The 261,832-nt window shown below is 42.0% G+C and overlaps 11 protein-coding genes across 27 annotated transcripts; 4 read left to right on the forward strand and 7 right to left on the reverse strand.

Annotated features, from left to right (window-relative positions):
- Nucleotides 1-389: 389 nt before the first annotated feature.
- On the reverse strand, nt 390-12,453 carry LOC108942334 (ATP-binding cassette sub-family F member 2-like). Of its 6 annotated transcripts, none has more exons than XM_018765622.2 (15): nt 12,416-12,453; nt 10,324-10,465; nt 9,412-9,624; nt 8,188-8,370; nt 7,555-7,726; nt 7,064-7,159; nt 6,546-6,648; nt 5,859-5,954; nt 5,399-5,518; nt 4,696-4,785; nt 4,449-4,554; nt 4,227-4,289; nt 3,796-3,986; nt 3,054-3,257; nt 390-2,097 (listed from the first exon to the last, which is right to left on the reverse strand). In XM_018765622.2, exons 2-15 carry the CDS (start codon nt 10,460-10,462, stop codon nt 1,981-1,983), a joined length of 1,893 nt encoding a protein of 630 aa, XP_018621138.1. In that variant the 5' UTR covers nt 10,463-10,465; nt 12,416-12,453; the 3' UTR covers nt 390-1,980. The 6 variants fall into 6 exon arrangements, 5 of the variants coding, with proteins under 5 accessions (XP_018621138.1, XP_018621139.1, XP_018621140.1 ...); XM_018765623.2 differs by having other exon boundaries at nt 3,796-3,924; nt 4,444-4,554; XR_001966701.2 differs by lacking the exon at nt 390-2,097 and adding an exon at nt 3,384-3,560 and having other exon boundaries at nt 3,180-3,257; nt 3,796-3,924.
- A 342-nt stretch (nt 12,454-12,795) lies between these two features.
- On the forward strand, nt 12,796-22,425 carry LOC108942333 (chondroitin sulfate glucuronyltransferase-like). The gene is made up of 5 exons (XM_018765621.2): nt 12,796-13,652; nt 13,765-13,937; nt 16,022-16,586; nt 17,959-18,141; nt 19,435-22,425. The coding sequence occupies exons 1-5, from the start codon at nt 13,530-13,532 to the stop codon at nt 20,707-20,709; spliced, it is 2,319 nt and encodes a 772-aa protein (XP_018621137.2). The 5' UTR covers nt 12,796-13,529; the 3' UTR covers nt 20,710-22,425.
- Nucleotides 22,426-23,136: 711 nt separating this feature from the next.
- On the reverse strand, nt 23,137-64,023 carry LOC108942101 (SWI/SNF-related matrix-associated actin-dependent regulator of chromatin subfamily D member 3-like). Of its 3 annotated transcripts, none has more exons than XM_018765196.2 (14): nt 63,280-64,023; nt 43,399-43,589; nt 40,714-40,803; nt 36,569-36,611; nt 35,269-35,391; nt 35,031-35,153; nt 32,425-32,520; nt 31,821-31,922; nt 30,657-30,818; nt 29,094-29,191; nt 28,569-28,704; nt 26,374-26,496; nt 26,114-26,215; nt 23,137-25,971 (listed from the first exon to the last, which is right to left on the reverse strand). In XM_018765196.2, exons 1-14 carry the CDS (start codon nt 63,289-63,291, stop codon nt 25,918-25,920), a joined length of 1,455 nt encoding a protein of 484 aa, XP_018620712.2. In that variant the 5' UTR covers nt 63,292-64,023; the 3' UTR covers nt 23,137-25,917. The 3 variants fall into 3 exon arrangements, with proteins under 3 accessions (XP_018620712.2, XP_018620710.2, XP_018620711.2); XM_018765194.2 differs by lacking the exon at nt 63,280-64,023 and adding an exon at nt 50,105-50,438; XM_018765195.2 differs by lacking the exons at nt 40,714-40,803; nt 63,280-64,023 and adding an exon at nt 50,105-50,438.
- Nucleotides 64,024-64,608: 585 nt separating this feature from the next.
- nfx1 (nuclear transcription factor, X-box binding 1) lies at nt 64,609-80,943 on the reverse strand. Its single transcript, XM_018765814.2, has 24 exons — nt 80,706-80,943; nt 78,432-79,355; nt 77,935-78,096; nt 77,503-77,580; nt 77,085-77,190; nt 76,781-76,852; nt 75,707-75,846; nt 75,373-75,472; nt 74,387-74,604; nt 74,013-74,110; nt 73,525-73,555; nt 72,607-72,689; nt 72,353-72,461; nt 72,028-72,147; nt 71,504-71,583; nt 71,059-71,289; nt 70,585-70,658; nt 70,378-70,479; nt 69,438-69,479; nt 68,428-68,523; nt 68,227-68,293; nt 67,068-67,213; nt 65,032-65,136; nt 64,609-64,754 (listed from the first exon to the last, which is right to left on the reverse strand). The coding sequence occupies exons 1-24, from the start codon at nt 80,725-80,727 to the stop codon at nt 64,697-64,699; spliced, it is 3,264 nt and encodes a 1,087-aa protein (XP_018621330.2). The 5' UTR covers nt 80,728-80,943; the 3' UTR covers nt 64,609-64,696.
- Nucleotides 80,944-84,461: 3,518 nt separating this feature from the next.
- Nucleotides 84,462-165,787, forward strand: LOC108942348 (arf-GAP with SH3 domain, ANK repeat and PH domain-containing protein 1-like). 4 transcript variants are annotated; one of them, XM_018765654.1, is made up of 31 exons: nt 84,464-84,511; nt 84,695-84,765; nt 86,311-86,437; nt 115,141-115,213; nt 121,521-121,666; nt 127,207-127,281; nt 128,488-128,537; nt 129,103-129,232; nt 133,249-133,334; nt 135,883-135,958; nt 136,090-136,176; nt 138,227-138,235; nt 139,268-139,368; nt 140,068-140,137; nt 140,969-141,056; nt 141,994-142,042; nt 143,852-144,015; nt 147,010-147,143; nt 147,963-148,054; nt 149,274-149,460; nt 150,383-150,468; nt 151,499-151,614; nt 151,871-151,938; nt 153,366-153,473; nt 156,359-156,584; nt 161,628-161,789; nt 163,124-163,202; nt 163,344-163,408; nt 163,666-164,159; nt 164,665-164,787; nt 165,186-165,787. In XM_018765654.1, the coding sequence occupies exons 2-31, from the start codon at nt 84,716-84,718 to the stop codon at nt 165,258-165,260; spliced, it is 3,396 nt and encodes a 1,131-aa protein (XP_018621170.1). In that variant the 5' UTR covers nt 84,464-84,511; nt 84,695-84,715; the 3' UTR covers nt 165,261-165,787. The 4 variants fall into 4 exon arrangements, with proteins under 4 accessions (XP_018621173.1, XP_018621170.1, XP_018621171.1 ...); XM_018765655.1 differs by lacking the exon at nt 138,227-138,235; XM_018765656.1 differs by lacking the exons at nt 84,464-84,511; nt 84,695-84,765 and adding an exon at nt 85,678-86,001.
- Nucleotides 165,788-166,521: 734 nt separating this feature from the next.
- Nucleotides 166,522-169,852, reverse strand: eef1a1l3 (eukaryotic translation elongation factor 1 alpha 1, like 3). Of its 3 annotated transcripts, none has more exons than XM_018765659.1 (7): nt 168,602-168,793; nt 168,347-168,526; nt 167,958-168,254; nt 167,712-167,862; nt 167,302-167,558; nt 166,857-167,091; nt 166,522-166,770 (listed from the first exon to the last, which is right to left on the reverse strand). In XM_018765659.1, exons 1-7 carry the CDS (start codon nt 168,743-168,745, stop codon nt 166,652-166,654), a joined length of 1,383 nt encoding a protein of 460 aa, XP_018621175.1. In that variant the 5' UTR covers nt 168,746-168,793; the 3' UTR covers nt 166,522-166,651. The 3 variants fall into 3 exon arrangements, with proteins under 3 accessions (XP_018621175.1, XP_018621178.1, XP_018621177.1); XM_018765662.2 differs by lacking the exon at nt 168,602-168,793 and adding an exon at nt 169,777-169,852 and having other exon boundaries at nt 166,524-166,770; XM_018765661.1 differs by lacking the exon at nt 168,602-168,793 and adding an exon at nt 169,645-169,763 and having other exon boundaries at nt 166,524-166,770.
- On the forward strand, nt 169,818-198,282 carry LOC108942352 (protein FAM49B-like). The gene is made up of 11 exons (XM_018765663.2): nt 169,818-169,942; nt 187,216-187,298; nt 187,825-187,946; nt 189,062-189,167; nt 194,771-194,907; nt 195,361-195,438; nt 195,932-196,048; nt 196,575-196,654; nt 196,783-196,909; nt 197,182-197,252; nt 198,161-198,282. The coding sequence occupies exons 2-11, from the start codon at nt 187,226-187,228 to the stop codon at nt 198,222-198,224; spliced, it is 975 nt and encodes a 324-aa protein (XP_018621179.1). The 5' UTR covers nt 169,818-169,942; nt 187,216-187,225; the 3' UTR covers nt 198,225-198,282.
- A 3,617-nt stretch (nt 198,283-201,899) lies between these two features.
- LOC108942150 (transcriptional regulator Myc-1-like) lies at nt 201,900-203,541 on the reverse strand. Its single transcript, XM_029251933.1, has 2 exons — nt 202,714-203,541; nt 201,900-202,463 (listed from the first exon to the last, which is right to left on the reverse strand). Exons 1-2 carry the CDS (start codon nt 203,349-203,351, stop codon nt 201,914-201,916), a joined length of 1,188 nt encoding a protein of 395 aa, XP_029107766.1. The 5' UTR covers nt 203,352-203,541; the 3' UTR covers nt 201,900-201,913.
- Nucleotides 203,542-206,823: 3,282 nt separating this feature from the next.
- LOC108942149 (CDK5 and ABL1 enzyme substrate 1-like) lies at nt 206,824-213,338 on the reverse strand. Its single transcript, XM_029251707.1, has 7 exons — nt 212,841-213,338; nt 212,412-212,517; nt 211,798-211,954; nt 210,367-210,470; nt 208,197-208,303; nt 207,612-207,819; nt 206,824-207,417 (listed from the first exon to the last, which is right to left on the reverse strand). The coding sequence occupies exons 1-7, from the start codon at nt 213,173-213,175 to the stop codon at nt 207,277-207,279; spliced, it is 1,158 nt and encodes a 385-aa protein (XP_029107540.1). The 5' UTR covers nt 213,176-213,338; the 3' UTR covers nt 206,824-207,276.
- A 1,619-nt stretch (nt 213,339-214,957) lies between these two features.
- Nucleotides 214,958-239,963, reverse strand: rbbp8 (retinoblastoma binding protein 8). 5 transcript variants are annotated; one of them, XM_018765379.2, is made up of 23 exons: nt 239,921-239,963; nt 236,635-236,792; nt 236,108-236,169; nt 234,469-234,535; nt 232,655-232,741; nt 231,251-231,466; nt 229,871-229,913; nt 228,849-228,944; nt 226,954-227,066; nt 226,404-226,476; nt 226,144-226,319; nt 225,441-225,536; nt 224,624-224,697; nt 223,958-224,058; nt 222,709-223,339; nt 221,346-221,469; nt 220,440-220,531; nt 219,501-219,609; nt 218,532-218,672; nt 218,348-218,411; nt 218,165-218,255; nt 215,803-215,944; nt 214,958-215,563 (listed from the first exon to the last, which is right to left on the reverse strand). In XM_018765379.2, the coding sequence occupies exons 6-23, from the start codon at nt 231,369-231,371 to the stop codon at nt 215,466-215,468; spliced, it is 2,385 nt and encodes a 794-aa protein (XP_018620895.2). In that variant the 5' UTR covers nt 231,372-231,466; nt 232,655-232,741; nt 234,469-234,535; nt 236,108-236,169; nt 236,635-236,792; nt 239,921-239,963; the 3' UTR covers nt 214,958-215,465. The 5 variants fall into 5 exon arrangements, with proteins under 5 accessions (XP_018620895.2, XP_018620894.2, XP_018620898.2 ...); XM_018765378.2 differs by having other exon boundaries at nt 236,635-236,795; XM_018765382.2 differs by lacking the exons at nt 236,108-236,169; nt 236,635-236,792 and having other exon boundaries at nt 239,921-239,938.
- An 8,683-nt stretch (nt 239,964-248,646) lies between these two features.
- On the forward strand, nt 248,647-254,829 carry LOC108942446 (uncharacterized). Its single transcript, XM_018765843.2, has 5 exons — nt 248,647-248,779; nt 251,910-252,230; nt 252,337-252,588; nt 252,832-252,977; nt 254,106-254,829. Exons 1-5 carry the CDS (start codon nt 248,710-248,712, stop codon nt 254,247-254,249), a joined length of 933 nt encoding a protein of 310 aa, XP_018621359.2. The 5' UTR covers nt 248,647-248,709; the 3' UTR covers nt 254,250-254,829.
- The last annotated feature ends 7,003 nt before the right edge of the window (nt 254,830-261,832 follow it).

A 261,832-nucleotide genomic window follows, 5' to 3' on the forward strand; every position in this document is an offset into this window, starting at 1 on the left:
TTCAATTTACCAAGCGCCTCCGACAGCTCGAACAAAGTGACGGAGCTCTCTAAGCTGCCAAGGGCATCCTTGGGAACCCACGACATCAAATTATCTAAAAAAACTTTCCGTTACCGGGTCCGTTTCCCTGATTTTAAAAAGATTTCTGTAAAAACAAGATGCAACCTCCAACATCTGGGTGGTGTCCATGAGGTAGACAGGCAAAAAACAAAAACAAAAAGGTCCAAGGACCTTTACCTCAAGCCAGCCTTCCCAGCCTCCTTAGCGCCGCCTCCAACCTTTTTTTTCTTGCTGGCAAGCACGGTCACCCTCTTATTTTTATTTATTTTTAATTCTCTACTTTATTCAATACCACAAGAACAAAAACAAAAAATTCCAACATTCCACATCACAACTCACAAACACAAAACATCCTTACATTTCATTAGAAAAACATCTCTCAACATAACCATGACAGAGCATTACTCACTTCCCCAAACATCTTATTTCACTAATAGAAAGAGTAATAAGCATCGGAATTTAACAACAATTATAGATATCCATTTTGACAAAAGGAACATAGGATTTTGAAACCCTTCACCAAGAAGTGATTTAAATACAAGGTTTAAAACACGTGTACCACACCAACACGTAAAGTACTCAGGCAGCCATGTCAAAACACTCACATTGTGATCTTGCGCCGTCAATAAAAACTATAAAAATATTAAGCGTTCATACAACACACCTGTAAAGATAAGACATTTTTAAATTCTAAAATACTATAAAATCTACAAATTAAAATCAATTATTCAAACAGCTTTTCTAAACAAAAATCTCCATCCTCCACAGCTGTCAGATGGGACTCTTCCCCCGGCCCTGACGAACTGAACCTAGGGGGACACCCCACCCGAGACAAGTCAATAACTAATAAGCCCGAATGATCAGGTACCGCTATGGAGGAGGGAGCATCTTCTCGGCCTTTTTGAGGGGTCACCGTCAAGACTGGCACCCCCAGTGTAGTACCAGAGAGAGTACTTTAAGTATTCTGGACCAAACTTTCCTTTTGGTTTTGAACCTCCCTAACGAGGGACGATTAAGGTCCATTTCAGAGCTTTCCCAGTGAAGATTTTAAGGTTGGCTGTGTGTGAAACCAGCCTTCTACTTTATAAAGACCCAGACAAAAGTACTGATGGCTTAACTAGAAAAAAAGCGACAGTGACAATCAAACCATTTATTGGACAAAAAGGTTTGGAGAGCATTCCGCTTTCATTCATCAATGTGTCCTCACAGTCGGTGATGTGGCCTACAGCAAGAAGTCTCTGACCTCTTGGGACAAAAAAAAAAAAAATCATATGTGGCCGCATAGTAAGATCTGAAGTTTCTTGTATGTTGTATCAAAAACTTCCTCGGACCAGAGGAAGACGTGTCAATCTACGCATCACCTGGGGTAGCAGGTACTGCAGCGGGATGTCAACTTGAAATCTAAAGGTCTCCAAAGAAGGTATATTAGGGATGAGCAACAGCTTATAATGAAATAATTATTACCATCAAGTCCATTAAAGATGTTTACCAAGTTTACCAAGGTAGCCAGGCAAGGGTCAACCGTACCTGCATACACATACATACACCCTACAGCAGTTCTGTCGTTCTGTACTCTTACACACAAGCACAATTTCAGTGTCATTTGACATTAATCAGCTATGCCCTTCTTTGTTAGGAGAAAACACCATGGCATTACTGTTCAATGTAATATAATAATTCTTCCTGAGATATAGAAGCCAGATTTGTAGAGGAAATAAAACTGGACAAAACAGCCAATTTCAACTTTTGACATTTACCTGACAATCAAAATTTTTCCTGAGCTTCAAGACAGTCACAGCAATGATTGTGCACATTTCAGCATGCAAGCAGGAGTAAAACAATTCAGAAGACCACGGTAATGTGCACAGCAATGTGCCGCTGGTGTTTGAGGGCAAAGATGGTAGTCTGATATGATGGTCTTTAAACATCATGTGTCTGTTTGTCAAACTTGGACTTTAAGTGCTCCTTGTATGCCAAGATGTCTCCATTCCATTTGGTGATGGTCTGCTTCTCACACACCCATATTTCATGTGCCACCTACAACAGGAAAACAGAAAACACACAGAACTAATGCAGAAAAAGAGCTGCACACATTCTCCTTTTTTTTCTCAGCAAAAAATTATTTCAAAGCTAGTTTTTGTCACTTTTAGCTGTAGTGTGTAGCGCTTGTCCAGCTGTATCAACTGGAACATTACTGAAACAAGGCTGTATCTGTTGAATTACAGTTATAGATATTTTTGTGGTTCCAGTCAACAAAAAATATTTACAGGTGCTCATCAAACCTGTACTTTGCTTCTGTAATTGCATAAGTGGCATCAGCCAGTGTGTGTGTGTGTGTGTGTGTAATTGCATATATTGAAAACTACATTAAGACGTTAATTCTGTATCAACACGATTACAATATACAGTAAAGAAGGGTGTGGAAGGCGCTGGAAAGTTCATCTTGGCTGAAACTCTGGTGAGCTAGACAAAACATTTCCTTTGAAGCGTCCTGACTTGTTCTGTATTATTAGTCTTACCAGCTACTTTTATGGGCAGCGGTGCCAAAACACCCCTGGAATCAACTCTTTGTCCAGCCCAAAATCATTCCTCTGTGTATCTTTGTTTGGGCTGATATTGTATGTTCTAGTTCTCATGTTTTTTCCTTTATCTGAAACCTGATTGGTTCATGATCCCCAACCATGAAGGTGGGTCTATCCTCTTTGCGGGGGGGGGGGGGGGGGTTGGCTTTGGCTGAATCTCAATTGTGTTAATAAAATATTTTACTTCAGTGGTTCCAAGAGCCCTTACTATTCTTCCACAATAGATGGGCTGAAATCCTAAATACATGAAACAACTATTCCCAGAATCAAGACTGAGAAATAGTTACAAAATCACACCGTAGCGGTAAATAATGTTAGTACTATGGCTGACGATAATTTGGAAAACCTCTTATACAGCCAGGATAGAAGAACATAAGCACACAAAGTGACTAGTACAATGGGTAACCATACCTGCTGGATGAGCCTGAAGTCGTGGCTGACCAGCATCATGCCACCCTCAAATTCATTGATGGCCTCAGCAAGTGCGTCAATGGTCTCGATGTCCAGGTGATTGGTGGGCTCGTCGAGGAAGAGCATATGGGGGCACTGCCAGGCGAGCCAGGCGAAGCACACCCGACACTTCTGACCATCTGAGAGGTTCCTGATGGGGCTCACCTGAAAAACAGCAGGCAATGTTAGGATCCTCCTCCTAGAAATCGTGGTGGCGAGTGGGCTTGAGTTTCCTGAATCTTGATGGAACGCAACGAATCTAAAGAAACAGCATGACATGGGTTCGCACACCTTGTCTGACTGACTAGAGGGAGCAGGTGGCGTTCTGTCTAATACTTCTCTCCTGAATCTTCATTTTCACAAAGTTCCAATCAAGGCTGTTCAAGGAACCTGCTGAGTTTTCCTGATGCCAAGTTCATTTATGTAAGTTCATGTAAGACATGCTGCTGGAGTCTACAGAGGACTGTCCTGATGGTGAAAGGATAGAAAATACAAGCAAGGAACAACCCATCCATCTGTACAACCACAATGCTTGAGCATGATGCCATCATCACAACTCTGGCACAAAAATCGGACATTGAACTTTCCTTGGCACAAAATATTATTTGTAGGAGACAGCACTGCAACACTGCATAGTGGTGTTCATGCAACATCTGTTGAGATGAGGCAGAAACTCCTGGGTTTTGGTCCCCAAGGAGCCCACCTGCTGTTTTCCAGTAAGCCCATAGCGGCCAATGATCTTCCGCATCTCTTCCTTCTCCTTGATCTCTGGGTAGCACTTCATCATGTAGTCCAAGGGTGACATGTCCAGATTCAACTGCTCTGTTAGGTGCTGCACAATCCTCAAAATTAGTGCTTCAAGCTTACTGCACTGACAGAGACAAAAAGTACTTCCTATACTAGTAGGAAGGTCACCAAGGAAGACAACAAATGAGAAAACAAAATCAACACAAACTTGGAATGTATCCAGTTGACCCAAGAATTTGCAATCCGTCAACTTCTAGCGGGGGGACAGTGTAATATTTGTATGACGGATAATATTCAGCTTCATTTCTGATTTTTTGCCATGCTGGTTAAAACAGGTTGGGTGAACACCATCACCCAACAGGTGCTGGGTACCATGGTAAACATTACCTGGTGATATCTGCCAATTTTCACATGGGAGTGCTTCCTGATCATGCCATCTGTGGGCAGAAGCTGAAGTAGCCGTTGGGCAAAGGGATTAAAAAAAAAATATCAGGAGAGATTTTAACAAATCATGCTCTAGCATCTGTCTGCGCTAGGAATTTCATATAGACATTAAAATCACCACAGAGCACAGTGATCTGAAAGACCAGAATGTTCCGTTTACCTCACCCATGAGGAGCTTCAGAAGGGTTGATTTTCCAGCTCCATTAGGACCCACCAGGGCGACTCGTGTATCCAAGTCAATTCCAAACTCCAGTTTTTTGTATATATATGGCTTAAAAGAGAGACTGAATCACTTATTTTATTTACCTCCTAAAGGGGTGAAACACAAGCATTGGGACTTCTAGGAGAAATGCTGTTTCAATCCCACCTTTGCCACCAGGACTAATATTTCAATGCCAGTGTAGGCACTTACCGTATTATCTGAGTATCTGAAGCTGACATTCTGGACCATAATAACAGGAGGAGGAATCTTCCCACAGGGAGGAAAATAAAATGACAGCGTCTACAAGTGGAAAAGAGAACATCATAAGTAGCACCTCTACATCAATTGCCTTAACTCCACAACTTTTACCACATAACTTCTCCATTCATTGCCTTTGTTTCCCAGAAGCACATTCCCACAGCAATACAGCTAAAATGTATTCCCAGAGGGTTAGATAAAAATTGTCTGACAAACTATGATGAGCATGAAATTAAAAAACTATATACAACACTATCGCCATAAACTGGGAAAACTAGGACTAGTATCAGTTTCAGCCTTTTTTCTGAAACCGATCCATGTCCACGAGAAAGGAACATGCCCAAAACCCAACAAAGCATTCAATTTAGCCTGTAATGGCTGCTGCTTTCAAAATGAGATTAAATTCTTAATGCTGTCAAGTGAGATTAGGATATTATCAGTGGTTTAGAACAATACAGTCCCATATTTTGACAGTAAAATGAAACTTGGAGGAAACCTACAAAAAGAGGCGGAGAAGAGCAAACTCAACACGGACGAAGCTGGATTGGAATGCAGGCATCAGGTGCTATGAGGCATGAACGCTGTCTGCTATGTCACTATACAACAATTAGCAACAATTTTTTCAAAAGTTAAATTAAAAGAATAATAAGCTTGCCTTGTCATTCACTACTCGCTCAGTCAACCCTGATGCAACCATCTTCTGAAGGGTCTTCTCTTTACTCTGTGCCTGTCGGGCCAGCTTAGCGGAGCCATGGCCAAACCGTGCAATATAGTTCTGCAGGGCACATAAGAACAGGAGGAAGAGAAAGAAGGTAGCAGGGTGGTTAAGGACACACACCGTGTCAATGTTGGTGGTACAAAGGAACTCCTGCTACACCCTTTGTCTGAGCTGCTCTAATGAAACATGCAGCACTATGCAGAGATAAAACAGAGAGGCTGTCAAAAAGTGAACCAACCAAAAGGTGAACAACCAAATAAATTAATTGCTACTTTTAATTATTTATTTACCATTTCATGTGAACCCCAGTAACCATTAACACCTCAGTAACAGAAAATTAATGTACAATTTCTGTATTGCTATTTCTGTTCACCGTCCAAAAGGTGGCAACACTCACCTTCATATGTACAATCTGGTCTCGCTCCCAATTGTATCTCTTCATTTGATTCTCTTCAAGCTCCTGCCTGGTTTTCACATACTGGTCGTAGTTGCCCTACGGCAAATTCACAAGGCCGCTAAAGCAACTGTAATTGAAACCGGGCACTTGCTGCCACGAAAGCATAGTCGCGCATCTAAAAATGCAATTAAAAATGGTTACGTGTTCAAAATTACTTCAAGCTTTTAGATCATTCAAGTGACTTCTTTCCGGTATCTGTTGAAAACCTTGCTATCCGAGGTAAGCCTGTCCTCTGCAAGAGTTTTACAGCGTCAGCTTTCCCACTAGCGTAATCTTCAAGAAAATAAACACCGACAATGCATCACAGTTTGACAGCAGCTAGTCCACTCACGTGACCGAAGGATGGACGTATGGAACCGAAACTGATCCTGCGCTCAGTGATTGTGTCAAATATCTTTCAGTTCTTTCAGATCATGAGTGTCCATTAATTTGGGATCTAATGATTGTTAAAATGGCTGCTATCATTATCCACAATGAAAGGGTTTCACTAGGACTTACACCTTTTAGTTAGGTAACCACATCTCAGCTGAGGTCCAGACTGGCTGCTGGTGTTCATATTTTTCAGCTCAGATCAATATATTTTTGTGCAGCACCCTAGATCTTTGCCTCACAGTCTCAAATACTCACTGTGTAGTACTTTAGCTTCTTCTGGTGTAGATGGATGATGTTGGTGCACACGCCATTAAGGAAATCTTGCGAGTGGGAGATCAGGACCAGAATTCTCTTAAACCTTTTAGGAGGGTAATGGAGATACAGATATTTAAACTAAGTGGTATGGAAGTGTTCACTTTAGGTTCCACCCACAGAAGACCTTGGCGTGTTGCACCACAATTACATTAAAGTTGTTCTCCTGATGCACAGTTTTTGTCAGTGACCTGGAATGTTGTAATGATCATGAGTACCCATTAACTTGGCATCTAATGATTGTTAAGAAGGCTGCTATCATTATCCACAATGAAAGGGTTTCACTAGGACTTACACCTTTTAATTAGGTAACCATATCTCAAGTAAGGTCCAGGCAGGCTGTTGGTGTTCACATTTTCCAGCTCAGATCAATATATTTTTGTGCAGCACCCTAGATCTTTGCCTCAGCTCCCAAAGAAGCCAAATGGAAGCCCCACCACAGAAAGATAGGAGAGGCTCACGTTTTCAGCTCCTCCTCGAGCCATACACAGGCATCCAGGTCAAGGTGGTTTGTGGGCTCATCAAGAAGCAGCATGAATGGCTTGATGAACAGAGCTCTGTTGCAAAGGAAAGGAAGAAGTCTTCAGCAGCACGCAAGAGAATGATCCAACAGAAAGTGACTAAACAATCTACAACTGTTCAGTTTCTGTAAAATGTTTATAAGCATTAAAATAATTTCTGAGGAGCTTTGCTCAATCCATGTCCCAAGACTCATCTGCAGGGTATCATTAGAAGCACATTTTTTCATTTCTTCAAAAGCCTTCATTTATAATTAGGTATAAAGGTCTGAGATCTGTGTAGAACCTACATACTTCATGTGCTTTCCTTGTCACAGAAGACAGAACGAAGCTTGAACAACCAGACAAAGTTACAATAAATGTATTTTAAGGTCTTTCAAAAGCGTTGATGCTACATTTCATAGCTGGTTCGACTTGATCAATGACGTTCTCACCGAGCCAGGGAAACGCGCATCCGCCAACCACCACTGAAGTCCTTCAGCTTCTTGCGCTGCATGGCAGGTGTGAAGCCAAGGCCATAGAGGATGCGGGAGGCACGGACCTCGGCCTTGTCGGCATCAAGTTCCTCCAGCCGCTCGTACAGTTCCATCAGTTTCTCACACTCAGCTGCAGAGGTTGAGGAATGAGAAAAGGTCAGAAATCTGGACTTCGCAATGCCACATCACAAGGATTCACTCAGCTGAGTGTGCTGAATGTAATGTAAATGTGAATTACCATGTTAACTAAATAACTATAAAATAAGGGGTGATTGTCCATCCATCCATCGATCCATCCATCCGTAACCACTTGCCAAAATAGAGAAAACTCTGGTCTCCATACCTCATCCAGGCAGGTCAGAATTTATATAAGTTTTTATTCTACATTGTCATCAGCTAAATAATTGGTTTCCTGAACTAAAAGGACTTTAAAAAAAAGAATCCAAACAAGAATTTTAGAAAGACTTTGCATTTTCTCTCAGAAATGATACTGTCAGCAATTGCACAGAGAAGTGTTGAAAAAAGTGGACTTCAACCTTCTAGAGCAAGGGTACAGGAGCTCTACTGCGCACATGTGCAGCACATACTCACAGTCCTCGTGAGCAAGGCGCTCTGCCTCCTTCTCTAGCTCGATCCTCTCCCTGTCCACCTCCATTACGCACTGCAGGGCCGTCTTACCACTGGGCTCCATCTCCCGCGTCAGGTGGTAAATGTCAATGTGCTCTGGGACAGGTACCTCACGACAACTGATGGCAGAGAGTAGCATGGACTTGCCTGGCAGAAGATATATTCAAGAGCACCTTTTAACATTAAAGAGACAGCATGTTGAAAAACCACACTACCATGACTGCTCAATACCTAAATTCACATAGCAGTCACACAGAAAAACCAAGAAAAGAGAGAAGAGAGTTCCTACTTCACAGATCTACAGTATTTGGCTAAAAAGCAAACAAACTACTGCTTCTCCTAAAAGGTGACAACACACCCAAGCAGAAATGAATGCTTGACAAAAGTATGGTTTTGTTTTTTTAATCTATTTGGCACACAGTTGAAAACAAGGTCCTCTTAAACTCTTCAAAATGTTATCGAAACACTTTATTGAGCACTGTTCTAGCTATTGGAACTTTCATTTGCATAATCAAAATAAAAAATATAAATCTGTGTCAACTCACAGATTTTAAGTGTTTTTCCCTCAAGAATTTACTATTACTGTCTTTTTGTTACATAATGATTATATAACACTGACTACAGAACAGTAGCCTGAGACAATTGAATGCACTGAAAAGGTAATGTTTTTGCGTTATCTATAAACATTTATCACTGTCTCCACCAAGGATGTGGAGAAACAGAGATTTTTGTCACTGACTGGGGCCTTGGAAATACTCGGGATAAATACAATATAGGTGGGTCCCCGATTTATGATGGGGTCATGTTCTGCGAAACCCATTGTAAGTCGAAAATATCATAAGTCGAAAATGCATTTAATACACCTAATACACACCCTGCGTGACAGACTAGGAGATCTAGATCGCTGCTGCTGCCCAGTATCTTGAGAGAGGATCACATCGCATATCGCTAACCCGGGAAAAAAATCTAAATTCGAAGTACGGTTTCTACTGAATGTCTATCGCCAGCTCACCATTGTAAAGTCGAAAAAATCGTAAGTCGAACCATCATAAATCGGGGACCACCTGTATAATTCATACTGAAAATCGGCACATTACAAATAAGACAGTCCAGATGTGCCTTCAGTTCAGGTGGATATTTTTTTTTTTTAATAACAGGTCCCTTCCCACATACTTTGCTCATAGCTACCTGTGCCGTTGAGGCCGATAAGACCATAGCGGCGCCCCGAGTTGAGCTCCAGGCTGGTGTCGCTGAGCAGCTCTTGGCCATGGAAGGTTAAGGACAGGCTGCTGATGTGTACATCTGTGCTGTTGGGGTGGGAGGCCAGGACACCTGTCACAGCCCGTGCCTCGGTCTTCTTCAGTTCAAACTCGTCAAGCTCTTTGGAAAGACTAGCCACCCCTATTGTAGCCAAAAAGAACGCACAGGGGATTTAAAAGTACGACTCAGCAAATAACACCTACAACGACATGCTGTGCTCTTGAGGACATTTCATTGGTGTTATGCTGTAAAAATTTCAAATAAGGGATGACATATCTATAAAACAATGTATGGTGCGGCACTGTACAGTGGAGGCATACAATCCGTGTCTAAAATGATATGTAAAATTCATCTTGAATGAACGAAGAAGGCTCACTGCTGTTTCTCAAAGCTGGAAGGTGAAACTGGCCTGTCAAAAGATTGCTTATGCTAACTCTAATTACCATCTTCATGAACCAATACTAAAAATCTATCACCTATAGTTAAATGCCAACGACTCGGGTTCGAGTCATGGTTACTTGATGAATTAAAGAGGTAAAAAGAAATTGGTTTTGTGCTAGTTTGGTGAGCTCTTCCAGTGTCTCCTGCAAAGCTGTTGTCAACGTATCAAGCCAACTCATTGCGGGTCTTCCTCTTCTCCTTGTTCCTTCAATCTTTCCGGTCATGACATCCTTCTCTAACGATCGTTTTCTTCTAATCATCTATATTTACAGTATGCATAAATAAATAATCCAAGAACGTACCCATGCGTTATTAATCCTCAGACCTCATTTAGCTTCCCCCAAGAATAACAAAGGTCCCCCGAGTGACATGGTGAATTGCAATTCTCCCTTGTCTCACCATTGTGTTCCGGCAAATTCTCCAGGGTGTCTGGCTTATCGTTCTCTCCATTCACCTCATCCTGCTTCTTGGCTCGCTGACGCACCTTAGCTGCCTCCTTCTTCTTTGCTGCCTTCTTCTTGGCCAGATCAGACGGCATATCCTAAATGCAATAACATTATGCAAGAGAGCAAACTAAGGGAGCAAGGGGGGATTTTGGGATGAGTTCTTACAGTGTAATTGCAAATAAAATAATCCGAATCTGACCCTTATATTAAAAGTTCTCCCGTGCACCTGCAGTCAAATTTAATGAGATATGCACTAGTCTTCTTATTATATGCATATCATTTAAAATCTGAATTGGCAAAGGGTCAACATCTCAAGATGTACCACTTGGAAAATGAAAGAGCAAACTCTCAGTTAGTAACGTAGTGGTTAGAGCTGCTACCTTTCCACCCAAAAGTTGCAGGTTCAATTCCTACTTCTGGCTGTAGTATCCTTGAGCAACATACTTACTTTAAGTTATGCCATTAAAATTATCCAGTTGTTTAAAGGGCCAAATAATAAGCAATTTAACCTTTTAAGGTGATTTAGAGAAGAACGTCAGCTAAATGAATAAATGTAAATTAAACCTTCAGAAAATGATCAAAGATGGGTGTGATGGAAGAGAAGGGACAATTTAATAACGGAAACACTCTGGAGGACTGATCAATTTTGATTAAACCATTCATCAATACATTTATTCACTTAGCTGATGCTTTTCTCCAAAGCAACGTACAATGTTAAGGTACTTACAATTATTTACCCATTTATTAACTCATGTGCTTTATTTACATATATTTTCCTGTGCTTCACCGGACCTCAAATATGAGACAATATTACTATTAAAAATATGTATGTGCGTGTCACTGAGTCAATCCTGAGTTAATCCACTTGCTTTGGTTTTTGTGGAAAGTTAGGAACAGAGCACAAAATGTTAAAAATTATTTAAATTTTCCAAATGATTTACTATCATAAGTCTTTATAAGACTTTCAACAATAATAAAAAAATATTAAGCGGTTCTGAAAATGTGTGTGTGTGTATTTTATTACAAATGCAGTTTTGTTAAGGAAGTGTCGTAAATATTGGGAAATCTTCCAACTCTGGAATCATGAGAATTAGTCATTTTTGCTCTTGAGTGGTTGGTTATTTTGCAAAATGAGGTCCAAATTATTTAAAAAATTCACTTTATTTAAAAATTTCGTGACATTGGAGAGTACAATTATTGACAGGTGTTGAAAGAAACACTTTATTTTCATATGTAACAAGATTACTATCATGTCAAAGTTATTAAATAAAATAAAATTTAAAAACCCAGATATGAATAACTCAAAAATGTTCTATTTATAATTAATTTAAAACACACAAAAGTATGGCTTCATTTTAATTATTACTGTAATAATCGCAATGGTTCTGATCAAGGTTCTTGCTCTGAACCGCTATAAGTCCCCTTCAGCACAAAAATGTGAATAATTTTAAAGACGTTACAGACGTTAGTAACGTTGAAAGTGAACTGGGACAAAGCTGCCAGCTAAATAAATAATAGTAACAGTAATAATAATGTAAAAACCCAGTTTTTTTGTCAACCATGGCATGGCATAGCTCATATAATTAAGGAAGTCCAAGATAGACTGAGGCGTTTTTCAACGTATCTCAACTCCTAATTTATAAGCTTTTCAACACTAGTCGTCATTCCGGCCAAGTGCAACTACTGAGGCAAGAGGGAAGAACGTGGTTTTATTTATTTTTATTTTTTTAAAAAAAAGGAAATTTAAAAAATCCCGTTTTTGTGGTGTGGAGAATCGAGCGAAGACGACGGACCCGGTCGGTGTCACACTGACTGTATCATGACCCTTTATGGGACTCTGACGCGGGTCTCTCAGCGCTCTAGCGCGAGCCGCCGACCCGCGAGCTGATACACATGCGCACACCCGTGACACGCGCAGCGCTTCTATGAACAAGAACATAACTACGCGTTGTCAGCCCAGTAACACAACTGCTACAGCGTCAAAGGCATCTTATTTGTTTCAGGATACTAATGGTAGCCCTACAAAGTTCACTTCAGAGACTTACCTTTGCGAGTGTACGCACCACACAGCCTCACGTGTCGCTAGCACCGACTCTCTGACCAATAACACGTCAAACCTTATTTGGTCATTGGCTGGAAGGAATCGGGCTCCACCCTTTTCCTATGGGCTACTGGGAAACGTAGTCTGGTTTCGTGTCTGGCCGGAGAACCTATGACTTAGTGTTTTACATCCCTATTTATTCATTTAGCTGACACTTTTCTCCAAAGCAACTTGCGGGTATTTACCAGTTGGTACAATTGGACAATATTCACTTGAACAATTTAAGACAATGGGTGTTTCCAAGCCGCGGAAGGAAAATATTGCTTACAACGTGAACAGTTTGACTAGTGGAACCAATGTTGCACGTACGCTGTTTCCCCCGAGCGGATCACCCTGACGCACAGCAGACGTCCACAGGTAGCTGAAAAGCTCGTTGCTTAGATCGCTCGTACGGAGTGGACGTGTCTACGTCTTCGTCAGGAAATAAGGCCGCTACTCGGGATACTTTTTAAAGCCACCGAGGAAACGCCACAAATACGGATTCACAGCCGGCGGTTCCTTCTGGGCAGGCTGGTTTTTTATTTTTAATCGGATACTTTTATTTGTTTGGAAATTCAATTGTGTTGACCTGCGAGAAGATTTTACTTTTAACGAGTAATTTCCAGTTTGTCGGGTGTGGCAGAAACTACCGGCGTGTCACCACAAACAAAGGACAAGGTAAACCCAGTTGTCCAACGTAAAAGAGCCAGGCACCCGACACGAGCTCCATCGACGTTCGTGTCCGTGAGAAATACGTGTTCAGTTAATTTCCGATACATCTCTGCTCCGTTTGGGGAAGCCAGGTGCACATTTTTATGAAAACTTGACTGACATCTTTAGAATCGCGTCTTGAAAAGCCATGTGCCTCCGTAGTGGCAAAACTAACGTTTCTTTTCGACATTTCTGAGGAAGCGCCTCGCCGTGTGTTGCCATGGCAACAAGCAGGCGGCCGCTCTCTCACGTGCGCTCCGCCGCACCCTGGACCGGATGTCGCCCTGGATGCTGACGGGACCTGATGTGGCATTGCGGGCCTTCCACGGCACAATCCCGTCCTGATCTGTGCTCTGAACTTCACGCTGATGGACACAAGCCTTGGTGCTGGTGAATCGTGCCCGCGATGGGACACGGACAGCGCCGACCGTAGGGTATCGTGCGCATCCTGTCCTTTCCAGACAAGGTCTGATGGGAAACGCTGTCCGAGGGTGAGCCATGCGCGTCTCGTCTTTGTTGGCCCTCCTCCGGCCAGCGCTGCCCTTGTTCCTGGGGCTCTCCCTGGGATGCAGCCTCAGCCTTTTCACAGTGTCCTGGTCCCAGGGTGACCCCAAGGAACCGTGCACCGATGAACTGGGCAACATGGGGCTCTTCCCGGCTGGACAGGGAGGAGACCTGCAGAGTGACCACGCAGGGCTTGCTGGAAACGAGGACTTCCAACCACGCATCATACCCTACCAGAAAGACCCAAACAAGCAGCACAACAAAGTGCTCAGGTGGGCCTGGTTGTCAGTCCAACGTGTTGTTGCACAGCAAATATAACACTTCCCAGGTTAATTACATGGGGTTCTTAGAAGAATTTTGGTGGAAACTACAATACGTTGAGTTTCAGCACACAACGTAATCGAGAAACCCCCCCCCGCAAACTCAGACATTTCACCGTAAGTTAGTGACGAGGTACTGATTCTTCCGCTCTTGTCTCAGAGGTGAGAGTAAAAGACGAGGGACCTGAAGTATTGAGACCTTATGAAGTGGGTGACTAAGGAAAGTAGTTCACTGTGTCTGTGTGAGCAAATGGAGACGGGGGTGCGGTGGCGCAGTGGGTTGGACCACAGTCCTACTCTCCGGTGGGTCTGGGGTTCGAGTCCCGCCTGGGGTGCCTTGCGACGGACTGGCGTCCCGTCCTGGGTTTGTCCCCTTCCCCTCCGGCCTTCCGCCCTGTGTTACCGGGTTGGCTCTGGTTCCCCGTGACCCCTTATGGGACAAGCGGTTCTGAAAATGTGTGTGTGTGTGTGTGTGTGTGTGTGTGTGTGTGTGAGAGAGCAAATGCTGAAATCAATTCCCTGTTTATAATTTCAGTTCTGTTTCATTTTTGCATCCATGCGCATATGCCGATCAGAGACACATTGTTTAGTTTCTAGTTCCTCCCTTTTTTTTTTTTTTTTTTTTTCCACAGTTAGTTTGATGTATTACTCCAGTTTTTTTTTTGCTCCAGCACCTTGTATCAGAATGCTGCAAATTTGAAATATTTTTTTTTTTTTACATTTGTTTATTTAGCTGATGCTTTTCTCTAAAGTGACTTACAATGTTCTGGTTACCATTATTACAAGATTACAATTTATCCATGTGGGTAATTTAGGGTAAGTACCTTGCTTAAGGGTACTAGAGGCAGAGGGGAGGATCAAACCTGTAACCTTTGGACCCAAAGGCAGCAGTTCTGACCATTATGCTAGAACAACTTGTAATGTTAAGGTTACAATTATTTACATACTTATATAGCTGGGTAGCTTTTCGCTACAGAATTCAAAGTAAGTACCTTGTTTGCCTGCGGGGGTGCGGTGACGCAGTGGGTTGGACCACAGTCCTGCTTTCCGGTGTGTCTGGGGTTCAAGTCCCGCTTGGGGTGCCTTGCAGCGGACTGGCGTCCCGTCCTGGGTGTGTCCCCTCCCCCTCCGGCTTTACGCCCTGTGTTACCAGGTAGGCTCCGTGACCCCGTATGGGACGAGCGGTTCTGAAAATGTGTGTGTGTGTGCGTGTGTACCTTGTTTGGAACTATAGCCGGCTATGGGGATCGAACCTGCAACCATTGGAGTGGAAGGCATCAGCTCTAACCGCTGTATTACCAGCTGCTTTTTACTGCATTTTACTAACCCCTCCAGTCCATTTGTCTCTGTAGACTTATTTGTGCTGTATTTTTATATTTTTATACTGTGAGTTGGTGTCTTTTGAGAAGTGCCAGTTTTCAGTTCTTCCTGAATGACGAGTGCGCAGTACATACACAGTTGTGCGTTGTCAAGATCTGAACATACGGCTTCAGTGTATAAATTGAAACTGTGCTTTAAAATTCCCCTAGAGTAGCACTCCTTTTATTGGACATATAGACGTTAAATAGGTCAATTAGTTAAATTTGTAAAAATTTAAAAAAAAAAAAAAAGAAAAAATTGGAAAGAGGCAAATTCTTTTTCCAAGCACTGTGTAGGTACAAGGTGTGTATGTCCTAAAAAAATAGTTTACAGCACTGGACCCCTGTGTTAAATACTTTGTGTTTCCGATGAGCTTTTAGTTGCGTTCATTTTATCCAACGACAATACCAGTGAAAAGTTTGAGTACACCTAGGCAGAAGACTGTTACTGTATTACGTGATAGGATTCTGAGAGATTCCACTGTTGCGTTGCTGTTTTTTCTCAGGAATCTGTGTCGAAATGACCTTAACATGCCAAGATGTAGGGCAGTTTTCCTTGAACTAATACATAATGCACATTTTTCCCTCCGGAAGTACTGTATCCAATCCAACATGTTTTCTTTTATGGGAAAGAAACAATGTTGAAATATTTCTTAAACGCCTTCCTTTCTCGCTCAGGACCCGCTACATCAATACGGAGCTCGGTATACGCGAGCGCCTCCTGGTGAGCGTGCTGACATCACGTAGCTCCCTCAACACGCTGGCGGTGGCGGTCAACCGCACCGTGGCGCACTACTTTCACCGCACCTTCTTCTTCACGGGCCTACGCAGCACCAAGCTGCCCCACGGCATGACGGTGGTGGCGCATGGCGACGACCGACCCGTCTGGCTTATGTATGAGACGGTTCGCTATTTGCATCAGCACCACGGTGCCGACTACGACTGGTTCTATCTAGTCCAGGATGACACGTACACCCAGGCAGAGAGGCTCACTCGACTGGTGGATCACCTGAGTGCCGGGCAGGACCTCTACATGGGCCGGGCAGAGGAGTTCATCGGTGGTGATGAGCGGGCGCGGTACTGCCACAGCGGTTACGGCTACCTGCTCTCTCGGAGCCTGCTGGCCCGCCTACAGCCCCACCTGGACTCCTGCCGCAACGACATCCTCAGCGTGAGGCCCGACGAGTGGCTCGGCCGCTGCATCATAGATTACCTGGGTATAAGCTGTGTGGAGGTGCACCAGGTAACACCTCACCACATTCACATCTGCATTATTACCCTTGCGGGCACCATGTTTATGCAGTCTGGCTTGAGGCCTTTCCTCATTCGTGCACTGAATTTATCAAATGTTTATGAAACATTACAAGCATCACAGCTACTAGAAGCTTTGAGAAGAAAATGATTTCCATCAGGAGAGTCACTGTAGCCTTTCAGCTAAACAGCGAATGACTGTATTTAACGTTGCTATTTAGGGTTTACAAATAGCTTATTTTTCACAACTCGGTTAGTGAAATGGTGTCCCCCCACTCCTCTATTTTCTGTGTTATAGTGTTTAAATTTTAATTAAATTTATTCTGGAGCTCTTTTATTAGTATACTGAATGCAGCATAATTTTGAGTAATTTAACCACACCTCTGTTTCAGGGAAGCGTGTTATGGGATCTCCTACACATTACAGTCCCTGAAGTGTGCTGAAGGTGACGAAAATAACATGTACTTTGGCTCAGCCATACAGGACTGTTGTCCTTGGCCAGATACAAGTCAATTACAAAATATTTTCCATGTACAAACTGCAAATAAATCTCTCATTCATCAGGACTGTTGCAAGAATATCTAAATTTCAAATTTCTGAGCACTACCACAAAGTTCCTTTTTACAACCCTTTCGTGGGTCTTTTGTTTTTTTTACCCTGTGAAAAATGCGATTGTTGGATTTTTCAGTTACAAATAATATGAAATACAGATAGGAATTCAAATACATAAACAGTATTTCTTGGACCTACATATTAAGCTGTCCTCTGATCCTTCATGTCCAGTTAAATATACCCCCATTTGGCAAATAACGGGGGGGGGTGGTGTGTGTGTGTGTGTGTGTGTGTGTGTGTGTGTGTGTGTGTGTGTGTGTGTGTGTGTGTATATATATACACAGATCCCTTTTCCATGTGACAGATGTATAAATTCAGCGCAGTGGTGTTTTTGCCTGTTATGTGATAATTTTTCTTTCATATATTACAATCCCTGGTTATTGGTTTAGAGTGGTCATTAACACAGTAAAAACAATAAACATGGAATGAATACTCAGTAAAATTTACACACCAGGGTTTTTTTTTTTTTTTTTTTTCTTTTAAAAAAAAAAAAAACAAGAACCATTCAGGGAAAGTACCTTGTTCAAGGGTATTGCCATAGGAGGTGGGATTTGAACCTGCAGGGAGCAGATGTAACCACTGCGCTGCTTACTGCCCTTCTTGGTGGGAATAAAGTACCCAGCTGCACTTTGAGCATTTTAGCATTTACATTTAAGCCATAACTGCATTTGTACCAGTTGTGTAGACAAGAGCCAAACAGCCTTTAGAAATTAGATTACTGGTTGACGCCTCCCTTACGTGTGCTTCCATAGGAAATTCCCTACAACTACTTTGAGCTGGGCAAGAATGCCGATCCTGAGCGCGAGGAGAGCCCACGGTTCAAGAACGCCTTCACGGTGCACCCTGTGCCAGAACCGGACCTCATGTATCGCCTGCACAAGCAGTTCTGTCAGTTTGAACTGGAGCAGACCTACAGGCAAATTCAGCAGCTGCAGGTCTGTACTCTGGTCTTCACCATCAGTTTGGAACAAGATTTACACCACTCTTATTGTTTTGTTGCTGAGTAGAGCTTTATGACATTTATCCATTTATCTGACGCTTTTCTCCAAAGTGATTTACAGTGTTAATTTACTTAGAATTATTTACCCATTTATAGAGCTGGGTAATTTTACTAGAGCAACTTAGGGTAAGTACCTTGCTCAAGGGTACTACAGCTGGAGGTGGGATTCAAACCTGCAACTGTTTTTGGGTCCAAAGGCAGCAGCTCTAACCACTACACTAGTAGCTGCCCCTGTTTTTTTAAATAATTTTTTAAAAACTTTTTAAAAATACTTTATAATTCTTTTTTAAATGCAAAGCCACATTTTCCACATTTATACAACTGCATATTTTCACTAGAGTAATTTAGGTAAAGTACTTTCCTCTAGAGTACTACAAGACATGAATCATCTAGCAGCTTATAAATACACACACCAGCTGAGCTAGAGAACACATTAAAAACAAATTTAGAGTCCAGTTCCCAGTGTTGTTATATTTATTTTGAAAATAAAATTAGAGCAACATGGATGTACTTTAGAGGTGAGACAAATGTATGCTTGAATTTAGCGATTATACTTCCTTTACTGATTGCAGTGTGAAAGGTACCGGGGTTATAATCTAATCTTTACCATCTGCCCTGATACACCATTTATATACACTGGCTACTTGTGTTTTGGGTATTTGAGCTCAGACATGTGAAGGTATATTTTCCAGTTAGTTTATTTTTAATTACATTTTCTTTACTTGCCTATTTTTAAATGTTTTCATTCTTTGTGGAGCAAATGTGAACCTTGTTTACGTGGGCAGCTGGCAGTAAACACATTCAAACAGGATACAAGTGTGAGCCCACTTTAATTCAACTCACTTCTACTGTGTTTACGGCCCGTATTTGATTAGTAGACATTTATAGTATATATTTTAAAGGTTTGTACACAAGGTTTATCATAGAAACACCCTATTTTTGGAAAAGTTTAGCTGAAAAACCTGCTGTTGTACATACGTTCTATGTGTTTACACTCATATAAAGTGATGTTAAAATGAACTTGTCATTTTAAATATAGTGCTAATAGCCTTATAGACTGCTCAAGCTGCAGTTGAACCAGAGAATCCAGTAGAATCCAAATTTGATTTATGGGTTTATATTGCAGAGGCTCTTATCTATACTCATTGCTCTCCAGAACCAGGTTTTGGAAACCCTGAACCTCCATTCCACCCCTTCTTTTTTCTAAAAGTCTCCTTTCTTTGGTCAGGTCCAGATCAGTGACTTAAGTGAGCTGACGCCGGAAGGGAAAGCAGGTGCCACGTGGCCCATTGGCATCAGCCCTCCCTTCCGGCCAAAGACGCGCTTTGAGGTCATCAACTGGGACTACTTCACAGAAGAGCACATGTACTCGTGTTCTAATGGTGCCCCCAAGTGTGAGCTGAAGGGTGTGGACCGTGCGGACGTTACTGCTGTGCTTGAGACGGCGGTGGAGCGTCTCAATGAGCGTTACCAGCCCCAGCTCAGGTTCCGCAAACAACGCCTTCTCAGTGGTTACCGGCGCTTTGACCCCATGCGTGGCATGGAGTACACACTAGACCTGGCCTTGGAGGCCTTTACTCAGAAGGGCCACAGCCAGGTCATTGCCAAGCGGGTAGAATTGCTCCGCCCCCTCAGTGCCATAGAGATCATTCCCATGCCTTATGTGACAGAGGCCACCCAAGTGCAGGTCATTCTACCTGTCACCACCTCTGACCAGGACTTTGTCGGGAACTTCCTGGACACATATGTGATGAATGCCCTGGATACCCACGACAATGTTCTCCTCACTTTCCTCTTCATCTACAACCAGTTTGATGCTCAGAGGGTCAGCCAAGCTGATATCTTTGCTGGGGTGAAGTCCATGATAGGTGAGGTGGAGAAGCGCTACGACAATGTGAAGATCCCATGGATCAGTGTGAAGACGGAGGTGCCCTCTCAAGTGAAGCTCATGGACATCATCTCCAAGAAACATCCAGTGGACACACTCTTTTTCATGGCCAGTGTCTGGACCGAGGTCAACGGTGACTTCCTCAACCGCTGCCGTATGAACACTATTAGCAGCTGGCAAGTTTTCTTTCCCATCCACTTCCAGGAGTACAACCCATCTATTATGTATCGTGACCAGCAACCTTCAGCTGTAGACTCCTCCTTCACCTCCAATTCACTGCGTGACGGCCATTTTGATCGGCACATTTTTGATGAAGCCTGCTTCTACAATGCAGACTATATGGCTGCTCGCACCAAGATGGTTGCTGATATCCTGGACAATGATGAGCTTCTGGAAAGCATGGACATCTATGACACCTTTGTCCGCTATTCTGGTCTCCACGTGTTCCGGGCTGTAGAACCAGCTTTGGTCCAGAAGTATGTGCGACGGACCTGTAACCCCCGCTTCAGTGAGGACATCTACCAGCGCTGCGTACTTAGCAACCTGGAAGGACTAGCATCCCGCTCCCACCTGGCCATGGCTCTCTTTGAGCAGGAGCAAGCTAATAGCACCTAGCCTGCACATGTACTAGATATGAGGTCCTTCTGGATTGCTTGACTGAAGAGATCTTGGACAAACCAGGCAACAAAACCCATCCTGGGAAGGTCTGTAGTCAACAAAAAATTCTGGATCTCAAGATGTACAGAGCTCGTAGGAAAATCAGCAACATTTAAACTAAAGAAGGCCTTCAGTGATCAATTCTGTGTTCCAGCAAAGTGGGAAGTGGAAAGACACTTGGTCACATGAGGGTTAGGAAATTCTAATGAACTGACTGAAGAAAAGAAAGAAAATGGTTTTAACCTATGTTTTCTTATACTAAGAGTTTACAAAAAAAATTCCCCAGATGAAAAGACAATAATAAAGAACTCAGTTTTCAGACTGTTTGTTTACAGTTGACATTCGGATCTCCGTATCTGTGTACTAACTCATGTTGTAGGACATCACTCTGCAGCTGCCACTTGTACAGCGTTCAAACACTGATGTTCCCATTTAGGCTAAAACTGCATCTTTCTCTTAGCATAAGAGTGTGACACCCATTAAAGGACACACCTGTGTTTACTTTGCCAGCTATGAAAGACTTTGCTGCTCTTCTACCTTGTTGTAAAGCATAATAATTTACATGGCATTTATTTAACTTGACACTTTCCCCAAAGCAGCTAACACTGTTGAGCTACTTACAATGATTTACATATTTATATCGCTGCATAATTTACTGGTGCAATTTTAGCGTACATGTGGTACACTGCTAAAGGGTACAGCAGCAGGTGGGTTTCATACTTTGGCCCTTCAAGTGCAAGGCAGTAGCTTATGAATCTACAGCATAACGGAACCTATAAATGTAGTACAATGTTTTCTTAGTTATAATATTTAACCTTGATAATTCATGTTTTGGAATTGGGGACGGGGTTGGAAGGTGAATCAGAATTTCACCAAAAATGTGCAGTTTTTCACGGACCACAAGCATACGCGGTTGTTGTGGGGTCACACAGGTATCCCTAGATGGGAAAAACTGTTTCTTCCTCTCATTGCAGTCATATTTTCAGAGGCTCTCTTCAAATTTCCATCTATGGGTGCTGACGTAAGGGGTGATGGAAACAGACTCCTCAGTGTTCTGAACCCCGTGGGTGTAAACTCTACTGCCTTAGACAAGCAACTCCCCACAATCCATTAGTGGGTGTGTGTGTTTTCGTGAGGAGCGTCCTTATATAAGCACTCTGAATGATGTATTGTCTTTGGTGCGCCATCACTGTATATGGTTGCATGGAAATAATGTGTTTATGGGGGTAGGATTTTGTTTGGCTGATCAGTTTTTCTCCCTATAGTATTTACTGCTGCATGGATCAGTTTTCTTTGGAATGATGAAATGAATGATCCCTTTTCTGATTTCTGAAAACTCAGCTCATAGCAGGCCAATCACCCGCTCCTTTTCCCTTACAATATGACATCAGATTAGCATTTACAGAAAAATTGATGTAAGCCTTGAGGGATGTGTTCAGTTTCATCGCCTCCTAGAGCTCTTCCATATTATTTCAGATAGCTCCTTTTATATCTTGATATTTGCATTATAGAAGGATTTTCAAGGAACAATTCAGGTCCAATTCTGGGTAATTGTTACACTCTCAAATAAAATATATGGAACAATAGGCTGTCCAACTGTTACTGAGTTTTACGTCGTCTTCTTTATGACCAGCAAGAGGTTTTCAGTACTCAACAGCCTTAGAATTTAGAAAACTAAATTTCATTTTAAAGTCCTACCTACTTACCTTTCAACTGAACAGTTTGCATTTTGTTCTACAGCCTGTTTCCTGTTTATCAACAGAAGTTTGTGACTAGAAGGAAAAAATTCTGCAGGTTTTTCACCTTTCTGGACCACTAAATGTGAGTGCCCAATAATGTAGTTAATTAACAACAGCCTTGGACAGCAGTCCTATAGCAACACTGAGGCCCTGTTCAAGAAAGACTAGTCTCCTTTACCTTCTCTGGATGCTGAGGTCTTCTGGAGTATGCATGTCACTGATGTAGATGTTCAACCAGTGGGCTGAAGTGGATCAGTCTTCTATGCAGTTGTATGCTGGGTAACGGCATTGCTGCGGGCAATGCCAAAAGACTGAATAACCTAATGAGGAAGTGGGGCTTGCTCCTCAAGAGTTGGGCTGGACTCTCTGGTGGAAACAGTACAGAGGAGGAGTTTGAACAAACTCCTAGCCATCATGGACACTGATTGTATGTGTCACCCTGGTGGAGCATAAGAACAGCTTCAGCTCTGCTCTTCCAAGGAGCCTGACTATGGATGGATGAATAAAGACTACTTTCTTTACCCACAGCCACCTCTGGCAACCCAGATAGGATCACTTGTGATGGAAAATCCAGGACCTTGAACAGGTGGGATATTCCATTGGTAATAGGCCTTTTAGACAAGGAAAATAACCTCGTGAGTCAGACAGCCATGAGTCACACAGGTGACTTTTGGGTTTATTCTGGGCTCAACAACAGGACACATTACCACGCAGTTAGTCTCTCAGGCTCAACTGAAAGTTCTTAAATAGCAATATTCCAGGAACCAGCAGATTTCAAACAAAATACTCACCAGTCAACACTGGTGTTGGAGCAGTGACCTGTAAAACACTGATACTCTCCAAAATTCATAACATCCAGGTGAGACGTACTTCTATCCAAGAAGCTACTGTATTGTTCCCCTTGCAAATCCAAAACTGGTAACAGTAGTGTTCCAGAGATGAACAAGAGAGAAGGTAAACAGGTTACAGTTTTTGCTTTGAAATCTTTTAGAGAAACTCAGGAGAAGCATCGCCTTCCAACTGAGGCCAGCTTATCGCAATAGGAGCCAAGAAACCTTTCTTGTTTTTCTTCTCCGCTTCCAATCATATTCTTTGTACTGTTTAAAAAAATATATAAAAACACGTCCATGCGGCATGCATAGGTTTTTAAATCCTGTGATTTGAACTGGCAGTGGGTTCGTGGTTTTCCTGAAACTTTTTACCTTTTCAGGTCTTAAAATCCAAATACGACATTTACATGAGTACCGTGATACTGAAACTGCAAAGTTAGAAATGGCAACCAATCAGGCACTGGCTGCAGTCAAGGCATGCTCTTTTTAAAGCAGATATAGCAATAAAAGGCTGACAAAAGCATTAAAGGGGAAAATAAACAAGACAAGACTGTGTTGTGTTTGCTGAGAAGGGTTTCAACGCAGAAACCCAATGAACAAAGCTGCCAGGTAGACTAGCGATCCTCCTCTACGACAAACAAAGGCTGTTACCTCACGAAAAAAATTCTGTCCTTCCATTAAAGTGAGAGTGCGGTACTCATGTCCTCAGTGAAGAGTGAGTCCGTACAGAGTGTCTTTCCACTAGACACGACGCAGGAGTGAAGCTGAGATGTTGGTCAAGCAGTTGATCCTTCAGGAACATAGGACAGTCCCAGAATTGCTCCAGATCCCACATGTAGCGAAGGAGCTGCTCAGAGTCAGTTTGCAACTTCACATATTTATAGCCATGCAGATGTTGTCCTCTATTGCCTTTGACTTACCACACTACATTGTTACATCTAAACACAAAAAACATGAAAGAAATGCACACGCTCACGTGACACACAATACGCAACATATACTCAACAACTAGCCTCGTCACGAAGTCACCAAGACAGGTTTCCCAACATTTAAATATTCTTCATGAATCAAATACTAATGTTATCTTTACCAAATCAAGTACTTTTTGAGTCTGTGCATATTTTACCATAGTATAAGACTAGTTCCGTCTTTTAGTGCGATTAAATCCAATACATTCAAGGCCAGAATACAGACAGGAGAGCGTAACTGCACATTTCAGAGGAAAATGTTGTTTTTGCCGTTTAGGTCAATCAAGTTGGCAACATTCCCTTTAACACTGCTTCTTCTATTTATTAAAACATTATTAATGGATCGTAAACTAACGTAAAGTACATATTAGCGAAAGGGAAAAGTTTCCTTCGTTATGAGTGCTTGCCCCTGCTTTACATTTCCTTGAAAACAAACAATACTGGAGGTGTGGTCTTGACCGGGACTTCAAATTACTGAACTGTTTGTTTAATTAATTAACAGTGTTCGAAGACTTAAACTCACATCTTCCAGCGTCAAATCCAGAAAGTAGTGGGTAAAATCTTCCAAAAGACTTGTTTTAAACAGACAAACAGGCTAGCAAAACATGGTAATAAAAAAATGTGTTTCCCTTGGTGCATCACAGTTGAGAGAACTGAAATTACAAGTCAATACTCAGGAACAAAGTATCCTGGCTGAAAAGGCTGGCTTAGGGTGAGAATTGGTAATATGCTGAATTTTTTTAATAGTAAACACCCAGAACACACGTAATGAAATGACACTGCAAGATAAAGGAATTTTGCGATACGCTATAAGTGCCGATAAGTATAGCCAAGTGATATTGACTCATTTTCCTTTTATAATAATGCTACAAGTAAATATTAATAGTGTGTTTCAAGGCCCGAGCAGAGTCTCCAAGGAGACATGGTGGTTTATATCCTCAAAGACAAGAATTGTTGTGCTATAAGCTGCTTGGTGGAAAATCTCTCTCTTGCTAATGGACAAAAAACCAAATGGTTTATTTTTATAGCATATAATAAATTAAATAAATAGTATATTTCCCCCATTAAGATCTGTACAGATAATTAACATGGATGATGTGTTACACTAGGGAATTTTCTGACTCCATTGGTTCTGACTGATGGCTCAGAAGTGACATTTGGAAAAGAGCACTCGCACAGCTAGGCTCAAAACTGACACCAGCAGCAGGTTCGACACCAACACGGTATCTGTCTAAGACCTAGAGCAGTCCCCGGCGTTTCCGATGCCTTCTTGTTTTTGTCTTGTTCTCTTCGAGCTCCAGTGAGGCAGATGTACTTTTGGGACAAAACTCCACAACAGGACATGGGACTCAACAATGCTCAAACAGGACTCAGTCATGACTGCCGTCTCATATAATCCCGAAAAGTGGATGGATTTTAAATTGTCAGCTCTTGATTCCAACGAGGGTAAAAAAAAAAAAAAATTGACCCAAAACATAGGCCATATGTGACCATTCTTACCTGTAGCAGGTAATAATGCACAGTACATCAGTAGAAGAAACAAAAGCTGAACAGGATAAAGGTATCTGGCTGAACATGGCTAGGAGGACAGGAGAAGGGAACTGTGCTGTCACTCGGCTGGGGAAGGGTTTAAGTGTTGCGCACTGCCAGGGCCTGCTCTAGTTCTTGTCTCCGCTGCTGGATCTGTACAGAAGAGCAAGAGAATAAAAAGCCTTGATGGAATATACTGCTTTAAGACCCTCAGTGTGGGTATGTGATAGAAATCGGAAAATTTGCGGGTGAATAGATTTCATGTCTTCAACCTCACCTTCATGCACCCCCTCACCTTGCAGTAGAAGTAGCGGCTAACCGCTTCCTGGGACCAAGGTTGGTGGTAAAACTCAGCCCTCCTCTCTTCCTCAGGATTTCCCACCACATCAGTCATGACCTTTGACCAGTCACAGAGCAAGAAGTGGATTGCATTCATCTTCCCAAAATACCAAGCCACCTTCAGTGATGGAACTTAGACGGTTATTAATAGGTCAGTTGTCAAAAAATTTATAGTACTGTGTTTTGTAAGTAACAGAAATTCCAGAGCAGACTTACTTTGAGGTCCCTACTCTGGGATTTGAGCCATTCCTGGATGTAACCCTTGGGGTCCTTGGAGAAACTGAGCATAAAATCCCTCTGGATCTTCAGCTGACTGATGGACTCAATGGTTTCATGGATCTGGGGCAAAGTCAGGAAAAAGGAACGTGAGAAGATTCATTCGGGAGTCAAGAGGCACGGGAGTTTACTATTATGTTTCCAATCAGGGAAAGGAGGTATGAAACACAGCCTTGGAGAAACGGCCCTTCTAATGGAATAACACGTAAACAGTGATCCAGGTCAGAATTGGGCAAATGTGAACGCATGTCGGAATGGCAACGTCTTTTAAATGTATACTTAAGAAATGCCTTAAAGTGATAAAAGTGTAAAGCACTTTAAAATTCTGTGTCCATACTCTAAAATTTGAAAATTCTGTACAGACGCTAACTTGTAGATATTTTACATAGAGATACATGCGGTCCCTGATTTACGATGGGGTTACGTTCCGCAAAACCAATCATAAGTCGAAAATATCGTGAGTGGAAAATGCATTTAATACACACCTCTGTGTACCAGACTGGGAGATGCGGATCGCTCTCACAACATCTCGAGAGAGTGTCGCACCGCATATCGCTTGCCCGGGAAAAATTAAAATAAAAAATTCGAAGTACGGTTTCTACTGAAGTCTATTGCCAGCTCACCATCGTAAAGTCGAAAAATCGTAAGTCGAACCATTTTAAATCGGGGACCACCTGTATACAGTGTACCTTTTCAAATAACTGGCTTGTTATTATTATTATTATTATTATTACTACTACAACAGGTATTTTTGTCTGTTACAGTCATTTTATTTCCACAATGGGTATTTTATATTCCGCAAAACAGCTTGTATAGAATGTTTTGGGACAGAGACACAGGCTTCGTGTCTGAAACCCAATCTGTTTCTGTCCTTCAGTGGTGCCAGTTTGTTATGACACTGGTTGACCCTCTAAACTACAATCCTCACACTCTTTCATTGGCTCAAACCTGTCACTTTCTCTAGCACAGCATCTGCTAAATGTACCTCTTCCCTCCCTTCTTCTCTCCACATTGATCTTTCTTCACCTACCACCCAGCTTCTCTAGCTTATTCAAAATGCAGCTCATCCAGTATTAAAAGGTTCATTGCTACACTCACCAGCAAATTGCTGTAGACTCTCCACCGGTTCCCCATTTCTGCCAAGATCCAGCTTGAGGTACTCATCCTAACCTACGTATCACTTGTTTGTTCAGCTCCTCACAACCATCAGACTCTCATGCTGCATTCCACGTAATCTCTGCACAGACTCTGGCTGCTTGCTCACTATCCCCCACCCAGGCACACAACGGCCATTCCTATCCAAGGCCATTAGAACGAGCTCTAAATCAGCTCTGCTCCTTGTCTATTGCTGCCATGTGAAGACCCATCTCTTCATGCATCACCTGTCTTTGGTGTTACTCACTGTGCTCGTAGCCGTATTTTTGCGATAGTTCGACTGTTAATAATTTCTTAGTTCACGTCTCAGGTTGTAATAGTTTAATACTGACAGCTGTGTCTAGTCCCGTACTGATCTTTGCTGTAGCACAGATTTTCATCAAGATAATTACCCTGTGACCTTGTGAACACTGTTGTACAATATCAGCTTTACATTATAAGCTGCCGTGGTTGAGGGCATCAGCTATATTTATGAAGAGACTCATTGCATATTCTCATCATCAATAATTACCATTAATTATTCAGTTAATGACAAATTCAGTAACACCAAATGCTGTTTCGTCTCCGTATTTTATCACTTGTCACTGGCATGTCTCTTTTACGTGAACATAATGACAGAATCACAGCAAAATTACCAAGCAAGCAATAAATGACAATTTAACTTTTTGCTTGTGACTGTTTTTTTTTTTTTTCTCCACAGCATGTGGGAACCTGTGATCACTGGATTTCACAGCACCTTTGATTTTACTGAGCTTAGATATGGAATTGATTCACTACATTTATTCACTTAGCTGATGCTTTTCTACAACGCTTTTTCTCCAGAGATTATGAACTAGTATCTGGACTATAGGAGGAAACCAGAGCACCTGGATAAAATCCACACTAACATATGAAGAAGATGCAAACGTCTGTTGAACAATTACGTCGAATCATCATTTTTTGACTCTTTATTAACGCTCCAGAGGTCGAGATTAACCCACCTTATTATCCAGAGAGGCAATTTCCTGGTGATTTGCTGTGGAAAGCAGGAAGCTGTTCATCTGGCTCTTCAAGGGGTCCTCCACCTCCACATCAATGTCGTAACACGCAGTCTTCTTCTGGTCATTGGGATCAACACTGTTGAGATGTAGATTTAGAATGAGGACATGGGCCTCCTGCCACCTACACGGGATATCTGCTGCGATGAAGTGTTAAAACAACAGGGTCATGCTCTTGTGGGACTGCTGCCCTCATTTTTAATCTAACGAACATCAGTAAATACATGCACCAAATTAGGAATCGGTAATGGAACAAATGACTGCCTGAAAGGTCCAGAAATGGCCTTTACAATGTCATTATATCCCTTATTCAAAAAAAGTTAGTGACAAGGTGAGCAAATGACAGACACAGTATACACTGTATACATCTAGTTAGTGGGACAGAAATGGATGGCGCGAAAAAGAAATTCAGGGAGCATATAATTCTATGACAATGTAAGTGTCTAAAACACAAAAGCCCAAGCTCACCTGATGACATGATTGATGACGATGGGGTCAGGGGGCAGCAACAGATTTGTGAGCCTCTGGGGGATTTCTGAGAACTTTAGTCGTGGACAGTCGAAAATCTGAAGAAAATCGAAAAAGACAGCCATCACTTCCACTATGAGCCTATCCCCCAGTTTACATCACATTACATTAATGTGCCCATGCACACCAGTCTATTTTGTTTATTTTCGATAAAATGCAAATCTAAAATCCATCCATCCTTCATAACCTGAATGTACAAATTAGTGAAATGTAAAACATTCAGAAATATAACAATGACTGAGCAAAAACTGAGTTCCTGCATGTCAAAACATTAAAGCCCTTTGGACATTATCACCCAAAAATTTTATTAGATTGTAAAAGCTACTAGCTACATTTCTTTAAAATGGTAATGGCGGACAACTTTTAGAGCCGAAAAATAATATTTGTTGTGTTTAAGCACTACTGAGTCGGTGTCGACACTTGGCGACTTTCCGAAAAACCGTCTTTCTTCCATGTATTATTGTCTGTCTTCTTAACTTGTGTCCAGACAACGGTGATCTTAGTCTCATCTTTTGTTCTCCCAGCAAGAGTTCTGGTTTGATGTACTGCAAAATCCACATCTTGGTTTTCCCCTTCTTCTGCAGTTACCTTAAAATTCTCCACCAGCACCGCTATTCATTTCTTGTGCTGCTTCTGTAGTGTTAAGTTTTCATATCTATATACTGTTATAAAAAATATCACCAATGGAACAATTGTAATCTTCATTCTTGGGGATATTTCAGCACATTTTCTAGACTTTTCATCGGAGCTGCCAAGTGATAGTTTTTGGCATAACTCTTCATTGCTAGATCCCTTGCTGTTGATCACTGATCCAGGGACAAGAGTTTGTTCCTAGCAAAACCTCTGCGGCAATCCCATTTATTCCAGTGGCATCACTTCTTGGTATTGACTTCAGTGTTGGTCTTATTTTGTTCTCTTTAGCCATGTCTTTTGCACATAGCTACTGTCTATTAGTGTGTTTTTGTGTGTTGACATCTCTTCTGTACTTATTTTGTCCTTTTCTCCTTGAACTCCACTGCCTGAACTTCAGTTATTATCTGTCCATTTACAGTCCATCTGCGGAACAACGGACACCAGAATAACGGATTTCAGAACCACGAAAAGCGGCTGAAAAAAGAGATTTATTTTTCAAAAAAAACTGAATGATGTTTTTAAATGGAAAAATAATAATAAAAAAAAACACAAAAATAGGCATTACAACAATAAAAAAGTGCAAATACATGCACACATGTATAAAAATGTTTGTATATATGTACCTATATGTGTATGCACAAATATTTGCAAAATGTGCTCTCAGAAGGGCCACGTGCGTAGGCCCATCACAGCTGGCATTATATATCAACCAATCCGAGTAAACCTAGCTCATGATCCAGACTCAGTGACTCCTGCTTTCTCCAAGTTCCAGTTTTAGGAGGTTTGGTCTCTTTCTGTTTAATGTGATGCTAATATAGATATATACGATGATATAGAAGGACAGTGCAAAGGCATGCAGAGGTGCTTTACTTGCTGGAAATACTTGTCACAGTTGATGTACTCTTTGTCATGGGCGTCCTGCAGTCTGTTGGTCTTCACATATTGCCAGAGGGCCTGGATGATGGCTGAACGGCTCTGGGTGTGAAGGCCTAGTAATCGTGCCAGACGAGGGTCAAGCTTAAATTGCGGAGGCTGCAAAAGAGTTTGAAGTAACACATCGGTAACCTACAAGCAGAGTATTAACGGTACCCTTTCCTACAAACTCGTGATATAAGTTTAACAGAGTAAATATTATGTTCAATCTAAAAATTGCTTTGTTTAGAGGTCAGGAGTCTTTAAGGAAATGAAAGGTAATAGGTAAGGTAATAATCCTTCTGTTGATGACATGCAAATGTAACTTATTAGAATACACAGGGACTCCTTGACGTACAAAAGAATTTGGACCGGAGGTTTGTTTATATCTCAATCTGTTTGTAACCCCAGGTGACAATCAATAAAAACTACATAATGCACATGTCCCTTCATTTATTCACAGGTAAGGTCCTGTAAAAATCTCAAATAAAGCTGTAACAAATAAAAAGTATGGTAACCCTTCCATCCATTATCCATTATCATTAACCACCTGTCTAGCGCAGGCTCCAGGTGATCCACAGTCTGTCCTGGTACTCTAATGTGTGAGGCAGGGAGCACACTTTTTTCTAGAATAAACATCAAACTGCAGTAATTTAAATCTTATTATAAATGACTGAACAACATCTCCACAACCTCAACTCATTGATGACTGATTCATCCAATTAACCTGAAATGCAGCTGGCTTTAGCGCCACAAAAAAAACACAATGTACATGAAAATGATTAAATCTTTGAAAATTTCTAATTTGAATGTGTAACACAAAGACCTAGCATATATGCTCAATATCATATAGAAAAAAAAACATTAGCGATAATATTGAGTTTCAGTCAAATATTTATTATTACATATATATTACACGTTCATATACATTTATACATTGTATATGTAGATAATTGATGTATATAATCCCTCCTTGAAAATTTGCAAAGACGATTATATACATCAATTATCTACATGTACAACTACAATTATATACTTCATCATTATATGTAGCAATATATTATATACATCAAAGTGTTGATGCAGAAGTTATGGACAAGTAGAGGGCTGCAGTGTCCATACCTGGTAGTCCAGCATGAGAAGTAACGTACAGCGTACGCTCACATCTCCAGGTCTCTTCACCTGGAAGCCATCCGTCTCCTGGGTGGTGGGGGTACGGTGCCACTGCAGGAGAACATGAGCACAGAAACCAGCCACTTGTGACAGTTTACTGCAGGATCCCTGCCATCCCTCCCATTGATCCTTCTCTAGTCTCTCTCCAATGTCCTTTGACTCTAAGAAGCGATTCCTCAGAATTGAAGCGTGTTCCACACAGGCAGCACACCATGTAACTGTAAACACACACGAATTTGGATGTGTGAAGAGATCATATTTGAACTGAACCTCTCAGTTATCCTGGAACTTTATTATTTGAGTTGCCAACAAGAAAAATGATATGAAGGAAAAGCGCACTGCTAAAATTTCAAGCGGCGCTCCTTTTAAACACAATGTTTCCTGTGACTGGGTGTTGTGGGTAACATATAAATGGTAAAAACTTTCTGGGCAGAGTGCAAGAACCTGGTATGGCTGATCTGGTAGAGGTCAATGGAATGAGACAGAAAATCAGATGAGAGCAGAAAGAACGATGAAAGGCAGGAATCTGGGTAGCAGCTTGCAGGACCCTCACCTCTACCAGGTGGTTGTCAGGTCCATACAGGTCCTTGTCCAGCTCAATGACCAGGCTCTTGAAGAAGGATGAAAACTTCCTCTTCTGTTTACCAGGCTACATTAACACAGAAGACAAATGTGTTCAGATGAAATGCACTCATACTACCAGGAGAATACTCCACTGCGCTTCTTCTCTCAACCAAGAAAATCAAAAGGGATCATGGGAAATTAGGCAGATTTCTACGTCTTGAAGTTAAAACATAGTTACAGGAAGTTGAGACCTAACAGGTTAACATTCTGATGACAATGAAATTTAGATCATTTACATTTCTTTATTTAGCAGACGCTTTTCTCCAAAGTGACTTACAATAAACTCTACGTAGTGTTATCAGCCCACACACCATATTCACCAAGGTGACTTACACTGCTGGATACACTACTTACACTGGGTCACTCATGCATACATCAGTGGAACACACTCTCTCTCTGTCACTCACACACTACAGGGGAACCTGAACAGCATGTCTTTGGACTGTGGGAGAAAACCAGAGCACCTAGAAGAAACCAACACAGACATGGGGAGAACATGCCAACACCACATAGACTGAGCAGGGATCAAACACATGTCCTCTTGCACCACCCAGGTGCTGTGAGACAACAGTTCCACTCGCTGTGCCACCGTGCCAGTCAATGCAATTATTGTTTAAAATGACCATATCTGACCATATCTAACATCACCGACCGTCAGGACAACAAAAACTTTGTTGTGGTTAATAGGTGTAAGGGACAGAAAACAAAATTAATCAGTTAATAAATAAGCACCCAGGCACAGAATTATTACAGAAGGGAAAATGAGCATTGATTAGGCAGTGCTATGATTAGTTTGTTCAAATTAAACTAAAAATACTTACTGAAACATATTAATTATTTCTAAAATATGATACAACGATTATAAAAGTATAACAACTAATACAAGTCTAATTCAGCCTCGAGATCTGTTGTGACAAGCCCACAGGATGACACACACACACACACACACTTTCAGAACCGCTTGTCCCATACGGGGTCGTGGGGAGCCAGAGCCTACCCGGCAACACAGGGCATAAGGCCAGAGGGGGAGGGGACACACCCAGGACGGGACGCCAGTCCGCCGCAAGGCACCCCAAGCGGGACTCGAACCCAAGACCCACCAGACAGCGGTCCAACCCACTGCGCCACTGCGCCCCCGCCCAGAATGACACACTTCAGTCCATTTCACGTAACAGCTGTTGTTCACCTTGTTTTTTACTCAGGGCAGCCGAAAGTACTACGCTTTTCCCTTGGCTTTGGGTGCTTCCAGTTATTGGGAGTGACACTCAGTACAACTGGCAGACCACTGCTATTTTAAGACACACTCATGAGTCTTATTTTAGCTGCAGATAATTTTTCAGCCAATGCAATCAGAGCGGTGCAATGCAACCGGATTTCAGAGCAATGAAATCAGAGTAAAAACCTGCAATATTCCTTCAGGAGAATCTCAGATGCCAACACAACGGGACTTCGCCACGTTACTATGGGACTTAACTCAGAATGCCATTATTACAGACCAGGCAAGCACCACGATGCAGACAATTACCAATATTTGAAGACATGGAATCCAAAAGCTATACAAACTAAATAGTCATCGTCTCATCATTCAAAACAAGTGCAAGAGGTTTCTATGATGTTTAGCCTAAAGTGGGAAAAGAGCAATAGACCAAATCCATCCCCCGACTACTCATATCTAAAGAGGAGCCACTGCACTTGTAACCCACATGGGAAACACACTTTCAGCTGGATGGCATGGTGGCACAGCAAGTAGTGGTGCTGTCTCACAGCACCTGGGTGGTGCAAGAGGATGTGGGTTTGATCCCTGCTCAGTCTGTATGGGTTTCCTCTGGGTACTCTGGTTTCCTCCCACACTCCAAAGGCATGCTGTTCAGGTTCACCCCTAGTGTGTGAGTGAGTAACAGAGAGAGTGTGTTCCACTGATGTATGGGTGAGGGACTCATTGTAAGTAGTGTATCTAGCAGTGTAAGTCACCTTGGTGAATAAGGTGTGTGGGCTGATAACACTACATAGAGTTCATTGGAAGTTGCTTTAGAGAAAAGAGTCTGCTAGATAAATAAATATAAACACATTTTACCGCCTCTACTTTTTGAACAACCTGCATGCCAAAGGTCTGTGTTGGAAGTACTAGGCAAACAAGCTTTAATGTCATGCATTGAAAAATTACTGCGCTTCATACTAACCGCACAGCAGCTTCACGATCAAAGAGCTATGAATCATCTTATTCGGAGGGAAGATTAAACATGACCTCAGCTTTTACTAAGTCACATGTCAGCTGCCAAGAGTACAAGCCACAAGTGTTTTGCTAAGTCTAATTTTATCTGCTATTCTTTAAGATGAGCAGGCATGTGTATGATTTCAGATGACTCGTACACACTGTATGAACAAGCTCTTCTGTTAGAAAGGCAAAATATGAAGCAACGAGAAATGACAATAAAAATAAATGAAATTAAAATGTAAAGGAAAAACAGATGGAGACTTGCAAGTGGTTTAGAATATGTTTAAAAAATAATTTTAAAAAATTTTTTAAAAACTCACATCATCCAGCAGCTTTCCCTCTACTCGCAGCTCCCAAGAAGCAATGCTGCCATCAGAGTCATCTGCGTCAGGCTTGGCAGGGTTGAAGGTATTGGAGATATAAAGCCTCAGCTTGCGTTTTTGCTGCAGATTCAGAGATAGGCAAAGCAAGAAGGTGAAACTTCAGTCAATGTTCTTGAGCACTTTTGCGGGGCAGTTGGCTATTATGTAAATGTAGCCAACAAAAACTGTACTTTACCTTCATGGGCCTCTTCAGGGCCTCTTGTATGTCAACACGTTTTCTCATGATGGTTTGATCCAGTTTGCGCTCAAATGCTAGGAGGTCCATGTAGGCCTGGGATTCTGGGACCAGCTCTCGGATCTAGCAGGACAAGCACATCCACAGAGTTGAAGATGGTATAATGCACAGGCCTTCTTACTGGTGTGTCTGAGCTCCATTCCTTCCAGAACACAGAGAATGTTCCAGAACATAGTAAGTCTCTCCTTTAGATACCCAAATTATTCAAATGTACAGTTCCAGCAGAATCGTCCATACATTAACTCCACGTTTTTTCCTGAAACTTTGAATATTCACCAAAGAATTTTTTTAGATGGGACATCTAACAAGGGATTAAAGCGTCATGAATATCTGTCATACTGTGGTAACGTAGCGGAAACAGCAACAAATTAAAGACTTGGGTAACAGCCTGGAAGATGGTCAAAAGATCTACACCCCTGTACCTACCCAAGACCTAATCACTACTTTTACCCCAGCAACAGTGCTATGCTCCTTCAACTCTGGCTGCTTGATGGTCCCAAACTTGAAAGGTCCAAAATCCATAGTCTGAAGGCTCTCAGCTTTGCTTCTGATGTAGTGGAATGAGTTCCCTCTGTCGCTCAGAACCGCTGAATCTCTTTCGACATTCAAGAAAGGTCTCAAAATTCATCTCTTTCAGAGCAGCTTCTCTCCTACATGGAGAGAAGATCCTATGGATCTCCTAACAGCTCCATAAATATGCATGACACCATCTGTCACAATCATCTTTGCATTTCCTATCAGACTCAATTCAATAGGCAGTCACACGTGTAACGTGCACTGGCAAAAACTGTGGTATCAAACTAAACGTGCTTCGACAATCGTGTCACTGCACCTACTGTCGTTTTCCTGTTGAGAAATGCACTTTTGTTAACTCTGAGTTGCTCGTCGCTTTGGAGGAAAGTGCGCTAAACGGAAAAAATGTAAATGTTGAGAACCTAACAGAACCATATTTTAAAAATGTGGTTAACTCATTAATTCATTAACTTCATATTTCATGTAAAGCTTCATGAATTAACTCCCTGCTGTTACAGAACAGTTTAGGGCAGTTGCTGTAGATACTCCTGCCACCTCCTTGTTGGGCAAATCCCTCAGCATACTCTGTAGTTCAGCCTTTGAATGTACCTCCTTTTACCCACAATAACCCACAAAGAACCTATATTTTCCCTGTTACACAAATGCACAAGCAATCCCGCTTAAAACAAACAAAAAAACAAGAAAGAACAAAAACAAATGAGCTCACCCTCTGAGGGAGAATCTTGTCTGCCATTTTCCTTCTCTTGACACTATGGTGGGGAAGACAGAAAGAAATAAAAAAAAAAAAAAAAAAAAAAATAGAGCATGTTACTATGGTGACAGATAGAAGAGTACCTAGGCCATCTGCTAAATTGCTGGGACATATCCAGACACCATTCCCAGCTGTTTGTGGGTAACCAGAAAAGGCAGGCGCATATTGATAATTTTGGGGGTGGGAGGTGGGGGATCTTGGATGGCCAGCCTGCACTGTCACACTGCTGGGCTGTGTCACGCAGTGTGCATTGCATCATTTCCCTTTCACCATCAGTGTGTGTTCAGTGCAAATTCTGCGAACGGTGTCTTGATGGATTTTTAAGTCACCGATACTGCCTGTTGTTATCCTACCCCTGCCCTCAAAAATTACCTTTCCCTTCATATCCCACCTCCCAGCTTCACAGGTTTGCCCTCCGTGTTTTTTCCAGGACTTTTATTTCATCAGCGGTGATGAGGCCATTGCCCGATTTTACAGAATTTTATAACATTTACATTCCTCCACCTCCAATTCCAAGTAGTTGCCTCCCATTCAAAGGTAGTCTTCGACGCTAATGAAACTCCTTGGAAACTGCGCTGTTACAAAATGTAACAAAAAAATTGTATGATGTTGATTTTTTTTTTGCATTTTCCTTTTTTTTTTTGGTTAGATTAATCATACTTTTGGCGTTAGTTCATACTAAATGTCAGTTTTTAGAAAAATATCCCACATTTTTGAAATTAGCAAATTTTCGTAAATTTTGGCACCGGTTTCCAAGCACCAGTCCCTTTCAGGATCTGATGCTTTATAGAATGTGTTGATACTTTTTAGGAAGCTCTGGTGCATTATAGAAACTTCCAATGGCTGTAAAGTACCAAACTAAATCTGACACTCTAGAAGAACCAGTGGTAATTTGTAATCGGTAAACTTTAATCACAATAAATTAAAAAAAATTTCAATAACTAAGGACTTTTTTAAATTGTTGAGTTGTGTTATTAGCCTCATATTTAGTCCTGAACTACACTGCAGAAGTGACTCCAAGCTCCACAAATTAGAAAAACTGCTTGTTTTTACAAGCTTGTCAGGGACAGTGGTTAGCACTGCTGCCTTTGAACCCAATGTTCACAGGTTCAAATCCCACCACTAGCTGTAGTACCCTTGAGCAAGGTAATTGCTCTAAATTGTACCAGTAAAACTACCCTGATGTGTAAATAACTGTAAGTAGCTGAACACTATAAGTTGTTTTGGAGAAAAGTGGTGAATAAATACAAGTTGTGAAGTTCAATGGAAATGTGTTCTAAAACTTCTTTTCAACTGTGACTTTTGTAACAGTCCTCCATGTAGCTGCGACAATCTCAAAGACAGTATTAAATAATAAATGCATCACCTCTTATTGAAAATATTGTCAAAGCACACATTGGTTTACAATCTAATCTCGGCTCTTACGTGCCACACGTCATGGAGGTTGTATGGATAGGCTTGTATTCGCATGCATGTTCAGCTGTGTGTGTCGCTCAGGTTCAGTGGCTGCAGCTCTGTAGGGTGTCTAGGTATCTATGGAAGCAAATGTCTACTGGATGAAGCAATGTATCTGGTGTGGGGTGAGGTGGGGGGGAGACATGGCAGTAAGGGTGATGTGTCAGGTCATTTGTCTGGAACGAGGACTTGAGTAGTGGTACTTCAGGCTGTTCTGACAAAAGTTAAACTTAATTACAGTCCTGTCACATCACTCTATTACGTTCCATTTAACTCCAATGAAAAACACAAATATCTGCAGTAAAACAGCTCAAAAGTCTATTGAAGTGAAAACACAGGAAATTAAATTGGTTTGTGGTTAAGGGTTTATCAAGACCTAAAACTTATTTAGACGATGGACTGTCTGAGGCACCTCAATTGTCACTCGCAAGGAAAAGTAACACAACAGCAGTACAGACGGTCCCTGATTTATGACGGGGTTACGTTCCGATAAACCCATTGTAAGTCGAAAATATCATGAATCAAAACTGCATTTAATACACCTAACCTATCAAACATCAGCGCTTCTTATCTTTTAAGATGGTCAAGATTGTCGATTGCGAAAGTCTAAGTTCACGTGCGATGGCCATTACGAGCTTGTCACCATCATGCTGGGCAATTATCTTGAATTTCTCTTCAAGAGTAATTGTCCGCTTCTTCACACCAGTAGCAGAAGACACAGATGGACGTTTCATAGACATGATGGATGCACAAAACACAATTTAAATATGAGGGGTATCCAAAAAACGCTGGCAACACAGAACACTGCAGAGTATTGGTAGTATACGCTAGCGACCGCGTGACAGACTGGGAGATGCAGATCGCTGCCGCTGCCCAGCATCACAAGAGAGTATCGTACTGCATATGGCTTGCACGGTGGGGGGGAATCAATATTCAAAATGCAAAGTACAGTTTCTATTGAATGCATATTGTTATCGCACCATCATAAAGTCGAAAAATCGTAAGTCAGGCCATCATAACTCGGGACCTTCTGTTATGGCATAGGCCACCAAAGCCATAACCTGATCCTGGAGATACCACCAGTGTAGCATGTGATCTCAGAGTTTGTTTTTTTGGCCTTTAGCACACATTAAAACACAAGCAGAACAAACTTCTGGGGATTTTCTCATTAAATCAACTCATATATTCAAGTCAGATCCGTAGTTATTGTAATGGAGGTGACACCGAACTTGTTACCAAAAAGCTTTCTTGAAGTTGTACGGTGAACATTTTTCCTGAACAAATGAAAGAACACTTTAGGCCTTTCTCATGTCCTGACGGAAACATTTAGACATCCTTTTCGCACTGCATCATTGGTCAAAGAGAACTGTGTGAGCCCTTAGCTTCTACAGAAGAAATGTCACATTTGGAGGATTTACATAAGGTGATTCACTAGCTAATTTTCTCTCGAACCAACACCAGGGCTAAAGAAGAACACGTCTAGACATCCTGTCCTCCTGTGAAAGGGACGCATTTACAAGAAATATTTCTTATTTGTTAACTATAAAGTCACTGTCTTTCTTTGTAGATTTAGTAGAAAATTGTCGGTTTCCTTCCACATTCTAAAGACAAGCATTACAGGTGTTTCATTGTACTTTTGCCCAGATGTACGTCGCTTTGGAGAAAAGCGTCTGCTAAATGAATAAATGTAAATGTAAATGTACAGGTAAACTGGTGACTCGAAATTTACTGTAGTGTATGAATGAATGAGTCTGTGTGTTTTCTTTTTTCCCAGAATCAGAATCTGATTTATTTGGCCAAGTATGCACACACATACAGGGAATTTGGCTTCGGTTCCCAATGGCTCACAGTGTAGAGCAGACAAAAAAAAATAAATTAATTAATTAAAAATCTACAAGAGCACGAAACCCACCCTGCTACCCTGCCATGGACTTGTATCCCATCCAGTGTGTGCCCTGGCTAGACCAGTGCCCAGACACAGTAGCAGACAAGTAGTTACTGATAATGAACGAACAAAGAAATGAACAAACAAACTGGTTAGTCTCACGCAGACCATATCAAGGTCCCAGTGAAAATTCTCAGAATCCAGTGTCAGACAGTTTAATTTTACAGCTATGGGCAAAACAATAACACCTAAATAACGCAGAAACTTAAGACTGAGTAGGTAAATTAATCAAAGCTCTGCCTCTTATATGACTAATCCAGAGTTAATCACCTATATTCTGTTGATATATTCAAAGTGTTTATTACATATTCCATTATTCTATTCTTGGACAGCATGCACAAACAAAACAAATGCTAATTTCCAAAACCATTTCCATTACTAACCACATCAAGTATCTGCAGCCAACATAAAGCAATATACATCACTTTCCTAACAGTTATATTTTATTGGATTTATTTTAACTGGATTAATGGTCTAATTGTGCCATTGCATTAAGCTTATGTGCTAGTTTGTACTGTTGTATCGTCGATCTTTATTAGTAACGTGGGTTTTGGATGGCAGGCAGCACTTTCGCAAACCACAGGCATGTAAGTTAAAAATAAACTATTGACCGGATTGAGGGGGATGGCTGCGGGTAAGGAGGAAAAAAAAAAAAAAAAAACACACTGCAAAGCTAACATGCATCAGAATGAGACCCTACTTTGGTCCAAGTGTGAGATCTGATTGGGGATCTCTCATGTCCATCTGCCTCAATGTGATCTCACTGGTTCCGGGGAATCCCACTGGTTTCCTGAGGGTTGATGGGGTTTCAGGTTTATTCAAATAACTAACTGACGATGATGATAAAAAAGCAAATGAAAAGGAAAGAGAACACATGACCATGAATGAATGCATATGGGGTCCTATCTATATTTAAAGCTGAAAGCCCTTGTTGAAGTATGGCAGTGATAACCAGGTACTGACCAGCCTCCATAAGAAAATTAAATCATTCTTACCCACACAGACGAGACCCAAGGTTAGACACAGTCACAAATGTTAAATGTTAACAGGAATAATCACTGGAAAGTTACAGAGGAAAAAGCAGGAACCATTACAAAATACCAATACTGTGTACTGTCCATTCTTTAGCAGGCAATTGGACAATGAAAGGATGAATTTTAAAACACCTGAAAGAAAATAAAACAATTATTTTATATAAAACAACAAAAATTAAAAACAATAGGGTGTTGTGATTATTATTCCCTTGACATTTCCCCTCCAGCCCACAATAAACTAAATAGTACATAATTTTAACAGCACTAAATGAGTTTAATGCCTGTTTTTCTAATATGCTCAGACAGAAACATGAAGATACAATGAACAAGTTGCTCACTGTTTCAAGTATTTGTTCAGGAGTACATCCCATTTGTGGAGGGGTATGAAGAGGAATTCAGAAAGAGACTACATCATTATGTGATGTATTGTACAATTAGAGCTCATCTCAGTCATATACTATCTGCTTTCTTTGTGTATGCTGGACACCTCTGTTCAGGTCATTAACCTTTTGGGGGCCATCCATCAAGGACAACTAATGGTGGACAGACTGCTCAGGTAACACTCAGGTCAGCCACTACCATTGACCTTTAGGCCAAACAAGGACCATGTCCCCAGCTAGCAGGTGGATGGTAACACAGAGTACCCTCTTAGATATCTGTGGTATTTGGCCTCTTGCACTATTTCACAAGAATCCCTCTATAATCATTTACTGGCCTCTGGGGTCATTTTGGGGGGAGGAAAGAAAAAAAAAAAAAAAAACCTACAGGGAGTTTTCCGATGCATCTTGATGATACATCAAGCACCTGTTCACATTTATTCATTTAGCTGACACTTTACTCTAAAGCAATTTATAGCGTTAAGGGAATTACTATTATTTACCTATTTATAACACTGGATATTTTACTAGAGCAATTAAGATAAGTACTGTGCTCAAGGACACTACAGCTAAAGGGGGATTTGAACCTACCATGGATCCAAAGGCAGAAGCTCGAACCACTACACTGCCAGCTGTTTATGTACTGCCCATTTCTAAAGGATCAATAACATACAGGATCTACTTGTGTTATGCAACAAAGACACCGGAGCCTGAAGAAAAAGCTGGGTGTCTCAGAGGCCACACCAAGTTGAGGAACGTTTAACTTCGTGCATCATCATCATCGTCGTCATCATTTGTTAAACTTGAAGGTGTCATGTTAATATCACCTTATGCAACTCGAGAGTGAATTTAGCTCATTCCACCTGGAGCCAGTCGAAGTGTTTGGTTATCCGGAGCAGTTTAACACATCTATATATAAACAGGAAAGTAAAAAATGAAGTGTGGAGAAACGTTTTAGTTAAATAGTTAAACTACAACATAGCTGAAGTCCTCTTATAGTTTGCTGGCACAGACTTCAATCCTAAGATTTGATTATCTGCATGAGAGCCACCAGTTTTGTCTTTAATGACAATGTTTTCTTTTCCTTATTTTAATAACGTACAATTTTTCCCATACAAGGCAATGTGTTTATGAAAAACTCTTGATAAAGTGAATTGTCATAACGCTAAGACATAATTATCATTAGTACAATAGTTTCAGTGGTAAAATTTTTATGTACTCCTAAATTAGCACCTGTTTATGTTAAAATATCTCTAAATTCCATTAAAATAGATGCAATTTCTTCAATAGTTATTATAACACAACATAACAAGGCAGTTTCCCTTTATTAAGTGCTCTATTATACCGCATGGCTACTTACCCGCGATCACACAGCTATACCTGTTTGCAGCTATTATGCACCATACACTTAAAAAGGCTCACAAAACATACATGCAAAGATACCCAATGTTCAATTCAACCTTTAATGCAAAAAAAAAAACAAAACAAAACAGTAAAGACAATCTATCATAATTGAACACCTTGCTTGAGTTAATCAATCTATGGGTTAGTACTTTAAGTAGAACATGTTTTAAAAAACTTTTCTGCCATATCTGAGACGTCTGAATGACTATGAAGGGGCGAGGCATGTTTACAGATCTAACATGGAATAATAAACCATAGGAAGGGACAAATCCCGTAGATGTAGGTTCCATTTACACAAACATAGACACAAGGTAAAGGTTTTTATAGTTCAGCTTAATCTAGTAATTGTAATTTATTACCTATCATCCATCTATCCCTTCATCATTCCATTTTCATTAACCGCTTGTCTAGGTCAGGGTTGGTGGTGTGGAGCCTATCCCGGATGCACTAAACCAAAGTGATGTGAGACAAAGAGCTTGTCTCCTGTGTGTATACAGGGTTCGTATGTTGGGCAGATGCATTTGGACAGACAAAGACAATGCGTCGTTCAGTACAATCAAGCCAGCTCACCTTCGGGGCCGGTTCTGGACAGTTTGCTGCTGCTGGACCTGCTGGGATGAGGCGGGCCGCTTACGGTTGGGCTCCATTACTTGGGTGGGTATGCTAGGCCGCACTGAGGGGCTTCCGCCATATGGAGGACCTGGGGGGCCCATTGGAGCACCCTGATGGGGCATCCTTGCTCCAGAAGGCATCCCTGGGCGCTGCAGTAAGTGGGGAGACATAAGTGTTAGTGAGCTGGCAACCAAAACAGAAATTTCAACATTTTGAAAAAGAGACCAGGTCAGAGATTGGCAACTCCAGCTCTCAGAGGCCAAAGAATATGCTTGTTTTCCCCACCCAGCATCTCTAAGTGACCTCACCTTGTATTTCAGGTGCAATTCAAGCTCTCATCAAGTTTTTTTCTGAAAACTGCAGAACTGGGGCTCTTAAATGGCAGACTTCAGAGTGTTGTATGCAAAAATTACACATGTATGGGGGAAATCCACCATGTAGAAAGAATGTCTCCTGTACATTAATTGGAACAGCATTTTGGGGCAATGAGTAATGCTAGTGGCCCTCAGTTCCTGGACTGTGGGTTCAGATATGAATTTGAACCTGGTTTAATTTGTGTAGAGTTTGTACGTTCTCCCTGTATCCACGTGAGGGCAGAGAAGCATTTCTGCTAAACTGGGGGACTTTACATTGTCCACTGTTTCTCCAATGGAGTGGTGTCCCATCCATAGCGTACCCTGTCTCACAGCCTGTGTTCCTAGGATAGGCTCTGTCTCACTATGACTGGATACTGGATACGTGGATATTGATAATGGTTGGACAAATAGATGGGGCATGAAACATTGATTTTACATTCCCTACTTTAACATTTTAATTAGAGGAAAAACCTTGAGCCAAGAACCCCCTTGCCAATACCCTTTTGTAGCCATGTGGGTTTCGAGGACAGCCTGGCCAGTTTGCACTTGCACCTGTCACTCCAGCAACAGATGCCATAATCCTTTGGACACATGCAGAGTGAGGAAACGTTGTCGAGGGTGGGGACTTAGACATTCTGTAAACTTGTTTTCTCGGTGGTCATTTTATTATAACCTTTAAAAATTGTTTCAAGTAGGGGTGTCAAACATACGACTCGCAGGCCACATCAGACACACAGATACTATTTCTCCAGCCTGCAAGATGACTGAGTGAGGACTTGAGCATGATTAAATATTGTAATTATGTGCGATGTTAACACTAACACCACAATAATGATTAAAATCAATTACTCTGTGTATGTGAAGTTACACACACTCACACTGTCTGAAATTGCTTGTCCCGAGCAGGGTTGCAGCAAGCCGGAGCCTAATCTGGCAACACAGGGCACAAGGTTGGAGGTGGACGCCAAAGACGGGACGCCAGTCCATCGCAAGGCACCCCAAGCAGGGCTCAAACCTTAGACCCGCCAGAAAGTAGGACCGGCCCAAACCAGCTGCGCCACCACAACTCCCTATATGAAGTCAGTAATAAGTAAATAGTAGTAAGTAAATCAGTCTATTATACAGTGTTATTTATTGTCAAATGCCCTTTCCGAGAGTCTAGTGCAACAAGACATTCCACTGTCCTTAACAGACTGCCTGGTGTGTTTTTAATGCTGGCTTTATGAGAGAGAATGTGCACAGCAACTTAAAGCAAAAACCTTCTCATTAGCTGCCACACAGGAGTCAACTGAAACATATGGAGTCCATCAGACGAGCGGTGGAAAGTTAAACCAAAGAGAAAGATTAAACAACCGAGGATCCCTCAAGGCAGATGTGGTAGGAGTGAAATAAATGCTGACTTTAGGAAAAGTCAGAGTAACAGTGACAGTCGGAGGGATCTGCTGAAAGACACAATGTAAACCTTTCCTCGAACTGGCCGTCATATTAAGAGGTTTCGTGAAAAAACAGGTTGCATCCAGATCAATTGCAGCAAACGTCTGTGCTGTTGCAAACAGGAACTGGGTTTTGTCTGTACTGACTTGAAGCTAACAAAATGATTGACAATCAAACACTACTACTAGTTCATGTATACAACACTACACATTCAGCTCCAAGGTTGACGCTGGTTGGTTGGTTGGTTGCTTGGTAGCTTTTCAGGTGAGTCACACTTGCTCTGAAATGCATCTCAATACTGAGATGAAGGCCAGAGTCAAAGGAGTAACGCAACCTATAGTGAAATGAACAAAAATGCTGCATTTTAACTGAATACCTAAATCGTACATTGTAAAAGCTTGAGGTAGCAGGATCTGTGTAGCAACAAGGGGGTTGACATTTAAAAACACCATGTGGTTCTAACAGGTTTTTTGCAAAATCGACAAAACTGTAACCTATAAATATGTCCGCATGGCAAAGGACAGCTCAGGATATGAGTATTCTTATCTATAAATTGTTCCAAAGTCTTTGGAAGGGGAGATTCCAAAAATGTTATAGATAGTGTGGAATTCATCACAGGTTATTTTTTTTGAGAGATGTAAATTCAGCACGATTTCACTTCATAGCCAAAGCTCCACATCAAAATATTCTTACTGCACACATACGTGAGCTGTGAAACCTTCGGAATTTGAGCCACAGCAATCACTTGACTAACTATAGCCGGATATGAAATAACTTGGATAATTTTAAGGCTATGAAAGTCTGCAAAAGCTCACTGTAGCTCATGACAACCTTCCACAATCCTAGTGAAACTCAAAGTCAGCGATGAAAGTATCACGTCCTGAAGAAACCAAACACAGTGAATCCTTTTTCCCCAACACTCTGAGAACAAACCCAGTTGACAGCACATGCTTTCTGTCCCTTTCATGGCCACACTTGCACATGTCACTCAAGAGTACATGGTCCTAAAACCCTCACAAAGCTCACAAGGAGGCCACGCAAACAGAGAGCAACCCATGGGTGACCTAGTGAACAAATGCTTCTCCTTTTCAAAGAAAAACTCCTTGTGATCTCCACATCCAAACATTTACAGGAAGGAGATGCTCCTGGAGAACAGTCTCCCACCAGGCTCCTAAACAGCACATAATTAGAGAGACTCGACCCCATTACAGAGTGCCCCATGGCGGAGTTACGCGCCCACAGCAGCCTTGAAGTCTCACGGTGCATTGAGGGTTGAATATCATTACCCAGGAAAGCCCAAAAAAGTCTTTGCCTTTGCCAACGTTTGTACTCACTGCATTCTGTGATTGAGGATGTCTTCTTGTCCTCAGGCCAATGCACAAAACAAGCCTGCGATTACACTAGTCCGCACCGCCTCGAGGGACTCATAGCACGAATGAGGAAAAAAACCGCATGGCAGTATCAACACAGAACAGATACCTCTTCATCACTGCACCCACCCTTCTAAGAGGAAAATAAGAGTAAAATTGGGCATCAGTTCCTCTCTATGCTTCACTGAGGAGAATGGTAAGCATAAGCATAGAAACGTTGAGATACGACAAAGGAAGGACCCTTAAATCTTGTTGAGAGCAGCACAACCACATATACACTCCTGTCCACCCTCCCCAGTCTAGGGAACACTGTATGAAAGTGCACAATTTTTTTTTTTTAAACTTCCATATTATAAAATGTTATAGTAATTCACAAGTTAGCTCATGCTTTTGTCTAAAGCAACTTACAGTATTTGACCCACTAACAGCAAGGTTACTTCAGTGCAGCCATTCAGAGCAAGTACCTTGTTCATGGGTTCTACAGAAGTAGCAGCAATATTCAGATTATAAGGCAATGTACTTAACTAGTAAGCTATCTGGTACCCTGGGATGATGGTGACATAATATTACGACTTTAAAATAACAGCGGTCAGACGGTAACCCATACTTATTCAAAGCAAATTGCAGCCTTCATTTGTTGAACTAGCTATACAACTATGGTATTTCAGATTAAGTACTATTTTAAGGGTACTGCAGCACAGCTTTCTCTAAGGCCTTAAGCTGTCAATTTTCAGATTGCAACACCGTGTTCCTAACTATTATATGTTTTCGGTTCCCTTAGGTTTGACGTACCTTTGGAACCTTGGGTTTCCTCAACCACCTTGATACTTGTTGCCTGTCGAAGATTCAGTGACAACAATGAACTGATGTAACAGAAATTACTGAGTCCATTCATTTCATACCTGAGAAACTCTCAGGTACCCAGACTGCAAGTCTGTGACCCCATGAATACAGTGGGCAATAAAGGCTATAAGGATGTGATGTAGCCAGCAAAGTTCTCCTTGGTGGAGCTGCTCGTAAAAAAGACAGAATAAAGGTAGTAATGCTGGCCACCATCAAATTCAGAGTCTTCAGCAGGTAGCAAAATGGTTAAGGTTTTAGCCCCAGGAAGCATGCCCTGCCATATCACTCTGACTAAGAAATCCAATCTGAATTACTGTAGGAAAAATAAGCACCATATACATGAGCACCTGAAAACATCATTGAGTAAAACCACCATGGCCATGTGGTTTGTTGTAAGTGATTTTGAACTCCAGCCTGTTGCAGGTGAAGCCATATGTGCATGTACAGGAAAGAATTTGGGCAGAATCCAGTCTTCCCCTTCCAGCATGTTTGTGATTACCACGGTAATGGAAGCCTTACTTTGGGTCATTCAAGGCAAGATCATTTAAACATGCTGGGGTCTTACAGCCCTCAATGATGCGTGAATAAGTTACCTTCTAAAACTTTAAATCAAATGTTTTTTTTTTCCCCCTCCTGAGATTCACCTGGTTGCAGGTAGCTAAGAGGACATAGTGCATAGTGCAATTGTACAGCAACAAAATCTAGTTTATGTCTTACCACGGGTAGGGTGATTCTGGTATCAAAGCCTCATTTGGGGAAATTACTATGGTAAACTGAATGCACTTTGTAAATAAAAGCAGTTATAATGTCTTCAAATAAGTCATAGATTCACACCAACATTCTGTTAAAAAGTAGAGCCTCAGTGATACGACATGATGGGTCACTGAAGAAATAAAAAAATTCATACGGCACGTGTCGAGGTAACTTTTTCACATTGTTGACTTGACATACAAAATGCGTAAGGGATTAAGGCATAGGTAAAGGAAGCTAAAATGGGAAAAGAGAAAATTTACATGAGAATAACAAAAGTCTTACCAACTGAATTAGTGCACTGAGATGCAGAGTCTCAACCATCACTTTGTACTTCTTCCTAGACAACAGTAGTGCATAACTCACAAATCCCTGAGAGGATTTTACAATAACTCACTTTATCAGCACACAACTTGAATTCAGCTTCATTCAGGTCTTCTGGGTGAATGAACATTTGAAGAGTTTGAATAACATACCAAAAAAGGAGAGTCAATTGCTGCTGATGTCTTTATTTAAAGAGAGTAATTGATAAATCATACTTCTGACTTCAAACAGGGTATTCTCTATAAATTCATTTTAGATACATCTCAACAAAATTCCTACTTTCAAATATTTTTTCAAGCGCCAGTATAAAACGAGAGGATCGGTCTCGTAAAAGCAGAATTGTCCATATTGTAAGGCAGGTGCCAAGACAAGCAGTCATTGTGGCCTTAGAGATCCCACTTTAGAGCTACACGAGTTCCTCAGAAAGAAGAAAAAAAGAGCCTATACTGTAAAACAGCTCTGCCAAGGCAATAAGACCTAACAATTTGTTTTCCCCAAAAACCAACTGTTATTAATATACAATGCAATATAAAAAAACCCTACTTGGCAGCCATGTACAAACCCTCTCCTGTACACCACTACGCTGGACTGGTCTCTCCGAAAAACCCTTAAACCACACTGTTTTCCCTGCATTCCAAACAAATATATATTTAATCCCGGGAGTTGCTTTTAATGTATTTGAAAGTGAACTTTCTTCACACACTCCATCAAAATTATATCAGGATATCAAAGAACCTTGTGCATTTTACAGCTAAAAAGAAAAATTACTCCGTTTTATCCAATATGGCCCGGTGTCTGCTGCTGTACAGAACTTTTGACATTTCTGTTATTTGTGCAACTTCCAACATCATACTGTACATCTTAGCTAAACACTTTAAAATAAAACATTCATCTCGGGGGGGGGGGCATGGTGGCACAGTGGGTTGGACTGGGTCCTGCTCTCTGGTGGGTCTGGGGTTTAAGTCCCACTTGGGGTGCCTTGTGACAGACTGGCGTCTTGTCCTGGGTGTGTCCCCTCCCCCTCCAGCCTTACGCCCTGTGTTGCCGGGTCAGGTTCCGGCTCCCCGTGACTCCGAACGGGACAAGCGGTTCAGACTATGTGTGTGTGCATTCATCTAATTTTTTTTTAAATATCACTGAATTGCCTCTGCCTGAGGACTTCTGTGATTGTGGTGCCAATGGAGTGGGAACGTTCGGAAAGCTGTTTGATGGTGCTCCCATGAACAAGACTCTCCTTGCTCTTATGGATTCTAGTAGAATATCCCATAGAGCCACTGCTCCTGTCCTTCTTCTCTGTCCACTTTTTTTTTTTTTTTTTTAACAAAAGTCCTCCTCTTTGCTCCTCCGTGTTCCCTTGCTCCCTCCCTTATTTGCCTCTCCTCTGGCTCTCTTCTTTAAAAAGCAATGGTATGGGATTCTGGAGGCTGGAAATAACCTTCACGCGGCTTTCCCAGCTATCGCAAACACACAGAAAGCCGCTTTCCACTCTCTCTCTCTCTCTCTCATTCACTCTCTCTCATATACACACACACACACACACACACACACACACACACACACACACGTTCAGTGACAGGACCCACTCACCATGCCATGGACGAGGAACTCAAACAGTTTACTCTTGGTAGCTTTCCTGGCTCCACCAGCGCTCTCCTCTGTAGCCATTGAGCACAACCCCTCTTTCCCACCTTCTCCTTGCTCTCCTTTTCTTCTGGGCTTCTCCCTACTCTCCTTCTCGTCCTCTCTGTGCATTCTAGTCCCCTCGCCTGCTCCCCCTTCCCTCAGCCTTTCGGTGTCTTCCCTAACTCTCGTTTTTTGGACACCCTTCTCTCGCTCGCTCGCTCACTAGCTCTCTCTTACTGCCGCTCTTACACTCTTTTTAAGATGTACCCCAGCAAAGTCTCTTCTGAGTTCAGCTGCCTTTTCCCCAGCTCTCTTCGAAGGGGTGGGGAGGGTGGGGGCCTGACAGGGGGGTTCCGGCCGGCCCACCCTCCGGCACCCCACCCCCCACCCCCCACAGCTGTTGCATTCCATTGGTTGATAAGAGGCGTGCAGTGTGACTGGCTGCTGCGTTCAGGCTGTTTGTGTGCCGGCACAGAGACTGCTGGTCCCCTTGCTGGTGCACCTCTGTGGAGTGCCCCAGGTTACCGGCTGGTCCAGCAGAGCGCGTCCGTCTCCGAAAAGAACAGCTTAAAGGGGCCAGAAGTATTTCCCTTTCCTTCTCGCGCACACCCTTTAGTCGGTTCCATTTCTATTTAACTTGAATTTTCAAGGCGCAATTAAATGCCCTTGTGGTACGTCAACTGCAAGATATCAGCTCGTTCAAAAGATTATAGTCTAGATGCTGGATATTATTCCATTGCCGGTTTAATAATCAAGGAAATTGCTAACTTAATTTGCAATATTACATTCTGAGAAGAAGAAAAAAGTATGCATGGAGTACATCATTGTCTTTTCTGACCAATGCACGGTAAATATTGTAGCCTTTTCCAATAGCTTTTACCTTTGTGGAATTTATACTATTTAAAATTTACATTTGTACACTCCTCATGAAAATACAATGAAATTGATAGTTTTCCCAAAAAATAAAATATATACAGCATATTATATATAGGAGGCTGTTGTAGGGCATATGCAGTAACAAAAGCAGGAGTGGCACAGGACAACGGGACTTTTCCCATACAATAAGGCTTATTATAAACCAAAAAGAACAAAACAAATCGACTGTCGGGAAACTAAACACAAAATCAAATAACAGAAACCCACTGCCTCCTCCTTCAGTTTGCTTCCCTGCCACAATGCCCTAAACACCACCCCCAAAATCTTCAGGCCAGCTGCCTTTATAGTCCCCCTTATTGGCCCTGAGCAGGTGCAGCTGGCTGTCCTTACTCAACTAGGGAAGAGGTGAATCCCTGGGACCCGCCCTCGGTTGTACCGCCCCATCAGATCACAAGATATTATATATTACATATATAATAAGACTTCACAAAGGCATTCTGCTGCATAAGTGTGATGAAAATTAAAAACAGGTTCCGGTGTACTCTTACTTTCACACGATTCAGTTTTCTTCTGGAATATAGTGAAGTTGGGGACATGGTGACACAGTGGATAATGCCAGTACTTCACAGCTCCTAAGCTATTCAATACATGTGGAGTCCAGTGCAGTGTGTGTAGAGTTTGCATGTTTCTCCCCATGTTTGTACCACAAAGAACCCTGTCAACAACTCTGGTTGGCTAATGTGAAGGATGACATCTCAGCTTTCATAGTTGCATATGAGGTTTGGAAATTGCCACCATGGCAGTTAAAACCCTTTCCCACACCTACTCTGCCCTGGTCCCACATCTCTGGCCAGAACTTTCGATAGGGCTTCCAGAACATAATTTAGTAACCATTTCTGAAATATATATAGTAGGGTTTCTGGAGAAGCATTAACCACTGTTGTAAACATCTTGACATTTTAATGGCACTAGATACTAGGAATAATTCTGCCCTTATGCTGTTATGCTTAAGTGCAGCGCTTGATACTACTGACGTTAACAGTATTTGCTTCTAATAATAATTATTACTATCACTATAGAGTAATATTCTGTTATTCTTTGCGCCTGTACCACTTATTTTAATTGCACTTAAAAGTAAATATTGTGATAGTGTGCACGGACTGGCCTGAGGAAGACAAAGACTACACTTCAAATAAATGAGAAAATTAGGGTATAGTACCTTTTAAAGTCTGCGCAGGAAAGCAGCTGGGTGAATTTTTAAAGGGGGTCTTAGTTTATTGCAGCAAATCAAAAATGGCCAACCCAAACTGGATGCTGCAGAACATAAAAATAACAATTTGCACTGATCACCAACACACAGTATTAATAATACTGTATCAGAAACTAAATAATGAGGGGTGATTGTATACTCCGACTTCTGCACAGCAAACACAGCGCTTTTAACTTCAGTATTTGACCAAGAAACCCACCTTGTATTCTACTAAATTATTGTGAACTGGAGTTTCTGATATCCAGAAATTTTATTCAGTTCAGTTAATTTCTAGAAAATACAAGTACACAACTAAAACATTAGTAGAAAAGAAAAAAAAAAAATGCAACCTAGACCCTTAAAACAGCTGTATAAATATGTTTCCCTATTCCCAAACCTTAATATCTCCATTTCTATGAAAACACTTGGCTTTGTAAAGCAAAACCTTTGACAGTAAATATTATTATATTTGGGCATGAATTCAGTAGCTCACAATACTATTATTGTTGATGATTCTTTGCTTTGCTGTTGTCTAAATTGGAAACCGCTTACACTTGACCCACCATCACAGCTGGGTATTTTTATTTTTAATTCAAGGTAAGAACCTTTCTCAAATGTAACGAATCCATGACCTTAACCACTATAGGGAGAAACCTGACAAACGCACCCTTTGCTCAAGAAGTCGTACCACCATACACTCAAAATATATACAAGGAGTTATAATGTGAGAAACTAATATATATCTACCACCGTATTGCCTATTCACTATTTTTATCAAGCATTTAATTAACATTTTTCTGGCCAACAGATGTCTATTTGAACAAATCGGTTAAAATCACAAAACAAGAGAGTTATTATGTATACGACTCCTACAGTTTTAAAGAGCATCTGTAAGATTAAGTGTTAGTTTTGATCCTTATTTTAAAATTCAGGAAGGAATTTCATCTTCGGTAGGGAGAAACTAAGGTGCACTTCCTCAAGTTACCAGCCGATGTCAGCAGGAGCCATGGACGACATATTACAGAAGAAGCTGCCTACAGATTCAGCTGTCCAGAGACTGTACACTGTACAATAGCAGTATACAGACTACAAAAACCAGAGTACCTGTGGGGGATGAGGTCTCTTACCTCATGTGGTATTAATCTTAAGATTTTACGATTGTCCCATCTTATTCTCCCAGATTCAAAACCACCAAGTATGACTCCCTGTCTCAGAAGTATGATGCCTCTGAGAAGGAGTTATTGGAAGAAATCATAATTACCATGTTCTGTGTTTCCAGCCCCTGTAGAATAGAAAATTGTGTTGATGATCCAGAAAACCTTCTGGAATGAGCTATACCTGGGAGGTGGACAAGGAGCCTCTTTATGTTTAGTTAGACAACCAGGAATAGGAAAGACCCTTGACTTGATTCGGCAAGAGTTCTGGTAGTTACCAACCACCAAGAAGAACAGTGAATGTCTCAGTCTATTCCCATTTGAGCGTCACCTTAGGTGTCAGTCCCCACGATTCCTTGAACAGGAGGTCAACGTTGGGGTTCCATCAGTCGTTGTTGGTGATGACTCTTTGCAACCACATGAACAGAGTTCCTCCAGAAATGTATGTCCTCAACTTGTGTCCTTAGTGTTGAAGAATGCGAGTCCATCATCTGGTTGCTGTTCATCCTCTTCTTTTTTCTTTAACCTCCCTCAGGTGTTAAGGTCTTTTGGAGAGAATCAGATTTTTGCATGATGTGTCCAAAGTATGATAACCTCACTCTCATCATTTGTGCTTCTAATGAGAGTTTGAGCCTGATTAGTTCCAACATCCTTCTGTTTACTCTCCTAGCTGTGGTGAATGAAAGCCATTGTCTTATTTTTTTTTTTAAAGCTCTACTTTTGTAGCCCTAATACAGAATAGCACAACATTAGCAAATCAAATCTTCGTCCTAGAGGATACTTCAGAATATTTGAAGACCTTTTTTAAGATCGTTCATTTTGGCTGTACCAGGTGTCAGTCTTCGACATATCTTTTGACTGCCAGATCCCTTGCTGTTGACTATTGATCCCAAGAAGCTGTCAACAACTTCTTTCATGCTGTTCCAGTTGTCGTAATTTGAGCTTCTATAGCCCCATTTTTTTTTCTCTCTCCACTTTGACTCTTTAATTCGCTCATCCTTTCTTAGAGTGGAGCGTCTGTCATAACATGTTCAGCGTACAATTCAAAAAGGTAAGGAAAACATATACAGCCATGTCTCTTTTCTTTGCCAGTACTAAACCTGGATTCTACATCTAGCTGTTTAAAAGAGTAACCCAACTAATATACTGTGTGTTACTTAAAAAAGGATGCATTCTTTGCAACCAAATAGCAGACAGAACCAAAAAAAAAAAAAAAGAGGGTTAACATTTACACAACGGTCTCCAGTTTCCGCTGACAATGCAGGACAAACACTAAAAACAAACACAAATACAGACATCTTTGCTGGACTTGACAGCAGGAACCACACAGGAAGAGGCCCATGGAACATGAGCCTGAACCTCCCTCCCAACACTGGAGGCCCTCTCCTCTTTATTTTCTCAGGTCACCACTCACTAAATCCATTCCTGGAACTTCGACAGGCCACACCAGTTTCAATACAGCAGCACAAAAAAAAAAAAAAAAACATTCTGCGTACATAATCATTTTTATGGAAAACAGACTACGCACTCCCATTCCACAGTGAGGAAAACAAGACCACACTAAAATATGCAAAAAAAAACAGTAATAGCGAGACAAACATAAAACATCTAGTCTTTGAAGTACTGTTCGTATTTTTTAAGTTTTGGAACTGACCTTCACTGATGGAAGGAAAATACACTAATTTAAATAATGAAGGACAGAAATGTGGGAGATACCATGAGAGTTCTTCAAGGTTCTGAAAAGCTGGCAGAATGACGTTTCTCTACATATTCCTCTTAGAACAATGATCTACCGGAAAGGACTTCAAAGTTCCCCAAAGCAGTAACTGTGCTTATTTGTTTGGGGGATTGGAAAAATGAGAATTATTGCCTTCAGCTATCCCAACAGAGCTGCTGAAAACTGCCGCAGGTATCACCATAAGGCATGACTCATCCATGGTGACAAAACAAAGGAGCCAAGACTGGATATAGTGTAAAACCGCCACAAACTTGGCTTGTTGAAGTATGATGAATCCCAAATTGCAAAGTATTCTGCACAATTTGTGTGTGGGGCAGAGAGGTGAATATCAGTTGCTGAGGAATTCTAATTCCACTGAATCTCACACATCAAGTTTGCCAAAATGATAAATAAAGCACTGCTCATGTAAATTGGAGGAATATGTACTGATTCTGTTAGACAAACGCATAGATTGGTTTCAATCGGGATACTGCACAGAAATCTGGAAGTGAATCTCTTTCCACGAATCTTTAGCATTTTGTGCCATATCCTGCAACATGAAAACAAAATTTATATATTATATACATAGATATGTTTATGTATTATAAATATATAATACAGATTTTTCAAACATTCCTTTGAAATTCACAATTTGTTACAAACCTAGTGTTGAACGGTTATTAAAGTGGGATACATACAATGATAACATGCTATTATTCCTTTAGAGATGACTGTCAGATTCATTAATAATAATAATTAAGTGAGTTGGAATGACTAGGCACAATAAAAAACAGCTAAAATTGTCCTCATTTTTCAATAGCAGGAGTGCTGGAATTTTAATAACACAATTAAAAATGAGAAACTGACATTTAAACATTTTGTAATGCTTTCCAAAACATGTTATATAACTTTTGTAAATTACGAGACTAATTACGCCTTATGTTTTGTTCATTTGAATTCCGCACACCTATTTTAGGACGACCAGGTGATGGACTGGCATCTCATCCAGGGTGTACCCTGCTTAGCTCTGCACACTGCGTTTCCAGGCTAGGTTCAAGATCACTGCAACCCTCACTTGGACAAGTGGTTAATGACAGTGGGTGACAGTTTCAGGCCTGAAATTCTCTTCAAGGTTTTTTTTTCCCTCTAAAAACCTTGGTTCTGACTACTAGATTGGATCTAGGATACTTGACTGGCCTTGACTGAGCATGTCATTTAAAAAGCATTTATGACAAATGAATATTTAAATGTTTTAAATAACAGGCACACACACAAGTTAGTTTTTGTTAAATTTATGTTTCCAAAAATCCAGTTCCTGGAGACCGTAGTATATTTCCTGACTGGCAAAAGCCTGCCCTGATTTGACGTCAAACAGCTCCTGGACCCCCAGATAAGGAAAGGCATTGTCTATGTCTCCCTGCAAAACCAGTTAATATGAAAGCTTGAGAAACTTGGGCTAACAAGGCCCCAATGCTGGGGTTCATTGAGCACAAACAATATGGTGTTATTTGGTCCTTGTGTGCATGTCCTGAAATGTACTTTTTGCACTTCTAGGCATCCAGACCATTCCTTACACGCCCGCAGAATGAAGCAAATGTGCTGCATAATTAGTTTAGTCAAAACACAGTTATTTGAAAGGTGTCAGTGAAGTTGCAGGTTCGGTAGTGAAGTAATTGCTGAAGACTTGAGCGTGTGAGCAAAAAGGTTATTCAATCACATGCCAAGGAAGGAAAGCTACTTTCACACATCCCTGATTCAGAACTTACCTTAAATATGCAAAGCCATAAAGCATCACAGAAAATATGAATAGCTATAGACATTGTACAGAGGGGTAGCTTCAAATACATACACACACACACACACACACACACACACACACACACACACACACACACACACACACACACACACACCTTATTCACCAAGGTGCTTTTGTTCAGTGGCATCTGTGCTTAATAATGCAAGTGATGCCACTGTCACAGACCGGGCAGTCAAATATGGTATATGAAATAAAACAAATAACCACATTTAAACTATTCACTCACAGCAAATACACTGGAAACCTTTAAGTGTTTACATTACCAATTTTGTCAGTTATGAAATTTTAAAAAACTAGAATTACTGAGACAGGGTCGGTAGACTTTACAGTCTGGGTTATAGCCTTGAAAATACTGCCAAACTGTATTATAACATAGAAAGGCATACAATGCTGCATCTTAGTTTTGTCTTACTTATTTGTTCACTCACCAAGAACTGTCATTTGCTAAAGTTTCCCTTATTTGGCTTTGTTAGTGTTATGGTATAAAATCTAATTTCCATTTCCTTTCTTACCTTACCATCTACTCCCTTCGATCCCAGGCTTTGTTTTGTGCATGCAGCCAGTTGTCATGCAACCTACCCGGGGGGGGTCCTTCTTGCTGCTGCCTGAATTGTGACGCGTCTGTCATTTCTGCTCACTGGAGGTTCAATAAAGCATGATGGGTACAGTGGGTTGCATGATTGGGGAAGTCAGGAAAGATTTTCTTTGCCGTTCCTTCAACGCCGACACATCGGTTACAGCGTTTCAAAAGAAGGAAAAACAGCAGCTATTCCCCAGGGCTCTCGGTGTCATACAAAGTCACAGGAATGACTTGATGCGTTCCTTTCCGTGGTGTATACAAATACAGAAGGATGCCAGGTATCTGAGAGGTTCACTTTTGCATTGCGCTACTGACCAAGTTTTAACTGCATTTTGACACCTGGTGGTATTTCACAAAGTGGCAAAAGGTCACCCCTTAAATAATGATCAGACAGTTTTTAGACGTCATACTGGTCCTAGTCTTGACCATGATCAGATGTCATACTTGTCCTAGTCATGATCTCTTAAATGCATGTTAATGTGTAATTGTTTATTCTCAATAACTTAATGAATTATAAATGTTGAATAAACGGATAAACCTATATGCAGCTACTTGTGTGATGTACATTGGTTCATATGGCAGAAAATAGCAAATTAACTGTGTTTCAGAATCATATATCTTCATCTAAGTCTCCTTCTGTTGATGTAATGAAAACATTGTATTTTCTATGAGATGTACCTCGCTTTGGAGAAAAGTGTCCGCTAAATGAGTAAATATAAATGTAAATGTAGTCCAAATCAGGGTTGCAGTGATCTGCTGCCTATTCTGAGAAGTATAAAATGCTCGTTTACAGTGTTAAACCACATTAAGTGTGGTTAGAGAACCAAAACTGTGATCATTACTACATACTGTACAAAGTGACGTACTACCCATGTTTTCCTTCATTTTATAATACATTATATTAAGGCTGAAGCTCTCAATCTGAACTTTACAGACTATGCCCATGATTCACTATGCTGTATGTCCAACATCCACTGTGACATTGAATCTAAATGTGTGTACGTGCCTTAAAATGTGTCCTCGTGTTTCCATTTCTGAGAAAATTGTTACAAAACTTGCACTGCGCTAGTAGGATATCATGACAACCACCTGTCAAATCAAACTTTCACTGACTGTACGGACAAGCATGTTTTATTTATCATTGCTTTGTCTTAAGCTTTTATACAACCTAGCCTATGGGCATATATATTCAGTTTTAATTAACTGCAATATTGCCAAAATGATTTTCGAGCTATAAACAAATGAGTTAGACTTCTGGTCGCAATTGTGTTCGTAAGCTAAGGTCCAAGTGTGTTGTATTCTGTCTCCCTGTCATTATGACACTGCCCTGCTGTCTTATTAATGAATTTAAAAAAAAAAAGAAACTGGGGGAAAAGTATCATCTGCAATGGAATAAATAATTCAGGGACCTAGGTGCAGATTATTACACTAAACAGCTGGCACTCCGAGTCTTAACTTTTAGTAATAAAAGCAGAGGATCGCTTTGAGCGGTGCATTTAGATGAACACGTTGCTGTGCCCTTTATGCCATCAGAATAAATAGCTCTGTTAGTGATGCACAACTACATAGAAGGAACAGCTGTTCCATTTACCGCCTGTAAATGAAATCACAGCTGCGCTGTTTACCCTGTGGAAAATAAGGTCAAGCCATACATTAGCGGGGCAAACAGCTGTTTACCTTTGCAAATCAAACCAGATGACCACAGAATGCAGCGAAGTTAATGGAACAAAGAGGTCTGTCCTTTATGTACTGCAAACAAAATCGTGACCCGTGACAAATGGTTGGGATAGTGATACAAGCAGCTATGTTTATATCCTGTAAATTAAATCAGTAAATGACTTCAAGCAGTGGAGTTTAAATGAATACATGGAGTAACAGGTACAGACCAGTTGGGGTATATAAGGAGTGAGAAAAAAAACAGACAGACACACAATGACAGCAATGGGAAGCCAGCAATGACACGGGATCATACAGGTCATCATCGTGCAAAGCAATGTAACGCATCGTGAAAAATCATGCGGCATAGCAGAATAGAGTTGCAGAGATGAGTGGCACTACCTGGGTGGGTGAAAAGAAAGAGGGGGCCAAGAAGGGACTGAGCAGGAAAAGAAAACGCCACGGCAGGGTGGGGTGACAGGAAGGGAAACAGGAAAGAAAACACAGGCGACTAAGTAGGAAGAGATGGGGTCCATGGGACTGGTAGGAGATACAAGATGGAAGATCACGGAACTTGCAGGTGAAAGTAAAGGACAGAACACAGGTAAGGGACCAGGAGACGGGCTGGAAGAAGAGGGAAACCCGTACGGATGTCCATGAGGAGATTAGTTAAACGAGACACCAAAGCAGCAAAAAGAGGAAAGGAGGAGAGGAGGGGAGTGGCACCAACGCCAGGTGGAACATCTAGCAATGATGAGCAGAACGCAACCAAGATCAGTACAGAAGGCAAACGCAAAAACAGCTAATAGTAGCTCTAGGAACTGAGAGCATCTGCTGGACGTCCAGCAGCAAGCCAGCAAGAAACCAACGTAGCAGTTACACACACGTCTCCATCTTTGTATCACTAGTTTCATGAATTTCTAGCAAAATGTAGGAGGTAGAGTTTGGATTGGAGCTGCTGTCTTGCCCTTAAAGGCACCAGATTTGAATCCCATCTCCTGCTGTAGCACCCTTACCAGGATCCTTACCCTGAATTGCTTGTGCAACCCGGCCCTATAAATAGATAACTTGCTGTGGTGCTTTATTTCTTTCCCAAGTTTTCCTTCAACAAATTTTGTCCCCTAGTTCACAGTAATGAACTTACACTGAGTAACTGAGTCGGCAGTTCCGATAACCTTGAGCTGACCTTCCCAAAACTACAGCAGTAGTGTTTCAACTTAAAAATTAGGTAGCAAACTTGCACAAATTACCCCGCGACATAGAAAATGAAAGTAAGCAGTAAAACAACAAATGTGGCACAGTTTAAAATGCACCAAGGTGAAAAAATAAAACAAAAGCAAGGAGCTAAATTGAGATTAAATGTTATGCATATATAGTATACTGTATACTTTAACATAAAGGTTAATTTGTAAATACTCTATGAAATGTTTATATTCTGCATAGTTTCTGGTAGTAAACCTACATAACTGCTGTAGTACCCTGCAACAAGGTACATATTCCTAACTGCTCCAATAAAAATTACCCATAAATAGGGAAATGACTGAAAGCAGTTTAACACTAAGTTGCTTTGGAGAAAAGCATCAACTAAAGAGGAAACTTGGTAGCGTAATGGATAAAGCTGCTGCCTTTAGACCCAAAGGATGCAGGTTTCAATCCAAGCTCTGGCTGTAGTAAGCTTGAGCAAGGTACTTACCCTAAATTGCTCCAGTAAAATTACCCAGGTGTATAAATGGGTAAATAATTGCAAGTACTATAGCTTAACATTGAACTTACATTGTAAGTTCATTGAACATGGGCTAAATGACTTGGGATGTGTCCAGTTTGGTCAAATACTATGTTCTTACCATCTCACCAAGAACTTCTCCCTTAGGAGTGGGATAGTGCTTTATTAGTAAACAATCGCCGAGATGTTTCAAGCCCATGCAGATCTGCAGAGCAGCGTAACTTTTCTTCACATATGACCAATGAGTTAACAGTCTCAGTAGGTTCTTCAACTTTTAACTACTTTCAAAGCTTCCGTCCATAGCTCCATTCATAAGAAACACAACAAGATGACTCAATACTCTGATACGACCAAGGTAAGATCAGTTTCATAGAACCTGTGTAAAAGGTATGGCAGCTATGCCTTGGAATATTGCTGCGAACTTGAGTCATCCTAAACTCGACACGGTGCCCCAGTGTGGACAGTGAAAGTCTAGGCCACTATAAATGCACATTTTACCAGTCCTACAACTTCACTGGCAACACCTCCCAACAGCGTCTCTTTTTAGTGACTGTAGTCACTAAAGGCAGAGTCATAGAGTAATCAATGAAGATAACTGTTTAATTACCGTAACAGATAAGTTTAACAGTTATGTCCACACACACACACATTTCAGAACCGCCTGTCCCATACGGGGTCGCGGGGAACCGGAGCCTACCCGGCAACACAGGGCGTAAGGCCGGAGGCATTTTAATGGAATTATGTGATATTTTTGCATAAATGGGTGTCACTTTTGGGGCTCAGGATTTTTTTTTTTTTTTTAAACCATTGAAACTAATAGTAAGTACATTGGATCAGTTACCAGTTCATTAGCCTCTTTATTCTTCTGTAATTATTCTACAGTTGAATAATTATATTCTGGGAGGCAGAACTTTTGCTTCGGTACTGATTTCATCAGATGTTTAGAGTGTACTTTTTTGGTCAAATTCTTTACTGCTTTTGTATATTCACAGTTTTACATTGCTGGGGAGAAAAGCATCTGCTAAAAAAATAAATGTTCATTGTTCTATTTCAGCCCACAAGGGACTTTTAAGAAGAATGCACATTCCCTAGAAATGTGTAAATAAGTAAATCACTGTAGTTTAATACATACACATCATTTAAGTCACTTAGAATATTTGTTCACTTGGAACTGCTGAGTAAATAAATAACGTGGACCACAAATTAAGTTAAATTCATCAGTGATACTCAGAATTTAACTGTGCACTACATTGCTTTTATACCATTTTATTATTCCAAATACATAACAACACAACATGCTACTCATTTTTGGGAAATCAAACAGGAAATGTTTGCTCTAATAAAGAAAAGTGATTTCACATAACATACAATATACCTGAGTATACCAGTATATCATAATGTACAATATACCACACATAATATACAATATACTTTGATACATATTTATACTCCAACACTGGTAAATGTATTAGATGTTGCTGTAGAGTCTAGATGAAACAGAAGGATGTTAAAAGTATTAACAGCTTGATCATTGTATAATAATGAAGGGTTCTGAATATAAGACCAGAAAAAAATTGAGGCATGGCTGCTATACTATGTGTCTCATGCTGTAAACTGCAGCACTTGACACTATGACCGTCAAAAAAAAAAAAAAAAAAAAAAAAAAGACAGGAAACTTTGGTCTTTTAATTCTCATAGTTAACAGACCAGTGACCAGAACTTGTACATTTTCTTGTCCCTTTCATTTATTTTTGCAAAGGATGACCATAATAAAACATATGTACCAGTGGATGAGAACATTTAAAATGCGGATCCCTCTTTGCAATTCCCCCCCCCCAAATTTTGTGCGTGTGTGTTTGGAGAACAGAGGAACTCATCAAAGGCTCATCTTAGGAGGCTTTTGTGTCTGCTGCCCTGTGCGGCAATGGGCTGAGTAAAGGGCAGCTATGGGTTAAGAGTGACGGTGAGCCCGATCACGGCAATATTCTCGGGTTAATTCCTACGCAAAGCAACATCCAAGCGCAATGCCGCTCATTTCCACTTGTCACGTTCAGCGTTCTTCGCGGAAAATTTAACCAAGCACGCGATCTGCTCTTATTCGGATATTTCATATTCTGTATCCCTGGCTTTCCTTTTCCCTACATTTATGGGCGGATAATTTCCCGATCCTCGCTAGTTTAAGTCCATGTGGTGTGTCAGTGCCACCCCCCCCCGCAAGTGGGTTGGGTGGCGCAGGACCGGCACTTAGCGGCAAAACACTCGGAGAGGGGGAGGGAGGAGAAGAAAAGAGAAAAAAAAAAAAAGCACCGGAGACGGCGACGCGAAGCGCGGAGATTGACAGCACGATCCTGCCATGAGCTCCTACCTTTCTTTCCATGGCTGCGATGCGGCCGGACGTCTTCGCGGTTTCGCGGCGGTAACGCTTCTTATGTCGGCGGCTACGAGCCCCTCAGCTCCCCGTTGCGTTGGGTGTCCGCGCACGGCTACACGGGGCGACGCGCGGCCCGATGACGGCCAGAGTGTGGAGGATGGAAGCGGCTCTGCCGAACCTGCGCGCGCCCGAAATCGCGGCGCAGGCGCGCGACCAGTGCGCGCGACTCCATCACATGCGAGGAAGGTTAAAGAGGGAGCGTCGTCAAATTACCCCGCCCCCCTGCCCCCGGAGCGCTGCGCGGAAAGTGACGGCTACATGGCGGCTCCTTGGCAAAGTTAATGATACTAGATACCCCAAATGATACTAGGCGTAATAAACGCATCTCTTTAGCGCCTCTCTGCGAAAAAGCAGCGAAGTGGAAAACGCGTACTGTATAGTGTATTCAAATTTTGCGGGCGGACCTGGGGCACCTGTACGAATCGCCGGGAGTCCCTTCGTAGTCGTGCTTTTTATTACAACAAAGTACATGATTATATATATAATGATTATTCGCTGGCTGTTTCATAATTTCAACTATCTAAACATCCATTTCTTGGACACTTTCACTTCAGTTTCACCATATAAACCGAGTTTCGGCAGCAGACCTTTACATTCCAAATACATATTTTTTATATGAAGAGTTGAGACCCATTAAACAGAATTTAACACTAATATTAACTTAAGCGTTAAATGTAAACAAACATTCTTATTTACTGGACACTGTATACAAACTAAACATTCCTGTTGCTAAGTCTATCAAGCCCAACATTTCCTTCGTCCCAGACCCAGGGCCAACCATCAGCATTCCAGTCATAGATCACTAAAAGCACAGATTTGCTTGCAAGCTGTATTAATTTTACCGTGAACCAAAAAAAAAAAGCCAGATTCTTTACTCACATCAGTTGTTGGTGCTCAAACTCAAAACCTGCCAAGGTGTTGAGGAGAAGGGAATTGGAACAGTCATGGAGTAGCGCTGGAGACCATCTCCTGCTCCAGGGTAAATCCTCACTGCCAAACGTGCGCTTAAATTTGCGAGTTATGCCAACTAGGTGCTAGTTACCATTAACTATGTGTATGCGCTATGGTGGCCTGGTTACCAGCATCGTAAGCAGGTGTTGGTGTTGTGTATGTTCCACATATGATAATGTATTGTGCTGCCCCATAGTGCAATGAACATGTGTGTGTTTGGCATGTCTCCCTCACGTAGCACATATGTATTATTAATGGCTCATGAAACGTGAACTTGGTTAAAGAGAGCATGGAAAACCAAAAATGCGAACCAAGTGTGAAATTCTTTGCTTTATTTCAGTTAATTCATTGATACACTGGCTCACTGTTTTTCCCCCATGTCCCACATTCCTGGCTGGATTCAATCCTGAACATCAAAGTAGTCAATTACAGGCTCCTCTCTAGATGAATTTTGCCCTCTGTTTCAGGGAACAAGGACAGAGATTGCAAGTTATCATATCACATCATGATCGATTATCATAACTCATTGCATCGTGATAATATAGCGCATTAAGAATCAGGCTTCCATTATTATGTCTAGGTTTTCCAACACTATGATCAACATCTATTTGCCATATATCTACACACCAATAAAAAGTCTCTAACTTTAAAGAGATAAAGAGTCACATGCCTATTCGTATTCATAATAAGTGACAATGTTGCATAGGAGAGTAAAAGTATGTTATAAATACTTACTTGCTGATTTGCTGTCTTAAATGGGCAATAGGAGGTGGAGCTCTCACTGTCATCTCCCTCTCAATTAAGGCTGTCAATGTTGAGTTGGGACACACCGATTTCCCTCTGTAAGCGAGGGATACAACAAATAAGGGAGCATTGTTATCGACATGTCCTGTTTTTGACATTTCCTTTGACAGGCAGTCCTCCAGTAACTGTTGAGAGCTGGTTTCAGTTATGTCTCAATTGCATTCATTGATGAGACTGAGGATTTGCAAGTGTGAGTCAACCCAAAAGTAAGCACCTATACTACCATAGTCATCAATACACAGGCACAACCTTTTTGTCCACTGAACGTCCAAGGAACCTCAGTACGTCTCTCCAGCATTTGTGTGGAAGTTCATTGAGTACTATTGCTGATTTTTTTTGGTCCCTCAATACCTGGCAAGTCGTTAGAACACTGCATCAGTATACTGAAATTCTCAAGACTTGCCCTCCAAAAAAGTTGTTCATCTAGAGTGTACAATGTTCCGCACAATACACACACACTATTCCTCTGTTCCTGTCACTTATCTAGTTTCCCACTACTGCCAGGGTTTATTTACTTTTCAACTTTACACTCCGTTTTCTCATCTATGACTTTGTGTAATCATTCAACTTTGTTACATGGAGTCCAGCATTTCCAATTAGTCCCACATTTATGTGGTGTTAGTCTAGGATTAAACACTGTACAGCAGCTGTCACCATATGAGTTACTGTGCATATTTATGTATTGTACTAACCTAACAATGTAGGTCACTTCAAAGAACATCAACTAAATCAATAATAGCAGCTAGCAGTATACATTTTTTGCTCTGCTGTTGCCATTAAATACAGGAAGCAGGATATCTTTGCAAAGATGTACTTTAAATTACACTTTATATTTATTCATTTAGCAGATGCCTTCCTACGAAGCAAAGTACACAAGAGAGAAAACAAAACCTTGCAATCACAAGAGACTAATGTGGCAAATGTAAAGATTGAAAGATGCAGTTATACTGCGGAGAGGAGGAAAAATCCATCTACAGCTAGCTACTGTAAAGATTTGCATGCAGACTAAAAATGTGTCAGCACAGGTATTTTGCTTAGTGAGAACCAATGGAGCTTTAAGCGAAATACATAGCAATGTATTACTGTGGTGAAAACATGGGCTTCAGTTTTAAAGCTATTTTTCTATATTCGCCCTCTAACTGGGCTGACAGAAAGCTCTGAAAGTGCCATACTTGGAGTGGTAATGATCTCTCAACTCTGTTTTTACAAACAGACTGACTGTAAGTAAGGCATAGCGGTTTCAAATTAAAGGTTAGCCCTTTCCTCACTAAAAATACTGATTTCCATGTCTTCAGTCTTTTTGACCGGGGAATTTTACTTATCAGTTGAAATGAGCTTTATTGCTTAGCGAAAGCATATACAGTTTAATTCCTAACAATCAAGGCACTATGTCATAAGGCTGACTGGAAAATGTACTAAGCACATGGACCATTCAGTCAGTTTTCAGTCACCTGTTAAACTGGAAAAGTGGTATTAAGCAAAAACAAAAAACATGGATTTCTGGTCATAGTGGCACAACTATAACTAATAAAATGTTTTCCGCCTAAATGAAAGTGATTTATTAGAATTGTCGGATACAAAATGTTCTGATGTCAACATTTGTAGCCCTGCTCGGGGGGGAAGGAAAAAAAAAAAAAAAAAAAAAAACTGGAATGGTGTAACGTCACAAAAAATTTCAAACTCTTCCTTAAAAGGTAGACACCATCTAACCATGTCATTTTTTAATAGATTTAAAGTGAAAACTTCAACAACTATTAAATAACATCCAGTCGTTTAACCATAACAAAACACTTCTACAAATGGGATTAACCAGCAAATTGCAAATACATACAATATGTTTCATTATAATGGTTAGAGAACGAACTCCTGACACTGAAATGTTAACTTCAATTTCCACCAACTTCAATTGTTTAGTCTTTTATGAAACATGGGCATTTAATATATCTACATGCCCTGCAAGAACTCACCTCACAGCAGTTACAACTACGTTGCGCTTGGGCTCACTATCATAGCTGACGCTCTCGACACCATAGGCCTCGGCAAGATCATGGATGATCTTTCTATGCTCTCTGTTCATGGGTGGGAAACAGTGACTTCGCTTTGGTTGCTTGCCCTGAAAATGCAGCCGATAAAGTTTCTTGTAATAACATTTATTGAAAAATTCCATTCAAAATCCAATTTATCTTAATTAAACCACTAGGATAGCTCAGTGAAAAGGATAGATACACTTGTACCTCAACTTAAAAACATAATAACAGACTTCTACTCCCAGTTAACCCAAACCACTATCTCAGTCAACAAAGGCATAATAAAAGATTAAAAAAAAAAAAAAAAAATCAGATACACCTATAATGAACTAAAAATTCACAAAGACTTTTCATTAACTACTTGCACAATTTCAGTGTTCCTCCACCCTAGAAGCATAGAGTACTATGGATAGGACACCAGTCTGCAGCGGGCTTTTGCCATCTTTTATTAATTTTCAGCAACACTAAAGTCTACTTTTAATTTTCAGATATTTAAAAGTATTTGCCACAGCCATGTTGTGGTGTTCTGTGTTATACGCAAACGCGCGCGCGCACGCACGCACGCACGCACACACACACACACACACACACACACACACACACACACACACACACACACACCACAGTGCTCCTCTTGCATATCAGGCAACACAAGAGAATGAAACAGTGGAGATGGACAAGGACAGTGAGTTGCAGCGTAACTGTTTGCTACCAAAATGCGCAAGTCACATACTTTTATTAGTTTGCTGATAACATCCTGCAAAGGTCTCAAATACAGCTATAACAAAAATAGCCTGCAAGAGGCTAATTTTAACATTTGTATTAATGTCGAATAGCTGTAAACACCATAAACTTCGTTAGGTGCACGTGTATTGAAATTGATCCTGCACTGCCAGAAGTTAAAAGCACCATTTCATGAGCCACTTTTTCCTCTGCAACTGAGTAATTTTACAAAACAGGACATTGAGGAAAATGCAGTTACCAATAAACAAACTGGTATATATTTGTATCTTCCATAATTGGTCAGTGGAATATATGTAACATGAGATACAAGTGTATCTGGAATGTTAATAAGCAGCGTTCAGTTACGATTTCTTACCTTGTTTACAAGTTCAACTAAATTCTTCATCTCCTCCTCTACCTCACTTACAAACTTGAGATCTTTTCTGCATTACAAAAATAATATGGGTTGCATATGGGTTAGAGGCCTCATGTTCTTTCCTCCTATAACCACTTTATTGCATAATCTGGAACATACTGCAATTTTGCAAATAATGAAGTGTAAAGTAAGGGGAGACACCTGGCATCTTCCTTAAGACTGTCACTATACTTGGAGGAGGAACGAATGTGGAAAGGATCTGCTGATTCGTCAATCTGCAGTGCTTCGGCCAACCTCCTTGCAGAAGACCAGACAGGAATAATCAGTCATACAAAACATCACATGCATTTCACTGAGCTCCTACAGTTATTACAGCTGTGTGAACTGCTACATATAAGACATTAAGAACAATATACATTTATTCATTTAGCAGACGATTTCTCCAAGGCGACATACATCTCTTAAAAAAATATATTTTGTCTATTACCTTAGAAGAAAGAGACATAGCTGCAGACGTGTGATTAAGTACAATTAGTGTGTTTCCTTCACCATATGCACCGACGTTCATAAAAAAAAACAAAGCGGGGGGAAATGTGTTAACATTTTACAAAACCTACTGGTTACACCTGACCGTTTTCAAAATGCATTAGATTTGACCAATTACTAAATGTCAACTGGGCGGCAAGGTGGCACAGCACCTGGGTGGTGCAAGAGGATGTGGGTTTGATCCCTGCTCAGTGTGTCTGGAGTTTGAATGTTCTCCCCGTGTCTGTGTGGGTTTTTGCTGGGTGCTCTGGTTTCCTCCCACACTCCAAAGACATGCTATTCAGGTTCCCCCATAGTGTGTGAGTGACAGAGAGAGAATGTGTGTTTCACTGATATATGGATGAGTGACCCATTGTAAGTAGTGTATCTAGCAGTGTAAGTCACCACGGTGAGTAAGGTGTGTGGGCTGATAAAACTACATAGAGTTCATTGGAAGTCACTTTGGACAAAAGCATCTGCTAAATAAATACATGTAAATGTAGAAAAGCTATTAAACACCTACGACAACAGTCGAACATGATGAAAAGATTGTAACATTTAACAAGAGGACATTTATTAATTCTGTAAAGTTGATAAATGAGCACATGCAGAAAACCAAATCCAAAGTAACACATCACCAATTCATAGCTGAATGAACTATGCCTTCCTTTGCAGAATGCACTCACCTGTTTCTCTCCAGAGCTGCACATTCCTTGTCACACTGCAGCCTAAAACCAGAGACATACACAAATATAAGACTCACTAACGTGCACCATGTTGAGTCTCTACATGCATAAAATGCTTCAAGTCATTGAAATAAAACAATTCATTCAACTACTGAGAAATCTGTTAACTGAACATGTGCAATGCAAGAAAATATTGGAGAGCAATTTATGTAAAACCCTCTCGATCCCATACTTTCTCAACTTTTACTGACAATTTCATTGCAACCTTTTATTTAATCTTTAATTCCTCACTCTCCTATGGTTGTCTCATCTACCCTCAAAACAGCTCATTCCTTACTTCAAATTAAATCTCTGGATTCGAACTCCATCACGAATTATAAAACCAGCCTTGTTCCCTATTTCTATTCCAAAACCATCAATCTGATGTTCACTGAGGAGATTATCTTCCATAGGGACATACCTGAATGAGTACCAACAAAACACATTGTAAAAAAAAAGATTCTTTGATAATTATGTGCCTATATCTTTCAGGATTGTGCCACCATGTTGAGAAGAGCTGCACATAAAAATAAACTGAATTGCTGCTGAATGCACTCAGTTGTACGTTGTTTCAGAGGAAACATCTGCCATGTGAACAATTATCAGTTCCATCAGTATTTGATTATCTAAAGACAACATTGAATACTTCATTTGTAAATCCAAAGTCACTTTTAGAACAACCAAATTTAAGAAAATGTTTGAGATCTTAAAAAAGTGATTAAAATTAAACATCTGGAAAATGTTTCAGTCCTAAAAACTTAACACTTGAAGAATTTCAACTGCTGTCTGTCCATGTCACATGTCAACATGACCTTTTTCTCGTGAATTTCTCATCCAAATATAGATTTTTGTCATGTGGGCTATATGAGGGGGCCAACAAACAAACAAAAACTCAGGTAACCTGGCCTGTTTCATCTCCTTTTTGGTGATGAGCTGTCCGATGTCCACGGAGTCACCGAGCTGCATGTCTGACAGCTTGCTAGCTACAGCAATGGCAGCCGTTCTACAGACACAAAACAGCCACATTCAGACAAAAGTAAATGATATCTCCAAACATTGTAAATGTCACCTTCTTGGGAAGAAGAAGAAAAAAAGTTATTTTCCAGACCTCTGGTAGGAGCTGGCAGCTTCAGCACAGATAACAGTTTCCTTCCTGCGACCACAGTCACAATGCAGAACCACCTGGAGAAACAACACAGGGTTCAGAAAGCACACCCAACTGTACATCTATGTAGGGGTGAGGAAGGCACCACATGCAGCAACACGGTTCCCATTTCACTGGTGCCCGTAAAGACATTTGTGTCACTTTTTTTTTTTTTTTAATGATCAAATATCTGGTATGTAGTATCAGTCATGTAGAAGGTATATTATAGTCCAGCCACAGAATACAAGCTAAATCCAGAACTTAATTCCCAACAAGTGCAGCTACACTACCCACTACCACTTCAAGGGTAGCATTTCAAGGTAGCAGCAGCCCTCACTATGCTATCAGCTGCCCATTAAATAAATACTTTAAATAAAACCTGCACGTATGGTATTTTAATAGTAAAGCTGAAAACTGAGGGCTCGCCGAAAGAGGTACCTTAGCACTGCAGGGTGTGCGAGGGCAAGGGGATCCAGGATGACAGGAAACACCACAAGGGTGGCCACACTCGGGACGAGGCGCCGCACACGGCTGCTGGCAACTGCTCTCGGCCAGACAGGGGCCCCGGTGGCACATCCGCTGGCACTGGTGCATGCCACACGGAAGGGCCTTGTTGCAGGGCAAACCACAGGAGATGTCCGACAGGTGACAAGGAATGTTGCTCCTTTGCTGCCGGGAGTGAGAAGTCACAATGTGTCATTTCTATAAAACGGGCTCATTCAACCCACTCAAAAAAGAAAAAAAAACACACACACAAATAAAAAGCTATTTAGGAAAATACATTAATCATGTCTTCTTTCAACACGACAATCGTGAGTAACAAAAACTGCAGAGTGTATGCAGCTTGTAACGCACTCTGCGAAACACCTTAAATTCGACTCACCTCATGGTTACCCATACACCATTTCTTGGTTAGATAGGTACACGGGGGGCATTTCTCTTCACTGTGACAGTTGTGAAAAACTGAAATAAAGAAGAAATTGAGTATTTGCAGGAATTTTGGTTAATCTCACCATTCTTTTCAATAAAAGCAGACATACATTCTACATAAAACATTCCCAATGGCAATGTTTAGCACAGCTGGACCGGATGCACTGCCCATGATCGTGTCTTGATCTATGTGGGAGTGTGGCACGCACGCACGCACACACACGCCGAAGCTGCTTGTCCCAGTTGCCTTGAATTTCTGGTTAGTACCACATTAAAAAATACAAAACGAGTCCGTTTGGAGTCAATCCACCACATGCTGAAGCACCCTATACCCTACTGCATGAATGGATGCAAGGGTTAAAAGTGTCAACAAGGCTGTTCATTCATATGAACACAGGATTCCCTGTACCATTGAGCTTCATCCGTGCAATAAAGGCACCAGCGTTGAGTGAGAAAAGAACCACAACTAGGGCGTACCTGGGTGATCACAGTCATGCGTTCTGGTGCAGAGGTTCTTGCACTCAGGTGGATTGGTACCACAGGAGATTGGGGGGTATATGACTGTTTCCCCACAGTAGCAAGTCAGTTCGTCGAAGCCTACAGAGCAGATGCAGGCATCAAAACAATCCATATCGTACAAGCCCTTAATTAAGGCTTGTATTCATAACAAAACAGTGTTTCCTATTAAATTAATACGTATATTTTAAATATGTCAAATGGCTTTTTGTTTAGTGGTATTTAAGGTCATAAGTGTGGACACGAAACTCACTTTGTCTCAGATCATGCAAGCAGGGAGACTTACTGGTTTGCCAACAGGGTTGGCAGTTGCCACGGTGACAGAGGTCCTGGCATCGGTGGAGGCCACAGTTCAGCTTATAGCCACAGATTAAGGCGCACCGATGTTCCTTATCCTGGCAGAGGACCCGGAATAATCCAGTTAAAACAGAGATTGAAAGGAAATCACCCAGTTTTAAATCACTGTAGACAACCAGTGTAGAGTGGAGAAATACACGCAGCTTGGTGCATGGATGAGAAGCAAAACCGTTTGCTACGCACCACACAGCAGACTTCGGTGCACTTGTGTCTTCCGCAGGACCGCTTCTTGTTGCAGCGCTTGTCGCAGGTAAACTCAAGCTCACCTTGCAGAGGACGAAAGTGAAAGCGTACCAGTAAATAACCTTTCTTATTATGTTTTCAATACACATCACTAAACAGGGACCAACAGAGACATAATGCACAGATTTTCCATCCACATCAATTTATTCGTTTGCTTTGACTACAGAACCACACGCACTGACTGAAGTCACTTATCCCAAGTGGAGCCGTGGCGAACCGGAGCCTAACCCGGCAACACAGGGTGCAAAGCTGGAGGGGGGGAGGGACACAGCCAGGGAGGGATGCCAGTCCGTCACAAGGCACCCCAAGCGGGAATCAAACCCCAGACCCACCAAACAGCAGGCACAGGCCAAACCTACTGTGCCACCACACCCCCCACTACAGAACCAATTAGTTAAAATAAACTGATGTAATTCTGATGGACAGCTACAAATACCTATACAACAAAATACAGGATATGCAGAATGCCTAAAAAACCATGGTGCTTCAAGTGCCACTTCATGAATCTTTGAAGTTATTGATCTCCCACAAAATAACCTTGCGATAACTGTTTAACAACGGGTAAACCTTCATGCAGCTACTCGTGTGATGTAAATGTTTTAAAAAAAAACAATTAGGAATGTGATTAGGAATTGTCAATACTTGGATAATTTATGCAGCGACTCATGTGATGTACATTGGATCATAAGGTGAAAAGTAAAACTAACTGCACTTTAGAATCACACATCTAAATCTAAGTGTCGCACACACTATATTTTTTTATGAGATGTACATCGCTTTGGAGAAAAGCTTGTGCTGAATGAATAAATGTAAAACACTTTGTGTAACAGCACACAACCCACTGAAAAATTATCCTACCTTCATTTTGGATTGTGGCACAGGGAACCTCCTAGAAATTAAACAAGGGTTTCAGTATGAAGACTCAATGGAGAAGATGCTGAATTGCATTTGTAGGCTTTGCAAAACATCCTGATGCGCATGAGCAACAAACACACAAACGCTGAGGATGGACAGGCGAATATTAGACGTATGACGGCTTTAAGTTGTCTTTCAGGTCTGTTTGGCCAGAACCAGCAGGCAGTGCAGCGGTTAGAGTCGTCGTTTTACAATCGAAAAAAAGAATACCCATGAATACCCTCTTTGAGCTACATGTTTACCCTGAAATGCTACAGTAAAAAAATAACCAGCTGCATAAATGAGTAAATAACGTAATCTCCTTAGTACAGAAACACTGAAAGTCACTTTGGAGAACAGCATCAGAAATAACTAAGTGCCGCCTATCTGTAGGGCACAATGTATTACGTTTCCTTGCGGTGGTGTACAGTGTTACCTTCACGTTGGCTTACTTTAGTTTTGAAGCCACATCTGCATTTGGCAGTTGACATGAGTGAGCAGGGTCCACAGCTACCCTCATGGCATATGTTCTCACACACGTGGATGGTGACTGCAACAAGACCACGAGTTTAAAAAAAAAAAAGAAAATTCATGGACCCACTCCAATGGGAGACCCTTGTTACAAACCTCTAAAAGATCAATAAGTGAAAACTATTCCATATCACTTAAAATGTATATATATAAAACCAGTGAATGACAAAACTTAAATATTTTCCAGTATTAAGCACATTTCTATTCTTGTGCAAGTTTTTATAAACTCTCTCAGCTCTGCGGAAATGTTGGGCGAAACCATCTGAAAATGCTGGAACGTGGCGGGCTGCCTCACCGCTGGAGCCGCAGGGGAGGGGCTTGCCGCAAGTTTTTCCGCAAGACGGGATGGGATCCGTGCAGCTACGCCTCTCAACGTCGCCAAGCTCCAAGAGCTTGGCCAGGGGTGTCTGACCGCAGGGGCAACTGCTCACAAGCTGGGGCAACCTGGGACAGGACTGACAGGGCGCAGAGTGGCAAGGCTGCTGGCAGTCATGATTCCCACAGTCCAGCAGTCTGGGAGAAATGAGAGAGAAAGTAAATATAAATAAGGGCATAGACAATATTACGGCATCTTGCACAATGACAAACTGTGAAGACGACTCTTTACACCTACATTTCGTTTATTTAGCAGATGCTTTTCTCCAAAGCAACTTCTAATCAATACTATGTAGTGTTTAGCTGACACTTCACTCCATCCATGGTGGCTTACAATATCAGACACACTACAGTAAACTACCCACAGTCAAACACTCATCTCTACACCAAGGCAACGTAACTCTCACACACACTATGGGAATTTAGAGTCACCAATTCAGTCAAAACACATCTTTGGATGGGGAGGGGTAAAGCTGAACACCTGGAGGAACTCCATGTAAACATGGGAGAACTTGCAAACTCTACACAAACTGAACTGGGATCAAACCCATAGGTGATGTCTGACAATGCAGTGGTTCAAGCTCCTGCCTTTGGACCTAAAGGTTGTAGGTTCAATTCCCACCTCCAGCTGCAGAACCCATGAGCAAGTTACTTACCCTAAAATTGCTCCAGTAAAATTACCCAGCTGCATACATTGTTGCACTCCACAAAATCTTTAAACAACACTCAAAGTATCTGTTACCATGAACATCAAGCAACACTTTGACATTACTGGAAGTATGCCATGACTTCGGTGGTTCTTGTCAAACTCAAAATTTATAAGGCACCACAGTCCTTCATTCATCCTAGTGGGTACAATGACGACACTAAACAGCACAACAAGTGAGTATTAACGTAGGTACTTACTTCCCACAGGGTTTTCCGCAGGAGAAGTGTCCAAAGCCATCAAAGTTCTCCTTATTGGTGCCACACAGCACCTCCTGAGAAACCATCCCACAGTAGCAAACTGGAGTATATGAAGCCAAAATTAGTTGGTAAAAGAAGGTTGAAAACGATTTTACAAATAAATATTTTACACAGTTCTCCAGTGGCAACTGTAAAGGTCCTTCTAATGACACTTCAACTAACTCTACAGCTTTTACATTGTGAATGGAGGAAAGAGACATCTCAGATCACCACCTCTCACCCTTTGAAGCATCAAAATGACACTTCATGGTGTTGGATGGGCATTTCCTCTCACCTTGCTTGGTGCGCAGCTGGCAGGGTGGACAGACACCGCTGTGGCACACCTGTTCACAGGTGTGCTGCCCACAGTTTAGCTCAGCACCACAGACCTGGTTGCAGCAGATGGATGCCGGCTGTCCGCAGCGCACAGTCTGACTAGTAAAGGCACAGAAGGATAAACTTCAGCACAGAAACCAAGATGTCAAACAAACCATCTTGAACACGAAAATGTTACGCTGATGTGCATTCGGTTGTGGGTTTAAATATGGCTCGACCTACATGGACTTTGCACATTCTCCTCATATTTACGTGGGTTTCCTCCCACAATCCAAAGACATGCATACTAGGTGGGTGTTTAGTTTCCAAAATTCAAGTGTGTGTATTACATTTATCTGCTGTAAAGATGGGTGAGGGATTCAAAGAAAGGGTGTAGCAGCTCTAGCACAGTAAGCGCCCACGCCCAGACACACAATGTCTACAACCGCTTGTCCCGAGCAGGGTCACAGTGAACTGGAGCCTAACCCAAAAACACAGGACGCAAGGCTGGAGGAGGAGAGGACACACCCCAGTCCGCCGCAAGGCACCCCAAGCAGGGCTTGAATCCCAGACCCACCACACAGCAGGCACCGGCTGAACCTGCTGCACCACCGCACACCCCTCAGTAAGTGATCCTTTAAGTATAATTTAAAAACTACTTAACACACACTACTCAACTAATCACTGTATTTCACTTTGGAGAAAAGCATACGTTAAATGAAAAAATATAAATGCAGATGTGACCATGCATGCTGTATAACATCATAACACTCAACGCTTCTAACTTTTTTGTATTAATTTAACTTATTTATTACTTTTTAATATTAATGCATTATTAATTTCTAACTTAATCTTACTTATTACTTACTAATTAATTTTGCGTTAATTATATTTCTCTGAGATGTACGTCACTTTGGAGACAAGCATCTGCTAAAGGATAAATGTAACTTAACTGTGGTCTAGAAGTTTCTGTTAATGTAACGCATACTTTCTCCACAGATGCTCACGCATTTGGCTTTCGCATCACAAAAGAGCGGCTGTCGCTATACCTTACCTGGTTTTTCCACAGAGGCAGGCTTTATTGACAAAGGCAGGGCACTGTGGACAGGGTCCTGGATGACATAAGCTAAAGAAGCAGAAGACACAAGCGTTGGATGGGGGGGCCTTTTAGCATTCTCTAAATCACCACGGGATGATGAAAGTGTCAGTTCCACATTCTTCGTTTTCATTATCATTACAATAAAGGCCAAGAGATACGATATCTTTTACTTTATAGACCAACTGGCACCGCTGCAATGAAGAAGATGACGAGCTTAACATTGTAACACAACATCAGTGTTTATATCTACATTTCTTACATGTTGCAAGGGTGGTTGCAGTCTAGCCCACTCCTCTTCTTCCCACACATCTCTCCGCAGCTGTGTGGGATCTCACCGTGGTGCCACTCTGGGTTCGTGAACTTGCCTGATGACAGAAACGGTTCTCACCTTTCCATATTCATTAAATGAATGGCTGAGGTGTGCTTCAGCAGCTCTCCTCCTGCTATTTGACTATACGTCTTCTTGGTGAAGAGTTAAAATGGAATAAATATCTTGGATATTAGACCACTTAGACAACCTAGGCTATTACACTTTCTACCAGGGTACCAGCATGCACAAAACATAACACCCAGACTAAAAACACTGTTCCTGGAGACAAGCGCAAGACAAATATCTGGTGACCATCTTGGCTCCTCGTTTTATGAAGAAACACACTGGGCAAGCAGGCAGAACGCACCGCAGAAGCAGGTGTAGGAGACCGGAACACGAGCCTCTACGTTCTGGCAGGCAGGACATCGCCAACCTCCATTTCCATCTGCAACAACATGGGAGGTTTAAAATGCCACAATTTCTGATCAACTTATTCTAAAGAACACTCAAGCTAAACATGACATTACAACTGGGAGAAAAATGTTAAAATAACAATCCAGTTGCAAAAAAATGATAGGAGTTAAAAACAGAAACTGCAATGAATATGATGAGCAACTTCCTCTCTGTCCAGCCCAGCATGTGATCCCATGTGATATTAACTGCTCATCCAGGTGACGGAGATGTCGTTAATATCACATTATTTCAGCACTCACTTTAGTTAATACAAAGGAGGGCTCTACAGGGTGGAATACTGGTACTGGGTAAAATCAACAAGATCAAGCTGGAAGGAGCCTGGTACCGTCTGCCTGCGAGGCCGGTGAACGGGCCCACTTCTTGATGCAGTTGAGATGGAAGACATGATAGCAGTTGAGACAGCTCCAAACTGGTGCCATGACACGGATCACCTCGCAGCAGACCATGCACTCGTACTTCTCCTCCGTCAGCTGTTCGATGAGGCACCCTGTGCGAAAGGCCATGCGGAGGCATACGGTAAACTACCAGACTATTAACTGAGTAACCACATTAAAGAATAAATCCACCCAAATATAACAGTTCCTCAATGGGGAAGGCAAGCTTTGTATGGTCTTTTTATTGGCACTAGGAGCACAGGTAATGTTTGCAGCCTCACCATCATCTACCCTACTCAGCATTTTTGCAACTCGTCACTTTGGGGGGGGGATGCATTAACTGCACTTGTATCATTTTTTTAAATGGCTAATGTTCAGTGACATGGGAAAATGTGTAATATACTTAAGTATCCTTTTTACAAAGCAAGCACAAGTGTTACTTGCTCACCAGTGTGCGTTTCTTTACTTCTGGGTACATCCATTTGCTTCTTTCGACCTGAATGCTGCTCTGACCTCATCGGCCTCCTCTGCCCTCGGTCTTGCCGTATAGTTTGTCTGCTCTTGCCTTTGGCAGAACTTTTTGTGAAGGCCTCACATTCACCTGAAGCCACTGTATCGCAAGGAGAAGAATCAGAGCCATGAGAGTCTTGTCCACCCAAGGGTCTCTGCTCTGCCCGAGGAAGGTCCTTTCCACCTTTCCACCGCTGTCTAGGAGGTAGATCCTTGTTCCTAGAGTCAACGGGAGTGTTGCGATCGTGTTCTCTCCATCCTTTCTTATTCCTCCATCCTGGTTCTGGCTGGACTGCTGATTCTATGTCTCTAATAGAATCAAAATCTCCCTCTGCGACGGAATTGCCTTCTTTCTCTCTACGGTGTGCAAGATGCTCGTCATTCAAACTTCCTTTGGGCTCGTGCCTGAATTTTTCTTTCCTTGCTTGTGCATCTTTGTGGTTTTCATAGGATCCTCTGTTGCCAATTCCTCTCCTGTCCTCCCTTCTCCAGCTGGGCCCATCTATACGGGGCCTTTCGGCCACTGGGCTTTCTGCCGCACAGCTGCCTTTGAAACGCTCCTCTTGAAATCTCCCTCCACTCTCAGGTCTCATTTGCCTCTCCCTCTGAAAGTTGTGGCGACCCGAAATGCTTGTGCCTCTGCCGCCGCCTCTTCCCCTTCCTCTTCCGCCGTCACGACGGTAGAAAGTCTGGCAGCTGATTGAGCCCATCGAATCATTGCGACGCTGCGGAAGGGAACCAGCATACTGGCTACTCCTGCTGCAGTTGTAATCCTCCCTATTCAGCACTCTTCCAGACTGGTGGTGGCTCTGCTTCTCTTGTGGAACAAACTCGGCAGAATTTGGATTTAGTTCCACTGCTCCTATAAAATAATAATTACATTGCACTCAGTCATAGTAATGACAGATCTAGTAGACTACTTCACTCATTTACCTAACACTTTTATCAAACGCAAACTACAATGGTGGAGGCATGGTGGCGCAGCAGGTTCAGCCAGTGTCTGCTGTGTGCTGGGTCTTGGGTTTGAGCCCTGCTTGGGGTGCCTTGCGATGGTCTGGCATCCCGTCTTGGGTGTGTCCCCTCCCCCCTCAGCCTTGCGCCCTGTGTTGCCAGGTTGGGGTCCGGCTCGCTGGGACAAGCGGTTGTTGACGATGGATGGCTGGAAACTAAATTGTTAAACTACTTACCCATTGATACAGCGGGGCAATTTTGGATGAGTACCTTTCTCAAGGCTACTACAATTAGATACAGATCACACAAAACAATGTAACCACAACATTTGTCCATTCAAAACATCTAGATAAAAGTGCAAATCCTTTATTGTTATTAAATGCACACCCAGCAGGTTTATTGTAAGCGTATTAACAAAGGTTCAAAAGCATCCCGTTTTAGACTCTAGCACATGTTGTGGAAACCAACTGAGGGCACCGCGTACCAAAGGGGCCACCGGGCAGTTATTAGTGCATGCTCTCAGTGGGTGTGTGCTTGTGTGTAGGACAAACTGAAAATCATATCTAAAACCTGATTATTTAAAACTATGAATTATTTATTCACTTATCTGACACTTTTCTCCAAAGTGACTTAGACTAGTCTCAAGGAAGGAACAATTTTTTTACTCATTTACACAGCTAGTTAAATTTACTTGAGAAATTTAGGGTTAAGTACCTGAGATTCGAACCTACGACCTTTGGGTCCAAAGGCAACGGTTCTAACCACTACACCAGCTGGCAGCTATAATTAATCTCATTCTAGTTAGTGACCTGTAGAAGCTCATTAATAAATAATAATGTGTTTCTCTGACCCACTGGTTAAGTCCCGTGATACGCAGCGGAAACACGAGACAACGATTGAAGTGAAAGCGCAAATCAAACGTAACAACTTGGAACTTTGATCGTTCTGACCACCCAGGAGGAGTCACTCTGCCTTTGCGCAGCGCACCGTTAGTGGCCAGTAAAATGCGACTGACCCGACCAGAGACGTGGTTTAACCACATTCAGGCTATCGGCTCCTCAAAAAGGAACGATGACTCGGGATGCTCCACTGCGCTGTGCTAACATGATAACATACACCATAGGGCGAACAGAGGTGAGACATCATCTAGTAAAAAACATGATTCTACTCAGTTATTTAAATAAATAAAAAAAAAATGTTCAGCACTTCACGCAGATTCTTTTTCTAGTAATACGTTGATTATTTTAATCCGACCGAGTACCTGTTATGGCGCCTTCAGCCATATGATACAGTTTCGGCAAGATGACAGAACTCGATAGATATATATGTTCCGTTCAGACACGACTGCGGCTCCAATTCCAATTTCGCTATTTTCAGTTCTTCCCGAAAGAAGCCGCCGAGGTGACCAGGCATAAAGAACTTCTGAGACGTGTAAAAATTACGTAACCATTAACTTCCGGGTGTCATGCGCCAACTGAGCAGCACCTCACCATTCTTCCCCATCGGCACATTTTTTTGCATAAATAGCGCTGAAAGCTCATAGGCTCTGTTTAATCCCCACCCCCTCGTTGTTAACCAATGAGCGCGTACTATGATGTGACTTCACTGCTCTTCTGGTCACGTTGTGCTTCCATAAGCGTTTTAGGTTAAAAATATGGGATTGTTCTGAGTTCGAATCTTTTCTTTGTATATGTACAAGATAGCATCTTTTTAAAACTCACATTAGGCATAAAGAAATATTGCTTAAAATATAGTTAATCTCAACTCTTATGACTATATCGCAACTCCCCCTGTGGCGATACTGCAAACGGAACCCGGATGCAGGTATCTTGGGAAATGCAGTTTATTAAAGCTGTAAACGCCTGGATTGATGTCTTTAAAAGGACACGGTTGACAGATGAAGACCAGAACACTAAAGTACACCTGCAACCTGCTGAGACAACCCATGCCTAGCTGTCAGCTCCATGAAAGCATCCCACAATCCACCACGAGATGACAAATGAATGAACATCAGGAACAACTAATGACAGGATCCTAATTACAGCTAAAGGGGGGTGCAGTGGTGCAGCGGGATTGACTGGGTCTTGCTCTCTGGTGGGTCTGGGGTTCGAGTCCTGCTGGGAGTGCCTTGCGACAGACTGGCGTCCTGTCCTGGGTGTGTCCCCTCCCCCTCCAGCTTAACGCCCTGTGTTGCTGGGTTAGGCTCTGGCTCCCTGCAACCCTGCATGGGACAGTGTGTGTAATTACAGCTATCCCCTCAAAACTGTCATATTTTCCCCTTTGAGAGTCTACCGTTATTTTCAACAACTTCTTTCTCTGATCAGGATCATGGTGGTCTGGAGCCTATCCCAGAATCACTGAGCACAAGGCTTGCGGTGGGGGGTACACCCTTGACAGGATGCCAGTCCATTGCAGGGTAGCCAGACATGCACACACTCACTCATTTCACATCTCTTAGGGTGTGGGTTCAGATTTTAGTTTGAACTTGGCTTGTGGACTTTGCATGTTCTTCTCGTGTTGGTGTGTGCTTCCTCTAGCAAAGACATATTTCAGGTCAGTTGGCGATCCGAAATTGCCCCGGTGCGTGAATCTACAAATAGGCTTTGATACCCACCAAATGCTCTGTGAGTCCATACTGTAACATTTAGACATGAATTCCCAGCTTTCTGCATTAACGTACCAGGGTATCTGTAAGTGGACAGATAGTAAAGAATGTCTTCAGGAACCGGTGGGTATTGACCTACAATGAACAGTGGAGCAGTGAGGAGATACCTGTTGGGTTGCTCATTTGAGAAATTTCATTTCCAGTCAGGGCATGCCTGGTTGCTTCTCCATATCCAGAATTATATTGACATTCCACAGTTCAGATCAACACATAACAGAACTGGGAGTGTAATTCTTAGAACTTTATCTCTGACATGTGTTTGAACTGATATAAACATGAAAGTGTAGAAAAAATTGCACTTTCTCATAATAAACAATGTTTTGAAAGCTTCAGATAAGATGGAATAAAATGCACCAGGAAAGGCTACCTTATTTATTTTGTATTAAAGCAATGAATTCAATGCTCAACAGAGTAGTGATGTACATTTGTTTAACTGCTGATTTACATTTTACAGAATATTACTTTGTCATCTGAGTACTTGAGTACATTGCAGAAAATCAAATAAAACTTTTGTACTTTTTCAACTTCTAACATGTACAGTATGTAAAAACTGGAACCTTTGACTTAAGTAACTGTTTCTGTTGAATGTCATTGATTATGTTTAAAATCTCAAAAAAGTATAATTCTTTGCATTCAAATTACAAAGAAAAGAAAATGTTAACATTCAGAAGTTAAACTGCATTTGTTGGTGCTGAAACACAGGACAATGTTCTTCAAAAATTATTCATAAACAAAGAAGTCTGTGTGGAGTTGACATGTTTTCCCCATGTTTGGGTTGGTGTCTTATGGGTGCTCTGGTTTCCTCCCACAGTTCAAATACATGCATTTCAGGTGGATCGGTGTCTCTAAATTGTCCTTAGTGTATGAATGGGTAACTGTGTATGAGTGGCTACCCTGCAACAGACTGGTGTCCCGTCCAGGGTTTTCCCCTCCTAAGCCTTGCTTCTAACGCTTTCGGGAAAGGCTCTGGTTCACCACGACCCTGTTCAGGGCAAGTGACTATTGGATGAATGGATTTGTTTTTTTGGCTTTACATTTATATTTATTCATTTAGCAGAAGCCTTTGTCCAAAGCGACGTACTCTCAGCAAAAGTACAATTTATGCATTACATAAATTTGTTGTGACTTTCTCATTTTATTTGGATTTATAAAGATTGGAGGTACTGTATACTGTATATATTGGGCGTGCTACTATAAAGCGGGTACCCAGAGCCCTTTTTCCGGTCTATAATACAACAGAACACCCCTCAACAAGTGTAATTAACAATCAATAGTTCAACACATGTCCTTTAGGTCGATTGAAGAAAAGGTTTCACAAGGATAAACAACTGATTAATTACAAAATATTTTGGTCTGATTTCTTTCTAGTGTTACATATTTTCAAAAATGTACTGGTATTATTAATGTCTTATTTAATTTATTCTGTTATAGCAATAAATTGCTGTAATACAAGGATTAAAGGTCGATATATTTGGAAAAAATAATAAGCATTTGATAGTGTGAGTGCACCAGGTATAAAAGGAGTAGGTGGGACAGCTGGTAATGTACTAGTCAGAGCTGCTACCTTTGGACCCAATGGTTGTAGGCTTGAATCCCACCTACCGGCAGTAGTTATCACAAATTGCACCAGTGGAATTACCCAGCTGTATAAGTAGGTAAATAACTGTAAGTACCTTAACATTATATGCTTCTTTGGAGAAAACTGTCAGATAAACGTACTATTACTGTACTTAATTTTGCAGATGCTTTTTTTCTAAAGTGACTTCCAATGAACTCTATACAGTGTTATCAGCCCACATTTTACTCACCAAAGTAATTTAGGGTAAGCACCTTGCTCAAGGGTACTACAGCTGGAGATGGGGATCAAACCTGGGACCTTTGGATCCAAAGGCAGTAACTCCTTACAATGGGTCACTCATCCATACATCAGCAAAACACACTCTCTCTATCACTTATGGGTGACTTAGGGTTACCAATCCACCTGAACAGCAAGTCTTTGGACTGTAGGAGGAAACCGGAGCACCCAGAGGAAACCCACGCAGGCACGGTGTGAACATTAAAACTCCACACAGCCTCACGTCCTCTCACACCATCAGGCGCTGTGAGACGGCAGCTGAAGGAGGAAAAACTGCGCTGAGGATGAAAAGGGGAGGAGAACTGCGTCTCCCCTCAGCGCACATTTGCCGGTCGAGCTCTTCTGGATCCGCGATCGGGAACAATAAGTGCGCTCTTGTGCTCACATGGTGAGTTTTCCCTTCCTGTCCCTGCGTGGCTGCCCATCCATGTGGGAAGGACCACACCTGTCATATAACACCTCGTCTCGCCTCGCTCCAGAAAGAGGAGCCCAAGATCATGGACTGAACATGACATCTCCTTCTCGCACTGAACCCGCAGCAATCTCGGTAAGTTAGCTGCATCCACTTTTGATCTACACAATTTGATTAAAAAAGGTAATTGATTATAACTCACATGAAGACATTTGATTTGTCAGTAAATTTCCGAGTTTCGCAACAATGCGTCTCAAGGGTTTTTTTTTTGGTTTGTGATTAGGATTTTTGGTTACATTACATGTATTCATTTAGCAGACGTTAAGGTGACCGCAAGCCATGAGGTCATCGTCTTCGCGCCTGTCCCCGCGAGGCTCTTTATGGAAGCGGTGAGTCCAAATTTTCATGCGTTCGGAACTCACTCTCACTCTCTCTCTCACACACACACACACACACACACACACACACACACACACAATGTCTGCAGCCGCGTGTCCAGAGTAGGGTCTCCGCGAGCCGGGGGTCACACCCAGAGCGGGACGCCAGTTCGTCGCAAGGCACCCAAACAGGACTCGAACGTGCAGGGTGAAAAGAGAGCGAGCACAGGCCAAACCCGCTGCGCCCCCGGGTTCGGAGCTTTGCGGGACAAAACTAAAGTGACACACACACAGATATTAGTGTAAGTATTAATGCACACACGCGATGTGAAGCTGTACTGAGTCACGATTGATGACAAACTGTTTTGTAGTGAAACACTTCCATTTCCAACACGGTACCAGATGTGCGGGTGTTTCAAAGCGAACCTCTGTTGTGCGCCGATTGGTCGGTAGGGGGCGCGTGCATGACGCGCGACCGGGAGCACGTGAGCGTAAAGTCCCGCCGTGACTCCGCGCAGCGAGCGCGAACCGGCGGGCAACATGGCGCGAACTGAGCTCTGAAGGGGCCGGCGGGACCTACATCTCAAACCGCCGTTTAGGTGACACAACAACAGCGGTGAACCTCGAAAAGTGTGTCGGCGGAAATCGTGGGTGTTATAAACTGAAGTCCGCGAATTCACAGAACAGGAATTGTACCACACTTTATGAAAGTAGTTCTCGGCCGCAGACTTCCCAACGCAGAGGTGTCACGCCAGACAATAACCGGGGTCCAGGACCCCCGAGTCTGCCCGCGTGCGCAGTGACCCATTGTTGTATCACGATAAGGCGCATGCGCAGAGCCCTTCCTTGTTTCTCTCCGAAGCTCGCAGTCACAGTGGGTGGATGAGAGAGTGGATGGCTGAGTGAGTGAGAGAGAGAGAGAGAAAGAGAGAGAGAGAGCGGGAGGGGAGAAAGTGTTGTATGTGCGTTGTGTAGTGTCAGAAAGCACACATTGCTGCAGGAAACCCGGAGGGACAGTGTACTGAGAACAGCGGGGGCCCACGTTTTATTAAGGCTGCTCATCGCAGACAGAAGCGTCACATTGCAAGTACTGTACTGTACTGTACATCTCGAGGCGGCGGGGCGGAATGAGGGCATCCCCTCGCGCATTGTTCCATCGGGGCTGGAGGCACGAGGACACCCGTGACCCAGCAGCAGTGCCTCTGTGACATCGCTGCGGGACGGACCGGACCGGACCGGACCGGACAGGTGGACTCCGCTTCACCGAGGACAGAGGACATTCCACACAGTGCAGCCCATCATCAGCGAGGATTTCCCTTCTTCCACATTTTCACTCATCATTTTCGTCCTCGCTCATTTTATCAGCATCATCGTCATCGTTACTAATATTATTATTATAATACCTAGTACTTTTCAGCCAACCGCATCAGCCGCCTGTCCTCCGGAGCGCGAGCTGCCCAAAATTCCAGGTACTCTTCTCTTCATGCTTTAGGGTTTTCCCTTCAGCCAGGATATCTCTTGTTTTTTCCACCCCTCCGGGCGCTGGGCTCTGTGAAGGATGCCGGATCAGATCTCCGTGTCCGAGTTCCTATCGGAGACCACTGAGGACTACAACTCGCCCACGACGTCGAGCTTCACGACGCGCCTGCAGAGCTGCAGGAACACGGTGAACGTACTGGAGGAGGTGAGAGGCCGCGCGCTCCGGCCGAGGCTCCCGTGCCCTGCACGCACGGCACGACATTGACACTGTTTTACCCTGCATGTGGTCAGCAGGTAGCGCAGTGCTTAAGGCCGCTGCGTCGCAACGGGACGGATCCCGGTTCCAGCTCCGCTCGTGCCGCCGCACCCTTGTCTTGCCTTGATCGAGGCAACGCTGAGCTGCTACAGTAAGGGGTAAATCATTGTAAAGTTGCCGATCCGGGTCCCCCCGCACAGGGAGGGTGTCAGCGAACGGTAGCGGAAAAGACGTAGCATGTGGCGCGCGCCGCGGATCACACCGCTACATACATTGTATCGAAAGGCGGCGCGTTTTATTTGGACCTTTTGATTTGCGTGGCCCCGTGCGCGGGGGAAGTTGTGGTGCCCGGGACCGCTCGTACTTCCAAGGAGAGTGAACTTTTAAGTGTTTCCCTCACGTTACACTCATTAGGTGTGTGTATTTTTGTTACGTCGAGGGACGGGCGTTCGCGTGGTGTGGAGGGGGAGCTGCGCGGCGGGGACGCCGCCGGATAACGGGCACATCGCGTTGGTGGTGCCGTACATCCCTTGGCAGTTGTCACATGAATTCGTGGCTCTTGTGTGTTACGCGCAGCTCGATCCCGCGCGAATGGCTGTTTTATTTGGTCACGTATGGTATGCAGTGTGAACGGAGCTACGGCACGACCGACCGCGAAGAACATCTTCATCATCATGTCCGCCACGAATCTGCAATTGGAATTGCGTTAAAATACTAACGGGATCGCGAGCGATCAATGGCAGAATGTATCATTGTTGATTAAAAAAATAAAATAAAGTTTCATGTGCGGAATTGCAGACTGGTGTAAACAGGCGCAGTGTGTGTTCTGTGTGTGGCAGCGCGCTCTCGATGGGCGGGTGTGTGACGGCGGATCAGCTCTGCTCGGCGTGTCGATGTGTGTGTGTGTGTGTGTGTGTGTGTGAGACACAGTGACGGTGATGATGTTTGTGTGTGTATGATGTTCTGTAGCAGGCTGCTCTGCTCAGACCTGCTGCGCTCTGTCACACAGGAGCAAACCACCCACTGCCCACGTGGCCTCATGCGGGTTATGGCACGTGCCCTCCTGGCCTGTGCTGCCTATTTCTCCATCCATATGCTACTGGACCCCGTTGTTTCCCCCCAGACTTTCAGGAGTTCTGCCTGTTTCTGCATGTGTTTCCAGAGTGGTACGGTTGGCTCAGCGGGTAGCACCGGTGCCCCAAATCTCCAGGGCTGCACTTTTGGACATGGGCCCAAAGCTGGTTCACTCTGTGTGGATTTGCATGAGTTTTCTCAGCATTTTTTAAAATTCTTCTTCTTATTTTTATTTAAACAACAAGCACAGCAACACAAAAATACAAACAAGAGTGTATGTTACGTTTCCAGAAACATATCAGACGTCATCATTAAGTAGCTTAATGTCGAAGTGGACACATTGTATTGTATTCGATATTACGCACTGCGTTTCTAGTCCATGGAATCACCATAGTGATGTTAAGTGTGTGTAATATCTTACATTTACACTTTACATTTTAATTTATTTAGCCGACACTTTCGTCCAAAGTGACTTCCAATGAACCCTATGTAGTGTTATCAGCTCACATGCCTTATTCACCATGGTGACTTACACTGCTAGATACACTACTTACACTGGGTTACTCATTCATCCATCAGTGGAACACACTCTCTCCGTCACTCACATGCTATGGGTGAACCTGAATATGTGTACGAAGTTTGTGTTTGCGTCGTTTTCCTGCCACTTGATGTCTCTTAGGTGAATTAGCGAACCTAAGGTCCCCTTTGTATGTGTGAATCTGAGTGTGTGTGGCTCCTGCAATGGATTCACGTCCTGTTTAGGTGTACCCAGCGACCCCCCTCGGGACAAGCGGCTTCATCCAACGTGTGTGTGTCTTACATCCTCTGAATCACCATGTCTCTGAACTGCATAAGCGGCTCCTTCCGGTAGTACCCTTGAGCAAAGTACTTACTTTAAATTGCTCTGGTAAAAATGACCCAGCCGTATGAATGGGTGAGTAAATGTACTCAGCTTAACACTGTAAGTCACTTTGGAGAAAAGCATCAGCTAAATGAGTAAGTCCAACAAAGCAACATGATATTTCTCCTGTCCTGACTACTGGATACCTCATTTATTGTTAGAGAACAGGAATAACCTATTTTTGGTTGGATGCAGTAATAATCAGTGATTTTCAGTAGATGTTTGTTTATCAAACAGAAAATATACAAATGCTACATATGTTTGGTTTTCATAGGCTTTCAGACAGGTCACCAGCATTTATGAATACACAGAGTCTATATGTGTCGTCATGTGTCGGGTGTACTCTATAGCTGGTATGATATTCAGGTTTTTTTTCCCTTGGCCTCGCATTTTTTCCATATGCTAATTTGGGCAAAAAATGAGTCAGTGTTTCCCACAATTGTGTACATGCCAGGTGGGCTGTCTGGCCAAATAAATATGAATGTTGGTACACAAGAATCAGTATGAGAGTGTTGTTTTTATCAACTGCAACGTTACATTAATTCATTTAGCAGACGCTTTTCTCCAAAGCGATTTCCAATGAACTCTACCTAGTGTTATCAGTCGACACACCTCATTCACCGTGGTGACTTACACTGCTAGATACACTACTTACAATGGGTCACTCATCCACACATCAGTGGAACACACACACTCTCTCTGTCACTCGCACACTATGGGGGAACCTCAACAGCATGTCTTTGGACTGTGGGAGGAAACCAGAGAATCCAGAGGAAACCCACACAGACATGGGGAGAACATGCAAACTCCACACACACTGAGCACAGATCGAACCCATGTCCTCTCGTACCACCCAGGCACTCTGAGACAGCAGCACTACTCGCTGTGCAATCCAGTAACGAAATGCTGCAGGACTCTTTGAGTTGAAGGTACACAGTTGCCATGATGGCCTATAGCTGAACGCAGGATTTCTTCACAGCCGAATTATTGGGTCACAGCCGATATTGGTCTCTTCCTGTTCAGCATTTGTGAAAGAGCGATGTTGGGAATGGGAGCCTCTTCGGTTTACAAGGGGAAAGAAGGAAGGTATTAATTGTACCAGGGGGGTGTGGTACCCCGTAGCTCTGCTCTCCTGCTACTTTAGGGTTGTAAGATTGAATCGAACCCATGTTCTGTTTTTGATTTTGAGAATTCCTGGTGTCTGCATGGCTTTTCTCTATGTACTCTAGTTTCCCACAACTTCTCACAGCAAACAGGGCTTGGGAATTGTTCACTCCAGGTACCTGCCCTGGTACATAGATGTGGGTGCATAGATGTGTTTGGGTCAGTGCCTTGTGGTGGGTTGCCTGGTGTACCGTAGTACGCTCCCTGCGTGTGTTTTACCTCCCGACTGCTGCACCAGTCTGGGTAAGAAGTTAGGGAGAATGAATGAATGAAAAAGACATTGAATGAGCATAAAATAACATGTAATAATAAAAGTTGGGGTAGCTGGTAGCATAGTGGTTAGAGCAGCTGCCATTGGACCCTGAAGTCCGGATTCAGGTCTTACCTCCAGCTCTAATATCCTTAAGGAAGATTCTTACCCTAAATTGCTCCAGTTAAAAAAAATTACCCACCTGTATAAATTAACACTGTAAGTTGCTTTGGAGAAAAGTGTCTGCTAAATGAAATGATGTAAGTTACTCCAGTAGAATTACTCAGCTGGGTAAATGGGTAAGTCGCTTCAGAGAAAATCGTCAGCTTGGTGAGTGAAAGTAGACGCCGATGTCTCGCCGCCGACAGAAAATGGTGATCGGCAATGAGCTTCAGCCGTTTCGAACTGTCAGTTCACGGGTAGCTCAGCAAAATCTCCTCTTGCTGCCCACAAAGCAAAAAAAAGAAAAAGAATAGATGCCTGTGACAGAGCTGTGACAAGATTTATAGATACATATACTCAGAGGTATATTGATACATTTCCTTTGAGATGTACGTCTCTTTGGAGAAAAGCGTCTCTTAAATGAATAAATGTAAATATAAATATAAGGCCTCTGTTTTTGGGGGGGTGTGGTGGCGCAGTGGCACAGTGGGTTGGACCAGGTCCTGCTCTCCAGGGGGTCTGGGGTTCAAGTCCTGCTTGGGGTGCCTTGTGATGGACTGGCATTCTGTCCTGGGTGTGTCCCCTCTAGCCTTATGCCCTTCGTTGCCGGTTTAGGCTCTGGTTCCCCATGTGTGTTTTCTCGCACCTGCCGTATCCCCAGAATAGCGGCTTCATGGTTGTATTTCTAAAATTGCTGGGGTCCTAGATTTTAGACGAAGGTTTAGTTATAACATGAATAATTTTACCTTTTTTAGTTTGGAGTTGACAAGTGAACCAACCCTAAATACCAACTGCTGTTCAGATGCACCTTAGCAAATATCTAATTTCCTGTGTTATGTTCTGTGTGCTGGTGAGGTAGTGGTTAGAGCTCCTGCCTTGGGGTCTGAAGGTTGTTGGTTCAAGTCTTGCCTAGTGGTGTGTACATTTGGATGTGGTATTTATTGTAGGTTGGTGTAGTAAAATTACATGCTGTATAAATGACTAAGTAGTTACCGGCAGGGTGGCGCAGCAGGTTTAGCTGAGTTTTGCTCTCTGGTGGGTCTGGGGTTCGATGCTGGGGGTGCCTTGTGATGGACTGGTGTCCTGTCCTGGGTGTGTCCTCTCCAGCCTTGTGCCCTGTGTTGCTGGGTTAGGCTCCAGTTCACTGTGACTCTGCTTGGGACAAGTGGGTTCAAAAAATGTGTGTAGTTACAGGTAGCTTAATGTCATTAATGACTTCAGAGAGGCGAATCAATGACATGATCACATTCTAGCAACTTTCAAAAACAGCAGTTTTTTTTTTTGCATGTGAGTTTCCTGCATGCAGAATTGGCACTTAGCGATGAAGGTTCAAGGGGGATGCGGTGGGTTGAGCCGGTGCCCCCTGTGTGGTGGGTCTAGGGTTCGAGCCCTGATTGGGGTGCACTGCGATGGACTGGCGTCCCGTTCTGGGTATGTCCCCCTGTGTAGTTGGATAAGGCTCTGACTCTCTGCAACCCTATTTGGGACAAGCGGTTGTTGACAATGGATGGATGATGAAGGTGCTAATTCTGCATGCAGGACAAAGAGCTCCTTCAAATACACTTTAACTTGTGCTCTTTGATGAAGTTTTGACTCAGATGAACATGCAGCCTTTTATAGCCACGAAAGAATAATATGTCCATTGAGAGGTTCGTCTTTGTCACTGCTGGGGGTCACCGCAGTAGATAACGTGTTTGCACAACAGGAAGTGATGAGTTTCTGCTGTTTTCTGAAAGAAAGAGGGCTGGATTTGTCTGCTTGTGGGCTTAACCACACCTGTGAGAGTCTTGTGTGAGAGGAAGAAAAAAGGATGAGGATAATGTTTTATATATACACACACGCACACACACACACACACACACACAGTCTGAAACTGCTTGTTCCATACAGGTCATGGGGAGCCAGAGCCTAACCCGGCAACACAGGGCACAAGGCTGGAGGGGGAGGGGACACACCCAGGATGGGACGCCAGTCCATCACAAGGCACCCCAAGCGGGACTCGAATCCCAGACCCACTGGAGAGCAGGACCCAGTCAAACCCACTGCGCCACTGCACCCCCTCATATATATATATATATATATATATATATATATATATATATATATATATATAAAATATAATATAATAAAATAATATATATTATTTCTGAATATTATTTGTATTATTTAATTAATATATATAATGCATACACAAATTCAGAGCTATTCCCTTACCTTATCTGTCTATTAATAATTTTTTGTTTTTTGCACTTAAGCGAGATCAAAGGTGCCAAATACCTGACAGCCATAAATTAATATTATAAAAAAGATGAACACTCTTATTTACATGCTGGTGTTCATCTCTCCTGCCTTGCAGATGTGAAGCTGGCTTAATATGACTGTAAGACAGTTCATAATGTTTATGTATGTTTTGGGGATTTTAAGCTTCTCCTCTTTCCCGTAATGGGGAGGGAGCGTAATGGACCAGGCAAAAGCACTGACCCGTATCGTTTTAAATCCCTCTTCGGCGAGGACGGGGGCTCCATTTATTAGGATTATGTTTTCAGTTTGGCGGAGCAGCACTCTGCTGCTTTCACACTCACACCAACCCCGCACACATGCGCACGCACACGTCTACACACCCACACACGGTTTGAGCAGCACTGACTAATGCAAGCTGTTGAGCTTCTCATTTAACACCCTCGAAATCTGTTCTCATTCTCATTGAAATTTCCAGCACTTGAATTTCGCCTTATTTATTCTGACCTTTTTTATGATATTGCAGCGTAAACTGGAAATTAAAAAGCTAGCGGTGAATTGACTCATATAGTTTAATGGCTTGTTTTTTCATAATTGTGTATTCCATTTAAGAGTATGTGGCTATAATGATATATATATAGGGATTCCAGTGTCCAAGTGGATTTTTGTGGGCTGTGGTCTTGAACTGTAGGTAGAATTTTTGTCCGTCTGCTTTTAATCATATTTCACTTTGTGTAATCAGAGATTTTAGATAATCTTTCTCACCGGAAGTGCACAGTTTGATTTTTGCACATTATAAATGTGGGCGTTGCTCTGTGTTTGTGGTTTGCACTGCAGCCTGCTGCTCGCAGGACCCATTTGGCCACATCTGTCTGAGAGGTGGAGAGACAGCTACAGCATGTTGGGGAGAGTTCAGCAGGCCTTTCGACAGGCTTCCTGCCTACGGTCCGGCAACCAGGTTCTGTGCTTTTGAGCAACGTTCGCCACGAAGACGCACAAAATACAAGAATCCATTGCTCCTCGTGGTCAACGAGAGCAGACTACTCTACATTTATTAGAAGGCCCTAAATTGTCGTTTAAGGATAGGGTTTAAAATTTCTTCTTTAAAATCTACAACTGCATTTACTTTTTTAGCAGACATTTTTCTGCAAAGCGACTTCCAATGAACTCTATGTAGTGTTATCAGCCCGCACACCTCATTCACCGTGGTGACTTACACCGCTAGATACACGACTTACAATGGGTCACTCATCCATACATCAGTGGAACACACTCATTCTCTCTGTCACTCACACACTGTGGGGGAACCTGAACAGCAGGTCTTTGGGGTGTGGGAGGAAACCGGAGCACCCAGAGGAAACCCACACAGACACAGGGAGAACATGCAAACTCCCCACAGACTGAGTAGGGATTGAAACCGTGTCCTCTCGCACCACACAGGCACTGTGCCACCGTGCTGTTGTTTGGCAGGTGTTTAATCTCCAAAGTGACATACATCTCCATGAACAATGCAAAAAGTACATTACAGCGGGTGGAGGAGCGATTCAGATGCGGACACGTGATTCTAGAGTGCTGTCAACTTGTCACAATCCACCATATGAACCAGTGTTCATCACACGAGTATCTGTGTATGCGAGTTTTTATTAAATTTAACAGATAACAGTACACATTTATTGAGCACATAGGAGATCATGGGAGAAATTGGTCTCAAAAAGGTGAGTTTTAAAACCCTGCTTGAATGTTGAGAGGGATTCAGCAGTTCTGAGTGACAGAGGGAAGTCATTACACGACATCGGAGCCAGAACTGAATTCTTTGCGCTTTTGATTTTGGACCTCTTGCACGTGGGACCAGCAGGGAAGGGGGCAGGAAAATAACACTCTTCTTGGGGGCCAGTGAATGATCAGGTGTTATAGGAATGTAAAATAACTACATTGAAGTTCCTTGAGACCTGTAACCCAACATTTTCAGCTCACAGTTAAGTTTTCTCTATTCCAGTGTAATTGTTCCCAGTTCTGTTTCGTGCTGTTCGATGATGTATAAAGAGCAGCTGGTAACATAGCGCTTGCTGTTATTACCTTTGGTTCCCACAGTTTCAAGTTTGAATCCCACCTACTGCTGTAGTACCCTTGAGCAAGGAACTTACCCTAAATTATTGCATTAGAAGTTACCTAGCTGTAAAAATGGATGAATAACTGGTAGCTTAACATTATCAGAAGAAAAGTGTCAGATAAATGGACTATACCCCGTCCATACTGTACCAAGAATGGTATGGGCAGAGTATGAACTCTTGGAAGGCTCAGGTTTTAGAACAGCTTTGTTTTTGTTATAACCAGTCATCTCCGCTGCCTTCAAATCTGTTCTGCACGTCTTAGACAATCTGCTAACTGGGTGGAAGTCCAAACATTACACTTACTTACACACACACACACACACACACACACACACACATTCTGAAACCGCTTGTCCCAAGCAGGGTCGCGGCAAGCCGGAGCCTAACCTGGCAACACAGGGCGCAAGGCTGGAGGGGGAGGGAAAAACACACCCAGGACGGGATGCCAGTCCATCACAGGGCAGCCCAAGCAGAACTCAAACCCAGACCGAGGAGAGAGCAGGACCCAGTCAAACCTGCTGCGCCACCACACACCCCCCCCCCCCCTGCCAAAAATTAGAAATGGAGAATGTGTAGTACGTTTGAGCCTCAGTTGTTGGTACCTTCGGGGGGGGGCTGTAGAACGCAGATGAGGTGCTGCCCGGATGGAACCAGACACCTGAGAGACAGTTTTCAAAGAATGAAAAGTTTTCCGGGACTGGCACAGAGGAGGCACATTTCTGCTCCCCCCCGTGGGACCACTGTACGTACAGCAAGGAGCTCTACGCTGCATACGCTCCTCATCGCTTCTGAGCGATGCAGGCCTCTTCAGACAAGTGCCTCGATCCTCTAGTCATCACTGTAAGAAGGAAATAAATAAATAAAAGTACAGCTGGGGACTTCAGATGTAGTGCATTGTACTGGGACAGATTGCAGTACGTTTTCTGCTGGTGTCTCGTCAGCAGTGTGGAGTTGATGGAACACATACTGCTCGTACCGTAGTATTGTACACTACCATTAATGCTTCACAGCAGTTGATGGAGGGGTGGTGCGGTGGTGCGGGTCCTGCTCTCTGGTGAGTCTGGGGTTCAAGTCCTGCTTGGGGTGCCTTGCAATGGACTGACGTCCCGTCCTGGGTGTGTCCGCTCCCCCTTCAGCCTAACACCCTGTGTTGCTGGGTTAGGCTCCGGCTCCCCATGACCCCATATGGGACAAGCGGTTCGGACAGTGTGTGTGTGTGTGTGTGTTTGTGAGCAAGCAGTTGATGTGAATTTAGGAAACACATGGTAACTCTAGTGCCGAGCACCTTGGTGAGCTTTGTCATCATGCGCAGTACTGTAATGACTGTGTTTTATTATTTTCAGAAACCTCTGAGTACCTTCTGGTCCTATAAAGTATTCAATGGCTGTAGGAAATGATCTATTTGTTGGAGGGTGTGGTGGCGCGGTGGGCTTGTTTCTTTCGGAATCAATCATTTAGTTATTATGAGCAAAAGTCTACATATGAATCTCGCTGTTAGGAATTAATTCATTGTTAAGAACAACAGAGATGGAGAAATTATCGAAAAATGTAGCCCGATATTACATTTACATTCATTCATTTAGCAGGCGCTTTTCTCCAAAGCAACATACATCTCAGAGAAAATACAATGTGTTCATTACATTAGGAGAAATAGTTGCAGATGCGTGATTCTTAAGTACATTTAGTTTGTTACTTTCCACCATGTGAGCCAGTGTTCATCACACAAGTAGCAGCATAGAGCTCAGTGTATCAATGATGCCTGATCACCTTCCTACTTTTTTTTTTGAGATACACAAATGTTTACATACAATACGGGAGTAGCTGTGCAAAGGCTTATTCAGGCATGAGCATAATCACCATATTAACATTATTAGTCTGTCACACACAGTCTGAACCGCTTGTCCCATATGGGATCGCGGGGAGTCGGAGCCCAACCTGGCAACACAGGGTGAAAGGGAGGGGACACACCCAGGACGGGATGCCAGTCCATCACAAGGCACCCCAAGCGGGACTTGAACCCCAGACCCACTAGAGAGCAGGATGAGGTCCAACCCAACCGCACCCCCTTAAAGTGACTTACAATGTTGGGTTTATATAGTAAATTACTTACCGTGCTGTATAAATGCTGGGTGAGTCATTGTAATTTTTACTGATGCAATTCGGGGAATTTACCGTAGTCAAGGACCCTACAGCAGGAACACGGCTTCGAACGGTACAAGGTGATGATTCCAGGCATTGCTCTGTCCCTGTAATACGCTGTTCATGTAGAGTATGCCGCTCCATATCTTTCCCTGGTCCCTGTTGAAATGAGACATTTCCAAGGTACGCTGTGCAGCCGTGTGGTTTTTCTTCCGTTCCTAAATTTGGCCCGAATTAACAGTGTGCGTTCGAACAAATTAGAAACGCCGATGCTTATTTGTTCAGAATCATGGCTTTACGTCTGACTTTATATGTAACTCAAAAAATCGGAAATAGTACCTGGGTGTTCCAGCAGTAAGTACTATTTCTGTTCATCTTGCAAGCCGTGCCGTTCAGTAACATTTTATGCATCAATTAATCGTCCAGGCGAAATGATGCATTGTTGACAGACATGCAAAAATCCAGCTGAATAAAGCGGCAAATAGCCCTCAGGCCGCACTCTGGATTTATGCAACGAAGCAGCGTTTTTTAATTAAACTACACGTTAAAAAAAAAATCCATTCTCTCTCTGTCAGTTTCTCTGTTTTTCCCTCTTTTTTTCAGTTCAGTTCAGTTGAATTTATTTTTTTTATAGCGCGCTCTTCTCACACAGTGACACAGAGCGCTGAACAAATGGATAAGACCAAAAAAAAAAAAGAAAACTTGACTATATACTAGAGTAATACATTATATATACATTTATTAAAGCTATAAGTATTCCTACTGGGGGGTTGGACCACAGTCCTGCTCTCCGGTGGGTCTGGGGTTCGAGTCCCGCTTGGGGTGCCTTGTGACGGACTGGCGTCCCGTCCTGGGTGTGTCCCCTCCCCTTTTGGCCTTACGCTCTGTGTTACCGGGTAGGCTCCGGTTCCCCGTGACCCCTTATGGGACAAGCGGTTCTGAAAGTGTGTGTGTGTGTGTGTGTGTGTGTGTGTATTCCTACTGGGGATGGAGGAAAAGATTTTTTTTAATTTTATTTTTTATTGAAATGTTTATTTAATGGCGTAGGGGGGCGCGGCGGCGCAGTGGCGCAGTGGGTTGGACCAGGTCCTGCTCTCTGGTGGGTCTGGGGTTCGAGTCCCGCTTGGGGTGCCTTGCGGCGGACTGGCGTCCCGTCCTGGGTGTGTCCCCTCCCCCTCCGGCCTTACGCCCTGTGTTGCCGGGTTAGGCTCCGGTTCCCCGTGACCCCATATGGGACAAGCGGTTCAGATAATGTGTGTGTGTTTATTTAATGTTATATTGATTAAGGGAAATAGGGGAGATGTATATATTTTCTTATGTCTCACATTGTTATTATGATGAGCTACCGGCACTCATCATCTTCTTCGCTAGATGACGGTGAGTCGTGGCAGCGTGAGGTGAGCTGTAATGTTGAATAAGAAGATAAACATGCAAAGAGCGGCATTTCCATTGCTCTCCCTTAGTCCGGGCAACCTGCTAACTCAGGGAAAGGGTTACGCTGGTGTTGGATATCAAGTGGAACGGTCAGTCCATACAAGTTGCTTTGCCAGATTTAGGCTTGCAATGTGCAATGCATAAGACGTGTTGCAAAACACACGATTTTCAGCATTTTTTTTCCTCTCGCTAACCCATGCAAAGTATAGGAAACTGAAACATTTAGCAAAACAACCATAAATCAGCTGGCAGTATTTGGTAAATTAATGAGAACAATGCATTTCATGCGTTGCTTGTTTAGGCTTAATTACATCATAACATCTCGCTTCCCATCAAGGGGAAAAACAACCAAGGGGGTCAAATGAGGGTATAAAGGGGGGCAAAACTACCTTCGTCCTGTTTTCATGTTTGTTATTAGTGGATATGTGCAGTCAATTGTGTATTTAGTAAAATTATCTTGATATTATTCCTAACGTCATTGGTTCAGTATTACTTGCTCCAGTTCATTGAATTGTTTCTGCTGCTGAGGATTAAACACATTCCTGATATTCCACTTCCGTGCTTAAATATTTATTCATATAAGTGGTTGTATAAATAAAGAGGATTATTCTAGCAGAGTTGAAACGCAATCGCTCCTGTAATTATAACAAAATCTTAATAGCAAATGTGGCCACGTAGCATTTTTTGAGCACGTTTCGAGCAGATGATGTTGGGCTGTGGTTGATATTTAATTAAGCTTCTGCCTTCTGCCGTTCTATCAGTGGATCACTGCTAATAAACTGTTTTCTTCTTCAAAGGCACTGTCCAACCATTGCTCTAGGGACTATGGCAGCTAGTTTCGAAGATTTTTTTTTTTTTGTCCAAGCTGACAATTTGTAACAGCAGGGTATGCTGTCATGCTGGTAGTGCCACTATGCTTAAAATAAAATAAAATAAACATGAATGATTGATTATGAGAGGGGGTGTGGTGGCGCAGTGGGCTGGACTGGGTCCTGCTCTTCGGTGGGTCTGGGGTTCAAGTCCCCACTTGGGGTGCCTTCCAACAGCCTGGCGTCCTGTCCTGGGTGTGTCCCTTCCCCCTCCAGCCTTGCGCCCTGTGTTGCCGGGTTAGGCGCCGGCTCCCCGCGACCCCGTATGGGACAAGTGGTTTAGAAGATGATGTGTGTCATTGATTATGATTTACACATCCGAATTTACTTACATGGTTCAATCGATGCAACTGAAGATGTTAAAATATAAAATTAATACATTACCTTCAGTTATTACATCTGCTCTACTTCTGTGTTTCTACGACACACATTTTCCATTGTGAGAAGCAGGTTTCCGCAACTTGAAAGTCAGCCTGCCGCTTTCTCGTTCTTTTCACAGTTGCTTAAGAGGCGCAAACAAATGTGTCAAACAATGTAACGTCAACCCTTTACCTCTCCCCGGCTACGGCCATTCAGACTCGGCGAATTAGCCGCAGCTTAACGACCGCCAATTTGTTCTATAGATAACAGCTTGGCTTGCACCCATAAGTCACCTTGTCACTGGTAATTGGAACGGAACTGTAAGCTGTTCATTTAGGTACTTATGGATTTTTAATCATGTGCTTAACTTTACCAAATACCCTTCTGGTGCTTGTTGTCGTTACATTTACATTTATTCATTCATCCGACACTTTTTTTCCAAGGCGACTTACAATTATTTACCTATTTATACAGCTGGGTAATTTTACTGGAGCAATTTTTGGGTAAGTACCTTGCTCAAGGGTACTACAATGGAGGTGGGAATCTAAACTGTGACCTTTGAGTCCAAAGGCAGCAGCTGTAACCGCTGCACTACCAGCCATCCCCTGTAGTGCTCTTTAAAATTAAAAGGCATCCAGAGGTACGCCGTTGTCCTTCGTTTCGCCAGGTTGACATTCGACAACTTTTGTACTCATGTACAGTTCACGCGGGACTTCTGATCCCATTCCAGTGCACTTTTTTTCCGTTGTACTTGAGAGGGGCAAGATGCTTAGAATTTTTAAGAATAAAAAATATTTTTACTTGTTGCGTAGTATACAGTTGGGGTATGGAGGGGCTCAGCTGATGCCTGTTGTGTGGCGGGTCTGGGGTTCGAGCCCTGCTTGGGGTGCCCTGTGACGGACTGGCGTCCCATCTTGGGTGTGTCCCCTCCCCCCTCGGCCTGCACCTTCCGTTGCCGGGTTCGGCTCCGGTTCACCGTGACCCCGCTTGGGACAAGCGGTTGTTGACGATGGATTGTATGCAGTTCATTAACTGCCTCTTGGCACAAAAAGTCTGTAATTCAAGGCAAATAGTTGTGTTTAGGTTTTATTGAATTTAACTGAAGAAACTTGCATCCATTACCAATTTAAATATGCAATATTCTGACGAATTGAGTGGAACGACTGCAGGGTTTATTGACAAGATATTATATGTAGGTTTATGTCAGAAAGGCGATGGTTTATATACCTTATATAGACCACTTATCATGAATTGTACAAAATATATAGCTGTATTCACATTATTTGCTTTTGAAATGCTATAAATTCAATAAAACATTAAAAAAGTGAGTAATGATGGATACTTCTTGCTGTATTGTATTTTTCTTTGGCTTTCAGTCAGGGGTGATGTCCCCTGTATAGTAACTTAGGATGTATACGGCCTTTTGGGAACATAGGAGTGTTGTTTCCAAAGAGGTTTTGGGGTCTTGTGAGGGATACAAGCTGAAGAATAAAAAGTGGTGTTACCGTAGTGAAGGCGTTATTGTCATTCTGCCGACGTACAGCGTATCGGTCAGGGGAAGACATGATCTGGCTTATAAGCCCCACAAGTTTTTAGTGTTATAGGTGTCAGTTTCTTTTTTTGAGTAGATATACCAAGGATACTTAGAAAAACCTACCTGCGCTATCACTGCAGAGGTAAAGGTAAATTACCATGCTGCTTTAAGAGTGAGGGGGGTGCGGGGGCGCAGTGCGTTGAACCAGGTCCAGCTCTCCGGTGGGTCTGGGGTCTGAGTCCCGCTTGGGGTGCCTTGTGGTGGAGTGGCATCCCATCCTGGGTGTGTCCCCTCCCCCTCCAGCCTTACACCCTGTGTTGCTGGGCTCGACTCTGCACCACCTCAACGTTTCTCATCATCTCACTTCCATCCGCTCTTGCTTTAGCTTGTTAACATTTACTTTTGTACTTATTTCCCTTGCTGACATTTCTCTGCTTTTGTGCTGACTCTTTTGCTCTTTTTCTAAATGATCAAGAAGCAATTTTTCCTAGAAGTCTGTAAGACTCCAGATGTTCTCACTCTGATAGTGGTGATCTGAGGAGTTAAAAACCTCACCAGGAAATGTGTGAGAAGTTCATGGTGCAACATGGACTGTACCCATTGTGCTCTTTTGTTTTCTCTTCAAAGATCTTGCACAGGACATAGTGTTACTTCTTCACTTTATGCAGTTTGTACAGCTAGAAGACAGTTGGGCGCGGAGGTGTCAGATTTCATGCGTCTTCTCTGCTTGTGTGTTTTATGTCAATTCTCGCCCGTGTTTTTATCAGTGGGGATATGGTGGCTTGGCAGGTTTGGCTGGTGCTTGCTGTGTAGTGGATATGTGGTTTGAGCCCTGCTTGGGGTGCCTTGTGATGGACTGGCATCCTGTCCTGGGTGTGTCCTCTCAGCCTTGTGCCCTTTCTTACCGGGTAAGGCTCTGGCTTGCTGCGACCCCTCTCGGGACAAGCGGTTGTAGATGGTGGTCTTTATCAAGAACTTATCTTGTAATTAAATATTTTCTCTACGATGGGGGCTTTGTCATTAACATACCGTCCTTTGAGGAAAAGTTCTATTCTCTGCTTCGCTTTGCCAACCGCTAGGTATCCTGTTGACCCTAACTGAGGAGTAGGGGTTGAAACTGCTAAAACACCCCTTGGATCAGGTGTCCTTGTGCCCATTTACTCAGTATCTAGCTCTGCTCTCCAGAAAGCCTTTGCATGAGCATCTTAACATGCACAGTAAATTTTCTGCTCAGCTCTTTGCTTAACGTACATTTTGAAGTGAGTGGGAAGAGGAAGACGGGAGCAAAGGAAGCGAAGTAGGTAATTGAAGGCTGAGCGTTTCAGGACTTGTATGTCAACCTGGGAGATGGAAGGAAAACCAAGACACGAGAAAGTGTTGGATGGAGAATAATTTTTAGGGTATCGGTGCCCGCAAAAGGAAGTTGTCTCTGCAGTTTGTCATTTCATAGACCTTTGTCTCTGGGCTTTGTGCAGAACACGAGGGCACATCTTCTGTGTCAGAGTGCAGTTCCTGCGTTAACCCAAGATGAAGAGAAATGCGAATTTAATTGTTGTCTCTAATCAAGGGATTGTCAGGGAGGAGAAGAGCTGCTGTAAGGTGTTTCGGAGCAGTTTTTGGACAAAGACTCTCTCTGGCTGGAGTGGTCGGCCCTTCGGTTTTGTCTTTTGGTTTCTACTTCTTTCTTTTTTAGCATCATCTACAGGAAGCCTTCTACCTGCCAGCAAACAATTAAAGTTCCAAAGCCTGGTCAGAAGTGCGCGTTTCATGCAGATGCATTTGAGTGTGAAAAATGTCCTTCCTTTTAGCATCCGATGAATATTTGGCTGCACGGATTGTGGAAACCATCATTCTTGATGGGGCTGGGGCAAAGTAAGTGGCAGCTTGAAGTTGAACCCCCCTTCACCCATGTGCTCGCCCAGTGTCTGGGATGGGGGCCAGTTTCAAGTGAAGGAAGCCATTGACTGGGCTCCAGTTTCTAGCTAAATACATAAACGAGTGGTTTGAACCTTTGACGCTCCAAGGTAAAGGCTGTTTGCACGTTGATCATTGTTTGCTTTTTGCGGGCTAGTATTAGTCCCAGGGAGCTGTCAGGGAATGATGTTTACTGCTGTGCCCTCCAGAGGTTTAGGGCGGTGTAGAGTGTAAGTTTGTGCCGGATCTCTATTTGGATTTGCAGATCGAGCACAAGCAGTGTGTGTGTGGAGAGCCCACAGGAAGTAGGAAAGGTGCTCCAGAACCCACATGCACTGGCTTGTCGTTGGCAACATCCATGAAGAAGGACAAACATTTACGTTCATTTAGCAGACACTTTTCCCCAAAGCGACTTCCAATGAACCTCTATGTAGTGTTATCAGCCCACACACCTTATTCACCATGGTGACTTACACTGCTAGATACACTACTTACACTGGGTCACTCATGCATACATCAGTGGAACACACTTCCTGTGTGTCACTCACACACTATTGGGAACCTGAACAGCTTGTCTTTGGAGTGTGGGGGGAAACCAGAGTACCCAGAGGAAACCCATGCAATCATGAGGAGAACATGCAAACTCCACACAGACTGAGCAGGGATCAAACCCACATCCTCTTGCACCACCCAGGCACTGTAGACATCAGTGCTACTCACTGTGCCACCCTATATAACAGTATTCACACCAACAGAAGGAAAGATCTAGTTGCAGACATGTGAATCTACAGTAGAGTCAATGTGTCAAATACCGCAGTATAAACCAAAATACATTTCACAAGTAGCTGCATATACACACATGTTGACTGACACCACGGCAAACCGGAGCCTAACCTGGTAACACAGGGCGTAAGGCTGGAGGAAGATAGGACACACCCAGGACGGGACGTCAGTCCATCACAAGGCACCCCAAGCGGGGCTCAAACCCCAGACCCACTAGAGAGCAGGCGGAGGCCAAACCTGCTGCGTCACCACACCCTCCTATCTCCATATACTCTTTTTTTAAAATTATTTAACAGATAACATAGAACATGTTTATCGAGCTCTTAGGAAGTCAAGGAGAGGAGTGCAAAAGAGTTCTGTTTTGAGCACCTCCTTGAATGTTGAGAGGGATTCAGCAGTTTTAAGTGAGAGAGGGAACTCATTCCACCACACTGGAGCCAGAATAAAAAACCTTTGTGTCTTTGATTTGGACCTCCTGTGGTGGTGGTGGAGGAGCGTAGCAGTCTGGTTCGGTCGTAGTGAGTGATCAGACCTTGTAGATACCTTGTAGGTATGATGGTTTTGTAGGACGTAACCAGTCTTAAATATGATATAGGCAGCTACAGGAAGCCAATGGAGCAAGACGACGAGAGGGATACATGGGAACGATCTCTACATGCATTCATTCTAGACGTGTGGCAGGGTATCAGAATGGTGAAAACCAAGTGCTCTTCTAGATTTTACCGGATCGGCGGGTTCCTTTGGTTAACTTTTCTCTATGTCCCGCTTCCTCGTGCTTGTAGCAGTCGTAGTCCTAACTACTGAATGCTAATCTTAGTGAGGTTGTAACCAAAATACCCATTTCCAGCTCTTCAAATCCATTTTCCAGGAAAGTCGACAGCTTTTGTGGTAGGATGTGCGTAATTAAGCCCGAGGTTGTAAAGGCCTTTCCCCGAAGCCAATCACACCACTGCATCACGAGGCCTGGTGATAAAACTGGAATGGGTGGCTCCTTAGAACACCCCTTTTACTATAACCGGTGCTGTGGAGTCGGAAGCAATTAGGTTACTGGAATCAAAATCGGTAAAAGTGTACCGGCGCTGACTAAATGTACTGGATATGACCACGTATAAGTTGAACCATCGTATAAGTCAACCCAAAAATTAAAGATGTGATATAGGGTTAGGCCTATATTTGCTGGATAAGTCAACGCCAAAATAATGTGCAAGTTTTGGGCAGTGCTGTGGAGTCAGAGTTGGAGTCGTGGAGTTAGAGTCAGAAGCATTTACTGGGTTACTGGAGTCGGAGTCTCAGTTGGTAAAAATGTACCGACTCCGCCTAAATGTACCGTGTATACTTTCGTATAAGTCGATCCCCAGAAATTAGAGGTGTGATAGAGGTTTAGGCCTATATTTGCCCGATAAGTCGACCCCCAAAATAACGTGCAACTTTTGGACAGTCCTGTGGAGTCGCAGTCGGAAGCAATTATTGGTCACTGGAGTCGGAGTCGAAGGTTCTGTGGACCGACTCAACACCCCTGACTATAACCGTGGGGCGGCTCCCTTCCCGTGTGTCCTTATTGCTTTCCGCACTCTGAAACCGCATACATGCGTAGGGGCTGCCCTCGGATCTCGGACCTCATTTGTTTCGAACCCGAAATTTTAAAGAAGCCTTTTAGATGGGAGACAATGGATGAGAGCTGGAAGGATGAAAGGGGTTCTGCGTAATGTGAGTAAAAGACAGAGAAACACTGTACGGCCTTTCGGTCTCATGTCTCGGTTGTTATTTATATTCTGAAAGGGACTTTTAAGTAGGCGGGTGGGGTAGGGTCCTGGGTTTAATGTAGCCAACGCCACAACTCAGTTCGCTTTATGAACTGTCTGTATGCATGTAAACTGGACACATTTAGGAAACTCCCAACAGAAGCGTTGTGAGAGTTGAGGGTATGAAACCATAAGGGTTATTTGTGCGTACTGTAAAACAGAGGCACGAGGTGCAGTACCCTGTTTTACTCAATGTCTCAGTGGTCCTAGCAGGGTATACCGATGTCCTCAGTGTGTCATGCATGGCTGGAGAATAATTTGTATTGTTTTTTCTGTTTTCAGCTTTCATTATAGTACCTTTTTCTATTATGATTCAATAATGTAATAATTAATTTTAAGGTTATGTTTAAATGTTCCTCTTCTTTTCCTTCATCTCTTTGAGCGGTTGACTTATTCCTGGGTTTGTTCTATCGGTATAGATACATGTGGATATATTTTTTTTTACATAAAGTGCTTCATAAGCTTGGCAGCTGCTGGTGTGGTGGTTAGCGTTACTGCCTTTGGACCCAGAGGCTGCAGCTTTGAGCTATACTTCCAAATGTAGTACCCTTGAACATGGTACTTATCCTAAATTACTCCAGTAAAATTCTCCTGCTGGATGAATGGGTAATACTTAGTGCTATAACTTGCTATGAAGAAAAGCATCAGCTAAAGGAGTAAAGTGTAAATAAAGCTGTTCTCCTGATTTTTCATTTTGTTATGCAAATTCGTATACCTTACATGCATTTTACATTTGCATTGCATATAGGTCAGTATGCGTGACTCGTGTTCATTTATTATTTCTTTAGTTTCTTGCAGTTCGGGCTGATCGTGCAAAGGTTTTTATTAATTAATGCAGATTTTTGCTTGTGTGTCTATATATATATATATATGGGTTGGTGTGAGAGAGAGACTAAGTGTTAAACAGAAGCAAAGGGCATCGGAATGTTTGTCGGTGGGACGGCCGCTGTGGGCACTGACACTTGTAGCGACACGCTCGTTGGTTGTTTCCAGCCCTGTACTCTCGGCACAGGAAGTGGTTACCCCGCTGCCGAAGTCCCGGTAATGTGCAGAGGACCTGCGTGCCGCGCTCAAGTCTTACTACAGGCCCTGGTGCTTTGCAGGCTACCCTGCCCTTTATGGACTGGACCCAAAATCTGTCCTAGAGGAGACTGAGAGGACTGACATCTCTTCCTCGTCACCGGTTGAGGAATTTTTCTTGGGGGATTTTCACTCGGAAACAACAGACGTGAGCTGTAAACACTTCGGGAGTGAGTTGAATTAAGGTGGTCCGGCACTCATGTGCTGTTTCCAGGTATTTTGCTGTGAGCTCATGGCTGGTCGCATAAATACAGGTCACTTTGCTTGGCACATGCAAATTTTTGACAATGAAAAAAGTGAAGAAAATGCAATTAAATTTATAATTAAAAAAAATTGTAATTCAAGCTTTTGTAACAGGAGGAACCAGTGTGCTGAGTGGTAATGAGTACTATTTCGAGGTCTGCCCCACTCATTGTGATTCAGTGTCAATGTAAATTTAGGGGATCTTGTTGTTTTTGATGATACTGACACCCCTATGGATTTTTACATGTGTTTACTTCATTTACTTTTCTTATAGTAGTAGAATAATACACACACACACACACACACATTATCTGAACCACTTGTCCCATGGAACCGGAGCCTAACCTGGCAACACAGGGCATAAGACTGGAGAGGGAGGGGACACACCCAGGACAGGACGCCAGTCCATCACAAGGCACCCCAAGCGGGATTCAAACCGCAGACCCACTGTAGAGGAGGACCCGGTCCAACCCACTGCACCACCGCACCACCAGGCCCCCCTAGTAGAATAATAGTATAATAATTTTACTTTTACTTTTGTTTTACCAGGCGACCCGGTGGCACAGTGCGTAGTGCTGCTGTCTCACTGCATCGGGATGATATGAGAAAAAATGGGTCCGAACCCCACTCAGTCTGTGTGGAGTTTGCATGTTCTTTCTGTGTCTGCGTGGGTTTTCTCTGGGTGCTCTGGTTTCCTCCCACAGTCCACAGACATGCTGTTCAGGTTCACCCACAATGTGTAATTGACAGAGAGAGTGTGTTCCGCTGATGTATGGGTGAGTGACCCAATGTAAGTAGTGTATCCAGCAGTGTAAGTCACCACGGTGAACAAGGTGTGTGGGCTGGTAACACTACATAGAGTTCATTGGAAGTCGCTTTGGAGAAAAGTCTCTGCTAAATAAATGTACTTTTCCAGCTGGTGCAACCTTTTTATGAAGCTCTTTACTACTAACAGTGTGTGCGAATCTGGCTTCATCCGTGCTAAGAGCAGACACTTGCATGAAATATAGTTCTTCCCTGTTTGCTGCCCTGCAAAATTCTTGATATTTAGCTTGTCGATAAAAGTTTATACAACAACGTACATTCCACACCATCTGGCCGCTGCCACGAAAAGCTCCCCGATCCGATGACCTCTCGGGCAACTTCTCCCGAAAGCCGCGCGAGCCAGACTTCTCCGCACCCTTGTGCGAGAGTGCAGCTCGGCGGAAGTGTGCTAAATGATGGGTTCCGAGAGAAGAGCTCCGCTGAAGTCAGTGGAAGTCTGCTCGCGTGGTCATTTTCCATTTTTTTTTTTTTTTTTTTTTTTTTTAAACTGGGAGCTTTTATCTTTGCCTGGAAATTCTCATTTCCGTTCTACTGAGTCAGCACAGACTGGGGGTTGGCGCTAGGGCGAGGACAGGGCTGTAAAACGGGGGGAATAAAAACGGAGAATGCCGAGGATCTTCACGCACGATCTCACGGTGCTAATAAACACGTTTCCCCCTTCGGCGCGACTCGAACATCTAGTCGGATGGAAAACGGGCCCGATGCTTCCGTGCATCTCCGAACCTCGGAACCTCGTCTGTTTAACGTGCGGTCGGCTTTTTGGGAACTCTTACGTCCTATCTGCCCGAGGCGATTTATCTTGGCCGATTTGCGTTTGCGACGCCTTTTATGTAAATGCATGTAATCGAACCGGACGTTGGGTAGAGGACGGACCCAAGAACGAAAAAACGGTTTGAAAACAGGAAGACAAATGTGACTATTAGTTGTGGTTTTGTTTAGATGTTTAAGAGACAGTTTGGTTAATGACAGGAAATCGCCAGCGGAGAAGGTCTTTGGTGCTCATAAAGGGGCCCGGCTCGGCCCGGCCTTCCCGTTTCCTGCAGTCGGGAATGCGGAGAGAGGAAGCGTCAGGTCTGCGCCGACAGGATAAAGAGAACAACTGGGCATTTGAGAAGAGCACACTCTGTCTATGACCTTGACGTTCTCTACAAGTGCCACGTCCTCGCGTCGCTAGATGACATCGTTTGCGTTCGTGACGGTTTGCAGCTCTAGGCTGTAGATCTAACTGAAACGGGGACTGGGCGATGCAACATTTCTCCAGTTTGCACGAAATGCTGCTGCTGGATTCTCTCCGGTCGCGTCGTTTTTGCTAAGGAGGCCCGTGCCTTGTTTTCGGCTCGAGTTTCCCCAAACGTCTCCGTCCCCCTAAAAACGTTCTGACGTCGTCAACAAAGCGTGAAGGACAAGTTCACGCTGCACTTTGAAGTATGTTAACAACTGTGAGGGTGGGGGGTGCAGGTGGGTTTTGCCCTAATCCCCCCCCATTCAGACAGGTTTTTACCAGATAATTTGCTGTTACAGCATTAAGTGGTCCCACACCTGAGAGGTGCAGAATCAAAAGTCTGTAGGTTATGGGGTTCGGCTCCATTGAAGGGGAATGATGTCCCTCTGACCCTCGTAACTGCTGAATCTCTATCAACATTCAACATGGGTCTTCGCACCCATCTCTCTCTCAGTTGCCGAACTTGCATATTCTTGCCTATTCTACAGACAGTCGCTCATGGAAGGGGTCGGTAGTAATGTAGTGGTTGACGCTTCTCCGTTTGGACCCAAAGGTTGCAGGTTTGAGTTTCTTCTCTGGCTGTAGTACCCTCGAGCAAGGTACTTACACTAAATTGCTCCAATAAAATTACCCTGCTGTATGAAAGGGTAAATAATTGCAAGTTGCTTTGGAGAAAAGTGTCAGATAACGAATGCATTTTAATGCGCGTGCCATGAAAAACAGTCCTCTTGGACAATTGCTCTGACTGTGCTTGGGGGATCGTGTGTCTAAATCTAAAGCTTTTCATCCATTGGTGAAATGCACTTTTATTTACTCTGAGTTGAATATCGTTTTGGAGGAATGACTTTGCTGAATGAATAAACGTAAAAATAAAATGAAGGCCGTTGCCGGCGCCATCATGATTAAACTTTGTGGCATCTAGCGCTGCTGGTGACTCAGAGGAAGGAAGAGGATGTCCATGGGATGGACAGTGGTGTGTCACTCTGTCTTATCTTGGCTAGTGGAGCGAGTGGAGCCCTGCCATGTCCCAAGATATTTATAGATTTGCTCAAAGTTGGAAAGCAGGCTCACGCTTTACACACATACACACTTTTGTCAAAGGATAACTGGTGGAGGACAGGTAATATCAAGCATGTGCTTAGTTTTGAAATTGGTTTCCATGGCAGCAGCAAGACTCTCAAATTCAAGGGTGTTTGCAACCGGTGATCATCGCTACCAGGATATTACCATAAGCTGTTGTAAGTTCCCGTTCGATGGATTTTGGTCCACGGCTTCGGTTTACGCTCATGTCTGCGCGTTGCAGGTTTGGAGTATGTACGTCCTCTCCGCGTTGCTCTTCGATTGCAGCGTGCAGTCTTAAAGCGAATTCTCATAAATCAAAGGTGTAATTCCGAAGCCCAAAAATCGACACCCGTTCATAGAAAAATTCCACCAGATCCCATTAAAATGGACACAGTTACTTCAATAGTCAACATTAGTTACCATAACACTACATAACAAGGCAGTTTCTCTCCATTAATTACTCTATAATACTGTATGGCTGTGAAACTGAGCCCATTAAACTATTTCGTAGCTATTAAACACTTAACAAAAGTTCACAAATGATACAGATGTACACAGAGGCAGTGTTTATGTATAAATTACACCTGCAAGAAGAAAACGAAACGGTAAAAGCGGGGGAGATTTACATTAATTAATTTAGCCCACGCTTTTCTCCAAAGTGACTTATAATATTAAGATTACAAATATTACTATAGTTACTAGCATTTACCCATTTATACAACTGGGTCTTTTTTTTTTTTTTTTTTTTTTTTCCACTGGAGCAATTTAGGGTAAGTGCCTTGCTCAAGGGTACTACAGGCAGAGGCGGGGATCAAACCTGCGACCTTTGGATCCACGGATAGTAGCTCTAAACACTACGCTACCAGATGTAATAAACAAAAATGACGCAAATCTTCTCTCCGATTTCACGTGGGTTTTGCGTGGGTTGTAACACACACGTACAGTACATACTCTTTGGGCTATTTAGAGGCATTAATTTGCCTGTTTGTGTCACTTCGGAGAGAAGCATGGGATAAATGGGTGGGGGCTGCTGGTAGTGTAGTGGTTGGAGTGACTGCCTTGGGATCCATGGATTGCAGATTCAATCCCTCCTCTGGCTATAGTACCCTTGAGCAAGGTACATATCCTAAACTGCTCCAGTAAAATTACCCAGCTGTATAAATGGGTAAGTAATTGTAACCTTAACACTATAAGCTGCTTTAGAGAAAAGTGTCAGGTAACTGGATAAATGTATGGTGCTGTATACAAAATTCATGTTCAGTCCTCAAAAAAACACCCTGTGAGTCAATGTTGGGGTCACTTATATCCAGTTGGTCCTTCTCTCCACACCAGCTTACAATTGTTCACACATTTATACAACTGGTTAGTTTTAAACTGCAGCAGTTTAGAGTAAGTGCCTCTCTCAGCGGTGGTGGGATTGGAACCTACAACCTTTGGGTCCAAGAGCAGGAGCTCTAAACAGCACTTCCAGGCAGGGTATTAAATCGAGGCCCTTTTCAAGGCAAATTCTCGTAAGGGGTGTGTCTCAGGGAGTTAACATGTTTCTTTTGTCCCTCGCAATGATACCCTTGGAATTCATTACTATGAAGGACCACCTGCCAGATTCACACCAGCAGTTAGGCTTCAGGCAGAGTCACTGGCTGCGTAGTATGTGGCTGGAGGTGGATCGATCATTTGCATACATCACATTGTATTTTCACACATGTTGCGACCACACACTTTGCCTCTGTATCTGATAGTCTGTGAAACTTTCGCAGACGGAGGAAGGGGAAGTGAGCGCGAGCGCCGGTGAGGTCCCAACCTTTACAAAGGACAGTCCGTACTAAACTGAAAAGTGTTCGGGATGCAGAGCTTGGGAAGTTCTACCAGCGAGTCTTGTGAGATTTTCGTAAAAGAGCACCAGTCGACACAGTTTCGATTTTTGAGGAGGCGATAGAAAGATTGAGCGGAAGCGTTCAAGACAGTTGAACGTTGTCTGTGTTGCAACTGTGGGGAACTGACACCCTCTTCTTTTTCTGTCTACAGACTTGTTTTACATATATTTATTTAGCAAACGCTTTTCTCCGAAGCAGCTTCCAACGAACCCTATGTAGTGTTATCGGCCCACACACCTTATTCACCATGGTGACTTACACTGCTAGATACACTACTTACAATGGGTCACTCATCCATACATCAGGGGAACACACTCTCTCTGTGTCACTCACACACTATGGGGAACCTGAACAGCATGTCTTCGGAGTGTGGGAGGAAACCAGAGCACCCGGAGACAGCAGCACTACTCACTGCGCCACCTTTTCTATCAACACACTCCTTTGTCATCCTGGAGGATTATAAGTTCTTGCATTTTCTGTTGCCTTTAACAGAACAGGCTTTTTCTGTAACCCCCGACTGTATCTAACGTAGCAGGAGGACACACGTTTAAGCTAGACACGGATTCCCACGTATTTCAGCGCTCAAGGACACGCCTTTCATTCCTGGATGGTTGCCCTGAGCGCTGCACTGAATTAATTCAGACTTTTCAAAGGAGACACACTATGCCACTGCAGACCCATGTATATAATACACACACACTGCAGCACATGGTTTTAGACCTTGATCTCCAATGTTAAGGTTGACATTCCAAGTCCCGCGAGGAGCCCTGCTCTAATACCTTAGTTAGATATTAAACCACAGTGCCTTCAGGTAAAAACGCCAAGCTGTGAATAGATGAAGTTCACCAACCCCTTATGATAAAATTATTATACATATCAAAAAGTATCCATGACTTTATGAATGTAGATTTTCATACGTCCTGTATGAGCGCTTTCAGTTACGGTTTTCTTTACGCTGCGTGTCCGCAGGGTTAACCAAGAACCAGAAAGAGACCGTTTCGTAGACTACATGGGCAGGATCCCCTTCTCCACCCCAGCAGGACCTTGAGTTTTTTGCCTTTTTACACCTGAACGGGACCAATGACCAAAAGGATTGTTGTTGAGACCACCCTTTTCCCCAAGTACAAAAGACCATTGAATTCCCTTATTTCTTTTTTTGCTGGTTGATGAAAAGGTGCTGATGTGTACAGGGTGCGAGGATAATGAGTGGCATTCATGGGAACACACTTAGCGTTCCTGGCATTGTTGAGAAACCAGCGGCAACGGTTGCTAGGAGATGTGGCAGCTCGTGTCCTTCGGTGGTGAGCTAGGCGACAGCGACTCTATAGATGCTCGCCCGCTCGCTCGCTTGCTCGCTCGCCCACTCACTCTGGTGGTGCAGCGTCACTCTTCGCTTTTCAAGAAAGAAAGAACGTGACGAGTAAACGGCACCTGCCTCTTGTCTTATCGCTGTCCTACATGAAACTGAGACACTTTATCAGCTAAGTCACAGGATCAAGTCCTACCTGTTACTGTACTAACCTGGAATTGCTCAAGTAAAATTATACCACTGTATAAATGGGTAAATCACTGTAGGTAGCTTAACAGCATAAGACACTTTGGAGAAAAGTGTCAACTAAATGAATCAATGAAATCATAATTATATGTATATATATATTATATATAGGGGGCCATGGTGGCACAGTGGGTTGGACCGGGTCCTGCTCTCCAGTGACTCTGGGGTTCGAGTCCCACTTGGGGTGCCTTGTGACGGACTGGTGTCCCATCCTGGTGTCCCCCACCAGCCTTTCGCCCTGTGTTGCCAGGTTAGGCTCTGGCTCCCCGTGACCCCGTATGGGACAAGTGGTTCAGACAGTGTGTGTGTGTGTGTGTGTAGATATATATATATATATATTTAAAATACAGGTTATTAATTCAAAGTCCATTTTTGTATATTGTTACCATTATTTCCTTTTTTCCATTCAGTTTACATTATTCTCTTATGTAATGTTTGATTTGTGCATTATTAACTCCAGCCTCTTAATGGGTTCCAGTTATATGTATAGAATTAGAATAGCTTATTAATTTTACTAATATAAAAGCTTTTTTTTTGAAAAAGCAATTAGAGTTTGATTTTGGGTTTTATACTGGTCTCTAAAGATTAACTATTCCAACTCTTGGCGGCAACTATATAGTAATAAAATGCGTCAAGAATCTAACATTTGTAACATAACTGCATTTTGAAGTTATAATAAATCAACCTATAAAGGACAACAGTCCATTCACTGCTGTTGTTTGCTTTTTAAAGGTTTATTTATTTTTTTTTTTTGGAAGATTTCCCCAGATTTTGTCTTTTTTGCTGCTCCGTGGTGGGCGCAGTACCTTTGCAACCGAAGCTGTTGCCGTCATTCATAAAGGTTTCACTCACCGCTTTAAAGCCACATTCTTGCCTTTGTAACAGCTGCTCAAGTGCACAGCTGGAATATTCACGACAGTCCACATGTTCTTGGTTTTTGACACTGTGGGAGAAATGTGAAAATGAGTGGACCTTTAACTATCTTGATTCCCTCTTTGGCAACATGAGTTATAATCTGTGTCAAGAATACAGTTATGAACACGAGGATGGATAAATATAAGTAACGTACAATCCATTACATCACACACACACACACACACACACACACACACACACACACACACACACAGTGGCTGAAGCCACTTATCCCAAGCGGGGTCGCAGTGAACCCGAGCCTAACCTGGCAGCACAGGGTGTAAGGCAGAAGGGGGAGGGGACACACCCAGGGCGGGACGTCAGTCCATCACAAGGCACCCCAAGTAGGACTCGACCCTCAGACCCACCAGAGACCAGGCACAGGCCAAACCTGGTGCACCACCCTGCCCCCCCCCCCCCCCCCGGTACGCCATTACATATTTAATCCAAATCCATTACTTAATAAATGTATTTTTGTTTTAGATTATTAACAGTTCTGTGAAGTCGGAGTTGGAGTTAGAAGCAATTATTGGGTTACTGGAGTCAGAGTCAGGACTAAATGTGCAGTATATGCTAACGAATAAGTCGACCCACAAAAATTAGAGGTGTAATATATGTAGTTTTAGGCCTATATTCGCTGGATAAGTCGACCCCCAAAATAATGTACAACTTTTGGGCAGTGCTGTGGAGTCGGAAGCAATTATTGGGTTACTGGAGTCGGAGTCAAAGGTTTTGTGTACCGACTCCACAGCTCTGATTATTAGAGTGGTAATGCATGTGGATTATTCTGGGACAATATTTCATATGTAGCTTTGAAATTGTGTTGTGTAATTTCCCCAGTCGGAATCTGCCATGGGCGCCTAATTCTGAAGCTAAGAGAGGTGGTGTTATCTTCATCATTGCATGCATAATTGATCCAATGGGTAACACTCAGCTGCGCTGTATAGCACAATTGTGATTTTCTGTGATTTATTCTATAATTCTGTGTTACACTTTTGTGCTACAGTCAAGAATGCCAGTTCTCAACACCCGTGACTTGTAGGTCACATAAAGTTAAACGTAAAGTTAAGCGTAAAGTTAAATGATTTTTATTACGCCGTATGCATGGCTTCAGCTTTTTTTTTTCTGTCTTTGTTTCCAGGCACTTGATCAAGACCGGACAGCACTGCAGAAAGTGAAGAAGTCTGTCAAGGCAGTTTACAATTCAGGCCAAGGTAAGAGTGTGCTCCTCTTGTAAGAGTGAAATGTTTGCTCTTTAGGTGAGAATGCACTCCTCTTATCCTCAGATTTTAATGTCATTTGGTTGAAGAGGCCCCTAGGTGTCCATAACAGCTTACTTGGGCGCGCAGTGATTTAACACACTCTGTCACCTGCTACTGTGCCTCTTGGTGGCCATGTCACATGCAATGTTCAAAACTTGTACAGTTGCTCCCCAATTTCTGACTTTAGTTGGGACCAAGAGTTGGTTGGTTACTCAAAAAAGTTTATAAATCGAATGTGACACGGAGTCGGGGAGGGGCTCGTCATTGCTTCTCTAGGCAACTACCTGGGTGATGTATGGCATCAAAAAGAGTGTGGGACTACCTGACTCTACTTGAGGAACCTTTGTCAAATGCACGTTTATTTACCCTGGGATCTAAGTCGCTTTGGAGAAAAGCATCTGCTACACTAATAAATACAGGTGGTCCCCGATTTACTATGGGGTTACGTTCCAAAAACCCATCATAAGTCAAAAAATGCATTTAATACACCTAATACACACCTCTGCGTGACAGACCGGGAGATTCGGATCGCTGCCGGCGCCCAGCAAATCAAAATTCAAAATTCGAAGTACGGTTTCTACTGAACGTCTATTGCCAGCTCACCATCGTAAAGTTGAAAAAATCGTAAATCGGGGACCACCTGTATATGTAAATATAGATGTCAGTATCCAAACCTTGGAGTGCCACACCAGAGATGGATTCCTTTACAAACTGAGCAGGTAAGCGACACAAAGGGAGGTAGCAGCACCATTTTTTTGCACGTGAGCAAAGGAGCACGGTGGACTGTCTCTCCTTCCCACTTAGTAGATTGCAGGCGGGTGGCCAGGATCTGGTGAACTAGGACAGCTTGTGCACGAATTGAGTCAACGAGAACGCAATGACCAGTGCGTTCCAGGTGTTCTGAGTCCCACTGGCAGGAGTATTTACGACACGGTGTAAATAAGAACACTCTTGAAAGAATGCTGGCCCAGACCTAGACTGGGGAGATGGTGTTCGAACAGAAATGTAGACCTTATTCAATAACAGTACCGTGCAACTATCACACGCGCGGACTTTATGTAACAGATTAAAACATAGTGATGTAAGAAAAAACCTCAAGGTGTAATTTTTTTTTCTCCCCGATTCCGTGATGCGATTTGCATCCCTCCTCCTGTAAATTATATTTTATTGCATGCTTCTGAAATTGGATCATTTATTAAATCCATCTGCTAATGGAAATAAACAAGGTCTTAGATGAGATAACAGCTAAAGATCAGTGTTGGGCTCCTTAGTACTGGGCCTCTTCATGCAGAACTGTAACTCTCTTATCCGAAGGAGGATTACCATCAGGGTTTTAAGGTTTCTTAGGCATCGAAATTGGGACGTATTTGGTTTGGTTTTTATGTCAGCTTGAGAGCAAATGTGTCATACTGGAGATCATCTTAACTTCATCAAGAGCTCTTCAGGTGTCTTTATACCTTCTCACCGTGACATCTTTCTGCTTGGCTCAATGTCCTCGGCTTTCTGTGGGGGTCCTAGCCCGAGTCTGAGAAAGATTTATTGTTTGCCTCCTTTCACCGTATTTTGTTATAGTTCTTAGCAAACCTTTGGATTTCCAAAGTGTCACGTCCACGCCCACAGCTCAGTCAACAGCACCTGAGTTCAGTCTAGCACCTGAAAAACTGCTTACCCTTTAAAAGACCCTCCTCAGCTCCCATACCTTCGCGGAATCTCGTCAGAGACAACTGCCCTCCTTCGTGATGTCCAGTTCACACGCAACCCTTCTCAGTTCTCGTCCTCTGGTTTTCGTCCCTTCACTTTGTTTCCCGACCACATCCACGGATCTTCGTTCCAACGCCGACCGCCGATCGACCGACCCTTTGCTTCGTCTCCTGACCACGCCCATGGATCCTCGCTCTGACTCCGACCACCGATCGACCGACCAGTCGCCTGTCCCTGACACTGAGAACTTGCCTGATCCCTTGAATCCAGACGAACGACTCCGCGCTTGGGTCCAGCTGTCCCGGTTCCCTTGGTTCCGCATGACACAAATTTAACCATTCAGTTGTGTTTTAAATATTTCAGATGTTATAACATTTAAGTATACAGGTGGCACAGCAAGTTGCTGTCTCACAGCGCGTGGCTGGTGTGAGAGGACATGGGTTTGATCCCGGCTCAGCGTGTGTGGAGTTTCCGTGTTCTCCCCACTCAGTCTGTGTGGGTTTCCTCCAGGTGCTCTGGTTTCCTCCCACAGTCCAAAGACATGCTGTTCAGGTTCTCCCATAGTATGTGACGGAGAGAGTGTGTGTGTTCCACTGATGTATGGATGAGTGACCCAGTGTAAGTAGTGTATCTAGCAGTGTAAATCACCTTGGTGAATAAGGTGTGTGGGCTGATAACATCAACAAATAATAATTCATATCAAGTAATTATTCTAATACTGTTACACAAATACATTTACAGTACTGCTAAACTGCAACAAATGTTTCATATTTATTAACAGTTGTGAAATGTTGGCCATGGAAACATGTTTTAAGACTGAGAGTAAAGCTTTGCATAGATGTGTTAGTTCCGGTGATGAAGTTGTGTCCGAGAGCCAGTGACTGACTGCCTGTGCGCTTTCCCCTTATTTGTTACATAACAGGTCACTCTTATGTAACGGTATTTAGAGGGTCGGACAACGTAAACATAATAAACACGATGTGGAGACGAACGGTGAACTTATTGCTAGAGGTCTCGTATATAATGGGATAGTGATGTTTTTAATGGTAATAGTAATGGAATAGTAAAGATGTCTAAGAAAAAGAAAAATCTTACCTAACCTGGAGCTTGATCAAGTGGTTCTTAGTCCTTGGGGGTTTACCCAGCGTTGTTTCTGACTCCTTTGGCCAACCGTTATTGGAGTTATTGGCAAGTAATCAGGTTAGGTCTGAGCTTTGAGGAGTTTCTTGGTTCTTGGGAGGGTAGAGGGCAAATGAGCTAGACTCAGCTGGCTGGCAGTGGGACACATGAGCAGGCCCAATATTTGTGATGATGGGGACATCATTAGGGTTCTCGGCATGCTGACGCCCAGCCTTTGCTCATCTCACACACTTTTAGCTGCGGTGTTGAACAGAAGGGTTGTGTCCTGTTGTCAGTTCGGTCCAGTATGCTGTTTTGAAAGTCATGAACCTGCTGGGAGTCAATGTCAAGTAGCACGGTACATGTTGGTGTACATTTACATTTTTTCATGACATTTTCCTCCAAAGCAACTTCCAATGTTAAGCTACTTAGAGTTATTTACCCATTTATACAGCTGGGTAATTTTTACTGGTGCAATTTTAGGGTACTTCCTTATGGGTGCTACAGCTGGAGATGGAAATCAAACCAACAACCTGTGGGTCCAAAGGCCACAACTGTAATCACTACACTACCAACTGTCCCCTTCCTACTGTTGTAGTACTGTAATTGTATGTTGCAGTGTGTATGGAGTATATGCATTATTTATATTTATTTAGCTGACAGTTTTCAACAAAGTGACACCACGTGAAGCTATTTGCAGTGATTTACCTGCTTTTACTGGAGCTGTTCAGGTTTCTCAGGGGTACTACATCAGCAAGAGATGGAGTTTGAACCTAAGTTCTTCAAGTGCAAGGGAGCAGCTCTAATGTTACCTGTATATGTGGCATCATACTTTAGTGTTACACTAAGAGGGCTCATACTCATGGGCGAAAAGGACTAATAGTGATGTTCCCCTTTCATCCTCAACAGGAGTGTTATGATCTGGGTGAAAGTGTCTGATGTTGAAAGACTGGAAACACCCCATGACCCCAGGTTACATCACTGATAATTTATGTAGGTGCAAGGTGTGTGGTATAAATAATGGTGCTGGGATGCTCAGTGGAATAAAGGTGCTGGAGGCAACCTCCAATGGTGATGTTGATAAGAGGCTTTAGATGCTCTGTTTAGGAGCAGAGATGTAAGGAGGAAGTCAATATGCACTGGCATTTTGAAGTCAGGAAGTTACCAAGTTGATATGTAGGATGGTAAAATGGTAAAAACCGTCTTAGGAAGTAACCTAGAAGCAATAGAGCATGGAGGAGCCGGGGTGGAAGGCAGCAAGTGAAGGTTTTACAGTGCCAGTTAAGAGTTGCATGGAAGAAAGTGAAGCACTGATGGAGTTGAGGTGCATTTTAAGCAGGAGGATTGTGTCTTGAGGAGAGACTGGGAAAGAGAGCTGGCAGTATTCCTAGTGGATCCCTTTAGGTTCACCAGACAGCTTCTAGGCAGAAGTTCAGTGGGCAGTTGCTCTGCTCCAAAACATATGCAGAGATTCCACAAAAGACCTGGAGCTGGAGAAGTCCAGGGTTTTAATAGAAGCACATAATCCAACGGACACATTGGATGAGGGAGAACCTACTTGGAAGGGTATATGGGAGGTCGTGAGGAAGGCAAAAGTAAGCTCGACCTCAGAGTCAAGCGGAGGACCCTTCAAGGTCTAGGAGCATTGTCCAAAGAAGTTGCTTAGTCTCTAGAGGATCCTGAGTGTCATCTGGAGAAGGGGCATGGCTGCACAGCATTGGAGGTATGCCGAAGAGTTGTGGATCTCTTTTTGCTTTTAAAATGTTCAGAAATGATTTGGCTGACTGTAGCCAATGTAGCATTTACTGTAGTAAATGACAGTTAGGTCATTGCAGGAAAATAGATCCCCCTGCTGGGCCGCACCAGTAATGCATACTTGTCTTTTTCTCTACTGTTTTTATTTAAATACTTCCTTTTGGATTTAGCTGACAGCTTCTTCCAAGGTCACTTCCAAAGTTCATTTCAATTATTGCTTCGAGTTATTTACCTGTTTACACAGCTGAGTAATTTTTTACTGGAATAGTTCAGGGCAAGTACCTTCCTCGGGGGTACGGAAGAAAAGCGGGAGCCCCTCTTTCAGCCTCGTCACTCGGACCAGTTGGGATAGATGGGGACGGGAAACAGAGCATCGCTCCTTTCCAGGACAGGTCAGGTGGTGTAACCATGAGCACATGTGCTGCCCCTCCATGGTCCCTTTGCTCTTTTGAAGCTAAAGTTTTTTGTTGATGCTTTTATTTTCCACTCCGTTGTGGTCTGGAAAGCAGTTCCCGTTGCCCGATGGTGTGAAACTGTATCTATCCAATGACCTTTACAAAGGAGGCTTCTTTTCCTTGTACATTGTGAGCTTTGAAATGTGTCACATAGACTCCGTGGACTCTCGAACCCCAGCCGCGCTTGGTTCTGTAGGGACGTCGCTCTGAGCGGTTAGGATTTTTGAAGATGGGGATATGGACTGAATTAAGTCAATATCTCTCCCCCCCCTCACAAAACACCTGCGCTGATGGCCAGAGTCCCAGTGCTCCTGGGGTGGATCCGAGTAGGGCACCTCTGCACTGAACGAGCGGTTATTAATAAAGATTCTGCTGCTATAATAATTTTTACGTTTACTCACTTAGCTGAAACTTTTCTCCAAAGTCACTTACAGTGTTAAGGTTACAATTATTTACCCATTTATACAGCTGGGTAATTTTTCTCTTTTTACTGGAGCAATTTACAGTAAGTACCTTGCTCAAGGGTGCTGCAGCCAGACAGGGGTTCAAACCTGTGACCTTTGGATCTAAGAGCAGTAGCACTAACCACTATGCTAGTGACTGTTCCAACAAACACTGATATGGATTTTAAAATGATTTAAATTAAAATTATTTATTATAAAAAATTAAAAATATTTTCTGATGCACTTGTCTTTATTGTAAAGTTTTTGAGAAGCTGCTTTCAAATGCAGTATATAAAACAATTATTTATTACACTATCAAGGCAATTGTCATACTTACTGCAGTCGCTTGCAACCCCTTTCTGCTGAGCTACTCATGAAGTATCGCTTGTGATAAAATATTAGTCAATCAAATCATAGTGTTTTTCTAATGATTACTGCTTTTCAGGAGCATTTTGTGCTTTTTATCGCTTAAAATTTTCCAGTTAGGAATGGTTTTCCTTTGACTTTTCCAGTAGGTTTTTTACACTTTACAACTTTCATTTTCATTGAGGTCTTAAAGAAAGTGCAAGAGATATTAAAGTCATTATTATTACAGATGACGGAAAGTCAGGAGAGCCGCTTGCCAGCAGGCACACGGAAATGAGACAGTAGAGATGCAGAGGACAGGGGTGTCTAGGGCTGCTTGCCCTTCGGAGTGCTTGACATCATCAAGGCGCATATTTTAATACTGAATATTGTTCATTCATTTCACGCTTCGCGTTAATCCCTTTCCTCAATCCTTTGCAGACCACGTCCAGAATGAGGAAAACTACGCACAAGCACTGGATAAGTTTGGCAGCAACTTCATCAGCCGGGACAACCCTGACCTGGGCACGGCCTTCGTCAAGTTCTCCACGCTCACCAAGGAGCTGTCTGCTCTTCTCAAAAATTTGGTGAGGATCACCGATGTTTTTGGTGTCTGTGAATCAGGGGTTGACCTCTGCACCACATTGTCTTAACAGGTAAATGAAGATTAAGGCTACCTGTAGCGCCAGCTAGTCTGTGTGTACCTGGGCAACCTGGGCAGTGCTTTTGTGGGTCAAACTGGAGTGAAGTTCTAAGGAAACCAACTCACAATTGTTCTGTGTTTCTGGAAACTGCTACAGAAAAGCTGGGATGACATTTGAGGCCTTTTTCTGCTGAAAATTGTTAATTCCAGAGCTTTGTCTCCAGCAGGTGTTGTCTGATCTTTGCTTGGTGCTGCACTCTTAATACTGGTGCCACCCACATGACTATGTTTAAAAACGGAAGGTTTCCTGATCCTTGTACATCCTTAACCTGAAAATTGGAAACAAGAAGCGAGCATCATAAATTATTTTTGCCAGAGCAATACTATTTTGAGTTAACATCAGTAACAACTTGTAATATTTGTTTCTTCTGAGGCTGTCAAATAACGGTCCACATTTTTAGATGGCAAGAGTACACGAGTCTCATCTACTTCATCCATGTTGACTAATCAAACACGTGGAGAAAGTTGCTGTGATGCGGAGCGGTCCCAAGAAGGGCCGAGGAAGGTTTCACCCCAGATTATATGTCAGTCCATCACAGGAAATGCTCACATGCACTGTGGTTCGCTCTTGTAGAAAATAGGAGACCACACACATGTTGCCCATCATGAGGTGGAGATTAAAGCACAGCACAGGAAAAGCAGAACAACAAAAAGGTTTATTTTATAAGAAAGGAAGGGCAAAGAGCTCAAAACAGGTCTTGGGTGGATGATAACCCCATCACCCAAAACGTAGGTCTGTGGCAGCCAGCATAAACACACAACTTCCCCTATGAAGTATTCAGGCCAGCTGCCTTTATTGCCCTTCCAGCAGACAACTCAAGTGTCCACAGCTGGCCATCACTTCATTAGGGCAGGGCAAGCCTGGAAGAGCTGTGTAACCTACAGTGCCCCAATCACCCCCGCCCACCTGCCCCAGGCTAAATCACCCACCAGCTCACACCACACAAAAACAGGGAAAAGAATATTAGAATAAATTCATCCCAGGAAGTGGTGTGGCTGGATTTGTACCCACATGAGCTGTGAGGACAGGTAGCACAGTGGTGGGACATCAAGTAGTGCTGCTGTCTCATGACATATGTGTGGGGCAGGAGGGTGTGGGTTCAAACCCTGCTCAGTCTGTGTGGAGTTTGCGTGTTGTGTCTGTGTGGGTTTCCTCCCATACTCCAAAGACATGCTGTTCAGGTCCCCCATAGTGTGTGAGTAGCAGAGAGAGTGTGTTCCACTGATGTATGGATGACTGACCCATTGTAAATAGTGTATCTAGCAGTGTAAGTCACCACGGTGAATAAGGTGTGTGGGGTGATAACACTACATAGAGTTCATTGGAAGTCGCTTTGGAGAAAAGGGTTTGATAAATAAATAAATTTAAATGTAGTGCTGCTGCTGCTGCTGCTGCCTTGTAGCACCTAGGTGGTGTGATAAACCATGTGTTTGATCCCTGCTCAGTCGGTGGAGAGTTTGCGCATTGGTTGTGTGGGCTTCTGCCGGGTGTGCTCTTTTCCTCCCGCAATCCAAAGATATACAGTTCAGGCAAATTGTTGATTCTGTTGAAATTAGATGGACAGATGAAAGGCTGTGAGGCAGGAGCACTACCAAGTGAACTGCCTTGGTACGCAGTAATGGAGTGCACATTTACCCACTTTGATGCGATGAATAATGTATAGCCAGGGTTCTTAACGGTACCGTTACAGCTGCTGCAACGTTCCCAGAATGGCTTCGGATTTTATACAGGATGTGATATTAATAAAGACCGTGGTTCAGTTGTGGCATGTGCTTTGTTGCAAAAACTGGAAGAGCTCTTCATCAGCGTTTTGTAAAGTGCTTTACCAGCGTAAGTGCTTTTAGCATATAATAACTCTGAATACTCTGGTGGTTTCTGTGTCTTCCATTTTTTTGTTTTTTTTTTTTTGAGGAAGCTTTGGGGAGTGAGACAGACTAGAAGGGCGAAGAAGGGATGAATATGGCTAAAGTCTGTAGTTCAACTCGTGCTGGATACCAAGCAAAGCCTTGGAAAGATCCAGCTTTAAACTGCAAATTGTGTCTAAACTTCCCAGTAAACAACCTGTAACACCGGTCCATAGATCAGCGCTACAGAATCCACCTTCTTCGTGAACAATAACAATCAGTGTGTCCTGGATTCCCTGGAAGGCACCACAGGAAACTTGAGCTCACACGTTATTCAAGGATTAGCATTTCAGGGCCTGGCGGGGCGGCTGTGGTGAAGCGCGATTCTTATCATCAACCCCCCGTGGACGGCACCGGTGTGCACCGGCGGCCTCTCGTCAGGGCCTGCGTCCTCACGGTGAAAATGTGAGGCGCTCTGCTGTGGTACATGCAGAGGGTGAGGTAGCTGTCATAATCCTCCCAACGGCTGTCACCGGCGTGATCGAGCACTGAGATACCCATGGTGCTCTCTTCCACCTTGGAGAAGCATCAAGTGTGATATTATTAATGTTACTTATTAAGTTATCTCACGGTTCTGATATGTCATGTTGGGTTTATTCATTAAGCTAATTCAGTGATTTACCCATTTCTGCAGCTGGGTATTTTTCCTGGATCAATTCAGGGTTCTATAGCAGGAGGTGGGATGTGAGCACAAGGCAGCAACAATGCCTACGGTGGTACCCGCTCGCTATGCCATTCAAGTCTTTCGATTGTAGCTACAAGTATAGGAGTTTCCCAAGACGGTTTTTACCATTTTACCATCCTACATATCAACTTGGTAACTTCCTGACTTCAAAATGCCAGTGCATCGGGGATTTCAAAGCACTGCTGGCTTTTTTGACATAGGAATTTATTTAATTTTTGAAATACCTGCGCGTTTATGAACCACTCAGGCTGTGTTAAAATTAAGAGTAGAAGACTTTTAATTTAAATGCCTATAATAGGGCTGATGTGTAACCAGCGTTGACCGGTGATTTTTGGCCTTGTTGGAATTGTGAAGAAAGCGGTGTCCATTCTGATGGGAGAACACAATGACATTAGGCCATAGGAGGCTAGGAGATGCTTGAGCAGAACCAGAACTCCTGGATGGTGAAGAACGACAGGTGTCGAGAAGTTCTGGCTCCATCATCAGTCCTATGGACTGGCATGGCTTCTGGATAACTTCTCTGCCTTTATCTGTGTGTGTGTGTTTACTCGGCAGTTTTTGCTCTCTGAACGATGCCTGCTTTGAGCTGGCGCCCAGAAGCACAGGAACTCACTCATAGAGAGGGTCTGGAGGAGCTTAAGAACTGGAAATGGTAAATGTCTGCAAAAAGACATGCGCTGCTAAGGCTTCTCTTCTTACATGACAGAAGAGAGGGAGCAGAAGGCCCGCCGTAGAGATGGATTTGTGCTTTTGTGGATGTTAACATTGCTCGCACTGGTTCATAACATCAAAACCCTTTATTGGAATGAAAGGAACTGCAGAACTTGTGGGAAACCGTGTTCATTGGAAAGAGCAGACAAAAATATTTCGGTTTCTGATCACTTTCATGAAATGCATTATTGCGGCTGTCTTAGACTACGAATGACCATACTTCTCTCTTTTTAGACTATAATCAATGGCTTAAATATTAACACTCTGCTGATCTGACTAGTTTGAAGTGACTCTTCTGCCTTCATGGGAATCTGTAGGGAATCTCTCTGCTTAAACAGGCTGAAAGTTCACTGAGGGTAGGTGGTAGTGTAGTGGTTAGAGGGGGTGCCCTTGGACCCAGAGGTCGCAGGTTGGAATTCCAGCTCTAATACTTTTGAGTAAGGTACCCACCCTTAATTGATCCAGTCAAATGACCCTCCTCTATAAATAGGTAAAAGATTGTAGGTAACTGCAGAGTGTAAGTCACTTTGGGGAAAACCATCAGCTAAATGAGTAAGTGTACATGATGTTGGTTCCTGTAACCACGTTCCATGCAAGGGAAGCTTGGGTTACTTGGTAACTTCTTTCTTAGTGTGTTTTCATTAGTTCTTGTTTGAGGGAGACGTATTTTTTATTGTCCAGCAGTTGCACTTGCCGATACACCTCAGTGAATAAATAGCTCAGTGCCATTTCCATTTGTCCTTTGTTCCTGTAGACAGTCCATGTGATTTTAAATGTAGCTGCATCCAAAGCAGGTGTTTACAGTCAATGTAGGCCTTGGCTTTTACATATCTTATGTGTGTTTGCTGGAAAAAGAGTGGTATTGCACTCATTGACAGTGTCTACATCTTTGTCTCTCCATCTGTTGCTTTACTCAGAGTTAAAAAAAAGTGCTAAAACAATAAATCTTAATTAAAATACGGTAAGTATCATATCAACCTGTTTAACACCCAACCAGGTGAAAATGTTTATCCAGTTTTAAAATTCAGACATGCATCGCTTAATGACAGGGATACATTCTTAGAAATGCGTCAATAAGCAATTTCATCATTGTACGAACATTGTGGAGTGTACTTATACATACCTAGATGGTATAGCCTCGATCATAGTGTGTACTTATAAAAACATAGATGGTAGAGCCTCAATCATAGTGTGTACTTACATAAACCTAGGTAGTATAGCCTCGATCATAGAGTGTACTTATACAAACCTAGATGGTATAGCCTTGATCAAAGAGTGTACTTATACATACCTAGATGGTATATCCTCGATCATAGAGTATACTTATACAAACCTAGATGGTATAGCCTCGATCATAGAGTGTACTTATACACACCTAGATGGTATAGCTTCAATGCAGTCAAGAGATGCAGTAAACACAAGATTCATGACACTGCTGCCGGTATAACACAGCATACTGTTTTACAATAAACTTTTTTTAAAAGTAGAACAAGTACAGTGTAAAATAATGAGAAAAAGTACAGTATAGTAAATACATAAACCAGTAACACTGGAGTTTATTATCATTATCAAGTATTATGTACTGTACATAATTGTATGTGCTGTATTTTTTTACGACTGGCAGCTCAGTAGGTTTGTTTACAGCAGCACCGCCAAGAACACGTCAGTAACACGTTGCGCTACGACGTTACGACGGCTACGACGTCTCTAGTCATTAAGAATTTTTCAGCTTCATTCTAATCTAATGGGACCACCGTCATATATATGGTCAGTCGTTAAGCCAAACGTCGTTAAGCGGCACATGACTGTAACAAACATAATAGCAAAATAAGGTGTCAATAACACCTGCAGAACTCAAGTTTCTGAGGTCCAAATAATAAGCACTAATGTTGCCATAAACATGAAAATATCAGAAATTATGAAAGTGCCATGAGTCTCTGGATTAAAAGCTATTGTTTCCCACAGCCCAACAAGTTTCCTGTTTAAACAAAAAAGGGTACCAAGGATGTTTTATGCTGCTTTGCCATATTTTAAAGGTGTTTGCATATGCTGGGGTCAGCTACTCTTTCAGCAGAGCAATAACTCACCCGTGTTGTATTCTGTGCACGACTCTTTCTCCGCAGCTCCAGAGCCTGAGCCACAATGTGATCTTCACCTTGGACTCCCTGCTGAAAGGAGATCTGAAAGGAGTCAAAGGGGTAACATATTGGCCTTTCTTCTCAGAGCCCTTGCTCTTGCTCACTACTCAAGCTAAACGGAATACAGGCAGTACCCGGGTTATGAACGTCCAACTTACATACAACCCATAGTTACGAACCACCTCCCATAAAGCTTATTATAGGTGGTCCCTGATTTACGATGGGGTTACGTTCCCCAAAACCCATCGTAAGTCGAAAATATTGTAAGTCGAAAATGCATTTAATACATCTAATACACACCTCTGCGTGAGAGACTGGGAGATGCGGATCGCTGTTGCTGCCCAGCATCGTGAGAGAGTATCACTCCGCTTATCCCTCGCCCGGGAAAAATTCAAAATCCAAAGTAAGGTTTTTTCTGAATGTCTATTACCAGCTCACCATTGTAAAGTCGAAAAAATCGCAAGTCGAACCATCGTAAAATGGGGACCACCTGTATATTAAAAATTTGAGCTACATACAATGATTCGTAATAACAAATGGGCGCTACTTTGCGACGCACATCAAAACATTGTGCGTCTACAGCGGTTCATGAGCTTGTGGGCACATGGCCATGAAGTATGACAAAGACTTTGTTCTTTTCAGTCAGACTACATTGCTTTTAACAGTATCTTGTGTTTTATTGTATTTGGCTTTATTTTTTTGTTTCCTCTCTCTATTATAAATACCATAGCAGCATTTATTATTATTATTATTATTATTATCACACACACACACACACACACATTGGCTGAAACCGCTTGTCCCAAGCAGAGTCGCAACAAGCCAGACATTGACTGATGTAAGATATGAACCGTACCTAACTTTTCTGAATTATGTACAAATTCAACTTAAAAACAGACTTAGGACTGGAACTCGTAATGGTAAAATATTTGGCAAAATAATATTTTAGAAAGATTTGGTTCCGTTACACATAACTTTGCAATATTTTTATAGATTATGTATTATGTAAACTTTCTGTAAGTGTATATTTGTAACACTGTTGAGCTGTACCAATAGAACAATGGCACAGACAGTAAGTTATGTACAGTACATTCCAAAACTTTAATAGAGTTCCACAAAAACAAGTGCCGTATTTTATCCAACTTTAGATTCTTCTAAGACCTTGAAGTGATTCCAGATTAATTGTTTACCTTTGATATACTGTATGCAATATGTCTTATTGTTCTCCACAGCTCTGTCATCAGTGTATTTTTATTCTCTTTTTAGGACCTAAAAAAACCTTTTGACAAAGCGTGGAAGGATTATGAAGCCAAGTTGTAAGTGTGTTGTCATTCCATCATATATTATTAATGTGATCCTTTGCACTTTCCACAAAACTGACTGTAATATGACTGGATAGATGTAGGTGTACTAGAGCGCACTGCCTGCAGAATTGTCGAGAATTTAATCTGACATGCTGTTATGTAACCAGAAATGGAATGCAAGTATACGGTCAAATTTCCCTGCAGACTCATGTTGTGACAGTGTATAAACTGGGAAACCGGTCCTTCAGCATCTTCTAGACAGTCTTCTTGACATGTGTGGCAGCAGCCCATGGGACTACAGTGCCAAGTTCCAAGTGCTTAGTTTCAGCAGTTTCAACAGTAGAACTTTTGGATAATGCATAATGGTGTGGGTGACACCGCTCTGGCATAGTTAACATAGCACAGCACCTTCTCTTCAAACCTATGCAACTGTCAGTCTTTTATTACAAATATTGTTTGCAGTATAAATGGGTAAATAACTGTAAGTACCTCAACAATATAAGTTGCTTTGGGAAAAAGCATGAATAAATGTAAGTGTTTTGCTAACCCCAGCATTCTTGGGCTTCTTTGTTTGCAGTACGAAGATTGAGAAGGAGAAGCGGGAACACGCCAAGCAGCACGGCATGATTCGCACAGAGATCACGGGTGCGGAGATCGCAGAGGAGATGGAGAAGGAACGGAGGCTGTTCCAGCTGCAGATGTGTGAGGTTGGTGTCGTTCGGGAGCTGGGGTGATTATAAATGGCAGGTATCCAGCGCTAACATATCTACATGTTGTGGGTGTTAACGTTGCTAGCACTGGTTCATAACATTAAAAAGCTTCATTGGAATCAATGTTGATGAGGATTGAGTTGTTTCACTGTTACGTGAAGCGATTCATGACACAATGAATGTTAAAGTTTATTAGAGTTGGCAAGCATGGTGGCACAGGAAGTAGCACTGTTGTCTCACAGCACCTGGGTGGTGTGAGAGAACATGGATTCGATCCCTGCTCAGTCTGTGTGGAGTTTGCATGTTCTCCCTGTGTCTGTGTGGGTTTTCTACAGGTGCTCTGGTTTCCTCCCACACTCCAAACACATGCTGTTCAGGTTCCCCCAGAGTGTGTGAGTGACAGAGAGTGTGCGTTCCACTGATGTATGGATGAGTGACCACTTGTAAGTAGTGTATCTAGCAGTGTAAGTCACCACGGTGAATAAGGTGTGTGGGCTGATAACACAACATAGAGTTCATTGGAAGTTGCTTAAAATACGTATTATCTGCTAAATGCATAAATGTAAGCAGTGCTGTTTTTCTCAACCTTGGTGCTAGGGTGCCCCTTTGTATGCTGGATATTGTTAAATCTAAAATTTGCATTAATTACGGGTCATTAATGCATTATGTTATGTAAAACGGGGGTGCGGTGGCGCAGTGGGTTGGACCGGGTCCTGCTCTTCAGTGGGTCTGCGGTTCGAGTCCCGCTTGGGGTGCCTTGCGATGGACTGGCGTCCCGTCCTGGGTGTGTCCCCTCCCCCTCCGGCCTTACGCCCTGTGTTACCGGGTAGGCTCCGGTTCCCCGTGACCCCGTATGGGACAAGCGGTTCTGCAAATGTGTGTGTGTGTGTGTGTGTGTTATGTAAAACTGTTTATAGTTCCTCTGAGTGCTGTTGCCAATATATTACTGTTTGGTCCCTGAAAAGATCTTAGTCTTATGGACTATATTAATGCAAATGCATGAGCACTTTGTATGCTTTTTGACATGCAAACCCTTATTTGTGCTAGTCTAAGAGAATTGCTATAGGTGCATACACACCAGTAAAACTGTTAATTTGCTACCTGCCGAAACTTGCTTGCGTGAGTTTCCTCCAGGTTCTGCAGTTTCCCCCTTCAGTCTAGAGCTACATGTTTCAGATGAATTAGTGACTCTGAATTTCCCATCGCGTGTGTGAGTAAGTAATTGGGAGTATGTGAATGTTCTGCAATGGACTGGTGTTCTGTCCAGGGTGTACCTTACATTGTACCTTATATTTTAAAGCTAGGGTCCAGCCACTGCAACCCTGTACTGGCCAAGTGTATATTGATACTGAACTTCACCCATGAGAACCACTGGGCCAGTTAAAAGTATGGTTTTTAGTAACATAGTGAAGCAAGAGTTCATGATTTAGAATAGTAAGCCATGGCATGTAACCATGGCATGCGTCAGAGTCAGGGGAATGATGACCTTGCCCTTGAAGTGAGATTAAAAAAGGTCTCTGGATCACATTGAAGAAGCTCACCCTGTCAGAAGCTGTACATTTTGATTACGGAGTCCGGAATGAAATGGAACCAATCAGCAGAGCTCTCCAGACCGAGCTTGGCTAACACTCATCTCCAGTTATTAGCTCATGCATAGGAGCATATCTGTGTCGCAGCTATAGTGCATTATATGCATACTACATTAAAGGTAAAGTGGGATTTAGCACCATGCTCAGCATTTCCTGCTGAATCTGTAGACATCAAAGCAGTACTTTGGGATATTTTCACCTGCCTTATCTTTTTTGGAGAGCAAAGTAAATGAGTGACATAGGTACTCAAGCTGTTGTATTCCTGATATCACAATATTTATTGAAACCCTGGACAAAAATAGATTTAATGCACACCATTTTGTTTAGTTTGTGAAATAAATTGTATTTATGACAGGAAGAATATTTTATATTTGTGTGGCACAGCAAGTAGTGCTGCTGTCTCACAGCGCCTGGGTGGTGCGAGAGAATGCGGGTTCGATCCCTGCTCAGTCTGTGTGGAGTTTGCATGTTCTCCCCGTGTCTGTGTGGGTTTCCTCTGGGTGCTCTGGTTTCCTCCCACAGTCCAAAGACATGCTGTTCAGTTCCCCCATAGTGTGTGAGTGTCACAGAGTGAGTGTGTTTCACTGATGCATGGATGAGTAACCCCTTGTAAGTAGTGTATCTAGTAGTGTAATCACTTTGGTGAATAAGGTGTGTGGGCTAGTAACACTACATAGTATCCATTGTAAGTTGCTTTGGCCAAAAGCATCTGCTAAGTGAATAAATGTAAATATATCTGAAACTGTGTGAGCTGTCTAACCTGCCAATTACAACAAGGGTCAGCACATGTTTCAGTAGCTTACAATGCAAGTAAAAATTTTGCCACCCCTGGATCTTTGTGAGTTTCTCACAGGCACATTTGCAAAAGCATTCCCTTCTCTTCATTTTAACTGTCTGAATCAACAAATTTGCCCAAAGAAATCCAGCTTTGCTTCTCCTGTTTAGCAAGATTCCCAATCTCTGTTTATGAAAAGCAACCCCAGAGCATGATGCTGCCACCACTTTTCTTCACAGTAGTGGGAGTGTGTTTCTTAAGGTAGTGTTAAGTTTGCACCAGACACAGCACTTTGAATTTTGGCTAAAAGCTCTGTCTTGGTCTCATCTGACAGAAAACCTTTTCCCATTTTACAACTGGGTCATTGTCGTGCTTTCTGGTAAACTCCAAACATGCTTAAGGAATGGTTCTTTTTAAGTAGTGGCTTCCTTTGGCACCCTTTCATAATCAGACCAGGATATCCCTGAGGAGTATATCAAAAGATAAATCCTGTGTTTATGCTGTTATTCTCTATTTATTCTATTCTGCCAATCATTATTGAGAGTTTTGAAGGTACAGGATTTGACCAGTGTCTGAACAACTGTTGTGTAGTATTTTATTTTGGCTGCTTCTAGGCTTTTTAGGGTAGTAATATTACACTGCTGAACTTCAGTGGGATTTCATATCAGTAGCGGTAAATCCATTGTGCTGCTCCTTAATCTTTCTACACAACGAAAGTACGACTCATATTACATTTAAATGTCATTAACATTCCTAGCTGCTCGCTTTACAAGGGATTAATATTTACAACTTTTTCAGGCCTCAGGGGATTACATTTCTCCCTTTGAGAAGAAACTTTTTCAAGCATTAAAATTTGAGGCATGGGGCTGCTCTCCGGTTGGTCTGTGGTTCGAGTCCTGCTTGGGGTGCCTTGCGATGAACTGGCGTCCCGTCCTGGGTGTGTCCTCTCCCCCTCCAGCCTTACGCCCTGTGTTGCTGGGTTAGGCTTCGACTCCCCGCGACCCCATGTGGGACAAGCGGTTCAGACAGTGTGTATGTGTGTGTGTGTGTGTGTGTGTGTATAAAATTTGAGGCTAAACTGGAAGGTTAAGTCAGAAAAAATAGATTCTGTTGTTTTTTTTCAGCATCAAATGTATAGTAGATCACTTTACAGTAAGTTAGCCTCTGTTTCCAACTTAAAGTAAGTATGCATATTCATATGGATGTTGGTATTTTTTTTGTCAGCATTCATATAAGTTGTTAATCCTCATCAAGACTTTTTTCTTTAATGGAGACCCTACTTTTAGTTGTTTTTCCACATTGCTAGCTGTTAGAGACACCAATATAATATTACCAATATTTAAGAAAGAGTAGCACAGGGCTGTTTCCGGCACTTGGTTTGTATGAGGTCCTGTCTGGTGTAATTCAATGTGAACATTAATGAAATGTCTGGACAACTGAGGTAAAGAAAACATAGAGAAAAGCAAAAACTAAGTTCCTTGTCTTAATAAATAGTCTAACATATATATGTCCTTTAACTGTCAGGCTTTGAAGACTGGAGTATCAGCTGGTTTTCATTCTTTCTGTCATTAATACAGTGTAATATATTTTTGGCTTTGTATTTTGCTTTTCTCAGTGTTCTGTAATGATGCCCTACTTTTGTCTTTCAGTATTTGATCAAAGTAAATGAGATCAAGACTAAGAAGGGAGTGGACCTTCTTCAGAACCTAATAAAGTATTACCACGCACAATGCAAGTAAGTCGTGACCGTTTCATGAGTCACAGCTCATTTATTGTATTTATTCCATTGTATGTGATGTTTCCAAGTCTTTTGGAGTATATTTATGTGTTACTTAAGGTTGACGGTTGATCTGTGGTATGAACATTATCCAGGCACTTGTTAGATGTGTGTTTCTCAGTAGGCTTTGCCTGCCTTGCAAAGGTAACGTGTTCCTGATTAGCATTTATTTCAATGATAGAATTTTTTTATGCATTCCTGAGCCCCCAAAGAGACACCATTTACATGTAAGTAACTTACAATGTTAAGTTACTTACAGTTATTTACCATTTATACAGCTGGGTAATTTTTACTGCATCAATTTTAGGCTAGGTACCTTGCTCAGCTGGAGGTGGTATGCAAATCTGTGACCTTTGGGTCTAAAAGCAGCAGCTCTAACCATTACATTAGCAACTGCCCCTATACTAAATTTACTATACTATACTGCACTAAATTATGATAACACAACTTAACTCGTCTAAGTCCCTTCATTAATCACTGTATAATATTGTTTGGTCTTCATGCTTCATGCTGCTTTATCCATTACTGAGTCTGTGAAATGTGAAAAATAAAAACTGACTCTTCTGTTAAATTCAACTGAATTGTTTATCTTATATCCAACATTTAAAAAGCAGGTCTGTACCAATAAATAACATTTATATAAGGAACAATAGGCTCAAAACTTCATCTTGGTTGTTATATTTATTTATTGAGATTTTTTTTATATGTTCATATAAATTGTATGGGCTGTCCGATTCATTATGCGGAAACGATGCTTTATTTAAAAAAGTGCATCATACAATCAGGGAGAAAACCATTTGTTACCATGTTATTTTTGTGACGCACATGATTCCTGTCTCTTTTATTCCCTCTTTCACCAGTGAAGCTCTGCATTATTTGGCTCCTTTGTTGTTGAGTAAATCTGGAGTAATGATTAACTAAGATCAGTGCAGGCAAAGAGAGAGAGAGGTACCATGAGATGTTAGAATGTAGAGACTCCTCAGGAGAAGTGGGAGGACGCCTGTGACAGTGCTGAAATACACATACAGCAGCCCAGCATACGGCTTGAGATGAATCACATAAGACCCATGAAAGGAGGCCTTCTTGATTATTCACAGACAATTTTCAAACGCTGCTTCATTCAGCTGCACTCATGGCTGATCCATTATAGGTGACAGGCAACAGCTGAGATTTATTCAAGCTGCTGCAAGTGCAGCAGGGTTTTGACAGCCTCGCAAGGTGTTGTGAGAGAACGACATTTCAAAATCCAACGGGGCCAGGTGTGAATAAATAAATTTGGGATGGGTTGAGGGATGGAGATGGAGGTGGGGGGGGAACCATCAGACTGGAGCTTCTTCTGTGCAGTTTTCACTTGAAACTAGTAAGCCATGTGAAAGTGTCTGGCTTTTTCTTTTTTTTTTTAGACCTTTCCTCCAAGTATAATATATAAAAGTCAACAAAATGTATACACTTCCAAATATATACACGATATGTGTTTTTATATTAAAGCCATATTTTTTTGTAATTTTATTGTAAAGTCTTTGTACATTTTGTGCAGATCTCTCTGCAAAACAAAGTATTTTGACCTATTTATGAGAAAAAAGTAAATATTCAAGTGTTCTTTGTATAAAGCTGACAGTTTATGGGTGTGTCAGTCAGGTTCTTAAAAACCAGATTTCAGTGTAAATGTATGTCCTGCAAACATAGTAGATTTTTGTTATAATAACATTTTACTACATTAAACAATGCCACAATTAACTAAGTTGTATAGTTTTAGTCACTTGTTTTTTAATTGTGACATTTTTTCAGTCAGTGTTTTTTTAATTTGTCCCATGTTTAACTAGTTGAAATGATGCAGTAACTGTAAAATGTAAATTCTCTATGGTATTCATGTGTGCAGATTGGTTGTTAAAGCTGTAAACAGCTTTTAGGAATCACATTGGTAAATTTTGTGGTTCAGTCTGATTATTAGTTGACCGCCATGATATTTTTGGTTCGAATGTCTCTTACATCGTGTCTAAACTGATTCCTCCCTGTGGGTTACCGGTGGCTCACAAATCATATAACACACTGTGGATCACACTGTCACAGCCCAGACAGACTGTCAGGGACCTTGAAAGGAGGCATGTCATCGGTAGAATACAGTATGGGAACTGTGAGCATGCCTATGGTAGAAAGAGCGACAGGAAACTTCCAGTAAGGATACATGAACATCAGGTGAAGGTGCGGAGATGGTGTCAATCATTTTCTGAGCAGGAATGAGTCAAACAGCATGTGACTTCAGATGCTATCAATGGGTCAATGAGGGGTAAGGTGCTTGTGCAGAACCCCAGAAAGGTCAGCAATGGAAGGTCAAGGTCATTAGCAAACTGATCGACCAATCATGACCGTCCATCAGTCGGAGTCACTTACCATAAGCTTAAACAATCAGTTTCCACTTCCATCTTCTTTTAACTTTATATACACCCACAATGTTAATTTCATCAGTAACAAAAATGCACACCAAAAATGCTTTATTCTCTTTCAGCTTTTTCCAAGACGGTTTGAAAACTGCCGACAAGCTGAAGCAGTACATTGAAAAGCTGGCGGCAGATCTCTATAATGTAAGCGATCAGTGTCAAAGCTCCAACAAGACCTCCATCTTTGGCTCTTTGTATTATTTATAATTATCAGCTAGTGTTTTCCTTTTTCCCTTGAGAAGTCAGCATGTGTATGACGCCTGGGTTTGTTCCAGATAAAACAAACACAGGATGAGGAGAAGAAGCAGTTGACTGCCCTGCGGGACCTCATCAAGTCCTCTCTGCAGCTCGACCAGAAGGAGGTAAGCATACCTTACAGTTCCCTAGGTCCCTATGAATTAAACAATCAAGAATGGATAGGACTGGTGCATTGTTTGGGAGCTCTACTTCAAGTCTGATGTTTTCTATGCTGTTTTTTTAATCAAATTGGGACATTTAGGGTTAAAAATTAAGTGTAATTTTCATACTTTTCCTACATCCTGTTAACATTTGCACATAAATTGTGAAGGAATCTTATGAGCTCAACTATAATGTAGTTCAAGTAACTATGAGGAATTTTCCTTTAAAAGGCTGCCGGTCATTTTTCTACAGTTTTCTACAATTTTTTTTTTTTTTTTTTTTTTTTTAATGAATAGGTTGTCTCTTTCTTGTATTGCCGTTTTCTGAATCTGGATGTAGCTAAATTCCAACATAGGTAGCCGGATAGTCTGAAATGTAGGTGGGTCCTGATCTGTGCTGTGGAGTCTGAGTCGGAGTTGGAAGCAATTATTGGCTTACTGGAGTTGGAGTCGATAAAAATGCACCACCTCTGACTCCGACTAAATGTACTATGTATGCCGACGTATAAGTTGATTTGGCGTATAAGTCGACCCCCAAAAATTAGAGGTGCAATATAGGTTTATTCGTATATGCACTGGATAAGTTGACCCCCAAAATAACGTGCAACTTCTGGGCCTAGGCTAGGCCTGTGGATTTGTGCACCGACTCCACAACCCTGGTCCTAAGGTGGATAGCTAATGCTGTAGCTAGCTTCCTGTATACATGCGGCTCTGTCCTGATGTAGGACGCTTAGGGTGTTGGTAGCTGCAGATGTAGGTAGCTGACTCGCCGAGGGAGTGGCCAGTGCTGTACCATGCTGGTAGCCAGTGTGAAGTAGGCCCTGCTGGTGACCGGCGTTGTGCCACACTGACTGCTCAGTGGAATGACGCTGACGGACTGTCTAGCTCACAGCCCTGGCAACAAAGCTCCTAGCGCTCTGCCAATATTAGCTCCTTGGCCCGATGATGTTTTTCTTGTTTTCGCAGCAAATTTAAGGTGAAACATCAAACGCATCTCCTATTTTTATCAAGTATCACATTGCGGGGGTCGCTGCGTACGTAGCTACCGTGAAGTAGTCGTTGGAAGAGCACAATGCAACTCGTTCAGATTTTTTTTACCTGGGATATGTCAGAGCAGATGTCTGGCGAAATATTTTCAGTTCGTTAGCGAATTGCGGGTCGTGGATTGGATCCGCACAGTATTTGAGTTCTCCACAAAATAGCAACTGTTTTCTTTACACCCGTATATCACCAGCAGTGGACCGATCCAGAGGAATTCTGGTCCTGTTGAACAATACTCAAGGTCGAACCCATGACGATTTCATATTCTTAGAAAGGAAAGTTTGTTGTAGTCACTATTTTTACTTCATTCTCTGTTTGTTTGTCATCCGTTCTACATTATAGTGTTACGACCCACGTTACTGTGTGTTTAGGTGGGAAGATTTACTTATTGTAAATACATAGTTGAATTGTGGGTAAATTGTAAATAGAGGGTTCAACCACTAGGGCAGTTTATGGGGAAACTAATAGTGTGACTATGTGTCAGGGTGTGGAGAGGGCCTGGGGTGCTAAGCTGTTTTGAGGCACGGGTCCTCGGACCGAGAGCATCATTTCCTCGTGTGCCGCTGTTCAATAAAACGTTCGAAATGAACGCTGCCTTTGCGTCCTTCTTTGCCCTATCCAAACCCACGGTGCTGCACGCCACAATATTCTCAATCGGGCGGTTTTTATTAACCCCGACTTAACCAATAACGTGAACATATCTGCAATTTGCTCCTCAGTAAAAATGTACTGCCTAAATTGTGGTACTGTGTATGTCTACTTTCCAGTAAAACTGCTTGCTTGATTTTTGCATTTTTGGCCCAGTGTAAAGTACTTTGGCAGAGTGCCCCGTGTAATGGCTGTAGCCTATGCTCATGATTTTGGCTTAGAAACGAATGGTAAAGGTCTTCTACGTGGCAGCCTTTCCTTCTGCTGTTCTGTATTTCTTTTAACATTGTTGCTTCTCTCTTCCTCCCTGCTTTCCTGACTGAAGTCCAGGAGAGTAAGTGCTGACATCCTTCCAATTGCTCTTGCTTTGAGTTTGTTTGTCTGTTTGTATATATAGTGCGAACACATTAAGGCTTTGGACCTGTTCAGCTCTACATTTAAGTGGAAAAAAGGAAAATCTTGAGTGGATTTACTGGGGAAAAAAAAGCAGAAATTTGAAATGTCTTCTGGCTCTTTCTCAGCTTTTGGTGATTCATATTTATTTTATTATTATGATTTATGTGCTGCACCGGCCTCCCCCCCCCACTGGTGTCCATACTTACCACCTCACCGCTGTGCACAGGCCTTCTCTCTGCAGCATAGCAATATAGGAGCTGGGATGGGTGACCACAGGGTCACAGGTTCGAGGTCCTCTTATTGTGCCTTAGAGCAATATATCAGTGATGAGTTGTTTCTGTAGTATTGTTACCTCTGTAGAGGACTGTCAGTAGACATGGCACGGTGGGTAAGCGAAGAGTACTGTTCATGCTTGTAGGTCTGACTCAGGCTCCAAGGCCTTTATACGTATATCGAGTTTATATTGTCATTTGTGTTTACATGGACAGATTGAATAAATCCATGTAAAGTCAGTTGTGATAAAATGAAAAGATATAACACATTTATTAGACACTTTTCTCTAAAGCAACTTCCAATGAACTCTATTTAGTGTTATCAGCCCACACACCTTATTCACCGCAGTGACTTACACTGCTAGATACACTACTTACAAGGGGTCACTCATCCATACATCAGTGGAACACACTCTCTATGTCACTCCCACACAATAGTAGAACCTGAACAGCATGTTTCTGGAGTGTGGGAGGAAACCAGAGCACCCAGAGGAAACCCACACAGACACGGGGAGAACATGCAAACTCCACACAGACTGATGAGGGATCAAACCCACGTCCTCTCACATCCAGGCGCCGTGAGATCGCAGCACCACTTGCTGTGCTACTGTGCCTCCCATAGTTATGGTTTGTTAACATGTGCTTGTCTATGTCAGTGTGTTTAACTGATCAGGTGTATTCTTAATGTGTTTCTACAGGACTCCCAGAGCAAGCAGGGTGGGTACAGCATGCACCAGCTCCAGGGAAACAAAGAGTTTGGTAGTGAGAAGAAGGGTTATTTGTTGAAGAAAAGTGATGGGTAGGTTTTCCTCTCTCACACATGCAAACACACACACTAGACACCAGCACAGTTATAGTAATTTTGTTCCTGGTGTCTATTGAATGAATCAGTTCCTAATTGATTTGTCTAAATTTGCAGTATTACCTGCATTAAGTTGGCTGCATCACAATTTGGATGCAAGCAGTGATTTTCTTTTCTCCCAAAAAAACTTACAAATTGGGTTGTTGGAATTAGTGGACAAGTCAAAAAAGAGATCTTTAAAAACACAGTCACATGGTTTGGTAAAAATTTAGTACAGGGTCCTGCTGCAAATTGAAAACATTACGTTGGAGCCTTGCTGCAACTTGAAACTCAAAAGCTGAGTCACATCTGCTGAAAACATTTGAGAAAATGTTTTTGGACATTGATGATACTTTTTGTTTTGCATTCACCTTTTTATCTCAAATGTTGTTTAAAGGTTTTGCATTTTCCTTTATTTGCTTACCCATCCTGGGTGTGTCCCCTTCCCCTCCAGCCTTACGCCCTGTGTTGCCGGGTTAGGCTCCGGTTCCCCGCGATCCCGTGTGGGACAAGCGGTTCAGACAATGTGTGTGTGTATGTAATATTGCAAGTCATTTTGAAAAAAAAGCATCAGCTAAATGAATAAATATATTTCTGTGCACTATTTATATAAATGATTTCTGTTTATGTGCTCTGACATTCTTGTTTCTGTCTCAGGTTGAGGAAAGTGTGGCAGCGGAGGAGATGTTCAGTGAAGGGTGGCATCCTTACCATCTCTCATGCTACGGTGGGTCCGATTTCTGTTGCTGTGGTTCTGTATAGCGGGCTTAGGTGAACCTTTTGGGGAGCTGGTTTTTGGTTACATGGCTACATGGGTGGGGTTAGGGTTACAGTGATTGAGGGCTCACAGCAATACTCTGACAAGGCTCCAAGAAATCAGGGACACTGTTGATGCGGCTACTGCGGTTTTTCACTGTCTCATGACCCCCACCCTCAACGATGAGTCCGCATCTGGTTTGATGTTGAATCACATTTTCCTCATTGTTGCGTTTTCTGAAATTTCGCTTGCGTTGCTACCTTCTGCTTTAGTTGGCATCAAAACACACTAAAACTCAATACTCAAATGGCTCTGTATTGTGGGGAACAGGTTCACAAACCAAATCCAATTCCAAATTCATTATTGCTATATCTGAGACTTTTACGGAAGCTCTTTAGTGAATACAATTACATGTCGATTAATACGCTTTCTCGATTGTAAAACCGAAAGTGACCAGATACTGCCAAACTTGTTTATGTGATGAATCATATGTTTCCTCGTGATCAGTTTTATTATATCTTTAGTGACAACTGAAACATGCAGGAGAGCACATGTGTATACTTAATTCATGCTGAGATTTTATTTCAGGATTGAATGTGAGGATTTTATTTTATTTGATTTAGGTGAAAGCGTTTCAAACGGTCTTATGGATTTGTACCCATCCAGGGGGGATTTCTGTCTGCTTTTTGTAACCTCCGCATCTCCTCCACTGTTCACGTGCACAGCTTTCTCAGTTCAGTCACCAAACACAGGCATGTGTTTTATAAAATGACTAAGTGGAAACTTCCTGTCTGTCTTCAGTCCAACAGGCAGCCGGTGAAACTCAATTTGCTCACCTGCCAGGTGAAACCTAGCACTGAGGACAAGAAGTGCTTTGATCTCATCTCCCGTACGTACTGCCTGCTCTTGTCACACGATTTCATGACCTATAACTCGCCATCATTGCTGATGTGACCATCGACTAGGACAGCGACCGGTGCCGGCATCTCGGAAGGCCATCGCACGGAAGGGAGAGGTGTTAGTTGCTCCCCAAATGTCAGCAATGTCCTACCATGTGATGCCCCCTCTCCCCAGGCTGTGTACAAGGGCAGCACTGCAAGCCTCAGTGCTGCTTTAGAAAAAGGCACAAAGTCAGAGGTTCTTAACCTTGTCTCGGCCACAGACCCATTTAAGAATTTTGTGAAATCTAAGGACTTCTTATAGAAGAATGTCCGCAAATAAATTCAAGGAAAGTACTCCGCAGATTTTTTTTTTAGATTCCACCTCGATCATCTTATAGAATTACCCAATACGTTACTGGTCTCAAACATACGGCCGTTCAACAGATTATCGAAGGATACAGCTGCAGCTCCCCATACCTTACAGTACCTGCGAATGGTGCCGTCCCAGTCTGCCCGTCATTAACTTTGTTCTAGTTATTATAATTAGTATATTATTATTTAAGGTTTGTTCTTATTGTGTACAAAACCTGCAGCAGGCACCATGATTCCCATTCAGCCTGTATTCAGCAGTACGAAATGAGATTGACACCTAGATTATCAGGTGTCACAGATTATAATAGCGTATTAACATTTTTATTTCATTTTTATTTTATCTTTAACTTTTATTTAGTTGCGTGTTCTGTTCAAAACACGGACCCCCTTAAGCCCCCAGGGCTAAGGGGTCGTCAAACCCCTTGTCTAAGAAGACATCCTCGCTAACCCTAACCCTAACCCTAATAAAAGCACTTCTAGACTGTAAAGTTTGAAATGGGGAGAAGCTTCCAAATAGGTCTCCCCCACTTCAGCTGTTCTCACATTTGTGTTTTTCTTCCCCCCCCTCCCCAGATAATCGAACGTATCACTTCCAAGCTGAAGACGAGCAAGAGTTTGTGATGTAAGTGAACAGGGAATGCTAGGTGGATGGGTGGGCTTGTCAGTGAATTATTAAGAAAAAGACCACAACAAACTACTGTGACATAAAACAAGCAAAAATTGATGTTAGCTTCATACTCAGCAATAGTTTGAATATTGTTTTGAAGATGATGATTATGATCGCATCCAAAACAGGGCTTGAGTGAGTGAGCGAATGAATGAATGAATGAATGAATGGAGCTAATTCTTTGTGGAAAAAGCTCTCAAATTTCAGACTGACCCCCCCGTAGTAGTAGTAGTAATAATAATAATAGCAACATAACATGTTCAGCTGCTTGTAACAGTTGTGTGAACTGTAAACACACCTCTCCGTGCGGAATGCCATCGTGTACTTCCACTCATCTCTCCAAGGTTCGTGCTGTTACAGCCCCAGCGAGCTGGTGTTCTGCGCAGAAGGATTTCTGCGGCCATAATAATGACTCAAGACTCATGATTAGTAATAGCGCTCTCTGAATTATGCACGTTGTTTATTTTCCCTTATGAAAATGAAAATCGATGGTCGCCCCGTTGCTATTTTACCCATCACTCTTCTGCCTGGATGGCACACTGTGAGAGAAAAATGCGGTGACTAATGGAGACTCCCTTCAACGTCGCTGAAGCTTACAGAGCCCGCACCCCCATACAGTGCGGGAGAGATGGAAAGATGCCAGGTCCACAGACGAAAATCCGAATTCTCTGCGTTCTAAAAGAATAATAGTGTAAATAACCAATTGTTGCTTTAAATCCAGATTGCAGCATACCGTTAAGAAAGTAAATGAATTAAGAAAGTTAACAGCGAATCTGACGCTTGAATTCTTCTGCATGTGAGTTATACACATACGTCATCTGAAACCGTGTGTCCCATATGGGGTCACAGGGAGACAGAGCCTAACCTGGCAACACAGGGCAAAAGGCTGGAGGGGGAGGGGACACACCCAGGAGGGGATGCCAGTCCATCGCAAGGCACCCCAAGCAGGACTCGAACCCCAGACCCCCTGGAGAGCAGAACCCGGTCCAACCCACCGCGTCACCGCGCCACCACACCCCCTAAGGGGTTTATTGTTTTATTCATTTTTATTCCTGGTTAAATTAACTGAAGCAGCCAGCATTAAGTACCTTGGTCAAGGCCCCTCCTAGTTGGAGTCTTAAGGCTGCAAGTCTATGTTCCTTACTTGAAAACTATGTGCTGCTCTCTTCTGTTAACACTGTCAACCATTATCATTTCTTAGAATTTACTGCTTTCTTCTTTGAATCCTACCCCTGCTATAGGGCCCTTGATCATGGTGCTCTCCCTGAATACTGAATTACTCCAGTAAAAATTACCCACCTGTATATATAGATGAAATAGGTGTAAGCAGCTTATTATAAAAACCTGGCATTGTCACGTTGGCGAACACTATGATGTTGAATATTAATGAATGAATATTAAATGATTAGTTCAAGATCAAGTTCAAGTTTCAAGTTTATTGTCATAGATACAAGTACCATGTGCATGTATCATGAAAAGCCTTATTCATTTTTAGTGGAGTACAGTTATAACCACATGAAGCGAGAGAATGCGAGTTTATTTTTACAGCTGTTTTTTGCCGAAACGGCTGCCGCATCTAAGCTCATTTACATGTCAGACGTGGTACATGGCGGAGGCACAAATGCTAACTTTAAGGTAAATGGTGTCAGAAGATTAAGGGAGTGTAAGGAGATGCAGGGTGAATCCCTGCCAGATGTGTTTTCAACCCCTGATAGTGTAATGCATGGTGACCCCCCCCCCCCGCCCATGTTTGTCTGAGCACAGCTGGATCTCGGTGCTCACGAACAGCAAGGAAGAGGCCCTCAACATGGCCTTTCGTGGGGAGCAGAGTGCTGGTGAGGATGGCCTGGACGACCTCACCAAGGCCATCATCGATGACATGCAGCGCATGCCCGGCAACGAGGTGTGCTGCGACTGCGGCGCTCCAGGTAAAAACCCCCATGCGTGGCTGCATGTGCACGTCCACGAGAGCGGATAACCTCAGGAACCTCACGTCACAGCACGCGGGGTCTCGGACGTCCGTATCAACTACTCCACCAAAGGTCCTGTAACTACCTTTGCATTCTTACAAAGCAATCTTGACTCTGTGGAAACGGAGTCGAAATACCACTTGGGACTGTTGACTGAGTGTAGCTTTTGCCTTGGACAGCCGGTAGTGTAGAGGTTAGAGCTGCTGCCCATGGACACCCTGGTTGGAAGGTTGAGTCTCACCTCCAGCTATATAGGTGGTCCCTGATTTACGATGGGGTTACGTTCCGCGAACCCATCAGAAGTCGGAAATGCCTTTAATACACATCGCCGCCCAGCATCACGAGAGAGTATCGCTCTGCATGTTGCTGGTGCGCGAAAAAATCAAAATTCGGAGTACGGTTTCTACTGAATGTCTATCGCCAGCTCACGATTGCAAAGTCGAAAAAAATCGAAAGTCGAATCATCGTAAATCGGGCACCACCTGTAGTACCCTTGAGCAAGGTACTTACTCTAAATTACTCCAGTAAAAATTTACGTAGCTGGGTTAATAATTGTAAGTAGCTTAATGTTGTAAGTTGCTTTGGAGAAAAACATCACATGTAAGTGTCTGGGTAAATTTGTAGTTTTCCCCATTGATAGATTTGGCCATTTTAGTGAACAAAGGTGGGGCACTGCAGGGTACATTACAGGACACGAACCGGCAGCGCTTTGCTCGGACGTCGGTGGGGTGCTGCGTCCATCACGCGCTGCCGTTTCGCAGTTAGCGTGTGAGTTTGGAATGCGGTTGAAGGGCAGCGCTGTTGTCGCCTTCAAGGAGAGAATGACAAACCATTCAGGATAATTAGACCTCGCTGAGCTTCATACGTTGTACATTGCATTATTCATCGCTCCTTTTTTCTTAGTGCTTAGTCATCACTCAAGAGGCTCTTTGGGGACAAGCTATTTCTCACTGAGTGTCAGTGTGTCCTCTCTTTGACACTCGCTGTCTTCAGCGTGCACAGCAAAGCACTTGGGGCCCACTGCAGCGGCCAGTTTCAGCGCCACACTTTGCTCGGTCACGCGGGCATCTCCCGACCTCTGGCGTATTAGTGTTGTGCCGTGCGTGCGTCTCGCTCCCTCCGTGCTGTGTTGAAACACCTGAAAGCTGCCGTATCACTTACCGATGCCGCTGAATGATGAATGGAGGTGAAACCAGACCCTGGAGAGGGAGCGTCCAGGATGAGAAAAGTGGCATCTTTATTTACATCAGCACTTCACGGTGTGTTTGACATTAACACAAGCGGAGCAGTGTATGGTGTGTGTGGGTGGGACGGTAGCACAGCGCCTGGGTGGTGTGAGAGGACATGGGTTCGATCCCTGCTCAGTCTGCGTGGAGTTTGCATGTTCTTCCCGCGTCGGCGTGGGTTTCCTCTGGGTGCTCTGGTTTCCTCCCGCACTGCAAAGACATGCTGTTCAGGTTCCCCCATAGTGCGTGAGTGACAGAGAGTGTGTGTGTTCCGCTGATGTATGGATGAGTGACCCATTGTAAGTAGTGTATCCAGCAGTGTAAATCTTTGAGTGCCCTGGTTTCCACCCACAGTCCAAAGACATGCTGTTCAGGTTCACCCACAGTGTGTGAGTGACAGAGAGAGTGTGTGTGTTCCACTGATGTATGGATGAGTGACCACTTGTAAGTAGTGTATCCAGCAGTGTAAGTCACCATGGTGAATAAGGTGTGTGGGCTGATAACACTACATAGTGTTTATTGGAAATTGCTTTGGAAAAAAGTGTCTGCTAAATCAGTCAGGAGCATAGTTTCAATTTAAATGTTACAGGTTGAAGTCTCAGGTTGTATACGTCAGTGAAAGTTGCTTATCATATTTTGATAAATATTTCCAATTGTATAAAAGAATATTTTGGGTAGAAAGGCGAGCTAAACAAGTGGATTCTTATAATACTATTATATTATCCATTATAACGCACGTTACGGCCTGAGTCGTGCCGTCCTGGAGTACGTAGGTACACATCGATCTCAGGGCCCTGTATTTTGATTCTCGGTCGGTATTTGTTTGCCTGAAATGATAAATCATGGGGATAAATAATTTAAAAAAAAATTTCAGGTCAACAGATGCATGTTTTTCCTTCTTGTTTATGCAAATTCTCGCTTTCTCGTGTTTGTTTCATTGCCTGCTCTATTCCATGAACAGCGCGAGGGAACAAATCAGTGCCGTTTTCCATTTAAGAAACAGCTTCCTTGGGCTACAGTTACGCTTGTTTTTGAAGGATGAACCACAGTTATACTTCAAAGAGGGTTTTAGAATTTCTCTTCTCTAGTGTGGGGTTATATTTAGGTGAAATGCCGAGCTGACGTTAAGGTAATTTGCATATCTTTATATGAAAGAGCGGAAATATCACATTCAGTTGTGGGGGAAAAAGCATTTTATTCTAGTGATTTGTCTTCTATGGTCATAACGGATTTAATATACAGTGTATTAGACAGCGTGCAGCCAGCTCAGAGGGTAAAAATAGAGAAATACTTTAGCTCGGTGACAGAATAAATCGAAATGTCTTTCAGCGATAAGCATACATTTTTAATGCAATATTTACAACAGGGACACATCTTGGATGCAGCCTTGGACGTGAATCACAGCGGGATGTGGTTTCTGACAGGTTGCATTTCACTGATAAACTGCACGATATTAAAGCACATTTTTCTTCAATTTAACTGCACAAAATTAAAGCACATTAAAGTTTTCTTCAGTTTAAGATTTCTGTACCCCCAACAGTATGAGCAGGAGGGTTGTGCCCCCTAGTGCCAGGAAACTTCTTCCGTTCTGTTTTAAAGTGCGCTGCCATGGCTTATTGTGGGAATAAATAAAAATCTTTAAATGAGGATTCTGTTTCTGAATTTAATGCTTTTGTAAAAATTCTTTTTAAAAGTTTTTTTTTTTTTCTCTCATCTCCCAATTTAGAGCCAAAGTGGCTGTCCACAAACTTGGGCATCCTGACCTGTATCGAATGCTCGGGCATCCACAGGGAGATGGGTGTGCACGTCTCGCGCATCCAGTCCCTGGAGCTCGATAAACTCGGAACTTCTGAACTCTTGGTGAGTTCAAGCCCTACGTCGTTCTAACTTTGTATACTTGTGGAAATGTGAAACATCTTAAATCGGTTATTAACTAGCTAATTACTTTAGCTCAGTGGAACTAGATGCATTCATTTATATTTATTTATTCATGTGATAATATTATTCTTATAGATAATGTTATTATTATCCATATTATTTTTATAGATAACCATCTGAATCCTTTTGATCATCAACTCATCAGGTGCATCATTTAGAGTTTTGGATTTATTTTTTTTTTTTTAATTTTTAGCTAAATATATCTCATTAGGAGTTTGTTTTATGGTTCAAGGAAACTTCAACTTTTTCTTCAGATATTTGTGCTGATTGTATTGTGACCTAGTCTTTACAGTGTGGCACGTGAGCATTATTGAAAGGTCGGTGGATCACGCGAAGCACAGTAACAGAACCGCGTTTCCCTGGTATTCGGTCCAGTGTCAGAGATTAACCACCATCAATCCAAATATCATTACTGAAAGTACTCATTGATCAGCACACATGTGGTTGTTTTGTCCAAGCTTTTGGTTGACTTCCGTCACATTTTTTTAAAGCAGGGATGTTTACTTATTTGTAATAATGTCACATTTTATTGTTCCTATCACATTGGTTCTTTTATTAAATACATGCTACAGGTATATGATATGATCCTTGTGGTATGTAAAAAAATACATTTACAGATATTTGAAAAATTCCAAATCAGTTATTTTAAATGAAGTCTATACTGTTCAGTCTCTTTTTCCATTCAGAATGTATGTGATATTTCTTTATACTGTATATATAATTCTTTGCTTTATTTTGTAGCTGGCCAAGAATGTAGGAAACAGTAGTTTTAATGAAATTATGGAAGGGAACCTTCCTTGTCCATCACCAAAGCCATATCCATCAAGTGATATGTAAGTATGTAAGTTTTTTTTTTTTTTTTTTATTACTTTTTACTAATGAAACAAATAATCAGTAAAAGTTCTATGCAGCTAGCCATGTAATGTACACTGGGTCATATGGTGGAATGTGAAAAATGCACTATATTCCAGAATCACATCTCTGCATCCAAATCTTTCCTTCTGTTGATGTCATGCACTTTCTGTTTTTTTCTCTGAAATTTACATTTCTTTACTTAGCAGACACTTCTCTCCAAAGTGACTTCCAATGAACTCTATGTAGTGTTATCAGCCCACACACCTTATTCACCATGGTGACTTACACTGCTAGATACACTACTTACAATGGGTCACTCACCCATACACCAGTGGAACACACACACTCTCTCTGTCGCTCACACACTCTGGGTGAACCTGAATAGCATGTCTTTGGACTGTGGGAGGAAACCAGAGCACCCAGCAAAAACCCACACAGACACAAGGAGAACATTCAAACTCCAGACACACTGAGCAGGGATCAAACCCACATCCTCTCGCACCACCCAGGTGCTGTGCGACAGCAACGCTTCTCGCTGTGCCACCGTACAGCTCTTTAGAGGCCTACATGTACATCACTTTGGAGAAAAGCATCTGCTAAACAAATAAATGTAAATGTGAGTAACTGGCCCTCAGCTGCAGTTGCAGATTTTCAGCGTTCATTTGCTGCTTAGACATAGCGTGGGCTGTCGTTACAACTCTGTGTTAATGTTTTAAGGGAGTTTTTCAGACCTTGGTACAATGCCATACAGTAGGATGTTCACTGTCACTTTTCGTTCACTGATGCTACTTAAAAGCCATTAAGGCTGCACTGAAAAATATTAATTGATTGACTGGTCGATTGCTGCTCACGTTAGCTGTCTGTTCCCATCATGTAGTCCTGTACAATGGTACTATTTATTTTCCCCCAGGATTACAAATGGTCAACCTTCTTCAGCATGTTATACAAATGGAAGTTCCTCCCAAGTGTGACTTTGCATAGATGTAGTTCCAATCGGTGCTGTGGAGTCGGAAACGGAAGCAATTATTGGGTTACTGGAGTCGGAGTTGAAGGTTTTGTGTACCGACTCCACAGCCCTGGTTCCAATGCCCGTAAATAGAATTAAAATTGTTTAGAACTAGCATCATATGGTGTAACTATTACAGACAGAAGTTTTGATGGTGCCGTAAAACCACCAACTCTACCTTTTCCTTATAGGACAGCACGAAAGGAGTTCATCAACGCCAAGTATGTCGACCACAAGTTTGTGCGCAAGACCTGCTCTTCAGCAGCCGCCAAGATGAGCGAGCTGTTTGAAGCAGTTCGATCCCGTGACCTGCTGGCGCTGATCCAGGTCTACGCCGAGGGTGTGGAACTGATGGAGCCGTTGCCAGAGACAGGCCAGGTGAAGGGGGACGATGGAACTGCATGTGTACATATTGGGATGGCTGACAGCTTCATTGTTAATGCTGTTTCCTATGGGTCCTAAGGTTGCAGGTTCAGTTCCCATCTCTAGCTGTAGTACCCTTGAGCAAGGTACTTATCCTAAATTGCTCCAGTAACATTACCCAGCTATATAAATGAATAAATAATTGTAGGTACATTAACATTGTAAGTTGCTTTGGAGAAAAGTGTTGGCTAACTGTGAAATATAAGGTAGATGGGCAGAGGGTCAGTGAGGTCTAAAGGAGAGCAGTTGGAATTATTAAATATAACACAGTTTTAACTGCCAGTACTTAAAAAGAGATGGGGCAGTAGTCATAATTGCCTAATGGATGTATGTTATTATAAGCTGTAATGGGGCAGCACTGGTTAGACACAAAGGATCAGAATTCCTGTTCCACCCTTGAACAAGGTACTTACCCTGAATTACTCTATTAAAAGCCATCCTGCTGAATACATTTACCCTTTTATACAGCTGGGTAATTTTACTGGCACAATTTTAGGGTAAGTACCTCACTCAAGGGTACTACAGTTGGAGGCAGGATTCAAACCTGCAACCATTGGGTCCAAAGGCAGCAGCTCGAACCACTACGCTCCCAGCTGCTGTATAAATAGGTAATTTATTGTAAGCTGCTTAACACTGTAAAGTGCTTGGCAGAAAAAGTGTTAGCTGAAGGAATGAATGCAAATGTCATTGTTTTCTTTTGTCTTTTCTAGTTGTAGATTTTGAAATCAAAAGGGCTTTGGCCATGAAGGACCAGTGGTGGGCACTCATGCAGTTTGCTTAAACACAGGTCCTCTTTGCCATTTGTTCTTCATATCTCTTCCTTTTGTTCCTCTCCGTGTGCGTGTATGTGTGTGCGCGCACGCATCGCCCGTACCAGGAGGCAGGAGAGACCGCGCTCCACTATTCCGTGCGAACAGCCGATCAGACCTCGCTTCATCTTGTCGACTTCCTCGTACAGAACAGGTAAGAGCGGCTTGTCACGCAGACGGGTTTTCTTTTAAAATTTATTCTGTTCTATTCAAGTGATAACCGGCCACCCACCCAAACACAGACAGGCGTTAAACTGGATACAGGAGAAGAAAATTACAATTTCAAATTGTCATTCAAGTTCCCATCCTAAGAAAGTCCTGTTTCAAATATTGCATTTTGCAGCGCAGTACATTGTGTGCAGCAAGCACGTTTCCCCCCCCCCCCCCAGTATGCCATGTGTTTATTTGTGAATACACTCGTACCTTGTGTTACGAACATCCCAGCTGCGAATTTTCAAAGACGTTTCCCAGTTTACTTATATATTTTTAGCTGTGCTTTTTTTTTTCCATCATTCTATTTTCTACAGTTATTTTGGTTCAGCGAAAATGTTTTGTGTTTCGACTTGCTGCCGTTAGACAGGGGAGTGGAAGAAGTCGTCTTGAGTGGCATTAGATATTGATCAATTGTCACTTATTGGCTCTCATACTTGCAAAACTCTTTCATATTTCGGTGTGATATCAAAATGTCCTTGATCTCAAAAGAACTACTTGGTGACATTTATTTTTTTTTATTTTATTTTATTTTACTTTATGGGGTGGCTGGTAGTGTAGTGGTTAGAGCTGCTACCTTTAGACCCAAAGGTTGCAGGTTTGAATCCCCCCTCCAGCTGTAGTAGCCTTGAGCAAGGTACTTACCTTAAATTGCTCCAGTAAATTACCTGGCTGTATAAATGGGTAAATAATTGTAAGTAGCTTAATGTAGTAAGCTGGAGAAAAGTGTCAGCTCAAATGTGTATTTGTACAGCTCTGCTGAGTTAAGTATGTTTTGTGTAGATGCAGTTCTCCATAGCCAATGGCTTGTTCGGCATGGCTGGATTTTCATGTTTGATGAACTAGTAGTTCCCAAATGTCTGATTACCAAGAAACATCTCAGCGCTCCGAGTAGCTTAAGTTATCGTGGCTTCGGCCGAAGTTTCGGCGTAACCGTGTCCCGAGCCCTTTCTCCCGGTGTCGTCTCCTTACAGTGGCAATCTGGACAAGCAGACGGAGAGGGGGAACACAGCACTGCACTACTGCTGTCTCTACGAGAAGCACGAGTGCCTCAAACTGCTCTTGAGAGGCAAGCCTGCAACTGACATCGGTGAGTATCAGTGAGTGAGTCCCAGGATGCTGGGATACTTGCTCTCAGTATTCACCAGTGGGAAAAAAAAAAAAAAGTCTGGATGTGTGTTTTATTGGGGATGGTAATGAGCACAACATCAATACTCATATTATGATGCTGAGGCTCAATTAATTTTGGCTTTCGTGTAAATTTACCGTGTTTTTCCAGTACCCGTGCCCTCCCGAGCAAATGAATAGTTACTTGTGAATGAAATTTGAAATGTTATTGTTTTCAGCCAATCAGAATGGGGAAAGCGCCCTGGATATTGCAAGACGACTGAGGATAAAGCAGTGTGAAGAAGCTGTAAGTGCCACTTTCAGGAGCGTAGAAATACGGCTTCTGTCCACGTGTGCAGAGACTTATCATTATTGATATTCAGTACATAACATGGCTCATTTAAAACAACTGGAGGCTGTTTTGGCCTTTCGTTGTGTTCTTTAGAACTGGACTGCTGAGTATTTCTGTGCTGTGGGCCTCAGCTAAATATGTAGTGACGTTTCCTGTTCACTTTCTGACTGGAGTGCATGTTATGACAATATCGTGCTCTTTTATTTCTTTGAAAAATGTTTTTCTTTATGATTTAGGGTTTTTGATTTAGGAATCATATTGTTACTTCTTACTCATCCTATTTTTTTTTTTTTTTTATTTCAGGCAGCATTATATAGAATAGAAACAATAGATAATAAGTGATTCCTGTTGTTTGTAACTCTATGGTACAATGTTGTTGCTTTGTAATTGTAGTGCATTATTTATGTACAGACGGTCCTCGGGTTATGAACGTCCGTCTTACGTACAACCTGTAGTTGCGAACCAAGCCCCTTAAAGCCTGTTATATAAAAAAAATTTGAGTTACATACGCACACCGGCTGAAGCCGCTTGTCCCAAGGGGAGTCATGGAAAACCGGAGCATAGCCCAGCAACACAGGGTGTAGGGCCGGAGGGGAGGGGACACCCCAAGTGGGACTCGAACCCCAGACCCACCAGAGAGCAGGACCCAGCCAAGCCCGGTGTGCCACCGCCCCCCGATTCCCTACAGTGATTTGTAATAACAAACAGGCACTACTTTGCAACTCGTATCAAAACATTGCGCATCTACAGCGGTTCGTGGGCGCGTGAGCCCGAGGTAGAACAGAGACTAATCATTATCACTGTCTAACTAAACTGTTGAAGAAGTGCTTCTTTAATGTTTTTTAATGCCTACACATACACACACACACACATTCTCTGTCTCTCTCTTCCTCCTCCTCTCTCTCGATTATAAATACCGTAGTTACATTTATTATTATTATTATTATTATTATTATGGTAAAGATGTTTTAGTGTACCTGGATGTGTTTCTTTAATGTTTTTTACGCATAGAAAGGCACACTATATATTATATGTTAAGACAAACATTTGACTAACTCACGTTAGACACGAATCGTACCTAACTGTACGATTTGTAGTTACATACAAATTTGACTTAAAGACAGAGTTAGGAACGGAACTCCTTCGTAATCCAGGGACTGCCTGTATGGGATAAAAAGTATTCTTTTACCGTTCAAAAAAAGAAAAACCTGTTCAGCAGGTGTTAGTGTCTACCAAGTGTGTGTACCATAGAACCGAAGTGATTGTCTTTGTACTTTTCAGTGTTTTGGTTAGACTGTGTTTAGACTTGTGCTCAGTGAAGTCTTCTTCAGCACTTTTGACTCTTGTGCTTCATGGGGTCTTTCCAACATTTCCACCACCAGCTGGTTCAGGCATCCTCTGGGAAGTTCAACCCCCACGTTCACGTGGAATATGACTGGAACCTGCGTCTGGAGGAGATTGATGAAAGCGACGATGACCTGGATGACAAGGTGAGTCCATGGTAGCATCTCATCCGTGACACAAACCCATAAGCAGGAAAGACATAGTTTTTCAAAACATAGACATTTCTGTTTATTTTATTTCTCATAATACATATTTAAATGCACCACAAAAATCACCTTTTCTGTTTGGTTCTGAGTTAATAAAGAGGGTTTCTTTTTTTTATGTTATACTGTATTTCTATTGTCATATTAGCTACTTCATTACACTTTTTCCATGGTTGTTTCCATTGTTCTTAACAGTTCAGAATTTTTGAAGGCGTAGGTATTTTTTTGCAGTAAATTCTTTTCCTTTCACTCTTTCATTTCCTGAAAATTTATGAGTAAAAAGTTCACTGGAGTGAATATCACATGTGTTTACCTTTCAGGGTGATAGATGGCAATGAAGTACACCCAAACAGATCAGGAGTTTACTGCCTTAATTTAACTTGCTACTGCAGTGTTTAAAGTTTGGCTCTGATGTTCCTGATGTCTCATGTGTTTATGGGATAAATTGGTCGACAGTTGACATGGAAATGTTTCAATAGTTTTTGGAGAGTATGCTGTTTTATTTTCAGCAATTTTAAATTTGTTGTGGTTTTAATGGAGCTTATTTATTTTTTCGTAGTTATTAATTAGTATTAAGGGGGGCGAGGTGGCGCAGCGGGTCTGGGGTTCGAGTCCCGCTTGGGGTGCCTTGCGACGGACTGGCGTCCCGTCCTGGGTGTGTCCCCTCCCCCTCCGGCCTTACGCCCTGAGTTGCCAGGTTAGGCTCCGGTTCCCCGCGACCCCGTATGAGACAAGCGGTTCAGAAAATGTGTGTGTGTGTGTTTGTAATTAGTATTATGTTAAAAATAATACAATTGAACAATTTACTGTATTTTTGTAGCTGTGTACAAGGTTTTTCGAAATTTTTTCTAATGCATCATTAATCTTTTATTATGACATAGAGGTGAAAATTCAAGTTATGAACAAAACGGGTTATAACCAGGCTTCCCATCCCACTTGTTTGTAAGTTAAGGAGCCATAGTATTTCATCACGTGTATCATGTGCCATCAACTCGGGTTCGAGTCTTGGTGACTTGATAGACCAATGAATTAAAAAGGGCTCGGTTTTGTGCTAGTCTGATGAGATCTTCGAGCGTCCACCCTGTCATCATTGTAATCGCATCGATCCATCTCATCGGTGGTCTTTCTCTGCGCCTTGTACCCTCGATCTTTCCAGTCATGACATCCTTCTCCAGTGATCTTTCCCTTCGAACCATATGACCGAAATATGACAAACACATCTTCATCAATTGCGCTTCAAGTGGCATTTCCGATTTGATTTCCTCCATGATTGACTTGTTGGTTCGTCTCGCTGTCCGCGGCACACGCAGAATTCTCCTGCAACACCACATTTCAAATAAATCAATTTTTCTTCGGTCATATAGTCCAACTTTCACAACCATACTTGACAACTGAGAATACGAGAGTCTGAGCTAGCCTTATCTTTGTCTGCAGTTTGATGTCCTTGCTTTTGAAGATTCTGTCTAGCGACTTCATGATCGACTTGCCTAATGCCAAACGACGTAATATTTCCTGAGTGCTGGTCGAATCAGTGTTCGCAAGTGCTCCCAAAAGACTCATACTAGAAACGATCTCAATTTCTTCTCTGTCAAGCTCGAATTTATCAATGTTATCAGTTGACATGACCTTGGTTTCTTCATGTTCAGTTCTAATCCCATCCTTCGACTTTCTTCCCTGAGTTTCTTCAACAAACGCTCCATGTCTTCCTTTGATCCAGTCAGCAATGTTGTGTCATCGGCATACCTCAGACTGTTTATCAGTCTTCCGCCTATACGTATTCCAATGTTATCTTCTTCTAAGGTAGCCTTTCGAAATATGGTTTCAGCATACAGATTGAATAAATATGGTGATAAAATGCAGCCCTGTCGTACACCTTTCTGGACTGAAAACCAGCTTGTGTTTCCATATTCTGTTTGAACCGTAGCTTGTTGCCCATCATAGAGATTTCTTATTAGCTGAACAATGTGTTTCGGTGTTCCCATTTGCGACAGAGCTGACCAAAGGTTTTTTTATGATCAACACAGTCAAAAGCCTTGCTGTAGTCGATGAAGCAAAGGTAGACAGGCTTCTGATATTCCTTGCTCTTTTCTAGTATCCATCTAATGTCAGCAATAATATCTCTTGTTCCTTTTCCCTTCTTGAATCCTGCTTGAGTTTCTGGCAACTCTCTCTGTCTATTTTATTGCACCTACTCTTAAAGTGGGGCATCACGGTGGCACAGTGAGCAGTGCTGCTGTCTCACAGCACTTGCGTGGTGCCACAGGATGTGGGTTCTGTCCATGCCGAGTCTGTGTGGACTTTGCATGTTCTCCCCGTGTCTGTGTAGGTTTCCCCCAGGTGCTCTGGTTTCCTCCCACAGTCCAAAGACATGCTGTTCAGGTTCCCCCATAGTGTGTGAGTGACAGAGAGAGGGTGTTCCACTCATGTATGGATGAGTGACCCATTGTAAGTAGTGTATCTAGCAGTGTAAGTCACCTTGGCGAATAAGGTGTGGGCTGATAACACTACATAGAGTTCATTGGAAGTCGCTTTGAAGAAAATATCTGCTAAATAAATACATGTAAAAATAACTGTTGCATGTTTGACTAGCATTCCTCTCAGTGTAGCTGCTGATATTTTAACATTATTTCTCTTTGCATTTTTTCAAGATTACACTGAGTTTGTACTCTGAGGTATTTTTCTCCAGGTATAACTTGCCTCACTACCACACTTTTTCAGAAAAAAAAAATTCTTTCTTTATGATCCATTTATGTTCCATGTGTTGTCCCATTTCATAGATGAGGTCCAATACATGAGGTGTACATTACTCCTTTCTTGCATCCTTTCAGCCCAGCCCCATTAAAAAGGAGCGCTCGCCACGACCTCAGAGCTTCTGCCACTCATCTAGCCTGTCCCCCCAGGAGAAGCTTTCCGTCCCTAGCTTCGTTGGCCATCGCGACAGGCAGCGACTCTCCTACAGCTCTTTCAGCAACCAGGTGTACGGCACTTCGACTGAGTCACCCACCTCTCCCGTTGCAGATGGCCCTCCCCTGCCTCCTCGGAATGTTGGCAAAGGTAGGATAAGACTGGATTGACTCCTCTATGGCCTGCAGTAATCCATGGGCAAAATGTTTCTATAGTGTTAATTTCCTTGCCAATATCTGAGTGCACCACTAGCTTACTCTGAAATAAGTGCCCTGAGAACCACAGACATAGTTTGGTTTCCAGAGTTAAGTCGGCTCTTGAAGTAAAGAAAGATTTGTTATTTTTCCATCAAATTTTTGCATCAAATTATTTGGCACTTCTCTAAAACTTATTTGCACTGGTTATTTGTCATCTTGGAGAAATATGTCAGCTTTGCTGAATTCATTATGCCCTCTGTGTTGACAAGCCTTCCAGGCTCTGCTGTACACAAGCATTCCCACAGCATGATGCTGCCACCGCCATTTTTCCCACTAGAGATTGTGTGTTTCTGCTATCTTAAGCCAAACATAGTGTTAAGTTTGATGACAAAAAAGCTCCATTTTCGTCTCAGCAGACCACAGAATTTTCTTCCTCTTTGTTTCAGAAATGCCCACATGCCTTCTGGCATACAGTAGTAAGGATGTCACATGCCTTTTTTTAACAACAACTTTAATTTAGCCACTGTCCCATAAAGCTGACATTGGGGAAGTATGTAGGCTGCTGTTATAGAATGCACAGTCTCTCCCGTCTCAGTCACAGAAGACCGTTACTCCTTCAGAGCTCCAAAGGCCTCTTGGTGGCCTCGCTGACTAGTGCCATTCGTACTCAAAGTCAGTTTTGGAGGATAGTCTGCTCTACACAGATTCACAGTTGTGTGATATTACTTCCAATTTCTTTTGTTTTTTTTTAACAATCAGCTCAACTATACTAATATTTAGTGCCTTAAAATTGTTCTGCATTCTTCCTCATACTGATAATTCTCAAGAACCCTGCCACTGATTGGCTTAGAATGTCCTTTGCCTTCATCATATAGTTTTTGTTGGACTAACCAACCGTGGAACCTTCCAGATAGAGGTGTATTTATGGTGTAGTTGCACAAAACACCTTAACTGCACTCAGATGATCTCTGTTGAAATCACTAAGTAAATTATAAAAACCCTTGTTTGCACCGCAGCTGATTTACCCCGGTGTCTCATAATAAAGGAGCTGAATACTTATGCACTCGCTTATGTCCTGTTATATTTGCAAAAATGTTTTACTTTGACATTAAAGAAAATTTTTCTGTGAAGTGTTAAAAGCCTAATTTAATCCACTATAATTCAATCTTCTAATACAATAAAACATGAAAGAAGTCCATATTTGTTCATAAACTATGTGTAAATATAAGTTGGTGCTGTGTGTATTTATTCAAGTCTGATTACTATACAGCCAGTAGACATTATCGTGCCAACACCCTTTAGAGGAATGCAGTTTGCTGAAATCACCTGGCTGGAGGGTGGAAAAAAGCTGTCTGTTCACGCAGATTTATTCTCAGAGCATGCAGGTTTTACTTGGTGAATAAGGTGTGTGGGTTGATAACACTACGTGGAGTTCACTGGAAGTTGCTTTGGGGAAAAGCATCTTCTAAATAAATACATGTAAATGTACTTTTAACCAGAAGAATCCAAACAGGTATTATACACTGTCAGTGTTTTGCCGTGAGATATCACTAGTGCCAAACCAGCCTTTCTATTCAAAGTTAAACACGGTCACTTTGTTGTTTTTCATGTTTGTTTTTCCCCTAATTCTGCTCTTTGACTTGAGCTCTGAATGAACAAGTTCCTTTGCTGAAATGGCCTTCTTTCCAGCTGTTCCTGCTGTCTCTGTTTCTTGTTCACAGCACCACTTATGGCTTACAGTGGATCTCAGATGTCACACTATGTCACACTGGCCGGTACCCGACTATACATCAGTGAATATTAAAGTCATTATATATCCCCTCGCACCCCAATTCCCTTGCAAAACATGTTAAAGGGATGCAAGACCATTTCCTCTCTGACTGAGCTCTCTATTAGCTGCATTTTTGTACTTTTATTGGAACTTGTACAGGAAAACCCTATGCCTTGAGCTGAACCTCTAGAAATTTTAAATAGTCCCTGCTGGTAATATTTGCACTCTGAATTTTTTTGCTTCTCCACCTCTGTGACAAGGGGGTGATACTAAAACCCCATTGCTCAAATCACAGTCTAGGAAATAATTAAATATAGTATATTTTCTTATGGTTGTGAGTTTTTTGGTCAGATCATTTAAACTGTTCTTTGTAATGTCTCTGTAATTGTTCATTAAGAAGTGTGTGCAATAGTGTGCTTCCTGGTGAAATGCTGGTGAAAGGGAAAGTGTAAATACTTTTTGAGTTTTTGATTATTCAATCATACAAAAGTTAAATTCCTGGTAAATACTGGATGGGAAACTATGTATTCATTTGAGTAGCACTGCTGTTTCACAGCGTCTGGGTGGCACGAGAGGATGTGGGTTCGATCCCTGCTCAGTCTGTGTGGAGTTTGCATGTTCTCCCCGTGTCTGCATGGATTTCTGCCGGGTGCTCTGGTTTCATTCCACAGTCCAAAGACATGCTGTTCAGGTTCACATCTAGTGTGTGTGTGAGTGCCAGAAAGAGTGTGTTCCGCTGATGTATTGATGAGTGACCCATTGTAAGTAGTGTATCTAGCAGTGTAAGTCACCATGGTGAATAAGGTTTGTGGGCTGATAACACTACATAGAGTTCATTGGAAGTCGCCTTGGAAAAAATTGTCTGCCAAATAAATACATATAAATGTTAGCTAAGCAGGGCTGTACTTTTTGAAATGGAAGGGATGTGATTGCTTTTGTTGTGTTACCTGTTTGCATGATGTAAACTTGCTCTTGATTCAGCAGAAATCGGGTTTCAGAAGAATAGACATACTCAGAATCTGTTGTGTTTCATTGTAATACAAGGAGGGCTGTTGGCCAGTCAGTGAACAAGGAAGCTGAAAAACATATAGTGATGACTTTTGTGGGAGAAAACATTGCTTTGTTCCTTTCGTTGGAAAAAGGAAGTCATACGTGGTCTTTATTTTGGGACTTCTACAGCTGCTAAAAATGTTACATGGGCTCTGTCCTTAATTTTTAAGATCAGGGCATTGGGGTTCAGGATTTAGCATATGGTTTTCTCCAGGCTGGTGGTAGCTGAATTCCCTGGTCAATTCCATGCTGGTGGTGGAGAAACTGCTGGACTCAGATTACAGACCTTCAAATGGTGGTATATATGCTGTCGAGGTCATGTGACCCTCCACTGTGTTCTTTATATCAGCACTTAAGAGCAATAATCATGTGACGCTTTCTTCGATAGCAGGTTAAATCCTTACCTTCCTGGATAACTGGAATGTGATACAACGTGTGCCAACTGTTCTGTTAATACCCTAGTTTGTCTTTGCATGATGGATCTTGCAACAGCAAAATGTGACAGGGCATGTTTTTTGACATAGTGGAATAATATTATTCACAGGGAATAAAACACAATACATTTAAATTGACATTACGAATGAATGAATGAATGAAACTTTGTTAATCTCAGAGGGAAATTCACTTTGGTTGCAGGAGCATACAGGGCACAACACACATACATGTACACATGCTGCATGTATGTACATTCATACACGAGAAAGAAGCAAAAACGTCCATGGTAAAATCAGAAGAAAAAAATGCATAAGTGAATGAATAGGAAAATCTATTTAAATGGAAAACATTAAAACGTATAAAAATGCTATAGCGGGTGGAGTGTATTAATGTAAGAGGATGAATAAAGTGAGGTCTGGTGTGGTGGGATACAATGAAAGCTCAGTGCAACTTGGTCATTAAGAGGTCACCATCCCGGCAACATGAAAAGTCATTGCTCCTCGGTGCCTGTTCAATGGTGCCTGTTGCTGAAAATGCTCCTTTGTTTTACCATGATGGCATGTAGAGAGTGTGAATCATTGTTCTTCATGGACTGGAGTTTATTCAGAGACAGTCGCCGTGTGTTGACTGCATTGGAGAAATTGACGAACATGACCTTGCAGTGGTGCCTGGCATGTCATTTAAGGTGTTCTGGGACCAGCCTTTCAAGGGTTTTCGTTATTTGTGAAATCAGAACTTCTGGCTAATAGTCATTTAGGTCTGTTGGTAGAGCCTCCTTGGGGGCAGGCAGCAGGTAAGATCCTTCCCACATCTTTGGGACCTTTACCTGGCCCAGGCTGACATGGGACATATGCAGTAGTACTCAACACAGCTGATGCGCACACATCTTCAGCATCTTTGGAATGATGCCATCCGCTGCAACCACCTTCCTTTTTCGGAGTCTCCCAAGCACTTGAATTAAGCACCTAAAATGCATCTAGGTTAAGGAAGCTGAAGTCCTTCATAGCCATATACATGGTTTATTGAATGAATGTAGTTCAGGATTTAGACTTCATGTAGATTTTATATTCAGCTGAAGACAAAAAAGCTCACATTGTAGAAATACAGTGCGGAAATATGTGCAAATTTTATTCCCCACACATATGTATTAGTTATTGTGCTTTATTGAAACTTTATTAGGGGTCAGCATGGTGGTGCAGTGGGCTTGGCCAGGTCCTGCTCTCTGGCAGGTCTGGGGTTTGAGTCCTGCTTGGGCTGTGTCCCCTCCCCCTCCGGCTTTGTGCCCTGTGTTGCCAGGCTAGGCTTCGGGACAAGCGGTTTCAGACAGTGTGTGAAACTTTATTATTGTTGCCTAATTATGAAGAGAAACTCCTTTCCCCCCATCAGAAATCATTATTGTGTATTTTTCTTTCTTCCTGCTATTCTTTTTTTGTATGTCTATGTAGAATTGTGATTTTGTGCTGTTGTTAGTGTTGGCATCCATCCTTGATTCTTTTTTTCATCAGTTCCATGCCATCTGGGTCATCCAAACAGGCCCAGAAGCCAGAGTGGGCAGTTCCACGCATTGACATTTCATGTTCCCTGCATCCACCTCCTGAGCCTCAACACAGATACCCCTTGTCGATAAATGAGGCCTGGGTTCACCCAGTTTCCCTATGGACTCTGTGTGTCTTGCATGTGGGCGGAGCCATCAGCCCTGCCTGCCAGTTACAGGATGTTTTGTATCTGTCACTCTTCCAGCTCCAACCTCCGGCCCTCCCTCCACCCTCCCTCTGAGCTCACAGCCTCCTGGGGGCAGCTCCACCTTGTCCAAGAAGAGGCCTCCACCCCCTCCCCCCAACCACAAACGCACCCTGTCTGACCCACCCAGCCCTCTACAGAGTAAAGATGGGATAACCTGGGGTGAGTTGGGTGCAGAAAAAGATATCGAAATTTGAACTTTTGATTTTGAATTCAAATTTGGAAACCTATATGAAAACACAGATAGGCCTGTGTAAGAAGGTGACAGGTTTCCTATTAATGTAATATTATGATCAGCTTTGTGTGTGTGTGGGGGGCTGATAGAATCCCAATATTGAAATTAATGTGGCATACAAGGACATGTTTCCTATGATACTTGCTTTTTTTGTAAATTTCTAGGCGCTTTGAGTAACCAATGGCCAAAGAGTTACATTGCAGTGCTGTATATAACTTACAGTGCGTGTGGGATGGTGAAATCATCTCATCTCTCAGTTCAGTAAATATTCCATGTTTGTCGTTTTGGTTATACATCCGAAAGCATCTCTCTTCATAACGTTTCTGCAAGGTCTGCACGTGACACATGGTTTTCTCCAAAGCAACATAAAACTCATTATTCAAAAAGTGTATCATAAGTGTCAGCCCATGAAGAGCTTTCCACACACATGCACACGTTGGCTCCTTGCGTTTTTAAACTGTGGCTACATTTTTTATTCGGAATGCCGGCATGAAGCTGATATAAAGAAAAGTGTTTAATAGAGGAATGGTGGTAAAATAAAAAAGCCCTTGCAATCTCCAAGGAAATGATGAAACCTGGTGAGGAGGGTTTTCTTTGGAGATGTATCAGTTATCTGCACACAATGACCAGGGCTCAATCAAGCAATGTGAAACGCTTGTGTTTTATTGACATATTTGCTTAGGTGCCATGTCTACCAAGCGTATGGATTGTTTTGAAATTTGATTATTTCTATCCAAATCATGTAGAAATTAATAAAACAGGAGACTAATCTATTGGTGTATAGACAACAGTAGGTCTGCAGGCAAGGGGTCTTTGAATTGGTGATGTAGGTCAAGAGTTTTCAGACCATCCAGTTTTTTCTTTCTAGAGCAGCACCATGCTCACATGTGGCTGTTACCAGCAGAACCATTTCACTTCCAGTGTCAAGTTGAAAGACACAAATGATAGCTAGTAGAAGGCTCAGTCTGTCCATCTTACCCCTAGTGTGTCCACAGTGCACATGTGGTCCTCCTGATCTCAGCACATCTCCCTTTTACCTGCAGAAGCCCCTTGTATTATATCATGTAAACAATGGAACCAACGATAATTTGCAGTATTATGGTTGTGAATGGAGATCACCTTGAGTGTGTTGAACTGGACTTGAACCTCCTTTTCACTTGCTGCTCATCCCACTATGTTCACACTGCCCCATATGTGTACTTTGCATGGGTAGCAGTCTGATGCAACCAAAATTCATGTCATGGTGATCTGACACTCGCAGGGAATGACTCAGCTCCACCTTCTTTGAACAAGACATCGCCTTCATTGAACAAGTTTGAAGGCATTCTGCAGCCACAAAGGTATGCTGTGTACAAAATGAGGATCACTGTCAGTAAGGTGTTTTTTATCAAAAGCTATGCTATAGAATATATATAATTGACTTTTGATCTTTTCCCACAACCACGGATCTGTTTTGAAAGCATCCTTTATTTTTTTCCCAGTTCTACTTCAGGTACCACAAAGTCTACGCTTGGTCCAAGAGTTCTCCCCAAGCTACCTCCAAAAGGTAGGTCTTTCTGAATCACAATTTTATAGTGTTTTACAAGCATCTGTAAAGTGCCCTGAATCCTCATACTCTTCAGTATTTGGAAACTGTACAGTCTTCTACCTGCGCTCTCAGTTGTTTTGGAAATGTGTTCGTCTTTGTCATACAGCACTTCAGGAGAATGAAGCAGCAAAATTATGTTAAAAGTAATTTAAATACAGATACGATGGTTTACATCAGTGAAACCCCAAGCACAATCCAGCCTTGTGTTGTTGCAGTGGCCCTACGGAAAACAGACACCATCCACCACCCCTCCACAGAAAAAAGCAACCAACCTCCAGAAGTGTTTCAGAAATCACTGCAACCATCAGAGTTGCCCCAGAAAGCTCTGTTGCTTGAGAAACCACAACTGGCAGATCTTCCTCCTAAGCCCCAGATCTCAGACTTGCCCCCCAAGCCTGGAGAACTGCCCCCTAAGCCACTGCTTACAGACCTTCCCCCTAAACCTCAGCTTGGAGACTTACCACCCAAGCCCCACATCAAGGACCTCCCTCCAAAGCCCCAACTCTCTGACATCCCCATGAAGCCCATCATGACAGACCTTGCTTTGAAGCCACCTTCAGAAGACGTAGTGAGCAAAGGACAGTCCCCAGACTCACTGGCCCCCAGCCAGCAGGGAGAAGCTGTGCCAAGACAACCGAGCGAGGACACCAATGGCACTCTGGCCAGTGCCTCTGAGATGCCTGTTCCTCTGCCCCGAAAGATAAACACAGTGAGTAACAGTAGTTCAACTCTACCTTCTAGGGCAAGTTTAGACCTGGTATGTATGTTTGCGCTTGTTTATTTAGCTATCTTGCTGACACCATTGTCTAAGGGAATGTAGATAGATATACCCTGCTTTTCATACATTCTTTAAATCTATGATACTCAGCTGGGAGGTAGATGCTACAAGTGCCTCAAGAATATGTTGGGTTGAAATAACAGGTAATTTTTGAGTTGAGTCACTAGGGATTAATCCACAACCTCAGAGAACCCTGGGGCATCTTTCCAAGTTTAATTTATGGTTTCATAAAAATGAAACTACAGTATCACTTCAGAGATCTTTTATTATTAAACTCTGATAAAAACATTTCAATAGCTAAAGCATTTTTACCACCATGACATGCAAATATTTTCTTTCTTGAAAGGGTCAACATTTTGGATTCTCAAAGCTTAGTTTCTTACTGACAAATTGCTGCAATAGTGTACATCCCTAGCCATATTTTACTTTCTTCCAGAGTAAGGCCAAAGTACGGCGGGTGAAAACCATTTACGACTGCCAGGCTGACAACGATGATGAACTCACTTTTGTTGAGGGGGAGGTTATCGTTGTCACAGGAGAGGAAGATCAGGAGTGGTGGGTGAGTGCAAATACCATGGTAACCATTTCTGCGTCTGCCATAGCTCTGTCCCCATAAAGCTAAACCTGCACTATTTTGGAAAAGTCAAGTTTGCAAGTAGAACAGTCCGCTGCTCACCTGGCACTTTGTTCATTTATCTTCAGAAGACTGACAGTGAATACACAAAAGGAGCTAATGAAATTTTACGTATGTAGATAATGCACAATTTTGTCTACTTATGATAAAACCTATGGTGCTTCCACTTGGCAATGATAAGTGGAAATTAAATGTCCTATTTCTACAATCACTGAGAAAGTCAAATGCAAAAGATGACTTTTGGATAAAAATTTCTTCCTGGTCACCGTTCACTTATCCTGCAATGATAGCCTTTTGTAATCCATGTTTTGTTTCTCTCGTAGATTGGACACATTGAAGGGCAACCAGAGAGGAAGGGCGTCTTCCCCATGTCCTTTGTGCACATTCTGTCTGACTGACAGTGGGACAGAGAGGTGGGAAACCCCACTCTCCAGGTTCTGTCCCTCAGTGGCCTCCTGTAAGACTGATGGAAACACCTCTGTACATAGCCATTGTTAAGCTAAACTGTTTACTCACCTAAGCATAGATGTACAGTATGTTTATATTGTAAATAAACATCCTGCATTTACCAGTATTAACAGCCTTCAAAATTGGTTCTCCATGTTAGGTTTCTGGTAGTAATCCTGAAAATTGAGCACTTAACATCTGTGTTTGTTACTATTTAAGTGTGTGGTATATGTACACATCTTTCTATATAGACATTTATGTACATGCATCTGTATATATTGTGTGCTGCCTGCTGCTTCAGCTTAAGGCAGTTGACTAGCTTGTGTATCATTCATCTCATGTATCCCTGGAAATACTGTATATTCAGGAAGAAACACCCTAGTTATAGGAATTTAATCAGCTTTCAGATCCATTTTGAGAATACTGGACTGAAAAACCATAAAGCTATGACAAGTGACTGAATACCACTGAACTAATAAATGCACTTCAAAGAAATATATTCATTAGTATTTGTGCTTTAAGTTATTGTAACTGAACACACCCATACACAATGCAATGGGGCATGTACATAAATTTTTTAGGGGCCTGGTTCTCAGCCAGTTTAATTTCACTTCAAAACATCCCAAGCCATTTACCTTCAGCTGAACTACGTACTGAAAACGCTCACTGGTGACAGTGGTACCATCTGCTTTTACAGTGCAGAAGGATATTTGTAAGCGGATTTTACCTTGAGAAAGTGTCCCGGAGTATGGAAGTATTTTATGGTGAGGGAATAGTGGAAGATAAGCTTGTTTTTCCTAAGGTTGCTCCCACCAGGTAGAATTTTGACCACCCTCCCCACAGAATGCAGCCTGGAAATTTCCCATTACTAAGCCACTCAAAGGATCCTTTGAGATTTTGCACTTTTTGGTCCTACTAAGCTTATAATGCAACTTTGTGGCAATCAATAGTAAAAATTGATCCAATCACCCTTTGATTACTCCCTGCATCTATACAGAAGCATTAGAAAATTATGCAAGTTGAAAATGTCTGATGCCACTCATTTAAAAATGCTACATGGTTACCTGCCAACAGTAAGTGGTAGGAGTATGTGCCTAGTCATGGAAGTAATTAGATTTGTATAGCTCCATGCTGTGGAGTCCATGAACTGGCAACTTAAAAGTACAATGATTCCCCTTTACAAGGTTATGCTTTAAATTTTAATGGCTTTATTTTTGCTTTTTAATCCATGCACCTTGTAATTCCATTAGTAAACTCAGAAGCCCATTTACAAGGGAAGCAAAGGGGGAAAAAAAAAAAACTCCAACTTAAAGCTTCAGTAGATGCCCATTGTCAATATTGCTCACTTGAAGGTTTGAGACTTTGACTGGAGTTTCTTTGGACTTCCATGGTCAATTTTCTCCACAGACTTTATTACACCCACCGCCACAGTCTGCTTCAGGTCCCTGGCAGCAAACCGACCTGAGTTGTACACAAAATGCCCTGAGCGTGTAAAGAGAGACTTGTATAACATGACATGTTGAGTCAAGTCAATGAACATGGCTCACCTAAAGGAGGGTAGCTGAAGAAGCTCTCCACACAAAGGGGCTTGATTGGAACCAACTTGACAGTAGCAGCATCTCCAGACACTAAAGCCTGGGGAGAGTCCTCCAGCTTCTTTCCTGTACGGCGGTCAAGCTTTTCCAGGAGTTCAGCAAAGCGACAGGTAACATGAGCAGTGTGGCAGTCTAGCACTGGTGAGTAGCCAACTTTGATCATGCCAGGGTGGTTGAGAATTATAAGCTGCACAAAAAAAAAAAAAAAAAAAAAAAAAAATTGTACATGCATGATCTATAGCATGTGGGGGGTCTTGAACTATTGACAAAGACCCCAGGTACTTTAACTGTTGCATGTTGGCTTAGTTTAGTAAATTCACATGGTGAATAGAGATTGAGGAAGTAGTATGTGGTAGAACAAGAGTAGGTTAATTTGAGGCTGACTGCTTTATGGTACCTGTGCAATGAAGCTGGCTACATCCTGGGGAGGGTCATGCTGGGCATTACCAGCCACATTTCCACGCCGCAAGTTCCTCACAGCCACATTCTTGATGTTGAAGCCAATGTTATACCCAGGGAAGGCTGTCTGGATACCCTGGTGGTGCATCTCAATGGATTTAACCTCAGCTGTCAGTTTAGCTGGAGAGAACTTCAGCAGCATGCCAGGCTTCAGCACACCTGTCTCGATCTTCCCCACCGGAACAGTTCCAACCCCTGTGAAAGGGTTAGAGGGCAACTAAACTTTACACCTGAACAGATTGTTTAAATCCCAGAGGGGTTATGACCAATCATGACTATTTATATGGCATCACTAAACAGTGACCAGTTAAATGACCACACAGCAGTAACCATCCATTATGAGCCAACCTCCTATCTTGTAAACATCCTGGAGGGGTAGTCTGAGGGGTTTGTTGACTGTGCGCACTGGGGGTAAAATAGCATCCAGGACTTCCAGTAACGTTTTACCATTTGCATGTCCTTCCTTTCGTTTGATTTTCCATGCTTTGAACCATGGCATCTACAGGGAAGGCACAGACACTAAGGTCACCCAGGTCTTATGGCAAGACCCACAAGGCTAATTTAGCTGAACCAAGATAAGAGGTTATACTGTACCTTCTGAGAAGGAACAAGCATGTTCTCCCCATTCCAGCCAGAGACTGGCACAAATGGCACAGCTGCAGGGTCATAGCCAATCTTCCTAATGAAGACTGTCACATTACGCACCACCTCATCAAAGCGCTTCTGACTGTACGGCGGTTCAGTTGCATCCATTTTGTTGACACAGACAATGAGCTGTTTGACCCCCAGAGTGTAGGCAAGCAAAGCATGCTCTCTGGTCTGCCCATTTCTAGAAATACCAGCTTCAAATTCCCCTTTGGCAGCAGACACCACCAGCACAGCAGCATCAGCCTAAAACACAGTTTAATGAGGCCTCTTATCTTTCAACAATCAAAAGATTGACTTTTTTCTTTTTTTTTAAATAAAAAGTTTAGTTCTTTCACCTGGGATGTTCCAGTTAGCATATTCTTTATGAAGTCACGATGACCAGGGGCATCAATGATCGTGATGGAAAACTTTTGCGTATTAAACTTCAGCAGAGACACATCAATGGTAATCCCCCGCTCTCGCTCAACCTTCAGCTTGTCCAAAACCCAGGCATACTTGAAGGAGCTTTTGCCCATCTGAAATAGAAACATGTCATATTAGTCAAAAATAAGCAACAGACCAGCAGCTCAACAAAAAAACAAGCTGGTAACCTCAGCAGAAGCCTTCTCAAACTTCTCAATGGTCCTGGGATCCACACCACCACATTTGTAAATGAGATGCCCTGTGGTTGTTGACTTGCCACTGTCCACATGGCCAATAATTACAACATTAATGTGTATTTGGGTCTTTGACATTTTGCAAGTTCAGCAACACATAACCAGTGTTACTACACAGAGAATCTCACACACTCTTTTTCTTTTATGCCAGAAGTTAATACTGCCCAGGGCGTGACTTTTATAACAGGAAACTTGTCAATAAGCCACCAGAAGGATCCAGTTGACGAGATTAAACTCAGCTGCACCAATCAAGGCGCCTTGTTGGAACACAACAGGACCAGAAAGGTCGTTCAAACAGATGTTCGAAGATCTACTTTTACACACACTATGGTATGAAGTAGGAAGTAAGAAACAGCTCTCTATGGAAGGCCCACTGACACCATTAAGAGTATGTTTCATTAGAGCGCAACATCTGCACCTTAGCGCGCGGACATCGCAATAAACAGTGACGTATCGATGGTTGATTGGCTGATAGCATTTTGGCGGGCGATAACGGCGAATGTGAAGTGACGTGTCAGCGGTGGGAAAGCGCGGGTTGAGCAACAAACTCAGGTGTATCTCTCCAAAAAAAATGAAATGGATAGCCGGGGGGGACAATTATAGAAGCAACAGTACTAGAGGGCTTGTACAAAAATACTGAGGAGGAGGGATGCGGCTCCACGACCCCGCATTATCATGATTATCGACGATGAAGGGCCCAACACTGAGTAAGTACTCTGACTGTCTGAGTATAATTTTAACGTTGTACATCAACTTGTGTGTGTAAATAATCTAATATAGGCATTTACTGCTGTTAATTTAGGAGACACTTCTCTCCAAGCAACTTAAAGTGTAAGATACTTCTAATTATAATTTACCCATTTCTACAGCTGGCCAATTTTACCGGAACAATTAGGTAATGCAAGGGCACGACAGCTGGATAGATTCGACTGGGTCCAAGGCAGCGCGGTCACCGTATTTGTAATATATGTACGTACCGTAATGTATAAATTGTTATTTATTATCAGTTAGATGCATTAAATATGACGTTTTAGTTAGTACTGTCTGGAACGAAGCTAATTCCTTTTATAGCGATGTCTTGCGTCTCGCGAGGAGGACCGTGTCCCAACCTGTGTGTAAAGTCACCCAGTGACGTTCGGAGCGCCCAACCCGGAACTCTGCGGTGCGGAGCCGAGCGCTGCGGAGCAACTGCACCTACAACTGCAGTTGCGGCGGGGTTTCGGCGAACGGACCGCGCGCGGATCGTCCTGCGCTCCGCTGGCTTCCAGCTGTGAGGTGGGCTTCGCTCCCCGCGTGCGCTGCGCAGCGAGCGGCAATTCGGATCTCGACTCGTGGGCGCGCGGTTTTAGCACCTGCGCTCTTCGCGCGTAACTGCGTTCGGTGTTGGGATTTAGATTTAACTCTGCGGATTTAAACGTTTTCCTTCCCATCACATGTCTGACAGCGAGAAGATGAAGATGTAGTTAAAAAACCGTTGGAATTTGCATTTCCCCCCCTTGCTATCCTTGACTAGCATAACTTGCGAATGCGGAATGGACTTTCCGTTTTTTAATAGTGAAGAGCAGAATGTGTTTAATAATTGATGGAGTTGGACATGGATTTTTTTTCCGTGACACTGTTCTGATGCAGACGTTTTTATTTCAGTTGAGAATGAACTCGCACTGTATAGTATTATAATAATCATATGATGGCCGTGCCGCATTTTTCACCAATCGAGAAGGGTAACACGGAATCAACGCTCTTGAACTGAATTTTTAGTTGAATTCCACTGCAGCCGTAAAGCAAAAAAACGGGGTGCTTTGCAGAAGTGTCGAATGAAAGAAGTGCTGAAAGTTGCAAAAGCAGGTAGTTCCGTTTGGTGGAGGAACAGCCGCGTTTCATGTCGCTCCTAAATGACACTTCCTCCTCCTCTCGAGCCCCGTGTTTTGTGCGAGAATCTGCCGTGACACGAAATTGTGCGCATCCAGCGTCGGCGAACACCAGTTCCCGAAAGGACCGTTATCTGGCGAGCTTCGCCGGACGCCGCAAAGACAAAGTCACAAAGTGCGGCTCTGGAGTAAGAAGCGCTGTCAGTAAAGGTGGCCACGATAAGGGCGCTGCTCGCACTTGTTCCTGTTTCGCGCTTTACTGCAAACATCTTATGCATGGCTTTTACTCCGGAGGTGGAAAAACTGTCCCTCTACTCACTACTGAGACAGTGTGGCGTAGCCTAATAGTATAGCGTATCCTACTGTAGTGTATTTATAGTAGTATATATAATACAGCAATGTATAGTATAACATAGTAGTACAGTGTGGTACATATAACATATACTACTGTAATGTAGCAGTATATACACAATTTTTCTTTTTATATAGGGACAGCTGGTAGCGTAGTTGTTAGAGCTCCTCCCTTTGGATCCAAGGGTCACAGGTTCAATCCCCATCTCTGGCTGTAGTATCACTGAACAAAAATTGCTCCAGTAAGATTACCCAGCTAAATGGGTAAAATAATTGTAACTTTAACATTGTAAGTTGCTTTGGAGAAAAGCGTCAGCTTAAATGTTAGCTAAATGTTAATGTAAATATGTGTAATGTGCTACAGTAGTATAGTGTTTTGTACTGCAGTACATACAGCAATGTACAGTATATGTATAGCAGATAGTAGTAAAGTGTTATACTACTGTAGTATATATAGCAGTATATACACTATATAATATATATAACATGGTACAGTAGTATAGTGTTTAGTACTGTGGTATATACAGAAATGTGTAGTATATTGCATAGTACAGTAGTATGGTATGCATATAGCAGTACACTGTATATTGTGTAAATATAGTTTATATTGTGGTACACAGCAGTATACACAGTATAACATTTGGTATACTGTTGTGTCTGTATACTATATATGTAGCAGTATAGCTGTGTATATATAGCAGTATGTATTATATATAGTATACATGTACAGTATAGTACAGTATGCAGCAGTTTATGGATTGATGTATTAGTTAGTATGTGCCAGTTCTGCTGATTAACAGAAGCAGGCAAATATTGACTGACCAACTGTTTGCCCCATCAGGGATAGAAATAGCTGTTGATTTGCATTTCCTAGACCAGACAATAAGGAGGAGGCATTTATCTTGGGCTCCTGGGCCGCTGGGGCTGTGTCACGGTAGGCTGCGTGGGCCGGTCACTTGCACCAACCCCTTCAGGTCTGGATGCTGGTGACCTGACAACAGGTAGTCATCACCAAATGTTTCAGCAATATGAAGACTTTTATTGCTTTAATGTCAGCTAAATAAAACTGGTTTAGCTGAGACTACCTCTTAGCAAATTGGCAAAAATTTTGTTTAGGTTTTATTTTCCCATTATGTGCTGAACACTCATTGCGATGGATGCAGAAGCGCATGCAGTGGTCGACAACTCCATGGAATAGCTCAAGGTCTTTAGCTGAAAATTGGTACAGTGTTTTGTACAGTGGGCCAATATTATTGTGCTGGGTTACAGAGGGGTTTTCTTTTTAATTCCTTGAAATCATATACGAGTCTGAGTCTTTGCGGGAGACTTCTTGGATGGTATAAGAACTTGTAGGTATATCCCTTGACAAAGTCCTAAAGGGTTTGTGTGTGTCTGTCTGTCTGTCTGTCTGTCTGTCTCTGTCTGTCTGTCTGTCTTAGTAAAACTCCCAGATGACTTTCATCAGTTTGCATATATTTATCTCTCTTGTCATCTTGACTAGAAAGAATATCACGTCTGGTTTGCAGTTCACCTCAGAGAAAAGGCTGACTTCCTGCTTTTCGCTCTGAGCTGTGCGGAAGCGTTCATGATGTTGCTGCAGCAATAGAATATGTCTTGGGGAGGATGTCCACTTGAAATTAAGAACTGGGGGGAATCCTCTTGATTTATTCTGTGGCATTTTATCTGTTGAGTTTTTCTGTTTTTATTAGTTTACATAATGTCATCCCACATGTTCTGTGGAAAGTGGGTTTTTTTTTTTTTTTTTTTTTTCTCCCTCAAATCTTATTTGGAACATTTTCATAAACATGGGTGTAATGTTGGAACAGATGCACTATAATATATGGCACATTTTTCTAAAGATTTTTCAAGATTATTCTTTATATGGCTTATGATTTTGTCTAAGATGACTGGCAGCGTTAGATTGGAAAGAAAAAGTGCTACGAATGTCGCAAGATAATCGGTTGTTGACAATCCGAGATTAAGCATTACGTTTGTTATCAAGATCAACTTGCAGTGTGGTGGTTAGAGCTGCTACCTTTGGTTCCGAAGGTTGCTGCTTCAAATCTTGCCTACTGCTGTGGTACCCTTAAGCAAAGTACTTACTCTGAATTGCTGTAGTAAAATTACTCAGCTGTATAAATGGGTCAGTAGTTGCAAGTATCTTAACACTATAAGTTGCTTTGGAGAAAAGAGTCAGCTCAATGACTTAATGTAAATACAATCACTGATATTAACAAAAGAAATCAAGAATAGCATTTTCCAGGTAATATGAGCTATTACAGAAAAATTAGGGTTAAGAACATAATGAGTCATTGAGGAAGAGAGAATGATTAGATCGCTTCAAGGTTAGTGAAGAGATTGGTCTTGAAGAGGTGTCAGGAAGTATGAGGGCTGGTGGTACACCTGATATTGAGTGGAAGCTGAAGAGATGATGAGTGGTGCCTGTATCTGTTGAGGAGATGAGCGATGAAGTGAATCCAGGTAGAGGATGAGCAACAGCTATGTTGAAGATGGGGAGAGAGGAGTGTGTTGAGATAGTGAGGAGCCAAGCCCATAGATGGAGGGCTTTAAACTGGGTTCTTGCTGTCATCTTAAGCAATAGAGAGACCAGAACAGAAGTGTGTATATGAGCGTGTGTGTGGCAAGGAACGTCGTACCTTAGACAAGCAGTTGTGTTCTGTGTATGCTTTAGGGGGCTTAAGCAGCAGATGCAGGAACAAGGACCTTCTTCATAAGGAGGTTGCATTAGTGAAGACTGACTGGGCATATTTTGCAAGTGTTGTAAAGGAATAAGTGACAGTTCTGGGCCAGTGAAGAAATGTGATGATAGCTGGCTGAGTTGTCCAGGGTCACGTTGCAGTTCTTCACAAAAGGAGAATTGAAAGAAGGGAATGTTTCTGATAGGAGTGTCATCTGCATAAAGCTGATGGGGAAATTGAAGAGGTTATGTAGGGAACCCGTAACTAATTGTATTGAGGGAAGAGGAAAGGTCCCAGTGCTGATCCCTGAGGAACATCTGTTGAAGGCATTTGGCAAGGAGGGAGAAAGTTGTTCCAGAAGACAGAAAATCACAACTTGAAATGACTTCAGCTACTCTAAGGCCATGACATGTAGTATGACCCTCAAGTGAAAAGAGAAGGACAGAAGACTTAACACTGTCAAAGGCTTCTGACTGAGGTCCAGAAGAATGAGGGTGATGCGTTTTTCCACTGGTAAGGAGCCAAACTGAATAGGTGTCTGAATTTGGTTCTGTGAGAGAAAAGAGGAAATCAGGTGGTGTGCTTCTTGTTAGAATGTTTTTGGTTAAAAAGGGAGGAAGGAGCCAAGACATGAAGATGAGATATATACAAAACTCAAAGTTGCATCTTTAATGCAGTCAGTTGTCAGTTAATTTCAGAGGAGACTTTTTTTTTTTTTTTAAAGAAAATCTCATTTATAATGGACATTGTTAGTACATCTGCACTGCAAGTGACTCATTTGTCATTACAAGATCTTTTTATTTTTTTAAATTTTTTTTTTTGGATAGTCCTTTCATTGTATTTGATTGCGGTGTATCATAGTACTGATGGTGCCACTGCCTCCAAAATTAATAGCACACCTGATAAAGATGAAAAGAAAAAAAAAAAGCGCACATCAACAAATATGTTGTCACCATAAAAATTAGGAAAACTTCTGGTTTTATTCCTATACACATCCAGTATACATAATCAAACATGAGCAATGCAGTTTTTTTAGAAATGTAGGTGTAGCTCTGATACCCTGTGTTATTACTTTTTATTGTCACCAAATAAGTGCTGTTTTTGCTTTCTTAAATGCATTGATTGTGAACACCATTTGGGGCTTAATGGAAACCGTTTTTTTGTGAAAAGTAAGACCGGTTTTTAATTTAATTTCAGTTTAATTTCATAATGCAAATGCATTGAGCAAGTGTGTAGCCCTGAATTGTTCCAGTAAATATTACCCTGCTGTATAAATGGTAAATAGTGGTATGTAGCTAAGTGGTTTACTAAACAAACTTAATGATGCAAGTTACTGTGGAGAAAATAGAAAGCATGTAGTAATAATAATGGTTATAAGTGACGGAGTAAGAAGGGCCAATGAAATCCACAGAAGACTGATAGCTGAGTGCAGAGTTACTGTGAACATCTCACATTAAATGTCACGTGATTGGTTTTTAGGAAAGTTAAAAATATTGCATGCAAAAATTTAAGTAGTGAGAACAGTGACAGAAATATGACAGTAAAAGTGTTTTCCTTTGTAAGCCGGCACACACATTGTCAGAAACCGCTTGTCCCAAGCAGGGTTGCGACGAACTGGAGTCTAACCCGGCAACACAGGGCGTAAGGCTGGAGGGGGAGAGGACACACCCAGGACGGGAGGCCAGGCTGTCGCAGGGCACCCCAAGCAGGACTTGAACCCCCAGACCCACCAGAGAGCAGGCACAGTCCAAATCTGCTGCACCACCGCATCCCTGCCTTTATAAACATTTTTGAGTAGAAAGAAATCTGTTAACTTTTCTTAATTCCCTTAAGTAACAAAGTATAAATCATTATTTCGTTCTGCTAGGTGGTATAATAAATTAAGAGAGCAGAAATGGACTTACAATTTTTTACATATTACACAAAAATTTCTTTGCCCAGTCACTGCAATCATATTTTTAAAAGTTAAACTATAAATAAATCTAAGAATTACATGGGTCCATCTGCTGTATTAATGTTACTAACAGTATCAGAACTTCATATCAGTTATCTAGCTATTGTACTAACAATATTAAACTTAAGAACTGAACTTGCTTGTAAAACTGGTACAGCCTCTAAAATAACTCAGTTCAAAATAATTAAGTCCAACACATGCCTTGGGGCAGCTTGTAGTGTAGTGATTAGAGCTGCTGGCTTTGTACTTGAAGGTCGGAGGTTCAAATCCCACCTCCAGTTATAGTACCCTTAAGAAAGGTGCTTACCCTGAGTTACTCCACAAAAATCACTCACCCAGCTGTGTCATTGGGTAAATAATTGTAAGTACCATAACACTAAATCAGTACTGTAAAATTATGTTCGGCACAGAAGTGGTTTTTTTTTTTTTTAAATGTAAATAAGTCAAAGGTTTTTACATTTTCGTTCAGTTTTGCCATTCAGAGAGGCAGCATTTGGAGAGATGCTGAACTGAGTTTGACTTCTGTAAGTAAAGTACAGTCCGGCTTTTGCTTCTCTGCTTGGTTTGTCTAATGTTTTTTCCACTTGTGCAGTACTGTGCTTTACAACAGTTTGTGTGTTTGCCTTTTTCCAGCATCATTAACCTGTGTGACCCAACTCCCTGCCGCCTCCTTTCCCTTCATTAGCCATGAGCTCTTTGTGGACCAGAACAATTTTGCTCCTTCTCCCTCAGACCTTTTACTTGCAATATGTGTTATAATCAACACTTTGAGGCAGATGGCAGAAATGCCCTGCTTAACTTTTTTTATACACTGTGTTTGTAGGGGCTTGGGGAGTTCATGTGACAACCAAGATACCTTAATGTGCGACAGTGTAAAGCATAATAACACCCTGATTGCTTGGCTAGCAGTTTCTGTCTGTCCTGCACAATGTTTCTGAGGGCATTTTTCCCAAATTGTGCACCCTTTTTGGGACTTTCCTAAAAATACTTTGGTAAATTCGTTTATCTTGTATTAATTTACCTTCTCCGTGTTTGACTCTGAGGAACTGTTCCTTTTGTTGAAGGCTTTTTTTAATGAAGCTTTCAATACTACTTCTTCAGGAAGAAGGCATCTATAGAGTTACTGCAAACTCTTACCTTGCTCTTACTAAGTATGTCTTAAAGGGTACATAATATTGAAGAAAACTGGCTTTATAATTTCACAAGTTAATCCAGGGCAGTGTTTCGGGATGTAATTTCTCATACACATGTATCTTGCAGGGACCCAAGTTTGACAGATTGTCTTGCCGCATCAGGGCCTACACCTTGATTTGTCTCATAAATGGCCACTCCATAAGTATATTCACTATGGGAGACATTGTGATGTGCATTTCTTCAATCTGTGGACCATGAGGATAATCAGAAATACAAGCAAAGTGCTTGTGAAAAGGATCTTCTGTGGAATTCTCCACTTCTTGCCACTTCTCCCCACACTGACGCCAACCCTTCTCGTTGTCTTCATTGCTTGTGGTGTGGTTTAAATAATTGATGTGTAAGCAGTTAATGTAGTACAGGTAGTCCCTGATTTATAGTGGGCATCCCAGGAACCTTATACTTTCTTGGGTCCTGAAGTTTAGTTGTAATGTCGATGAACGACCTCAACGTGTGCTGTACAACAACATCGGCTGGCCGTGATGCTGCAAGGCCCTGTATTTGTTATTGTTTGGGTCTCCGTTGGTGTTTGGGCGTCTTTGCGGTCATTGTATTTCGTTTACAAAAGTTTTTATGTGTGATTCCTTTTTTATTTTTATTTCGAGTTTTCATTCAGAATGTCTAGCAAGTGGAAAGAGTGGTGCTGCTTCAAAAAAAAAAGCAGAAGACAACATTTAAAAGTGAAGATAACAGTGCAAACAAATACAGCACTGTGTATACACACACACACACACACACACACACACACACACACACACACACACACACACATTTTCGGAACCGCTTGTCCCAAACGGGGTCGCGGGGAACCGAAGCCTACCCGGTAACACAGGGTGTAAGGCCAGAGGGGGAGGGGACACACCCAGGATGGGACGCCAGTCCGCCGCAAGGCACCCCAAGCGGGACTCGAACCCCAGACCCACCGGAGAGCAGGACCAGGTCCAACCCACTGCTCCCTCCAGAAATCTTTGTCTGGAGATTTCATGTTCTCTTGTTTGCGTGGGCTTCCTCCTGGTGCTCTGCTTTCCTCCCACCGCCCAAAAACATGTTTCAACAAAACAGATTTTTCTCTGAAATTGTGAGTCCAGAACTAATATTACCCTTACGTGTGCCTCTGTGAGTGACCATGTTTGTGATTGTCCTGCTATGGACTGTTAGGGTGCACTTGCCTTATTCCTGTGCTTCCTGGGAGGTCAGTTCTTGAACATTTATGGAGGAACATATAATAAATGAATAGTTTGGCAATAACGGTATCAAACAGCTGCAATATCCACTTTTCTTCAGCCAGCTTCTGATAGGCAGATAAAACCAGGCATAGATGGAGTCAAAAAAGGGAAAATTCCTAACAGCTGCCACCACCAAGGTTTCACTCTCATTTCCTCCATTGCAACAAGGTTGTGATTAAAATGAGCCGAATTTGGCCAAGAGAAGCGTTCCTGGCCTGAGATCTTAACAGGACTGTTGAGAACGCTGGCTTATGGAGAGGATGCAGCTGTACACCTGTGGAGCAGGGAAGGGAGGGAAATCCCTGAAGTGCATTTGCTTTAATGTCTCCCCTCTCTCATGGTCTTAAAAATGACAGGGACAGTGCTTTGTGATTCCTCTAAACTGGCAAAAGATCCATTTATACACGTTAGCGGTTGGGTAGGGGCAGTGGGATAAGTTCAGGAGCGTGTTCTGTTGTGATTTTGTGCTCAGTGATGCACTTTTTTATCATTGTGCAAGTTTTTATTTATTTATTTATTTATTTATTTAATGCCGTCTGCCTCGTAGATAAATTTTTGGCTGAGTCAAGGAAGAGTGCCGGTATGAGGATTTGAATTACTCACTGAAATCAGTGTCCCAAGCCCACCAGCAACACAGTAAAGTGGGTTGTTACGTTACAAAGGTGTTTTACAGTGTTGTTGTGACGTGGTGAAATTGCTTTGGAGTTTCAGATAGACTAGGAACACATTATTCTTTTTCCCATTTAATGGGAAATAATTACAATATCTGAAAATTCAATATACACAGCTTTTTTTTTTTTTTTTTTTTTTTTTTTTGCTGAAACAGATTAGTTTTGTAAATCATAGGATACCTGTATTTTTTGCATCTTTCCATTTTCAATTTGGAGAGTTCATGCACTCACTTCAATCCATTAATTGTTTACATAGATAATGATACAGTAAACTCTCTTATACTATATTTGTAGGTCTACCTCTAGTGTGAATTTATGACATTTAGAAATCCAGTCCTGGTTTTAGATAGCTAACATTCAGAAACGAAAGATCAGCTAGCTATATTTGATGCTCCAGATGAGTTCTACAGCACAGGAGTGAATACTTGCACAAAAAATCAAATTTAGAGTTGAAAAAATCTCAGATATTTGCTATTGTGTAAAAAAAAAAAAAAAAAATTCACTCTAAAATATTTGAGCTATTAGAAAATTATTTCAGTGTAATGGATGAAAATGTCACACAGAAGAAAATTTAAATGCACCATTTGGGATTCAATAAAATAAGAGAATTGGTCAAGGTCTGAATATTTTTGCAAAGTACTGTATTTCCAACTTTGAAAAACAAGCAGCTTTTGCTGCACTTGGCTGGCAGGGGCTGCGACCTAGGTTGGGTTTATGCAACAAGTCGAGTTGCGCCAAGCCAATTTGAGAAATGATGTTCTGTTTCCATTTTGCCAACGCTGCTTACTGTGGCACCAATAGGTCAGTGGTTGCCCACATCTTGAGCTGCATTCCTACACCGAGCAGAGCTTCAGTTGCGCTGCGGTTTACACACAATAGCTGTAAGTGACATGTCTTTCGTTATATGTTGACTGCATCGTTGAGGTCACACATTCAGTTCCTCAATTTGCACAGTCCTCCAGCCGACTTCGTTGTGATCTGAATTTTCCTCTTAAGTCAGCAGTACCATTGTTATAATAAGAACTTATTCTACAAGCTTCGGCAACGCTAACAAGGCACTGCTTATTCACCCTGGACCTAAGAATTTGATGAACCTGTCATCTGTCAACTTGTTTTCTCCAGGTTCTTCAGATTAGGGTAGATCCGTGCTCCTCACTGCCTTTAAGTTCCAAGCTACTGTAACACTGGAAATGAGTTATTTTGTATAACATCAGAGCTCTGCTGAGTGCAAGATCTATAGAATTAACTTTGAGGGTCAAAACCATTCTACAGGTCTCCTTTACTTTGATTTTCAGTGACTCTCCAGGTTGAGCTGGAGAGATGGACAGTTAGATATTAGAAGTCATCACAATCATCCTATATTTAATCCTGTATTTGGTTGAGTCCAGATGCTTATGTAATTATTTAAGCTTAGAAAAATTTATTTTATTGAAAACTCGTGATACAGAAAATGAAGCAATACCATTACCTTGTGGCAGGGTAGAAACCTAAAATCTTAGGTTTTATGTTCATACTGCATTTTTATGAACATCTTAACTGATAATTCAGCTGGACATCATGACACCAGTGTATTTAACCATGGATGAAGCCTGATTGTACCAATACACAATATTATAAAGACAGGGAAAGTTTTACTTTCAATGGGTCATTTTAAAGTGTCTTGTTCATAATGACTTTTCTCCAACATTCATAGTTTACATGATGTGCAATTTGGGGGGGATGTTTTGTCACTAGTGTTTTATGTGCTTGTGGTTTCTGAATTACTCCTGTAGAAGCACAGTATTGCATTCTAAATGTCGGACTTCATCCGTTCTGACCCAATATTATAATGAATTGCATAAATTCATGTGAACTATGAATACCATAAAATTACACAAATCATGACAATAACAATATTAAAGAAAGTTTTATACTGTTTTTGTTGGATGTCATATTGCACCTCTGGGTCAAATGTGGCACTTTTACTTTGGTTAATATTTTAAGAAGCAACACTTAGCATCATGCTTAATTATTTACTCATTTGATTTGATAATTGTCAAAAAATTTTTTGTGTTTTATTATGTACCACTTGAAGTAGAAACATGAGAATGTAATTGGAATAATTTTTACGTTATTTCATCTTCCTGAGATTGCAGGAGTGTGTACAGTTGTATAGACTTCTTGCTATTATTCTTGGACATAACTGATATTCTCAATGTAGTGTTATGGGAATCACATAAAGAATAAACATAGCAAACTTTTATCCACACACTGTACATTGCAGTGTACCAGAGCAGCGTGAAAGGGCGATACAGTAGCAAAAGCAAGGGGACCTGTTTCATGTGCTGACTGACTTCACAGTGTTGCAGTGCACACAGTGGGCACAGGGTGGTATGCTTTGCTACACTTTTACTCCGCAATGCCTGTCATTTGGTAGCAGAAGCCATTTGATTTTGATATTATTTATTTAGTACATTTCCACATGAACACAAGCTAAGGCTTGTAAATGTTCCCATTATACTGTCAGTTGTTGTGAGCCAAGGTAGAGGAAACTGTAGGGCGGCCTGCAGCATGCTGGGTATTTAGTTAGTAAGCCCTGAAACAGGTCAGGTAATCCCAGGTAATGCACAGTAAGGTAGTGCTAGAAACTTGATGATCTCTGGACCATTTTATGGTTCCAGTCAGTTGGACTGCGACATGAGTCTTATAGGAATGCATACAATGTGGTGATAGTATGACATCTTGAGTCCAACTCCAGACAGCTTTACATTTATTCATCTAACTGACACTTTTCTCCAAGGTAATTTACAATGTTAAGATACCTACATGTATTTACCCATTTATACAGCTGGGTAATTTTTTTTACTCTATCAATTCAGGGTAAGTACTTTTGCTCAAGAGTGCTAAAGTGGTATGTGGGATCTGAACCTGCTATTGTTGGGTCCAAAGACAGTACTTCATACACTATGCCATCTGCTGGCTCAGAGACTTGTTGGGTTCATGTAGACTTGAGCTGATGGCATGCCGTTTGTCTTTAGTGTCAGTCGTATGAATTAAGCGCCAGTTTGCAAATGGGTCAACAAACATTGGTTTACCTCCGAAGAGGGCAATAAACAAATGTCAGGATTTCTGTCTTTTAGGAGCCAATGTGACATTTTAACATTTTAAATCTGGGTAGGAAACTAGTGTTTCCACCACTGTCAGCAGAAAGTGCCAGTAAAAAGTATTCACACCCTTGGACTCTTTTGGATTATTTTTACAGCAGGGAATTATGATGCATTTAACTGAGGATTTTTGTGAATACAAAGACCTAGTGAGAAGAAAAAATACAGGCATCATACTACATAAATTTAAAATATAAAACAAAAAAATCAAATGCAGAAGTATTCACAACGTTGCTTTAAGGTACCTAAATTGTTTCTGAAGTACTGATGTGTTTGGAGTCGGCAAGTGTGAGGCTGACGCTGAGGTGTTTCACGTGATTTCACAATAAATACTGTGTCTGGAAGCCTTCCCCGCTTAGCATTTCCAAGGAAAAACCACACAATGAGGACCAGGGAACGTTCCAAGCAGATGTGAGGCAATGTTCTGAATGAAGAACATCAGTCAGGACAGGGGTGGAAGAAAATCCCAGATGCACCGAATATATCTCAACGCAAGATTTGGGAGTTAAATGCATCATTGTCCCATGCTTTAACACAAGAAAAAGTGGAAAAAGTCCAAGGGGATGAATGCATTATATAGTCACTGAACTCATTTCATGTACTTTTTGGGAATAGTTCCCTTAAGATGCAGTATACCTCAAAAATACACCTTTTAGGGATTCCTTGAACATGTAAAATGTCCTTTTTAAACTGAATGGGATATTTAAAAGTCATGGTTTACAACTCTCATGCTTTTCAGTTGAAGTTGGTTCATGAGTCATTGTTTTATTAAAGTGAATCAGTGTCAAGTTCCCATGCGGGTATGTAAACATGGTCATGTGCAGGATGAGTACGCTGTGAGTGGAGGAGTGGACCGCTTCATTCATACCTTTCAGTCACATCATTGCCAGTGTTTGCTCTTCTGGAGAGAGATTGCAGTTTGTCCCTCTAGGTAATATTGTCAGTACCAAATCAAACCGAAAAAAATCACTGCCTTTGTCTTGTCTCCTTGAAGGAAGTCCTGGAGAGGCTGTTTTACAGAGCAATAAAAAGACCGAATACGTATTCTCAGCAGGTGGTTACCATTGAAAAGGTGCTTTTTGGACATTTTCCCCTCTCCTCTTTTACGAGGAATCGGGGACAGACTCGAGAAATAGGGCTGTGGGCCATAATAACAGCGGTTCTAGGAGCATGGTTAATTTGAAAGTGCTCTTCTCGAGGGTGCGGCCAGAAGGACCACTGTCACGGTCTTGGCCCTCATCCTTGAGAAATGGGGCCAAAGGCGGTTAGTGGATGCCCACTCAGGCGTGAGGCTGGCACCAAGCGCCTGACATGGGAGATGTTGCGCTGCGCTGTCTCTGTGACCTGAAAACATCACCCCCCTCCCCCGTCTGCAGACTTCCGCCGTTTCTGCCTTTATCGGTGGAACCCGGCCCTTCGCGCCAACTCGTATGGGAACATACCAGGGGCGGATCTTGTGAGGTTATTCGTTTTTGCATCAGTTTTTGTGAAACCATGAATTATGTACGGTTTGTTTAGAGAAAAAGAAGACAAAGCTTCACATAAAAGTTTTATTGAGTGCTCTTTTTTGTTTATGATCATGATTTTTCTCACATTGCAGCACACACTTTGTTTAGATCCTGTCTATGGAACAGCGGGGGACTCCACTGAGGATCGTTTTGGTCAGTTGTTATGTTGTTCATTTGGGTTCATGTTGGATCTGAGTTTTTCAGCAGAATAAGGCAATAGTTTAGGTTCCCAGTAGCAGGGAGTAAGCCTTGTTTTATAAAATCTGCTTTTTTTGTGTCAAGTAACACCTTAAGTAACCGTGGCAGGAGTACAGTGTTACGTTGGTCTGATGCTTTTTTTTCCCAGAGTGACTTACAATTATTTTCCCATTCATGCAGCTGGATAATTTTACTGCAGTTAGAGGTGGGAATCAAATCTACAAATTTTGGAAGAAAGGTTGCAGCTCTAACCACTATACTACCATCCATCTCCTGTATGTTGATTGTGAATTGTGTAATAATTTTGCAGGTTTTAATACATTAAGATGAGTTTTTTGCAGATGAGGCATATTCCCAGATTTCATATTGAAAACATACATGTCAAGGTGTTCAGACTGGTAAAGATGTGGGGGGAAAGTCTGCCACTTGGCAGAGGACTTTGGTGAAGGGCAGCAATAGATATGCGTGCCAGGTCCGTTTGGAGAGGGACCCCCCCCGTGTTCTGCCTGTCTGATTGGCTCTTCATCAGCCAGCTCCGGCGGGCACCATGAGCTGATGTGATGTGGCATGTCACCAGGAGAATTTAGGTCAAGTTTACAGCGGCCTTTGCGACGGCTCACGCTCAGGCTTCCGCCGCCACCCCACCCCCATCCTCCTGCGTCAAATGACTGCTCTGGCAGCACCGTCTCAGCAGTGTCTCTTGTCCCTGGCCGATCCTTTATAGGCCATGCCACCCAGCACTCCTCTCATTCACGTTGTGCTGGGTACTTTGTGTACATGTGGTGCTGGTGCTGTCTTGGGCTCTGCAGGATCTATGAGAGGGATTCGCTCCAGCTGGAGTCTCCATCCTTTTTTTGGCCCTTTCCGTAATTGTTACTATGAGGTGGTCTGTCGGCTCCGAGTGCAAAAGTCAACAAAGTGACGTTCACACACACACATTTTCAGAACTGCTTGCCCGATACGGGGTCGCAGGGAACCGGAGCCAACCCGGTAACACAGGGCGTAAGGCCGGAGGGGGAGGGGACACACCCAGGACGGGACGCCAGTCCGTCGCAAGGCACCCCAAGCGGGACTCGAACCCCAGATCCACCGGAGAGCAGGACTGTGGTCCAACCCACTGCGCCACCGCACCCCCTTCAAGTGACGTTCATATAAATATATATCATATATAAATATAAATTAAACATTATTTCTTGTATTTTACCTCCTCCTTGTGTGTGTTCAGTTTTCTCTCTGACTTTTCTTGTGGGATTGAATCGAATTTATTTCTTGAATATATATCTTTATGGAATATGACTATATATGAAAGGTATAGAGGGACGCCATGGAGGCGCAGCGAGTAGCGTTACTTCCTCTCAGTGCCTGGGTGGTGTGAGAGGATGTGGGTTCATTTCTCCCTCGGTCTGTGTGGAGTTTGCATGTTCTCTTCGTGGTTCAAAGCTGTGCAGTTCAGGTGGATTGCTGATGCTAAGTTGCTCTTAGTGCTTGTGTATGAGTCACTACCCTGTGATGGACTGATGTCCTACCCTGGTTGTACCCCCCCACAGTGTTGCGCCCAATGCTTCCTGTTCACTGTGAACATAAGGACAAGTAGTTCTTGAAATTGGTGGGGTGGATGAGAGGTACGTTGGACACCCCTGCTTTGAGCACTATGTTGTGTGGGTGTGTTGCCTCCCTCCGTCCTAATTCCCCAGTTTCAATATTTGGGGACAATATCAGAAATAGACCTAAGTTAAAGCAGAATTTTTAACAGCCCTTTGAGCTGAAATGTGGAGCACCCCCTGCCCCGCCCAAACAAAAAAAAAAAAAATTGTTGCTGTCCTGCCAGTTTCCTCATTTGGTGCATTTATGTGCTCCTGTTCAATTATTCAAGAGCTTTCAGGCCTTATTTACTGTGGCCACTCCACTCCATAACTGCCCCCTGATTGGCTGCCAAAATGTTTTCCAGAGACATCAGCCTTAAAAAAAAAAAATTTCCATAGATACAAGGGGGAGCTTCACAGCCAATCGAAGTGCAGTGCTGGAGGTAGAGGTGTGTGTGTGTGTGTGTGTGTGTGTGTGTGTGTGGCTCCCAGTTGTGGGCTACTCTCTGCCATTCGTAGGAAGCAAACATGGTCTGTCTGCACTTTTTTGTTTATCACACTGTCACTATGCCTTCCTAACTTGCACTGGAGACACTCCTAGGGCCTTAACCCTACAACCATTGACACATGGGATAACTGTGTAATGATACGTGACTGAAATGCCACTTTCATTAAGTTATCCTTCCATCCATTTTCAATAACTGCTTGTCCCGAGGGTCACGGTGGTCTAGAGCCTATCCTGGGCACACAGCTGAGGGGGGTGCACCCTGGATGGGACACAGGTCCATTGGAGGGTCTATTAAATCATTTACAGTTTACAATTGTTCAACTTTAACGATAACTAAAGCAAAGATGGGCGAGTACACATGAGCTTACTAAAAAATATATATTTTTCAGGATAGAAGTGTTTAGGTGGGAAGCCGTCATCATGGCCTTGGACTGACAAACCGCTTCAGCTCATAACTTGCAGGACTTGAGTCGGAAATCCTTAGGATTAGCACAAAAATGGCCTGAGCGGTTACAGCAAAGTGCTGGAAGGAAACCATGAATGACCACTCAGCTGCTGTATCTGGACTGCTGAGTCAGTGAGGACTGAGCAGGAAGTAACGCTTCTGCAGCATCTGATACACTGCCAGCCCCCAGCCCCCAGCCCCCAGCCCCCCCCCCCCCAAGCAGGTTGAGCAGCGTTGGAAGCGGGTCTGGTAGATGGAAAAATTTGTGTGGAACTGGGAAGGGCTGGGAGGGTCTGGTGTGCAACTGGGCAGTGTTGAGTATGTCTCATTCGGTGTTGGCTCCTTTAAGAGGTCAAATTATACATACTGCATGATGGGAACACTATATACCTGCTATCACACCTTCTACAGCCCCCCCCCGACACCCCCAGGCCCTGCTTGTCAACACAGTAGCCTCCTGCCAGACATGGCTCACGTGAGCACAGGAATGGTGGGTGGGATGTAGCTTGAACTCTCGGATGCTCAGCTCCACACAGCCTCCCCCAGAGGACTGGGAGGAATCGGGGGAGGCGTTGCTGGGTTAGGGTTAGCTGATAAGTGTGTTACCAAAGGGAAAAGGGTAAAGGAGAGTGAAGGGCATGAGGAAAGAGCAGTTGACTGAACTCATCCACTTGTTCCCATAATAACTTGAGAACTATGGAATTTATACTGTCAACGTTGGGTACTCTATCCTTTTATTTGTCTCTAACACTTACTTCGAGGTCATACCCTGGTAAACTGGCTCCGTGGCTTACGCACGCGATTGAGACTGCAGGCTTGTATGTAACGTGATTTGTTTGTATCGCCAAAGTCACAGTTCCCATTAAATCATCATCATTTACAGTGACAATATGCACGGCCCCCTGTTTATCGATGACTGGTTGTGCTTTAATAAAATAAAATAAAAGAATGATTTCGCTGTAATCCTCCTCCCTAGTCAACGCCAGGGCTCCTAGCAAAGCTGTGTTCTGCTGGATCTGGAATCTGAATTATGGTAGAGGCTTTTGTCAAGTTTAGACAAGACTCTGTTTGAGTAAAGGCACGAATTGATTGATTATTTCTTTGACATTTTTTCCCCATTACTTGTTAGTAGTTCACTGTACACAAATAAAAGAACCAGATGCCACAATTGAAAATTGTTTCTCTTCCTCTTTGTCTCGACAGGTGTGTTAACATGGGGAACCTTCTTAAAGTTTTGGCTTGCACAGACTTCGAGCAGGGACCCAACTTCTTTCTTGACTTTGAAAGTGAGATTCCTTACACTGTTCTGTTGCAGTGTCATCAGCCTGCTCCCCCCCACACACATACACACACACAGACAGACGTGACCCGTACCCCCGCTGCTTTACTTGCTTTAGTAGTGTACTGCAGCATCCTCCTGCTGGAGATCCATCAGGTGTGCATGTCCTTGCTCTCCCTGAATTCTCTGTCCATGGCTGGCGTAGGAACCTGTGGGTATGACCCCCTGCAGTGGCATCCACATCTTTCCTCCCAGCATCCAGCTCTGCCACGTTTTAACACTTTTCTGAGCTGTTTCTCAAAGTGCTTTTCAATATCCAAAGACACAGTGCTGCTTGGAAGTATGCGAAGCCTACATTGCTCTAGTAAAACTACCCAGCTGTATAAATGGGTAAATAATTGTAAAAAGTAGCCTAACATTTTAAGTTGCTTTGGAGAAAAGTGTTGGATAAATGAATGTGTGGATACAAGCCCATTTTTTTCCAGCTGCACTTTAGTTCAGTGGCTCTGACCATCTCGATGTATCTGGTCCAGACGCACAGCCCACTGAATCCGAGAGGGAAGTCTGGGACCAAGTGAACATAGTCCTGAAGGACGCGCGGGGCATCCTAGAAGACCTGCAGGCCTACCAAGGAGCTGGGGTAGAGATCAGAGAGGTACGAGACATTTTATTGGCTCCACGTATTTGTTTTGGTTACACCTTTTATAAAAGGCCCTGTATGACCTGTATAATACATCTTTAACATATGCATCATACAGTACGAATTCCCTGTTGTACAGAGGCTTATACAGATATTCACTTATCCAGACTTGATAAAATTTCCTTAGGAAGTATGACAATGGGGATAATTTCATGGGAAGAAAATTCTTTATAATGGGAATAATGTTACTAATGGTAGTTATGTTTTTGATCATTTTAGAGTGAGCTTGTGTCAGTCTGTCAACATAATATAATTATTCTTCCTGGAAACAGTTGGAATCAATTCCTCAGTGCCCGGAACCCTATACCGGTTGGATGTTTTTTTTTAGGAATTAACTTGGTTTTGATCCCAGAGACAGGTGTAAACTGTGCATGTTTATGTTTCTTTCTTCTCACAAAATCAGTGTGTGTGTGATGGGTTTTGTGCGGAACTATTTATCAGATGTTTTACCTGCCAATCTACAGTTGTTGGCATTGTGCAACACATTAAGATCCTCAGAAGGTGTTGCGTCGGGTCCTTTTATCACATCTGTTATATTCAGAATTTATTGTTACTGTCCTCAGGTTGTCACTATTCCAGGATGCTTAGATTTGCTAAGTAGTTTCCCAAAAATGGGTTGATTCTTCTTGACTGGAACAGTGAGTCCTTAACCTAAGATGGAAGACGTCACTGAAAAGTTCCACCTAAAATGTATGATGTATGGATGAGTGACCAATTGTAAGTAGTGTATCTAGCAGTGTAAGTCACCACGGTGAATAAGGTGTGTGGGCTGATAACATTACATAGAGTTCATTGTAAGTCACTTTGGAGAAAAGTGTCTGCTAAATGAATAAATGTAAATGTAAATCACGTGTATGTCTCCTATAGTCTCTGTTGTTATGTATCTAGGTAACAGTTTGCTTCATGGTCCCAACATTTCAGGAGGTCTATAAAATTGACCACGTTATGTCACTCCAGTAACACTGTTCCCTACACTCATTGCAGTGATAGGTAAGATTATGAAGCATAATTTCCATAGCTGATGAAGTTATGCAAGGGTCATTCTGCGGTTTGTTGTCCTCCTGCTCCAGGCAATCCAACACCCCAATGAGGAGAGTTTGCAAGACAAGGCATGGGAAGCGGTTGTGCCCTTGGTAGGAATGCTCAAGAAGTTCTACGAGTTCTCCCAAAGGTTAGGTGTGTATCTGCCATGTCCTCCACCAGGAGGTTCCTTCAGCTCCCGATGAACTCATTGTGGACACACACATGCGGCCACACACACACCGGATGGAAAGTGACAATTGTTTAGGACATGAAGCTGAACGTTGCCACTCCAATTCCTGGCCTGGATGTCTCCAGCAAAATATCAGTTTGTGTATGTAAACCTATAAATTGTAAATATAATAATACGAGTCATAGTTCAATATCAGTGTTGGTATTAAAATTGTAGGGGGCAGCTGGTAGCGTAGTGGTTAGAGCTGCTCCCTTTGGACCCAAACATTGCAGGTTTGAATGTCACATCAAGCTGTACTACCCTTGAGCAAGGTACTTCCCTAAATTGCTCTCGTAAAAAATACCTAGCTGCATAAATGGGTACGTAATTGTAAAAAGTACCTTAACATTGAAAGCTGCTTTGCAGAAAAGCATCAGCTAAATGAGTAAATAATGTAAATGGAACAGACATCACTTCTTTGTTGAAACAATTGCAATGTAGTCAGTGAACGAGACTCTCTTTTCCGTCACAGCGAGTTATGTAACGAAATAGGCTGGCGCCTTGTGTGTTCTTTGGTCTGGAGGAGGCAAAAGGGGTGTGCTGTATGTGTGTGTATCTGTGTGGTACTTTATGCTTTGCCTGTCTATGATCCTGCCTGTGCCCTGCAGCAGATCCAGGAATGAACCCCAGTCCCTTCAGTGTCAATTTCCACTAGTTGCCTTAAAGCAGAATTTGTGCACTTGGCCAGAAAGTTGTGACCTCTAGTTTTTATCGAAGCCATTTGCTTTCATTAGGTACCTTAATTACCTCGTTTTATTGTTTGGGCATTTATGACATATTGAGAAGGGTCAAAAATTATATAATACAATCCATCCATCCATCCATCTTCCTCTGCTTATCTGGGACCAGGTCGCGGGGACAGTAGTCCAAGCAGAGCCCCCCAGACTTCCCTCTCCCCACACACCTCCTCCAGCTCCTCTGGGGGAACCCCAAGGCACATAGTCTCACCAACGTGTCCTGGGTCTGCCCCGAGGCCTTCTCCCAGTGGGACATACCCATACACCTCACTAGGGAGGCGTCCAGGAGGCATCCGGAACAGATGCCCGAGCCACCTCAACTGGCTCCTCTCGATGCGGAGGAGCAGCGGCTCTACTCCGAGCTCCTCCCGGGTGACTGAGCTCCTCACCCTATCCCTAAGGGTGCGCCCAGCCACTCTGCGGAGGAAACTCATTTCTGCCGCTTGTATCCGTGATCATCTTCTTTCGGTCATGATCCAAAGTTCATGACCATAGGTGAGGGTAGGAACGTAGATCGACCGGTAAATTAAGAGCTTCGCCTTACGACTCAGCTCCTTCTTCACCACAACAGACCGGTACAATGACCGCATTACTGTGGATGCCGCACCGATCCGTCTGTCAACCTGCCGCTCCATTTTTCCCTCACTCGTGAACAAGACCCCGAGATACTTAAACTCCTCCACTTGAGGGAGCAACTCCCCCCTAACCTGGAGGGGGCAATCCTTTTTCCGACTGAGAACCATGGCCTCGGATTTGGAGGTGCTGATTCTCATCCCCGCCGCTTCGCACTCGGCTGCAAACCTCTCCAGTGCACGCTGTAAGTCTTGATTCGATGAAGCCAACAGGACCACATCGTCTGCAAAAAGCAGAGACGAGATCTCGTGGCCACCAAAACAGACACCCTCCGTTCCCTGACTGCGCCTAGAAATTTTGTCCATGAAGATAATGAACAGAATCGGTGACAAAGGGCAGCCCTGGCAGAGTCCAACATGCACCGGGAACAGGTCTGACTTACTGCCGGCAATGCGAACCAAGCTCCTGCTCCGGTCATACAGGGAACGAACAGCCCGTAGCAGTGAGCCCCGAACCCCATAATCCTGAAGTACCTCCCACAGGATGCAACAAGGGACACGGTCGAATGCCTTCTCCAGGTCCACAAAACACATATGGACTGGTTGGACAAACTCCCATGAACCCTCCAACATCCTAGTGAGGGTATAGAGCTGGTCCAGTGTTCCACGGCCAGGGCAAAAACCGCATTGCTCCTCCTGAATCCGAGGTTCGACTGTCGTTCGGATTCTCCTCTCCAGTACCCCGGCATAGACTTTCCCAGGGAGGCTAAGGAGTGTGATCCCCCTGTAGTTGGAACACAATCTCCTGTCCCCCTTCTTAAAAAGAGGGACCACCACCCCGGTCTGCCAGTCCAGAGGCACCGTTCCCGAGCTCCACGCAATGCTGCAGAGGCGTGTCAGCCAAGACAGCCCCACAACACCCAGAGACTTGAGAAATTCTGGGTGGATCTCATCCACCCCCGGAGCCTTGCCACCGAGGAGTTTTTTGACTACCTCAGCAACTTCAGCCAGGGTAATGGATGAGTCCCCCTCCGAGTCCCCCGGCCTCAGCTTCCTCTACGGAAGGCGTGTTGGAGGGATTGAGGAGATCCTCAAAGTACTCCTTCCACCGCCCGAGGACATCCTCAGTTGAGGTCAGCAGTGTACCACTTCCACTGTAAACAGTGTTGGCGGAACACTGCTTCCCCCTTCTGAGTCGCTGGACGGTTTGCCAGAATCTTTGAGGCCGACTGAAAGTCTTCCTCCATGGCCTCCCCGAACTCCTCCCAGGCCCAAGTTTTTGCCGTGGCGACTGCCAGAGCCGCGTTCTGTCTGGCCCGCCGGTACCCGTCAGCGGCTTAAGAAGTCCCATGAGCCAGCCAGGCCCGATAGAACTCCTTCAGCTTACCGCCGGTGTCCACCACCGTGTTCGGGGATTGCCGCCGCCACAGGCGCCGGAGACTTTATGGCCGCAACTCCAAACCGCCGCCCCGACAATGGAGGTGTGGAACATAGTCCATTCGGACTCAATGTCCCCAGTCTCCCTCGGGACCTGGTTGAATCTCTGTTGGAGGTGGGAGCTGAAGACCTCTCTGATATGGGCCTCCGCCAAACGTTTCCAACAGACCCTCACTATGCGTTTGGGCCTGCCGGGTCTGTCCAGTTTTTCCCCCGCCATCGAATCCAACTCGCCACCAGGTGGTGATCAGTTGACAGCTCAGTCTCTCTCTTCACCCGAGTGTCCAAGACATATGGCCGAAGATCAGAAGAAATGACTACAAAGTTGATCGACCTCCGACCTAGGGTGTCCTGCTGCCAAGTGCACTGATGGACACCCTTATGCATGAACGTGGTGTTCGTTATGGACAAACTGTGACTAGCACAGAAATCCAATAACAACTCACCACTCGGGTTCAGATCAGGGAGGCTGTTCCTCCCAATCACGCCCCTCCAGGTATCACTGTCGCTACCCACGTGGACGTTAAAGTCCCCCAGTAGAACGACAGAGTCCCCAGTGGGAGCGCTTTCCAGCACGCCCCCCAGGGACTCTAAAAAGGCTGGGTACTCTGCACTGCCGCTAGGTGCATAAGCACAAACGACAGTGAGAGACCGTTCCCTGACCCGAAGGCATAGGGAGACGACCCTCTTATTCACTGGGGTAGACTCCAACACATGGTGGCTGAACTGGGGGGCTATTAATAAGCCCACACCCGCCTGCCGCCTCTCACCCTGGGCAATGCCAGAATAGTGGAGAGTCCACCCCTGGTTGAGAAGAGTGGTTCCAGAACCCAAGCTGCGAGTGGAAGTGAGCCCGACTATATCTAGACAGTATCTCTCAACCTCCTGCACTAGCTCAGGCTCCTTCCCCACCAGCAAGGTGACATTCCAAGTCCCAAAAGCCAGAGTTGGCGCCCAAGGTTTGGGTCGGCCGGGCACTCGGCCCCGGCCACCGGCCTCTTACGGCCTCTCCAGCAGATGGTGAGCCCACTGAAGAGTGGCTCCACGTCTTGGCTTCGGGCTGAGCCCGGCCAGGTCCGTGGGCATAGACCTGGCCACCAGGCGCTTGCATGCGAGCCTCCCCCCCTCCCAGGCCTGGCTCCAGGGTGGGGCCCCGGTGACCCCATACTGGGCGGGGTAAACGAGAACCTTGATTTAATGGTCATCATAAGGGGGTTTTTGAACTGCGCTTTGTCTCGTCTGTCACCCAGGACCTGTTTGCCATGGGTGACCCTACCAGGGGCATATAGCCCCAGGCAACATAGCTCCTGAGGTCATTCAGGCACTCAAACCCCTCCACCACATTAAGATGGCGGTTCGAGGAGGGGATAATATAATTCATAAATATATAATTATATTACAGTTCTTGACAAAGTCCATGTTTATTGCATTGTATTTCTTCTGTAGAATTAAAAGCAAAGGTAGAACTTACTGTTGAACATATTAAGGGAAATAATCTGGTAACACGTTAATGGTGGCTTTGTTTAAAAATGGCCACATTTATAAATGTCCAGGATCTTTGCAAACCATTGATAAAGGAAATGTAAATAACATTTGGAAGTAACCCTTGAACAAAGGTTTTTTGATCCTTCCACTTAATACAATAACATTTGTTTAATGTGATTCTCTTTGCTGAACGCTCCAGTACTTTACTTTTCTCAGCACTACCACTGGCTCCTCCCCCTTGCATTGCTTTTAAAGTTGGTTGTTTTTACAGTGGATATCAAGACTAAATGTTTTGTGTTCTGTTCTAAAAAGCAAAATACACTTAGAAATGAAAGCAAAAATAATACTGCAGCATGAAAGTGTAAATATAATACTGCGTTTATACCGTTATTCTATAATAATAATATTAGAACATGAAAATATGTGAAATTTGTGAAAACTATCACAAAGCCCAAGGATACAATGTAGCATTCGTATACTACATTTACATTACATTTACATTTATTCATTTAGGAGACACTTTTCTCCAAAGTGATGTACGTCTCATAGAAAAATGAGTGCTGTTTGTATATCCATATGTTTTATATAATACACTGTAAAGGAGCTTCTGACTTACGACAAAGTCAACTTAAGACAAGGTCAATGTATCAGAGCGTCTTCATAAGTCGAGAGCCACCTGTAAACCTGTCAGTTTCTCGGTGGTTCGTATGTTACGCTCGTTTTCTAATTTGCGTATGAATACCATTCCCATTCTAGCAACAGCGGGGACCTATAATTGTCCTGTCACCACCCGTCTTCTGATAAGGATGTAGAATTGCGGTTTGTACAAACTGTGGCAGGTGGGATGGTAGGGTTTGAATGGAGCACTTGTCAGTAGTGGGCAGCTGGGGACAGATAAACACAGATCAAATTTGCATTGTCTTTTGCAGATACTTTGTATCGCAGTGGATAATGCTGGTGTAGCGCAGTGCCTGGGCCTCGCTGTTTGACGTTCGTTCGATCCCGGCTCATACTGTGCGCAGTTTGCATGTTCCTCCCATGTTTGTGTGGGGTTACCTTCAAGTTGTGTTTCGGGGGGGGGTGGTGTGGCTCTAGTGTATAGATGGGAGTCTGACGATAGGGAGTTTAGTGCAGTGTATCAAGCACTGTAAACCACCTTGGTGAAGGTGTCAACTAAAAACATAGCATTCATGGTATGTACCTTCGGAGGAAAATGTGTGGTTAAGATATCCTAGTGTAAATGTATGGTCTACTCAGCTGTGGGTTTTTTTTTTTTTTAAACCGTTTTCTGCTCAGAGGTGGCACTGCATGGCCTTCTGAGAGCCCTCACCTCCACTCCCGACAGTCCGACCCAACACCTGGAGCGGGAACAGGCCCTCGCCAAGCAGTTTGCTGAGATCTTACACTTCACACTGCGCTTTGATGAGCTCAAGGCAAGTGCATGACCCAGCACACACACTGCATCACCTTCATGAGCTCTGGGCACATGCCTATCACATCCCCAGTTATTAATATTAGAATTTCAGACAGATAAGGAAACCGTTTCATTCACCCCTTCTCTCTTTCTGAGATTTAAATCGAAGGTGAGTTGGACTAGCTGGACTCAGCCCTCCAAGGCCAAAGCTGAGTTTCTGCGTGGTACATTTTCCAAGCATATTAGCACTAGTGGATGACAAGTGTGCAAAAAATGATGCGGTTTATACCGTTTTGCAACTCAAAAGACACACGAAGCCCATGTTCATGTCTCTTGAGTGGACTGTGCTGTATGTGTAGAGTAAAAGTTGCACATCAGAATTGAATACTCTAAATACTCAAAGTAAATGTAAAGCTCCTTCTTCTTTATAATAAAACACTTTCAAAAATTGCTTTTAAATGCTTCCCTACAGATGACGAACCCTGCCATCCAGAACGACTTCAGCTACTACAGGAGGACTTTGAACCGCATGCGTATCAACAACATCCCAGTGAGTGAGTTCTGTGTTAAAATTGGGACAGCTGGTAGGGTAGTGATTAGAGCTGCTGCCTTTGGGCCCAAAGTTGGCAAGTTCAAATCTCATGTCTGGTTCTAGCATCCCTGAACAAGGTGCTTACCCTGAATTACTTCAGTAAAATTACACAGCTGTGGAAGTGGGTGAAGTAATTGTAAATAGGTTAAAATTGTAAGTTGCTTTGGAGAGCTCTGGTTTCCTCCCACAGTACAGACAGTCCATTATTTGCCTTTCAAAGTAAATAGACTAAAATACAGTGTCACAGTAAACACTAATAACTTGCCAGGACAACTAAGAGATTTTCTTTTTAAATCATTTAAATACTTCTTCATTTTTGTCTGCTTTTCAAACTATTGTCCAGCATTTCCGCTTTTCTCAGCTATTGACAAAGAACCAAATTTATATTAGCAAAAAGCTTTCTGTTGACTGCAACAATCCATTGTCAATAAACAGTTTCACTCATTTGCAGGCGGAAGGTGAGTATGAAGTGAATAATGAGCTGGCCAACCGGATGTCTCTGTTTTACGCTGAGGCCGCACCCATGCTGAAAACGTTAAGCGATGCGACGACAAAGTTTGTATCTGAAGTAAGTGAGACGATTGGATGGTAACTGCTCCGTTTGCATCCATTGATTTGTTCACGTCTTCACCAGTTCAACACAGCAACTGAGTATTGCTTCTAGAAAGTTCCAGTGGAGTATTTTGCCTCATATGCTTGAGAACATGTGAAAATGTCAAATACAGTTCTCTCGTTTTAAGAAGCATTCGGTGAAATGTAAAATATTAAACATTGTGCAAACTACAGTAGCGTGAGTAGATCATTGTATGTTATTTATATGTATAAGTAAACTGGTAGTATAGTGAGCTGCTGGCTTTGGATCCAAAGGCCATGGGTTTGATCCCCACCTCCAGCTGCAGTAACCTTGAACAAGGTACTGATTCTAAATTGCTCCAGTAAAACTACCCAGCTGTATAAATGGGAAAATAATTGTAAGTAGCTTTGGAGAAAAGCATCAGATAAATGTAAAAGTTATAAATAACATCTGGTATTTGTTGCTTATATGTATGGTAAATAAAAAAAACCAGCCGTTTTCTGTGCTTTTTCTGAAACAGAACAAGAATCTGCCAATTGAGAACACAACAGACTGCCTAAGCACAATGGCATCCATATGCAAAGTTATGCTGGAAACTCCGTATGTAATTCAATGTGCTTTGCAATATCTCCCTTTCAGTTTGTTTGTTTGACCGTGTACAGATGGCATGTGAACAAATGTTCGATCCAAGGGAATCAACGCCCACGCCAGTTGTGACTCTGTTCCAGGGAGTATCGCAACCGCTTCGCCAGCGAAGAAACTGCCCCGTTCTGTCTGAGGGTGATGGTGGGCGTCATTATCCTGTATGACTACGTCCATCCTGTTGGCGCATTTGCCAAGTCCTCCAAAATTGATGTTAGTGCACATGAACTGCAGTTACTCTGGCCAGTGTGCAGACTGGCAGGTCATGATTTATGTCATGACCTGCCAGTCTGCACACTGGCAGGTCGTCATTTATGTCATGGGTGGTCATGATTGGATAACTTGTCATCATTCATTCCAACTTTGTCGGAAACCCCATTAGCTGTTCTGTAAACGAAATTCTGATCACTGACAAAAATGTCAATTTAATTAGTATTAATCTTTTTTTTCTTTTTTTTTTTTTTCCCCCCTCCTTTCTTTCTCAGATGAAGGGCTGTATTAAAGTCCTCAAAGACCAACCTGCAAACAATGTGGAAGGTCTTCTCAATGCTCTCAGGTTGGTCAAGGGGAAAAAAGAGGAGTCTGGATAACTTTACACCCATGCCTTGCCTCTTGGTATTAATTCATTCGATGACGTCGCCCATCCAGGCAAATTCCTGTTGCGGGGAGATCAAGTTAATGCCATTTCTTAAAAATATCATTGATTCCCAGATTTTTAAAAATAATAATAATAATGTGACACCTAAAATTAATTCACACTCAGTCACTTTTGTTAACTGTTTGTCCAAGTCTTGGTTGCGGTGGTTTGGAAGCCACCCTGGAGGCCCCAGGTGCAAATATAGTTTAGGTTGACTGTGCACAGGGTACCAGTCTATTGTAGCCCCACACACAAAAATTCACATGTTCAGAAAGTTCAGTTTTCATTGTTAATTTCTCTAAGGACTCAAATAGCCAACATTTGAATCACGCCTCTTGCTGTATTACCCGTCATGGAGGTACTACCCCTGAATCGTCCTGGTAAAAAATTACCCAGCCATTTAAATGAGCCTAAGTACCTTTACAGTGTATATTGCTTTGGAGAAAAGCGTCATGTAACGTTTGACACGCCTGTGCTGAAGCCATCAGACAGGCGCCCTGTGGTCAGAGGTGCGTGGGGTTAAGGGGTGTGTGTTCAAGTCCAAACCAGATGACCTGTTTGCATCTTGTATCTAAATTATATCATTGGCAACACCACAACTTTACATCATGTGATCACCTGACTACTGCCAGTATTATTATCATTATTATTCAGTGACCTTTGATCCATTCATTTAACTGGGTGGAAATGATCTTGTAGTAATTTCAACCCAGCAAAGAAATCGTCTCTCCCACGACAGTACCTGACGTGTCTCCACTCTTGTCAGTTGAAACCAACACACTTCTAACATGTGCATTTAACACTCTCTGAATCTGGCGTCTTCGCAGGTACACAACGAAACACCTGAACGACGAGACGGCCTCCAAGCAGATTAAAACTCTTCTGCAGTAGCAGCTTCTCCACCTAAACGTCTTAGTTCTGGAGTTTGTGTTTCCATTCAGTGTACAGAGTTACCTTTTTTTTTTTTTTTTTTTTTTTTTTTTTTTAATACACTGAGTTGAAATGAAAAATGCTACTACTTTGACCATTTCTTTTGCACAGAATATGGTTTTTATTGATCAGTAGTTCATGCAAAAATATTCAAAAATTGGACTACTGTTTTTTTTACTTTGTTCATGAAGCCATGCACTTATTTTTCTGCCTATGGTAAGGAGGAGGGAATAAGTTGACTTGAAACATGGACAAATCTACCCATAGTTTTAATTTATATTTAAAATAGCATCTTTTGCATGAAAGTGCTGCTTCTTTCTTGTATTTAAGTGCTAAGATGACTTCTGTGTCGCTTCACCTTGTATTAGAGATAAAGGAAATAAAGTTGTTTTGTTAAATGAATGTAAATGTTACCCAGTGAAAATGATTGAATGAAAAATACAGTTTATATTTTTTATAATTTTTTTTTTTTTTTTAAATCTGTTAATATGTAGTGTGCGTGTGGATCAAAATAAGTTAGATGGATGCATGTGCTAATAGCAAAGTGTAACTGCTGGGGGGGGAAATAAATATTTTTCTGAACATGTCCCTTTTAAATACAGTATTTGTCTTGCTGCGTGTGTGTGTCTGCACGTGCTGTCTTTTGTCCTGCATCACTCAAACACTCCTTGGGTACTAGGAGGCTGGAACAGGATGATGTTCACATCCTTCTTACAAGTGGCTGTAGCCAGTAGCGTGGTGGTTAAAACTGTTGCCTTTGGACCTAAAGGTTAAAGGCTTGAATCCAGCTATAGCTATAGTACCCTTAAGCAAGGTACTTACCTGAAATTGCTTTAGTAAAATTACCCAGCGATATAAATGGGTAAATAATTGTAACCTTGTTGTTCTATGTTGCTTTTGGAGAAAAGTGTCAGCTAAATGAATAAATGTAAACAGTCACCTGTGGTGTGGCTCAGTGGCACAGCAAGTAGGGCTGCTGTCTCCCAGTACCTGCGTGGTACAAAAGGAGATAGGTTCAATCCCTCCTCACTCTGTGTTGTTTGCATGTTTCCTGTGGGTGCTCTGGTTTTCTCACATACTCCAAAGACATGCTGTTCAGGTTCCCCCATAGTGTGTGAGTGACAGTGTGTGTTCCCCTGATGTATTGATGTGTCCCAGTGTTAGTCACCTTGGTGAATAAGGTGTGTGGGCTGATAACACTACATAGAATTTGTTGAAGGCAAGGGGGGGAATGTGGTGGCACAGCAGGCTTGGCCTGTGCCTGCCATGTGGCAGGTTCACAGCTCAAGCTTCACCTGGGACACTCCACAACAGACCCCCCTCCGGGACAAGCACCCACAAACAGCAGTTGGATGAGTTCATCAGAAGTCATTTTGGACAAAAGCATCTGCTAAATAAATGTAAATTTACATTTTTTTTTTTTAGAAGACACCTTTCTCTAAAGCAACTTACAACTATGTAGTCATCTGGATAATTTTCCTGGCATAATTTAGTACAAGTACCTTTCTCAAGGGTAGTACAGCTGGAGGGGAGACTTGAATCTACAACCTTTTGGTTCAAAGGCAGAAGCACTAACTCCTACATTACCAGCTCTCCAAGGTTCATCTCAGCAGAGCTGAATGAGTGACCCAGTTCTATGATGTCAGACTGAGTCCACATTAAGAAAGGTCACCCCCGTGCATCATTATAATAATGAACCTTAAAGTTAAAAAGTTGTTAAAGAACATGCTAAACCAAGTTAAAAAGGAAAAAGGCAAAGAAAAGTTTTAACTATCAGCTTAAAGTGGTAAGGGCTACAGCATTCTCATAAAAGAAAATATCATTACGATGAACTTGCCCGATTTGATTTATTATTCTTTTAACACAAACAATGCTTTACGAGGAGCTCAGCAGAAAAGGGTTACAAGTGTTTTGGTGGCGCAGACTGAATTGTGGGAAGAAGCTGGAGCACCTGAAGAAAACCCATGCAAACACAGAGAACATGCAAACTCCACACAGAGCCGGGTTTCAACTCGTGTCCAGATACGCAGCCTCAGCCCTCTGAAGCACCAGCACTACCTCCTGCTCTACCATCCCATCCATTAATTTATATAACACCTTTAAAACGGAGCTTCTCAAAGTGCTTAACAATAAAAAGAACTGTATATGGCTTACAACTCTATAGTACAAAATACAATATCAGCATTTCAAGAAATGACTATCATAAGAGTTCACGTTAAGAGAATTCATGATAGAGAGATTTTCAGGTATCAATTCCCTCCATGAAAGGAAGCCCGTATTTGTGTAGAACTCCAGTAAATGCTCTTACTAATGTATTTTGTCCAGGCCCTTGTTATCTCCCAGATTGGTTACTGCAGTTCCCCTTTGAAAAACCTTCCTCTGTCTGTCACCGGCTCTTTCCAACACACAACGCTGCTACTCGTTCGGTGTATAACGTACTGCAGTACACACACTCCACTTTCTGCTGTGGTCTCTCCGCTGGAGCTCCCATTATAGCCAGAATCCATCTTAACACACTCATTCTAACATCCAATTCCCTACTGTCCTTGGCGCAACCTCTGCTCAGCGTCCCAAGTGCACAGGGAAGGATTTCTCGTTCCCTCTTAGCACTCAAATGCAGAAACACCAGGTGTTACTGGTCTGCTGACTTTACTGCCTTTTCAAAACTCATCTCTTCACTTCTTCGATGTACTGATCTCCTTTTCCTGGAGTCATTCGTCCTGGAGACCTTAAAATCCCTTTTCTGTTTTCAGAAATAAACACAAATGACTTTCCTCTGCAATCTCCCCCCATATTTTTTTCCACTACCTTGTTTTCAGGGAGAGTAGTTTTTTCAATCAATGTTGTTTATACAACAGTACTTAACAGTTAAAAGGCTTCTTCAGGAATTTGGAGTTCAGATTTAAAAAAAAAATAATAATTTTGATATTTCAACTATCAGTGTTTCAGATTTAGCGAGAAACTAAAGTGAAGTTTTATCAAAGGAAAAATATACTCGACTTCAGTGATGTGGCTAATTCAGTAGTACACTTAACCAAATACTTTATACTTTTGTATTTCTTTCACAACTGTAGGAAAGTCATATGAAATACACTAATCTTTTCTTTCTCATCCCACAGAGTTCCAGAAACAAGAAAATGCAATGATTACCCACCTCTAAAGCCCAGTGAAAAACTGGTTATCCCATATCTATGATGTAAAACACTGACCTTACAAAACAGCACAGAAAAGAGATGCTGCACATCCTGTATAAAAGTGAAGGAATCAAAATTCTACAACGAAATCTAAGATTCAAGTCCAAATGAAGAGTCACGTATGTAAAATTTATCATCTTTTAAAATCCATCTTTTATAAATATTAACTGAAATACAAAACTTAGAAAACAACTAAAACAAACCATTTAAAGGCTGCCAGTTACACAGCCATGTTTGTATACAGTTTATTCATAAGAGACAAAGTTAATTCCTAATCCACTCTTGTTCACCTCTGACAGTTATTTCTTTAAATCAGCATCAGACTCCAGCAAAGGTTATGTAGATGGTACCTAATTCATTCATTCCTACATCTGCATCCCCAAAATACTTATGTGCCAGCAGATTGGTGCAAAAGCCCTAGACAAAGGTCCATTAATGGTGTCACAAATCACAAATTTATATCTGCTTCTTCAGCTGTTCCAGCCTGTATTTTAAACGCTGGCCTTTTCTCTTCAGCTGTTCTTTCACCAAAACTAGTCTTTCTTCATGCGATTTCATACTGAATATAAATTCTGTTGCTTTTTTGAGTATCAAAACCTTGGAGGCTTTCTCATTGTGGGCCACCTCTGGGATCTCATCCCGCAGAGCGAAGAAGCTCAGCTTGAGCTCATTCCTCCTCTGCCGCTCCAGCACGTTATGAGTCCTCCTTTTGTCGCTGTCCTCCATGGCCGAGGTCAGAGGACTCACACACTTTGTGCTGCTGCTGATTTGACCGAGCCCACTGCAGTCCTTCTCCAGCTTTAGCCGCTTGGCCGCACGCTGCTCGCACCTTGAAGATGGGTGGGCTGCGTAATTATGCTGGTGAATGGGAGCGTTGCTTCTCTTCGGTATAGGAGCACTTTGACGAAGGTGTGTGGCCACTTCAGATAATTCAGATGCCGCCACCTGCCTCTTCTCCACGGTCACCACATCAATTTCATCATTTTCTTCATCCTCATCTTCTGCACTCGGATGAAAAGAATTTTAAAACATTATATAAAAATCCAGAGAATTACAAAAATGTACTCCGTCACTCCCAGTTCCACCCCTTCTGCACCCCCATCCCACCAGATAAGATTTGCCCAACATTACCGTCCAGGTTACTTTAGTACAACTCTGGACTGAGCAACTGTAGAATGCAAACAATCAAGCATCCTTCAGAGGAAACCTGCTTTTTCTATCTGTAACACATGATTGGAACAATGTGACAAACTGACTGTACTAGAATCACGTGGCTGCATCCAAATCTCCTCCTGTACTTTCTGCACTGTTCTCTGAGACGCACGTAAATGAAAACGAAGCAGCTCCACGTGCCTGAGTCACTGCCGCTGCCTGCGCTGTTCGGCGGAGTGTCCGTGGCCACGCAGCGGGGGGTCTCGAGCGGCCGGCGCGCGCACGCCGCACACGGGTCTGCGGGGCACGACCTTGGCGCGCGGACCTCCCGCGAGCGCTCTTTCCTGCCTCTGTGCAGCAGTGCGAGTCTCCCGGAGAAGCCGCTCCACATGCAGTCCTGGATAACGGAGGACCTGAGCAAAGAGTGCGAGGAGTCCGCGTCGCAGATGAAACTCTGGTTCACCGCGTCGTCTCCCAGCAGCTCGCTGACCGTCTCGAGCCGCTCCGTGGGCGACGCGCACACGCACGCGCCGCGAAAGGAGTGTCGGCAACTCGGGGAGCGAGGGGGCGTGCGCAGACGCTCCAGTTTCTTCCAAATGTCCTCGCCGGGAGTTGGCGGCTGAAGCAGGCTGCGCTGCCGGTAGAAGTCCTCATCCGCGTTGTCAAAACACAAGAAGGGCTCAATGGAGTCGTAGTCATAATCGTAGTTTTTACTCGTCACACCACCAGGGCTGAGGGGCATGACGGCTGGCGCTTCTCAATCTCAGTGAGTCCGAGGTAAATATTATTTTTATCACAGCACATCAAAAGAACCACGCAATAATCCCTAGCTAGTTATAACCAAGTCCAAGGTACACTCCCTGAAGTCATTAATTTAGCTGTAATGGAACGGGACAAATAGCGACCCGCAATAAACACGAATAAAAGCTGCTACTGAATAATTTCTGAAGTGTGCATGTATCGTTACATCCAAAGTTTTCTCCACATGATTCACTTGAATGCACTCACAAGTATACTAGAAAAATTCAGCAGCTTGTCTAAAACACGCAGGCTGTCAGAATTAAGACAGTTTGTTTTTATTTATCTGACCATATGATATCATAGCAAACTAAACTATTAATCCAGTCCACGCAGTTGCGACTAATCGCCAGGATAAACCAGCAAAAATTACAAATATGTTTTCTACTAGTAGCCCAATTACCGTAAAAGTTTAAAAAATAAAAATGAAACTTCAACTCGATGTTTAAAATGTGTGGCTATCTGGATCTTAGCACACAGAGTCCAGTGAGAACACGTCCACGTTATGCTAGCAACCCAAAACCTCAACTAAAAGTGCGGGCTCCTCCTCCGCCCATATGAAGAAACCGATGCTGCGTCCTCCTATTTATACTTTTACGTTCGTATCCATCCGCATCGCACTTCTTTTCCCGCAAAATAAATATTGCCATTACAAGAATATATGAGTATCACTTATCCTATAAGGAGAAGTAATACGAGTGAACAGAGGTCCTAGGACAGGTAGGGCGAATGAGGTTTGTAATTTTACACGGCGGACCTATGCATACAAAGAAAAGTTGGTCATTTGCTCTATTCGTTGCGGAAGGTTTTCCTCCTTATATGGGAGGTGCCCTGGCTGCATTCCTAGTAATGCTCTAGCCAGTTAAATAGGTTAATAAACATACTTCATTTAAAATAAATCAAATGGAATTGTTTCAACAGAGCATCACGCAGAAAATATAACTACCACACATTATCTCAATTATATCAAATCAACACAATCAAATCTAAAATACCCCAACAAAGCCCCATTAAATGACTGATAATCATACACTAAAAAAACAAGATAAACATTCCAGGCAGCATAAAGTCTGTCATCCACATTACCCTTAATTCAAAAACAAACATTTATACATTAAAAAAAAAAAAAATCACAAAAAAATTAAATCAGGAAGTATTAAAATTTCCAATTAATTTCAAGAATCGAGCATTTTTTCCAAACATAATTCCCCATCCTCTCTAGCTCCTAGATGGGACTCCTCACTAGGTGTAAACAAGCTGAACATAGGACATTTCACTTGGAACAAATCAACCATCGCACTCGAGGGATCCAGTCCAACTGGGAAAGTGTGTGTAACCTTGGCCTTTCAAAGGGGTGCCCAACAACATGGACACCCTCAGCGTAGCAATAATTGGCCTGGCCTCCCTCCTATCCCTATTACTCATTTACATTTATTAATTTAGCAGACACTTTTGTCCAAAGCGACACACATCTCAGCAAAAATACTATTTGTGCATTACATTAAGAGAACGAGACATAACCGCAGACATGTGATACTCACACAAAGTCCTCTCAGTTATCCATGTGACCAGGAGTTCCCAAATTAACTTCGGCCAGGGATGTTGCAGAAGTCCTAGGTAACAAACACCTGCCGCCCCTGCCCCAGGCAACTTGTGCGTTACTTCAGACCCTGTTACTAATCCCCTCATCTCCACAGTGAATTTAATTCACAAGGAATTAAAGAGCCAAAATTCAACAAAGCAAACTTTTTAAAACAAATAATAAAACCATTGGCACAACTAACTTCTTACTCTCCCCCGGTGTCCTGGCCAGACTGCTCACTTTTTTCCTTCTGGTCACGTAACTGTCATCCTTGTCCACAGGGCTAAAGGCAACAGTGTCCAGTCTGTCCATCCAGTTGTGCTGGTCAACACAAGGTTGTCTTCACCAGTCTCCACCACCATTGCTGCCACTTTCCTCTGTTTCCCAGCTTCTCATGGCTGTGTCATCTTCTTACACTCCTTACCTATCACCCTCCTCAAAGATACCTTCATAGCCCTGGGAGGGCTTCCTCTGGGGACAGCTGCAGGAGAGAAGACCCACTCCCCCACAGTGAGTGTTGTGGTGAGGACCTACACAATTTAGGACATGTTGCTTCTCACATGTCTAAAAGTTCATTTCATTTCAACAAACTGACTGTAAACGTCACACACTACCTTTGGTAAAACAAAGGTCTCTCTCACACACACACACAAACTGTAATGATCCTGTAATTTCCCAACTGCAAAGAAAATACTTCACTGGGGGAAAGCACAGAGTTTCTCAGTGTCCTCTAGTAGTCCTCCTTTGTACAGTACACTGACTACAGGTGTTTCCTTCTATGATAAAGGTATGTTTACTATATATAGAACAGTGAAATTATGTAAGTCTTTGTCATCAGTCATTACATACTTCCCTGTGAATGTGTGGAACAGAATTACCATTGTGTTTAAGGTTTAATCCACACCAAAGTGATAACTTGCTGTCCCTACTGGGTTGCGTTGAACTATTTCAGATGTAAACCTCAGAAAAGCCTCAATTTGTTCATTTCTCATGTTAAAGAAATGTTAAGTGGACTAGGTGGGTTTGTGCTGTGCTTGTACTGTGTTCGTAATATGTATGTATACTGACAGCAGAAGAGCAAAGTTCCTTTACCCCCTTGCCACTGCCCTCAATTAAATAAACGCTGCAGTATCGAAACTGCATTTATGCCAATTTTTCCCCAACAGCCTCCATGGTCATGCTCATTGCAATACTTTACCAAATTTACTGCACTAGTTTCATTCAAATAATTATAAAATTGACTTGAATGCTTCTGTATGGTTATATAATTTAGAAGCATATAAAGGACAGTCAGTGTTTAAGTTTCAAAACAGTGACATTGTATTATGTATGCATTTAAATAATAATCAAGCGGATTCTTAACGCTAGATTCTTACTGTTCAACAAATAAACGACGGGAATAAAAGGTGTGCAGACATCGCCCTCTGCTGTTCAGACCTGAGTATGTTATGAGCAGCACATCCATCCCTCCTGTAACGCCGCTAAATTCGTTCCATAAAACATTTACACCATTACCAGTGGCATCATATTTTCTTTATATGCTGTCACTTTTATCCTAAATCAGCATTTCAAGTGCCTATAATTTTCTCAAATACAAAGTAAAGAAAGTGCAGCTTTGAAGGGGGGAAACCTCAATGCAAACAAAAAGCACAAGTTCAAAAAAAGTCAAATTTTAAAAACCTTTTATAAGAAAAGTATGCAGTTAGAACAAAGTTTTACTGAAAAGAGTGGAATAAACAGAAAAATAAGTTAGTTTGATTTTTTTTTCAGGCTGAGTAAATCCTGACTAGTTAATTTCTTCAAAAAAGCCAAAAATACAAATTAACACCCTCAACTTCACATGCTCTGTCATGCACTTGTCAGACAGGAACCACTGGATATCTTATGCTCCATTCCAAGAAATGCACAACGTAATATGCCCCTAAGAAAAGCCCTGATTGAAAGGTGTAGCCTGGTCCTTGGGCCAGTAGTCCAGTTCAGGTATCAAGGACAACTCAAAAAGGAAATTCTAATAAAAGATTCATTATGCTTATCCCTTAAACTATTGGGGCCTCAACAACACAACTTTCATTTGCACTTAGAAGAGACTATATCCTGAGTTTACATAAAATAAAAGGAAAAAAGGGATGGGTAGGATAGACCCCAGGTGGGACAGAATGGATAAGATTTCAAGGCTGGGTAGAGTCAACATTCAGAAGGGTTTTCATGAACTAGGGAATTTACTGTGTGATAAAAGCAAAATAGCTGGAAAACTTCTGAACCGTGCTCTTCTGACAGGCAGCCAGTACTAGGTCATCTGCAGGAGACGTCTGTAGTGGGGCATGACCTCATGCCCAGGCAGGTGTAGGCTGAAATCCAGGGCTACCAGGACGAGGAACTCAAAAGCAATCAGCTCCCTTCGGTTCAGCTTGAACTTCTCCTCCAGTTTCTGGGAAAAACATTATCCAAACTTATTAGATCAAAAAATAAAATAAATAATGGCCTCATGGACTTTGACCCAAAGGGGGGGGGGGGGGGGGGGGGGGGGGGGGGGGGGCGGTGAACATCATGGATTCTTAGTAAGAAGGAGAAATAGTGGCACCAAGATAAAAAATGATGGCACCAATCAGTGAAGGGACTCACATCGATCAGATTCTTGACCTCATTCTTCTTGAGGTCGCTGCCAATTTTTGCTGCCAGCAACATGCAGGCGGCAGCACAGAGCTTGCCGTTTTGCTTGTTGAGCTTGCCCTGCAGTGCCAGCTTCTTGAAATAAACAAAAGCCATGGCCACCACTGACTCTTCAAATCCGCAATCATCAAGGGCCAGCTTTTGTATTTCACTCTTCAGACTGGAAAAGTCAGTAAAACAGGACAGTCTTTTTACTGTTAGATACACATTAAGAAATTACTGAGGCAAAATGATAATGATGCATTAACATAAGTCAGCAAAGCCTTCTATATTTTATGTAATACAGATCCTGATCAATCAAACCTGAATACTATCATGTAGAGGACTTCCCTAAAAAACTGCAAGATAGCAAGTGACAAATGTGCATGTATTTGTTTTTATGTTCCTTTTACTTAATGTTGGGCATCTCAAAGTAATCAATTACCTTTACTTTCATTTTTGTGTATGCAAAAAATGCAAATAATCAGTTTCTCATCTATTTAGTGATGACTATTACAACTGATATGTTTAAAGATGAGATCTTTTTGTAATGCACACCTCCTAATCTTACTGAGCGCCAGTTGGATATGCGGAAACTTCTCCTTGAAGGTCTCATTCATGTCCATTTTAAGGTCAGAAGGTTTGACATACCCAATGATTGCGCTCTGAAGAACAGCATGAGCAAGTCTGACAGCAGAACATACACTGAGGACAGAGTAAATCTAGAAATGTATTGAAGCACCAAAGTACTTCTTCACTTTACCGTTATGTATTTAGCAGACACTTTTACAAAAAACAATTTACGAATGTAAAAACATGATACAAGAGGTCAACAGTACAAAAACAAGGTGCAATCAACTGCAAAAATACATTAACTGAACAAAACAGTTATGTCTAATTCATTAAAAGTTCATAATGAACAACAATAGTATGCCACCTGGACCATGGCTCAGGGTGACTAGAGTACAGTGAGAAGGTACAGCTAATATTGTTGACTGTCCAAAAGAATAATAAAAAAAATAATGTAAAGTGTACAAAAATTAACTATGGGGACTGACTGCTGTAAAACTGTTCTCTATTTAAATTTGTCACCAAGTAAGACACCGCAAAGCACTGATGTCACAGAGTGTAGAAGTGTATTTTTCTCAGTTTTAATCATCACATTATGTGCAGTTGGTGTAACCTGTTGTGACCAAAGACACACGGCAGTGTATTATTTATCAGGAGAGTAACCTACACAAAATGACAAAATATCACAGCACTGGAAAACGGCTCAATGTTCAAGTAGCATTCAGAACTGCTGACACTGTAGTGTCCATACAATTGACAGTATGTGGTCACAGCTTGTCCACAGAGATATTCTGAAATCCCTGCTACATCACTGTACCTGAGACTTTTCAAAACTAACCATTTTCAAGCGCCAACATAAAATGTTAAAGTGTGTGTGTGTAAATTTCATTAGTTGGAAACAATAAGTACAAAATGGCATTGGCATTAATTTACCAAGTTTAAAATCTAGTTGTCTGTTCACAGAGAGGAGCAGAGAGCTATGGACCTGCAGACTGCAGATAAAGGGCATATTATTTACTGATTTCTGGTCTCAAAACAATCAGCACTGATGCAGTGAGGTTTTGATCCAAGTCTGAAGTAAGGAGAGACTAAACTACACCTCGGCAATAATGACCTTTTGTTCGTAACACAGCTTATCTAAGGTCATTTTTGTTTTCTTATGATATTACGATATGTCTGCTGGAAAATTACATGGTGTGTAAGAAATGAAAGTAAGAGCAAATGGGACAATATAATTCTCACATGAAGTCTTTTGCAGCAGAAACCAGCAATGCCAGACTTCATCATAATTATCCCAACCTCAAGTGCAGTGTGAACAGCTTTAGACACTTTAAAACAGACACTTTAAATACCTTAAATAGAGGAAGACTTTCAAAAGCATTAATTTTTCTTGCTTTCTACACAGTGGTACAGCATCACTAAAACAAGCTTCATCTAACAACACTGCTAACATGTATTTTAGTCAAAGTACAATTAAATTTTATCATAATTTCAATCAAACATCAATAATGTTGTAGTGAGTAATGGTGTAGTGAGCAAACAGTATAAGAGTGATGGACTGTGAGTGCTTTTGTTTCTGCAGCCACTAACAGCTGTGTGTGTGTGTGTGTGTGTGTGTGTGTGTGTGAGAGAGAGAAAGAGAGAGAGAGTGTGAATACAGTGTCATGAAAAAGTATTTTCCCCTTCCTGATTTTCTTGATTATTGGAAATTTCACAATGAATGTGTTCAGATCTTCAACCAAAATCTAATATTTGACAAAGGGCACCTGACCGAACAACCACCAAATGATTGAATACTACTATATAAAAATTATTTAAAACTTATGTGATGAAAAAAGTTCACACACACAAAATAATTACCCCAATACAACAAAAAATACTTTTTCCACAGCAATTTATCAATAATAGGAAATGCTAAAATGGGATTCTTCGATAATGTTCAAGTTATGCTTGTTGGTCTGATTCATTCTTGTTTGGCAATAATTATGTACTAATATTGATCTCTTACTGTATAAGAAAAATATTAAATTCTGACTACATGCCTCTATTGTTGCTTGGAACCAAGGTGTTTTATATCAATCTTCAGAACAAAGTGAACACTCCAATTTCTTCCACAATAAAACAGGCTGCATGTTATAACCTTTCTTCTGACACTCACAATGTATGAGGGGAAGGTGAAAATTCGCTTGTGGTTTCCACGGGGCCACTGGGGGTCATCCAGTAGGTTAGGATCATAATCCAAGAAAACCCCTGCATCAGCCCCTAGGAGACATGCAACAATTTACAGAATAAACTTTTACACCAAATACAATCCTGTTGTTTTACAGCAGGTTTCTTCTTAGTGTTAGTTTTATATACAAAAGTGTTTTGTTTGTCCCATTAAAAAGGTTAGGGTGGTGTGTAAAATCAAAAGGATTTTATGGGACAAGCGGTTCCGAAAATGTGTGTGTGTGTGTACTTTTTTTTTAAAAAAGTCTTTTTGGCCACATATTACATTACAAAAGAGGGATACTGGGTGAGAAACAAAATTGTGACTGGAAGTCTGCTTGTAACTTTCTTTGTATGTTAAACCATCCAATGTGCCACAATCAAATAAAATCCTAATAGAGACATCCCTTAATTTATTCATGGGCTTTCTGTAAGAACACCACATAAAGTTAAATCAAATTAAAAAATCTGGTGTCCCATTCAGGATATACCCTCCCTCAACCTTGCGCCCAGTGTGTCCGGGATAGGCTCCGGGCCCCGACAACCAGGATAAGCAGTTAATGAAAATAAACAGATGGATGCTATACAACTTTCTTTATTCTTTCCATCAACTGCTTAAAGTCTGCCCTGCAAACATACAGGGTGAGACAGGGTGCAGTGTGAATAGGATGACAGTCTGTTGCAGGGCTTTTATCTTACACACACACACACACACACACACACACACACACACACACACACACACACACACACACACACAGTCTACAACCACTTAGCGAACCAGAGCCTAACTTGGCAACACAGGGGGCAATTATTTTATTAACTAGAAATGTGCAACATTAGTCAGAATAAGGTCAATTTGTTTGCTTTAGATCTGAATCTTGCAATTCCATAATGTATAGTAAAAATGATACTGAAATGGCTATAATCTTTTGGAATTATATACATGTACAGTAATCAATGCTCACACTACTGTGACACTGATCATGTTAACACAAATTAAGGTAAACATTAAGACTGCTGAACTATTTTGTGCTTTAAACTTAGATTTATGCTCGGTGTAAAAGTAATTCAAGAGGAAGAAAGGGGGGGAGAAAAAAAAAAAAAAAAAAAATCACAACTTCATTCTGTACTTTAACAGAAGAACACCATAGGTGACATGCACATTGCTTTATTACTAAAATTTGCAACTGGTTTTGTTTTCATACATAGGGAAGGCTCAAATTTAATTTAGCACAAACTGAGTCACTTGTCCTTTTTCCCCATGTAACTATGATGATCCAAAGCAGTTAGATGTTTCAGCTGCAATATCACACGAACAAGAATAACATATAAAGTTAACATAAGGAAACATAGAAAAGTGAAGCGAGGATAAACCGACCTGTATCAATATTACCCCAGGGACTGTTCACGTGTGCTAGGCTGAACCTGCGGTGGCTGTATTTGTGGAACTGAGAAGAGGATGAAGCGGAGTCAATGGTATTCCTCCGACCTCTAAGGGCATTCATGGGGTGTACAAGCCAGCTGTAGGAAACAGTCTGGGGAAGTAAAACATGTCCAGAGATTACCAAGCACTGAAGCAAACAAGGAGGGACTCTTGCTTGAAAGCCAATCTGCTTCTTGTTAGGATGATGAAGCAGTGATATGTCAGTAATATGTTTGCAACAAACAGTATTACTACAAACTGAAACCAAGGGATTTTAAAAAAAAAAAAAAAAAAAAAACAGGCTTTACTGTCTATCTATGTTGTTGTGACCCTGTTCGCAAGACCAAAAAAAATGAGGGGCATGGAAAAGGCTTTACTGAGTGATTCAACAGACAATGTGTATTTCTTAAGAGTAAAATAAAAAGGATACATCTCAGAACTAAGAATAAATGTAAACACAATGATGAATTTTGGTTAATGACATTTCTTTTGAATAAAGAAAGAGTAAATGCTCTCCATCTGGGTGGAGAAGGAAAAAATAAAATAAAAACACCCAGATGTGTTCTCACCATTCCAGCTGTGCCCAGCTCCACACCTTCCAAACTAACCCTCATCTCTTGATCATTAAAACCACAGGAGGGAAGATGCTGGTTCCCACCATCCAGCTTCTGTTGCCTGCCATACTCAAAAACAAGAAAAAACTACTTAAGAAAACTTAAAAAAAAAAACATGACCATGTCTCGCTGTAAACACTCAACAGTCCAGGCCACTTTAACAGTAAGGTAACTTATTTTTAAACTTTGAGTGTTTATAAGTGCACCTGCAGTACAACTGAAGGCCAAAACTACACTGACTGACTGGCGTCGAGTTTCACGTCAGGCAAAGAACAGCGGTTGTTGCCTGAGGCGAAAATTCGTCAAGGGTCTCAGTTTTTGAACTCCTCGACACCGAACTGTTAAACACTGAGCGCTCAGCGCTGTAAGAGAAAGCAGCAGCACCTGGAGTCGAACCGCCCGCTTTCGCAGCAGCAGGAGCCCCGGAGAGGCGCTCGCCGCGGGAAGGCGGCAGGCGGGACGCCCGCCGTGAACGAGTGGAGCCTCCGTCGTGTCGCTCCGGGCACCGCGGAGCTGAGCGCGGGGCCCGCCGAACCCGCGTCGCCGTCACTCGTGGGGCACGAGCGTCCGCGTGCGGCTCCCGCCTCCAAAGCACCTTTCGTCGCTCTTTTGCTGCTGCACTCGTTCTGCGGCGGACGTCCGTCTAAGGATATATTACTGAGGAACGAGAGGGCCGCGTCTCTTCTCTGAGATGCTTCGCGCCTTTTTATAGGATTCATGACTTATTTTTTAAAATAGCGACTACGTGTTTTATCCGTGTACTTGTAAACGCCACATATCATACGTAAGAAGTTCGCAGACGCCCGTGAGCGGCCGCTGAAAACAGTCGAGCAGGTGCATTCAAGGCAGGTAAAGCACATCCCAGCCAATCAGTGCAGGGCGCTCGCGGGGAGGGGCGTGTCTGACGATTAGTACAGTATCAACTGGGACCTGCAACCTGTTGATAACCGCATTTGCTTGCAACTCACTTTTACCACGTCACAAGCAATACAAGCTGAAACATGGATACCTCCCTCCTCTTACTAGTAGGTTACAGCCCTCAGACAAAGTTGTAACAAATTTGAATAAATTGAAAAAAATACTGTAATACTTCCATCCATCCGTAATGAATAACTGCTTGTCCAGTGCAGGGTCTCCATGGTTGGCTTTATGCCAGCAGTGCAAGGATTACACAGAATAGTCTTTTGACATGTTACCATTGCATTACAGTATAGGATTGCTCATTTCTATTAAGTTCACAGTACATTTAGAATTAAACTTGTTTTAAAATTGCTGAAAGTTTAAAAAAAAAAAAAACAAAAAAAGGGATATTTTCCACAAGCTCCTCTTCAGTGCTGTTGATCTCATATAATCATATAAGCATATCCAATGTTTGTCAGCTTCAAAGCACTTTCATCGTTTATTACTGTGGGTGCACGGTACGTCATAAAAATAAAATCCCTCTCCCCTATTTGCAGGTAAGGTTCTATAAAATAAATCTTGGATATACACAATAATTCAGTAACTTTCAATAACCGCTTGTCCAAATCAGGGTCACAGGAGTCTGGATCTTTATCCAAGAAGCACAGGGTGCAAGGATAATCACACACAGACACACACATCAGTGAACCAGCCACACATTATGGGTAATTCAGCTGAAATGCATGTCTGAAACCTGAACAGCAATGATCCACGCCAAAACCATATGCTGGATCTTAGTAACACCTGAGACATTACTGTGCAGAATGTGGTTGTTTCTTCTCTCACTCGTACAATATCAGATCATCATCTGAACAACTTTAATCTCTGCTGACACCCCTGCTGATGAGTCACAGGAAAGTTATTAAAGCACAATATTTGAAAAGCAAACTGCAGTCGGTATACGGAGGCACTTAATACTTCTCAATTACATTTATGTGATGCTGCCTCATAGCTCCTGGGCTGTTTGGACATTGGTTTGAATCCAGTCCATGTGGAGTTGGCATGTTTGCATGGGTGGTCTGGTTTCCTCCCACACTCCAAATACATGCTTTTAGTTAAATGGTGAGTCTGAACTGCCTGTACTGTGTGTATATGAATATGAGAGGATGTGTATGAGTAACTACCATGAGATGGACTAACATTCCATTAAGGCTGTAGCCTACCTGACGCTGTGCTTTCAGGATAGGAGCAAGACTGCAGCAGCCCTGCCTGCAGAAGCAGTAAAGGAAAGTGAAAGGAGAGCTTTCTCCAAAGTGACATGCAATGATTAATTAGAATTTAAGGGGACTTGCAATGCTACATAAACTCTGCACATTCACTTGTTAAAAGTAAGACACTCAAAGATTCACACTGGGAAATACAATACAGAAATAGTAATGTAAACCAAGTTGGTCATAATTTTCAATGGGAAAAAGACTGCTTCCATTTCTGCTACATATGCCTGACAGTGCCAGTAAGAAATAAAACAAAGAAAAATCAAAACATCTTTTTATTTAAGTTTAAAAAAAGACATCAAGGCATTCCAAGGAATATTTGCAGGAAGTGTTTAATATAATTATTAACTGCAGGAAAACAAAGTGATAATTAAGGCATTTAGAGAACTATCAGCTTCAGAGTTGTTGGAGTCTCAACTGCTGTGCAAAAACATATGGAGAGCAAGTGTGGCTTGTTTTCCATCTTTTAAGTACTAAGGCTTAATTCTTATATTAAAGATAAACAGATTTAGTCATAATACTTCCACAGTTTTAAATTGCAAAGTATTTTTCAGAAGTGTGGCATGCTATGAATAGTGTCTCACTGAGTCGACCCAATATCACAAAGGCATCATCTTACTAGATGACACACTACTGGATAGTTTCAAAAATGGGACATTTCCTTTCCACATGCATAAGACAAGGTAAAAAGGAACAGACTTACATTCATTTCAAGTTAAAAGCAGTGGCATATATCCTAAGGGTCTATTGGTTCACCATATAACCAGGGAAAAAAATAGGAATGGTATAGCCACTTGTTTAAAACTTTATTTTGCCATGTTTCAGCTGTAAACGTTTATGTTGTCTGCTCCTTTCCTTTTGGAGAGAAAATGGCATTGTATGGTCTTCTCCTTCTCACCCGTTGATGTGGCTTGGCATCTTCCTTAATGTACCCTGGACAACAGAACCAGGTCAATTAGCCCATGGAAAATGGGCTAAAACATAAATAGTGCCACAGAGTGCTTTGTTCTTAGACAAATAAGTCCAACTTATTCCCAGCTGGAAGCTAAGCAACACAAAGAGGAGCTCATTAATATCACAGATAATTTAAATTTCTTTAGACTTTTTAAACAGGGAAAAAAGCAGGGAAAGAGGAAAATCTGAATTTGAAAAATGCAATAGTACATAATTACCTCGTTCTACACAGGTCTGTGTAGAAGGGAAGCCCACTTCCCAGAAATTTTCTGGTGTGGAGGGTGGGATGTATCGAAAGCGGTGTCGGGAGCAAGCTGAAAGCTTCTTCTGCCTCTCTTCCTCTGAGAGTCCTGCGTAGTACTGGGACAAAATGCTCAAGGAATAAACTTCAAAATAAATACTTCAGAGGTCATCAGAGACAGAGGCTGTACAACAAAACAAGACACTATGGTCAGAATTTTCACTGCACAGTTATTCCCGAGATCACTCCTTCACCTGTCTGCTTGCGTGTCTCATTCACATAGGATCCTAAACGGAAAGCTTGCCCATTCTCAGTTCTGGCCTGTATGTCAAGGAATGAATCCCCCTCTCCCTTAGAACTGCTGAATCCCTCTCAGCATTCAAGAAAGGTCTTGATTCCTGTTGGCTGCATTTAAAGTCAAAGCAAATTCCCCATCTTTCTGCAAACCTGGAAAGCTATGTTCTCTAATAACTAGCAAATTATTTGCACCTGTTATAGTGCACTAGGGTAAAATTATAATCAGAGTATTAAACTACACATTTATTACAAGTGTACAGTCATTCTACTTCCATAATAGGTTTAGTATGCACTATTATTTCTTTCACTCCACAAAACACATGGAAATTATGCTTCTTCCGTACAAAAACCAAACTTTTTTTTTTATATAAATTTTCCTAACCACTGATTAAGGTAAATATAATTCACAACTGAAATAGTAGATTCAATATTATTTTTTTTTTCCAATTTAGATGAGGCTTTTAGTTAGATTACAGTGTTAGGCATACAGATGGGTATTTTATTTTAGTTGGCAGAATTCTGGGTAAGGTAGCACAGGGGTTAGAGCTGCCGCCTAAAGTGTCCAGGTTTAAATCCAATCTTCTGCTCCATTACCCTTAAGTGAGGTGCTGAGTAAAAATGACACTGTTGTATATATGGGTTAAACACTGAAAGTGGCTTCACACTGAGTTGCTTTGAAGAAAAGTGTCAGCTAAATAATTAAACAAACAAATGTTAAGTAGCCTGCAAAAGGGTAATATAGTAGAAGTCAACAATTTTTTTTAGTAATACTACAAAGAGCCTCAAACAGCACAGCATGCATTTGCAAAGCAACTTAAAAGACACTGGCAATAACTTTATATCAGACACACCTGTGAGCCAAGTTACCAAAAAGTCTCTGTTCAGTATGTACCCTGCCCTGTGGGACAGCTGGTAGTGTAGTGGTTAGAGCTACTGCCTTTGGACCCAAAGGTTGCAGGTTCGATCCCCACTTCTAGCTGTAGTACCCTTGAGCAAAGTACTTACCCTAAACTGCTCCAGTAAAAATTACCCAGCTGTAAAAATGGGTAAATGACTGTAAGCATATAATAATTATGACCTTAACATTGTAAGTCGCTTTGGAGAAAAGCATCAGCTAAATGAATGAATGTCCCACACCCTATGGTTCCTGGATAATCTCAGTCTCCACAACCCTACCCTGGACAGGTAGCTATTGATAATTAATGAATCAATATAATTAAAGACATTAAAAGACAGCATAGAAATCATGACTTTGAAATATTATGGTCATGCATAAGAAACATTTTCATTTATCGTATTTCTTTTGGTTAATGTCTGTTTAATTTTTTCACCAGGTCTATATTTCTTCCATAGGAAATCGTGCCAATCTGACACCCTTACAAAAAGAATTCACTTCATGGGGTGACCTCACAGAATGAATTAACCTCGAGTGAGGGAGTAACCCCTGAGTGAGGGATGTGTGCATAAAATTAAAATATATCATTTAAATTTATTGTACCTGTATCCAAAGTTTCTGCACAGCCTACACTGAGGGATGTTTGTTTTAAGATTTTATTAAATGTGATTTAAGGGTAAAATTTACTTTAAATTTTGGAACAAAACAGGCTACCAACAGCCCTCCAGTCCCAAATGTGTTTGTAAACTGGAGTGAGATTGTATTTCAATGTAGTAGTTAAAGCTGCTGCCTTTGCACCCAAAGGTCACAGGTTTGAATCCTACTTACAGCTGTAGTACCCTTGAGCAAGGTACTTACCCTGAATTGCTCCAGTAAAATTACCAGGGTAAGCATCTTGCTAGAAGGCATCCAACACATTTATGCTACTCCAAAGTGACTTACACTGTTAAGCTGCTTGCAGTGCTAAATGAATAAATGATGATTACTCAACTTCTTGCAAAAATAGAGGGACCTATATAAGGAACTTCAGGCTACAATGTAAACCAGAGCCAGTAAAGTGTTGGTGGTGTGAAAAGTCTGTCAGGGAGGGCAATAAAGACATCTAACACACAAAGACTCAAAATACCAGAGAAACTATGAGACTTACTATTTCACATTCTTTGCATGTATGACCTTTTAGTTTCTTCCTTTCTTCCTTCTTACGTACCACTTCCACATGAGGGAAGGAGGCTTTTCTTCTAGGAAGAAAATCCAAGAACACTTATTGAAATAATCTTACAATGCATGAAAATACAAAGAAGAATGAACTTCAGTAATTCTAATCTCTCACCTGTCACTATTATTTACATGAGACTTAACTTGATTTGGAGGAACTGTGAGTCTTTCATTTGCTGCTGTAACAGAACCAAATAAAATAAATTTAGCCAAAAGTTAAAAATTGAGGAACAGCAGACAATTATCGGCATGACTTCAAAAACTGAGAACAAACGAGAAGCACATGCATGACAGCTTACTGTCCACACACTCTTCCATTTCCTCCTCCTGTTCCTTGTGTTCCAGCTCTAACTCCTCCACCTGAGGGCATGACTCGTACTCTCCATAAGTCATCCTGTCAAAGATGTCAGCAAGGCTGTCATTGGCTTTCTGCCCAACCCCTGCAAGGAAGAAAATGAAAAATATTTTATGATGCATTATGAGTAGCAATTTTTATTGCAAAGAAATTAGGGGAAATTGTTTTTCATACAGCCGCAAATGTACACCCATCCATTCATCACAAAACAGTCCCATACCATGATAAATCTGTACAACGGTTTGTAAAAATATCCTTTTTTTTTTTTTTTTTTTTTAAAAACACAGACTAATAATTCAACAGAATGGCATTTTTTGGCATTTAATTTTACTTCCATATAATTCACACAATTCCAACAGTCCAGAATGCAGTCCATTACATAGATGATTGCTTACAACAGAACTCCCATCCCCAGTTATTGACTCAGAGCAGTCATTTAACTCAAGTTGTATGCTTTGTAGAGTAAAAAGACATAGGCAGTGAAGTCTAATGACAATCATTATAATACCACTCTGAAGAAAAGATTGTGCCAAATTAACAAATGTCATACACTGCTCAACTCTCGGAAGGCATGCAAAATCCAACTTCGCTCCTCATAAACGTAAAGCAATTCCTTAGAAATCAGAAGAGGTGTCAAATGAAACTCCTCGTAAAACTGAATTCTCAATGTTTGCTCTACAACAAATCTATGAAAATAGTGAAGAAAATAGTTTAAAACAAAAAATGTTCTTCAAAATTCATGAACATTTGTAAAATGAGGATAGAGTGTATTTACATACCTATATATATATACATGATACTGGAAATTAATGGTAAGTACCATGCTCAATCAAACTACAGGATGAAGTCCAATTGTGTTCTTCATCTCAATATTATTAACATACCAATAACATACAATAATTATTAACAATACCAAGGCAAGTGCTGTCCATGTTCTGCTTTGTGCTTTTCAGAAGTATGCTGTGGCTGACAAAGGTGCAGTCTGTGTCGACTGTCTCATCTTCAGACGTGGGGGCACCCTGCTGTAGGTTGGGAAAGGGAACCTTAATAGATTCTATTCAGCGTTAAGGTTACCAAAAACATCTAAAAATAGAAAAACTCTACACATTTCCATTATGTGTGGTATTGTCATATCCAAATTATTAGCTTTGCTGTTTGTTGTTCACAGGGGATACTAGACATCTTTAACCCACTTTTGCCAGACATTAAGCCAATAATTGTAATATATCTATCTGTTGACGCATGCAAAACTTTTTTTTTTTTTTTTATATTGCTCCTTGTGCATCCTTTCTCAAACCTATGTAGGTTTCCCTGTTTTTCCTCCTTCGGCACATCTTTTATGCATTTATTTGCATTTATATACAGGTATGTCCATGTTTTTTTTTTTTTTGTTTAACATAGGTATGTGTACACATATGTACACATCTTTGTCGTTTTTAATGCCAATTTTTCCACTTTTTTTGGAAATTAATTCCCCCCCCCATTTTTTATACTTTCTTTTGCCCTCAAAAATAAACTTAAAAAACTGACAAGTTTTATTGAAATTTCACAATTCCCAAAAAAATGTTTCTAATGCAATTTGTTGTATCATTTGCTATATGACACAGCTAATGTTAAAGGGAAGGCAAAATTTACATTTTACACATTTTTGTCTAAGATTTTGGACCCTTTATCTATTCAAACTTTCACATCAATAAGACGAGTGGCATCAAAATACTCGGATGCAAGAAAACTTAAAATGGCTCAATGTGTCACTTAGAACCTTAAGTTTTGCTTATGACACCCTGGGAACTATACCTCCCAGGTAATGAGGGAAAACAAAACACAGAAACAATATAAAGGCATCCACTACCTTTGTCTGAGGTGGGCAGTTAGTCATGTACTGAGAAAGGTTGGCTCCAGGATCCACGCTCCATGTCTGATCAACCATTAAGGACTGCTTGTCTGTGAAAGAACGGGAGCTAAATGACCAATTGTAACTTTTACCTCCTCACAGGATGTTATACACTTTAAGTTATCAGTTTAGAAATTAGACTTGGTTTGGCACAATAGCATGCATCACATACAATTCAGTTTATTTCTCCATCTTGTTTTCCAAAGATCCTAAACTAGTGCCTAGGAATGGACATACAGTCAGTTCTTACTATTTCTGACTACTGGGTAGAGAAGGTTAAGACTGAATAAATTTATATGCTGTTTGACAACCACCTATGGGAAACTAATGCAACACTATAACGCAGCATATCACAAAAACCACATTAACTACATAAGACATCTGAAAAATTATCAATATGTATTTATAAACTAAAAATTATATTACTGTACTGTAGTAAATTACAGAAAATGTTACTTTCCCTTGATTTTCTATCAACTTTAACAAAAGCTGATACTCCTGGTATTCATGGAAAGAAACAGCAGGTACAGATCATAAGGACATGACAAAGACGTTTATTAAGAGAACTCGGAGGAACTTACAATCTCACAAGAGAAGAAGTTTTATTCTAGTGACAGGAGAAAATAAATAACTAACTCATACTTTCAAATTAAAGCTAATCAGTGGTTTTTCTCCTGGATTCTGTTCAGTCTCTTCTGCCTTCAGTACAACTGTAGGAAAGTTAAACAGAACAGCTTTTCAAAAAATAAAAAAGCTGCTCCCCTTAGGATTACTAATTTAAAAAATAAAAAAAGGTTCTCACTGGTATGCTCATGCTCCTGGCTTAGCCTGTATATATACACCCCCGTAATGGCAATACTGTACCATCCAGCTCATGTGGAGGAGTATTCTTCATTCTTGAACAGAATTTGGACTGCAACACCACGGCGGTCTCGGAGTCCTTCTTCGTGCGCAACTTCTTCCTGACTGGCTCCTGGATTTCCGGGACCTACAGAGTCAATGTTATTTCATCAAGAAAATCATACAATACAAATCATCCCCCTTTAAAAGCTCTGCATGTAAAGACATTTGTACCTCAACTTACAGACAACTGGAACAAGAAGTATATTCATAACTCAAATTGGTCTGTCGCCTCCCCCGCCCAAAAAAAAAAAAAAAAACAATCACTGCAAGACTTACTTTCATAAATAGCTCATCAAATTCAGGATGTCAATATATCCTCCTATATTAGAATCAAACCTGTGGATAGGACTCCAGTTTATTCTCTTTTAAAAAGATTAAGCAACATTAAAGTCTAGTTTTAAATGACCGAAAATAAAAATGTTATCTTCACAACCTCCTTTTCAGCATGTTTGGTTTTATACATACAAGACAGTACCGTTTTCCTCCTGCATATCAGGTGGCACAAGGGGATGAAACAGTGAAGTAGAAAAAGGACAGCGAGTTGAGGTGAAAAGAGGATCATATGAGGAGTAAGTAGTTAGTGTTTTGCCTTAAAATTCCAAATGCATGTCTCATTTTCCACTGAGACGACGACAAAACCAGCCACAAGAAAGCATTCAACAGATGAACATGTCAGAATCAGGTAATTTTATTAGTCTTCAGTCAAAAAGTGCATATACCTACATTTATTTACTAAGAAGTTTCTGTAAAAGTCTTGGCTATAGCTATAATAAATATATCTAGTCTAAAACTGGTCTGTGAAACTGCCCCTTCCTCTCTTCCCCCTACAGGACAATCTGAAATTCTATTCTCAGTGTAGAAAGGCGGCAAGGGAAAATGCAGGCCACAGTTCGCTGTGAAACATAAAATTTAGAAAACAATGTTGATGAAAATTCTATTAAAATATATGGACTTGGAAATGAAAAAAAATGTAATTCAGATGCTCATAATTAAGTACAACTGTACATAAAATTAAAGTCTGAATATGCTATAATTATGTTAAACTTATGAAGTCCTAAACAGCTGAGTATGGCTTATTGAGCGTAGATTAATTATTACCATGATTTAGTGATTAGCTCATTAGTCTGAATTTCTCCTCAGAATAAGAAAGTGATATTAAAATTGAACAAGCTAAATAAAATGAGAGAAACTAACTAGTTTCTTCTATTCTTGACAGAATATACAACAAAACAAAAGTGATCCGTGCATATATACGGAACCTCAGAATAATATTAATGGAACTAAATTCTATTGAAACTGATCATAAAAGCCCAGTACATCTTACCAGTACATCAAAAAGCTGCTGGGTGATGGTCTTAGCACGAGGTGGAGTGGAGGGCATCTTAAATGATGGCGAATGTTTGCTCTGCTTTGAAGAACTGTGGCAGCCATCTTTCAGATTGGGGTCTTCTTGATAGTCAGATGGCTCGCTGCCATTGTAGACCTTCAACACCGATAGCAAAGACTTTTCTTGGCCTTTCTCCACCACAGTAGCCTGCTTCATCTTGTCCTTAGACAGAGCCCCAGGCTTCTCTATTAGACTGATGCCTGGCAAGTGGTCCGACAAATCAAGAGGTTTGTCAACCAAGTCATTGATTTCACCGTTCTTGGAATCCATTCTGTTTTTACAGACAAAGCCATTTTTGGTGACAGTCTGGTCCTGGCCCAGAGGTCCTTGAAGCTTCTCATTGTTCTGCAAGCACAGCCTGCTTAAAAGGCTGATTTTGAAAGGTGAAGTATGTGAAATGACCTCTGCCCGGAGGTGTTCCAAATTGTTAGGGTTAATATCTTGCAGAACAGAAGGTGAACCATTTATTTTGGATTCTTGAAGTTTCACTAAATTCAAAGACCTTGAAGTTTTCAAGTGTTGTGAACATTCTAGGTTGCTGGAAGAATCTGGAGACGTTGAGAAATGCCTGCAATCACATTAACAAATACAAAATTAAATTTAAAGACTTTTTACAATATTCAAAATCTCCTGAGAACTAGTGCTGTCCTGTTCTACGCATGCTGTTCCTCACCACCTTACCGCTAAACTAAATATGATTCAGCTGTCTCCTGATTTCATTTAGAATTTCACCTTCATTGACATCAGTGAATTGAGTGATACGAGATATGATTGTGCTGTAAAGAAAGCCAAAAAGGCCAACATACACAAATGTCTCATAGGAACAAAGCTTTCTGTGCTAATGCTGTAGAAAGTGAGGAAAAAAATAATTCTTGTTACAACATCAACAGAAAGTTAAGAAAGTTCACATCATCTAGGACAATGGACATATGATTAATCTGTTGAGTGTGATGTTTAAGTATAGCAATGTTTAGCACTCAGCTTCAGATGAGTATTGAATCAATTGTTTTAATTAATGAAGTCATAGAATATCCAACATAGTATTTCAGATGCCAAAAAGGGTAACAAACTAAAACCTTAAGGACATAGTGCAAATATTTTTATTATGAATTCAAAAATACATTTATATTAACACATTTTAAAACATACACAGTAACATTTAAGTATGCAATAACTGTGAAGATACCTGGAACTTCTTTCATTTCCCTTCATGGAGCCAGTCTTTTGAATAGCATTGTCCTCAATAAGCTCTGATGTAGTTACAGAGTCCAGCACACTCTGGGATTCCTACATCAGCAGGACACGACATGTGAAACTCTGTTCAAAAGTACTTTAAAAAAATAAGGTTCTGGACTGAAAGCATATCATTCATCATATTTAAGAAGTTAAGAAAATGTTACACTGAAGGATGCTTATTTCAATTGCTTTCCTTTATTTAAAAAAAAAAAAAAAAAAAAAAAAAAAAAAAAAAAAAACTCCAGCAGCAAATGCCTTGGAAAGTGTTGAAAGTTTTAGATACTAGCAACAAGTGTCTATGAATATTTTTACAACAATGAAATACACCACAGCGGTAAAATGAAGCACCATGTAGATTAGAATGTAAAACAAAACCCTGTTTCAGGTCAGCTCAATACTATATTTCACCCATAGAGCAGAAAATGGAGACTGTTATGAATAGGAATGCAGCAAGGTGTTTTGTCATTAAATACAATTTAACATACGCCTAGCTATCTCTGTATAATTTGACTGAAACAATTTAGGTGAAGAACCTCTGAGTACCACCTCATGGGACTTGGAACATCAGCCTTCATATTACATACCTACATCCCTACCACGCCACCTGGTAACCTACCTCCTCAGGGAGATCTAGTCCACAAGTCTCAGCAACTACTGACATACCAGGCCTTCCAAATTTTCCGTGTACTTCTGAAAGACACCAATTTCCCCTATCACATGTCAACTATAACCCGTTTATCATAATACACATAATACTCATATATTGCCCTCAATCACCCAGGTTTTAAAAAAAAAAAAAAAAAAGTCTGAGGGACTACAACTGCTAGTACTTCTCTACAAAATCCCACAATTGTTTGTCAGATGGTGGCCTACTAACTGGGCAGCAATAGAAGAAAAATTAAAGCTCAAAATGTCATGTTTTAATCCGCATTCAAAAGAGAAATCTTTGCATTGTACACATTCTGATGAAGGCACTTAAGGCAAAACGTGTGAATATTAAATGCATTTTTTACTACATTTGAGTGATGGAGGCAAGAAGCATGACCTCAGTCTTGTCAGTTCAGATGTGCAAAGTATTGAGCCTGCAGTGATTTAATATCAGCAATGCAGTTAGAGAATTGAGACATCTACTTCAAAGTCAGGTATGGGTGAATGTAGAGTTCAATGACTGCTTGTCCTGAGTGGGTCACATCGGGAGCCGAACCATTTAAACAGAATATTTGAAATTCCAAAAAGTTTACACATAAAAATTTATCATGTAATTGTAATTAAGTTATAACTTTATGTAACATCATATAATGGTAAAACATTTTAAAAGCATATATCAAAAAAGGTTCACAGTCAATTCTTTAACCTAACACTTGGTGGTGTGTAGACCCTGCACATTTCAAAATACACTTAAAGCTGAAGTTAGAAATAAGAACGGTTCTTACTCGTGCGCAGGGATTCATCCATCTCGCACGTTTCTGGCACAAGTACACTTTTGTCATGACCAGTCACGGTTTCTGTATAATCACCCTCCCTATGTTCTGTGGTAAGAAAAGTAGAAAGAAAGAAAGAAAGAAAGAAAGAAAGAAAGAAAAAAAAAAAAAAAAAAAAAAAAAAAAAACAGCTGAGTATTCAGCAATGTTCACTCAATAAAATGTCTAAGTTTACATTTACATCTGGCTCTTAGTAATAATCCCTTTGCTCAGTGGTCAGGCCAAGGAATGAATATTTCATTATTCCCCCATTTTACTCAGATTTATTTATTCACTCTTTTTCATGTTTTTAATCGCTTGATCAACATTTGTTTCGATGACAATAACTGAATTCAAAAACATTACTCTGCTACATAAAGGGGTGAATGTGGATAGTTTGGTATAGTATATGTGGTGCTGTACAAACATGTGAGCTAAATACTAGTTAACTGAAAATGTTGCCACCTAAAAAATAAACATTGTAATTAATTATATATTATTCATTTTATAATTATAATGGTAGTAAAAATACCAATGACTGCAATAAAACAAAAAATGTGTTTAAAATTTCATTAACAAACACAAAACGAATAAGGTCTACACTTCAAGGTCTTGCATCTGCTCATGACCCTATCCAGGATGTTGTATCATCATATGTTCACAAATGCAAACTCACCTTCAATAAGAATGGACATCTGGGACACCAGTCCAGGATTCTCTGCATAGCGGACATGCCGACCATCCTTCCTACGTCTCATTTTGTTGACTAAGGGCATGGATGCCTGGCGCACTGGGGAGTCTGGTATTATGCCCTCCTCAGCGTCAGGGATCGTGACCCTGACCTTCCGAGACCTATGAGGGGTTTTAGGGAAAGAGTTTTGGATTAAGGGACATTGATCGGGATGCCAGCGAGCAGATGACAGAATCCACACTCACTCTGAGGTGCGCAGGTGTTCCAGTTCCTGGTTCAACTTCTTGTTCTCATCCTGGAGACTGTTCTTCTCATTCACTGACAGAAGAAGCAACATCCGTATGAAGGTAAAGCAAAGACAGTTCATAAGACAAATATATAATGCTCTACTCAAATGAGGCGTATGATTTAACACCTTATTTCAGATGTGTGCTCAGAAATACAAATTTGTGGATAATGTTTTCCATAGAAATAAACTTAAATTTTAAAAAAAACCCAACAACTGAGGTTAATAGTTAACAGGTGATAAATTTTTTTTTTTAATCTTATTTCTCCATTGAGTGGTTTAGCATAAAAAAAAACTATGTATACATACATATTATAAAACAGAAAGACAGTAGTTCTTTCAGTACAAGACATCACGTGTAACTTAAGTATGATTGTCTACAATTTTAAAGGTCTGCGTTACACTGTAATTTACACAACAAATAAATGTGAACTAAAGTTCTTACAGCACAGTCCACATCACCAAAACAAAACATGAAGTACTTGGCCATGTAGCATCTGAGGACTCACTGAGTTCAGTGATGAGCCGCAGGTTCTGTTGCCGCACTTTCTCAAACTCCACTTGCTTCTTCTTCATATGCTCCTCGGTAACTGCACAACGATCACACAGCCCAGCTCTCAGTCTAGAAAAGGAAGCAAAACTACATGCTTTCTGTGCTTTTCTCTTTCTGTGACTTTATTATGGCATTTCGATCACAATTGTCTGGAAAGCATTATATGTATAATTACAGCGGATACAAAAGTGCAATTATCAGGCGTTTGCTATTGTAGTAAAATTTGTGTGCATTAACCCTTATTTGGCTGATGTCTGTCTAAAACCACTTGCAGCATTTGTACAATAAAGAGCTAACAATTACTATATATACCCATTTACACAGCACAAAATTTTTACTGGAGTAACTGACTGTACGTGTCTTAGTAGTGTAAGAGTTTAAAGGCTCAAAGTTTCAGCCTCCTCTATGCTACCCAAACAAATGAGGACACTGCCTCCTCATTTTGACTGTTATATTTTCAAATAGAGTTGTCCTCTGTCTGAAGTATGCATACAACCATTAGCAATACAATCACTTCAGGAAAAAATAGAAACCGTGGGACCTGAGAAATTCAACTCACTTCTCCAGTGTTCACTGCTCATGACTGGTGTTTGAGCATTTCTGTGATCAATAACAAGATTATGAGGGTGGCACATGTTTGAAATAAATTGGTAAACTAGCACTGAATAGGAGTTTGTGGAGAGAAAATTTTATTTTCATATATATCATATTTTCATTTTAAATTAGATTTAATTTTAATGTAGTTAAATGTCTTGTACAACACTTTTTTCCACATCACACAAAAAAAAAAAGAACTAAGGACATCTATATTCTATATTACATCTATATTATAAGCTTTTATTAACTCTAGATAATAAAGTAATCTGAAAGTGGTCAGGAGCTGAAGAACATTGACATCTTTATAGGATGAATCAGTTAACAACAAACTGAGTCAGAGTTTGGTAAAATGCAGAAATTTATCACCATAAATTAAGAAGTTTCAATTTTCACTTAATTTTATGTTACTGAAAAATAAAAGCATTACACTGTGAAGAACTAGCATCATGCCCAGGGTGTACCCAGCCTCATATTCTATTCTTCTGAGATATCCTGTGATCCATCGCAACTCTACACTGGACAAATGGATGCTAACGCTACACTTTCTTCAGCATAATCTAGAGGGAGATCTGATGATATATGAAGCTTTTATTGATTTTGAGTCTGTGGTAAAACTGACATTGGAGTTTTGAATAATTCTTCTCAATAATGTCGATAAATTGAGGAGGCAGTGTATATATACACAAACAGGCTTAAGCCACTTAACCCAAGCAGGGTCACAGCGAGCTGGAGTCTAACCTGGCAACACAGGACATAAGGCTGGAGGGGGGAGGGGACACACCCAGGACAGAACACCAGTCCGTCACAAGGCACCCCAAGCGGGACTCGAACCCCAGACCTACTGGAGAGCAGGACCCAGTTAAGCCTGCTGCGCCACCGCACCCCCTGCCAGTGTATACATTCTGTGGATTTTAACATAAATTTACCTAATTCATAGTATATATATTACAGTTACTATAGTTACAGTTTTTTTTTTATTTTTACTTTTTTGCAACATACTATGAGCTTCCTGAGGGGGCGTGATGGTGCAGCAGGTTTGGCCAGGGCTCGCTGTGTGGCGGGTCTGGGGTTCGAGTCCTGCCTGGGATGCCCTGCGGCCTTGCGCCCTGTGTTGCCAAGTAGGGCTCCGGTTCGCCTCGAGCCCACTCAGGACAAGCGGTTATGGACATTGTGTGTGCGTATGAACTTCCCAAATACTGGACACCTCAGCAATAAGAGCATTGTCAGACTGCAAAGCACTAAGGTAACACACACCTGTCCTCCAGAACTTTGACATTCTCTTGCAAGACTTTCTGATGCTCCCGCAGCTGCTGATTTTTGCTGTAGAACTCCTCCAGCCGCTGGGCATCCCTGAAGAGGAGGGTGGAAAGAGACACTCATAAAAAATATTTTATAACAAGTACTTAAGGAAACTAGGAAAATACTGGTTGGAATATAATGATTTGAATATAGTAATTACAATATTAGCCACTTATGAGACACTCAAGAGCAGTGTTTGATAGCTTGGCTCCTGGCCACAAAGGTAGCGATGGTCTGTGACCTGCAATAATTAAAATCATTTCCTGCTTTCTTCAGCAAGAACAACACACTGAAAGAGGTCTTTGTAAGCCCAGGTATCAGCTCTGACATATGAAACCTAGTGCAGCAGAGGGTCAAAGGGGAAAACCTACATGTTTAAGCTTATTATATCTTCAATGACATACTTGTATATTGAGTGCAAGAAATAATAATTAAGATCTATGGAATGACATGTTAGATGTCATAGAAGAGGCTCATATCAAGCAAAAAAATTAAAATATTAAATAAGGGACCGCAAGGAATCAAAGCAAAACTTAAAATATCTTAACTTGTATAAAATGTTCACTTTCATGAAAAACAAGGCAAAAATTAAAACAACAGACAAGTTACGGTGAAGAGTCAACTAAAATACTTGGGAGACAGTTTCAAGATCCATTCAGACAGGGGCATTCAGGTCTAAACAGTTGACAAGGATAACCCTGGATATATTAATTAAATTCTATGGAGATTCAAATCCATCTGGTCCTGTCTCATGCACAAAACAATGTGTAAGTATCATCAAAGCAAAAATTAAGGAGAACTGCACAGCTTTAATGAAACCTAGCAATTTAGAGAAAATGATGGTTTGCATTTAAATGTAAACAATGTGACAAAGTAAAACAAAAATCTACAGAAATAACAATAAAAAATCTATTCACACTTTAAAAGTAGTACTGGCAGGGCGTGGATGTTTGAGAAAGAAAACACATTGTACTTACAAACATCGCTCCTTTTTAAGCTTGTTTATTTTACCTTGCAGACCTAAACAAACAGGTTTATGGAAAAAATTACCCAGCAGAACAGTAGAGTAATGCAATTTCCCCCTAAATGGTTAATGCTTTCACTAACTACTTCCTCTTATGATCATTTTTTTCTATGTTCTATTGCAGACTCTAGATATTACTTGGTTGTATAAAATCTATGATGATGTAAAGTTCACACATGAAAAAAATTACAAAAGTGTACAGTAAGTGGTACTCTTGCACCTTTGGTGTAGACCAGGAGATACATGTACTGACAATACAGTTCACAGCAGAGTTTATACTCACCCAAATCATGTACAGAGAGAATGACTCACAATGATTTTTTTTTTTTTTTTACCATTTCATTTGCTAAAATCATTCATTTGTATTTTATCACTATAGATAAGATCAATTATTAGTTTGAAATACTTAGGGCCAGTCTATATAAAGAAATGATCTAACCTTTTTGCAACTCAAAAAAGATGAACTTTGATTAATATAAATCCATAAAGAGTAACTCTCAAAAAGGCTGCAAATAAGAATGTGACAAGGCAAGTGCTGCTGAATCATGGGAAAAAAAAGATGAACATAGCTCCCTGCTGAAATTCTCTTTTCATGGAAAGAAACTGCTTTTCATCACAAGCAGCATATCAGCACCTGTGAGAGACCGCTGTCCTGGCGGGGAGGCCACATCTGAATTGTAACCAAATAAGAGAGGAGAGGAAAAAATGTTCTCTTTTCATCAAATCAATTAGACAGCTACAATTAAACCCCCCAATAAAGTGCACTTTAATCCAGGTCCACACCCATATGGAGGAACGGGCAAGGAAGGAACAATGCCCTGCCTGTGCTTGCAGGTACTCCAGGTTGGAAGTGTAGCAACCTGAGCCCAGGTGAGGGTTAGGCAGCCTGGGCAACTGTGTCGCAGCATGTAACTTTATCAGACCCTGGCAAAGATGTACAGAACAGAGGCCAACTGTGAAAAAGGCATTTTTTTCATAGGATGGAAAAGACCAATGGCATCTCTTTTACTGATTAAATACAGAAATGTGTATAGTTCACAATTGTACTGTGCGTTTCAGTACAACCAAAAATTTAAAAAGTGCAAGTGTACGCTCAGCAGTTTCAGACTGAGATTTAATCAACGCTATAACGTCTGTTTTCACATCAACCAAGAAGTCAGTGGGGGGGGGGGGGGGGGGGACGACCAAAACATTACTTTCCACGTATTACCAGTTAGCTTAATTCCTGAAATTAAATGTAACGACTTTAGTGAAAGAATTCATCTCAGAACAAAATTTTGCAATTGTAACTTTGTCTGGTGTGATAAACATCTGCAGGATGGACAGAACATACTTTGCACCTCGTCGTCGTGACACTCCTTCAACCGCATCCACAGTTCTTTGAAGAGATCACAGGGTACTTCTGGGGCCATTCCTGAACCAGGGCTTCCAATATTGACTGCTGAGCTGTTCATCCTCTTCCAGCTGTTTTTTTTTTTTTTTTAAATCTATTTCACATGGCTGGAAAGCTGCTGCTGGTCAAACAACCCTCAGACCTATATAAAAGCAACTGCAGAGACAAATGTTCACACCACACAATTTCAACACTAAAAATGAGAACAAAATGTTCGATGCAACATACAACAAAGAGCAAAAAATTTAAGTTAAATCAGATATGGTCTGTATGAATTTAATATGAAATATACACAGACAGCCACCCACCTATATGTCTGCAGAAATCCACATAGATAGCATTTCCACACATCTTTTAATTTGCTCCACTACATTTTTCCTTTCAAATCCTCATAAATGTGCTTTGTGACTGTCTGAACCCACAGTACACAGACACCAGTTGTCTTCATTCCCTTCTAGAATTCTACTAGTCAAACTTGTTGATACTCCTAGATATTGAAACATATTTTTCTTTGGAAGGATGCCAGTCTGTTTTCTACAATTGACAGCCATACAAAAGTGATGCTGGGTTGCAGTGCAATAGGATGAAACACGTGATGGAAGGAGAAGAGTGTGACAGCGATGTTCGAAGGAAGGTGTCTGCAGGGATGGCTTTCAATTCACAAATCTGTCATTTATGATTAATATGGAACTAAAACCTGACCTAAAAGGTAAAAGTGGCCAGATCCTGCAATAATTTTTTCTAAAACCTTTTGCCCCACTATCTCCGAAGACTATGATGATTAAATATAAAAAAATAATAATAAAAAAAGGCCAGAATAACTTAACTTCTATGCCTGATGAAGCTTGAATGGAAAACTCCTGATATCTGAACTCATATCTTGACAAGAGTGATTTACTAGCATGAATCCCAGAACCACAAAAGCTGTAACAAATCTTACTTGTACACTTAATATTAAGTACTTGAGATATGTATTTGCCAATTTTTGGTTATTGCTCAACACTGCAGCCAAGATTATGGATGCACACTAGGTAAGCTTCTAGGTGAAGAATCATGTTTACAACAAAAGTCGTGACGAAGCTTGCCTTCAATCCTTTCTTTTCTAATACTGGTACAACTGAGAGAATTTAACAACTGTTTACCAGGTGGATCCGTGGATTCTGGGAATTTGATTTTTCCACATTATTTCTGCCTTGAAAGTCATATTTAAATGGCAAAAACTAATTTAAAAAGTTGCATACAATGATTATGATAATCATTTGCTTTTTCAAGCTATTTAAAAAAAAAAAAAAAACCCCAGCACAATCCCAAAGCAAACATGAGCCACAAATCACCCCTACTCACCCTGCTAGGAGAAGCTCTTGATTTAACTCAGTCTATTTCCAAGTGGTAGAGATGCTACTTGAGCTGACAGAACAGTCCCATGGAACCCTGGGTAGGAGACACACAGGATGAGCTGACTTGCAAGAGTACAACTCCCAGAATAAGCAACTTGTTTCTCCCAGCACACGGTATATAATGTGCAAAGGATAACCTAATATGCCTTTCATCTAACTGGCTGGGCAGGTTTTTACATTCCCTGGGACCTGGGATCATACCAGAATTTGCTGGCATAGGGTGCTGGTAAGACCGGTTTTCTGATCAAACAAAAACCGGTCCTGCGAGTGTGCTTCAAATGCAGGGACGGGAAAAGAAGGCAGACGTGTATCAGCTTGGCAATTACGGGCCGGGCCCAAAAGAAGCACCTAACGCACACACACCTGGCACCAAGATGCAGAAGAAAGAAATGATGTAGCCTGCAGGCTAGTAAAAACACGCATCACTCCCCGGCACACTCCCACCCACCTCCAACAAGACTGATACAAATGTGTTCCTAAACACAGAATTTTATGGAGATCCCAAATGCTTGCGCGATTTACAAACATGTTCCAGAGTTAGAGGTTATAAGCACTGGACTAAATTATTGTCACACTCAATTCAGTTTTCTCATATGGGTATCTTTTTAGGCATTTTTTTTTGACGCAGCATTGCCATTCCACTAATTCTGACCCATCTCCGTAAACAAATGTCTCTCAGAAATTTTGACAGTTGGTCAAGATCTGTTGCTAGAGGAATATGTAAATGCACATCTGCACTGGTTCCGAACAAGCGACCTAAACTGTAGCGCTCGAGGACATAAATTTACACAATGACAGGGCGTGTTGAAACAGACTGAGGAGCAAGTCATCTCCCAGCAGGTAAGAGAGATGAAAAAACTCAGACTGAAACTTCCAAACTACATTCAGCAACAGGCAATATGCCAAGTGAAAAGATAATGGCTGTATTTAAAAATGATTTCCATAAGAGTAGTGCTACTGAAGAAAATATTACGCTGCTTTAAATCGAAACAGACAATACATGGCAGTAAATACAAATATGAAAGGCAATATTCTAAGGTTTTAAAAAGCTGAACTGCGATGACCAAAAACATCAAATTTAAGTAAATGAACTGAATAATGCTTCATTAACCAGTATAACAAACTGGATTCATTCTCATAGCTCAGTAAAAGTTTCACTATCAATACACTAACCTGAATAGAATGTCATGTCACAAGGAAAAAACGATGTGTGTTTGGTTCCTTTAACTGCTTGGTATACTGAGATATTAGTATGCAGTGCAGTTTTGCCTAAACATGCAAGGGAAAATTTTTTGGTTTGGGTGCTGCTGGAAAGTATGTGAATCCCTCGTGTCCCTTAGTTTGACCAGGAAATGCTTATTTAATGAGAATCAGTGTCACTCATGTGACAAAATGTATTTAATGACCAACTCCATATGTTACTTTAGGGGAAATCATGTATGTAGCAGAACCACACATGTACTGGAGGTGTAAAAATAAGTGAACTCCAAGTTACATTTATTAAAACAAGTAGGCAAGTAACATCAGGGGTGTAAACCAATCATTTGTTCATTTTAAGATCTAAGGTTTACATTTTACATGTTTAATATTATATACAACAACCATCCCTAAAGGGTTCACATACTTTCAAGCAGCACTGCACCTCCACAATAAAGGTACAGCAGCAGACTCCCAAATGAAGCCCCAGCAAAAGCTTAGTTTCCATCCTTGTATACAAAGAAAGATGCATCTGTGATAAAATGTGGATACTTGAAACTCAACTGATGATAAGGGACAGATGGACAATGTGAGGCAGTCTTCCAGAACACAGCCATCATATTCTCACCTCCTATGGTGACAAGGAAAACCACAGAAGTTGCAATTATGCAGAAGACACACTTCATCAAAACACAAGCTCAACAGAAACTACAAAGAAACGTACAAAATGACCTTTTAGTAAGTGGTTAAAATTATGAAGTGCGTACCTTCACTTAACTGTGTTTGAAGAACAAAAAGTTACATCTCAATTTTACAAGGGTTTTTTCAGTATGCAGGAGGTATAATTAAAATGAGCTCATAACTGGTTCTGGGTACACAGATTTAGTGAAAACATAACTTTAAAACATAAATGATTCTAAGAATTAATTTCACACTTAAGAACTACACAAACATTAACATAATAGTTTTCCCCAAACATTTCCTTAAACAACTCCTAGAAGGAGAACAAATTGGGGAACATTTGTTTCAGAAACATAAATCAAGTATGCCAATGCAAAGGTATAATGAAGCTACAATAATTTAACAACTTCATAACTAATATGTACTGCATTTTTCCTAACCCTAATAAATATGCAATCTTCAAAGAAGGGAAAAACTGAGTCATGAACAAACATGCTGTCAGGGACAGACAAGCTCAAAAAATGCCTCTATATCATTTACAACTAAAAGCAGGCCTGTAATTGTGGCTAAGGTGTGCCTAATATAAGTTTACACAGTGCATGCTTAAATCAAATTTAAAAAAGGGAAAACCCAGTGTCTTGTGAAAGCGTTACACCTCGCAAAAAATGTTGAGGCAAAAGTATAAATTATATTATCCAAATGTCCCCTTACGTAGAAAACATCATGTATTTTTCTGAAAATATGCAACTTGTACTCTTAAGCAAAACAAATTTTAAAAAACCTCCCAAAACTCCTTGTCTCAGCTGATCTACTGAGACATTACTTGCTGGGAAGTCAATGCTGTTACTAAATAAGCAATGGGATAATTCAAACTTTGCATTCTTTAATTAAAAAAAAAACAGCAGTAATAATCACTGTAATTTCTAATCCAAAATATGTACCAAAATGTCTGATTTTATTATTCCATTAACACATTAATGGAGAACCCATAAGAGCACAGAGGTTGAAATTCCCTTGAGGCTGGGCAAACTTACACTTTCACTTTTATTTAATTTTACCCTCAGGTAGTGTAAAAAATATACATAACCACATTGACCAAGATGGGGATGATGATTATTATTTTTTTAAATAAAGATTTCTTGTAAAGCTATGACTGACTACTACCCCCCTGCCACTTAAATTACTGACAATAAACCACACCAGAGAGCCTACAACAATGCATATAGAATTAAAGAGTTGCAGTAATAAAAGCAGGACTCATCTCCCTTTTCAGCATGCTCTGACTTGCATTAAAACTTTTTAAAAGCTACTAAGTCCCCCGTTAATTTCCTTGTAAAAACAGTAGGTCTAAAATGAGACCAAAAAGCTGTATAACATGAATTATCGCCATGTTTCAAATGATGAATGTGCTGCTGCAGTTCTGCACCCTTAAGCAAGGTACTCACTCCAAAATGATTCGGCAAGAATATCCTGTGGAAGAAATGGGTAAATTATAAACTTAACATTTGTACATTTCACTTACTCAGTGACTACTGAAAAATGTTTAACGTAAAGCAGGGTCTCCAGGGTGGTCCAGAACTGGTCCTGAAAGCACAGGGCACGAGGGATTTTAAACTCTGGGTGGGATGCAAGTCCACTGCAGAGTGGCCAAGCACACAAATAAATTTACAAACTGCAGGGCAGTTTACAGTCAACTGTTAAGCTGAACACATCTTGGGATGATGGGGAGAAACTGGAGAACAAAACCTAAGCAACTGCAGGGAGAACATAGCAATTCACACAGCGCGAAACATGCAAACTAAACAACCATGAGTTGGATTCAAACCCACAGCCACCAAGCACCCCAGGAGCTGCAAGGCACCGGCTCACCAGTCAGCACCTCACTTCAACATTTGAGTCTCCAGAATATGAGGTCATACGACTCAAAGTACATAATGAAGCATTGACCAAAGGTGGCAATAGGTGGTACAGTACCAAGTACAATTATGAGTAACCTTGTTTTCGAAAAGCTAGCAAAGTCTTTAGTGTCTGGACTGTGGGTGAGATCACCTGGCACTGCTGTGATAGCAGGTGTGATACGGGTGGTGTGCACTACACTCCTGGGCACTCTGCACTGGGCCTCATCATGTAAGCCTGGGGTCAGGATCTGTGCCTTGCTCTCAAAGTGCCGTATCAGCCTCTCCCTTGTGTATGGAGCAAGTTGTGACCTGCTGCCAGACAGACAAAGTTCACTTAGCTTCAGCATGCAACGAAAGAGCGTGGCAGTGTGTGCACATGTACCGCAAGGCTCCTTGAAAAAGATTGCCCAATCCTTACACTCTTTAGTCACTTTCTTTAAACCACAGTAAAACTTAAGGAATTTAACCATACAAATTGATTCTGCCCTAAAGCTGCCCAAAATACAATATTGTCAGGAGACTGTGCTCCAGAAGTTTCTTTGTATGAGTAATATAGTCTGTGAATACCAAGATTAAAAATAATAATGTGGGTCATTAGGTTTTCTTCTGTGATTGTTTGAAGCGAAGTGAAAAAGTGTTTTTAGAAACCAACTTACACATTTATGTTACTTAGCATTAACATTTTCCTGCAGTAAGAATAAGTAAGAAATGGTTGCTAACAATTTGTATGACAACCTTCGAAAAACTAAAAAAACTGTTAATGAAGCTGTAAATAAAGGGAGTAACTAAAAAAAAATTTAAAAATGGCATAATTTCTTCCAGTTTCTATCATTTATAGTTATACCATATACACACACAGAGTGTATATATAAATATATGTATATACATTCACCCAGAGGAATATACACACACACACACACAGATACATGTATATAAAACATAAACAGCGGAAAATAAGAGCCACTACGATTCCATAAAACAATTCAATTGTGCGATCTGAACAAGTGCAAACTGGAAGGGTACATGAGGTGCATGAGCTAAGGTATCAGGAGACAAGCCTGTACCGGCAATACACATTCCATAGCGCCAAGCATCATCCTTAACGTTTCCTGGTGGCAACTCATGGATAACATCTGCAGTCTTTTCAAAGAATATAAGGTGTTGTTTTCGCCCCCCCCCCCCCCCCCTCGCTGTTTTTCCATCATTATTTAAAAATGAAAAAAACTTTCAACAAGCAGCAGATACAAAACATTACAGTAGGTAGGGTGTGGGGACTGCCCATCATTTTGTTATGTTGTGCAAGAATGACCGCACAACATAAAAACATGCAGACTCAAATAATTGAAGGCTTTCTGCCAAGACCACCATCTGGTGTTAGGCACTACAGTGGTGGCACACGCTTAAATAAATTCTAGGTTATTTTTTTTTATGCAGCTTCTTCTACATGGTGAACAAATACCCTGAATTGCTGCAGTAAAATTATCCAGCTGTATAAATGGGTAAATACTTTCAAGTACCTTAACATTGTAGGTTGCTTTGGAGAAAAGCATCAACTAAATGTAACTCTAGTTTTAGGACTTGTGAAAATCTGATCATGTTTTAGGTCGTATTTCTGCAGAAAGAAAATTCTAATAGGTTCAAGCACTACTGTACTACAGTAGTCTATAGCTATGAGTCTTCTGTGTGAAGTAAGGAGCCCAGAAAATCCAGGGCCCTTGTACTCCGTTAATCTTCAGACAGAAGTCACTACAGAAGTATGGCGCCACTCTCTGGGATCCTTGCAGACATTTACATTTATTCATTTAGCAGAAGCTTTTCTCCACAGCAATGTACATCTCATAGAAAATACAGTGTGTACATGACATTAACAGAGAGAGACTTGGGTGCAGATGCGTAATCATAAAGTACAGTTACTTTCCACCACATGAACCAATGAACATCAGAAGTAGATGTATAAAGGTTTATCCAATAATTCATAATTACATTCCTAATTACATAATTATTTTTTAATTAAATACAAATAGCTGCGTGAAAGTTTATCCGTTGGTCAACAGGTATGATCTCAAAGTTATAAAGCATGAACATTTACAAATTACATGAACTTAGATCACTGGCGAACTGAGTCTTGAAAAGGTGAGTTTTAAGACCCTTCTTAAATGTGGATAGAGATTCAGCAGTTCTGAGTGAGGGAGGGAGGGAGGTAGTTAGTTCCACCAGATTGGAGCCAGAACCTTCGTTCCTTTCCTTCAGGACCTTTCATGCACATGTAAACAGAGTTATTCTAATCAGGGCACACAAAGTTACACATTCTGCCAACATTTATTTTAGAGAAACTTCCAGCAAAGCCAGTGTGGGTCTTTGTCAGACACAGGCCTAGTTTGGATCCTCCCCACACTACAGAAAGCCTTGTAGCATTACTCCTTTAGATTACTCTAAACAAAAAATATTTTATATATACTTTCAGCAGGCAAGGAGGCGCAGTGGCACAGCGGGTTTGGTCTGTGCCTGCTCTCTGGTGGGTCTGGGGTTTGAGTCCCACTTGGGGTGCCCTGCGATGGACTGGCATCCCATCCTGGGTGTGTTCCCTCCCCCTCCAGCCCTACACCCTGTGTTGCCAGGTTAGGCTATGGTTCCCTGCAACCCCATATGGGACAAGCGGTTCAGACAATGTGTGTACATATACATCTTTGAAATATTGGTTATGAATTCAAACTCCAAGTCCATTTTTCATAATGTTACCATTATTTCCTTTTTTTGCGTTCAGTTTACATTATTCTCTTATGTAATGTTTGATTTGTGCAATAACTCCGGTCTCTTACCGGGTTCCGACCCAACCCAAGTTGAGAGAAACAGTTTCAGACAGTCACAGTGTGTGTACTTTCAGCAGTGTCCCTTAAACTTATGTGGTTCTTAAATTTAAAAACGAATACCTCCCAGCCTTGCTTGTCACACAAGTACATTTGATTTGAGCCCAGTTCAGCTGGCTGTGTGGTCTTCAAATTGAAAGTTTCAGCACTGATCGGAATTTTCATACTAATCCCCCCTGCCCTGGATCACTCAGACTGTGACAAAACAGTCTCTCTTTATAATATGAATGTATGTGTGTGTGTGTATATATATATATATATATATATATATATATATATATATATAATATATATAAAAAATATAATATAAATTACAAAGACAGACACACACTTTTCTAAACAAAATGTAGACAGACCAGACCGTCACTCACTCAATCAGTTCTGTTCATTCGAATTCAGCGCAAATAATCTTAGAATTTGCCGAAGGAGCACGTAACAAACTTTTACCAAAGCTCATGACATTAGCATCGCAGTCCGCTAGACGGCTTTCTGTCCACATAATCAGAAATGAAAAAAATAAACAGGGCGACGTGCAGCAATGTTTTTAAAACACATCAACTTTGAATTTACCTCAGGCTTCTTCTTACGTACTCCTTTCGGTTTTCCCGCTCTGTGGTGCATTGTGGGAAAAGTCCGAACAACTTCCATGTTTCCTCTTAAAGTTACAGCGTAAAGGTCCGTGTGGAAACCATAGCTATACATCGATAGGTCCTACATGGTGGTTACGTCGCAAAGGCAACGCCGGCTGCATATTGGAAAAAATGAGTTACGCTTGTAAACACAAGGCTTGGATGCGTGCACTTAACCTCTCTCCTTAAAAGTTTTCAATCTGGGGCATTTTCTCAACCGATTTCCATGAAATTTAGCTTATTTTAAAGCTAAATATATTGTCTATCCGTTGGTCTAGCTAGACATGTAATATCAATTAGACAAAACCTGAGCGATGGCAGGAAGGTTACTGATGTACATGCAGAATTGCATTTTGCTATGTAGGCATGGGAGTGTGGTGATGCAGTGGGTTTGTCCCCTTCCCCTCTAGCCTCGTACCCTGTGTGTCACCGAGCTAGGCTCCAGCTTGCTGCAATCCTGCTTGGGACAAGCAGCTTCAGACAGTGTGTGGGCATGGGTATGTAGGCAATAGGCTGTGGTATAGACTACTGAAATAGAAAGTTTGGAATCTTGAATTCGTGCTCTGTCTCTTTAGACATAACAAAGGTTAAGATATGTTTTGCATTGACTGATGTGCTTGAGTCTGTGGAAGGATTCCACATGGTGCAATATCTAATCTATCTTGTTTCTCATATCAAGAGCTCCCTGTGCATAATTAACAGAGTAATGTCATCATCCCACATACACAGTGTCTGTTAATATACAACAGAGATTTTCCTAGGATTTGGATTTACATGTATAATTTACTCAAAGTACTATAATCTTGGAGGGCGCGGTAGCGCAGTCGGTCAGACCGGGTCCTGCTCTCCGGTGTGTCTGGGGTTCGAGTCCCGCTTGGGGTGCCTTGCAACAGACTGGCTTCCTGTCCTGGGTGTGTCCCCTCCACCTCCCCCTCCAGCCCCACGCCCTGTGTTGCTGGGTTAGGCTCCGGCTCCCCGTGACCCCGAATGGGACAAGCAGTTCAGACTGTGTGTGTGTGCTATAATCTCACCATTCTATTATTATAGCCATAACCTACAGTGCCGTGAAAAAGTATTTGCCCCCTCCCTGATTTTTTTTTTCTTTTTTATTTTTTTGCAGATTTGTCACAGTTAAATGATTGAGATCATCAAACAAATTTCAATATTACACAAAGATAGCCTGAGTAAATACAAAATGCAGTTTTTAAATGATGATTTCATTTATTAAGGGAAAAAAGCTGCCCAAACCTACCTGGCCCCATGTGAAAAAGTAATTGTGCCCCCCCTTGTTAAATTATGAATGAACTGTGATTAACCACATTTTTTCACATCTCACTGCGCATAATTCTCTCATTTTGTCATATGTAATTTTTTGGTCAATAAATTTTCAAATTGAATTAATCGGAATGGAGGATATTTCCTGGCCTATAAAGAAATGGACAATAGGTATGTAGTATAAAAATGTATACCTTATTATGATACTAAGTTCAGTTTTTGCTAAAGTGCCCATTGATGAAGTAAAAGCTAAGAAATTCTATGGTTAAATTTGTCAAACTTGCTTAGATTTCAGCAAGAAAGTATAGAGCCTTCAATGAAACTTTAATGATACTCACATGCTGATGTGGATCTAGATTGGTCTATTGTTTATCAAATTGTTCTTCTGACAAAACATTGACACTACTGTTGCATTTGGGGCACGATCATCAGTGGTCTGGTCATTTGGGTATTACGAAAACTTATAACAGGATTCTCAGACAATTTTTCTTCCTTGGCTTAGAAGTAGATTTGGCAACATTATGTCGCTGCTGTCACGTTTGTCAATGTGCAAATCAACCAAATAAAGTGATTTCTCCTGCTCCACTCCATCTCATCTCTGTTCTAGGAGAACCATTTGAGCATATAATTGTGGATTGTGTTGGTTCCTTACCCAAGACTAAAACAGGTAATCAATTCCTTTTAACGATTATGTAAACAGCTACACAATATCCCGAAGCCATTCCTCTATGAAAAATTTCAGCGCTTGTAGTCATAAAAATGCAAATCAAATTCTTCTCAGCATTTGTCTTGCCTTTTGTTGTACAGACTTACCAAGGCACAAATTCTTTCCAAACTTTTTACACAAGCTCTTAAGACCTTGGTCATCATACACACCACGTATCCAGTGCTTACTACCCTGAGAGCCAAGGTGCTCTTCAGCAATTTCACCAAACTTTGGAATCAGTATTACATGGACATAGGAAAAGACTGGGATGAAGGTGATCCACTTGTATTATCTACAATGCAAGAGACTGTGTAAGAGTCTCTTGGTTTCAGCCCTGCAGAACTTGTATTTGGTCATACGATGAGGGGACCTCCGAAAGTTCCGAAAGAGCAATTTCTGTCTGACTTGAGTCCCACGCTCAACGTCTTCAACTATGTTAGCAAATTCGGAGAACGCCTGTTACACTTGTTCCCTTGCTAAAGAGTCACTAGCTTAGGCTCAAAAGGATATGAAACATCGTTATGACAAAGCCATTTCCTGCTCATTTTTACCTTGAGATACTGTTTTAGTGTTACCAGTTCCTGGATCTGTCATCACAGCCTGGTTTTAAAGAAAAAAAAATGACAGACTGCATAATTTATACTCCTGACTGGAAATGCCAGACTCGTGTTTGCCATGTGAATATACTAAATGCCTATAACTCAAAAGAAAACACCCAGGCTTGCGAATTCACTTTAGACAACAATGTTACTGATCAGGATGGGTTCTTCTTGTGTAATGCTCCTCAACAACGTGCCAGGTTGACAAACTCTGAAATGTTGCAGAGTTTGCCAGCCCATATCTCTCACTTGCCTGAAGACCAGCGAGAGGACAATGCCAAATTAACTCAGGGCTTCCCCTCTATTTTTGGAGACACCCACTCGTACAGCTTATCACCTCAATACTGTTAAGAGAGCTATCATGAAAAAAGAAGTGGGTTTGTAACAACAACTGAATGTTAGTGTTATGCAGATTATTAGCCTTCCATAATACAGCTGTAGCAAACATCTGTAAATGCTGAGGGAAGGTGAATAAAGTGGGCACAGCTCCCTCCCTTAAGGCTTAAGTTAAGCGAATGATATGTCTGGTCCGATCAAACCGATCACCTCTAGACGTGCTTGCTGCAGAGCATGCTACCATTCCCTGGCAGACTATCATGTCTGCAGTTTCTTATCCATAGCTGATATCTTTCCTTATCCTTTTCTTTCTTTGAGGATCTGTAAATTATTATAAATGAATCCACACACTAATGAAGCACTTGGAATCTCCATATTTTACACCCAACACACTGAACACAATCACCCATCATCACTTACAGTCACAGCATTAGTATTTACTGTTTTATTGGGGGGAAAAGACCAGTGGCCAGATAAAAATTCAGTTGAAATTTGGGTACGTTTGCAAGGCCTTCAAACTAAGCAACACAGCTATACTGTCACGCCCCCCACGGCTGCGCAACAGGGAACACCTGCTTCGAATTAGCAAACACAAGCTTAAAAAGGGGCTGCGGAACACAGCCCGATGCGGAATCTTGCTCCTTGCTCCTCGTCGCCAACTCACTGGTTTGCCTGATCACTCGCATGTTTCTTGGATTATGGTTCTTGGATTTGCCCCTTTGGATTCTGCTTGTACATCAGTGACCCTTTGCTTGTTCCCTGACAATGTCTACTGAACTGCCCCTTGACCAAGCTTCCCGTGCCCTGCACTTGGGTCTGACACAACTGAGGGAATAGTATGACAGAAGGTTCCACCATGACCTCGGACCCAGAGGAGCTGAATCAGATGCTGGCCTTGTTGGACGCTCGCGATGCGCGCCTGGCGGAGATGGAAGAGACGCTTTCTGATCCCTATACTGTGTACAAGGTAGTGGTAAGCACGCTGAAGACGCCGGTCGTATCCACGCCCCCCACCGCGTTGCACGCAACCACTCCTGCGACACACAACCCGTCAAACGCAACACTGTCTATACCGCCCAATATGCACTTGTTCCCCCCCCGGACCGTTTTGACGGTACGCCTGCGCTCTGTGCCGGCTTCATGCTGCATTGTGAACTCATATTTTCCAGCATACCCCAAGTGTACCAATCAGATCTAAGTCGCATATTTTACATCATATCCCTACTGTCTGGCCGAGCATTAGAATGGGCCACAGCCGCATGGGGGCACTGTTCTCAACTCACTTACGAGGACTTTAAGGCCCATTTCAGATCGGTATTCGGGATACCTGGTTCTGACCTGATGGCCAGCGAACACCTCTTTCACCTGACCCAAGGTGAACGTCCAGCCGCTGAGTATGCATTAGAATTCAGGATTCTAGCAGAGAAAAGTGGCTGGGATAGAAGCGCCCTCCTGGCCTGTTTCCGTCGGGGATTGCAGCCCAATCTACGACGAGAATTGGTGTTCCGGGGGAAAAGTGGACACTCGACCAGTGCATCGAGGCTGCCATCGCCCTGGACAACCTCACCCGCAGGAGGGAGCCTGCACTGGAACCAGCTGTCAGCCCTACTATCAAACAACAACAAGGGTCTGAGTCCCCGTCTCTCCGGCAGGGACGGCTCTCTCCAGCCGAATGTCAACGCCGGTTCCTCGATCACCTGTGTCTGTATTGTGGAAACCCAGGTCATCGCCATGTTTCCTGTCCCATCTATCCTGAGTCCCAGGTGAGCGAGATGCTCCGAAGCAATTGCCTCACTGTATCCATGGTGCTCTCCTGGGGCGAGCATGTCGTGGCTACTCAAGCTTTGGTGGACTCCGGGACGGCCGGGAGTTTCATTGACGCTCCCTTTGCTAAGAAGCACCAGGTACCCACCGTCCGGTGTGCCTTTAGGCTACGAGTAAGTGCCCTGGACGGGCAACCTTTGGGATGGGGTTTTGTGGGCACTCAGATCCTACCCCTTCAGCTCGGGGTTGGAGTATGTCACCAAGAAACCGCTTAATTTTACCTGGTGTCTGCTCCTGAAATGCTGATAATCCTAGGTTATCCCTGGTTGTCCAAACACGACCCTGTGTTCAGGTGGAGCACTGGGGAACTGGTTACTTGGGGGCCACATTGTGGGAAATCCTGTTCGCAGCTCCCTTGCCGGCCCACGACTGTGGAGGGTGCTGCGTCTCCTCCGCAGATGGAAATTCCTCCCGAGTACCAGGACCTGGCCGAAGCTTTCAGTAAAGAACTGGCTGCAGTGCTGCCACCACACTGACCCTGGGATTGTGCGATTGATCTCCTCCCAAGGACCACGCCTCCCCGCGGTAAGCTGTACCCTCTTTCCATACCTGAACAACAAGCCATGCAGCAGTACATCTCGGAGGCTCTCCAGGTGGGAATCATCTAGCCATCCACCTCCCCGGCTGCTGCGGGGTTTTTCTTTGTAGAAAAGAAGAATGGGAGCCACCCCCGCATAGATTATCGGGGCCTAAACCGGATCACGGTAAAGTACCCTCACCCATTGCCTTTAATCACAGCAGCCTTGGAGCTCGTCAGCAGAGCACAATGGTTCACCAAGTTAGACCTACGCAGTGCTTACAACCTGATAAGGATACGAGAAGGGGACGAGTGGAAGACCGCCTTTAGCACTGCCCTTGGTCACTATGAAAACCTTGTTCAGCCTTGTTGATCACTCGCACTCCTAGTCTTGCTCCTGGATACGCGCCATGCTCCTCCTCTCCAACTCACTGGTTTGCCTGATCACTCGCCTGTTTCTTGGATTACGGTTCTTGGATTTGCCCCTTTGGATTCTGTTTGTACATCGGTGACCCTTTGCCTGTTCCCTGACAATGTCTACTGAATCACCCTTGACCAAGCTTCCTGTGCCCCGCACTTGGGTCTGACGCAGCCGCGCCAGGGGAATAGCATGACATATACTACAAAATTATCCTTCCTGAAAAGGGGCTTACTTAAATATATTAATATTTTTGCCCATGCATATTTAATGCACAAGAGACACTGGACAAATTTGTGCCATGAGCGATGTCTGGACTTGGTTTATCATATGCTAGAGACATACATTTTATTATATTTACTAGATACTTTGTCCAAAGCAACTTCCACTAAATTCTAAGTAGTGTTATCATCCCACACACCTTATTCACTACAGTGACTTACACTGCTAGATACACTACTTACAATGGGTCACTCATCCATACATCCGTCGAACACACACACACACTCTCTGTCACTCACACACTATGGGGGAACCTGAACAGCATGTCTTTGGACTGTGGGAGGAAACAGACACAGGAGAACATACAGACTCCACAAAGACTGAGCAGGGATCGAACCCACATCCTCTTGCATCACCCAGGTGCTGTGAGACAGCAGCACTACTCACTGTAGCACCATGTCACCCTATTTCCCCTTTAAGACTTTTCTAGAACAGAAGAAATTGAAGTACTTGTGAAATTACAAGCTTTTCTCTTTGCTATAATTGTTTCTGTATTTGGTAAATTTAAACTCATAGCATTGCGTGCCACTTGACAACTGTATTTTTCCAATATGGTGGCCTGACAGAACCTTCCATCATGGCGCCATGGCCTAGCTATGGTGGAAACAAATGAAGCAGCGGGTCTGCTAAAATATAGGGTAAAGTACAGGCAATAAATATAAGGAATAATTAGCACACAGTTAGCTGTAATGGGCTAGCACCCCATCCAGGGTGTTCCATGTTTAGCCAGGTGGCTAATGCCTCCGGGATAAGCTCTGAACCCCAGTGACCCTGACTTTGGGTAATGATAATGCAACACTTTATCACAGAGCACAGTAGCACAATGCTAATCCTTCTTTCATTGCCCTTCAGAGAGTAAAAACTCATCAGCACAAATTTCCCCCATGTTGATGAAGCACCCAGACAGCGATGATGAGTGTAGCTAAACACGATGGAAGCAGGTTGCAAGTCCACCGTGATAAGGGTGGCAGAGTGGTGTTGCCGAATGAGTTCCTAACATCTACTCCATTCTCACGATGTCACATGTTTCAGTTCTTTCCTGTGTTCATCACGAGTGCATTAGCTAAAAACACATGTCCACAAACGGCATGGAAATAGTTTTTGCAATGCACAGTCTGTCCTGTGGTGAAACAGTTCCTCAGAACTGTTAAAAAAAATGACAACAGTTTTTGGCAAAAACAGGTCATTGGTCTGAACGTGTATCGTCTAAAACTTTCCAGTATCTGCGCATTCTGTCAAACAAATGAAATTCAGTGAGGGTTATTGTACTGCTGGCAGTTTATCGATAAATTTCTGAGTATCTTTGAGCAATAACAACAGAGAGTCTGTAATAAAAGTTGACCCCTAGCGACCATTCGCGTAGTTTTCAAGGAAAGTCAAGTGAGGAACAGAGGTGGGTTATCAGGTCCTTCCTCTGCATGTTGGGGGAGGTAAACGTAGGGCGAAACACAGAGCCACCAAACACCCCAAGCAGGACTCCAAACTCTGATCTGCCACACAGCAAAGCACCGGTGAAACCCGAAATGCCACCACACCCATTATACTATATACTCTACCATATATAAGGATATATGATGACCTCAGTTGGACACATTTTCACAAAATTTGACAATATTATAAAAATATATTGAAAGTTAACATTTAACTTGCATCATAATTTTTATTAATTTTACTTTTGGTCACCTTGCTGGAACCTCTTACATCAGCACTAAATGCTGAACCTTTTTGCAATATTTCCTTTTATTTGCATATATTTATATATTTTCTTTCAGCTTGCTAAGTATTCACTAATGCATTAACCAATTCTGTTTTTTTTTCTAACCGGAATGTGTGTTTCCAATGGGATATTACCTAGGGATCTATGGTATATACCATGTTTGTAGCTCTAATGAACAACTTCTATGTTTGACATATATGAGAATATATTTCAGAATTACTTCCATTTATTTCGCTGACACTTTTCTCCAAAGCAACTTACAATTATTTACCTATTTGTATAGTTAGGTAGTTCTGGTGGCACAATTTTAGGATAAGTACATTGCTCAATGGTATTACAGCTGGAGGTGATACTCGAACCTGCAGCCTTAGGGGTCCAAACGGAGGAAATTTAACCACTACGCTACAAGGTGTATTTGAAGCAGAACTTGTTACTGTCTAATTCTGACGTCTTAAGTGAACCTTTGCTCAGCTAAACCATTCTCAAACCAGCTGGACTGACTGAGTAGATCAAGTTTACAGAATGTGACTTACATTTACATTCATCTTTACTTGCCATACATGGTTTTTACCTTAGGGTTTTGATTGGATATTTTGATCATGTTTCTTTGTATTGGGTTTTCTGATAATGGGGCAGTCAGTAGTAGTAATGGGGCAGTCAGAGATTGATGTCAATCCTGCTCCGGCTACTATGTTTTGTCTGTAAGTAATGCATTTACCATCAACTGCACAGGTTTATATGGCATGAATACTACATAATTGCCGCTTTGATCAACCACTTGTCCTGTGTAGCACTGGTACAACTCTCTCCGTTTGTGTGAAGTTCACATATTCCTCCTTGTGTTTGTGCAGGTTTCCTCCCACAGTCCAAATACACTCTGTCTTTCATATTTTAAAATTTGTGCTGCTCGCACTAATAGTGATTCAGAACACGAGTCAGCAAGGCCTCTGTAATTTCCCCTTTTTTGTGGTTATTTGATTTAAATAAAAACTCCCTCTCTTCAAGGAAGTCAGTTTTGCACTCGCTTATGGTCTTCAAAGGATTTGGTTCCTTCTTATGCACCTACTGTATAAGATGATCACAATTTTTGCATTAATTCCATGGATCACTCTGTCTGTGGTGACAGGTACAGTAGCTCTATGTTATTTTTACAGAGATGCTGTTTTGTATTTAAGAACCAGTTATTCCCTCTGCAACAGAGAATTGAAAGCAAGGTATAGGCAGGTACTGTGAAATATTTCTTACAATGCTTGATAAGGGGCACCACACTTCTGTTTTGTTCTCTATTCATAGTGTTTTTAATACTTAGTAGGTTTATTTTTTGTCATGTATAACAAGTTGAATATTGCCTCAAAGGGTAATTTATAATCTTCTGGTCTTCACTTCTGTTCCTTGAGGTACGCTCAAACTATCTTCATCTTAATTTCTCTTCCAAGTAGTTAATTAAAAACATTTTTATTCATTAATACAGTTAATTTTAAGATTGCAGTCAGCCTTTTGATATAAAATACAGTTACATTTTATAAGTTTATAGAGCACTGTCTGTCCTGGTGGTACAGATGTGCTGTTTTGTTTAATCGTTTTAATAAAAGTATTAGATTGAAATTACCACATATGCATCTGTGTGGTTTTAATTATTAACATCACTATTTATTGAAAAGTTAGTCTAAACAAAATCAAACATGTAGGGAGGTTCCCATAGTCAAGTGGTGTAAATGACTGAATTCATTTACAGCAGAAACATGATGGGCGCCAATCTTGTGTCACTGATGCAATACAGGATTTAAAAAAAAAATTACTAAAAATAAAATTATACATGAGAATATTTGACAAGATAAATGACAAAATGCTACCTGGATTTTTTTCACCTTCAGTTTGGCAGACAGGATCAGTAATAAAACCGAAGTGAAATCGTAAAAAGGTAAATTAATTTATACAAATCATACATGGATGATGTGGAAATAAAATGATAAATAATATTAATCTATACTTTTAAATTTACAGTGCAATACTACAAATGTTCATAAACTATGATGTCATTGAACAGTCATGCTGCATTTAATACTCATTTTAAAACTGTCATGTTAACAGGAAAACACATTTAATTTTTTTGGCAAATGTGTTAAAAATGTGCTCACGTACATGATAGCATTTTATTTCCAAAATGAGAGGTTCTGATAATTTTTCTCTAATATTTTATTTCAAATATGTACATATACTGCACTTTTTACTAGTTACCCAAATGTATTTGTGTAAAGAAGAGCAAACAAACCATTAAAGGCGATTAATCTGAAGACTGCTGAACAGAAAAGAGACAAAGCAACATTAAAAAAGCAGGTATTTTGTGTCTCCGAATGGCTTTAGTCCCACGGAGATTGCAAAGTCCTTACTTGATGACATAACGAATAAAGAGAAAAAGTAGAGATGTAGCACAAAAATGACCAAATATGGAAAGACGTTCGCCGCAGCAGTTTTGTTGAGTTGTTTTTCTCGAAAATGTCGTAGAAGAAACATGTTTTCTGGACCCAGTGTTAAAGGCAAGGAAGGTTTGAGAACATGTTTCTGAAATAGTACAAGCTCAGTGTTGCTGTTTCTCATCTCTTTTTATGAAGTTGCGAAAATGTCGCATCCGCTGTGCATGCAAGGAAGCTGCTGCAAACCACCTCCTGTTTACTGCTTCTCGTTCTAAAGCGTCTCAACTTCCGTTTCTCATGTGGTCAAACATGCACAGAGAGACTCTAAAAGGAAAGGTTCAGTTGCGATGGTCAAATAAGGGCAGAAAAAAAGACGAGGTGCTAAAAGAAAAAGAAGTGTGATAATATTCAGTGTCTGAAACAAGCATACTTCCTGGAAAAAAAAACGTCTTCAACCCACAGAAAGCTATGAGTCCAGTCTCTCTGGTGCTCTTTGGCTCTGTGTATAACATGATTCCCTGAAGGGTCCAACATCTATGACATCCTGCTCCTCTAGAACTTGTACAACTTGTGTGCTGTTGAGCCTCATGATCTGTTGTTTTGATCAGGTGGCACAGAGAGTAGTGGTGCTGTCTCATAGTACTTAGGTGGTGTGAGAGGACATGGGTTTGATCCCCGCTCAGTCTGTGTGGAGTTGGCATGTTCTGTCTGTGTGGGTTTCCTCTGGGTGCTCTGGTTTCCTCCCACACTCCAAAGACATTCTGTTCAGGTTCACCCGTAGTGTGTGAGTGACAGAGAGAGTGTGTTCCACTGATGTATGGATGAGTGAGCCAGTGTAAGTAGTGTATCTAGCAGTGTAAGTCACCATGGTGAATAAGGCGTGTGGGCTGATAACACTACATAGGGTTCATTGGAAGTCACTTTGGAGAAAAATGTTTGCTAAATAAATAAATGTAAGTGGTCCTAATGTACTTGTGGAGGGTAGCATCAATATCTCTTAGCTTTGCCCATAGTCTGGTTTGTGGCAGAAGCCAGTACACATGGTCCCAACTGTAAAACACTTTGCATTTGTGACCATGTTTCACTGTAAGACACTGACAACCTCCACACACGTGCCGAACACAAGATGTAGGAAGCATTTTCACTTGAAATCAAAAGTTATACAAAGCAAAGTTCACTTTTTACATTTTATTTGAAAAATATTATTTTATTAAAAACGGGGGGTGCGGTGGCGCAGTGGGTTGGACCACAGTCCTGCTCTCTGGTGGGTCTGGGGTTCGAGCCCCGCTTGGGGTGCCTTGCGACGGACTGGCGTCCCGTCCTGGGTGTGTCCCCTCCCCCTCCAGCCTTACGCCCTGAGTTGCCGGGTTGGGCTCCGGTTCCCTGCGACCCCGTATGGGACAAGCGGTTCTGAAAGTGTGTGTGTGTGTGTGTGTGTGTGTGTGTGTGTGTGTGTGTGTATTTTATTAAAAACATGTTTTTGAAGAAAACACAGATATTTCATGGACAGAACTGCATGTTTTCTATATTAATTGCTGTTGTTGCCTTGTACTTCCGCGGTTTTTTATTCTCTTTGGTACCATATAGTATGTAAAGTATATATTTTGTACTATGAGGAATAATCTAAAATATTTTGTACTGTACTTTGATGTAATGTTAGCGTCAAAATTTTTGAGATGGGAAAAACAGACCTTCTATATGTTGCACTCTAACATGCAGTTTATCATTAATATTATTATTGAAAATAATATTATGAAAATATTACATTTTAATATATTTAATAGAACAACAACAGCAACAATAATAATAAAATTGTACAAATTCACTTGTGTGTCTCTCCAGAGCTGAGTGCTGCAGTCAGTTCTGTTGATCGGTTTGTGCTGAAAGGAAACTCTACTAACCTCACAGTGGAGGGACTACAAACAGAGAATGTCCGGAGACTTTCATGGAAAGTAAACTCAACGCTTATACTGGAGTACAACCTGAAGGAAAAGAAAGAGACGTACTTTGGCAGTTTTGAGCAGAAGACAAATTTTAACCCCACAGACTACTCTCTGTACATTAAGAACCTGATGGAGACAGACATTGGTCTCTACTCTGCTGAAATTCTTGACAATAATGGAAAATCCACCTATCACACGAAGTATAACTTACATGTCCTGGGTAAGTTGGATTTTTGCAACCTGATCATTTGTGTCTCTTACGGCTGGTAATGTGATCGGTGAGGACGATTCTGATATGTTCCATCTGGTTCTGTGCTGTTTCACAGAAGCTGTACCCAAACCCATCCTAAATCTGATGTTACTCCATCTCAACTCCTCTGGAACAGTTTGCAATGTGTCAGTGAACTGCTCAGTTGGACACAGCTGGGTCTCCTGCACCTGTGATCAGGACCAGTGTAAACATGTGGAACTCCAGTCAGATGTGAACATCAGTGTCACTGCTAACAAGGGTACCATCACCTGTACAGGCAGCAATCTGGTCAGCAGTGCAAACCAGTCAAAAGCGATGGAACCTCTATGTAAGGGTTTGTTCTTGAGCTCTATGTTTTGATATTTGCTTTACAGTACTCTAACAAATTCAAATTATTCTTTTATTCGTCCATAGAATAAACACTGAATGTCACTGAGCTATAATTGTTAAAAATGTTAAAACGTAATGACTTAAAATTCCTTTAATTACATGGCTCTGAGAACTGTCACTAATGATTCCAATCTAGATGTCGGACTCTTTCGATATACATAACTTCTGTTTTTATTTGCAGGTGTTCAATCCTCCCTTTCAGAACCCTTTCCATTAACGGCTATCATTGCAATCACTTTGGCAATTTGCGTGGGTGTGTGTGTATTAATCTTTTTAGTATTTTGGGTTAGAAGATCCATGAGGTCTTCAAGCCATGCTACATCACAGGTAACAATCTATACTTTGTTTGATATTACTATGTAATATTTATGTAATTTAGCCCACAAAGGTATGCACCAACAAAAGTTAAGATGTGCATATTTTGAATAATATTTTATTCAAATATGCATTTAAAAACAGGTAAACGTGCTCATAGTAAGATCGGAATAATCCATCCGTCCATTTTCAGTAGCTGCTCATCCAATGCAGGGTTGTGATGCTCCAGCACCTATCCCAGTAGCATGAGGTTTGAGGCAGAGTGTATCTGGGACAGGGTGCCATTCCACCACTGGGCAATCACACACACTCATTCCTTCGCTCATACACTGAGTATTTAGAGTCAAATCACTAATTCGTTAACTCACCTGAAACACATTTGACAAAATAAATGAGATCAGCAAACTGGACACTTGTACCTGATACTATATTCACGAAGCAGAATGGGAGAACTGGTGCCTCATAGCTCCTGGGCTGTGGGTTCAGATATGGGTTCAAATTGGGATCACTCTATGTGTGGTTTGCTGCTCTCCCTGTCACCATGCAGGTTTTCTCCAGGTACTCTGGTCCCCCCCACAGTCCAAAGACATGTATTTTCTGTGAATTGGTGACTCTAAATTGCCCTCACATACAGAGGGCAAGTCTTTGTGGGATTGCCCTGTGATGGACTGGTGTCCCTGCCGTGCACCTTATGCTTCCCAGGACAGGTTGTGAATCACTGCAACGCTGTACTGAACAACCTGTTATTTACTTTTAACTACATTTATTTCTTGCTTTGTTGCATTTTGTCTGTTGTCCATGATGTATTTCTTTCAAAAATTCCTTCTTTTGTTCTGCAGGAAAATCCTTACCGATTACTAAAGAGCACAATAACATACAACCCCAGATAAACAATATACACTAATTCCATATGTTGCTATGTGACACTTAGCAGTATAATGATGTAAATATGTCTGTAGAATGAAGTGTTATGTTTAAGAAGAATATAATGATATGTCTTGATGGATTATAATAGCTTATAACATATGGCTGCACTGAAAGTGTAATGCAAAAGAGGTTAATTTAAATGAATTTTATGTGTCTATAGTATATCATAATGATGTGCTTTATTGTTGTGTGTTTGTGTTTCATGTGCTGCAGAACACCCCAGCAAATGAAGCGGACACAATATACACCAATCCATTGGACCACAACATACAAAGCCCTCAAAATGCAAAACAAAATTCTGATCTAACTGTGTACTCCACCGTGGGTCAGATAAGTGACCCAAAGCCTTACACTTGAAGTCCCGCCAAAGTTCAATGCTGATATAACTACATACAGTGCGGTGAATTAATGACTTTGATTTGACTTCAATAAAAACAAAGAGAATGTCGCGTTGTAGTGATATGTATGACTGTACTTTCTGGGAGTCATTTATGTATGCATCACTTTCTGAATTTGTCGCAACTGCAGTAATTGTCCCAGACAAGCCTTTGTGCCCCTTGATTGTGGGACATCCTCCAGAGCACTGCAACCCTGATTTGGACAAAAAATTTACGGTAGTGAATCAGTTTGTGAATGTGCGGTAACTGTGTATAGTGTGTTAGTGCAGTCCCCACATTATGAAGATGATTTGTTCCAGAAACAACCTTTTGAAGTTGAGTTCTCATAAATCAAACATAATTACCACAAATTTCCGCAGTAAAACTTCTTATTTGTTCCTACGCCTGAGCACAGTATGGGGAGGACTGTAAAATGACATTCATACTTTATGTATGGAATCAGTCTTTAATGCAACAGAGCAATAAAGATATCTATTAAATTAATTGAATTAATTATTATTAAGTGCGGTGGTGCGGTGGGTTGGACCACAGTCCTGCTCTCTGGTGGGTCTGGGGTTCGAGTCCTGCTTGGGGTGCCTTGCGGCGGACTGGTGTCCTGTCCTGGGTGTGTCCCCTCCCCCTCCGGCCTTATGCCCTGTGTTACTGGGTAGGCTCTGGTTCCCCGTGACCCCGTCTGGGGCAAGCGGTTCTGAAAATGTGTGTGTGTGTAAGTGTAATTATTATTAAATGCTAATGAATTCCAATGATTTACTCTAAATAGCTCCAGTAAAATTACCCAGTTGTATAAATGGGTAAATAATTTCTGGTAGCTTAACAGTATAAGTTGCTTTGGAAAAAAGTGTCAGATAAATGAACAAATGTCAACATAAAATACAAATTTGAGAAGCAATGACTTATAAATTGAAGTCTGGTAGTGAAAAATCCTTGCATTCTTTTAAGTTGAACAGGTGTATCTTGGGTTACGACTGTATATATAAAATCTGTACATGTACAGTATGGATAGAATCAGGTGGCATGATGCTATAGTGGGCAGTGCTAGTGCCTCACAGAAGCCGTTTTGATTGACCATGAATTTTGTCCTTGTGCTCTGGTTTCCTCCCACAGTCCAAATACAGGTGTCTCAGGTTAACTGGTGTTTCTAAATTATCTGTGGTGTGTGGATGTGTGAGTCAATGAGTGTGTGTGTGGCTACACAATGATGGACTTACGTCCTGTCTGGAGTGCACACTTTGTGGCCTGGTGCCACCTGCTTCTGGGGTGGACTCCAGACTACCGTAACCCTGACTTAGACAAATGATTGAAGATAGTGAGTGAGTGAAAATGTCTATACTGTGGGAGCGTAATTGCCCGATAAACAGCAGGATGTGTTTGGTGAGAGTTTGTATCCGGTGGTATATATTTGTTTCAAAGGTGTATTATGGCTTCTGTGGGATGAAGGTGGAATGAGAGTGTCAGGTTTATTGACTTGACGAGGGCAGGACAGTGGGTGGTGCTGTGGTCTTACAGTGCCTGGGCTCTCAGTAGGTTTGAATCCGGCTTAGTATGTGGGAGTTTGCATGGGTTTTCCCCACTGTTCAAAGTCATGTTTTTCAGCTGAATTGTTCTCTCTAAATTGCCTGTAGTGTATGAATGTGTGTATGGATACCCTATGATGGGCTGGCGTTCTGTCTAGGGTGGACTGGACTGCTGAAACACTGATAAGGACAAGCAGTTAAAGAAAGTGTGTCCTAACAGGACCCCATTGTTTGAATTAACATTTGTGACTCTATTTTTTTATTAGTTTTAAAAGTGTGTGATATTTAATCAAGCGCAGATTGAGAATTAGTTGGGTGGAATGTGTCTCACAGGTATTGATGTGCGACCACTGTTTGTAATATGGACGATGCTAGAACTTGTGCTGAGATGTGGAATGATGTTTGTCTTGAGATTTTGTTTCTTGTTTTATTATTATCTTCAGATTAATAAGGGAAAAAATCTGTCAAATAAAGACTGTAGGGAGTTTAGTGTAGAGTATCTGCTATTATAAATTATCTTGGACAAAGTTGTCAGCTAAGTACCAGTTAATCCTCTTCAGGCAGATGTTATAAATTAGCATAAATATTAGATAGAACCAAGGGGTGTGGTGGCACAGTGGGTTTGGCCTGTGCCTGCTCTCTGGTGGGTCTGGGGTTTGAGTCCCGCTTGGGGTGCCTTGTGATGGACTGGTGTCCTGTCCTAGGTGTGTGTCCCCCACTCCAGCCTTGTGCCCTGTGTTGCCGGGTTGGGCTCCTGCTCGCCGCAACCACGCTTGAGCAAAGCGGTTTCAGCCAGTTTGTGTATGTTAAATAGAGTCAGTATTAATCTTGCCCCAAGAGGGTTGATAATCATTATACTGTATGTTGTTTTGGAGAAAAGTGTCTGATAAATGTAAATGGATGCTCCAGTGTAGATTAGATGTGGATAATTTTATTTGTATGATAGTGCTCTGGGACCAGATAGGAACTTGTTATATTGGTATTTTTTTGGATTCCGTTTAGGTGATGCCTAAGTCAGTGTGATGTATCTGATTGGTCTTCATGTAACCTGGTTGCACTGCTGCTGTTGGTAGTTTGTATACTAACCCTAAGCACTTTAACACTGTTTAAGCTTTTAAGATTGGGCCAAGTAAACTTGTTACCAACTTCAGAGGAGTTTTTCGGTGAGATATTTTGTAGAATTTGTGGTGAGAATATTTTCTGTGTCTTGTATTTATTTTAACACATCAATATGTCTTTGTTTGAACTTTCTAATGTGGAAAAAGACAATTTTACTATAAGTTATTACTGATAAAGGGGGGTATGATGGCGCAGCAGGCATGACCAGGGCCTGCTCTGTGGTGGGTCTGGGGTTCATGCCCTGCTTGGGGTGCCCTCCAGCAGGCTGGCGTCCCATCCAGGGTGTGATCTTCGTTTGATTTGGGTCAAAACTCTAAATCATATTTTAAGGACAAAGCAGGGGACAGCTGGTAGCACAGTAATTACAGGGACTTCCTTTGTACCCAGAGGTTACAAGTTTAATCCCCACCACTGGCTTTAGTACTGTTGAGCAAGGTGCTTATACTAAGTTCATCCAGTAAAACTACTCAGTTGTATAAATGGGTAAATAATTGTAAGCTTGTAACTGTAATAACTGTAACCTTCACGTTGTAAGTTGCTTTACAGAAAGTGTCAGCTAAATTAATAATGTAAACAACCTAACTATGTATATACAACCTTAATATCAGATTTCTCCAAGCATAAAATATGCAGTTTATAGCTTTTAATATATAGCTTTGTATATATTTGTATATAGATCTGTAAAAGCACAGTAAGAAACTGAAGGGATTTTTTGTTAAAAATGTAAAATATGTAACCTGCCCTGTTTCTTAAATAAATTTCAGTTTATTCTGGGTTTGTCATGTTTGTGTCTCACTTCTGTGCTGTATCTCTGAAATTCTATGAAATGCTACTCAAATCTCATAGAAATGTTTCTAGAATGAAAGATGTAGTAGTTTATGCATCTAGTATACCTTTAATTCTTTAGTTAAAGTAATCAAAGTATATTGTGGTTTGAAAAGGGTGCTGAGAATATCAGCTTTCATAATGATGTTGTTCAACAAATTACAAATAGACATTTTTTTGAACATTATATATATTATTGTATGTCATGAACAATGGGGTGCGGTGGCGCAGTGGGTTGGACTGCAGTCCTGCTCTCCGGTGGGTCTGGGGTTCAAGTCCTGCTTGGGGTGCCTTGCGGCGGACTGGCGTCCCGTCCTGGGTGTGTCCCCTTCCCCCTCTGGCCTTATGCCCTGTGTTGCTGGGTAGGCTCTGGTTCCCCCTGACCCCGTAAGGGACAAGCGGTTCTGAAAATGTGTGTGTGTGTGTCATGAACACTGAGTGACATCAGTTGACAAACAAGGGTGAAGTGTAGGGTGCGGGTGAACATTTAGTCAATGCATAGGTCCAAAAATGAACTATGCTTACTACCCACCTCTGATGTTGATATACTGGTGCTCAATACAAATGTAAATGCTGAAGAGGGTGAGTTTATTTCACTACACTGGGGTGAGTGCGAAAATGTCTTCATTGTGTAAATGTAATGATCTTGCTGGAGTGTAGGGTTGGAAAAGAATTTGAAGACAATGTTTCACTCTTGCCTTGACCACAACATATTTTGAAGATAGAAATTAGAAGGGAAAACATCTAAGAACAACAGTTTGATATGAGCTGCCCATTCTGAGCACCACCACTGAACCCATTTCTGCAACCTACCAGGTTTGCTGGTCCTACCTCACAGAGAAGATCCTTTGGGGGTACAAAGTCACCCAGTTGATTCACTCATACCATCTGGTTCACCCCAATTGATTCGGTCATACCATTGAGAAATATGTAGTTGACCTTTACAAACTTGCTAAGATCAAGATCCCATTTCAGAGAAGCCTCATCCCCAATCCCAGCCTGGGTTGTGGTGGAAAGGGTTAGAACTGTCTAGCCTTAAATAGTAACACAGTTTGTGGAAAAAATTCGGCAGCACTCAAACAAAGGACCTTACTTATCTTAAAGTATCTTACTTTATTTTGCTCCAGCTGGAGGGAAAGTCCCTTCCCCTGAGTCAGAGTCTAGGAAGCCTCCCCAAGCACCCAATACACACATATTACACTGCCCAAAAAAATTAAAGGAACACTTTGAAAACACATCAGATCTCAATGAGGGAAAAAAAATCATGCTGGATATCTATACTGATATGGAGTGGGTAATGTGTTAGGAAGGGGGGCGCGGTGGTGCAGTGGGTTGGACCGGGTCCTGCTCTCCAGTGGGTCTGGGATTCAAGTCCCGCTTGGGGTACCTTGTGGTGGACTGGAGTCCCATCCTGGGTGTGTACCCTCCCCCTCTGACCTTACGCCCTGTGTTACTGGGTAGGCTCCGGTTCCCGCGACCCCGTATGGGCTAGGCGGTTTATATGACGTGTAATGTGTTAGGAATGAAAGGATGCCACATCGTTTGATGGAAATGAAAATTATCAACCTACATTGGGCTGAATTCAAGGACACCCTGAAAATCAAAGTGAAAAAATGATGTGGCAGGCTAGTCCATTTTGCTGAAATTTCATTGCAGCAACTCAAAATGGTACTCAGTAGTTTGTATGGCCCCCACGTGCTTGTATGCATGCCTGACAACATCGGGGCATGCTCCTAATGAGACAACGGATGGTGTCCCGGGGTATTCCCTCCCAGATCTGGACCAGGGCATCAGTGAGCTCCTGGACAGTCTGAGGTGCAACCTGGCGGCGTCGGATGGACCGAAACATAATGTCCCAGAGGTGCTCTATTAGATTTAGGTCAGGCGAGCGTGAGGGCCATTCAATGGTATCAGTTCCTTCATCCTCCAGGAACTGCCTGCATGCTCTCGCCACATGAGGCCGGGCATTATCGTGCACCAGGAGGAACCCAGGACCCACTGCACCAGCGTAGGGTCTGACAATGGGTCCAAGGATTTCATACTGATACCTAATGGCAGTCAGGGTGCCATTGTCTAGCCTGTAGAGGTCTGTGCGTCCCTCCATGGATATACCTCCCCAGACCATCACTGACCCACCACCAAACCGGTCATGCTGAACGATGTTACAGGCTGCATAACGTTCTCCACAGCTTCTCTAGACCCTTTCACGTCTGTCACATGTGCTCAGGGTGAACCTGCTCTCATCTGTGAAAAGCACAGGGCGCCAGTGGCGGACCTGCCAATTCTGGTGTTCTATGGCAAATGCCAATCGAGCTCCAGGGTGCCGGGCAGCGAGCACAGGGCCCACTAGAAGATGTTGGGCCCTCAGGCCACCCTCATGAAACCTGTTTCTGATTGTTTGGTTAGAGACATTCACACCAGTGGCCTGCTGGAGGTCATTTTGTAGGGCTCTGGCAGTGCTCATCCTGTTCCTCCTTGCACAAAGGAGCAGATATCGGTCCTGCTGATGGGTTAAGGACCTTCTACGGCCCTGTCCAGCTTTCCTAGAGTAACTGCCCGTCTCCTGGAATCTCCTCCATGCTCTCGAGACTGTGCTGGGAGACACAGCAAACCTTCTGGCAATGGCACGTATTGATGTGCCATCCTGGAGGAGTTGGACTGCCTGTGCAACCTCTGTAGGGTCCAGGTATCGCCTCATGCTACCAGTAGTGACACTGACCCTAGCCAAATGTAAAACTAGTGAAAAACAGTCAGAAAAGATGAGGAGGGAAAAAATGTCAGTGGCCTCTACCTGATGACCATTACTGTTTTGGGGGTCATCTCATTGTCGCCCCTCTAGTGCACCTGTTGTTAATTTCATTAACACCAAAGCAGCTGAAACTGATTAACAACCCCCTCTGCTACTTAACTGACCAGATCAATATTCCAGGAGTTTAATTAACTTGATGCTATACTCTGATTAAAAAGTGTTCCTTTAATTTTTTGGAGCAGTGTATATAGTTCCAAAAGCACGTTACATACGTGTGCTCTATGAATGGAGTTCATGCACCAATCAGTTTCAAGATAAAAACAAAAGGTGTAATAAGGTGTAAAAACAACAGGATGGTCTGTCCATACTCAGGCCAAACATAAATTTGTTACATCTTAGGAGGAGCATTGCATCACGTCCCCAACTGCGTGCCCAACCACCGCACCTGCACCAAATCACGGAGACTGGGTGTAAAGAAGCTGCCTAGACAACCTCAGACTGCGGAACCTCATTTGAGCAACTGCAACTCTGTGTGCTCCCTTGTTCTCTTCCTCGCTCCCACCTCCCTTGCCCTTGGTTACGACTCCCCTGGTTCCACAACCTCTTGCTCTTGTCGTCTCAACTTCGGTTCCAGAACGCTCCCTCCAACGATGAACGAAGGTTGACCGACCCTCGCCTGTCCCCGACTACTCTCTCGGCTGTCCTTCAATAAAAGAAGCACCTGCGCTTGAGTTCCGTCTCTTGGCTCCTTATTGGACACACTGACACACTAAAAGATAATGTAACAATTCTGAAACAAAGAGGTAAGCACCAAATGTCCAGGAGTCGATTTAGTACTAGATAAGAAGTTCGCACTTATTCACCCTTCCACATGCAACCAGAAAGATAAGGATGCCCTATGGTTCTGGGATAGGCTCTGAACTACAGTGGCCCTGACTGAGGATAATGAAAATGCAAAGCTTTGTCACAGAGCACAGTGGTACTGCACTAATCCTTCTGTCATGGTACTACAAAAGGTACGACCTAACCCTTATTTATAGAATGTCAATGAAGCAAATGTACGGCCACGAGGAGTGTAGTTAAGATGTGGTGCAAGCAGGTTGCAAGTCCACCATGATGGACGGATGACCGAGCAGTGTCACCACACATGCCTACTTCATTCTCACAGTATCTTGACTTGCTAATGTTCAGACACAATTCTTTACTGTTTCCATTACCATCGCACTGGAAAAAAACATTGTCTGCAACGCAATGTTGCCTGCAAACAGGTCTCCTATAGAACATCTGAGAGCTTTATGAAGCTACTCAAGAAATTTTTTTCTAGGTAGCAGTGAT

The sequence above is a fragment of the Scleropages formosus genome, chromosome 5 (assembly GCF_900964775.1).
Source record: "Scleropages formosus chromosome 5, fSclFor1.1, whole genome shotgun sequence".
NCBI lineage: Eukaryota > Metazoa > Chordata > Actinopteri > Osteoglossiformes > Osteoglossidae > Scleropages > Scleropages formosus.

Excerpts from the sequence above, each read along its gene's own strand:
- LOC108942334 (XM_018765622.2), bottom strand. The coding sequence starts at position 10,462 with ATGCCGTCTGATCTGGCCAAGAAGAAGGCAGCAAAGAAGAAGGAGGCA. Across the intron at positions 5,519-5,858 it reads ACCAGATTGTACATATGAAG|AACTATATTGCACGGTTTGG; the intron begins GTGAGTGTTGCC and ends TGTGCCCTGCAG. Across the intron at positions 4,290-4,448 it reads CCTTCTGAAGCTCCTCATGG|CTTCTGCCCACAGATGGCAT; the intron begins GTGAGGTAAACG and ends CGGCTACTTCAG.
- LOC108942333 (XM_018765621.2), top strand. The coding sequence starts at position 13,530 with ATGGACACAAGCCTTGGTGCTGGTGAATCGTGCCCGCGATGGGACACG. Across the intron at positions 16,587-17,958 it reads GCTGTGTGGAGGTGCACCAG|GAAATTCCCTACAACTACTT; the intron begins GTAACACCTCAC and ends GTGCTTCCATAG. Across the intron at positions 18,142-19,434 it reads GGCAAATTCAGCAGCTGCAG|GTCCAGATCAGTGACTTAAG; the intron begins GTCTGTACTCTG and ends TTCTTTGGTCAG.
- LOC108942101 (XM_018765194.2), bottom strand. The coding sequence starts at position 50,269 with ATGCACAGAGAGGACGAGAAGGAGAGTAGGGAGAAGCCCAGAAGAAAA. Across the intron at positions 35,154-35,268 it reads CCCTGAAGAGGCCCATGAAG|CAAAAACGCAAGCTGAGGCT; the intron begins GTAAAGTACAGT and ends CTGAATCTGCAG. Across the intron at positions 32,521-35,030 it reads AGGGAAAGCTGCTGGATGAT|CCTGGTAAACAGAAGAGGAA; the intron begins GTGAGTTTTTAA and ends GTGTTAATGTAG.
- nfx1 (XM_018765814.2), bottom strand. The coding sequence starts at position 80,727 with ATGGCTGAAGGCGCCATAACAG. Across the intron at positions 72,462-72,606 it reads GCACCGAAGTCTGCTGTGTG|GATAAGGAACATCGGTGCGC; the intron begins GTGCGTAGCAAA and ends GTCCTCTGCCAG. Across the intron at positions 69,480-70,377 it reads AAGGAGATGAAACAGGCCAG|GCTGCAGTGTGACAAGGAAT; the intron begins GTTACCTGAGTT and ends CTCTGGTTTTAG.
- LOC108942348 (XM_018765654.1), top strand. The coding sequence starts at position 84,716 with ATGAGGTCATCGTCTTCGCGCCTGTCCCCGCGAGGCTCTTTATGGAAG. Across the intron at positions 148,055-149,273 it reads CCATATCCATCAAGTGATAT|GACAGCACGAAAGGAGTTCA; the intron begins GTAAGTATGTAA and ends TTTTCCTTATAG. Across the intron at positions 151,615-151,870 it reads CAAGCCTGCAACTGACATCG|CCAATCAGAATGGGGAAAGC; the intron begins GTGAGTATCAGT and ends TATTGTTTTCAG.
- eef1a1l3 (XM_018765659.1), bottom strand. The coding sequence starts at position 168,745 with ATGTCAAAGACCCAAATACACATTAATGTTGTAATTATTGGCCATGTG. Across the intron at positions 168,255-168,346 it reads TGCTAACTGGAACATCCCAG|GCTGATGCTGCTGTGCTGGT; the intron begins GTGAAAGAACTA and ends ACTGTGTTTTAG. Across the intron at positions 167,559-167,711 it reads GGATGTTTACAAGATAGGAG|GGGTTGGAACTGTTCCGGTG; the intron begins GTTGGCTCATAA and ends ACCCTTTCACAG.
- LOC108942352 (XM_018765663.2), top strand. The coding sequence starts at position 187,226 with ATGGGGAACCTTCTTAAAGTTTTGGCTTGCACAGACTTCGAGCAGGGA. Across the intron at positions 187,947-189,061 it reads CTGGGGTAGAGATCAGAGAG|GCAATCCAACACCCCAATGA; the intron begins GTACGAGACATT and ends CTCCTGCTCCAG. Across the intron at positions 196,049-196,574 it reads CGACAAAGTTTGTATCTGAA|AACAAGAATCTGCCAATTGA; the intron begins GTAAGTGAGACG and ends TTTCTGAAACAG.
- LOC108942150 (XM_029251933.1), bottom strand. The coding sequence starts at position 203,351 with ATGCCCCTCAGCCCTGGTGGTGTGACGAGTAAAAACTACGATTATGAC. Across the intron at positions 202,464-202,713 it reads AGCCACGTGATTCTAGTACA|TGCAGAAGATGAGGATGAAG; the intron begins GTCAGTTTGTCA and ends TTTTCATCCGAG.
- LOC108942149 (XM_029251707.1), bottom strand. The coding sequence starts at position 213,175 with ATGAATCCTATAAAAAGGCGCGAAGCATCTCAGAGAAGAGACGCGGCC. Across the intron at positions 212,518-212,840 it reads AGCGGGCGGTTCGACTCCAG|GCAACAGAAGCTGGATGGTG; the intron begins GTGCTGCTGCTT and ends TGAGTATGGCAG. Across the intron at positions 208,304-210,366 it reads TCACCTTCCCCTCATACATT|AGCGCAATCATTGGGTATGT; the intron begins GTGAGTGTCAGA and ends GCTGTTCTTCAG.
- rbbp8 (XM_018765379.2), bottom strand. The coding sequence starts at position 231,371 with ATGAACAGCTCAGCAGTCAATATTGGAAGCCCTGGTTCAGGAATGGCC. Across the intron at positions 221,470-222,708 it reads AGCAGCTTTTTGATGTACTG|GTCCCGGAAATCCAGGAGCC; the intron begins GTAAGATGTACT and ends TTGACTCTGTAG. Across the intron at positions 218,256-218,347 it reads CATGTAAATAATAGTGACAG|AAGAAAAGCCTCCTTCCCTC; the intron begins GTGAGAGATTAG and ends TTTTCTTCCTAG.
- LOC108942446 (XM_018765843.2), top strand. The coding sequence starts at position 248,710 with ATGCACCTACTGTATAAGATGATCACAATTTTTGCATTAATTCCATGG. Across the intron at positions 248,780-251,909 it reads CACTCTGTCTGTGGTGACAG|AGCTGAGTGCTGCAGTCAGT; the intron begins GTACAGTAGCTC and ends GTGTCTCTCCAG. Across the intron at positions 252,231-252,336 it reads GTATAACTTACATGTCCTGG|AAGCTGTACCCAAACCCATC; the intron begins GTAAGTTGGATT and ends GCTGTTTCACAG.